The 286,317-nt window shown below is 43.4% G+C and overlaps 5 protein-coding genes across 14 annotated transcripts; 2 read left to right on the top strand and 3 right to left on the bottom strand.

The window, feature by feature from the left end:
• Positions 1 to 11,531: 11,531 nt before the first annotated feature.
• On the bottom strand, positions 11,532 to 14,739 carry SIX1 (SIX homeobox 1). The gene is made up of 2 exons (XM_056346500.1): positions 13,930 to 14,739; positions 11,532 to 12,910 (listed from the first exon to the last, which is right to left on the bottom strand). Exons 1-2 carry the CDS (start codon positions 14,487 to 14,489, stop codon positions 12,622 to 12,624), a joined length of 849 nt encoding a protein of 282 aa, XP_056202475.1. The 5' UTR covers positions 14,490 to 14,739; the 3' UTR covers positions 11,532 to 12,621.
• A 21,531-nt stretch (positions 14,740 to 36,270) lies between these two features.
• LOC130152830 (homeobox protein SIX4-like) lies at positions 36,271 to 47,730 on the bottom strand. Its single transcript, XM_056346962.1, has 3 exons — positions 46,860 to 47,730; positions 44,529 to 45,217; positions 36,271 to 42,119 (listed from the first exon to the last, which is right to left on the bottom strand). Exons 1-3 carry the CDS (start codon positions 47,723 to 47,725, stop codon positions 41,323 to 41,325), a joined length of 2,352 nt encoding a protein of 783 aa, XP_056202937.1. The 5' UTR covers positions 47,726 to 47,730; the 3' UTR covers positions 36,271 to 41,322.
• Positions 47,655 to 172,275, top strand: MNAT1 (MNAT1 component of CDK activating kinase). 4 transcript variants are annotated; one of them, XM_056346973.1, is made up of 9 exons: positions 48,661 to 48,812; positions 84,692 to 84,844; positions 86,474 to 86,547; positions 95,185 to 95,288; positions 99,421 to 99,561; positions 105,259 to 105,384; positions 134,718 to 134,839; positions 141,943 to 142,036; positions 171,785 to 171,913. In XM_056346973.1, the coding sequence occupies exons 1-8, from the start codon at positions 48,724 to 48,726 to the stop codon at positions 141,998 to 142,000; spliced, it is 867 nt and encodes a 288-aa protein (XP_056202948.1). In that variant the 5' UTR covers positions 48,661 to 48,723; the 3' UTR covers positions 142,001 to 142,036; positions 171,785 to 171,913. The 4 variants fall into 4 exon arrangements, with proteins under 4 accessions (XP_056202949.1, XP_056202948.1, XP_056202947.1 ...); XM_056346974.1 differs by lacking the exons at positions 48,661 to 48,812; positions 141,943 to 142,036 and adding an exon at positions 47,655 to 47,731 and having other exon boundaries at positions 171,785 to 172,275; XM_056346972.1 differs by lacking the exon at positions 141,943 to 142,036 and having other exon boundaries at positions 171,785 to 172,275.
• Positions 172,276 to 172,431: 156 nt separating this feature from the next.
• SLC38A6 (solute carrier family 38 member 6) lies at positions 172,432 to 227,508 on the top strand. 5 transcript variants are annotated; one of them, XM_056346969.1, is made up of 16 exons: positions 172,432 to 173,577; positions 182,883 to 183,004; positions 183,764 to 183,837; positions 188,069 to 188,121; positions 191,079 to 191,118; positions 202,019 to 202,096; positions 206,868 to 206,951; positions 207,422 to 207,480; positions 212,234 to 212,299; positions 212,489 to 212,542; positions 214,095 to 214,174; positions 214,837 to 214,937; positions 219,252 to 219,376; positions 220,210 to 220,354; positions 220,482 to 220,576; positions 221,706 to 227,508. In XM_056346969.1, exons 2-16 carry the CDS (start codon positions 182,931 to 182,933, stop codon positions 221,784 to 221,786), a joined length of 1,209 nt encoding a protein of 402 aa, XP_056202944.1. In that variant the 5' UTR covers positions 172,432 to 173,577; positions 182,883 to 182,930; the 3' UTR covers positions 221,787 to 227,508. The 5 variants fall into 5 exon arrangements, with proteins under 5 accessions (XP_056202944.1, XP_056202941.1, XP_056202942.1 ...); XM_056346966.1 differs by lacking the exon at positions 172,432 to 173,577 and adding an exon at positions 181,978 to 182,184; XM_056346967.1 differs by lacking the exon at positions 172,432 to 173,577 and adding an exon at positions 181,984 to 182,178.
• Positions 174,868 to 181,973, bottom strand: TRMT5 (tRNA methyltransferase 5). 3 transcript variants are annotated; one of them, XM_056346964.1, is made up of 5 exons: positions 181,849 to 181,973; positions 179,493 to 180,142; positions 178,953 to 179,077; positions 176,759 to 177,413; positions 174,870 to 175,777 (listed from the first exon to the last, which is right to left on the bottom strand). In XM_056346964.1, the coding sequence occupies exons 1-5, from the start codon at positions 181,851 to 181,853 to the stop codon at positions 175,713 to 175,715; spliced, it is 1,500 nt and encodes a 499-aa protein (XP_056202939.1). In that variant the 5' UTR covers positions 181,854 to 181,973; the 3' UTR covers positions 174,870 to 175,712. The 3 variants fall into 3 exon arrangements, with proteins under 3 accessions (XP_056202938.1, XP_056202939.1, XP_056202940.1); XM_056346965.1 differs by lacking the exon at positions 181,849 to 181,973 and adding an exon at positions 181,183 to 181,835 and having other exon boundaries at positions 174,871 to 175,777; XM_056346963.1 differs by lacking the exon at positions 181,849 to 181,973 and having other exon boundaries at positions 174,868 to 175,777; positions 179,493 to 181,159.
• Positions 227,509 to 286,317: the final 58,809 nt, after the last annotated feature.

The following is a 286,317-nucleotide window of genomic DNA, read 5'->3' on the forward strand; positions in this document are numbered from 1 at the left end:
GCCGGATCCTGGGTTGGGCTTGCAGAGGGTAGATGGAAACACACCGCCATTTCACATCTCTGCTGGGGAAAAAGGAAAGCGAGTTGTTCAATGTGCAAGTCTGAGCTGTCAAAGATGGGATTTTCCTCCCAAAAGTCCCCTATTTCTGTCTATACACTTCCAGATGTGTGGTCGCAGCAAGGCTGGACTGGCTGAGCTTTTCCAGCAGGTTTCCCCTAAAAACCCTGGCAGGCTCCTCCACCGGCCCTTGTGCACCCCCATGCCCTGGTCGTGCGCTGCCGTAGCTGCACCCTTCACCCTGCAGCCTACTCAGGATCAGGCCCTTTGCAGCCCTCCTTCCAAAAGTGGGTTGCCCGTGAGAAATTAGCGTATTTCATACACAAACGCACATGGGTAGAAGATTAAAAGGCAAACACGGGCTTGTTGCTCTCTCCCGAGGCCTCCCGGCTGCGTCCAGATTTGCTGGGGCTGCGTCCCCTCCCCTGCTCTCCTCTGGGCATTGCCTGCCCAGCTGCACAGCATCTCGGCAAGCCGACAGGACGAGTGACGGGTAAACAGAGCTTTTCCATGGAAACATTTGTTCAACAAGGAATTGCAAATTGTCATGGCGAGTATCTGGTTTCCTCCAAAGTTTTTTGTTGTTGTTTCTGAAAGCTGCCCGGCCACTCTGGCTTTTGTGACCATTTTTTTCCCCCTAATGCTTAATTTTCAGCAGCTAGGATCTCCTTGCTACTTTTCTGTTTACCTCTTCCTTGGGTTTCCATCTTTTTTTTAACATAAACAGAGGCAATGGCATCTCCTTTGGGCTTTTCTCCAGAGCACAAACCCTCTACCACACTGAGAGGCTAATGGCAATGACTCAGGACAGGACACTTGGCTTTTGAGTCTGAGAAGAGTCTGAATTGGAAAGGTGGGACTGGGCAACCTGCTCTGGGCCACATCAGCACAGGGACACGGAGGAAAAATCCTGGTTCCTCACAGAGCCTGTAAGAAGCAGCGATAATTTGGGCTAACGCTGGCTAAAGCTCCTAAATGACACACTTAAGCACAGGAGGAAGCAAGAGCCCACATCAGACTATCCAGAAGGAGATAAGAGACAATGTCTGCATGGTGCTTGGGTCTACTCGGAGTGCTGTGACAGTGTGTGTGGGTCCCCAGGCACGGGGACCCCAGCCCAGCCCCGTGGGCACATCTCACCCCATCCCCTTGACGCCACGCTGCTTTTTCTCCCGCTGGCTTTTTCCTGCTTAACTTGGATGGTTTTTTTTTTTCCCCGAGCAGTTCTGGGTGTCCCCCGGCATGTGCTCAAGGGGCCAGCGGGGTCCCCAGCAGCGGGCGGCGGTGACAGCAGGTGGCACTGCAGCCCCAGAAACGCGCCGCAGCCGCCCCGGGAGCTGCCGTCCTGCCCAGCCACACTCACACTCCCACCCCCACCCACACTCCCACCTATACTCACCCCCACCCACACTCACACCCACACTCCCACTTCCACCCACACTCACACTCCCACACACACTCACACTCACATCCACACTCACACCCACACTCACACTCACAGTCCCAGACCCGGGCTCAGGCAAAGCAACCCCCTGCACCCTGGGGCGCATCCCCTGCGTGGGACCACACCAACCCTCACAATTTCACACGCCGTGAAGCACAAGAACATGGGTTATTATTCTTAACCCATGCCAGAGCAGGGTGTCCAGGGGAAATCCTGTGCTTGAGTGGGGGTTTGATACTGGGATGAGACCTGGAGCAGAGACCCTTGCTCCTCTGGCAATGGGACTTACCGCTCACTTTTTGGGGTGCAAGAGGCTGAACATGCATGTTTCTTGCAAACAGGGAAAGTGGGAGGAGGCAAGCAGTCCAAGAAATCAAGGTAGCCCACACAAAGCGCAAGTACTGGCTGCCACAAACCAGGGGGATTTAGGGAAGGAGCCCAAGCTGCTGTAAAACAGTGAATGTGAACACAGGGTTTAAAAACCCCAACAACATCCTTGCATGAACTATACTGATTTATGCCAGTAAATTTCTACCACTCTCTCCCGTTGTGCCTACTAAGAACATAACGAGGGATGCACCACAGCCTCTGTTCCCATCCTATAACCACTCTGCGAGTTCAGGCTTTATTTTTAGCCCGGCTTCTCCGGGGCTTTGTCTGATCTGATTTCTCTGGAGAGAAGATTTTTTCTGCTAAATGCCACCCTCCTGCTAGAAACTCCCGTTCTCCCTAGCATTGCTGAAGGGGTTGACCTTTCCAAGCACATTTGAAAGATAATCCGGTCAAATTTGGAAAAAACTGGCAGCCAAATAGAGGAGAGAGAGACCTAAAAGAGCATCCCAGATAAACAAGCGGGCCTCAGACATTGGAGTAGCTGGTCGGTGGCCTGGGGGAAGTCAGGCTTGCTGCAAGAGGAAGGAAAAAAGGATATTTTCCTTCTTTCTTTCTTTGATTTGGCTGGTGTATTATTGCCAAGCTCTTTGTGACTTGCTTTCAAGCAGTTTGCTGTGAGTGTTCAGTGTTGGTTAGTGGTGTTTGGTCTCGTGATGTTGTTTCTGGCTGGCAGTTGGTTGAGCTCATGTCTTGTAATTAGTGGGTGGGCTTGAGGAGACCACTGCGGCTTCCGATCTCTCAAGGAAAGGGAGAAAATAAGCAGGATTAAGGAATTTTAGAAAATTATAGACATTTTCATTTCACGTAAGCTTTGCCAGGAACACCAAGCCCTGGAGGATGTCCACTGCAGGGTGCGTTGCCCATGGGCAGGACTAAAAAACTTTGTTTCTCATCATAGGCACCCAAATAACTCTATGTGTGTCTGTGTGTGTGTGCACACAAACCCAGCATTGCCTGCCCAGTGGTCCATGGGCCAGCAGTGGCTGTGGGAACACCGTACCCTGCAAGATTAAAGGGATACAGGATACATTCCATCTGCAAACAGAGTTTTACACAGATTTCTTTTTTATAGCAGGATTACTGTAACTAGAGGGACCTCAGGGATGTGGAGGGATGTTAGAGCAGGCAGAACACTGGCTCTTGTTCACTTTTAATCAAGCTGGTCTGTTGAGATGACAATGCTGCGTGTCCAGACCAGCCCACCTGAGCTGTTGGACCCCACTCGAGCTAATCCCCTGCTCATTCACATGGTCATTCCTGCAGCAGAGAGAGACACAAAACCAGCCACAAATGCACCAGGAAAATGCCAATTGCGAAGCTGCAACAACTGAGCAAGACGCATAGGAATAGACATAGCACTCGAAACTGCTTTTCACTGGGGTGTCTATTTGTCGCTGGTTTAGGGACCTGGTAGGGAACTAGGACCCCAGCTCCCCAGCCTGTCTCATCCAATACTCCAGCGGACATTTCCGCTACACATATTCGTTCAGAAGCATTTAAAACTCAAAAATAGTTAGTACTTGGTGCTAAACATGCAAAATAAATGCAAATGCTGTTTCAGGTGGGCATTTACGCTCCTGCATCTGCTGCAGGTTGCGGGATCAGGCCATCCCATTCCCATCTCAGTGGAAGGAGGTGCCACCTCCAACATTACCAAGAAATCCCTGGTTGCTATTTTTCCCAAATAAGTTTTTTCTGGACAAGATTTGATAACAAGTTTTGTCTTGAGAGAAGGACTGACCTGGCATTCAGAGCAGAAGGGATCTCATCAGCCAGACACAGGCACGTGCCCCAAAACAAGGCTTTTTGAACTACAGTAGATACAAAAAAATGATGTCTACTTTATAACTACAAACACGGATCTAATCCTGCACATCTTGCTCATGGGAACAAGTTGTTCTATGGAGTGGCTCTATCAAGTGCATTTATCTCTATATATACATGTATACATATATGATATGTTTATGTATTCTGTCTCCCATTCAGTGTAGATATTAACCATGTGCTGTTCCACCCAAACAATGTTAGAAGTGGCCTATGCCTTGCTGGCGATGACTGCTTCCACCATCACTCACATGGTTCTTGTTTGCAGGGTTATTGCACCAGAGCTGCCAATTGCAAGTCCCTTGGCCCTAAAAGAAAGGGATTTTACAAAAAACCAGTCAACTTTGGGCAAGAGCCCATTGCTTTCCTACAGCAGGGCGTCAGGCAGCAACTGTCACCCCATGGGGACATCTCACCCCTGAGATGGTGTCCTTCACCGGCATCCCTGTCGTGCTGCATCCATCCAGAACTGGGGAAGTACTCCAAACCAGTCAAGGACCTCTCTCCCTCCCCCCTCCCCCTTTAATACAGCAAAATAACCGTGCGATTATTTTTCCACATGAAAGTGCCCCGGTGTTCAGGTGGACAATCTGACTCCGGCTGAGCTGCCTGGAATCCCTGTGGTTTTGATTTTCAGCAGAGAACAATCTTATCAGCCCAGATTGTACACAGAGATAGGGAGCCTTGGGGTAGGGTTGCATAAGCGCAGATTGCCTCAGCTGGGATGGGGAAGGCTCCTCACTCGCTGTATTTATTTGTTTTCCCTACCGCGGGTTTCAGGTTCTCCCGGTGACCATCATTTCAGCTTTCTTTCCCCGCTCATTGTTTGAGCAGCCGAGCCTTCCTCATGGATCACTGGGCAGGACGTTCGGTTTAAGCCTGGCCTCAGCCCTCAGCCGCTTGCACACTGCCTTCAGAGCTTTCTTGCAAATAGGGCTTTTTTCCCCCCATCCCACTATGATTCTTCTCCAGGCAAGGATAGGATGGGCCCCAGTTTGGGATGGATGTGATTTCCCCCTCCCTCGGCACACCCGTTTTGGCCTCTTCCCCTCCTGCCAGCTCCTCTTTCAAATCTGGCAATTGCGTGGGCACCTTGTCTCCGATTGCAAAGGCAGGATATACAGTTTCCGCGGAGGCCATTAGCAAATAGTTGTGGCTCCGTAACCCTGGCAGAAGAGGGGGATGAGGATGGAGAGGCATCCTGAGCAACGCAAAGCCCCCCAGCCATCACTCATGAGAGCACTGGGGGTGCAGACCCGGAGACTCGGGCATCCGAGGACGGCAGATGCTGCAGTGCTGATGTGGGGGTCCCATCCCATGCCATAAGATGCTCCTCTCCCAGGGCAGTCCCCTCGTGTGCCACCCAAGGGCATGCAGCAGCAGGGACTGAATGCACCCACGCAACCTCTGTGCTGGGGCTCTGGGATGTCACTGGGACCTGGCATAAAAAGTCACCATGCAAGTTGGAGTGTGAGTGTGTCTTTCAGAAAACATTTTAAGTTTGAAGTTAGCCCTGCAGTGGCATGGGAGCCATCATGTGCGCATTGAACTCCCCTTGCTGTTGGAAAACCTTAGGTCTCGGTTCTATCCACAGCTTTTGCTCCTTTTGTGTCTTTTTCTCCTGGTTTAGAGGACTTTAAGAAATCTGCCTTGTACTGATGCCTTCAGATCATGCAACTTACCTCTTTTCCTTCTCTAGGATAAATTACCAAACCTGACACACCCAGTACCCAGAAGGGACCACTGTGACTACCTGGTTGGATGTCTGGTGTGCCATGAGCCCAGATCAAGCCTGCTAAACATCTCCTAGAAACTCATCACAGTGCAGGGGGTTGATTCTTCTCCCTGCTAAAATGTACACCTCCCTTTTAGGCTTGAATTAGGCCATGAGTGGGTGCAGGCCAGAGTGGGGTAGTGGGGGTGACCAGCTGCTGGACATCCTTACCATGATCATCATGTTTGCTGTCACAGGCTTTGGCCACAACACTGTCGTCCCCCCACCTGGTACCAAGTTCCCACCGGCTGGTGACAGTTGAGCAGGCCAGCAGCAGAGCCCCAGAGCCCCTTTGCTGAAGGTGTCCTCCAGCCCCAGCCCTGCCTGTAGGTGGGGAGCTCAGAGGCAGAGCAGAGGTGGGGGTCTCCAAGGAAGCAGACTGCAGATTTCTCTTCCCGTGCCCTGCTTTGCCTTTGCCCTTCTGGGGGCTCTTTGAACCTCATCCAAGTTACCCTTCGGACCTGGAGGCCTCAGAAGCAGGTTCTGCACACCAAGGTAATAGATGGGGCTGGTACAGCCCAGGGTGGCATCAGCTTCTTGGCCAACATGTTTCACCAAATATGTCTGTCCTCTTCATTACGCACCGTGTCTCCTGGGGACAGCACAGCTCCAGCAACCCCACGTCCTTTACCTGCACTCTTCCCTCCAAGAAATAATCTCACATCCCTGTCAAGCACCTCCTGGGTCTTTGGGGAAGTTGGCTTGCAGGGCACTTCAGCCAACAGATTCCTCCTGGCTCAAGCCTCAGCATCTCCCCCTCCCGCAGTGGCAGCAGTGATGCTGTCCCAGCAGTAGAAAACCACCATGTGCTTTCACCCCCATGCACCCAACAGATGCCAGACATCCAGAGGAGCATGGAGCAGACCAGGGCATCCCCACCCCAGCTCCACTGCAAACAGCATGTGGTGCAAACCATCAACGGTCCTGTGTTGGTTGGAACAGGGTTGGAAGTCACCACACTGGGGGACAGAAGTGTCCCCTGCAGCTGAGTGCTGCTGAGCCCGCACCCTGTTCCTGGCTCCTGCTCGCTTCAGTTCTGCTCCTGCAGAGGAAGGGCTGAAGGGAAACCCTTCCAAGGCAGGCAGAACGCAACCTCTGGCTATGGAGAACCAAGCAGCCCGTGGCCAAACGCTTGGGCAAGTTCTGCAGTTTCTTTGTGCGGGTGCCTCTGCCCAGCCCTGGAGGGCTCGCAGGAAGGGAACAGCAGTTTTTAAGCTGGTTTTCCCTCCCTCTTGCACTCTTTCTCTCCCTGCTTCCCCGTCGGCTCCAGGAGATTAGGCATACGAAGATCTTAATTCCCTAAATACATCTCTGATTTGTTCTAGCATGACACAGCTCTTCTGTTCAATGAGACACACGCCAAGGCTACGCCTGTCCACGGCCCTGGCACTGCCACAAAATCCCTCCCGTGCCCACAGGGGCAGTGCTGTGGGTTCCCGTGGCACCCACCACCCCGTACAGGGCAGCAGGAGCAGCAGGAGGGGACAGGCATCCTTCGGGGCTCAGGAGAAGTGCCCTGATGGTTTGCAGATGTGATTTCATTTTTCAATTGTTTCTAATTTGCTTGGGTTTGGGGTTGGTTTTTTTTTTTCAGTTCTAGAAAAGAGACAATTTCTTCAGGGAGTGTTAGCCACAAGCCTCATTTGGCATTGTTTTTTAGTCAATTGGTTTTGTCTTGTATTATTAGGAATATTGTATTACATAATGATAAGCTGCGGCAACTTATTATGGGGGCTATAAAGGGAGGCAGCGTGGGCGCGCGGAGCACCAGCCGCCGGCGTGGGGCAGCCACCCTCCCCGCTTTGTCATCTGCCCTTGCTCTGACCTTCAGCAGGTCTGCTGTCTCCCTGGGTCTCAGTCTTCCCTCCTGTAAATCAGAGCCAATACACGCTCCAGCTATTAGCTTAAAAGCTTTTCCATCCTTAAGTCAGAAAAAGATGTTTTTCTCCTTTCTTCCACCCTGAGTGGCAGGCGTGAGGAGCTCCTATACCTTTTCTACCACGGCCGAAAGCTGTCAGAGACTGGACAGAGCCCTGCAGCAAAGCAACCCTGATCCCTGCAGAACCAGGCTGTGGATGAGAAGCTAAGGCAGAGCTGGGAAGGAGCCGCTCTGCCCACGGAGGTTTTGTCCAAAAGCACTGGACAAGTGAAAACAGGAAATTGTAATTGAACTAAATCTGCCTCTTTAACCTCATTATTAGGATTGGGATTATATGCTTCAGAGAAAGTTCAACCTCTGTTTAAAATCTGGGGAGGTGGGAGCAAATACTACAGCAAAAACCATAGAGAGAGAGGAAACGTTCCTGCACATGGAGACAAGACCAGTTGAAAGGACAGGGTGACACGGGGTGGGGGTTCAGCCTGATGCCCACTTTCCAGACAGCATCCAACCGCTGTCAGGGTGAGCGCTGAGAATCTCTGGGGAACCTGGTAATTTGCTCTCTCTGCCTGAAGATTAAAGCAAATTTTCCTCCATTTCCATATTTAAAATTGTGTCCACGTCCAGTTGGGAAAGATGACGGTGTCTCAGGTTACTGTGTACACTTGAGCTGAACCAAAGTTCCCATAGATCCGGCCTCCGCCACCTCTACTCTCCCCACACAGCACCTGGTGCCCTCAGAGAACCTGATGGCTTTGACCCCAAGCAGGAATAGCAAAATCCACCCTTGAAGACAGATTGCCACAGCCAGGCCAGCCAAGCACTGCACCGGCTGTACCTTTACTGCTGCTAAAGACGTCCCGGTGTGTCAGGCAGGTTAGAGCACCTGCCTGCCAAGGCAGCGTCTACAGAGACCCAGCCTCCAGCAGTTTCACCCCATAGCGAGCTCTTCCTCAGGTGTAAAATCACCGGTGGTGAAGCACTCCGGGTAGGCAGCCAAGGAGGTTTTCCACCTGCGCACCATCCATGAGCTGCTCTCTATGGAAAAGTAGGAGTAAGGGAGAAGCTCAGAGGTGAAGAGTTATCTCAGGGCACGTGCTGTTTTCTTTACAGGTCTGCAGAGTCCGAAGCACTTCAATAACAGTTAAACAATTGTTAAATAGTACTTTATCTTCAGGCCGGGTAACAGCACAAGCAGCCACTGGCTGTCTGGTGACAGGCGGCTGGATAAAACCATCTACCCGGGCAGGAGGCTGTCCAGATGCCTTGGCCCAACGCTGCCTGTACCGCACACCCTGCCTCTTTCCTGCCACTGACATTTCCAAACCCATGTGCTCAAAATGAAGCTCTGACGTCTGGCTGGGCAGGCCTTGTCTGCAAAGACACAGAGCACAAAGGTCTCCAAAACCGCATCCCAGCTCTGGGCTCCCAGCGTGGCAGCTGAGGATGCACAAGCTTTAGGGAGCAAGGCCTGGAAATGTTGTCTTGAAACCCACCAGCTGAGCGACTCTCGGCTCCTCACCAAGGGCCTCTGCGGAGGATTTGCCAGCACGTGGCTCAGGGTTGTGGGGGCCAAGCGAGGGACCGTACCTGGCCCTCTGCGGGGCCAGGGGGTGTTGGGGAAGGGGAGCCGGGCAGGGGCAGGGGCAGACAGGCAGCTCGTGCATGGGACAACGCTGGCTCAGCGTGACCCGGGAAATGAAATGAGGAGAGAGGAGGGGGGCTGGCTTTCTCCTTTGGTGTTTGTTTTTATACACTGAATTTCCTGCTCAGGGAATCTAAGAGTAACCCCCCTCCTCTGGGCTGCCCCCCGACGCAGAGGTGAGCTGGGGAGAAGCAGGCTGCCCGCCTGACTCTGCCGGAGGAAGAGACGCTTACTGTAGAGGTGACCTTTCTAAATCCCTGCTTTGGACAGACATTTCCAATAAGTGCTGAAGAAAAGCCTGCCAGTTCCAGCTTTCTCAGCCTGCTCTCCATTTTCCTTCCATCCTCTCCAGGCTGAATTTAATCCGAGAAGGTTCCTTTGAGCTTTTGTGTGTTGCTGGGGGAGATGTGGGCGCACAAGGGATCGCGTTACAACTTTCATTTCCTGAAATGTTTGAGGGAACATCCAGGGTTTTATCCACACATCAGGCAAAGTTGAGGGCTCGGGTTTCAGGTCTTGTCACTCAGCTGTCACCAAACAAATGAGCCTCTCAGAGCTGGAGACTGAGAGAGCTACCTGCTATTCGTGACCCCGAAAGCAGGTGATCACTCATGGGAAAAGCAGGTAGAATTAATCATTCCGCTGTTCTCCATTTCCTCCCCTTTTTTGGCTGACCTGGACACAGTGTGAAATCTGTCCTGGGGGGTGAGCAGGAGCGGGGCGGGGGAGTTGGGGGGTGGGGGGGTGGATTAACTCCTTCCTGCCAGTGGGAATACAAAGCAGAGCTAGGTGAGAAACAGCCCTGGGCTGCCCCTCCCCGGGCTGACTTTGCTGTGAAAAGCTTGCTGCGAGGTCAAGCCTAACCGAGGACAGCTCAGCAACCTGCGCCTGGCTCAGCTCCAGCGCCTCCCCGGTCCTACCTCCCTGCCGGGGAGGCCCTCGGCACCCTCCACCCCTCCTCGCCACCACCCGCCTGTTGGTAGCCTCGCTCCTCGCCCTGTCAGGGAAACGGAGGGTCGGGGCGCGGGCAGGGCTCTGCAGGCGGGGGGGCGCAACGTGCGCCGGGCTGCGCGGTGTCGCGCTGCAGCCGGCGGGCCTGGCAGCAGCCCCGGTCTGCACTGAAGGGGGGATGTGGGCGAGGGGGACACCCCCTGGAAGCTTCTTCCCCCCCCCCCGCCCCCGAAAGTCAGCCCTGACTACTGCCTGCGCGCAGGAAGCGCCTCTGCGCGGTTTGCTTTGAAAATAACCCCTGGTTTGGGAGTCCCCGCTTGGCTTTTCCGCAGCGCGGGGCTGGAGCCCCGGGCAATATTTATCCTTCCTCCTCACCGAGCCCATGGCTTGGAAAAAACTCCTGGAGCTGGAGCTTATCCATCCTCGGGGCGCAGAGCCCGCGGCTGCTCACCCTGAAACCTTCCCTCATTTCCCTGGGGGTTCCCCGCTTTCTGCCCGAGGCGCTGGGGGCGGCTGCGCTGCTTCATGGCGGATCACGGCGGGGCTGCATGAGCCCACCGGGAAGGGCGGTGAGGGCCGCCGGCAAGAGCGATGAGGGTCCCCGGGAAGGGCGATGAGGACGAGACGGACCGTCCCCCAGGGCGCCCGCGGGGAGCGGAGCGGGGCCCGACTCCGGGTCCCCTCCCCGGCCGGGCTGCCGGGGCCGGGCTCGCTGCAGACGGAGGGGGCTCCGTGCTCGGCCCCCGACGTCGGGTTTTGCCTCGGTTCCCCCAGCGGTCGCAGATGCCCTCCCACCCGCGCAGTCTGCGCACTCAAGCGCGGCATTTGCGCCCTCCGCCCTGCTCCCACGGAGCCACGTTGGGTTCTGCCCCGGGGGCGGGGCCCCCCCCCCTGCCCCGGCCATGCTCCCCCAAAGAGTCGTGGGCGCAGGAAGCCCGCCGGGGTCCGGGCCAGGCGCCTCGAGGGGGCGGCCGGTGCCAGGCCGGAGAGAGGAGGGAAACCATCTCCGCAGCCCGGGCCCCGGGCCCCTGGCTTCCCCGCAGCCAGAGCCAAAGAGGGCGGGGGGGGGGGGGGGGGGGGGGAAGTATCCGCCGCCCAGTCCCGGCTCGGGTGGGGGGGGCGGTCCGCGGGGGGTTCTGGAGCGTGCCCGGCTGCCGGCGGGCCCGTTTGAGGACCGAGCGGGAGGGCGCGGAGCGCTCCGGCCCGGCAAGACCCTCCTGCAGAGGGTGACATTTCTCCACGGCCCAAGACCCCGAGAACAAACACGGCAGCGACTTAAATAAACACGCACTTAATGATGCAAAACGCTAACAGGGGGGACCGGCACCAGCGGCCGGGCCGCAGCGAGGCCCCGACGGGGTGGGCGGCGGGGGGCAGCCGCTCCCTCACGGCCGGGCGCCCGGCTCCCACGGGGCGGCCCCAGGCGAGGCGCTCCGGCGGGTCCCCTGTCCCCATCCTTCCTCGGGTACCAAGGCACCGGCTCCGCTGCAGCCTGTCGGCTGGGGGGTAAGGGTGGCCAGAGGGACACGGGCTGGCCCTTGCAAAGAAAAGCGCAGCCTGGGTGTTCTGCCATCAGCGTTGTTTAATTTAGACTGTTTAGGTACAATAGAAAATAAACCTGAAAGCACATGCGATTTTTGGTAACAAATACTCGAGACAGACAGCGTCGTCCGCGGGCTCTCTGCAAGCCGGAGGAGGAAGGCGGTGAACGGGGACAGACGGGAGCAGGCGACGTGGAGCTGGCGGGACAGCCTGAAGAATACTCGTTCAGGAGGAAACGGCCGTCGACTTTTATTAGTAGTATCCTAATCTTTAGCCACATCGATGCATTTCACCACCGAGGAGAGGGAAGCTGGGGGCGCGGGCCCCCGGGAGCTCTCTCGCAAACTGCCTCGCACAGCCGCGTTAAGACATAGGCACTTGTTAAAACTCTAATACTGCAGCTTTTGCTTCCCGCCCCCCCTTTTTTTTTTAATTTAAACTACATCGAAATCTTTCTGGTAAGGCTAAATATGAAAAATGTAAACGTAATTTCCCCTCCCTCATCCCGCTATAACACAGGGCTCAGGACTGCGGTTCGCTCCCTCTGCCTCCGTCCCGGCTCCTCGCCGGCCCCGCGGGACCCGGCCGGGCTGCAGCAAGGATGCGCCGGCCGCCCCTGCCCCACCGCGCTGCGGGACTGGGATTTATTTGGCTGGAATCGGGTCCAAGTGGGTTGTTTGGTTGTTCTTTTTGTTTTAGTTGGTTTTGGGTTTTTTTGTTTGTGGTGGGTTTTTTTTTTTGTTTGGTTGTGGGTTTGGGGTTTTTTTGTTGTTTGGGGTTTTTTTTGGGTTTGTTTTTTTTTTTTTTTTTTTAATTCCCGTTGGGACTAGCTCGTTTGAACTCGAAGGGCTGAGGGTTTCTGCCGTTCTCTGCGTTTGGCTACGTGGAAAAAATAAAAATCATGGTGATAGTGGGAGACGCTGGGGGGGGGGGATGGGGACATGGACACTGGACCAAGAGCCGAAGTGGGGTTGTGTGAAAAGAGCCGAGAGTCCCGTCAAGAATCAGCGGGTGAGCTGTAAAACCGGGTGCTGTCCTTTATGTACAACCCAGAGCCTCTGTCCCCAAGCAGAACCTCCTCTCCCGATCCTCCGCCCGCCCGCCGCGGGCCTTTAGGATCCCAGATCCACCAGGCTGGACGTGAGGGGTCCCAGCAGCGAGTCCTGGAGCTGGTGGCCTTGGAGGCTGTGAGGGGTCTGGGATGCGGCTAAGCCGCTCAGGGTGTAGCCGGAGCTCCTGGCGTGGCTGAGGTTCCCCTGCAAGAGCAGGACCGAGTTCTGATCTGGGCTTTGGGGAGGAGAAAACTCTTCCTCGGAGCTGGACATGAGGGGTTTGCTCCCATCCAGAGGCGAGAGTTGGTTCGGTTTGTTGGTGGCCGCGTTGTTGTTTTCCGTGTTCTCCCTGGGGAAGGGGGTGGGGGTGGGGGGAACAAAAACAACAACAAAAAAAAACCCCAACGGGGATGTTACGGCGGGCGGGAAGCGCCGGGGCTGGGCGCTGTGCTAATGCCCCCAGTAAATCCTTCGCGTTTGATTTCATCGTGGGAGCAGATGCCTCTCCCCAGGAAAAAAGCGCCTAATATTATCATAACGGATCGTCCGCGTTTCTTTTTGCCCCCTAGAAATAGGTGTACACCGCACAGCCCGCTAGTTTGGGTGAGGCGGAAAAGTGGGAGAAGGTGGGGGATTTTGGGGGGGCGACTTTTCTCTTTTAATTGAAAGTGAAAGCGCAGCTCGGGGACGAGCAGGGTGCGGGATTTTCTCCAGGAGGCTCGGTGGGGAGGTTGCCAGAGGAGACAAAAAGTGGGGCGATGCCCTCCGTGGCCAGCTGCTTTGCCGGGCCGAGCCGCCGCCCCGCACCGAGGCCACCGCGAGTGGCACCGGCCGGGGTGGCCTCGGTGCGGGGCGGCGGCTCGGCCCGGGCAGCGCGGCTCCATCCCCGTCTCCCTCCGGTTCCTCCCTTCTCCGTCCCGGAGCTTCATCTGTCTCCTCCTCCGGGCTTCGGAGCTGCCCTGCCCGATCCCCGGCAATACCCGCCCGCTTCCCCGGGGCTCCGGGACCGCAGGCAGCAAACAAAGGCGGCCCAGCGGCCTGAGGAGGCCGGTGAGGGTCTCGCCGCTCCCCCGGGCAGGTGGGGTCGAGCGGCGGGGAGCTGGGTCCGCTGGATCGCTGGTGGAAAACCCACTTGGGTTTCCACGGAGGGGCAAAACGCAACGCGGTTTAGGAAAAACTGGGATTTGGAAGGAGCGAGGTATTTTCGCCGCTCCCACGCCATCCGCCGCCGGGCGCTCGCCGCGCTCCCGGTCGCCCCCGGCACGAGGAAGCGGGGAGAAAAGGGGAGAAAGGATGGGAGGGAGGGGGCACAGGGAAGCGGGGAGAAAAGGGGAGAACCGAGAGGAGGGGGTGGGGGGCGGCACGTACCTTTCCTTCGCCTCCGCCGCTCGGTCCCGCTGCCGCCGGTTCTTGAACCAGTTGCTGACCTGGGTGGTGGTGAGACCGGTGGCTTCCGCCAACTCCCGCTTCTCCCGGGGGGACGGGTAGGGGTTGTGGGCGTACCATTCCCGCAGCACGCCCCGGGATTTCTCCTTGAAGCAGTAGCTGGTTTCCTCGCCGTCCCAGATGGTGCGGGGCAAAGGGAATTTTCGGCGGACGCGGTATTTGCCGACGGCGCCCAAGGGTCTGCCCCGCAGTTTCTCGGCTTCCACGTAATGTGCCTTCAGCCAGAGCTGCTGAAGCTTGGGATGGTTGTGGGGGGAGAACTGGTGGCTCTCCAGGATCTTGTAGAGCTCGCGGAAGTTGCCCCGGTGGAAGGCCACCACCGCCTTGGCCTTCAGGACGCTCTCGTTCTTGTGCAGGTGGTCGCAGGCCGGCAGCGACCAGAGGAACCGGCCCAGCCTCTCTAGGTTCCCCCCTTGCTGCAGCACCTCGCAGACGCAGGCGACCTGCTCCTGCGTGAAGCCAAACGACGGCAACATCGACATGGCCGAGGGCGGCGGCAGCGGCAGGAGGCGGTGGCGGGCACCCCGCGGGAGCGCGGCGGCGAAGGGGCGTGGGGGAGCCGCCCGCCGGTCCCGGTCCCGGTCCTGGGCCCGGCCCCAGAGCGGGGAGGCGCGGCGGCAGCCGGGGGCGGGCGAGCGGGGATGCTCGTCGCGGCGCCGGGGGGACTTTGTCCCAGCTCCGCCGCCGCCGCGCTTAAAGCGCCCGAGCCCCCGCGCCGCGCTGATTGGGCGCCCGCGGCTCGGCCCCCGCCGCGGCGGGCCCGGCCCGGCCCGGCCCAGCCCAGCCCAGCCCAGCCCAGCCCAGCCCGGCCCGGCGGGCAGAGCCTCGGCACGGGCGGGCGGGGCCTGGCGGCGAGGACACGGCCCCGGCCTCTGCCGCCGCGGCTGCGCTTCTCGCCACCGCCTCTGCGCGGGTGCGGCCCCGGCGGCGGCTGCGGGGGGCGCCCCGTCGCCCCGCACCCCCCGGGCGCATCCCTGGGGAAGCTGCTCCCGGCGGGCTTCGCCTTTCTTTCTTCCACTCTCCTTCCCCCCACCCCCCGTCCCAAACCCCTGCGCCCCCTCCCCCGCCAAGCCGGCCCGTATTTAATTACATTAACGCTGGGGATGAATAAATAATGTTTTAGCGAGTAGCTAAATAACGCGCGGGGCCGTGCGCCCCCGCTACCCCCGTGCGGCCCCCCTGCCCCCGCTGTGGCCGCTGGGCCGCGGGGGGGTCCCGGCGCGGCAGGTCGGGGCGGCCCCGGGGAGCCCCCGCGGAAGCCGCGCAGGCGGCGGGCGGCAAAACTGCACCGGCCGGCGGCGCTTTAATTAGCCTCATCCTCATTTACACACCTCGCTCAAAAGCAATTATTTGAAAAATTAGAAAACAATTAGGCTCCCTTAGCAAAGGTAATCTATTGTCGGTAGCAGGGCCGGGCTGGGAGATGAGGACAATGCGGTGAGATAAGGGCAGGGAGCGCTGGGAAGAGGGTGTCTTTATGGCTGTATTTATCTTTGATTAGATAAGTCGAAAGCCGCGTTTTAAGCACACTCCAGAACGCTCCTGATTCAAGAACGAGTGCGCTCCGCGGGTGCTAATAACCATCGCGGGGCTCTTTAAAACCTGTTTGTCTTCGCCAGAGACGTTGGGATTTATTGGACTTCAGATGCTGGAAGGGAAGAGCAGCCCGGCTGCGGCCGAGGCGGAGCAGGGCTCGGAGCCGGGGCGGCGGCGCTCCCCTGCCCGCTCCCTGCCCGCGGCACGGCGCCGTGCGGCACGGCACGGGAAAGGCCGGTCCCGGGATTTTCCCTAAATCCGGATTGTTGTTTCTCCCATGTACTTCGCGCCTCGGGGCTGTTTAAAATAAGCCCCTGCCACCCAGTCTGTACAGTGCCTTTACTATGTGCGCTGGAGTCAGGGCGCTTCTATATCCCATGACCATGTGTCTGGTAATTTTCCCTTGCCATTTTATTTTAGTACTTATGATGTTGCAGATGAAGTCTTAAAGAGCTGCAATGTCCTCCCAGAAGGAATGTCTGCTTGGAACAGATCCTTATTGACAAGGCAGCTGTGTGGGGACCGGAACGGAGCCTTAAACCCGGCTCTAAAAGCAACTAATACCCTAAAGTCTGGAGCAAGTGCGCAGAATTATAACGCATGGACTCGCAGCCGCCCGCGGCCGCGTCCTGCAGGAGCAGTGCCCTGCCCCGCCTGGGAGATGGCCTCCCCCGTCCCTCCTTTTCTATTGTTATTCATTTAAAATATTTTTCTTTCTTTCTTTCGAACAAGGCGCTCAGCTCAGGAAAAGCACGGACCTGAGGTTTTGTACCTTCAGGATGACAGAAGTGCAAAGCGGGGCTGGGGAAGCTCCTTGCCATCTTAACGACAGCGCGTTTCTCTTGCCCTCACATTTCTCCTCTCTCCCCCTCTTTTCCCCTTTAAAAGGCCGACAAGAACACACACCGCTCCGGCTGGGAATAAGCAAATTATTCCGATGCGGCCGACGGCGGAGCTGACAGGGACGGGCGAGGGCTGAGCTGAGGCTTCCCCGCGATTTCTAAGCGGGGCTTTATGCTTGTGTGTCACTAAAATTCACCCAAGAAGGGGACAGACTCGCTGGGCTCTACCTGAGAGTTATACACTGCGGAAGAAAACCGGTCAGCATCCATGTTAATTATTGCCCGGGGCTGGTTTTCCTGAGAATTGGAAACCTTCCACTTCAAACCACGGGAAAAGGTAGATGAATTCCCAGACCACCCCATCCCATTTAGCCCTTGAAAAATCACCCAGAAAAAACAGTTTCGAGCCACTATAAAAAAAAAAAAGCAGATGCAAATAACTAAATAACAACACAACGGCGCGGAGCTGCCGCCGGCCGCTCCTCGGTGATTTATTTTGTTTCTCGGCGGCGATGGCGCAGCGCGGGGGGCTCTCCCCGCTGCCCACCCCGGGGGCAGCGCTTGGCTTCGCACCCCCGGCGGGCTCCCCACCGCCGGGCCTGGCAGCTCCGCGCCCGCGGAGAGACGGCGGCTGCCCGAGGGGCCGGTACGCGGCCGCGGGGTCCTCCGCGCCTCGGGGCGCCGGTCGGCGCCGTTTGTGCGGGAAATTAATTTATTCGCTTGTTTATTCGATGCGGCGTTACAGCGCGCAGAGCGGGGATGGAGGCGGATCCCACGCAACGCTCTGCCGGTTTTCCTCGATTTCGCCAGAAAACCCAAAGCAAAGCGCAAAAAATAACCCGAACACGACTCCCATCTCCCCCCCTCCCCCCCCTTAGAAATAAAGTTTTTCCCCAACCAAATTTTTTTTTTCTTTAAGTGTGAGGGTCTGGAGGAAACAAATAGCGCAGCAAAATAAAATCAGCGGCATTTTTTTCGGAGCCCCGTCTCGGCGCGGTGATAACGGGGGCTGGAGGCTGGGAGCCGCCGGGGCAGTAACACAACGCTGCCCCTTTCCGAACCTTTCGAAGGCGAAATCCAAAACCGACCCATTAAGTCAATGAGGTTTGTGTTGTAGAGGGCTCCTTTCCCATCCACTTGCTGTTCTGAAAAATAGATCGCATTTCGTTATCTCGAGTGAGGATCTGCAACGTGATACCGGATCCGCGCTGCCTTCCCTGCCGAACGCGAGGCGCAGGGGAGACAGCCAGCTTCCCCGGCTTATTCCTGAACAATAAAGGATTTGTATTTTCTTTCTCTCCCTCTTTTCCCCCTCCTTTATTATTCTATTTTTTAATGAGGAAGGACGAACCCTCTCCATATGCATCGCTCCTCTCCTGCAAGAGCCTTTGGCCCGGTGCGCCTGCAAACCGGTGCAACCTTTAATTACTTGTTAGTAAATTGCCCTCCAGACACCTGTAAAAACAAAGCCGGTGTCCACGGGGCGGGGGCCGTGTCCCTGGCCGGGCCCCCCGCTCCTGCGCCCGGGGGTGCCCGGCGGCGGGGGTCCCCCGCCCCGAGCGGGGTCAGGCCGGGCCGGGGCTGCCGGAGGAGGGACGGGACGGGGCGGCTGGGCGAGGGGCACGGCGAGGCCTTCCCGGCGTGGCCGATCCCCAGGGCACAAAGGGCTCTTTCTTCGCGCACTTAGCGGGACATTTTTCAAAGGATAAGAGGTGACCACACGTTGGGTTTTTTTCTCTCCGAGGGCCGACATGTCTGTCTGTCCCTGTCCCCCCACACCCTTATTTTGTCCCGGTTCCCCCCCGCCCCCCCCCCTTGCCTGCTCCTTCATGTACCTCCTGGATGCTGACTCTTTTAAGCTACGAAGAATTTCCTTTGGGGAGGTGAAACCCTCCAGCTCCTCCTGTTCAGAGGAAAGTGCTAGTGATGGTAATACGGGGTGACACTAAATAAACAGTTAAAGCAGGACTGGAAAGATGGAGTTAATTATCCAGTGAGCTACATTTAAACCGAGACCAGGAGGGGCTGATTTGTTTTGGCGCAGGGAACTGAGGAGACGAGCCACCAAGGTCTCCTTGCTCCTCTTTGGAGGCTTCTTAGTTGTCCTTGCTGTCGCCGGCTCAGGGACCAGCGTCCTCTGGCCCGGGTGGGCGAGCCCGGCAGGGCCCCCCCGCGCCGCCTGCCCAGCCCCGGGGCCGCGGCGCTGGGCAGCTTCGGTGCGTGCGAGCGGGAGGCTTCAGGGGGTCCAGAGGTGGGCTTTTTCCATGTTTGTTTGCTTTTTCCTTCCCCAGAAGTTAGATAAATTACCGTCTGTGCGGCTCGCCAGTGCCTCTGCTCCTCAGGTAAGTCTGCATACGAGCAGCAGCCCCGCGATCAGCTTTTGTTTTTTTCAATTTTCCCTCCTCCTTCCTTCTTTTTTCTCCTCTTTTTTTTTTTTTTTTTTTAAGAAGTCTGATATTAATAATCCCCGTATGCCCCGCTTTCCGGGTCATTACGGTACTGCTGGTCTCTAATCAATCCTAATGCGATGGCAATTGGAGTCTCTGATGAATGCATCTCAGGTTTCTTGTAATGGCTCTACCACATTTTCCTGGACCTCCTTCTTTAACCTGAGATGCCAGGGGGACGTCTCCGTTCTCAGCTGCTGATTACTTCAAGATGTTTGGGCTGGTGTGGGGAGAGAGGGAGCGAGCGAGGCAGCCTGCCCCTGAATAAGCTGGAACCGAATTGGATGAGCCGTTTCCTAAATCAAAGGACAGCGGCGGGGTTTAACTCCTTTTCTGCACGGGAGCCCGGGCTCTCCTTCCAGCGGCACCGGCCCCGCTGCACCCCCCCTGCGTGGTCGTGTCTGCCTGCGTGACACGACGCTCGGGGACCCACGCGCCTCCGGGTGCGCAGCTCCCCCATCAGCTGCCGTGTACCCCCCGCAAAAGAGGACCCCTCCCCGCCATCCCCAGCCGCTCACATCTCCCCAACACCCCCAGTGCTGCTGGCGGGCCCGCCACCCCCCCCCTCCCCCACCACCGGGGGCTGGGAGCTTCCTGCGGGCTCGCAGGGACCGCGCAGCAGCAGCGCGGTATTAGCGAGGCGATTCGCGTTTTCGCGGCATTGTTTTCCTCCCATTTCTCAGCATAATGGCATTTGCCGTAACCCGAGACAATGATAATTGCATCTTCGGGCGTGGGTTTTTTTTGTGTGTTTGGTTGTTGTTTGTTTTTTTGTAGTTTTTTTGGGTGTTTTTTTGGTTTTTTTGTTTTTCTTTTTTAAATAAAATAATGTCGCTCGGATTAGGCTGCGGCCAAGGTGGGCGCTGGGCTGCCGCCGGACCGATCGCTGCTTCCCCGGGGCACCAGCTCTTCCCCGCACCGGCGAGAGGTCCCTCCGTGGGAGCGAACCCCCCCGCAGGCCCCCCGCGGCCGGCAGCGCCACATGCCCCCATCGCCACCCGGCCCGGGGGGCGGCCCCGCCTGCGCGCCGATGAAACGCGGGTGTGCCTGGGGGGGATACGTATTCCAAACGAATAATTTAATTTCTCTGCGCCGGGACGCGATGTAAAGATTAATCCCCAGCAGGAGAGCAGCGAGGGTGAAAGACAGCCCCTTCTCCCGGGGGGCTGGGCTCTGCGTGGGCAGGCAGGAGCACGGCCGCGGGTGGGATGTATGTACCGCGGGTGGGATGTATGTACCGCGGGTGGGTGGGTCCCAGCTGTACCTCAGCGGTGCCACATGCGCCGTGAATGAGTCATTCGCAAAACCGAAACAAACCACGCACGCCTGCTCGCCCGGGCGAGGCTGCTTCGCCGGGCCGGTACGCGCCCCCTCCGCCGTGAGCGGCGGAGCGCGGGACCCCCCGGGGGGGGGGAGGCTGCGGGGCACCGCGCCGATACGCGCAGGACAGAGCGCGGGCGCGCAGGGCTGCGCGGTGCGCGCAGCTGGGAGCTGCGGGGCGGGACGGGGCCCTTCGGGGCGGGCGGGGGAACCGGGAGTGCGGGGGCAGCGCCGCTGCAGCCACACCGTGCACACGTGTAGCGCGCACACGCGTGTGCGCCCACCACCCCCTCGCACCCCCCGCTCCGTGAGCTCACCACCCCCCTGTGGCCCACCCCCCGGACTGACCCCCCAACGTCCACCCACGTGCACACCATTGCCTACGAAGGCGTGTGCGCAGACACGCGTGTGAACGGTGGCTCACGTGTGCACAGACATCCCTGTCCACACCCACGTGTGCATGCCCACCCCCCCATGCTCCCACCCACTCACAGGTGGGCAGGTGCCCATGGGCACACACGTCGAGCCCTGTGAATCCTCCCACAGCCCTGTGTGCATGTTCCCACCCACGTGCCCACACCCCACCCATGCGTGTGCCACCCACATACACCAGTGACACCCACCAGTGTGCACACGGGTCTTCCCCACAGGTGTCTGGGGCAAGCTGGGTGCTCCGGAGTGGCATGTGGGTGGGTCCTGTCCATCTCCCCCTTAGGTGGGGGCTGGGGCAGCGGGGTGCTGGACACTGGGAAAGCTGAAAAAAAATCTCAGATCCCCTATTTTTGGGGGGAAAAAAAGGCAGGGGGTGTGCAGTGGTTTTTTTCTGCAAGACATTGCAATGTTTTTTGTGCAAAATGCTGAAAAAAAAATTCAGAGGGGAAAAAAAACAAAGCCATTTGGAAGGGGGCTGCCAGGCCCCCCCTCCCCCCCACCCCTCCAGGTTGAGGAAAGTGGCCCAGGGCTGGTGGTGTCCCCCTTGCCACCCCACAGGGCCCCCACCAAGGCCCGGCCACCCGGTCCCCACAGCTGCAGTGGGACGGGGGGTCAAACCTGGTCCTGCTCGCTGTGCCCTAAGCCCCCTCCCACAGCACCACCCTCACACGCTCATAGCCCGCTCCCAAAGCAGGCGCTGCGGGGGGACGTGGGTGGGCGCCGGAGTTCACATGCAGGGCTCTGTCTGCTGCGCGCTTTGTGTTCGGGCATCGGACAAATACTGTCATTGCTGGGGGACTGCGCTGATTGCAGTTGGGCCAAGGGGAGAAGCACCGTCAGCCCTTTGGATGGGCACGCGTGTGGTTTTGGGAGGGTGGCTGGGCAGCGGGTGCCTGTCCGTGGGGATGCAGGGTCGGGGGCCTGTCCCGCACCCGCTGCCTCAGTGGGTTTCTGAGCGAGCTGCAAGAAAGGGACCTTTCACCTCTCATTAGTGATGCCATCAGCGGCTTGGCAGAGCAGAGCTGAGGTCATGTTACATATGGCACACAGTCTGTTCAGTGCCGGCAACGCCAGCTTTGAAATTTTAGAGAGGGGAAAGGTCACCTTGCGTAAGCTGAGGTCTGGGGGTCCTCCACTCTGTCTGCGCCTTGGGTGGGTCTCCATATGCCTCCATTGTCGCCAGCCTTGCTCCGTCTGGCCCTGAGAGATGCTCAGCCTGTCTCCTCTTCAGCCTCCTGAATTTGCAGGGAATCACTTAAATGAAGGGAATATTTTCACACTGCCTTTTCTTTTCCCTTACAGAAAGTCTCTCCCAGCACTGTTGGTTTTTTTTCTCCTTTCTCTTCCCAGCATAAACCTGTCTCTAATGACTGATTATTTTTCCAAACAACATATAATGCAGCTTTCCAGGAGAAAATTAGTTGTCTTTGTTTATCAGCAGATCTGCCCAGATGGATAAGTTTACCTTTCTCAGATGTGGGTATATAATTTCATAGACCTTCAAAAGTGTCGTGCTTCCATGGTGATTAAAACTTCTCGCTTCTGGATCTTGCTGGGGTATTTCAGGTTTCATGCCACTAGATCTTAGAAAAGCACATCTGTACAGTCATATTTCTTTCATGTGAAGAGCCAAAAAAAAAGCAAACCCAATGTATTTTATGTTTGGAAAGATATGACACATTATGTTAAATTAATTCCTGGTGTAATTCACTATGTTGAATTTTGGTAGGATCCTGTCAGGACTTCATCTGGAATGATTCTGGAGGTGGTGATTGTGGGGAAGAAATGACCGTTTTCCCACGTACGATGGCCAACAGCATAAGTTCATGACCCTTCTCAGCCCCACTGCAAAATCTTATTTTGCAAACTTAATTTTTTAAATACATGGGGCCTGATTCTTAAGCTCTTAAAGTAACTGGGATAGGAGTTTCTGGCATGCAGCTGTTGCAGAGAGATCTTCAAAAGGACATTTGCTTCTACACAGGTCATAACTAAAAAGGCTCTAAATGAAATAGATGCTTATCTTGAGAATCCTGGGGAAGCTGGAGCTGAACCAACATGCGGTGTGGATTCAGGATACACCTTTCTGCCTGCTCCAGTGAGGCATCCAAACAGCCACATTAAAGGGAGCTCATTCCAATTTCCTACTAATAGGGCTACTTGCGTGGATTTTAATTTTTAAATAGGAATAATCTGCTGCTGCCTGTCAAAGAGAAGGGTTGGGAGCAGAGGTATGAGACGGCTTATTTTCAGAAGTGGGGATGCTGAGATCTGTCTGCTTTTTGTCACAAATGATGTTTTCCTAGCATGGGGCTGAACTGCACTCTTGGTTATTGAGTGCAAATCTGTTGATTTAAATGGAGTTTGTTGCAAGTGGGAACAGGATTTAGCCATAATTTTCCACTGCTCTCTAATCACTGTAGTCTGAGGAAAGCAACATATGTATAGTGGTAGCTGAGATACAGGAGGGGTGGAAGCTTTCTACCAATGAGAACCACATTAAATAATTAATTCCCAATTGCCTTTCTACATTAGTGCTTTCAGCTAAAAAAGCTGGTTGGCTTTGTAAAGCCCCAGGCAATGAAACATTTGGTGCATTGTCAGTCCAGAAGTGGAGGTAATAGATACCCAGGGTGGCTGGAAAAGTGCTGCTCTCCATCCTGCCATTTACATATTCCAGCTGCACAGCCTCATTCTTCATCCCCTCCTTTGCCTTACTTAAGTTTAAGAGGATAGCATCTCTTCTGAGGTGGCTGCTGAGGAAGCCAAAAGTGTATTTATTTTACCCAAACCAGAAGAACTTAATGTTTGAGTCTAAAACCGGAGTATACAAAAGTTGTTCTCTTTTTTTACCAGCAGACCAAACCTGATGGGTTAATAAGGAAAGGGATGAATTTCCCCCTCCTTTCCCATTTGCCCCCCTTGCCCCAGCTGCTGGTCCCCCAAGCTCAGCCTGTCTTCTCAGGTCAGGTTGGGATCTTCTGGGCTTGTACATCATTTTCAATAAAGATCTTGCCATGAGAAATGAGTTAACAAGCCTTTTGATGTGCAAGTCATCAGAGACCGCTCCGCTCACCTTCTGAGATAAATATACGTGTGCGTGTGTGTATAAAGCTGAAGAAGAAAAGGAAGCGTTGGAATAAATTGCCTAGGGAGGTGGGAGATTCTCTGTTCAAAACAGGTCTAGACAAACATCTGTCAGAAAATACCGACATCTATTTGATCTTGTCTTGGAGCTGGGGAAAAGAGTGAATGGTGTTGTCAAGTCCTTTCCAGCCCTGAGAGACCAGAGGTGTGTGTATGTACGTGTGCATGTGTGTAGGTGTGTATGTGTGTGTGTGTATATATTTTCACACTTTTGGTGACAAGCTTTTGGCCTCCATGATATGTTGTAGCAGTGAATCTTGTAGCCTCATAACACACAGGTTTTCTGTCTCTCGGTTTCATTAAATTTGAGTTTTGATTCCGTTTAATGTCCTTTGTGCCTCCAGTGGATCAGATCACAGTGTTTAATCTCCTGGCTGTATTTTTCTCCACTCCCCTTTTCTTCAGCTCGTTTCACACCAAGTGAAGTTCCTTCAATTCTGGAAGCTTTTTGATGACTTCACTTACTCCCAGAGCGCATCTGCGAACCCACTTGGGGCTACACTTCTTGAGGTAAGGTCATGACAGTAGAAACTTCTCTTTATTACTAGATGCAATAGACAGGTGCCTGGAGAAGCTGTTCGGCTGAGCAAGGGGATGGCATGAAAGATTTGGGATTTTTTAATTATTATCTTTGTACACAAACACTTTCCAAAGCATTCCTGTGCTTTAAAGACAATGTGGTCATTGCTTCTGCTGGCATCCCTGTAACTTCTTTCCAAGCATGCAAACCTCAGCAGGACTGCTGGAGCTGCAGGCTGTGTTTGAGGAGTGTGTTGGCAGCTTGCTTGTGTTTATGCATGGAGGACAGGGAGCTACCAAGGGCCAGGACTTGGGGCCCTTTACACGGGAGTCAGTATTAAATGCTTCTCTTCAAATTCATTTGAAAGCAAGTTTTATCACTGTGACACATGGAGGCTTCCCTAAAGACGGGGTCAGCGTTGGAGACAGAGGAGAGGTGGTTCTGTGATAGAAAGTTTGTACTCCAGGTAGGTGTAAAAGGGTTTTGCAGGGCTGGTGTGGAGGAAACTATACAGTAGTAATTCCTCTGTCACTAGCCCCAGAGCACACTTACACCAGGTGATGCTGATATTCCCTGCAACACCTCCGTCCCCCAGAAGCTGCACCCCTGGACTGTGGTGCACCACTGCAGCTCCCTGGTGAGCCTGACTGGAAGTATGAGATGCTGCAGTGAGCTGCAGGAATTAACACCAAACTTTGTAGCAGAAATTGAACTCTGAATTTCTGAAGCCAAATGCTGCGGTGAATCAGGCTGCAAAACTCTTTGTGATCTAGGCTTTTAGCCCTCCCACTAGCCTTGGTGAGGTTTAAAAGCTGACTTCTCTTACCTATCCATCCTATCCTTCCGAAAGATATTTGTCCCCCACAGCAAAGGCGTGAGAACAAAATCTAGCAACCGCATTTGTAACCTGACTTACTAGCTGAAATCCCCAGCTGCTGCAGAGTATGTTAGTGCGGCAGGTTGTACTCTGGGATGGTGGTGAAGGGAGCACACCGCTGCTTCTCCAAGGACACGGCGAGGCAGCAGCCTCCAGCCTGAGGACATGCAGGGGCCGTAAGCCCTGTTACTGCCTGAGCATGAGCAGCCAGAGCCTGTGAGTCTGTCCATGGGCAGGGTTTGAAAAGTAGCTGTGAGTCAAGCCCGCTTCTTGGACTTACCCTCCCGGCAGATGGGGAGCTGAGCTCTCCTGTGTGTTCCTTCAAGGACTGAGAGCAACAGGGAGAAGAAGGTGGTTTATGAGCTCCTTGGGTAGCAGGGTGTACAAAACCAGCAGGGCTCTTCCAGGTTACGCTACATCTCAGCTCATGGTGGCATAATATAGTTTTGACATCAGGACAAGGAATTCCTTGCAAGCCAAACTCTGGCAGAGCTTCTGTAGGCAGCCCAGTAAAGCCAGAGGGGACAGAGGGGAATGTGACTGTCCCCTGTCAACACGCCTGAGAGGAAAAAGCTATTTAAGGGGAAGGACAAAATAGGCACAGGACAGATGGGCACAGGCTAGCTGTGAGCACACGTGAGCGGGACATTGGAACAGGGTCTGTAGCTATCGGTACGTGATGCTGTGCAGCAAGGATGAGAGAAATTGCGCTGGTTTTACAAAGGAGCTCAGAGTGTGTATGAAAGGGCTGAGATGGGGTGGCCCCTGCTCTAACCCTTAGTATTTAAGCATCACTTTTCATGAAGTTTGCTTGCGCAGGGTCAGGCAGGCATGACAGCAAAGGCAGAACTGCCTGGCCAGCGAGTCCTATCAGCCCTTCCAGCAGTGGCACATCTGCAGGTACCGGAGGCATCAGCCATGTCAGATGGTCTTTCTGGGGAAGGAGGAGGAGGAAGGAGTGGTCTTGCCCTCATTTTGTTTTCTACATTCCTTTTGCTAGTGAAGGGCTACCGTTGTGGCTGGGGCGGTGTGTCTGATGCCTCTTGGGCTTGTACTGCAGCCAGCGCTTCTGATTCTGTCTGGCCACATATTGTATTTGGCTGGTTGGCTTTCTCTAAAAACTCCTCTTTTTTTTCTTTTTTCCTTTGTGGCATCTTTATATCTTACAACAGGCACCTTTACAAGAGATTAAAGGTCTAAAACTAAACAGCTGTTTCATAGGCAAGCTTTAACACAGGTAACAAGTAAGAACCCCTCGTAAAAGAGAATTTTGGGGGAGTGCAGGTAGCACTTTTAGAACATTTATTCCATAATAATGAGGAATTACAAACAATTCTCTGTATGTCATGCTAACCAGCAGGAATTATTCAGGTAATTAAAGACTTAAAACTATTTTAGGAGAAACTAGGAGAGAGTGAAGCTACGTGGACCCCAAAAAGTTTCTCCAGTGATGAGAGAAAATCCATATGTGTTTGAATGGGGAGTGGATGCAGTTCAGCTATGGGCAAGGGACGAGAGGAGCCACAGGTCCTTTATGCTATTTATTTGTTTAACCCTCTGGTAGAAAAAAACCCATTGGAAATGTAGTCAGGGCTGTGCTGGAAAGGGCTCAGCACCGTAGGCCCAGTATACTGAGCTTAGTGGAAGCACTTCAGAGCCTCGCTGGGCCCTGGGAAGAGGGGAGAGCTGGATGGCCAGGACAGGGCAGCCACCAGACCGGTGCAAGGAGCAGGGATCCCTTGACAGGGAGATCAGGAGTGGCTTTGTCCTACTGTGGACTTTTGTAAATGCAGTTTTAACTCAAGCCCCTTCCTTTCAGTGATTTAGAGTAGATCTTTGCCCTCCCTCACCTAAGAGGATTTTTGGGGGCAGGTATAGTTCCCGTGTTCTCCTGTTCTCCATAAAACTCTCTGGCTGGTAAGTCTGGGGAGCTGCTCGCCTGGTGGGGAGTTTTCTCCTCCGGCATCCATCCTCTCCTGCTTGGCACAGGGGTGGGACATGTTAGCAGGTGCTGGGAACCCGCAGGAAGGCCAGGCTGGGGGTGACCGTGGCTCAAAGCCCTTCCCAAGGGCTGGTTTTGGCAAATGCCAGCCTGAGCCAAGGGCACAGAGAACTCCTCACCCCAAGGGAACAGCTTGGTCCTAGCCGCGTGAAGATGGCTCTGAACGGAGCTGGTGGGCTGCAGAACAGGCTGAGGCTGCGGCCGTGCTGCGCGGTGCTTGGTTACAAGGAGTCCAGGGCAGTGGTGAAATGAAATGCAAGGGGACAGTAGCGTGGAGGTGGATTGGGTAATTAATGCACAGCTTGATTAGGAACCAGAGCCAGGTATGTGAGTCCTGCTCTCCTCTTCTCCTGTTCCTGGTGCTGACCCCTCTTGCCATGCCTGCGATGTAGGAGGCTGCTGGAGTACACTATAGGAAAAGTAAATATTGTTGTTTCAAATAGAGAATGTTTTTTTCTATAGCAGAACAGAGGGTGCCTTCTCTTTCAGAAGCCACACTGAGCTTGGGGGGGATTGTAACCCACACAGCTGCCAGCGAGACTGCTCTTTCTGATAGCTGCAAGCCCTGGTGCCTGGCATGCCACCTTAAACACACAGGTGACAAGAGTGTGTGACAAGGTGTGTGTGGGGCTGGTGTGAACACATCCAGTGGCTCAGAGACAGTCCCATCACCTCCTTCCTGCAAGCGGGTCCTTTGCTAGTGTTTGGGCTCAGTGTTAAGCAAGGTGCCCAGGGCAGGATGGAGTTGCTGCGGTGCTGATGGGAGCTGTGTGGTACATTGCAACAGGAGCAGGCACTGAAGCCAGTGATGCTGGGGGAGAGGAGGAGTACGAGCTCTGCCCTTCCTCACTGAAGCTGTGCAACCCTTTGTATAATCCCTTTAGCTTTGATGGCACCGTAGTGATTTACAGCACTAACGCTTTGATCCAGAACATGTTGGACCATGGGACACGAATTAAACTATGAGAGATGACTGTAAAGCACAAGTTTCCATTTGTGGCCAGCTATTTTGTGAAGATGTGACCGCAGCCTGGTGTGAAGATCTTGCAGGAGATGAGGGAAAACCAAGCCAGTCTCAACAGATTTGTTAGAATGTGAATGGGAGCGCAGCAGTGTAAGTGCTATTAATAGGATTTACACAGATTAGTAAACTAATCTGTGCATTTCAGATTGGATTTCATAGTATGGAAAAGAAAATTAAGCCACATACCATGTAGACTTTCCAGGCAGTGATTTGTGAGTATGATCTATTTGCTGGTAGAAGTGGCTGCTCAGAAAAGTTGTGGCAGCTCCATCGGCTGAGGCAGTGACACCCACTGTGAACACGGGGGAGGAGAGCATGGTGTAGGGTGCAGAGCTGTGCTTCTGGATTTGGGAGGCAGACAACAAAAGGAGTAGCACCACAGTCAGTTTAAGTAGTGGCTCTTAAAAGCCACTACCAGGTAGTGAAGCAGTGTCCAGGCTTGGTTCTACCACCACTGGTGCAGAGTGGTCCCCCTGGCTCAGCGAAAATGGATGGGGAAGAGAGATGGGAAGAAGAAAGGCTGGTAAATAACTTTCCCTTCTCTGTACATGGCCTGGAGAGGAGCAGAATTGGGCAAATGTTGTTGAAGTGGGAAGTAAAAGGCCTTATCGAAGGGGAAGGGCAGGGTGCTATTGCTGCATCCTGCTCTTGCTCCTCCTGGTGCCAGGGTATGGAAGGTGGGAGGTGGGCAGGCACAGGGGGGCGCGAGGCATTGGCATAGCTTACAGAGGGACCGAGCACCCAGGCCAGTTCTGGGAACTCACCGGAGTAAGGGGTAAGTTTAATAGTATCCTAACAATGCAATATATAAGAAATATATTTCAATATATATTATTTGTTCCATCAGTAGGGTCTAGCTTAGTATTTCAACTGTGCCATTCCATCTGGGTGAATCTTAGCCTGGCTATACCTCTGGCCAGGAGGGATGGAAGTGCGATTACTGCTGTTGTACTAATGGGGAGATGGAAATCCAGATGTTTAGAAACTGGACTTTTGGTTCCCTGCGGTTAACATCAGCTAATCTCGGGAGATAGTTACAGTTCAAGTCGTCTCTGGGTCAGGCTTGAAAAATAAAGGATAACCCATCTTTCTCTTTGTGCTCCCTCTTATTTTGCAAAAATACAAGCATCTGGAACACTTCAACCCCCATTACAGTCAGGGCCAGGGGAAAAACATCATTACCCTTTCAAATTACTGTTTTAGGCCAAAGCTTTAAAACGCAGAGTAAGCCGAGCAGCTCAGTGATTTTTTCTTCTTGCAGCAAATAAAAATCTCAAAGTTGATTTGGTTTGTGTGGGAGAACAAGTGCTTCAGGGTTTTCTTGGGCCAGGGTTGAAGGTGGTAGCTAATACAAGGCGCGTGGTGAAGGTTTCTCTCCTGATTAGCCTGCCTCCTTTCCCGCAGCCCTTGAGGTTTGTCTTGTCTTTGCTCTCAGTGATAACTCAGCTGACAACTATTTGTTACAACTAGGAACCATTTGCTTGTGATAATTATGGCTACACTGAAATGCAGGTTTGTAGGCAGAGGTGTATGTAGGTGCAACATTGAATCGGGGTCTTGAGTAACCCGGATGGGGCTCCTTGTGCTGCCAGCCTTGGTGGGAGCTGCCAGGCACAGGATGCTCTGGAAATCCTGCCTGGGTATACAGGGACATAGAGTGGGTTTGCTCGAGTTCCTTAAAAACAAAACTGATGTTCTAATTGCTGATTTTAAGAAATGCATCTGTATGCTGTTTGAGGGTGGGTGAGCGGTTTGTTTTTAGGTCTGTGAAATGTTTCCCTAACTTGAGTTATACAGAGGTTTTTTAAAAATCAGCTGATACCTTTACTGATTAGGCTGCATCAGTCTAGTAAATTAACCCAGAATCTAATTTTAAGTTTATGGGAATTTGAATCCCAAGGCAGCTTTGACAAAAATTCTCCTAAATTTTTAGACCATTTATTGATTTTATTTCTAAAATGATACCTTTTTGATACCCTGGTTTATTCTCTTGGAGTGTCTTGTTGTGCACAGTATTAACAGACCCAAAGGTTCAGAGCATAAGGTAACACCAGCTTTGACACAAAAGGCTTGTGTACAGTTAGATAGACAAATGTGAGATACCCATATTTATATGTATTCTGATCTGGAGACCTTCAGCACCTCCAAATTTATTTATATGTTTTTTAAACCCAGGAATTTAAGAACAAAGTTTTAATTCCTAATTTCTTAAATTAGGAAGCTGCAGCCATAACCCCCCTGCCTGCTTCCCTTCTCTCGCCAGCTACTAAATATCGCAAAGCTCATAAATTGTGAAAGCTGGCAAATCAGAACATTGCTTAGGTTTAAGACTGGGACCTGGGGCCAGGAGGTTTCAGTCCTGTATTACCTGGAATATATTGTTACTGACAGACTCCCTGGGATTCAGTTTCTACCAGCTATGAAGTGGGATTCTCAAATTATGTCATGCCAGCCTAGTTGCCTTTGATAACATGATAAGCCGTTTGGAAAGGGAAGAACCATTAGATGTGACACAACTTGGCATGCGTCAGCCTTTTCATGCCGTTCCATGCCCTGACGAACTGAGGAAATGTGATCTGGGCAAAGCCCCCGTAGGATGGGTGGGAAATTGTTCTGAAACAGCGATTATCTTGTGGTTCCAGGTCAGAATACCACGATCTCTTGAGCGAGGGTTTCTACTCAGCATGGTGCTAGTCAGTATTTTCAGGAACACCCTGGATGTTGGAAAAGGGCGTGCTTATTAAATATAGAAAATACACTAAGAGGAGGAAGGCTGGAAGACAAGCTGGCGATTCTGGATGAGTGTCACAGGGTCCTGAAACACGGGCTGTGTCTGTAATGGAAGTAGAGCTTGCAAGACAGGAGGCACTCCTTCCACTGGGCTTGGCTCTGCTAAAACCTAAGCAGGAGTGTTTAGTTTTGGGCTTAGGTATGGCTCTCCTAATGCCTTCCAGTCTTGTGAGTCAATGTTGTTGGCAGCTGCTTATTTCACAGGGATATTTAATTTATTGTGGCTTGTAAAAAGATCCTAAGAATTGAGAATAGTTACAAAATGAAGTAGGCTCCACACTGTACTTTAATCTGAGGGGCTAGTCCTCCAGTCCGCCAGCAAATGAATATTCCTTCTTCATTGTAAGCATCGTTCACCTGAACAATGTAGCCCAAACTGCAAAGATTCAGATCTTTGCAGGGAAATTTGAAAGAAACAGGAACACTTCCAAGCTATGTATATGTTAGCTATACTTGCTGCCATTACTGGATAACAAGCCTAAACCAAGAACAACCAGTCAAGAAGTCTTATTTGCTGGGACTGCCATTTCCAGAGGAACAGCACAGAGCTCTCCTGGCTGGATACTTCGGCTAGCCCTGCCTTTGGTTTGTACAAAAAAAACCCAGGAGCTGTAAGAAGTTATTCCTAGAAGCTAAGGTCAGAAGGGGTTTACTGAGGCTGCCAGCCCCGATGCCGTATGTAGCAGGACATGCCAAATGCCCGCCTGGCACCTCTCTCCTGGGCCAGTAAATTGTTGGCGTTGCCCTGGCAGAGCCTGAGGAGGGCTGGCTGGCATGGCCCTACCTCTGTCCTGGGACCAGTCCTGGGACTGCTGGCCAGTGCAAGGCGATACTGGCCAGTGCCTGGCATGTGCAGCGTGCCCCATGCTCCCAGGAGTGCTTCCAGCAAGGCTGGGCAGTTCTTGATAGTGATAGCTGGAAATAGGCAGCTGTTGGCAGCCCGCTTCCAGGTACCGTTGTTTTGGGGAGCCCTGGGTACCGCTTCCCTTGTGTCACAGGGGGCTGAGGGGCTATGGGGAAGATGGCAAATGACACCAGCCCCTAAACACCCCCCAAACACCCCCCTGGGAATTTATCTGGAGGGTCCTGAGGGGTCCTAACCAAAAGGAGCTGTGGGCAAGACACTGTGAGGGCTCAGCTGAAATGCCTCAGTGCTTGCTGACCTGGGGATGGAGCTGCTGTGGTCTCTCATCCAGCCCTCGTCCTCGTGGGCAGATGTGTAAAAGTGTGCCTTACTTCCCTGGCCCAGCCGTGGCTGCTTTCTTGGCCAATCTGGGGGAGACCAAGCCCTGCAGGCAGCGTAAGAAGCAGAAACACAGCAAACAACGTTTTGAAGCTCTGGGGAGAACATTATTACATTTATAGGCAAGAGGAGGAGAAGGGCTATAGTAGCCTTCAGGAAGCTAATGCCATTCCCTATATAGGGGTGATATGTGTGCAAATCCCTCCACATGCAGATGATGTCACGCTCCTAGAGTCTGCAGCTCTTACTGAGACTGCTCCAGCAGGCTTCTGCTCCGAGCATGGCACTAACAGGGCAGTTAACCCCTGCTGCCTCTGCTGTTCTGCCACAAGCTTTGAGCAAGGGGACGACATGCTCCTGCGCTGTTTAGTAGCAGACCAGGAATCTGCACCTGTCTGGGAGTGCTGAGCCTCAGCCTGGTTCACTTGCTGAATTTTGGGACCAGGCTCTGTTCTACGTTGCCTGCAAGAGAAAGCAGAGGCTGCCTCTTCAGCAACTTCATAGTGAAGCTTAAAATAATTTATTTTTTGAGAGACTTAATCCAGTCAGTGCTCACTTCCACCTGCATTCACACTGTCCATATCCTTACCTATATCCATACGCGTCCATTGCAAATGTGCTCGGGTTGGTATAGAAGGTGTTGCCTTCCAGAGCCACCTTCTGATCCCCCTGCCTGCCCTTGTTTGCTTAGGCAGCAGTAAACAGCAAAACCCCCAGCATCTTCCTAGGACATGGGTAGGCTTTTAGTCATCTTTTGTTCTTGGTTTATTATTTTAAGAAACCACTGGCTTAGGACATGCAAGAGCATGCACAGCTCAGGCTCTGCACTAACCCATCCTCACCTCCCGTTAGCATCTCTCTCCCTCAGCTCCTCAGACTTGGTGGGAGACAAGTCAAACCTTTCTCAAATTGCCTTGGTCTGGAAGTGGATGGCTTCGGAGTTGTTCAGGGCCCACGTGTGCAGCATCCTGGTGGGGCAATTCAGGCAGGAGCGGTTTCTCTGGAGCCTGAGTGTTTGCAGGCTCGGTGATCCCGGTCCAGGGCCAGTCTAGTTATCCACAGGGCTTCGCTAGAGGCGTAGGTCGCTATCGGTTGGCATCAGAAGGTGGCTGTAAATATATTAAATAAATGAAAGAAGCAAACTCAGCTGCGGCGTAAGCAGCAAGTCCTCCTGCTGCTGTCAGGGGGCATTGCATCCGAGCCGGATTGGGCTCCTGGGGAGGCGGCGTGAGCCAGTGGGCAAAGCAACAGGGGGAGTCAGAGACCTGGCTTTGCAACCTGCCTGCCACCCACTGCCAGCATCGCCCCGGGCAGATCGCCTCTTCTCCCCTGCCCTCCCTGCCTGGGTTGCTTTTATTTCTGTATCCTGTAAGCTCCGCAGGGGAGGGGCTGCATTTTCCATCTGCAAGCGGGATAAGGATACCACTAACACCGAAATAATTGGCTGTCAGTTTGCAGAGTAGAAAAGAAAATGGTGCAGTGTAACATTTTGAAGTCCTTTTGGGTAATATAAGATCTATTGCAAAGCACTTTGGCTGCAACAACAAAGCTTATCGATTAGCCTGAAGTGTTCCAAATTGGGTCTTTCTGCCCGAGAAGTAGCAGGATGAAGAATTAAAGTACTTACACAAGAGAATATTGTACATGAGTTATTGAGTAACCATCAGCTCTACTCCAGCGCTGCTCAGTTCCTCTGGACTGTGTGCAACTTCTGAACATTTTATCTTTTTCCTTCAGCATTCGCGTGCGTGTGCCAGCTTCTGCAGCATATAAACTAGGTGCTATTTTTATTGAATCTGGCTTTAATGTAGTAGATTTTTCACACGTGTGTTGGTTTTTTTTTTTATTGTTGGTCTCATTCCTGAACTTTCTGGCACCTCTGAGTGTAAAGTCAGTTATGTGCACATTGTTTGGCAGATGAATTCCTATTTCTGGGAATCATTTTCCTTCTAAAATGTATTTTTGTATTAAAAATGTGATCTGTATCCATAACTGAGATATACTGTCCTAAGACTCCAGCCCAAAGATTTCTGCAGCCAGAGATCACAACAGGGGATGCAGCCCTGTAAGGAGACCTACACTTTCCAAGCTGTGAGCATTAATATGATGATCTTTTTTTACTGACCCAACCTCTGCCTCTTGGAGCAGGAAAATTCCCTTCTGATCTGGCATCAGGGAAAATCCAGCCAGAAACAGAAGGTAAGAAGTGTTGTTTCCCTTCCCAGCTAGTCTCCCTGTTAGATCAAGAGCAACCACCTATCTCACTGAACCTCCCTACTATCAGCTTTATCCCAGCTACTGCCTTGGCAGTCCTTGGTCCCCACTCCAGCATCCCCAGGCCCTGTGGGAAACGCTCAGGGAGCCAGCTGCCCACCCTTCTGAAGGTGCTGTCCCCCTTTTCTCCATCTGCGCACAAGCTGCCAGGAAAGAAGTAACCGTGGCTGTGTGTGGTTTTCTCGCCCAGGGTGACCTGGAACACATCTGCAAAGCCCTCCAAAGTAGCAGGAATGCGCTCCGTTAGGACATGATTCATCCTGCATACCGCATGGGTGGCTGCTCAGGGAGAATTTTGACATTTGCATACGCTGAGACTTACCGCTTCTCAGTTGCCCTCGAACCCCTGCACTTTGTCTGGTCGAGCGTGCGGCAGCTGCGCAACAGAAACCCCCTCCCGGAGGGGATCTCCCCCAGCTGGAGCCAGCCCAGCAGCGGTGGTTCTCCCCCCAGCTGCGTCATGGGGCAGGAATGAGAGAAGCCGCTCACAGCCAGGTTGAAGGATGGCTTTAGACCCTCAGCCCCTGCTCCAAGCAAAACTGGGATGGAGCTGCTGTCCAGGGCTTGATCAGGAATTTGATATCTGCAGGGCAGGAAAATATTATCACAATCCTACTGCTCAGGCAAAAACAAAGCATGGCAAAGGGAACCACTACAAACAGGACTGAGTCACGCGCGCCGCTTCTGGGAAGGAAAAGGAGTTGGGCAACAAGGCAATTGTCTCTCTCTACCTTAGGGCTGCTCCTGGCAAACTGGATTTACTTTGGCAGCTGCAGAGCGCAAGGCAGGTCAGCCCTAGGCAGAGAAGGGAGATGGTCCCAGGGCCGGGAGGTGACTACCTGCGCTTTGCCACCGGGCCCGCTGTCAGCGGCACCGCGCAGAGCAAGCAGGATGCAGCTGCAATAGATGGGAAAGACAGAGGAACGGTGAGTAACAGTAAGGAAAGGTAATGTCTTAGTAATGATTAAAAATATAATAGGTATATACAACTGGATCTAACAATTTAAAAAAAAAAATTCATCTCACAGACCTCATCTGGCTTCCTATGGCCTAAATACAATTTAGGGGGTGAAAAGGTGTTTTCCTGCTGGCATGTGTAGGCTGTTAAGTATCTCTAAAGTATATATAGCTTCATTGAGGGAAACTATTTCACCTGTACAGGTTAGTCTCCTTGAACTTACCGTCAGTCATTTTGGCATCAAAACCGTAACTAGGCAATCCTGGTACTTGGAGCACAAATCTAAAGTAATACGGCAATGTGTTTACAGCCTTTAATATCAAGGGAACAGAAATTTCAGGCTGTTCTCAGAAGTGCCAAAACCAGGCCTGATACCAAGTGCAACACTTTAAAGAAAAAATTCAGCAAATACGAATTTAGCAGATAGGAATTTACCCACCTACACAGAAACACTGACACAGAAAGCATCCCAATGCCATGGGAGCCACCAGTAAACACTGACTAGTTCTCACTAGTAGGTGGGAATATGTTCCTATAGTATCTATCTAATTATGGTATAAATTTGGTTTCAGATACAGATGTAATAGCTAGGTTTGATATGAAACAGATTTATGGTTTTTAATTTTGTATTTTAGAAACAAAGTTAGGGTCTGAAAAAACCCACTCAAGCCAATAGAAAGTCTCATTCTAGCCTACGTAGGCTTTAGACCAATTCCCTGGTGAGCACAGGTGTTCCTAGGTGCCACCACCATCATGATGAGTCATTAAAAGCTGTTTCTAGTTTAGATTGCTTTTCTAACACAACATTCAAAGCCCTCACATGATATCCAAATAGAAGTATTTACACAAGATGTGTATAAATATAAAGTTTATTCAGTATAGTGTTTAGAAAAATAAGTTCACATCATCTCAGAATACAAATAAAACACTTAACTGTCCAGGCACAAACCCCTATTACAGTACAACAAACATACATACTTTAGATCTCTTTGGTTGGGTAATTAAGCACAGATATGTTTGATGATACACTCTGGGGCGGCATCACCTAACAGTGCAGTAAAGTCTCTGATTATTCCCTCCTCTAATGCATACATTCCGCTTAAGTTTCATATTTGTTGTAAGGCACAATAAACCCATATCACAGAAATAACTGGTTAGTTCTGGGCAAACAGTACATGCAGCAAAAGAACAATCATCCTCTGAATGTGAATCCTGAAAGTCAGAAGATTCACCCCCTCGAGTTCAGAAATTTAAGAAGCTAGTTTTAAATTATATGAAACATACAAGTAAGGTATAAAATATCCTTCAAGATAACTGCTAGGAGATACAGGAAGACTTCAGTTCTCCTTGCTTGTAAAACATCATTACTTTTGTTTCCAGAGTTATAAAATCACTATTCTTTTTACAATTTGAGATGCTTCTTGACCACAAGCACTAGGTGATTCATGCCCCTGTGAGTCCTGCACAAGTACTTTGTATGAAACTGGAGGGATACACCTTCTCGGTTGTTCATCTGCCCTTGCTAAGAAACGTGCACAGGCACTGGAAATCTACATATGGGAAAAGCTCCTGTGCACATGGGGCCAAATTCTGCCCTGTTCAATTTAACTAAGAACAGTTACTGAGGTGGTTTTGCAGGATTTAAAGTCAGAACCTGTCAAGTTATCATTAATCTCAGATTGATGGTAGTAACAATAAAGAAGGTTCCAGCCTTACTTCTGGGTAAGGTAGCTTTCCAAATGAGTCTTCCTGAATCCACAGGTAGGGTAAAGCAGTAAATGGAAAGAGGTATATGTTTCAATAGGCTGTGACTGTTAGGTTATAACTGTCTGAGTGTCAGCCTTCTGCACTGGTTCATACTGCCACCGTGTACTGGGCCAAATCCGTCCCTGACCCAACTCCAGTGAAATGAATGGACCATATTCTCGGCTGGCGTGAAAGTCAATGGAACTGTGCTAGTTTAGCCCAGCCGAGGACCTGGCCGATACATGTCCTTGATTTATGGGGCTGAAATGTCCTTTTAGGTAACACCACAGGAATAATGCTGCGAATAGTCCAGACAGAGCATTCAATTTAATATATTTCTGGTTCTCTGCAAAACTCTGGGTGAAAGAGGCAGCCTTAATTAAAAGTAGTAAAGAACAAAGGGTTTTTTAACATCATGCTTTGTAGGAATTTGCTTAAACTTTAAGTGTATTTTTCAAAGCTGGGTCTGGGATCAGAAAAGTAGTAGAATTTGGCAATGTTTCTGTAAGATTTCCAGTGGACTTACAAGTTACAAACATATGTGAAGCTGAAACGATCCTTTATTCTCATCTGTAACAGAGAGGGAGGGAGAAGGAATATGTATGACATACCTTCCATTTAAGGAACACAATGTGATAATAAGGACTGTGGGACTTGGACACTCACTGCCATTCATGAGTGTAAGAAATGAGCATCCACATCCCCTAAACACTGTGTAAAATCCTCAGTTTTGGAATCAGTGGAGCAATGCCTTATTTACAGCAGCCGAAGATCCGGCCCCAGATACTTTTCGGGGCTTTGTGTACTGTCTATTTAGAGCAGTTAGCCTGCTTGCTTGAGGGCCACATAATAAAAACTGACCCTTATTTTACAGTAGGATTAAAACTACTATTTAAATATCTATTTTAAAAACACTGTACCGTGCAATGAGTTTTTATATTGTGCATATGTACCTGCAGAAAACATGAGGTTATAACTACATTATCTGGAGGGAATGACACTTATTTTCAATGGGAGAAAGAAAGAGTAAAACATAATAATAAAATAAGTTACTTGATATCTGGAAGACTAGAATAGATTAATCTTACTTTGTCCCAAACCACTGCTTTTATGTACATCCTCCACTCCCACTGAGGAGCGGGAAGTCTATTAGAAGTACCAGACACTCCAAGATACGCACCACTGTAACAACATACAGAGTTTTCATGTCAACTGTGCTGCAAAGTCATGGAATTCAGAGCCTCAGTAACACAATGAATGCAAAGGAGAAAAAAATATAGAAAAAAAAGTAACAGGTACTGGTGTAACACCACATTCTTTTCAGTTATGAGACCTGATCGCATCAACAACAAGAGTGCTCCGAAATACTCTGTAGTTTGCCTCCAAATACAGTCTGAGCTTCACGGGCCAAATGTTAAGGCCCAAACAACTCCTTCAGAGCCACGCACACATGCTCCATTAATACAACAACGACACAGGGTCCTTCTAATTTTCCAAAGGGTTGAACAAATGAATGCAAAGCAGATACAGCTACTGTTACTGTCATCATCATCTTGGTTTTACGGGTGAAGAAGAGGTGGGAAGCAGATTGCTCATGCTGGAGCCCAGAGATAAACAAGCAGAGTGGAGAGGAGAACTTTGGACCATCAGATTCCCTACTCATGCAGAGATCCCATGAATGTGAAGGGAAATTGTGCCAAGGGAACATACAGCTCCACGTTCTGCTTGCGATAATCTCCACTTTAAAGCACTTGCCTTAGACACTCTTTTTGCTTGGGAGCATGCGGGGACAGCCAACTGCTAATGGGTTGTTTCTGTTTGCATAGCATCAGCATCTCCGTACAGCTGCAAAGCACACCCCTTGCACACTCGCTCTTCCCTTTCCCTGCAGCCCTAGAGACTCCGGCTCACAGCGTGGCCTCCAGTGCTCACCAAGAGCTCAGCTTCAAGGTTCCACAGAATACCTTGCAAAACGTGCTGTATTCAATATAGTGCAAAACAATAGCAAGGATGCCTACGCCATGCTCACAGCGCACAGAAAACCCCCTTCATTCTGCGAAGGCCTTCCACAGAACCAGTTAACACCAAGACAGAAACAGACTGGGTTTTCTTTCCTTTCCATTTTTTTGTCCTTTATAAATGATCTTGTTTTGTCCTAAACACAATTCAGAGCCCAAGAAGCTTATGAAAACATTTCCCATTGCCTTCCAAAGGCTTCAGACCAGGCTCCTGATGAGGATGAATACATGCTTTCGTTACTGTATATATTCACATTAGAATAAAAAAATAACAAAACCAAACCACAACGATTAACAGCATGTAATTTTTACACATCTGCATTGTTCTTAATATTTTAAAGCTTAAGGATGTGCTTTTCCATGCTACAAAAACTCCTCTGGAGGAAAGGTAAGACGTGTTCCACCTGCCCAGAGCCCTTCTGCCTCTGCTGTCCTCAGCACAGCACAAAGGGGCGAAGGAAGAGGAGACCCAGCTGCAGCCAGGCGGAGACCCTGCCTGCTCCCACAAGCCCTTTGGGCAGCTGCAGTTCCCCCCATCAGCCTCCACACGGCTTATTCTGGAAGGATATATAAATACACGCTTAAGTGCACTCCTGGATGGGGGCCTGCTTGCCTGAACAGCAGCTGAAGCCCTCCCACACGGGCTGTGTGGCCAATGGGTTCGTGTAAACATGGGGCTCCCTTCCCTGGCCTGCCCATCCAACCTTTCCTGCTCATCTGCCTGAGGCTAAGACCTTTCCCTCAGCATGACAGCTCAGCCCATGGTCCCTCTTTGGACTCCTCCTGCCCTGTTGACATGGTGCAGAAGGACCTATCTTTGGCTCTCTGCACCGCTAGTAAATGTCACCCATGATGACCGCAAGACTTAAAAACTCTTCTTACTCGTGCAAGTAGGGGCACTGAGGTCAGCGAGTCTACTTGCAGAAGTAAGGCATCAGGATTTGGCCCTGAGGACGGATATATGCAAATCAGTGTTTTTATTCCTCCTGCCACTGTGCTTTAGTAACAAAGATAAGGCCACTAGGAAGAAAGGCACATGGAATCCTGTAAAAAATACACAAAAAGGTTCAACTAATTCGCAAATTACTAACAAAACAAACAAAAAACCCCTGAACACAAAGACAGAGGGGGTAGAGACAGGGACCTCCTGGGTTTGTGAGACTGGGAGTTCATTTTCTAGTTTCAGTGTGATTAACATTTTACTTTTACAGTCTATTGCTTGAAAAACTACAAAAAAGTAAAACCTTGTCAGAAATAACTACGTTTACTTCCTGCTCAAACAATAAAAATAAATTAAACAGCCAGAAAACGTTTTCCTTTTCAATGCATTGTGTCTAAAGTGAAAGGGAACATAAACCATAAATAAAATCCATTGTACTAATTAAAAAAAAAAAAAGTCTCCTTTATAACAACTGAAACAATATTTACATTCATACCGGAGAAAAAGCTTCTGAGTTGCATAATTAGAGTTTCAGATGATGCTTTTTCTGGTGCACTGACAAAATGCTAGCTGTAGCATTTAGAAGCCTGTACACATTTGATGCGAGATTTTTGGTTTGAAAGCAAGTCTGCTGGAAAAAAGCAAACACACCAGTAACAATATTACTTATGATTTTGTTTCATTTCTTAACCTCAAACAACATAAAAGTAGCCGGTGAGGTATCGTCTAGAGATCCTTAAAAGTTTCTCAATGCCCACGGACTAGAAGTAAACAGCAAAAATGACTGCATTGTTTCTACCTTTTCAGAGCGAGATTTTTGTTTTCTATCTAAAGTTAGGAGTGTATACTTACTGTTGAGAGTATGTTGTACTACGAAGAGTCTAGTTAAATTATCAGGGTAGTATCTCATAGCCAAATCTGTACCCATTCGCTCGGTATTTGCCCTGGCATTTTCTTTCTCCTTTAATCTGCTTAAGAGAAAACTGCATGCAAACCAAGGGTGGCAACCTAATTCCATTGCCAGAGATTCCTCTGTACATTGATTCAGACCACTTAAATGTTCTTCTGTTTTCTTTAAATGAAAAAAACACCCAAACCCCACCAAACAAAAAACCCCAACAACCCAAAACAAACCCACTTTGGGATTGTTAGGGCCTCAACAGGAGACTTATCTATTAAAACAGAAAGCAAGAAAAAAGTTACAAGTCTTGCATATCTTCATCCATCTGAACTGTCTGCAGTTTGGCAAGTTCTTTTTTGTCTGTTTCCAGTTCTTCACAAACTGTGTCAACCATGTTACTCATAACATACTTGGATTTTGAATCCATCATCATTAAATTGCCAGTTGACTTACTCTCAGCATTAGGTAAGAAATTCTCTTTGACATCAGGTACGGCTTGCAGAACTAACCTGTGCTCTCTGACAAAATCTTGATGTACTTGTGCAGAGGAGTGGCTGACACGGTCTCCACTTGTAGAAACTATTTCTCCAAGTGTGGGCTGTGCTGTAGAAATGGACAACAGATCTTGACTGGTAATGAGGGAACAGTTCTGAAGGGTTGCATAGTTAGTGTTGCTGATAGATATCACCGTAGAGGTACTGGTCACAGGCGACGACATGGACTGGCTCTCTGAGATACCAGAGTTCAGTTCTGCAGCATTTAAGAGAGTTGGTGGTGTGAGGGAAAAGTTATGTGAGGGCGTTACATTCACTAAGGAGGAGGCCAGGGACTGGAGTCCTCCGCTGGATATATTTTCAGAAGACATGTTTACATTTAGTTGCGTGTTCTGACTGACTGGCATCAACTGAGAAAACACAAGGCTTCTTTCCAGTCCTTCTTGCTTGACAGAGCCTACCGCCTGGCCTGAATTGGGAACTGTATAAACAACTGCACTTGGAGCAAGGGGGCTGAAGAAGACCTTTCCCTGCTGCACTGCTGAAGATTCAGTTGTAAAAGTTCCTCCATCAGACGTGCTGGGATTTACTGAAACGTTACCTAGAAAACCAGAAGCAAAAGAAAGGAAAACACAGATTATAGCTGGCAAAGAGCTGTGCGGGCGTTTTGTTAAGATGTTTTGGTCTTTTTCATGTCTGCAGTAATGCCACACAGAATAGTGTTGTTTGTAACAGGTGAGAGAAAATTTGGTATGAAGAAATAAAAGCCATTAATAGAAAGTGCTTCTAGAAAGGAAAAAAAAAAAAAAAAAAAAAAAGGAAAAGGTTCTGGTATACGAGGTATCTTTCAGACTCTCATTAAGGGGCAAACAGTCCCCAGTCATGTGATTAAAATGAACGTGCTTTGGCCTTCGCTAGTTGCCACCACTCAATTTCTAAGAATAGAAGCATGAAAAGCTATTAAAGATAGTTCAGTGACAGACTACAGCTTGTGTGTGGGAACTGGAGACACGTCACATGAAATCCACTACTGGATTTCTGCTGGGCAGAATCTACTGAAGTCAACCTGCAAAAAAACCACCAAAACCCAGTAACTTCTATTGGGTTAACTAGGTAGTCTGTCCATCAAGCCCTCAGATGTAACGTCTTTCACCTTGCTTTATTGTGTGTTTCTAAAAACCTAACCCTACCACATCTACCACGCCACGAAAATTCACCCAGCGACTGCCTACCCTCACTGAAAGCCATGGCACTGCTCATGTGATGATGTAGCTAGCCAAAGCAGGAAGAGGCAGCCAGAGGTGACCCGAAGTTGGTTTTACTGGACATGCCATGAAAGTTACACCTCTCTTTCTCAAAAGCAGTTTAATCGTTATTTTAAGAAGCTACAGTTGGAGACACCTGAATTTTTTACAACCGCATTGAAAAAGCGTTTCTCACCTGGGGAGTATATTAACTCCCTATTAATTTCTGTTGATCAATGATGATTTTTTAGAAGATCTTACTCATATGTATAAGCTAGAAGAATAAAGCAAGACAACTTGAAGTTACCTGGCAGTAAGATATAATTTACTGTACTGTAGCTTGCTTAAAATAGCCTGCAGCACACCACTTGGAATAGACAGCCAGCTATCCATCCATCTCATGTTAAGAAAAAGAAATCAAAGCAGCAAGTACAGATCCTGACTTCTTACTGCACCAGGCTAGACACACAGTGGATCACTCTCCAGTGGGCATTGGCATTTTTAACAATGGGAAACATGTTCAGAGAAGAGCTTATTATTAATCCTAAGACTTTCAAATACAACAGTCCCACACTAGTTAAGGGACAGAACTTCCTCACCTTTCCTGGCTGTCCATTTATGCCTTGGAGCACACGGATTAAATGGCTTTTATAATTACAGGTCGTATTCAGACCAAATGTCTTCTCTTTTTCATCTTGTTTAAACTATGCACAAATAAATTCCAGTGACTGCGAGTGCCGCATTTTAGGATCTTTTAATTATGCATCCATTTAAAATGTATTTGTACAGCTTCAGTGTTCCTCCCTGTCTTACAGCAAGAATAACTCACACAAGCTAACATGAGCACAATTTGATTTTCATTATAATACTCACAGCTCCTGAAACTAGGGATTCGTTCCAGTTTCATCATTTTCATAACCAAAGATACAGTGGCTAATGAGTAACAAAGCTGTTGGGTTGTGCTTTATAACTGACCTGCTTCAAAACAAGGATCCAGAACTAGGCTTGTGCTCCCCAGGGATTCTTCCTGGCTGGCTGCAAGTTTCAGTCTATGGTATGTTAAGACAAACTCCAAAGCAAGCTTGGGGAGGAGCCTGCACACTTGGCACGTGAACCTGCCATGACGTATTTCCCTTGGACCGAGGGCAGTTTTATCCAAATACCCTCGCGTTTTCTATCTACAAGCTATTGCACATTTCTATTGTTTCCCTGCAGTTTAGCCTTTCTTAATTATAAGACAGAAAATGTAAGAGTGTAACTGCTTGGTCTTGTTGTGTCTATAGTCACTTAAAATTTATTTTTATGAAATGCTTTGGTTAAAAAAACCCAAAAAACAAAACAACCACCACAAGAACAACAGTAACAACTTCCAGCTGCTGCAATTTTCATCTTTATGAACCTTCTCATTAAAAGAATTCAATGGCAAATGGGGGATATTCTGAATTACTGAAACGTGTAAAGTTTACAGATATTTGTGAAGGCTGGTATCACAGACCTCTTGACAACAGTGTGAGATGAAAGGGCTGTAAATTACCAGACCTCCTTCTCTGCTCTTAGTAGAGGAGCTCAGCCTCGTGTAACAGTCTGCCCATGAGCATAACACACAATAAAGGCAAGCAAAAGGTACTGTTTTAGGTACTGCGCATGGCTGTGGCTGAGATACATTCCCAGTACCTTGGAGGAAAAAAGACCACAGCTTTTAAAACGCTATGTGTGCCTGATTCCAACGTTTTCTCATACCTCTTGCTGTAAGACAAAACTCTTACCTTGTGAAGCTGCCACAGAAACAGGAGGCAGCTGCAGAGAAGAAAAACCGATGCTTCCGTTCAGCAGCTGGCCATTTGTTCCTGAATTGGGGATCTGGACAATGCCATATTGGTTTATTTGGACAGGAGCAGTAAAAGTAACTACGGAGCCTCCATCTTGGGAAGCAGCAGTTTGTATGCTTTCCCTTTTCACCTCTGAGCTTGGTATCAATCCTGGAAAGGAGACCGGGATGTTGCTGGGGCTGAAGGTGGCTGCTGCCGCACTGGGGACCGAAGCCTGAAGGAGTTTGAAGTCCTTGACATCATCTGATGAAGACGACAGTATGTCAGTAATGGACACCCCATTGCTTACAACGCTCGACGTGGTTTTGGGCGAATTTAAGGTAACCGTCTGCGAAGCCCCCACGCTGAGTCCGTTGAGAATGACACCGTTGGGTCCCTGAAGAAAAGAGCTACCATTGAGAAAGACAGGAGAGGTACTGGCAGGCACGAGGTTTCCATTCAACAAGACGCCAGATGAGCTCAAGGCTATTTTAGTGTTTCCGAGCTGCTGCATGTAGACGGGCTCCATGTGGCTGGGAAGGCTGAGGCTGGTAACGCCATCGGATGAGCTGGAGAGCGGATGGGGAGATAAATCCTCCTGCCCCTTACTGGATTCATCTTCCGTGCTAGGGTTGCCGTCAGACTCGCTATGGGAAAAGACGGAGATGACACTGCATTACCACAGCCTGCCAGCAAGCCCTGCACCCAGGGGGGCTCCTTGCTCCCAGGCACTTTGGGAGAGTTTTCCCGAACGATTTTTCTCCAGCGTTTTGCCTTTGCAAGGCACTTTAAAGGAATTTAAAGTCAAGGGGGATGTTTCTTAGAAAAGGGCACATCAAACGCTGGCCGAGGAGGAACTTTAAAGACAGGGTGATAGACTTGCAACCCCCCCACCCCCCGCCCCGGCCAGCCCCGCCGTGCGGGCGAGCCGGCTGCCGGGCCCCCCCGCCGGCCTGGGGTGCCCACACGTGCGGGCCCGGCTGCAGCCATTTGGTAACTCGCTGGGCAGCAGCTGCGGGAGGCGAGAGCGGGCCGGGAAGCGCCGCCCGACCCTCCCGGCTTCAGCCCGCCGCCCCCGCCGGGCCGACCCCGGGCCCCCGGCCGCGGGAAGGGGGGAGGCCCCGCAGGGGGCCCGGCCCGCGCTGCCCCCAGGTGCCGGCGGCGGCACCTCGGGAGGGGGTGGGGGGCGGCCTTTGTGCGGCGCCCCGCGGGGCCGCCCCGGCCCCGCCGAGCCCCTCCGCCCCGGCCCCGCCGGGCTTTTTTTGCTGACTGGTCCGCCCTCGACTGCATTTTTCGGTCGCTCCCTCCCTCCCCCCTCGCCCTTTGATGTGTCCCGCGGAGAGGGGGCCGCGGCGGCACAATCGCGCCCTTGGTTGAGAAATGCCTTGGGGCCCTCCGCCGGCCGCCGCTTTTTTCCCTCCTTTCCTCTCCTCTCCCTTCCTCCCCCTCTCCCCGCTCTTTCTCCCCCCCCCCCCCCGCCTCTCCCCTCCCTTCCCGTCCCTGCCCCGGAGGAAGGCGGGGGGCGGGAGCAGGGAGGTCACCTCCACCTGCCCGCCTCGCGGCGCCGAGCCCCCGCCGCGGCCCCTCCGCCCGCGGGGAGGGAGGGAGGGAGCACGGCGCGGGGGGGTGCCGAGGCAGAGCCCCCGGGCCGGGCGCGGGCGGAGCGCGGCCGGGCTGGGGAGGCTCTCCCACCCCGCGGGGAGCGGCCGGCCGCGGGGCTGGAGGCGGAGGCCTGCGGCGGGCCGGGTCAGGCGGTGCGGCCGCTGAGGCCCGGCGCGGCCGGCCCCGCTCCCCCGCTGAAACCCGAGCCCGGCCCGCTCCCGAGTCAGGTTTCAAAACAGAGCGAGCGGCGGGACCCCACACCCCCGCGCGTCCTCCGGCCGCCGTCAATGATTAACTCTGTCAGGCGCGACAATTAAATAAAAACAAGGCGGGGAAGCGACCCCCCCCCCCCCCCCCCCCCTCCCGCCGCCCTTCCCTTCGCCGCCGCGCCGCCCGGCGGGTCACTCGGCCCGGGGAAGGGGTGGCGGCGCGGGCCGGGCGCGGCGGGAGCGCGGGGCGGCGGCGGGGCCCGGAGAAGTTTCCCCGCGCTGCCGCCGCGGCGCGGCTCCCTCCCATGCCTGCGTGCCCGGGCCGGGTGGGTGTGTTGGGAGCGAGGGAGCGGGGAGGGGGAAGGAGGGGAGGACGAGGCGCACCGAAGGTAAGCGCCATGTTTGCAAGGGAAGAAAGAGCCGGGAGAGGGAAGGCAGGCAGGCGGGAGAGGGGGCGGGGAGGAAAGTTTGCCCTCACCTTTTGGACTGGGTCTCCGAAGGGTTGCGGTCCCGCTGCCGGCGGTTTTTGAACCAGTTGCTGACCTGGGTGAGGGACAGCCCGGTGATCTTGGCCAGGTTGCGCTTTTCGGCCGGCGAGGGGTACCGGTTCTGCTTGTAGAGCTCCTTCAGCGCGTTGCGGGACTTTTCCTTGAAGCAGTAGACCGTCTCCTCGCCGTCCCAGATCGTCCTGGGCAGCGGGTATTTCCTCCGCAGCCTGTACTTGTCCACCGCCCCCAGGGGTCTGCCCCGGGCTCGCTCCGCCTCGGTGTAGCGAGCCTTGTACCAGAGCTCCTGCAGGAGCGGGTGGTTGGAGGAGTCGAAGTTGTGGCTCTCCAGGATGCTGTAGAGCTCGGCGTAGATGCCCTGGTGGAAAGCCACCAGCGCCCGGGCTTTCATAAGGCTCTCGTTGCCACGTAGCAGATCGCTCGGGGGCAAAGACCACAGGAACCTGGCCAGGCGGTCCAGGTTCCCACCTTGCTGCAGCGCCTCGCACACGCAGGCGACGTGGTCCGGGGAGAAAGCCAGGGGGGTCTGCGAGGAAGAGGAGGAGGAGGAAGAAGAAGAAGAGGAGGAGGGAGACGAGGCAGCGTGGTGATTCCTGGCCAGGAGTTCCGTGTGGAGCAGTACCTGGTCCGCGGCTCCCTCCTCCCCGGCGGCGGCGGAGCCTGCGTGCTCCATGGGGAACGGGGCAGCGGCGGGAGGGGGCGGCGGCGCGGGGTTCAGGGCTCCCGCCGCGGCCCCGTCGGGGGGCACCTTGCTGGCTTCAGAGAGGATTTCCATCACATTTTCCTGCTTGATCTCCACCGCGCTCGTAATCTCGTCCGTGGGGGAGGCAGAAGACATGTTTCGGTTTGTTTTCCTTTTTTTTTTTTTCTTTTTCTTTTTTTTTCCCCCCTTCCCCCCGTCCCCTTCTCCTCCTCTCCCCCCTTCCTATCTCTCTGGAAAGTCCACTCCTCCTCCTCCTCCTGCTCTCGGCCGGCTCTAGCCGATCAGGTTTCCTCCCGGCCACGCAATAACCATTAAAGATAGCTGCTATAGCAAAGTAGTGTAAACGGGCTCCTCTCCGCGGCTCCCCCCAACGTGACTCCCAGCCCCGCTGCAATACTATATGGCACCGCAGCCTGCTGGCCCGGCCGCGCCCGCCCATTGGCTGCGCCGCGCCGGGGGGGCGGGGGCTCCCGCGTCTCCAGGGCAACCGTCAATCAAGCGGCCCCGCTCCTCTCCTCTGCCCCCCACCCCGCTCCCTCCCCACCTCCACCTGGAGCGCGGCGCCCCACCACAGGGACGCCCCCGTGGGCGGCGGCTCCCCTCACCTGCGCCGCCGCCGAGCGTCTTTCCCCGGGCCGGGAGGGCGCTGGGCTGCGAAGAATGAAAACTCTGAGGGTGCGAGGCGCCGCCGCGGTAGTTACCCGCGGTGAGGTACGGCGTTTCGGCCGGGCCGGCAGCAGGGCTGAGGGGAGCCCCGCCAGGGAGCTACCGCCCCGCAGCGGCCTCCTGTTGATTATTCATTAGGCGGGAGCGCCCCCCGCCCCCCCCCGTTACAACCGGAGCTCTCGGGCCGGCCCGGCCTGCCCCCCTTCGCGCCCCGGCGCCAGGCAGGTGCTGCCCGGGGCGGCTCGTACCTGCTGGGCCCGGCCGCCGTGGCCCTCGCCGCCGCCGGCTGGCCCTGCCTGATAGTGCTCGAGGCCGGGAGGGGTGCGGAGCGAGCCGGGCCGGGCCCCCGCGGCGGGCGGAACGAGCAGGGCGGCAGGCGGTGCCGACGGGCCCCTTTGGCGGGGGCACCGCGCGGCGGAAGGCGGAAGGCGCGGAGGGAAGGAGAGAGGGAGGGGGAGGCGGCGGCCATGGATGACCAGGGCTGCCCGCGGTGCAAGACCACTAAGTACCGCAACCCCTCCTTGAAGCTGATGGTCAACGTCTGCGGGCACACGCTGTGAGTGGGGCCGCCGCCGCGCCCTGAGGGGGGCCGGGGGGAACGGACGCGGTGAGGGGAGAGGCGCCCCGGCCTGGGGCTGCTCCTCAGCGAGGGGGACCGGGCGGCGGGGCCTGAGGGGAGCGGTCACTCGCCCGGCCCCGCCAGGCCCGTGCGGGCGTTTGCGAGGCGGCTGCGGGCCGCCCTGTGCCCCCGTTGGCCTCTCCCGGCGGCAGCGCTGCAGCCGGCCGTTCCGCTAGGGGCCGGGGGCTGGGTCGCGGTGCGCGGCTGAAGCACTGCTGGCGGCCGCTGCTCCGGAGCGAAACGCTCGCGGGGAGCACACGGGGCCCGGCTGTGGGGCTGGTCACCGGCTCCTGCCTCGAAGGGGTGTGAGGCCTCGGGTATGAAACGCGGAACGTGGAGAAAGATACGCGTTCATCAATTTAAACACTTATTGTTTCTATTTAATACTGTGCTTGGATAATTAAGGAAAGAGCCCCACCTGGTTTCTTTTGGTTTTTTGTCGTGTTAATCCTCCTGAATGAGGAATGCTTTGCCTGAAGGCTTGATGCTGGTTTCAATGTTGGAAAATCCTCTCGTGAACCTGTGGTGATTGTGTTGTTTACTCATTCGGTATTTTTTTGCAGCAAGAGTCATGGTTTTTTTTCTTTTTCCCCAAGGTTGAAAGGTTAAATAATTCCCACCACTGGCTTTAGCTGATTTAAGTCATATGTAGTCTGAACTCATTCACTTTCAGATCTGGATGTCTTCAGTGTGCAAGTTTTCAAGACTAAATTCTTTCTGGGCACACATTTTAGAAGCCTCATACTGCAGTAGTAGCCCTTTCTGGTTTTTCAGTTGTTTTGTTTGTTTTTTGTGTCTTTTCATCTTTCTGGTGATGTGTGTATTGAGCTATTTATATTTTCAAACTACATGTGAATTACATTCAAAAGATGCAGCCCAAAAGCTTTTCTTAACTTGATATAGTACTGCAAGCGAAGCAGAATGAACTGGGTTGCAACAAAGGATTTTAAGTTATTTCCTTAGAAAAAAATGTTAGTTTTCATCCAGTTGCCTGACTTGCGTTGCTACGAGGGAAGGTGTGGGAAAGCAGCAGATGATCTCCTGGTAGTGGTGGTATAGGAGAGGGTGGTGGTATCAGGAGTGCCCCATTGGTGACAGTGATGCTGGCTGTGTAGAAGTGCAGCATTAGTTGGAGTTCAGAAGGTAACAGCCACATTCAGCCAAGGCTGTGCAGCTTTAAAATGATGCTTCTATCTTCTATTTCAAGGAAGATCGAAGGGCTAGTGGTCTAGATGACCTTCTGCTTTCAAGCTCCTCCAGAGCCACTTCCAGCAGAGGACAGCATGTTTCAGTTTGCTCTCCTGCTTTGGTTTTCAGTGGGTTCTTTTTGTAGCTGAGCTTTGCATAAGAAAACTAGTCATGTTTCACGCTTTACTGGGTCCAGCTGCTGACACCGTATTTGGGGTCTTGTCTTGCTTTCCTTGTTCCTTGCCAGTTGCCCAAGGACTGCCTCTGCTTCCCCCAGCTCTTGTTGTTTGCACTTCTGCATTTGCCAAGCATTTTATCCAAGGCCAGATCAGTAGCCTGCATTCTGCATGGCCCAGGGTTGAGCCAGCCGGGTATCTCTGCAGGGTGCTTGCCAGGAGAGGCCTATGCAGGCCCACCCAGTCTGACCTTACCTGGACCCAGCAAGGTCTGTTAGCCCCTCCTTTACCTTCCCAGCAAAGTGTGTCTATGCAGCTGGGCACCGCTGTTTTAAAGTGTATGTGTAGTGAGGGTAAAGTTGAAGTCACTGTGTGCGTAGGATCTCTGGATTTCTTTGTTTTTGTTGTAATTAAGGACTCAGTCTTGATGTGGTTCAAGTGGGGTCACTTTTCCACTGTAATATCATTCCAATAATTCCTTTAAAGGTTATGTTTTTATCATTATTTCCATATGATGTTACAAAGCCTTAATGGTGGAAGTAATTTTTTAGTAATGGTTAATAAATTGTCATAATAACTGATCTAGAAGCTGGAAGCTCAGATGAGGTACCTGTGAATGAAGTATGAGGGGAAAAAGGGGAGGTAATTGATATTTGTTCTTCCATAAATTCACCGTGTTTCAGGCATGAGGAAAGAATGTTTAACTCTCAAAGCAAGTGAGCTAATATAAGTTTCTGATGGAGATTTACCCTTCTTAGGCAATCTATTCCAATAGTTTGCTGTTCTTGCCATTGAAAATACTTCTTCTAATTTCAAATCCAATTTATTTGATATAATTTAAGCATTTAAGAATTCTATTTGTGCATTTTATACACCTTGTGAACTCTGTTACACCTCTTCTGTAGGAATGTGTCGCATGTTTTGGGGGCTTTCTCTTTGGTATTTTCCACACTTAAGAAATCCCATTCCTTCAGTCTCATCTCTTCAGTGGTTTTTTTTTATTATTTTTTAAAATTTTTTTTTCTTACATCTGTGGGCTATTCTCACTGCTTTTCTTGAGGCTTTTTCCACTTGGTTTGCATTTTTCTGGAACACTGGAACTGGACACGGTGCTCTGAGTCCTTAGTACAACAGGCAGAGCCAAAATTACTTTGTGTTCTTTTCATATGATACTTGCATTTTGTATATCTTAATAGGACAATGAGTCTCTGCATATTTATTTATCTTTTTTCAGTGATATGTGTGATTTATGTTCTGCATAAGCCCCAGATTCTTTAGCGCTTTACCACTCAACATATCTCTGGGCAGAACAGTATTTAACCTTGCCTTCTGTGTTGTGTTATGCAGCTGATTATTCTTACCTTTTTGCTCTGTCAAACAACATATTTCAAGTGACTTTTGCACTTGCTTCAAGTGACTTTGGATTCTGAGTCCCTCCATTAAAGTGCTTGTGACTGTCCCAGATTTTCCTCTGTTAACTTAAGAAAATGACCTTTCTTTCTGTCCTGATATTTTCCAAGAGGTCTGGGAGATCTTCAGAGTTATTGCTTGTGACCATAAGAAATTAAAGTAAAGCACAGCAAAATACAGGCTTGCCTGCAATAGGTTCCTTGCTAAATAGCCTTCCCACCCCAAGTTACCTTTTGTAGCAGTGGAGAATGCTAAAAGATTAGAGCTGTGTGAATGGGCTCAGTACCTATTTTCTCTCTGACTGACATAATGATAACTTATCTCTGGGTATGGGTTTCTAGTCATCTCTCAGTACTTCAGCATGTACTGCATTCGTTTAGGTTATATGGCTGTCAGTTTAAGAGTGTCAAAAGTCCAGTTAAACCAAAACGATATTGCCTTTAGTTGCGGTTTTTCTACCTATGTTGTTACAGTGTCATTGGAAGAAATGGTATTTGCTTGATAAGATTTGTTCTTAAAAAATTTTGTGTTGAATCTTAACGTTTCATTATCTGAAATACGCAGGTTGTTTGATTATTTCAGCATCTTCCCAGGATCTGTTGGTAACCCTGGCTGGTCCATGTTTCCCTGTGTATTTGGTTTCTTGTTCTTTAGAGGCAGGTGCTTTTGCCCTTCTTCAGGCTGTTGAAACATAATGCAGAGAGCAGAGATGATTGTTGAGGACTGCGTTTGTCAGTTTTCAAAGGGTAAATATATGTCTACCAGATTCGACAACCTTGAAGTACTCTTTTAATGCTGTAACCCCTCAATATAGTCCATAGGTTTATGGAAGCTTATTAGGTTGTTTGCAGAAGCATATTGCCTTTATCATGCTTTCTGTTTGAAGTTTGCCAACAAATACGCATGGGAAATTCAGAGTCTTGTCTTTGTTGCCTTGGGAGGTTTGGAGCAGTTGCTCTAATGTGTTTCCCAGTTCTAGCTTGCGTTCTTGCTCCTTTTGCTCTGGTATGAGTTACGTTAGCCAGGTAATACATTTTAGTGAATGAAGATCAATACAGAAAATGTCCCAGGTATTTTGGCATCATCTGTTAGAGATTTTTCCTTCTCGTTGAATAGTGGGTCGATGTGCTCCTTTTTAACGGCTCACTCTTTCACTGCAGACCTTCTGAAGGAATATTTTCATGTTACCTTCAGTGTTGCCTCTCAGTAGTTTCTTTCCTAATGCTTTGATCTTTCCCGTTTTGTTAACTGTGCTGTTCAGTTTATTAAGTGACCTTCAGTGATTTGATTGTGCAAAATCTTTTGAAACTCAAATCATTAAAGAGCCTATACTGTAGCGGAGATGATTTGTTGGTAAGCTTCAGATCTTCCTCCTGGGTTTCAGATAGCTTGTGGTTTTACTGCTAGTTCATTTTCTTTATTTTGTAGCACTGTTTTGCCCTTCTGAAGGATTGCAAGAGTTGCCTTCTTATGCTTTTTGTCAGCCGAGTTGTTTCAACTTTCATGTTCTTAGCTGGTTCTTCCCCTTTGATTAGAATGAAACTAGAAGAGCCTTTTTTATTGTTTGTTTGGTTCCTTTTTCTTCTAGTCTCCTATATAAACAAAGTTAATCCCAAAGTATTTGACAGTTTGTTGGGCAACGTGTGGCCTGTTTGTTCCTTCTTCTCTGACAGAGGCCTGCAGTGAGGGTTCCCCTTGCTGTGAAGTCCTGTGCTTTGGAGATTTGGCTGTTCTTTCTTCTCCCCTTCCCCACTTAAATCTCTCATCTGGGGTAGATACTATGTGTTAGAGTGCCTGTCCTGGGCTCCCATCTCTCTCTTAGTGTGACCTTATTCCTGCCAACACGTTTTGTCTGGATCTTAGCACCAACTTATGCAGATAGCATTTCTCCTCCCTTGTCCTTTACCTGTGTCAGTGTGCTTGACCCTATGTTAGAAGAACTCACAGTGACTTTCTCCTCATGCTGCATGTTTGCCATGCTCAGTTTCCCTGTGGTCAGTGGGGCTCTGTAATGTGTTCGTGGCCACTTGTGGCAGGACAGGGTTCATGTGCTGATAAGCACAGTGGTGTCGTGGTGGAGATAAGGTACAGGCAGATGAGTGCGAGAGTGAAATTGGACAGTGTGTCTTGACTGTAAACATCCTTCAAGTTGGGCTTCCGTTGCAGTTTATTCCAACGGAACTAAGCCAAGCCTTACTTACAGTTATGGCAATGGGTTTTTTTTGGGGGGTTATTTCTTAGGATTTTGTTTTCCTTGGTTATTGCTTCTCAACCAGTATCACCAAAAGTGTAATACCATGTGTTTTTGGCATTAGAGTAATGTTAAATAGGCCTTTTCCACTATAAATCTTCCCTGTCACTGGAAGGGAGAATGATAAATTAGCAGTTAAAAGTTGTTCTAGGATGAGACTTAGTATGGAAATGCTCAGTTCAAGAAAAATGAATGTCTTTTAAAGTTTATTTTCTTAAGTATAACAGAGGTTCAAGGCATCAGATACTTGGCTTTAGAGATGCTTTTGTGCAGGGGAAAGTGTGTCTGATTATGGAGCAATGCTTGATTAAAGTTCTGCAAGTTTGTAAGGTGCACTGATGGTTTTGCCTTCTTTTAAAAGTTCACTATCAAGGATTGTATTCAAAAACCTTTGTGTGTGCATGACGATGTTTGATTATTCAGGAGGTTCCTAATGTCTTTTCTGAGCGTACAGATGCTGGGTGTGTGCTTGCCAATGGAGTTGTAATCCACCTGGCTTCATTTGAGACCATGAATTATCTTTTACTCTGCCTGCCTGGATTTCATTGCCTGTGTTGAGTTTTAGGAGGCAGGTTAAGCATATCCCACTGATTTACTTACATAAAGAGGAAAGGAAATGCATCCACCAAAAGCTGCATTAAAAGAATGTTAAGGTTGTTACTGCAAACAGGACTGGGTAAAGAGATTTACTGTTGGCTGTAAACTTGGACCATATGGTCTCCAACAATCAGACACAAAAGTCTTAGGTAAAAAAAGTAGTTAATTGGGGCTGCTGGTTTAGCTTTGTTGTCCCACTGCCCACTATAGGGAGGAGGGGGGAAACTGGTACGTAAAGCTCTCTTTAGGAGCCAGTCTTGCTGCTCCAGCTACCTGTGACCTATCCTGACTTGTAGAGAGGAAATGTGGGTGTCTACAGACCAACGAAAGGAAAGAAACTCGCTTTCCTCCCCAGTGTCGTACCAGCTGTTGTGCTGTCTCTGCGAAGTGTCTTTCCCATGCTTGACATCTCTGGGAGACAGGGGCACAGGTACCAGCACAGCCTCTGCAGAAACTGATAGGCTTGATTTCAGCTGCTGCCAGTGTAGTATTTTTCAGTTTTCTGCAATCTTATATGGTAGTTAATGAACTTGCTCTGTTAGAAGCTTTTCTGGTGCCTTTTTCCTGTCTGAGAGAGACTTAACGGAAAGGTGTCCAGACTTCTTATTAAAATGTCTTTTTTTCCTTTGTTTTCCCAGAGGGACATGTGTTTATTTCTCGTTTAATTTGTTAATAAGGTTTCCAAATGAAGACAGCAAAAACACCAATGCTTACTATCTCTAGGCCCGGCTTTGTGTTGCTCAGGGGAGACATCAATTTACCGAGTTGTGTTGTGGGGATTCTGTAATCTGCCCTGCACCCTGTTATGACTGTTCCAGGGATTCATTAGGGGGTAAGTGCATCCTCCGAGAACATTAATTGCAGTGCCAACGGCTGCTAAAATGAAGAAACGGAGGTTTCATTATTTGTATATTTATTTTAATGTTAGGAGCATTTGGAGTTTTGCGGCTGTCAAATTCCCCAGGAGTTGGAAGTAGGAACATCCCTGGTGAATAGGGGGGAGAGGGGTTTCATGCCAATGTGTGGGGCTGGAGTTGTTGGAAAAAAGTTCAGAATCTTCTTGTTTAAACTCCTTCCAAGTTAAAGGATTGCTTGGCTTCCTGCTGCATTCTTCTCTGCAGTGTGGTTCAAGAAAATGCCTTTCTTCTAAGATGGGGGGGGAAGCCCTGGAGACTGTGGAAAATAGCGTAAAATTGTATTTCAGCCAAGTGAGTTTGAGTGAAGAAGTCTAACTAGAGGTAGGCAGTGAGGATCTGTCAGACCTGTAACTTTTACCTTGAGCATGTGGGAATTAGGTGCTTAAATACATATTTAATTTTATTTGGCAAGCTTTTTTTCCTAAAGAAAGTATCTTACATGCAAGGTATACAAGCACAATGATACTGTAGTCAGGGCTGTCATTTGGAATGTAAAGGTTGGCTGTGGTGTATATGATTTTTAGGGCACCAGTTTTCTTTTAATACAAAAGTGGTATGCGAGCTCGTGAGTGTAGATGGTATGAGTAGTGCTGGTTGAACTATAGAAATCTGCATGTAGATGCAGAACTTGTGAACAGGCAGCAGGCACAAGGAAAGAGCCACCAGCCTCTGGTACTTACTGGACCCTTGCAGGAGCTGATCTAGCTTGCTAACCTAGCAGAAAATAAACTTTTTTTTTCAGGTTATTGTGGTGGTGTTTGTACAGGTCTAGTGAGTTGAAGTGGCTTGTGAATGGTTAGACAGGCATCAGAGATGGTGCAGGGTAGTCTGTAGGAGCATGTGTCCACAAGTAAGGTAGGAATAGGGTTGAAGGAAGAACCTTCCTATAGCATAATGGTAATTTAGCTTGCACCATTTTGTGAAGCTGCATGCTTAAAAAGCTGGCTTGTCTGAGAGAGAAAGTGCTCTGTTTTGTCTCTTAGGCTTGTTTTCTTGCTGCTCTTGCCATATCACATCTCAAATTAGATTCCTGGGTGGGAGATCCTTACTTGGATGAAAAGCATAAGTACTCTTGGTGGACTAAAGCAGATTGGGACTACATATAGCTAAAAATCTCAACCAGAACAGGAACTTTGTGTGGTCCTAAAAATGCCTACTTTGCTTTGGGGAGATAAGTAATGAAAACTCTGTAATGTATTTAATTCCCAACAATTTACATCTCAAGAGAATTCTCTTCGTTTCTTCTGGGGGAGATGGGAGACACGCCAGGGAGGTTTTTAGTCACGTTTGTCAGTTCTGCCATGGGAGGTTAGATTAACTGGTGCTTATTTGAAATAGTTGCACAATCATAGTCTGTCTGCATCCTCAAAGTGAGAAACTTTTTTAAAGTGGAATGTATTCTCTCAGAAAGAAAGCTTTTTCCTGACTTCTTAGGGAATAAAAATCTAGGTCATCTTTCTTCTGTGTCTTTTTGGAGTTATTCCTGTTTTTATTAATTGGGATTAGATGCTCTTTGGACTCCGTTCCATCCCATTACTCTTCCAAAGTCTCTCCGAGTTAGTCATGGGAGGTGATTAAATCACTGCTGAAATGCCCAAGAGGTTATTTCCTTCTGCCATCTAGTTTTGACAGTGAATATTTTCTTTTAAATTTGGCTCTGAATCATGGTCTTAATACTTCTGAGGATCAGAAGTGGTGTTAATGTTTCAGTTACATTATTCTTTTGGTTTAAAACTGACATATTTAGAAAGTCTTTCTCTGAGCTATCAGTTGGCATGTCTGCTCAGCAAAGCTTGCAGAGCTCTATTCTTCATTTCTATTAAGTACATTTTGGAAATTTAAGTTGCAGTTCTGCTTGTGAGATGTGACTTTGGCAAAAGGAAAGCTATTGCTTGTATCCTGGGTCTCCAACGAGTAAATTGAAAAGTAAAATCTTCTTTGATTCTGAAAATTCAGTCTGGCTAAGTCTGCAGCCTGGGATCCTGCAGATGGCTAATGGGTTTGGGTGTCCAGCTTCAAACATGCTCGACCCTTTTTGTTGGCTAAATGCTTACCACGGTAAGGTTGAGTATGGTAAATGTTCAGTATGGTAACGGTCTAACACAGGTGTGGTAGATCTCTATGGTTAAAATAAGCGTTTCTCAAAAAGATGGCAAACACAACATTTTAAACAATTTGATATTAGACAGCTTTTTCTTTTTTCTTTTAATTGCATCTACTGCATTATAATTCAAGCCAACAATTCTGTGGGTTTGTGAGGAAGAAGGACATTTGACTTGCTTCTGTGTGGTTGCATTAGCTGTCAAATGTTAATAAGCCATATGCATAGATTTAATATTTATGAAATTAAGCAAATATATTCGTGAGTAATTTAAAAAAGCATGTCTCAGTAATTGTAAATTCACAGTAGAGCAGATCTGAAAGGTCCCTCCTGGCGTACTCAGGAGTTGCATTTGTGTGTGTGCTTTTTGTTGGAGGAAGGATTGGTTTTTTTTTTCCCCGGGACAACTGAAAGCGATGTTTGAAGAAAAGCTAGTTCAGCAACATATCCAGTGTTCAGATCTAGTTAGGAAATTAAGAAATAAAGAAAAAATGTCTTCCCTGATAGTAACAGGGTATGGGACAGGCAGGGTGCTGAGCTTGTGTTGTGAATGCCCAAGTTTCATGTTGCTGGTTCCCTTTTTGGTGTGATGATATACAGGAAACAGTGGATGTTTCTTCACGGAAAGGCCACTCTGGCTGTAGTAAAAATCATAAGTAGTAGTCCTTAGGGTGAATTGAATTTTGTAATGACATCTACTTGGTTTTTCTTTTTCAAAATTTTTGCAAGAATTACATTTTACCAGACCAGATCTGAGCAGAGACCTTAGGAATTGCTCCGGTATATGACAAAATTAGACTGTAATTGTTGTAGCCAAGAATATTTTTTGATACTTGAAAATTATATTCTAAGTTGTTCTTCCTTTGAGTATAACACTTATTGGGGGAGAGAGAATTTTTTGGGAATTCTTGCAGTCTTTTTCCAGTGGAATACAGCTAAGTTCAGAGAGGTGAGAACAAGATGCCTGTGCCACAAAGGAACAATGAGCAAATTCATCTGATCTGATAAATATTTTGGCTCCAAATTGGGAAACATGTAGATAATGATTCTTGCTGTTCCCACAGTCCTGCCACAATGATTGGCACTCAGGTTAAATTCTATATCTAAGCATTTGCAGAACCCTGGACTTAATGAGAGCATGACAACTTCTTCAACATTATAGAGGAAGACAGTGTTTCTGCAGAGAGTTAGGAAATAATGGGGATGGGGCAGAGTGAGAAACAGGTGTTTTTTTGTTTGTGTTGTGTGTTTGGTTTTTTAAGAAGCAGTGTTGAGGTAGAAGTTCCAAAGCCCTAAGAATATTCGTGTCTCCATTTTTTTATTAATGCCAAGCCAGGCAGCTAGGCTGTCAGTTTGGGTGGCGAAGAAGGACTGGTGTTCCTAGACAGCAAAAGGCAAGGGAGTGGTTTGGCTAATGTTGACACCTCCAGACTGCTGAGCTGGAATGGGAAGTGCTGGGTCTAATTGGGCAGGAAGGTTTGGCACTGGGGTTAAATGTGTCGTAAGAGCCGTTAGCAGAGCTGGGGTGAAGAAGGATGACCTCTGGTCCCAGACAAGTGCAGGCAGACTCTCATTTAGTGTCTTTGTCATCCTTACTTGCAATGTGTTGTGTGTCTTCTGTAAATAAAAAATAGTTACCTTTGTGGGGATTAGGAGCTGAACAATTTGTAGGGGTAACTAACAACTAGATAGTCTTTAGTGTGAGTATACGAATAGCCCTGTGTGAATAGAATTGTTCAGATTCTTTTGGGAGTAGCTGTCTGTAGGCTTAAAAAGACTAAAAAAAGTAGTCCTTACACACCTTGGATGGTGTCAGGGAGGACTGTTGATGGCAGTTGTGTAGTTTGATAGGCCTGTGACTGATGTACTGTGAACTGGAGGAGGGAGGCTGCCTTTAAATGCCCGAGATCCCCTTTTTCCTGGAAAAAAATGAAAAGTTATCTTTAGTTTTGGGATATGGTTGTATTCTGTAAGGGGGGGAGAGAGGTTAACAGAACTGAGAGCAGTGGCAGGATGAGTTGCTGTTGCTGTGAATGTCATCAGCTGAGCAGACTTGCAGGAATTGAGGAGCTGGAGAGATACTTGTCTGTTGAGCTTGATCTAGAATTACTGTGTTTGTTTGAACCCTTTTGTTTCCACTTTTGCAACAAACCCTGGGCTAAAATTTTGCTAAACAAATCCCTGGTTTTGGGGAAAGGTAATACAGGACAGAACAGCAGACGTGGCCACACTTAGCTGTCTCCACATGGGCAGTATCTCAATGGTGTATGAGTGGAACAGCCCCATGGAGGTTTATTTCTTGTGGTGAGGTTAGGGAACTCAAATTGCATGGAGTCTGTGTGGGAACCTTTGCTGCTAGCTGACAGCTTTTGCAAAGGAGCCTTCTCTTTTGCAAGGAACATGTGAGTGGGAAACATCTCGTGGCTTTTTGGGAAACTCTGTTATGCTGTAAGGGTGTTGAAAGGGGAGGCTGACTCCCAGTCTTAACTGTGTGGCAGTAAAAATCATGAGGGGGGCTTGCTTAGAGGGAGGGGTATAACTATGTGAGGACTTGGGAGGAGGGGTGATGCCTGGGCTAGAGGAGGGTTTAGGACCACCTGGGAAGACTGAGGAGAAACTGGAGCTAAAGAACCGGAGGAAGTTGTGAGGTTCTAGAAGGATGAATGCATGGGGAGCTGGCGGCTATGGGAAGAGCAGAGGTAAGGATGGTGCGTGCACATGTCTGTGTGCTTGCACGTGGGGTGAAGGGGTGTAGGTGTCTAAATGGAAATTAGCTGGGCAAGGAGTCTGTGTCTGGATCCAAAAGTCTTGGTCAGGGGAAGAAGGAAGGGTGCAGAAGGGGTTGGCGTTCTGGTATTTGGCCTTCCCTCATTGGGCTGGAGCAGCACCCGAGGTGTTTGAGTTACTTTACAGAGCCCTGGGGTGGAGTTGGCTGAGTTCCTGGAGCCTGGCATTTCACAGGGGCTCCAGCTGTGCCCCTTGGACTGCCCTGAAGCACAGCCTGTGTGCAACTGCTCCTGCGCTCGCTGGGAGCTGTGCTTTGAGCAGAGGAAATCCTATATAGCACTAATGCTAATCAACTCTCAAATCAGGAATGTGAAATTTGGGCATGCTTCAAGCATTAATTACTGTGGCTTAATTTCCTTATCTGGTAATGTGGGGATAATACTACCTCATGGTGGTTTTGAGAAGGTCAGTTATTTAATGCTGACTATGCATGCCAAAGAAAACTAGAGGTGGAAAAGAAAAAGTCAATGTGTCGAAGCAGGATTTGAACAGGGCAGAATAAACAAGGTCTGAGGAGAAACCAGCATTGTCTGCATGCACGTTAGTGGAGCATTGCCTATCCGGAGGGCTGAAAGAGGTGGCAATCCTAACAAGCTGGAAAGAGCAGCCCTACATCTCTGTTCCTGGCAGGCTGTGCACGTTAACTGTAAGGAAAACATGTAATGCCTGGGCCATATATTGTGCAGGCTTGTTAGAGGAATAACATGACACTGAGGCCTCTATCCTGCTGCCTGACTTAGTTGACATAAGGTAATGGATATCGAGGGAGTGGATGGGGAGGAGCTGAGTAACTGCCTGATTGCATAACCCTTTTTTTCCAAAGGAAACTGGGCTAACGTAATGTGGAGATATAATAAATTTATACTGTAGTGCATGACCACAAGAGGGATCAGACCACTTGAATTTTCACTTCTGCATTTTTGATTCTGCGTTCTTTCATATAGCTTGGTTATGGGTGTTTTATGTATGGAGATTTTAGTTGTCTGACTTGCTGGTAACGCTGGAGATCTAATTGAACAGTGTCTAGTTTATTTATTTTCTGTCACAGGTCTTTTTCTTGGTTTCAGTCTCTGTAGTAAAAATAAGACTGTATTACTGTGTGACTTTGGTTGTTTTACGTTTCTACTTGCACAAGAGGTTATGTCTATTATTTGCTAGGTAAGACTTCATTTCCAATACTCTTGTTACATCTTCTTAAGTGAATATTTTGAAGATGACTCTGCCATTAAGTGAGTTCAGAACCCATACAGAGTCTGTATTTTATATGAGCTTGATCATTCAAACCTGTTTTCTAACTTTCTTCCAATTCCTCTCTTGTATAATTGGCAAATGTATACAATACCAGTGCTGATCTGAAAGTAGTCATTCATTGAACATAATGGACCACAACTGCTTTCTCTTACACCTAATTAGTCCAACATTTCATTTTAAAATCCATATGTATTTTAGGGTAGTAGAAAGATGCAAAATTGCCTGAAGGAGAATTGCCCCAACTTTTTTCTACTCTGTGTCCTTCCTTCACAAATATAGAAGCAGCTATATCATTGAAAATTTAATGAAGCTTTCATCAATATAATGCTGTGCCTCTACATTCTCTGAAACATATTCATATTTAATGAGCTTCTAATTCTAATTTCAGGTAACAGGAACAACTGAATATAACCATAAATCTGATTTGTTTGTGAACAGCGTGTCCCATGTCATTTACAATTCATAAAGTAGTCATTGGTGACCAGTGTGGTAAAGCACAGGAAGAGTTGTACATCTGAGCATCAAGCAGCTGCTATTTAAATCTGCTTTTTGGTAGTTTGTTAAAAAAGTTTTCTCAGACCCTTATTTTTATTTTTTCATAAAAATATCACAAAAACCGCCTCAACAATGACCCTAAAGCAATGAGGTTGTTGTCAGTGTCATATTTGAGTATTTCTATTTCATGGAGTTTTTTAATTCTTAGCAAGCCTTAGTTAAGTTAGCTCCTTAGTTAAAAATGTACAATAGTGGGAAAATATTTTTGGATGTGTGGGAGAGCTGGTAATTCTGAACAAAATATAGAATTGTGTATAATTAATTACAGGAGATGGAAATAGTCTAGGAATAACTGTGAAAATATCCTACTGCACTCTGGACAGTCTCAAACTGAAGGTTTCTATAGAGCATGAAATAATGTTGCAGTGCTAGGCTTGGCTGGAGGCAGCAACAAGGCTTGTTTTGGCTCTTTCTTACTGGGAGTGAATTGTAATGCTGAAAAGATGGTATTGTTTACCAAATTTTATGCAATAACAACACCTATGAGTGCATAATTACATTTTCAATTAAAATAAGAAAACATTAACACTGAAACATTGTTTTGATCATGTGAAAATACTTTATTGTTCTGTCTTCATTATTTAATTTATGGTCCTTTTATTGTTTCTCATAATCATAATTGACGTTAATCCATTAATATTTAATTTGTGTTTTGGAGGTTAATTGCAGAAAAAGGCCATATAATGTGATGCCATTGAATATAGAAACATAAATTTTAATAACCGAAAACATTGTCTACTACACATAGTATTGCCTTTGTAATAATACAAAAGGCAATGTAGAGAATAGTATTCACTCCACCCCCTTTTTTGGCAGTATGCAATTTTCTGTTTCATCTGTTAAGAAGTTTTTTTTTTAATATTTAATAAAACTACACTTGCATGACATGTTAATATCCTGGTTGTTTTTGATTATTCTTATTTTCTCGTGTTAATTTACTTGGAGCATTACGTTAGCAGGGCTAATCAGACTGTTTTCCCACATATATTTTTAACCAACTTTTTATGCACACTTCAGAAGCCTCACAAATGAAACACTGTATGTTGAGAGTATTCTGTGGATATTCTTACTGTTTTGAGTATGTGTAGCAGCCCCAGAACCTTATTCAATCTTTAGCAAGACTTAACACCTGACCTTCATGGTCTCCTCTTGGAGCAGACTGAGAGTTGTTGGACTGGCATCCCTTGGGAGGTGCAGCTCTGGTGCTGGTGTCCTTGGAGCTGCCAGTGTGCTCTGATTGCCACTGGCACAGGCTTGTGGGGAGTCGGTGAGAGCGGTGGTACACAGCCAGATAGGATGGGGCAGGAGTGATCTGCCTTTTGTCTCCTCAATCAGCTGTGCCCTGCTGCGATTTGAGCCCTTGCCCAGGGGAAGCTGTAGCAAATGCAGCGCAGCCTTCAGTCAAGGACTCTGTTGTAATCCCTGGTCCTGATGGTTTCCCAGCCCCTTGCACATGTGCCAGCAAGAATGCTGCTTTTTTACCTTCTTAATTCTTCCTTTACCTGATTTTAAAGGCTTTCAGAAACTCTTTCCTCACGAGAAAAGATCTGGTGTGGGCAAGTAGATCTGGCATCTCTTGAAGAAGGAAAATGAATTTGTTTGCTGTACCAGTCTGTTCTAGGCATTTCATGCTGGGCCATGTCAGATATGTATCGGTGGTAGATACTTCCACTGTATACTGATTTCTTTACTTACTGAATTCATGATGCCAATTAAAAAATACAAATTTCTAATTAAAATTCTTGTTTCCTAGCTGTTTGGGATGCAGAGCAGTTCAACAGCAGCGTGGATGAAAGAACAGTGTTAATAAGACTGTTGTCTCAAAAGACTACCTCAGTTCATCAGGTGCTTGAATGCCACTGTAGTCTTACTCATGTAAGTAGCCCATGGAAACAGACTCCTCATGTGAGGATTATTTTTAGGATCAAAACCATACTATTTATTTTTACTTCTAAAAATTGTACATCAGTTTTTCTGACAGTTGTTTTTCTGTGAAATAGTTTACTTAACACATACAGACAGTTTATTTAAGATAAGTTGATAGGAGTAGACTCGGAGTTTGTCCTAATGCAGTCACTTTTCATATTTAGCTTGGATTATACAGTAGAAGCTGAAGGTGGTTGAGATGAGGGAGTTGTGTGTAGGGTGTTTCGTGTTGTGGGTTCCCCCTGCCCCCCTTTAAATATTACTGGTGCAAAAGTCTTAAATGGCTGTTCCTCATCTTCTCCTGAGTGACATCTGATCTTTTTATTTGGCAGTCTTAAGCACTGACCTCTTTTGACTAGGGGATTGTAATAAATATACCAGTCCATTTCATGATGAGTGTGCCTTGTTTTGTGCAAGTTTGGAGGGGCTACCTTAATAAAACTCTTGATTTCTGCAGATTTTTTTTTCAGATTCTTTGAAGATAACTTAAGTATTTTTACCTGGAGTGTCTTGTACATCAAAACAAAGCTTGGAATGTAGCTTTTGAATTTAACACCCAGAAGGTAGAAAATTCCAGAAAAAGGATTTCTTGTTCAATATTAGCTTGGTTCCTCTGTATATATGGTAGCATGCTATTATTGATGTAGACTGCTAATTTTCAGCTTGCAGGACCTGTTTTGTACCATATTCAGGGAATATTTTGATTAGTTATTTTCTAGACATTATCAGGCATATTCCCTTTCTGTAGTGCTCAGTGTTTCTGCATATACAACCTTTTATGCCCATGTATTTCTCCTGTGATGTAAAAAAGCATTGCTACCTCTGTCTTACTGATGAGAAAAATCATGATGATTTTACAGGGCTCTCTAAATTTTGAAGTGTGGTATAAGTGGCATGTTAGAACGTCTTTCGCATCTACCCTTCGTCTTCAAACATAACCTGCTTCCGCAGCAAACAAAAATAGCCTTTTGAGAGCCTTGTAATGCAAAGTGTTAAACTTAGACTGTGCCAATCCTATGAATAGCTGTTGGGCACTCCAGAAAAAGGTATTTGCATTAGTTAAGGTAATTATATTTCAGCTTTGCTCTGTGGTATAGTTTTGGAGTTTTTTAGAGGTTTTACTTTGTGTTACAACACTGAGCTCATAAATAACTTGTGATTTGTGCAACCTGGTGTTTGGGCAGGTAATCCACTGGATCATCTCAGTGCTACTGACCAAGATGAAAACTGAGGTTTTGGTCCTTGGAAAAGGAAATTTGGTTTAAAAAGCAGAGTTTCAAAAGGAGTGGGGTTTTTAGGGTCATGAGGTGTTTTTTGCTTTGTTTTTCTTTTATCCGCGCGCCCCCCCCCCCCCCCCCCCCCCCCGATTATTTTTTCTGTTATGCTTTGTTATCCAGTCTCTCACACAGTTATATTGGCACATCTGAGGGGCAGCAAGCTACAATGCCAGGGCAGCAGGTACAGGGAAGGGATGGGGATATGCAGCAGCAAGGTCTGTTTTGCCACGAGAGAAAACCTATTGTGCAGCTGCCCCTCTGTGTGTGTTTTTTCTGTGGGTCCTCTTTCTGAGACTCTGGTAGCCATGTGCCTTCACATGCTGGTTTTGACTATGTATTTTTAAGCTGAATCATGAACAGAAGGGTTGCACTTTGCCAAGCATCTGCGTTCGTGCCCTTTCAGTGGTATTGTTACTGCTTGTGCTCAAGATGTTGTTACTCTTCCTGCACTCTGCTGCTAGTGCATACAAGCTTTTTGTCTGGCCTTGTTGGTCTAAAGTATTTTTATGCTTTGTACATGAAGATGTAGATGTCAGATATCACAGGTTATGTATAAAGGCTACAGGAAGAAAAGAGGAACCGTGATGTGGTTAAAACACAAATGTGTGTTGACTTCCACTTGAGTCTCCATGGTTCCCTGTGTCACATGCCTGTCCCATCCTTGAGTTCCTAACCTCTTTATCTTGACAGTGAATGGTGAACTGGTTCAGGGAGGTGATCCATTTTCAGGTTTTAGACTAGTTATCGGCTGATTTAGCTCCTTGTACTATTCCTGGGCACATATACTGTTGTACAGGTACTAGGACTTGAATGTGGGGTGGGAAACTATGACAGCCCAGATTTAAAAGTAGGATAAGCTACTGTAGGACTAGATGCTACCTTGCACTTGTAGTAGCCACATGTGATGCCAGCAAAAATAAATAAGTAAGTGTCTGTATTAAGTACTTGTATGTGTGTCTGTTGATAGCTTCAGTGCTGTGCAAGGAGGGTGTTGTCTTGGTAGCATTCCTACAGCATACAGTGGCCATGTAGGTGTGTGGCAGCCATGCAGAAAAAAATCTTTGATCTTAGATGATCCCACACCATTTCCCCAATGCATACTGTGGGAGTTCAGATGTTTGGTTTAGTTGACAGCCTGAGAATGCAGAGGCTCTGTTTTTCTTTTGCTCAAATGCTGTATAGCTTGGATTTGGATTTAGCTTAAACAAATTGCAAGGAACTGTCTCTTTATGTTATGTAAAGTTCATGTTCCTGAAAATAAAAGGATCACTTGTGGATTACTGGAAGTGTTGCAATTTGATGAAAGACTGTGCTGGGGAGGATACAACTTTCTCCTTGAAGTAGGAAGAGTTTTCAGATTGCTTCTCATTCAGATCTTTTAATAGTCCTTTCAAAGCCTGGGTGGTGGTTGTGTGTGTGTTTGGTTTACAGTGACCTTCTAGCATTGTCACCAGTGTGAATGAAAAGCTGGCATTAGATATTACTGAGGAAGATGGTCATTGCACCTTATGGTATTTGATAAGAGTGATGGTTTTCATTTTACTTAGCTTTCTTTTTTACAGAAATGAAAGTGAAGATAATACAAAGCAAAATCTGTTTGGATGGTAGGGGGAATGGAAAAAGCCTTGAATTGGCTGTAGTCTGAAAAGCAAACTAATTTTGGCAGGGGAGGTGAAGATACAGCAGGAACAAAAAAGCACCATTGTCTCCTGACTGAGTTGATAGTGTCTTGTGCTAACTGAAGTGCTGTTTCAGTTTTGAGCTGCAGGGTGGGATGGGGAGTAACACTGACATTTGAGCTTTGTGGAGCATACATTTAAGCAATAGTTTATTGTGTTTACAGCTCTTAATATCTATGCTGTTTTTCTTTCCCCCTGGGAGTAGAGTAGGTGGGCTGGTGTCAGGGAGCGTTTGTGCTGTGTCAGAGGGTGATATGCATGTATGCAAGTCATCTTTGTCCCCTGTCTTTGGAAGCTATCCCACAACTTTGATCTGCAATGTGTGCAGGTGGAGAGAAGGACAAGGAAAAGTCTTGCTCACATTAGCCTCTTGAAAATACTTTGTGTCCCTGGCGTGCTAAACTTGGGGTCTTTTCAAAGGGTAATAGATGCCATATAGGTGAGTCAGCCTTTTGTGCTGAGGGCCAGGTGCTTGACTTATTTTCAAGCTGGCATGCTAGGACACACTGGCATTCATCACGTTTTTAAACACTCCTCAAAGCTGAGGAAGGCTTTTGTCTTGTAACCGGTTTTCCTTAATGCTCTGGGAGTGACTGGCTTGACACAGCCTATGAAATACAGAGGAAGCATTTCTGCTGCGACCTTTACAGCAGGGTGATCTTCACAAGGACAACCAAGAGCGGGCACCTTTGTATTTTTGGTACTTTGCCCCAATATGTACACTTTTGACTCCAGAAGAGGGAATGAAAGCCTTCATGTCTTGGACCAGTCTTTTGAGCAAGGCAGTTCTTGTCCTTCTTCTTCTGCTATATCAGAAATTGACAGGTCATTGCTGCAGAACAGGAAAAAAGTAACTTTTGGGTTTTTTAGCGGTGGAAAGATTGTTGCTGTATTGCCGACTGGAGCAGAGCAGGGCTGTAGTCTGTTGGGCTGAGTTTTGTGTCAAGTTTAGGAAGGTTTTCAGAAGCAGTATTCCAGCTCCTCACCCTCTATAGCCTTTGTTTTTGAACAAAAACTTGACAGTGTTTGTAGCAAAGAACAAGTGAAAAGTAGTTCCTGATGAGTTTTCCCCAAACTTTGGTGTAAGTGTGGCCTTGCTGCTAGGGCTGCTTGCAAAGGGGAACACTGGGCAGTCTTAGATCCACATTGTGCTCTAGGGAAAGCAAAATCTCCAGTTACATGGGAATTTTCCAATACATATACTAAGTATTTTCTCAAGTGTCTGGATCTGTCGTTCGATTTTTTTTTTTATTATTTTCTCCTTTCTATGTAGTGTTTTTTTGTTTGTTTGCTTTCAGTAGGCCATTGTCTTGAGGGGCCTGATCTTGCAAACTGTAATGAACAGAGTTTTGTTTACTGGTGATACCTGTGGGACTGTTCAAATAAGTATATGGAACTGAATCCAAGACCTCCTTGAAGCCCACCAAATATTGAGGTTTTGTTTTCACTCCTTACTTGAGACTTCTATTCCCAGAGGGCTGTGAAGCCAGCTTGCCTCTCCAGTAGTAGCTGCCTGAAGGATTAGGATTTTTTTCATAGTAAAAAAGAGCTGAACATATTCACATTTTGACATGTTATGTCTGAGAGTGGCTAAGCAACAATTTACAGCTTTTACACACATTTTTAACTTATGTATGATGAAGTATTGAGTTTTAACATGCCTCTTAAAGGGGCATGTTGAGGATGGAAAAAGTGACTTAATTGTATATTGTCAGAACCAACGAACTTCTTTTGACATGGTCATTTAATGGACAATTTAGCATCACTTGAATTTGGCTTTGCTAAAAGCTGCTGAGCAGAAATTGCATGGGTTTGTCTTTCATTGTCATCTGTTTGCTGTGTAGGTGGGGGTACGATGCAGGTGCTGGTGGCAGTTTGAACTGTTTGACTTTGTGCCCAGAGTGACAATTGGTGCCTAGCTAGCAGAACCGAAACATACTATTATCTCATTAGTGCATTCACATCTTTATGCAATTACACCACATTACATTTATGCTGCCTCTACTATACACGTTCCCACAGCTTTAACACTTCATCATTTAAAGCCAATGAGAATTTGACTGAGATTTAATTCCACATATACAGTCTGGGTGGCAGTTGAGTGTGATTGTATCTATGTGGTTGAGGGTGGCTGCCCTGAGAAGGGAGAGTGCACAAATCAGTATTATCAAGGTCTTCAGCAACCAGATAAGAAAGACTGACTGGCAGGAAATAGCCCTTCATGGGGGAGAGATGCTTTCTTTCATGGGAGGACTTTCACATAAGAGGTGAAAATTTATCATCTTGATATTCAGTTGCATTAAATTTACATAAGGGCCGACCAGCAAAGTAGTTTCTTTGGAGTGTTTAATAATGCTGATTTCTGCAGTTAAAGAAAACCCAGTATTTCACAGGTGCTTCAGTTCCATTGTTTGAAAGTTTTGCAGCCAAGTACTTGGCAGTTCTGGAAACTATGATGTAAATTGCTATTAAAGGTGATATTTTGGGGGTGGAGTATTTTTTGAGTAAGCATATACATCTTTAAACCATCTGAGTCATGTATTCTATTTTTTAATACAAAACAGTTTTGAAGACTCAGCATGTCATGCTGATACAGGACAGAGCATAAGGTAGCATGTAAAGGCCTCTGAAAAGGAGGGGAAAGAAGGGAGAGTCTTACATACATCCCTAGGATTACTGAGTTAATTTACACATTTATTTATTTCTAATGACCCTGTCTGACACACTCCTGTCCCGCTTAACCAGGTTGCTAAGGGAAGGTGATAATGGTAGGGCAGCAGGTAATTGTTACGCTTCACCAGTACAGAAAGAGATGTGTGTGTTTCTATGTTGGGTTCAGTCATCTCTGGAATGTGGCCTGATCTTCGATTTTCATGACCGACTGTAACATGTTATTTTACTGGGGAATTTTGTTAGACCGGTTAACTTTGTACATTGGGTTCAGGCTGTGCTGCAGCGGGTGTCACCAAACTTGTTTTACTGGGTTTTCCAAGGAAAACACCCAGTATGGTGTTTTCTGCCCCAGGTAGACTGATAGGCTGTAAATGCAAAAAGCTGCTGTTGCTTTGCAAATATTTCTGTTGCACAATGGCACCATCAGTCATGAACTGCAGTCTGTGCCAGTAACTGGATTCTTTTCAGGGTTTAATTGTTGAGTGCCTGATAACTGCAATAGCCAGGGTGCAGTCTTCAGTATCTACAAACAAGCCATCTCTTCCTTTGGATCCCTTTTTTTATTTTTGACTAGTAAACTTGACTTGTGTCCTTTGTGGAAGTAGGTAAGATAATGACTTTTCTGTAGCATCGTAATGTTTTTTGGAGAAAATGCTGGTAAACATAAACGGTAGAGTGAGTACCTTGTACCTCTATTCAAAATGTTGCATGTGGTTTTAGGGGGTGGAAGTAGCCTGGATTGCCCTTTAGATAAAAGTGGCAAAGTTAAGGAAGTAGCTTAGGTTCATGGGGATCTGAGAACTTTGGAGAACTTACTGGAATTGTATAATAAGTAGCAGGAGTGTAGGTTTAAATGAAGATGGCTAATGATGGGGATTGGTGATGAGTTGAAGGACTTTATCATGCAAGTATGGACTGTGACAAAAAGGTCTTTCTTGTACTCACGAGTAACAGCAGTGAAACTGAATATGAGAAGGACCTTCATTTTTTGTAAATATTAGGTTTATCTTCAAAGGGGAGAGTGAACCTTTACATGGGAAAAGTTATCGTATAACCGCATTACAGAACACTCATGGCCCTCAGCACACAAGGAACGACCTAAACAAATGTGTGCCACAGGGCTGAGCTCACGCTTTCAAATCTGAAAAATTCAGATTTCACACAACTATTCCAAAAACTAAGCCCTAGTGGAAGAAGTCTTGTTTGCCCAGGTTATCCCTGTTGGACATCAAGGACAGTTTGTACATTAAGCTTGCAGAATTGAGCCCAATAATTCATAGTAATAATTAATTCCATAAAATGCTGAGAGTAGGTAATTCAATCTGGGATCTCCTTAGAGACTCATTTTCAAGTAGAGAGAACTTTTTGTTTTGCACATATGGAGATTGCTTTGGCCAAGGAAGTTAAAGGTGGTCAGTGTTCAGTGGGTACCTCCAGAATGTCAGCAACTGGAGGGGTTGTTGCTTTCTGAAAAACTGATCCTTTTTTTTTTTTTTTTTTCCCTTAATTGAGTCCCCCAGTCTGTTGGTCATTGTGGAATTTGCTAGTGGTGGTTGCTTTCTTGGTCTGCAGAATCAAAAATTCACATGTAAAATAGATGTTTTTTTATTTTTTTGGTGGGTGGTGGATAATGAAGAAATCCTTTTCATTATTGTCCATAAGCTTATTACTTGAATGAGGCTAGGAGCGTTACAAAAAGCATAAAATTAGATGTTCAAAGGCTTTCAGTTTTCCTGGAGTTATGTGCCCAACAGTGTACTCTTCTGATTTGTTTTAATTTGATTGCTTTAGTGGCACTAGATAATATCAAGCGTTTATTGTGTGTGATTTATATGGATAAGGAAAATAGTCTTCGCTGTTTCTCAGATCAGGAACAATGTTCTTTACACGGCTTTGATACAGCTGTTGTGAGCCTAAACAAATGCTGCTTTTCAATATGCATGCAGATCCTGTATAATTTATAGAGCAGTGTGGTGTTTATGAGAGAACCTGCAGCATTGTTGAATTTTTTCTCATCTGATGTTTGGATAAAACAGATAAGCTGAAACTGATCAGTCTGGAACTGATCATTTGAATCTTGGGCCAGATTTCCATTTCCTTACTGGTTTTCAATGTCTTTTTACTTAATTAGTGGGCTATGGTGCCATGCAGCAGAAGACTGTAACCATGGACAATGGTGGGTTTTGGTTGTCTGTATAATATTAACAGCTGAACTAGTGAATGGAAATGTTAATGACTTCTTTCAGTTAACGTTATGCAGAGATAGGAATGACCAAAAATATTCTGCAAAACGATTAAGTTAGACCTGTCTTAAAGGGGGTGGCACGTGGGGTTTATGATTAAACAGGCATTCAAAAATACTTCTTCCAAGCTATTTGCACACACGAGTAATGAGTCACACGCAAATGCCCAACAAATCTGTGCTCAGAGTTTGGTGTTTATGCATTGGGAGGAACTCCACGTAATGAAGAACAGATTTGTGGATATTTATCTGACTTAGGATCGTTTGACAACAATTACATCGTGATCAGCTTAGCAATGTGGGGAGGCTGCTGTGTGTCCTCCTCCACATATGCCCTGCAGTTTCTTGCCCCAGTGTCTGCATCCACTGCTGAGTAACTGCACTGGGATGTTCTGTTTTGTGTGGTTTGTGGCATAACAGGTACTGATATAAACACAAACAAGAATAGAATTATTTTGGTAAAATATTATTTTTTGCTTTTGTCACTTTGATCCTCTGTTAACACATGCTGTCTTTTCTTGCTCCCACACTGTGCAACTGATTCTCCTTGTTGTCTCTCCCACTAACAAATACTAAAAGAACGAATATGCATTACGACTGTCATCATAAGATTGTTCATAATGTGCTGCAACTTTTGAGAGAACGGTTTGTGTTATGTCTTTGGTATGGTGAGTAATGTATTTGCGTACTTTGAGTCCTGTTTGATAACCTGTGAAGCTACCTCCAACTTCACTGACATAGGGCTGGGTTTTTATTCCCTACAATCTGTAGCAAATGGTTGAGATGCCAGCATAGCTAATGAAGGTCTGACACATGCCCTCCTTATTTATATTTAATACCTTCCTCTGAAAATAGTTGTATTGAATGTACTCTTACAATTTAACTTCAAAAAGTTTGCATAATTTTCACCAACTGATTTAATGTACTAAAATAGCAACTGCTGTTTATTTTTAAGCTTGAGGAAAAAGCGTTTTTTTGAATGATTAAATTTACAATGCAAAAAAATGTTCCCTACCAGGCTTTAAGTAGGTCAAGATCTCTGCCACCCTTAAAAAGGAAATTGCAATCTGACCTGCAATGACCAGCATGGGAGGCAGGGAGGAGGTTTTGGTGTGTTTTTCCTTTCTTTTTTTAATAAGTCAAAACATATTTGTATTTGAGATTGTTTCACTGGCCATGTATGTATATTGTATGTATTTCAAGACATCCCTGAAATATTTATCATGCTGTGTCCCACCAAGAATGTAATCTTAAGGTCTCCACTGTTTATGAAGCACAGTCTATATTTTATCCCATGCTGAGAAAAGATGTGATAATGGTTGTTTAGGGATTATGTGAAAATGAAGTGAGGAATGACCCTTAAAAATTGGTAGGAAGTAGGAGATTCCCAAATGAGACTAGGGAGGGGAGGAAGCTGTTTGAATTGCTGCTGTTGGAATTTTCTAATGACTATCTCCTTTGCACTTATAGTGGTCAAAATGAAGATTGGTGAGATAAAGCAGCTTTTCAAGAAAATGCAATAAAAATCTATTGGATTACAGAAACTGAAACTAAACCTGTAACTCTAGTAACTTACCTTTATTAGTGCTGCAGTTTCAGAGTTTGCAGCTACAGAGCTTGATAAGGTGCCTGTGATGCTAAAGAGCATTAGTGGATCAGAAGTGCTGGCTTTGGGAAGTGATATGATGCAAATGAGCTTTAGACACAAGGCTAACGTAGACACTGCTAAATAGGCGATCCACTGCAACAAGAGATACCTTGGTTTTGGGTTCATTCTTTACATGTCCTTTAGCTTTTTTAGGTTAAAAATCAAGTAGCTTTGTCAGAACCTTAGTGCTGAGTTGCAAAGCTCTGTGTGATCTGTGGCTTGTTCATGGGCAAATGTTCTGCAGATTTCTCTGGACAGTCTAATGCATGGCTCTAGAAATGCAGGGAATGACCCCAGGGGTCTGTTGGTGCCCCTGTTTCTGTTAGTGATTATGTTGAAGTGACCTTGTTCAGCAAGCTCTGAATGGTTTGTTAGATTTTTTTTTTATATATATATATTATGTATATTATGTCTTCTGTGTCAAATATGGTTTTTTTCATGTTTTCAAAACCAGAAATACACAAACCTTTCACTCTTCGCAAGTGGATTTCTCTTTTCTTTTAAATGCCAGTCTGTCTTTTTCAAAGATACTTGCCCAGGCTTATTTTTTTAAGGATTGTCTATATTTGCTTGAAAGATGGCAATAAAATGTTATTGAGTTGGGTTTTTTGCTCATTTTTCTTCTGATGAGACTTTTGTGCAACCTCATGTGAAGAATAACCTAGACTCTGCTCTGTAAGGTATTTAAGGACTGCAAGAATTCATTTTTCCTTCTCTGACATCCAGCTATTCAAACTGTAATAGTAAAGGCAACAGAGATTTAGCAAGTCATTTTAAATGGTGCTTTAGGGCAGGAAATAAAGCTCCAATCAGTTGAAATTCCAGTAGGGAATTAGGGATGTGATGTAAAGTTACCTACACTAGTCTGGGAAACCTGTGTGCTCTCAACAACAAAAATACTGCTGAGTCCTTCGTAGTCAAAGGGTACTGGTGCTTTTGCTCTGTCTCACTGGAAAGGCAGCAGTCTTGGGCAGTAGTTTGTTCCCTCAGGCGGTATCAGACTGATGAAGGGAATGGGGATTTGTTGAGTCGTGACCACCACCTTTTGCTGCACAACCGTCGTTCATCTAAACTTGTTCTACTTGTGAGCTAAGGCATGGCGTGGTACAAGGTGTACAGAGGTACGAATCAGCTAATATGTACTTGCTACCAGAAGACTTTTTTATGTGCTAGTAGAGTATATATCCGTATTAAATTACATGTACTATCTGAAATAAGACAAGCTGAGAATGCTTACTCTCATTTCCTTCTGTGTTGCTATATTGGTTATTAAAGACAAGCAGAATTGTATGATCTTACCTTATCTCTTTTTCTACAAGGTGAAAAAATTGATCTAAGTGAATCAAGTTTGGATCTCTGAGACATCTACACATTATGGCCAGATAAGACAAATTAATTGGTTATTGATAAAAGAGTATGAATCTGTGTAGTTTATGAAAGACTGCTTTAGAGACTGATGGTTAGGAGTTGTTTCTGTTATGAGCAGAAGGAGCAGATGCTAGAACATCTGTGCTGTGCATGTTGCCCTTTAAAAATAATTTTCAGTGTTCAAGGATGCATTTAATATTTCAGTGTCTTCACCAAATTTAGCTTTTCTCTTTTCTTTTTTGTTTTTCTTCCTGAGTTGTTGTCTTGGGGTTTCAGAATTTAGAGCACATAACTAGGACCACAGATATGACTGGAGTCACCTTGGTTATCAAATCTAGTTACCTGTTGAAGACAATCAGATAATCAAATCCTCCTCACAAGCTTATAAAACTTCATTTTGAAATTAATTTTTGCCCTGTTATTTCTATTGGATGTGGTTCCAGCCTCTCACTATTATGGCTGGTGAGAACTACAGTTTCCAGTATAAATTTTTACTGTAGTGTTTGGACCTGTTTGTTTTAGTTTAAGTAGCTTCTTGTATGTCTCTTCTGATAAACCAATCTTCCCAATCTTTTGATCATCCTAGTCATCCTTTTCTGCATTTATATGGTAAGCTCATCTGTCTTGAGTGACCAGAACCGCACATGTTGTTTTGGGTGAAGTCTCCTCACATCGTCCTGTAACTCTGTCTTTCTGACAACAGCAGCTCTTCTGATACATCTGTGGGTTGCATGTGCCTTTTCATGACTGCATCACATTGCAGAGGGACCATGCAATACTGTTTAATTGATATAGGGATGTCTGTTCCACTCCTTGGCGCTCTTTAAATGATGAACTCCCAATAACTTGTTTCAAATGCATGAATTTCTTTTGTTCAGTTATGTTCCCTTCTGTTTCTTTTGTGGAAGGACTTGCCTGTAAAGTAATATTGTATGCTTTGTTTAAAATATTCTGAAGTAATGTGACATGCTAAAAACAAGAGAGCCAAAGAGCCGTTCTGAAAAATACTTTTCCTCTGTCTGTACCCCACCTGTTCTTGTATAGCTTGTGTTGTAATTGTGCTTCAGCTCATCTTTGTAGAGGTGTGTTGATCAAGTAGCTCTTAGGGTACCCTGGAATAAAGATGGACACTGCTTGGATTGTGTTCTCTCCTTACACTTTTGGATCAAGCTAAAATAGCTAGGTATACCTTACAAGTTTTGTAAGAGGGAATAAAAAAGACAAATTTCAAAAAACAGCATTGGATGCTGTTTGAATTCAGAGCTTGGGAAGAGAGGAACAGCTTTCTATGCTCTCCCAGCCAGTGACTATCTCTGGTAACTTCTTTAAACTGAAAGGGACCTTTCTGGCATCCTTGGCCATGATGAGCATCTTCACAGGTTTGATTTACTGTGGTTAGTTCTGTCAATGCTGGTGAGGAGTTCTCTTCCAGGGGAACTGTTTCTCCCAGAGTTGAGTTGTCTTGCCTCAGATGTTGTTACACAGTTTGTAAAGAGTGTGCCTAATGCTGGGGAGGGTCTTTTGTTGCCAAAGGTTTTGACGATGTGATCTTATATCAGCCTAAGCCGTTCAGAGATTGCCTTTTGTGGTGCTGTCCTCTTCCTTGCTTTGCAGCACAGCTGTGCTGGTGCTCATGTCAGGGGCATGTTGGCAACTGGGGTATCTCCCTTTGTCAAAGCCCTCTCGGTGTCAGTACGCAGGTGGAAGCTGCTTGAATGGGAACATTGTTCGTGGGGTGCCCTAACCTGTCTGAAATCTGCAGGAAGTTTGGCTGCTCAACTTGTTGGGACCTGGAGTTCACTTGAGGGTTCTCCTAGATCCACTTTGAGAGCTGTGTAGCTATGTAGTGGTGTTTACAAAAGTGCCTGCCCACGCTGCCGGGCACTAAGTGCATTGTCTGGTACTAAACTGTCCTTGTTCTCTTCATGCTTCAGCTTCCCTAATGAGTGAGTCTTAAACGCGTCTGGCTTTCAAGACTTTCATGACAGTGGTGTGATATGCTTGTTTTGCCTGGGATTTTATACTTGACAACATCCTGCTTCAGCTTTCTCACCCTGGTTACTCATTTCTACCTTCACTTTGCCCATTGCTATGTGCTTGTCCAAGCATTTGTGAACTATGTGGTGAACCAAATGGGAGAGTTCATCTGGCTGAAAAATAACCCAGCAAATAACCATGTGGCTGCACAAATGTTTTTCTGGCCTGTGGAGGATGACAGCAGCAGCAGGACAGTGTATGGCAGCATGAGGGCAGATTACAGCAGCTTCTTTGGCATCGGTGCCAACTTAAAATGCAGAAATGCAATTTTGGTGTTCCTAGTCTGCGTATATAAACTCAAGGTTGTTAGGACTTTTGTTGCTCATCAGAATGGGAGTTGGTGTCTTCACCTTTGAGTTTGGTCACTCATTTCTGACAAATTACATAAAACCAGACAGTAGAATGTATTGTATCATAAAACAAGATTTATGCAGGAGCTCTCATGTAGCACTTTGTCATGGCAGATTGTTCTTTCAGTGTTTTCAAACCAAGCAAGCTTAGTGGTAGAGGTTCTCACACATTGCGTTTTGAGCACTGATGGTGTTTCCAGAGCTATCCAGGACACGGATGATGCAGTTATTGCTCCAACAGGCTGTTTTTGCAGTTGTTTTTAATTGTGTGTAGATACACCCACACTGTCTCTCTGTATTTGAATAGCTTAAGGAAACAGGACTGTGTACTTTTTAATGCTTCAAGTGAAATACAAGCCTATGCTCTTGACAAAAATTCTGCTCGGTTCCTCCCAATATCTGGGAGAGATAAACCAACATATGCAGATCATTCAACAGGTATGTTTGCAGGAGATCAGTAACGGTTTTGATTTTTGAGAAAGTTTTATGCACTTGCATGTTTCCCCTTGAGACCCTGGATCACTGTTATTTTTATGGAAAACCTTGGTTTCCAAGTCTGGTTTTCTTATAGATATGTGTCTTATCAATTTATCTTCTCACTTTCTGAGATTAGACATGAATTTGAAGTATGGGAGTGTCTTGTGACAAGCCCTCAGTAATGTGCTCAGGATATCCCATCATGCCACAATACCTTTTAATTATTTTTTCCTCCTTTTACCATAAAGCTGCATTTCCTTATCTTGCTTCCATATGCTATTGCTGTACTGTAAAATGTGTTGAAAGTACAGAACAAAAGGTAGAAGCCTTGTTCTGGATCAAGTGAAAGATTTGTTGTGACTGTTTTGGGTCCCCAAAGCATTTATTTTCTGTTGTCTGTGTATTAGTTTTTTCCAGTGTGATTTGTGGTCTATGGAGGTGTTTTGTAAGACTCAGTAAGTGAATGCTCAAAATACTTATGTACATTAGACCTGCCACCTGAACTGGGGGCAGTTCAACCCACACCATGGCTTAGCCTCACAAGGTTACAGATGGGTAGGAAGGAGAAGGGAGCCATGTGTCTTGTATGGAGTTTGGTGTGAGATCTTAAACTTGTTAATGGTAAGTTTGTCTTGTGAGACAATGGGCAATGTTGAACTGGATGATGTCTAAAAAAGTGCGGTTTCTGCATTTTAAACAGACGTGGAAAATTCTGTAGTTGTGCCTTAAGTTCAGGTGTGCTGTGGGCAGCTGCCAATCCTGATAGCTGCTTAGTTTGATGTTTGAGAACGCTGAAAAGTTGCAAAGGTGTATTTTTTTAATTATGCTTTGTTTTATTCAAAGAGAATAAGCATAATAAAAAGGTTATTGACATAGTTGAATTGCTATTTTAGTGCATGTGTTTGCCCAGTAGACTGTAATGGATTTGAAGTAGTTGTTCTGGTACGTTGGGTAAATTCTTTAATTTTGGTATGCCTAGTCATTGTGAAAGCACTTATTTCTCAATGTCACACAGCTGCTTTTAAAGTGTCAAGAATTGGCCTGTCAAGTATTGGCCTGTTGTTTGACCAAATTGTCATAATTGTGCTGTAAGACATGTTTTTTATGATTGTGTGCTTAGTTGACTAGGCAGCAGTATATAGTAAAGAACCACTTTTATATAAACGCCTATAGAAATATTTTTCTCTATACTATCCAGAGTTAATACCATAAAAGGTCTTTATATTTTTTTTTCCCCTCGGGGAAAAAAGAAAAGACTCATCTGTACTGGATAAATGTGAATTAAGTTTCAGCTTGCTGCAAACTTTCTTGTCAGGTCCAAGCCACTTGAAATGGTTTAGTAGTGGAGATGTTGAAATACAGTGGGTGGTGGAAATGTTTCTGTTTATTATTAATTGACTCAGTATGTCTCTTTTTTTTTTTTTTCCTTCCCACCACCCCTTGACATGCCAGTCATTCAAGGCTGTAGTTCAACAGCTACCCGGTTTGCTTTCTTTTTCTTTTCTTTTGTTTTTCAGTGCATGTTACTGTGGGCTGACTAGCGAGGAGCTGCAGACAACTGAAGATAGCTTATCAACAGTTGAAGAACCAAAAATTCTCATCTGTTGATTGATAGACTTGTGATTTCTGCCTGAAACCCAAAGTGTGTCTTATTGCCATAATGAGCTGTAATCTCTACGTGGCGTGTGGGCTGCTTGTGAGACTTGTTTATTTACTAGTTGAAGACAGACCCATTGTGGGTTTTTTTGCCAATTGAGGTTTTGAGAGCATTCTGAAGTTGTCTCCTTACCAGGTGAGAACAGCAAAATCTCCATTGGTGGGAACTTCACAGGATCTGAACAAAGGAAGAGGGAAAGAGTAATTGGTATCTTCTCCCTTCTCCCACTTGTATTTGGTGGACAGGGAAGAGATGGCCCAAAACAGGCAGCTGCTTCTGCAAAGGCTTGAATAAGGATTTCGGAATTTCTGAAGCTGAGGTGTAAAAAGGAAAAGTCTTATTTTTGTTTCCAATTCCCTACTCATCTGAGAGTTGTTGATCTCGTAAGCTCCTTTGTTCCAAGGCTTTCAGAAGCTTTTGGTGTCACTGCAGTCAGTCTCTTTCCCCAGCTTTTCATCCCTAACCAGTAACATGGGGAAAAAAATTGCTTTTGTTCAATTCCCCTAGCTTTTTGGATCACAGATGTCATCATTGCTGCAGACTCTAGGAAGAACCTGCCTTCTAGGCTGTCTCTATTAGTCCATCAGCCTAGAAAATAAACTTGCAGTTGCCAACTGTAAATAGTAGATGAACTCTTGGCAATACAGCAGAAACCACTGTGGGTTATGAAGACTTGCTAAATGTACTGAAGGTTGCGAAATAAACAGGTTTGACAGCTGCTTGCTCCAAATTGGGCTGTTCTTGTCTCAGTTCAAGAATCTCTGTATGTGAACACAAAATGATCTAACCCAAGCTAAGTAAAAAGCCTGTGACTGTTTCTAGAACCATCTCAGATTTAGAGATCTAGATGTCTTTCTGGTAGCTTTCTCGTGTATGTGTTTTCCATTGGTTTTTAATGTTCCCTTGCCATAAATCAAGAGTAATTCTATTTCTGTAAGTAAATTTCCCTCTGACATCAGAATTGAGGAACAAGTGAAAACACATCTCTCTTGCTGATTCTTTCCATTCCATTTGTTTGTGGTTCAGATCTCGGGTATATGTTGAAGGCTGTATTACTATTTTTTAATCTAAACTTTTTTCTGTAGTAGAGAGGTTCATTTGGTTTGCATATTACTTTAAATAACAGAAATGTCTTGGTATGAAAGCTGAAGAAGAGGGGCTTAGAGTTTCTAAATATTTTATACTTTTTAATAAGTTTATCTACTAAAAATAACCTTTGTAGAGAAGGGTAGTAGCTCATTCTGTAATATTCCTAGTCAACAGCAAAAGCCATAAAGATTTTTTTCCTGAAATGATTAATGGCTGCATATCTAAAGTCCTGCAAGTTTTTGCTATGCTTAGCAAAATCTAAAATTTTATAAGAAAGGATATCTGGTACTCCTGCTTGTGAAAACTGTTCTTCCTTTATTCTGTTTTGTTTTCTCTCTTGTCAGCCAAGCTAGAAAAGAAAGCAGCACCATCAAGCCATGCTAATGTTGTAAGCCATTTTCATCTGTTCAGTGTCCAAGAGGCTTGATTCCTTATCTGCCATCATCCCTCCATGAGGTGTATATGTGGGGAATGCAGGACTGGGCACAAATCTTCTACCCTTTGAAGGCACTTTGTCCAAAACAAACACTCAGTTCCAGTAAGTGTAATTTAGTTGATAAATATCTAACAGTTTTCTGGAGAGGAACTTCTGCTTGTTTTCTGCAAAGTACCAAAAGCATTTTTAGTACAGTCCTGATACTGAAGCCCTTGAACACTGACATGAGGGCATGTAGTGCCAAACCATCTAGACACCTTATTTACTTTCCTCAAAAATGTGGCCTTGTTCTAGACTGCTTAGAGACTGGACTGAGCCATTTGTCTAGTATTTCATGGTCATGAAAGAACAAGAGAGATCAAACCAATGTCCATGGAAATGAAAATGAGCATACTGACGATTATTATCCTGGTGTGGAAGACCAGAGACTTGATTGTTCCTGGAGGTATTGATTGCTTTTGTTGGTGACATTACTAGTAAGTCTTGCCCTGTCATCTGTGTGTGTTAACTCCCTGGGCATTTTCTATTTATATCTTCAGCCAGATTAGGTTTGTATCCTGAGAATAGGTAAATCCAAAAGGTAATGAAAGATTTTAGTGGATATATGAAATAGAATACAGATCACAGAGGCTGTACAACCTCAATGTGAAGAGAGGAATTGGCAGTATCACATCCTGAGGGTTCATTTAGACCTCATGTGAAGCTGTTGTCTTCAGATGTATTCAGTGTTTAACAAATACATAGACTTGACTTTTAAGCAAGAACATTTGTCATTGTTAGTTTATATATTTAGTGTGGATGCATACATAATACATATGCGTATTAAAATTGCTGATACAAGGCTTCTAATTTAAGAAAACACATGGACACCTGTTTTGGCCATGATTTGAAGGGGAGTTAAGCAGGTGTTTCCGTGCTTTGCTCATTTGGGGAAAGCCATGTATGATGAGTTGGCCAATAAAAGATGCACTGAAGGATGTCCTGCTTCCGTAGTCAGACTGCCCTTACACAAAGGAAAATGGAGAAGAGTTGGACTTACAAAGAAATGGAGGATCACCTGAATTGATGTGGTCTGTGTGCCATGAGGGAGCTCTGTAATGCCAGCTGTGGTGTTGAGGTGTCCCCCTGTGCTGCCCACGATGTCTGGTTATTGCATGGGTTGGGTATCTTTGAAGTAGCAAAAATTGTTGCATCTTTTTTTTTTTTTTTTTAAATCATGCTGTATCTTTAAATTTTACCATGTGAGATAAAATTTTTTCAAGTCACATTTTGAAATTATTTCAAGACATGAAATAAATTATTAAATCCACCTTTACTGAATTCTGTCTTCCTGGTGCTTGCATATGCCCTGACTTCAGCAGTGTGCAGTGAAATCAAAAGGAAAATGTTTGAGAGGGATTTGAGAGATGGCTTTTTTCCTTCCTCAGATGGAATTGTGTGACCAGACGTGCCTGCCATTGCTGTTAAAGCAACTGTGGTTTGTGGGGGCAAGAATGGCAGACCTGCTAGGAAGTAAACTTGGGGTCTAGCTGTGCATACTAAATCTCTGGAGATGGAGGGGAGGCAGGATTTGGCCAGAGTCCAGGTCTGCCCTTGACTTATCCCCTATAACTGTAACCTCTTTTGAATTCAGAAGGAATTATTTATGAGTAAATATAAGGGTGGATGTGCATGAGTGAGTGCGAATGTGATCACCTGGTGTGGGATTCCCAGAGTGAGTGTTGACTCATCTTTTTTTGTATGAAAAGCTGTTTTGCAGCCTAAGAACCACTGGTTCCAGTTTGGGAAAGCATTGAAGCACCTGTACAAGGTGGTTTTCCAAGGAGGGCTTTTTTTCCATAGTCAAGTCCTATGTAAGCTTGAAATGTCTTAGATTTAGGGAAGAGATGAGGGGGGGGGAAAAGTGAAGTAGTTCGAGGTGCTACTGTCTGCATATCTTGCACATGGAGACCCTGTTCTGTTGGTCCTTAGGCAATACCATGATAAAAAAAAATATAAACACCTGCACTTGGATCCACCTGCTAAATTCTGTAGCTTTACACTCCCTTTTCTATAACTTAAAAATAGGAAAGAGAAGGCAGGTTTTTTTTGCTGTGCTTTGGCTGCTGTGTTGAGGCAGACATGCAAACAGCATGAGCTGCCAAAATGAAGGAGACTGTGAAACTGTCCTTATGTACCGGTGGCTGTTGCATGCACAGACAGGTCGGGAGAGGAAGGAGAAAACCTTTTCCCTGCCTTGTTTTCTCTCTTGAATTTAATGTTGCTTATTCCATAGTGACAAGCTAAATTATTTTCATAAAGCAGCATACTTCTTGAGTTGATATCCCAGTAACTTCTGAATTTCGGGCCTAGTGTGCTAAAAGGTTTGATCTTTCCCTTCCCGGAGAAACTGTATTTAAACGTGCTTGGTTTTCTGACTGAAGGAATTCTGAAGCAGGAAAATGTCCAAGTAAATTCCAGGTTTGCTTTGTAACTTTGGCAGCTGCTGTGCAAGATGTATTTTGAAACTGTAGTTCTACTTGTGTTAACACAAAAAATAAAGCTCTAATTTTTCTTTTTTAATTGTAAGATACAATTGTGTTTGTTTTGTACTTTCTAGTCTTGAAAACAGAAGCTGGGTAAAACTGGCTGGCTCTACCCAGCTCTGCCTCTGTAAGTACTGGAACCAGTTTAGTTGGGGGTAGGTTAGCAGAGTGAAAGTTTTGTTTAAGATTCTTTGCTACCATGTCAATATTGTTTCTCTTGTTTAGCTTTTGTGCAGGGTTTGTGAAGGTATAATACAGCTTAGCCCTTAATGTACAACTGTTGGCTTCAGTATAGCCAAGCTATAAATAAACACCCCCTTGCCTCCCCAGTGGTAGGAAATGACTGCAGCAGGTGGTGTCCTCTGCGAGAAATTTGCACATTATCCATACCCAAGTACTTTTTTTTTTAAAATGGCTTTCTTGTTGTGTGTTTTTCCTTTATTAAATGATAACTGACTGGTCAGCAAACATCTTGTTAAAATCTGAAATCTTCATTGAGACAAAATAAATAAAACCAGAAAGATATTTTTGGTTTATTTCTTTGCAGCCTTTATGTAAAGTGTATTTTATGTGCAATTTTAAAGGTATTAACAGAAGAACTGCATAATGCCAGTCACTGGTTAAAATGGTATTTTAGGTTTGGTTTTTTTTAGCTATGTTGGGCTGGAGTTTAGCTCAGGTTTGTTATAGCAGTTCCTCTATGGTAGTACTGGTAGATGCTTGGAAGGCTGCAGGCAAGATTTGTATCCCTGCTTGCGTTGAATAATACCTTGCACTGTGAATGGCATCAAGAAAATAAATGTGCCTTTTTGTGCCACATGGTAATATTCGGAGTAAATCAGGGTATTGCAGTCTGGTCCATGCAAAATGAGTTGGATGGTGTCAACAAACAAGCTTCCTCTTGACATAAACCCCATCATTGTATTTGGATTAATGTTCAGTCTCAGCGAAGAGGCTGAGTTATTTGGGCAAGGAGAATAAATGCATTTGTGCTGCTGACATTGTTTCCTTCCAGCCGTGCTGGAGAAGCCCTCGCCTCCTTGCCACTGTTGGGTGCTAAAGAAATAGTGGAATCAAAGGGAGATGCACTGTGGGCTTAGTGTGTGTGTGTGTGTAAACAAGAAAAAAGGGGAACAATCCTGTGTTTCGGTTACTGTTTAACATGTATCTGCCTTTATACCCCTTCCTTTCTCCTGCAGATGTGAGAGCTGTGTGGAACTGCTGTTTGTGAGAGGGGCTGGGAATTGCCAGGAGTGTGATACCCCCCTGCGGAAGAGTAACTTCAGGGTACAGCTCTTTGAGGATCCTGCTATTGACAAGGAAGTGGAAATTCGGAAGAAAGTGTTGAAAATGTGAGTGTCACCAGTTAAAAGAGCAGAAGGTGGATGTATTTTAAATTTTAAAGAATTGCCTTACTCCTCCAGTAGTACAGAGGAGATATTTTTTTTAAGTGACAAGCTATAAAACTTGACTCCATTTAACGTGGAGGGATTTCAAAGAACCTGATTTTATGCACAACTGAGGGCTGAATTCACAATTTAGCCTTGAGGGATTCCTGCTTAGCATTAGAAAATGCTGGGTGTTTCTATGTGGCCTCCTTTGGCAAAGACTTACCTCCTAAATTGAGATGATTTTTATTGAGGACTACTGTTGCTTTCCCTTTGAGGAGCTGAACATGGGAGTGGGGCAAGAAACAGGACCTTGATTTTTTCCTGGGGACCTGTTCTGAGAGTTGAAGGTCAGTTTCCCTTCAAAACAAAAATGGACAAAAGAAGCAGCTATGTTCACATTGTTCTCTACTTCACACAGCAATTATTACTGGAAATGCTTCCTTATAAGCCTTGTTTTACTAGTCTGTCATGCAGATTTGAGAGCTCTTGGAATAGAGATTGAATGATGTCTAAAATTGCATCTCACTCCTTGTGGCCAAGAAACATTTTATAAGAAAAATAACTGAGCCAGTTGATGTTTTGGTAGAAGAGGGTCTGATGGGATATAACAAACCTGGAGGAGTTGTATGTGCAAAAGTGAACATACAGGTAAATTGCAAGCTTGACAGCCTTTATATAAGACTTAATACAATACTAAATTAGTCGTTTGATGATGCTGAGATGTGAGGAAATTGCGTTGTTGAATACCAAGATGCTGAAGTGGCCGTAATTTTGAAGTTTGATTATAAAGTCTACTGAAGTTAACAAAAGTCAAACTGGAATGAAGTCAACTTAGTTGAGTAAACATGGAATGACGTGTAGTTAGAAAACATAAAATGCTTGGCCCCTTGGATTGCCTGGATTTTAGTTTTTAGTAGGCAGAAAGAATGTTTGCGAATTGGATTTTGGCCTGAATTCTTGGTATTAGATTTTTATGCTCCTGGGTGTCGTGTGTCTTGGTCCACAGAGCAGGCAGAATCTCAACTTTATGTTTTTTTGGGAGGGAAGCCTACATGTCTTGACCTTCAGAGGCTGTCCATGTTCTAGCCAGTTGTTCCTTCATCTTTTTACTTTTTTCAGCTATCAAGGGTTGGATAAATGAGTTCTGGAATGGTCTATTGATATGAAATAAGATAATTGTGTAGCATTTTCATCTTGCTGCTGACATATGCTTTCTGTTGTTGGCGCAAAGCCAAACTCCCTTTTCTGATATTTCTGGAAGAGCTTTTCTTGTGGGTGTTACTGTTCTGCCGTTGTTAACAGGTTTCTCATGCTGAAGGAGTGGCTTGGAGTTAGTAGTATGTCCTAGTCTCTGGGCTTCTCTTTGCAAACAGTGGGCAAAAATAGCACCAATTTATGCCAGGCTGGCTCCATTCCTTTGAAACAAGCACTTCTGTCTCCTTTTAAAGATTCTGTATGTTGGTCAGTTCTGGGAGCCACAAAGCGCATAGTTGATAAAACTAGGTCAATATTTAATATGCTTGCAGCAAGAGCCTTCTTGAAATTGCGTCTTTGTGTGTTGTATAAATACTTGTTTCTCTTATCTCAAAGATACAATAAAAGAGAGGACGACTTTCCCAGTCTAAGTGAATATAATGATTTCCTGGAAGAAATAGAAGAAATTGGTAAGTCTTAAGGCTTGCATTTTTGGTGTGCTGTGCTCATGAGGCCATAGGCTTTTATCTTCTGACTCAGCTGCCTGTGAGAATGTCTAAGTTGAGTTTCTGTAATAGGATTTATCATAGTATCAGATGTTTATCTAATTACTCTTTTCTGTACATTTAAAATCATATTTGCTGAACTGTAGGACATCAATAAGTAAAACATTTTATCTGCCAGAGAAAAAACATGATTTGAAGAGGAAGTGTAATGCTTTATAGCTGGAAAAAAAAGGCTTGCAGGGGACTGTTGGTGCTGCACTGGGAAAGATTAAACAAAGAGAGGAGAAATTGAAATTTTCATTATATGCCTCCATAAGCTTTATCTACCATGACAGAAGCCATATGGTGTCTTTCATCATTTTTGCTTCTGCAAGTACAGTAGTTGAAGCTGCTTTGAAGCTGATGACCTTACATACCGTGGTGGTAGCATTTTATGTTGCTGTGCAGAAGGAGAAGGTTTAGGAACAGACATTGATTTCTTTCTCTTTGGATTAGTTAAAGGAGAACTTTGCCCTTTGGGGAAGGGACTGCATTATCAACAGAGTTTGTTTTCTTCTTAGGATGACTTGTGATTTATGGTGAAGTGATGGATTTTGCTTAGAAAAACATGGATGTGTTCAAAGGAGGCTCTAAATGGTTTGTTTCTTGGGTTTTATGAGCTTCTAAGGTTTGGGGCTTTTTTTTTTTTGTCCTGGAGGAAGAAGAGGTGGCTTAGAACATGTGGGAGGGGCAGTGAATGTGATTCGAAGGAAAACATGAAGATGCTATTCCCCTTCAGTTTCTCAAAGGAGTCCTTGCTCCTCTTTGCACTGTGGCATTTTGTAGATACGTATCTGATAGGCTTACTGCTGTGAGTAATGTATCATGTTTTTGTTGGCATCAGAATGCTGAGGCTGGAGAGCTAAATCATGTGGCTGGGAAACACCAGGCACGCTTATATGGGTCCAGATATCTGGAGGAGACTGTGTGGGTGTAGTTGTGTTTGTATATTTTTTTGAATGGTGCGGGGGAAGGAGGGAATTAGTAGAAAGAATGGTTGCATCTTAGCCAGAGGATCCTGGAAGAATCTGTGCACTCATGGAAAGGAAAACTGCTTCTATTTATGTAGCATTACATACAGGTTTCCCGCTTACTGCTGTTGCAGGGGTTTTTAGCATCTGCAACAAGGGAGTTGAAGTTTTGCTTGAAATTTCCTTAACCTCATCATTTGTGCAGAATGTTATGATGCTGTAGCTCTTGGGATTAGGTTCTTAAATTTAAAATGGTTCCAGAGCCTGCACTGGTAACTTGGTTTAGAAGCAGCAGAAATCACAGCTGGTCTCTGTAACCTTGTGAAGAAGAGTGAGTTTGTCAGTAATTGTGCTGGCCCTGCAAATGCATAATGAAGAAGTTTGATGGAATTGTTAGGAATTGGAGTTAGTTGCCTGGAAGGGGCATCTGAAATACTGAAAGTAGTAGAAGTTCCAACTACCTTCTGCTTGCTTCTTGTAGCAGCCAGGGTGATGAGAGGAAAGAAGGGGTGCAGTCAGAAGGCTCTTAATTTTCACCTTCAAAGGGGTACTTTATGATCTACTAAGAATACCACATGGGTTATGAATTCAAGCCCTGTTCTCCTTTCCTCGGTGACAAAGCACAGGCCCTTCCCTGCTTTCACCCCTGGGCAGAGTCCTCCACCTGACAAGTACCTGGTACGTAGTGAGAGTGTGACTTCTTCCCATGTTTTTTGCTGTGCGTGTTGTTTGTGGCGTGACTGAACAATGCATTAAAGGTGCCTTTAACTCTGTATGATTAGTTCACGTTTTTCTGCTGAGAGTAGTTGTTTCACTTTTTTTGTATGTGTGTGAATTCCCTGCTCGTTTGTGCATGTGAAAAATTAGCCTGCAAGATGGGAAAGAAAGGGTGTATTCATGCAGCACAAGGTTTTGCCTCGTGGATCCCGGTGAACAGCAGGTTGGCAGTAGCTGGTGGTGGTGTTCAAGCTGCCAGGTTAGGAAGCTAGAGAGCCAGAGAACTGGGTTTTCCCTCTCTCTCCCTGCCCCAAACTCTCAATTTTTCTGCGGGAATGTTGAAGTGCAGCTTTACCCTGTTTTCTCTTTACTAGTAAGTTTTGTTTTGTAAGTTGTTGTGGGGGTTTAAATGAAGTAGTTGCTTGGCAGAAACAAAATGTGAATGCCCTGTATAAGTATACTTCATGTGACCCTGGCTCAGTTCTTACAGTTTTTCCAAATGTTTCAGGTACGTCAGCTCCCACATTTGCAGCAATTGCGCTGTCTTATTCCATTGATGTGATATATGACCTCACTTGAAACACATTTTTTACCTTCATATCAGGCATGTTATACCTACAGACTTTTTCTATTTAAAGAAGGTGGTACGGCAGAAGTGTGTGTGTGGGAAGGTCAAACAAACATTAGGGTGGTCACCTCTTAAGATTTCTGTTATAAAAAACACATTTTTGAAGTGGTTTAGAATGTAGCCACTAAATAATGCTTTGGGCTAAAATGTGTTATACAAGGCTTTAAATAGAAACCACATTTTAAAGCAGGTTTTCCCCAGAAGAAAAATCAGTTGGACAATTTGAGAACATTGTAAACACTGTTTGTTGTCATTAACGCTAGGAAGAAAAATACAGTGAAAGGGTTAAAACCTGTCTTTGGGAGAGGTGTGGACAACATCTACTGGAAAAAGTCAGGTCTATGCCCTTATGAGAGGGGCAAGGTTAAACCTTAGAGCATTGTCACAAGTTGCAATCTCTGGACATAATGCAAATTTTTCTCGCTCTTTCTGTAAGGTTTTCTTCTTCCCCCAAGGTTTTCTTCTTCCCCAGAGTGTAGCTATATCCAGCTTTCCAAAATGTGGTGTGTAAGCTCTCCAGAGCCCAGCCTGCCTCCTAGCATGTGTATACACACTGCCTGGCACCGTTCTCCTGATACCTGCATGAGGCCTCTAGGCTTTACCGCAACACAGTTGTTAATAGTAATTATTTCTTTTTAAAAACATTCAGTACATTCCACTTGGAAGTAGACTACTGTATTTGTGCCCTTTGGATTCATGTATCTTCTTACTCCTCTAAGACTTTATGCAATACCAGCTGCCTAGTGACTTGTCTTGCTCAGAACATTTATCTCGCAAGCGATCCTTGGATAGAAGGGATTTTGGTATCTATGATCACTTGTGGGTTATGTTGTTTAATGTTTTGTGGTTTTTTTCCTCTGTGTGTGCGCACAAGGATGGTGTTGCTGGTCCTGACAATGGGAATAACCCAAATGGAAATTGAGCAGCTTTATCAAAGATCCATTTCAGTCATCTCATCTGAACAAAGATTTCAGTGCCATACTGTTCTGACGAAAATGATCTTTTTTTGGACTGATGGGGCTGAATGATTTCAATCATTCTTTATTATGCTAAGGTATTTTTCTGGAAAATTACTGACCCAGTAAAACACAACTGCAGATAAACAGAAATCATTATTAATACCTAACTAGGTTTTTCTGGCTTAGTTGTGGGTTTTCTTTTTTTTTTTTTTTTTTTTTTTTCATAATTATTTTGTTGTTATCACAGAAATTTTGGTTGGAAGGGCCCTGTTAAAATTTACTCCATTTTTTCTCTGCTTTATCCCCCTTCTACTGGTCTTACAAGCGCAGGCATCAGGCATTGAGAGCACTGACAGAAGGTGCCATACTGGCTTTGGATTACACAGGCAGGCTGAGGATGTAGTTGTGTCTCTCTTTGTAGCTCTCTGCTCAAAGCAGTTGCTCTTCTGCCATTCCCAATCTCTAGCTGGCAATTTATGAAGAGGATAATTAAGAAGCTGTTTGTAGTAGAGTTGGAGGAATACTGTTTATTACAAACTAATATTACTAATTTTTAAATTTTCAGCTGGCTCATACCAGCAGTGCAGATTACTCTGCTGACAGAGCTTGATCTGCTGTCTTGCCACAGAGGCAATGTTCCTACTATTTGAATAGCAAATATTTTTTTACACGGTAACACTATCTCTTAAGGAACTCGGAGAAGTCTCAGAAAATTTGCGATGTCTCAGACTAAAACGGGGAGATTTTGGTGGACTTAGTCCTGCAGTGGAGTGATATTCATTCATACTGCTGCATCTCTGGACAGATTATTGTGCCATATAATTAAAATCTTTGTCTCATTTTCTTTTTTCTTTTATAACTAGGAAAATGTTTTTCCATTTGTTGCAGAATTGCATAATGAATGTTGTTGTTTTGAAAAGCAGTGAAAGTCTCCCTGTAGAGGCTGAATTTCAGAAGCAGGGAGTTTTACCTAAATAGAATGAAATGTTTCAGAAAAACACAATAGTCTTCCTGTTATACTTCAACAGATGTCTCAAGGCAAGTCATTTTATAAACCAACCAATGTGAGATGGATAAGTAGATAAATAATTGTTGCATACAAAACGGCTTCTGTTTCTTTTCCCTGAAGGGTTTCAGGCCTCTTATATCGGCTTATGCTATATTTCAACATGGACAAAATAAGTCTGGCTTCTCTTTGAAACCTTTTCAAACTAGCCATCTGCTTTGCCAGTCATATTCAGATCTATACCAATATTTTTTCAGGGTAGGTGTAGCACATGAGTTAAGGTTTTTTTTTTTTTTTTTTTTTTTTACTCTTTCTGATTCTTGTAGTTTTATAATTTGTTTTGTTGTATTTTTTTAAAGAAAGGGAACATTTGGAAGAAATATATTTAGAATAATTTTCTGGCAAAACTCAAAGCAGACTGAATAAAAAAAAGCATAGTCCTAGCTATGTAAAAGGTAGGATGCTGAGTATTAGTGACTGTGTGTTTTCATTTGATACTTGTTGGCATTTAAAATGCCAAGTAATTTGTAGAGGGGACAAGGGTGAAAAAGAAATAATCTTAATTATTTTTCGTGGCCTGGCACCCCTTACAAAATGGACTTGTCAGCTGTAATTGCAACGGTACAATGAAAAGAATTTGTATTCTCTGAATATTGACAAAAAGACATTTGAAGCGCATGAAAAATATGTTGGAAGACTTTTTTGGCTGGCTGGTTGGCCACTGACCATGCAGTGTCAAAGAGCACAGTTGGATTTGCTGCTAGGGTGTTTATTGTAGGAGGGAAGATATTCTTTTCATTTATTAAAGGTCAACTATTGACACTGATGTTGATACAGAGATATCCAGTTCTTAACATTGTTGCAACAAAATGTAGCTCTTCAATATTTTAAGTCTGGAAATGTGGACAACTTAGTGTTGAGGAGCAGATGCTTATGACCAAGATAACGTTCCTTTTCAATGACTATGAATCAGTATTCAGTGGGAGAATCCTGGCCTTAGAGGCTGCTGGCAGTATGAATCTTTGTGTTTGGTGTACTACCATATTCTCAACTGCAGAGCAGAATAAGACTGACAGAGCAGAATCAACATGGTATGACCAGATCTGACTCTTGAGAGGGTTTTACCTGTGCTTTGCTTCCAGTCACAGCAGGAAAACAGAAGGGGAAATAAACCATCTTTCACCTTGCTGCGAGCAGAGCAGTGGGCATTTAAGGTGGCTATGCAGGTGGCTACTCAAGATTTATCAAACATTGATGCAGAAACATATCTCTTACATAGAAATGTTACTTCATACCAAGCAGCAAAGTAACACCACTTTTGTAAGTAGTTCTAAATAAAGACAGGTATCTGCACATGTTTAAAACTTGCCTACTTTCCCCAGAATGAGTTTTAAATCTTGTAGTTTTTGTTTTACAAACCCAAGTTGTGACTAGTTGAACCTTTGAAGATAACTGAGAAAGGAGAAAAAAAACTCCTCAATGTTTCAAGCAGCAGTAGTTGCAAAACCTATATCATCAGCTTATTGTGGGATTATTTTTAGAGAGATACCAAAGATATTCAGGAGCCTAAGGGCATTTGGCATCTCATCTTGCTCCTCCTCTTGCACCTGAAGGTGGCATCTGAGCATCCTGCTAGCACAGCATGTCTCATATGCTATTTCTTTCTTGTGTCATCATTGAAGAGTTTAGAGAGCTGGTGCATGGATTTAAGTTGAAGGAAGTGCTGACATTCCTGTGCAGCTGCTGTCATTGCAGAGCCCTGGTCTGATTGTATGCCAGCATTGTCACATGACAGTTCTCTGCTCTAATACTTAAATATTAAGCTGTATATCAGCTGGGAACTTTAGGCTGGAAATTTGGAGGTCAGCACTCCCTTGAAAATACTAAAAATTTAGACTAAAATAATGTGTTACTACGGAAATGTTGCTACAACCAGAAAGTGTATGTTAGTTGCAACATGTTGTTACGCCTTTTGGAGGAAAAAAAAAAAACCCCACCAAACATGAAATAGGTAATTGGCTTCCAAAAACCAAGGAGCTGAACTCTGAACAGTTTGTTTGGGTTACAGTAGTGCCCAGAGGTTCTACCTGAGATGAGATCAAGACTATGGAGACTGGTGCTGCATATAGCTGTAGTATGGAGGTACGGCAGGTGATGTATAGGAGAAAGAAAACTTTATTCGTCTTCTCCTGCTTCTTACTGATGGGAGACCTCTAGGGTAGAGGCCTAGTGACCTGCCCAGGAGCAGTAGCAAAGCTGGAAACTGAACTCAGGTGTTGATTCCGAATCAAATGCTTAAACCACAAAATGAACCTCCACCTCAGATCTTCCTTCTGAGGTGAGGGTGATGGGGTGGGGATGGAGGAGTTCAGCTGATTTAGGAACCCGGCTGCATTAAAATGTCAGATCCCTTGATATTGCTCATTATTCGGAAAAAAAAAGAAGTACAGCGTTTTTGCTTAAGGTTAGGAATTTCTTCAGCTGGATCTTGCCTAGTGCTTCTTTTGCAGTTTGAGGAAGGACTGAACACTTTTGATAAGAGTAAGGTGATGTAGTGGTTCAATTCTCCTGGAAAGACAGTATCCTGTTCCTATCTGTCCACTTTTATTTCTTCCCATGTACCATCTCTGGCACTTTCCTGACCTCTTTATTGAGCCAGTTCAGGTTACTGGAGGGTTTCTGTTGACACTCTAAAGCATCCAGGGAGTCCTGGAGTCAGAGCAGGGGAGAGTGAGACTTGTGCCTGGGAAGAGGGATGTAAGAGCAGGACTACCCCTTTTTGGCAGTGAGCTGCTGTACGGCTGGGTTTGTAGAACTGAGCTGTATTCCACAACTCTAGCATTTTAGACCTTCCCTGTTTTCTCCCCCCACCCTGTTTGCTCCATGCTTTGATTTCTTGCTGTTCTCCCTGCTGCTCACAACTGGTTTGCCAGTCTAGGCTATTCATGGTTTGGTTTACCTAGAACCCACCTAAAAGCTCACTTCTGCGCTGTTACCTGTGGAGAGGATGAGAGAAGGGTTATAATTTTTACCAAACTGAGATGTGTGCTATCCTGGTGAGTAACAGCAGACTTCATGCTTCCTTCTTCTGTTCCTTTCTATCAGCCTTATACAAATTACTTGGCTGTGGTGCATGTGCTCAGGGTTCATTTGACACTAGTCGCTTGAGAACTTAAGAAGAAAGTATTGAACCAAAATCTTCCAAGTCCCGTGCTGGCATTTTCACGAGAAACTCCTTCCCTTCCTCAGGGTTTGGTTTAGCGCAATCCCTGTGCTGTTGTTTCCTTGTGAAGGATTTATCAATGGTAGCGTAGGTTTCTCTGCTGCTCTTGTAAATTTACTGTAGCCACGTGATGAAGCTCTTTGAGGCTTTGACTGTTGCACATTGGCAGTCTTCAATAGCTTTAAGGCCATGGGCATGAGCCCAGCATCCACTCTGGATGGTGATCACCAAGTAACTTCCCCAATTTCAGTTGGAATTCACTTGACCCACAATTGAACCAGTGACCTAGAGGTGAAAGGCTCAGACATTGTATCAAATTACTAATCACCCAAACCATCTACATCTTTCAAGCTGTTGATTATAGAAACTTTTCAATTTCTTGAGGTATCTTCCATGTGATGTGTAGATAATTGGGAATGCTGTGCTGAAGTGTAGAGCTTGCTGGTTGATCCTGCTTGCTCATAGTTACGTGAGATATAGTCTTATTATTGAAACACAGGAAAAGAATTTCACTTAACCTATTAATCTGGATGCATCTGCAGATTCCTTATAATACAAGTAATTGTATGTTGGTGCCCTTTTAAGTTATCAAGTAATGTGAAATTTTTTTGTGTACCTGAGAATTCAAACAGTCTCTGTAGGCTTCATGTATTAGATAATGGAATGAGATGGAATTACTTGATTTTTAACTTTCTTTATATGTATGCGTTTAGTCTAATTTTACAGGAATCGCTGTAACTGCTACTTGAAAAGGTCAATGTTTTACAAATAATATTATGACTATTCTTGTGTATCATTGTCAGTATCAAAAAATAAGATGCAAGACTCAAATTTTCATCTCCTACAGATGTATAAACCTAAAGGAACTCTGTTGGCTTCTGTTGAAGTTTGCAGTGATCTAGCAGGTTGTCTCTTTGTTGACAGGGCATATTTAATTAAATTATGTTACTGCAATGTTTGGTGCTAGAAGGGGTAGAGAATGTAGGAATAGTATTTCTTTGTCAGTCATGCATACTGACCTAATACTTCTGCTTTCTGTCTTTCTAATGTTTATGCAGTATTTAACTTAACCAACAATGTGGATCTGGAGAACACTAAAAGGAAAATGGAGCTGTACCAGAAGGATAACAAAGAAGTCATTCAGAAAAATAAGATAAAACTGGTTAGTTAACCTCTCCTCTCCCCTGCAATTTTTATTCATTAGTTAAAGAATCAAAGGATTTTTGGAGTACTTTCTGTAATGTCTTAAAAACAAGTCAAAGCTGAAGGCACTGTGCAGATTTCACTTTAGCATATTATGGGTTTTAAATACAATATTCTGTGATACTGATATTTAGTGCTGTATAAAGAGATGAAATGTAGATATGCTTTATTTTGGGAAGGGCTTGAAAAGAGGGACAGGCAGTAAAGTCTGCATCTAATAGATCAACACCGCATGCATGCTGGCAGTGTCATTGGACAATATCCAGGAGAGATGAAGTTCGTTCCTATACCAGGACAATCATTCCTTTCTCATCTGAAGGAAGAAAGGAATCCAGACGCAGACATTATGAAGCTCCCAGGAGAGAGTTGTAAAATTGAGTCTGGTTTATGCAAAATTTGAAATGAAAGATGTTGAAACAAACGTTAAAACTTTTGTTTAAAAGCTGATAACAATAACATCAGGAGTACTGTATATGTGATCTGTATGCAAAGGACAGGGTTTGAACGTTCATTCATTAAAATATGGCTCAGATATAATGTTGTTCTTTAAAATAAACTTGTAAGCATTTCTTTCTGTAAGAAAAGCTTAATCTGTTAAATATTTTTTCAGTATAAAAGTTCACATTGTTACCAGTTCTTGAAGGAAAATGTCTGCCCAGAGTGTGACATAACAAGGTTTTGTGTTTGTATTCCAGTTGCACTAACGACTTGCTTTCAAATCAGTAGGGGTGAAATCCTCACTCCCGTGAAGTCTGTGGCAAAACTCCTAGTGATTTCTTTAGCTCTAGGATTTCACAGGAGGAGATTGGAATCTGAAAAATGTTTGTTTGAACCTCTTCCTTTTATAGGCAAGGAAATTTCCCTAGGGGTCCATCTCTGATCTGTTATCCTGTCTCTGACACTGTGCAATATCCTATGCTTCAGAGCTTGAAGAGACCTGCCAAATCTTTGGCTACGTGTCTTATTTTACAGTGTAGGTGCAACCTCTTAGGGTCACCATGAGAACAAGTGTGCTTTGCCTGCAGCCCACCTTCTGTTCATGTACATGTCTTGCAGGCAGCCTGTGCACTACTCTGTGATCATATCAAGCAGCACAGTAATACTTGGTACCCACCCGAGCCCCCTGGGCCTTCTGTTCCTCTGTACTGTATGGTCTTGCTATGCTAGAGGCTGTCTGGTGGAAGCTGGGCAAGCCTGCGTGAATCCAGACTTACTGGAGATCTGGAGACATTTCTTTTTTTATTTCTTTTTCAACAATTGAAACATAATAATAGACTTGACGCAGTTGCTATTACAAAAACTGCATGATCTTGCCCATAAATTTACCCCTTTCCCAAAAACTGGAAGGGTGCTTTCTCTCTCTAGCGCTTTTTGTCAGGTTTTGGAATGTCTTTACTCCATAAATGGTAAAAGGTGTCCTAATTTCTTGCCTAAACTTCTTATGGCCAGTCATTGTCCCTTCATTCTTAGACTGACGTAAATTTTTCTGTCCATCGTAATAATTTGCTTCTGAGGAATATAGATATTCTCAGTCCTGCTTGGTGTTTCTGTTCCCCTTTGCCTGTTCCAGTTTGAATTTGTGTTTGGCAAGCCAAAGGGACCAGAATTGAATGCTGTATTGTAGCTGAGATCTTAACAGCTTCTTATGAAAGATCACTGTTTTCCCATCTCAACTGGAAATATGTTGATGTGATCCAAAGACTATTTTCTTGTAGCACTGTCATACGGGAGGTTCAAAATCAGCAGTGGTCAAGTACTGCAAGTTTTCTCCTCTTTGGTTTCTAACTGATGAATTACTTTCCAAATCTGTTGCCTTGTAAGTTATTTTGATCTCACTTCTGCTACTCATGTCCTCGTAAGTATGTTGTTCTTTCTTACAAATCCAAATACTAAGTTACCGAACCTCAGGATTTGAATAACTGCTTGTTCTTCTGTCGATACAAGCCCTATTTTTCTTCTTTGTAGTCAGTTCCCAATGACCTTGCTTACTCACCTACTAACCCAGCTGTTAGATATGTGGATTTGATGCAAGACCATGCAGAGAAAAAGTAGACAGGTTTGGATAAAAAGGTGAAGAACAATTAGAAAAGGGGTTCTTATAAATTGATTTGTATGTATATATTTATACATACTTTATATATATATTTATATCTAAAACCTTGCACTCTGAGTGGACTAGTTTTCCCAAATGTGCTTTCTTCCTTAAATATCTGCTATATTCTCCAGTCACAGGGTAACTTGTTACTTTCTACTTTGATACTAGATGTTTAATTTTTCTTTTTGCTTTGTTTCGTCTTGAAATAGTTTTGCTTGAATCCCGTGATGTGAATTGTTTTAAGCTTTCTTGATTGTCCATTCTTGAATGTGGCAAAATGTTACTACACTTTCTGTTTATTCTTTCCACTTGTCGTCTTGAGTTTATTCCAGACTTTCCTGTGATCGTCTTTATTTCTTTAGGTAATGGGATTGTGTCTAGGTTATCTCTAAGCTTGGCACAACCCTCGCTGCCTATTGAACTGGTCTTTCTTCTGTATTACTGTTTTGTGTGGTCTGCCTGTCAGAATTTGGTCTGACTTGTGGTAATTCTTCCTTTTTCCTGTAGTCTGATCTGGTTTAGGTTTGTATACCAGTTTACTTATTTCTGACTAGTTTTTCTGGGCTAGTTCTTCAGACTAGGTCTGTCGGCGCTTCCCTACAAGTTTTCTTCTGTTTCAGTGCAAATTTCAGGCGGTCTTTAGACAAACATGGAAGAGGCTTGTAACGTCTTAAAGACCTCAAGCCCTTCAGTTCCGTTGACTGAACTAAATCCCTTAATTTTCAGATAGCAACTTGGGGATTTTCTTGTTTGTTTCCTTTCATAAAATGCAAAGAGAATCCATTTTCGAGTGGTCATTGGTTGGTGACCAGCTTTTTACTAGTGTCACTGCTAGTTACAAAATGAAAGCAGCTTCTGTTGGCTCAGTGGCAGGTGATGAGGTCTGTGAGCTCTTGCATCCAGGAGTGACTGGGCCTCGCTGGGACCCATTGGCTTGATCTGCCTGATAAAGGGATGTTTTTCAGCATATTCTGGCCTGTATCAGATAGCTATGCTTTATGGTTTAACTTTGATAAGAACAAATTTTACTAAGCTCTTGCCTGCAATGTTACCTTGCTGAAACTGCTTCCATCAGTAAATTATCCATTTAAGGTTTATGGAATCTTATCTCTGATTTTTTACTGAAACCCGCTTTGCTTCGATATTTTTGTTGGGGAAGATTTAGAAAATATTTCCTCTGTTTTGTCCTATACCTTCTTAAAACCAAACTGACATTCTTTTGATTCCCTCTTCTGTATAAAATTGTTTAATCCTTCTTTTTTTTCCTCTTGTCTCTAAGCCCTCTTCTTTTTTTTTACTTTCACTGTGATTTTCAAATACATATTACTTAACAGTTTACTGGTTAAAAAACACTTCTCAAACTAGTCACTTTGTATTAGTAATCTCTTTTCATCTCATGTCACATGACTGCAATCCAGGTTCTAGGAAAAATCCTTCATTTTCTGGGAATGTGACATTTTCACAGTTCATGCTTAAATACGTTTTAGCTTATAAGCTTCTCTAATGTTCATAGATTTGTAATTTCTTATTTTTCTTCTACACCACTGATAAGCATATAATGTACTTTGCGCAGAAGGTGCAGCTGATGGAGGTGACCAGGAACAGTATAGTGGGTTTATATTTTTTTGGTCACCCCACTTATATCACTTGAGAAGTAGGATGTGTGGGAGCAAAGAGGTGTCCATTTTAGAGTGAAGGTGTAAGAAAAACCCATTGTTATCCTCTAACGTTTAAAGAGCCAAGATCCAGATGGTTGCTTCCTGCTGCAAAAAGCATCAAGGAGAAAATCTGACTTTGCGCTGGGCGGTAAGAGGAGGTAGAATAATCAGCCATAATCACCTTAAAATTCTACAATTCTATCTTGAAAGGTAGAATTTGGCTGCTTTCCTACAGCTTGGTCTGTCCTAGGTCCTTTGGTAGGCAGTGGAGCTGTGGGCAAGCTCTGTCCACCCAAGGAGAAAGATTGCTATGAGTTGATTTCTAATTTCCATTTCAGACGCGGGAGCAGGAAGAGCTGGAGGAGGCTTTGGAGGTGGAGCGACAGGAAAATGAACAAAGGCGACTGCTCATACAGAAAGAACAACAACAACAACAGATGCTAAAAAGGAAGAATAAGCAGGCGCTCCTGGATGATCTGGTGAGTAACAAAACCAAAGGCTTTGAATGATCAGTAGCAAAGCAAACAGCTAGTACATCGATACTCATCTCTACCATGGTTAACTGTGTGGAATTAACATGTCTGTCCCTTTCCTTTTCCCTGTCTTCCATGTTCTGTGTTACTGTTCTCTCACCTGTTATTCAGTGTTACTAACAACTCTGGTTTTGGTAAGCTAAGGGCTGGAGGAAGAGTGCTTCTGGGATTCATAGACTTAGTTGGACTCATTGTCCAGAATGACCAGTGCTGGTTACAAACTAATTCTAGGAAGGCTTTCTTGGCTGTTCCAACACAAAATTAATCCTGGATAAGATTCTAGAAAAGAAAAATGCAGGTGGTGGTTTTTTGGTGTTTGGAGAAGGTTGTTTTCCTGGTTCTGTCTGTCTTTTTTCTTTTTTTTTTTTATTATTTTTTTTATTTCCTAGTGAGCTCCCTTTGAAAGCTCTTTTCCTGCTGCTAATCAACATGTGGAGGGATCTTTCAGAAATCACTTTAGCGATTCCAGCCACTACCAGTTTACTTATTAGTTGACATTCCTCTGCATATCTGAAGAAGAGCTAATATAAAAGTGTAGATTTCAGTTTAATGAACTGACAGTATGAAAGTCACAGGCTTTGACTGTGATCAAGGGTAGCTTGCGTTAGCATAGCTGATACAGTGACGACTACACCTTGAACCTGACGTATGATGGGTGAGGTTCTGTCATGTCTGAGGCCCTCTAACTGCCTGCTTGTTTTGCCTTCAGCTGGTGACAGTTGCATCTGCTTTGGTGCATGGCTGATCATGCAATTTGTCAGGGGGGTAGAGAGGAGTTACTAAGTTGGCCTAGCCATAATGTGAACTCTTACCGCTATTGGCTTGTTAAGCAGTCCTGAATAGTAGTGGTTCATAAACTGGTGTGTTGAAGCAAAATGGTAATCAGGAGCTACTTCATGAGCTCAGCCACCTCTGCAATGGGAAGATGATGGAGAACAGGGGACAGTAACTCATAAGTTATTCAAGCGTTAGTCAACCATTTTTTGAGTTGGAGCACATAAATCATGGGTGGTTGCTTTGTATTCAAAAAGTACTAAAAGAAAAAGATTTCTTGCCTTGAGTGTGTCATCTTCTCTTACTGCAAACTTTTTGTGTATGAGTTGCTCCCTTTGAAGTGAATGAAGCTTGAATTCAAGTAGTGTAGAGACAACTGAAGAAAAACTTGGGCTACTTTCGGAAATTGTAGTAATGTTTGGCTGAATTTACTACTGATTGTGCATCTAAAATGCAGTGATGGTATGTAGCCATAGAGGCTCAATAAATGTGTTGTTTAAACAAGACTCATGAATTTTTTTTAGTACAAATGTGTACAGACATGCATGCATAGACATTCATGTGCTCGAACACCCATGAGAACAGTGTGTGTGCAACCTTGAAGGATATCAGAAAAAAGTAAGTATATATGCATGCATATGTGCAGCTGTGTCAGCGTCATTTAAAGCTGCTTGGTAGATGTAAACCAGAATTTATCTCTTATTTCAGTTTCTTGCATTAATAGAATACAAAGCAGAAATTAAGACTATTTCTCAGTTGTTATTCAAAACACAGATGCCTTTCTACTTTTTGTGGAAAAGCAGACTTCCTCCTTGAACCAGTGCAGAAGGAACTGACATGAGGAGAGGGCATTGATGTGCAGTTTAAGAGTTTCAGGGCCTCCTGAAGAGCTGCCTTTTTCTAAGCCAGGAGTCCTGGCAACCTGTCTCTGGTTTTGCTGAAAGGAGCTGGTGTTTCATTTTTTTTCGGTTGTTGTTGTTGTTTTTTTTTTTTTTTTTTTTTTTGTAGACAAAGAGCAGAGATGAGCAGAAAGGGTTTTGAAAATCCCTCAGGTCTGTAACTTGGCATCCATCCAGGCTCTTTTCATTTTAAAGGTGAAAGTGCTTACAATCTACACAATTAAGAATAGTTTGAGTAGTGGATCAGTTAATAAAAACTCCACTATGAACTTGAATTTAATGGCTCAGAATAGGGATTTTGAACTGGTTTCTGACTTATTTCAATCCTGTTTTAAAACACACTCTTAACTTACTGGAGACCAGTGGTGGGGTGTGTGTATTCTTTTTTTTATTATTATTTTTTAAAACACAGCAGTTGGTTTTACTGGAAACCTATTTCATCAGATGGCTTGCGGAAAGAATGGTTATAAATAATCCTTAAAACTTGACCAAAATAGGTAGTTTTAGCTGTGATTGCGTATGCTGTTAAAACATATAAATGTATCTTAATATTCTAAAAACAACAGAAAGGTGATTTTTTTTAAAAGGCTGAGGAAGGCAACTGGGCAGTTTTAAGTTGTGTTTCTGTTTATCAAGGGGCACTGTCAGCTTAAATTTGAGCCAAAACTTGTTTTGTAGTACTGAAGTTTTATAAAACCAGCACTGAAGTGTTTGTATAATGACTTACAAAGTCTCTGGAAAACCAGCAGTTGTTAAACAAATAAACATTTCCTATGGTCCTTGAAATCCCTCTAATGCTGCGCTGCAAATCTGAAAATGAAGCTGATCGTAAGTAAAACTTAATTGAGAAGTGCAGCAAAAATAAGCATAAGCAGTACCAGTGTAAAGAATTACATGGAAAAAAATCTTATATCTGTGGTTGCTGATACTGTGCTAAAAAACCAACAAGGATTAAGTTCTGGCTACAGTGATACCAGTGGCAAAACTACTGACTCTGCAGGATTGTAAGCAGAGAGGAAGGTGAGAAGCCAGCATTTCATCCATTGGTTTTGAATAGTCTCTTTTGAATGCATCACCTGGCATTGAGAACCTACAGCCCATGTGACCTGGGTCTTGGTAATGTTTTTCAAGATTCCCCCTCATACTGGGCAACAAGAGAAAATTTCAGACAGATTTTTTTGTGTGGTGCAGGTAGAGATGTTGGGTCTTCCCTCTTCCAAGAAGAGAATTTTACTGTTGGTGTTAAATCCTAATGACTGAGGAAATTCATAATTTCTTATGTGCATTATTTATGATATTAGCATGTTGAGTAGAGGTCTCAGTTGTTTACAAAAGTGTATAAGAATACTGTCCCATCTTCAAAGAGCATAAAATGTAGATAGTCCGGAGGCAGGGAAAAAGGCACAGAAATGTTTGGTATTTAAAATGTTGTGCAGCAGGCTCTGGCCTCCTGGTCAGCCTGGGGAGTGCACTGGCTCATGCAGAAAGGACGGGACCTGGGGCCAAGGCTCCATGAACCCATCCTTAACTGGGAGCAAGGAGGGGAAGGCCAGTGTCACTTGCTGGGGAGGTGAGCAAGGCATTGTGGGTGGCTCAGGCTCTGCAGGTTACTGGAAGAGCAATCAGGTGCTTTGCCTAGGCTGTTAACTGTTGCCTGTTTTGCTTTACAGAGCTAAATTAGGCAGATTTTATATTACCTTCATTATAAGTGACCTCTTTTACAATAAAACCTCTCACTTTAAAAGCACACCACCTTGCAATTTAGACTTGGAGTCTCAAATGCTTTTTACATATTCTTGGAAGAGGCATGCATGTGTGTGTTTTTGTTTGCGTTTTTCTTTTGTCTTTTTAACCTTCTAGTCTTGCATAATCAGGGCTGAGTAAGATATTAAAGCACTTCCTTTATTTACTATATTAACTCTCTCACCTGTATACAGAGGATTATAGATCTTTTAGATGTCTTCTGTGTTGTGGGACTTGCAGTCTCCTCTTTAAGAGCCTATGCTTCCCAGACGTGAGCAAAATGGCATTGCAGCCCAGGGCAGAGGGACGGGTTTTGCCGAGGCCCTGGCATGGCTTGGAGTCAAGCGAAGGGCAAGGTGGCTTGAAGACGTCAAGTGTCCTCACTTTTTTACCAGAACCCCAGGGTTTCTGAGACAATCTTTCAGAATTTTTTTTATATAACGAGCTTTGTTCATACTGTTAGACAGCTTGTTTTCCCATACAGAAATCTGCTAGTATGGATACCTGTTTACAGGATTGGACCTTTCATGTATGTTAATAGTTAACAGAAGGGCTGTGTGCATATTTGAAAGGACAAACAATCACGGATGTGGTGGCTTGCTGGCATGGTGTGGGTTTCCCACAGTTGTGTAATCTGGTTTACCGGTCATTGTGTGAAGCCTTGAGAAGTTGGTACAAAAATTGGCTTCCTTTGGTTATTGTATTAGAAATGCAGTGAACGTTTAAGCAGTATGAGAGGACAAAATGAACTAGAGAATGCTTCCTGCTCTTCCCTTCTTCCCCAGCATATTAAATTTGATGATTAAAGGAATCCAACGTCCTTAAACCCTGCCGATAGCTGGCAGCACGTGTTGCTGCGTGGTGATTACAGACATGTGCAGCACTTCGAAGATGCAGACTGTAAATTAGTGTATTTGTTGTCCAAATTTTCTCCCAGTTGTACAGAAATTAGGCATCTCTTATAATTTGTCTTGAATCTCTTGCCTCCCCTCCTCCCATTTAATCGTAGAAATGCAAGTAGGATCCTGTGCTGTAGTTGTATTTGTGACTCTAGACCAGATCTTGTCATGTGAGATTTTTCTGCTTTTAGCACTTGTAATCTAGTTGTGAGACAAAATATATAAGAAAATAGGAAAGAGGACTGGAGAGTGATGTGAAAAATCAGTGTACAACATGACTGTTCATGATCACTTCAGAAGACTTCCCTAGGATATTATGAAAAACAGGTTGTCTTCAAGCATTAAAAACTTCCAACTTATTCTCCTGAACTGAATAAGTAAAAAAACCACAGTCCAGTTTATTAAAGTTTGTTTGGTTTTGAGAGTAACAAATATGGTTTACAGTTCAGGAATTGCTTGGTTCCATGAAACAGAAGTATATGAGATGTTTGAGGGCCTTAGGAGTAAAATACTGTGAGAGAGCAGCCTGAGAAGAATCTGTCTGAGCTTCTTCCCTGCTCTCAACTTCATGCATTCTAGCTAGGAAGTCTCAAGGATTTCAGTGTGCATGTGGATAGTCACATTAGTTTATTAGAAAATTACTCGACCAATAATTTTCTGACTGTCAAGAATGTAGTTACCTATATGTATGTTAATAATCGTTCTGTTCTGAGAGTTTTTAAGTAGTCCTCTTGCTTAACTGTTCATTTTAGTACTACTTATATTTTTAAAAAAAATTGGCTGGCTTCCTTAAAAATAAGTTGGCGAAGGAGAAAATAAATATGCTGTTGGTTGCACTTACAATAGTGCCATTGTGCACAGCAGAGCAAGGATCATTTCCAAACGGCCTCAGGTGAAATCTAATGGGAAACAATTTCAAACTGGTCTGAGTTCATTGGTAGAGAGAATTCGTCTTAGATAAACATCTGATCCAAGTTATACTACTTGGTGGTATTCCTTCTCTGATTAAGTTCTATTTTTTTTTTTATTTTAATAAATATAGTTGCATTGGCCAGTTGGAGTAAGGAGCCTGTTATATTGTCTTTAATGTGGATTCTATAAAAATAGTTGTTTGCAGGTTACTCTGATTTATGGGGTTGCTGCAGCTTTTTCTTATTACTGAAAATGATTGTTTTCTGTAAGCTGGTTCTCCTAGAGAGGATACTTAGCATTATGCTGCTCTGCTAGTGATGGCCTTTTAGACACAACTTGCAATTTTGAAAAGTATGCAGTATTAATTAATATTTATTTTGGTTTAGCATTCAGATTTGTTCCTCATATATTTACAGGAGAGCTCCAACCTTCCTGCTTCACTGCTTTTAGCTCAGCATAAGGACAGATCTACTCAGCTAGAAATGCAACTGGAAAAACCCAAACCTGTCAAACCAGTCACATTTTCCACTGGCATCAAAATGGTAAGGCTTGTTTGTTTCTTTTTTTCAATGCCTTTCAAAAGACTGAGAATTTCCTCATATGAAATTTAGGAGTTATTTAAACCTGAGTTGTATATTACATGGAATACGCTGTTCCTCTTTCAATTAAGTAATTGGGAGTTAATAAATTTCATCATTCTGCTGGTTGGAATATATGAAATAATTGTATTGCATAGTTGTCAAAAAACAAGCTATACCTCTTTCCCTGCAAAGTTTTCGTGTCCTTGAATTATTTTTGTCTCATTTGTGTACCAGTTCTGGAAATTGAAACTTTGGAGTTCAACAATGAGCTGCACTTTCTTCAGATTTACTTTAAGCACTGGAATAAGCTGTGAGTATGAGATGGACAGTGTAGAAAATGATGCTGAGTGGTTAAGGACACTATTTTAATTGTTACTGGACTCTAGGAAGCAACAAGTACTTTTGCAAATGTGTTACCGCTACAGTGACAACTCAAAATCTGTCAGCGTTCCTGTTCTTTTATCATGACATGGTACACGTACACATCAACCTGTGTGTGGAAATGTGAAATTTTTTGTGGGGGTGGGTTTAGGGGTGGGAGAACGAGTTACTCATCTGCTTTGCACCTTACTGGTTTCCTGTTTTGTTTTAAATTTCTGCACTTTTTTTAGACTCTTTATTTTAGAATTGGTATCATGGTAAATGGTATCTTGAAAATAACAAACGTTTGACACCTTCCTCAACAACGAAAGAAGTCAGCAAAGCAAAAACCTTTGCATCAAACTAGTCTTCCATCAATTCATGTATTTTCTCAGGGATATCTGTGCTGTGTTCATTATCCCCCAAAGGGTTCACAGTGTAGAAGCATTTGCAGCTTATTTTTCGAAAAGCAGTATCAGCTTTTGCAGAGTTGTGCAGGTTGTTTTCTTGTTTTCCTGTAGTATAAACTCTGTCTTCTTCCTTTTTCTTTTAAAATCTACGAGTGTGGGGGTGATTGATATGCTTCATGAGATGCTTTCTGTTTGTATAGAAAAGCTAGTGGACAGAAAATGTTTGTTGTTCGGTTCAAAAAATACTCTTAACTGAATGCCTGTACTTTACTGTTAAAATATGTTGTTAGTATTTCTTAAAGCCGTTGGGCTTTCTTCTGGGAAAGGGAAGAAGATAAGCTTATGCTACCTGAGGACAATGGAAGTGCTTTTTAATGCATTTGTAAATGGATATTAAATGCAGTATGCGGTAGTGGACATTTCAATTCTGCAGCCCTAAGTAAACTTCATCCAGGAATGGTGAAAGACTTGGATGAGGCAGTTTCTAGTATCATGACATTTAAATTTTAATGTTGGGAGTAATGGATAATCCAAATAACTGATTGCTACTTTATCAGTGTTCAGAAAGTGTGAGCAGATAGTCTAATTTAATTTGTTCGCTCCCAGACAAACAAAAATGCTCACCCTGACTGACCTTAGTCCTAGAATGAAAAAGAACAACTTAAAACAAAATTAGGAATAAGTACAGCTAACAGTTAAAGTTAGGGATGTTTGAAGTTGCTGACTGCCATTTATGGAAAACTGATTATATCAAGCAAAACAGATTTTATACCTATAAAATTACAGGTTTTGTTGAGAAAGATTAATGTTTCCATGTTTTCTTTATAGGGTGCTTGATTTAGTTATTACATGGCATAAATTTTTAGAATTATACAGACATTACATTACACAATAATAGCAATATCGAGATTCTGCACAATAAATGAATTAACTGATTACCTTGTAATTTCTAAAGTAGTTATATAGTTACCACAGCATGGGAATATTTCTGTGGGTGTTCTGGTAGGACACAGTTCAGTATTTGAAAGCAGATGTTGCATTTCTGTGGATGACATGCAAGTTGGCAGTTTACAGGGCTGCTTTGACAAGCTGGCCTCATTTGAATGAAATATGTTTTAATATGGCTAAACGCAAAATTATAAATAGAAAAATAAATAACAGGCTCAGTGATGAGGATTTGGAAGTTTAGCTAAGCAAGTAAACCAGTTTGACCCTTAGCCACGATGTGGGTACGTGGGGTCCTCGGGTATGTGAATAGTACAGCCATAAATAGGAAAGGACTTCTCCTTCTGAATGCAATATTGGGAAGACTCATGGACTAAAGAGTTCTGCTGACAGTATTTGGAATGAGAAAATCAGGAGGAGTGCAAAGAGCAGTCACAAAGGTCTGTTCAAAGGCAGAAGGATGGGAAGGCTAAGACATGACTCGGCTTACAGTAGGTACCTCCTTAACACAGACCATGCCAAATCTGAAGAATGCAACAGTAAATGTAGCAAGAACCAGTAACCTTAGCTAAACAAATAGGATCTAAATAAGAGCTGAAGGAACAAATAAGACTGAAAGTTTACAGTGGTTAATTGGCCTCACTGTTAAAATTGCCTCTGGAATGCAATGAGATCTCTAATTCTTGATGTTTCCAGATTAGGACTGGGATGCATCTTGGGAAATTATTGTAGTCAAATTGAAATTGTTTGGTTCAGAACAGAGTTAGTTTTGTAAAAAGCAACACTGCTCACTGTACATGATCTGGTGGTGTTGATGATCCATGACAGTCTATTCTAGTGACAGCGTAAGGTGAATTCCCACCTGGGCACCTTATGACATGCTTATTTTCCAAGTTGAGTGTTTTTTCTAAAAACCCCAGATGCTCAGTCCATTTGTTTTGCATAGGTGTACGCTTGAAATAGGTAGAGCTTTTGTTGCGCTGCCCTTCAAGGGCAGCACTCTTTAGAGTTGCTTTAGCTTTGTTCCTCTCTAAGCCATGGGGTTCACAACACTTATATAAGTGGGGGCAGCTCTAGGGCAGTACTAAATTTCTTCAAAAATACAGTTCTAATTAATGCTCTGTTTGGCTCAACGGTTCTGCAAATTAAGTATAGTTTCTGTGACAAGTCTATTTTGTGCTCACTGTTAAGTTTTGGCAGCACACACTTAATGAATCACTATGTGCGTTCTTCCCCTGTGCTTTTATTTTTTCCTAATAGTTTGGCCACTGACCTTTTCTGGTGGGTGCTTTCCTTAATTTTGTTTCAAAAGAAGGGATTGCAGATAGAGCTAGCTGAGATGCTGGCTAATCCAGATCTTACGTTTACACAAAGGCTGTGAAAATATGCCAGTTCAGCTAGAATGTGAGTGTTTTTCCCGGGATGGTCTTGGTCAAAGATGTTCTTCAGCCTGACTGATAATCAGACATGTTTCTCAGCTTCTGAATTGAGGCATGCCCATTCTAGTCTCCTGGGCAATGCTCAAGGAAGTTGGCTCATTTAAGGTGTCCTATTAGTGCTGTGGAGTTCTAAGCTTGCAGCAGGAGGAGGGAGCGTTTTTCACTTGTAAGCTAAGCAAGAGCATCCCCTATAGCACAAGACAGACAATTAGCTTATGAGGATAGGGTCTCTCCTTCAGTTTTCCTTTTGTTAAATAGGTTTTTTTTTTTTTTTTTTGCTACTTTCCAGTGGAAGCTGTTTTTTCTTTGCAGTCTGCTCATTAACTTTTGAATTTTAATTCAGTAAATTATATCTGCCGTGCACGAAGCATACCTTCCTAATCAATCAGTTTGATTTACTTCTCTGAGTGGGGGAAGAAAGTGCTTCAGAGTTTTCTGCTTATCATGCTCATCATGTTAAAAATATGCTGAACGAGTATCTGAATATTTAAAACAGTCTTATTAAGTCTAAGCTCAAATCATTGTAAAGCTAAAAAAGAAACTGTAGCAATTTTAATTGTTGCAGTAGCGCTAAAAATACTATTTTCCCTCAATGCTTGTACTTTACATTTTAGTAACTGTCAAAAAGAGCAAAGGTTGTTGAAATGAATGACATTTCTAGCATTTCTAGCATTTCTAGGGCTTGTCAGGGTGTGCAGAATGAATCTAAGGTCTTTCTGTTTCTTGGTGAATATAGCAACAGTTTCTGGTGGGGGGTTGACTTTAATGTGAAGCTAATTTTAACGTGTAAGAGGTGCTCATATGCGCTGCACATGAATGGCAGTTTGCAAATGCAGCAGGAATTAATTTCATTACGGTAATTTAGTTTTCTTTCTATGTCTCTGTTGTTTACAGGGCTGTAGGAGCCTTTTGGTGCTTGTATGTCTGTGTTTTACATCACCATTGCGGTTAAAAATGCGTAGGAGTGTGCATGTATTTAACTCCTCTTTAATTCATTGAACTGGGAACATGCAAACCTTTGAGTCTGTGGCCCAGCTATTTACATGTTTGTAAAAAATATGAATGCCTTGGACTGGCTCAGCTGTATGCTCTCTTCAGTGTGTTTCAGGCTGTGTGCCCTGTCCCTGTTCTGTTCTTTCCAGTTCTATAATGTTTCTTTGCTCCCTTCCCCCAGCCTCCCAGGAGACTTAGCCTCTAGTGGTGGCATTCATGAAGCAATTTTGTAGAGTTAAAAACTCAATTACCTCTAATTGGATTGCCCAAATATGCAGGAAAACAGCATAGGTGTTCTCTAGCCTGCTATCATTTGGGAGAGTTTGCCTTTTTACATTTTATACCGGAATACCTAAAAACTACTATGATGCATCACTGACTGTTCAATTTCTGTAGTGCTTTTTGTTTTATTACTTAATAGCAGTGGGAATATTTATTAGTAGAAATATTAGTGTAGTGTTGTACATTGCTTCGTCATTACCAAGATGGTTGCTACCTCTCTGAATTTGCAGTTTAAATAGATGTGTCAGGGAGGGAGGGGAACCAGATGCCTGGAGGGGATGTACGAGCCCAGGATTAGACAGCAGGGCAGTGGCGGAAGGAGGAATAGGATCCAGCCCTCCTAAATTCCTAACCTCGGGTCTCTTCCGCTGAGCCGGGCTTCATCTCCTGTCAACAGCACCCCTGAATGGCAGCAAATTAAGAGTGAAATACCTGCTTCAGCTTTGGCTTCCCTGTTCAAATCACAACAGTGATGTTATATTTCACTTTCTGTGCGTCTGAATATTACCAGGATTTTATTCCAGTTCTTGTAGTTTCAGGCTATTAGCAGCTGAATGCTGAGAAGAGCAATGTACAGTCTGAAGCAGCCGGAGCTGGCAGGAGGGAGCAGTTGAATCAGTATTTCAGAGGAATGGATCAGTGTCAGACACAGGATGTCTAGGACACCTCAGGAATGCACGTTACCGCTAAGCTGAGCATAGCAAGTGTTAGGGAATAGATTTTTGTGCAGCGTTACACTTGCAGCATTATTCTAATGGGAAATAATGTTCTTATTTTAAGTTATGTGGAGCTATTTTTTTAAAAACATTGACCTCATCAGCTCAGGTCAAATTAACTGTTCTTCATTATTGCCTTTTCCTACAATATTGCTTCCTGTGCAAACAACTGTTCAGTGCCTGCTCCTGTTATTCAGTCTGTTTCTTTTATAGCTTGTGGAGCAATTATCCAAAATCCTGTTCCAAATGCAAAAAAAGTCTGTCAAAATACCTTTTTAATCAGTTGTGCTCCTTCAAAGTTGCTTAGACATATGCCAGGTACTCTGAGGTAAGTGAAGTGCATGTTGTGCTACGGTTTAGACTACAACTACTCTGCAGCTCCCAGGAGTGCTTCGCTGCCCTGTCTGTGTGACCGGGAAGTGTTTCAGCCTTCCAGCCTTGCTTTGCCAATTCTTACTGCTCTGGTTTAGTTGGTTTGTTTGTTGGTTTTGGTGTGGCGTGTTTTAATATGTGTGTTTTTGGGGGTGGGTGGGCTGTTTGGTTTTTTTTTTTAAAGTGCTTTTACTATTTGCCCAAAGTTAATTAAAAAAAAAAAAAATCAAGCCTATTTCCTTCCTTCACTATTAGCTCAGCTGGTCTATCTTCAGGCTGAAACACTTCAGATGGAATTGATTTCTTTGAGATGTATGCCAGTCTGAGTTTAATTGGTGTTTTGTTTTTAATCTTCATTTGGCTCATACTAAACCCAGTTCTTCTTTGCAGCTGGGTGCAATATTTCCCTTTTCACAACACTTCATAGTTTAGAATCACAACAGTTATTTTCAAGAGGGAGTAGTGTATTTAGGCGTATAGACCCTCTTGGAATAGATGTATTTGTTTTAGAAAGCCTGCATGTAAAGTTTTCCGTGGCACTGAGCGTTATCTAGACCTCCAGCAGGAGCCTGGCTGAATCTCTTGTACAAGGTCGCTGCATTGCCCTCGCAGCCTCGGTGTCTGTGTGCGTGGTGGTGGCTGTATCCCAGCTCCCGGGCACACTGGGCTGGGCGTCAGTCCCGTGAAGCAGAGTCCCATGGCAGAGGAAACCCAAATGTGCCAGTGAGAGGGCAGTCACAGTGCTTTCCCGCGGGTCTCTGGAGGAAGATGCTCAGAGAACCAGCATTCTTGCCAAGCAGCTTCCCTGAAGTGGAGATTTACAGGGGCTGTGTGTCTGGAGAGCAGGTGCATGTAGTCCTGTAATGCCAGCTCTGCTGGTAGGATTCTAGTTGCTAAGCACCTTCTCATGATTCCTAGTAAAATATATCTATTGCATGTTGCTTTAGCTTTGAATTTGTCATCAATAGCTGTAGCTTTTTTTAAACAATGAGCATTGCATTGATCTGCTGGGAAGGATACCTGTTTCTGAAAAGAAAAAGGGAAAAGAAATTGCAGCTGCTGTATCTCCACCATCTCTGACAATACGTGATAGGGAATTCAAGCATGTGAACTGAGGGACACCAAAAATGCAGAATGATAGAATTTAAGTTAAAGCTAACGTGCTGGCTTTAAACAGTGATCTAGAGTCCTGTGATCCACATACTGCTCACTTAAATCTCATTGGATTATATACACAATATGCCTGCAGCTTCAGAGTAGCATGATGGAGAATGATTAGCAGTAGTAAATATATTTGTCATACTAAATCTCTACCCCTCTGTTTAAATAAAGATGTTTTGTTAAGAGTCAAGCACATACATGCAGAACTGTGCTTAAAGTTTTTGAACACTGGTTTTGAAGTGTGTGCCAGATAAACTTTAAGCGATCTATCATCGGAATGCTTCCTGTGCACTCCAGCCCACAGACTGAAGTCTAAAACATTTAATTGGTTTCTGGCCTTACTAAGTAATTACTAATATATCAAAGTGCATAAACAGTAAGCACATTATATTGAATTTTTTTCCTAATGTAGGTAAGAAATGTTTGTTTTTTTTCTTTTGGGGGAGGTGAATTAAGTGATAGTACCTGTAATGTCCCCTCTCCTCATTTATGCAATGCTGGCCTTGGAAAAGGAAACTGGATTTTGAAAATACAGGTTTATGTCTCCCTGTATCTTTACAGGATTTCTGTTTGGAATGCCTTAGGAAAGATGCCATAGTCAAAATTAAGCTGTTTGGTGGACAGACATAATCAAAACTGTTTGACCTGATTCTGTTTTATGGTTGGGCTCTCTTATACTGCTCTGTTAGAATAAATATTTGTTCATTTGCTTTAAGGCTCCTTTACATGGCTAAAGCAGCACATGTTTATATACACATATTAGTATAAATACAAATCAGGCCCGTAAGTTTGCACAGCTGTAACGACTGGAATTTAGTAAATGAAATAGTGCCAACACTGTTAATTGTTCAGGAGTGAACAGCAAGGCCAATGTACTTGTTAGTAAAGTGGCTGTAGCTGGCAGTGGAGCAAATCTGTTCTGCAGCAGTCACTTTTTGCAATGGAACTGTTCTTAGGGTTTGGGTGTTTTGGGGTTTTCTCTCTATTCTTCAACACCCCCCACCCCCCGTTTGTTTTTTTAATCTTCTGTTTGATTTATGGACTTGGCCAAGAGCCTGCTTGCCTGCCTCTTTACCAACACATTTCAGGAGTACATCTGTGTGTCATGCAGCATGTTTTTTGGTCCCATGAAAAGGTGCTGCATAGGATGAGGCTTGTAGGGAGAAGGCTGCATGAAGGGTTCAGTCAGGCTGTCATTTTCTTCCCTGCTCATATGAGAGCAGGCAATGGGATAGAGCAGCAGAAACTGGGCTTTAGATCTTAATGTAGGATGCCCAAATTCCATCCTAAGCAACAGCCAGACCTGCCACTAGCTATGATAGCACAAAGACACATTGTAAAGTGATCTAAGGAAAATGCCATTGAAATCATCCTGAGATCTTCCTATTTCTGAGTCTTATAGTTCTGAATATGCTATTGCTTGAGTAGGTGTTACTGTGAGCAATAAGGAGAGAGCTGACTGAAAGAAAGAAGGTGGCTGAGAGGAGAGTCCAAAAAAACAGCTGGCAGGGAAATAAAGAATAATAAAAAATTTCTCAATCATTGTTTGTTTTGGAAAGATCATGCTTTAAGCACATGGAAATACTTTACACATTTGAGAAGTGCTGACTTCCTACATGCCTTGTGAAGGAACAGCAAATCATTCATATAATGTAAACACATTTATAGATTGTTCCAATATAACTTTTTTCAGTGCTGCTGTTCTTTTTAACAAGATACAATTTAGTGCATATATGCTCTTTTGATACTACACTTTGGGCAAGAGTTGCAAGCATCATAAATGTTAAGTATCAGAGTTTGTGCTAAATGAGCAGCGTGAAGTTATTGAACCACATTTTTAATGCAAAAAAGTTGTTAAATAGTGCTACTTGATGCACAGTTTAAAAGTAAACATACCAGAAAGTAGTGCTGGGGTGAAACAGAAATAGCTAGCTTGTCTAAAAGTGTGAGTATAAGCAGTCTCATTATGTCTTGCTAGAGATGATATTAAAAAAAAAAAAAAAAAAAGAGGACAAAGTTCCTCTGTAAGGGTAGAATTTTAAACTGGGGAAGAAAAATTAGTAAAATGAGAAGCTTTGGTGCCAAAACTGCAGTGGGTATATTGTGGAGCATGCAGTGGAATTGTATAATCATAGTGCTGGGTGGGGATCTTGAGGTCGTGGGGTCCTTCCTGCTGCTGTGAGGCAGAGCTTGGGGGTACTTAATGACAGGGACCTGCCTAACCTGGTCTTCCAGACCTCTGGAGATGAGACTCTGCAGTTTCCTGGGCAGCCTCTGGTAGTACTTACTCCCTTGCTTTTACATTTTAGGGGAAACTTAGCAACTGCACATTTCCTTGACCTTGTGCAAGTTCATTTTCTATCTAGGTAGATGCCAAAAGCAGGTTGTTCTCTGCCTCTCTGTAGGAACTTTTTATGCACTTGAAGATGACTATGTAAACAGGACTTCACAGAACTAAATATTTTAGAATTTAGATCTTAAAATAGTTCAGATGCCTTAATTGTTACTTAACAATGAAAGCATTGATTTCTTCTGAAAATGGTTGATAGACTGTCTCCGTTCTACAGACTAGATGTGAAATGACGTTCATCAGCTGAGAAGAGGCCTTTTTAGAGAAGAAATTTTTTTTAAAGGGAGCAGTTAAGAAGATTTAAAGAATTCTAGTAAGAGCAATGGAGGATCTGAAGCCATTTAGGCAAGCTGAAGTAATATATTTGTTTGTTTGCATAGAAGAATGTGATCTTTCTGCCATGATCCTTTTTTCTCCGCACTTATCTGCATTTATGAGAACACTACATGTTTCCTTCTAATCCTTTCTTCTGTTGCTGCTGCTGAAAGTACTTTTGTGTCATTCTTCATCTTCTGTTGTTTACCTGGAGGAGAGCTGGTGACCTGGAAAGGCAGGGCTGGGCCAGTGGCTTCACAGGTTCCTCTGAGTCAGCGGTCAGTTGGGTTGTGTCTGTTTGGTTTTGAGAGACTTGTCTATTAGGCACGTGTGTGCAGACCTCCCTCTCAGACTAGTTTTATTCATGAGTTATTCCATTTCTCAATGAACTAGAGCCTATTTGCCTATGTTGTAGAGTATATTGACCTTGCAGCACAGTTAAAAGATCTCCCATATGCCTGTATTTTCTTCCTTGCCTGTTCTCAGGGCATTCTTCGGACAAATTTGGGGTAAGCATGGCCTACAGCTGGCTTTTCTGAAATTCTTGCCAGACTTGAAAAGTCATGCAAGGGGAGCCAAAAGGAGGACAAGAGGGATGGCTGTAGTGGGAGGTAGTCACTGGAAGAAATGTGGCAGGGAAGTCAGTTTTAAGTGCTGGCAGCAGCAGCAGCGGTGGTTATCATGGTGGAGCACAGGCTCAGGGCTTGTGGGGATGGGGAAGCACAGGGCAGCAGGTGAGGTGGGTGCAGGAGGTGGTGGGAACTCGGATGTGAGGTGCTCTGAGCGGGGAGGTCTGGGCAGAGTTTGGCAGAAAGGTGGGTGGGAGCGGGGAGTTTCTTGGAAGGAGGACTGAGGGGCTCCTGCATGGGCTTGGGAATTACAGAGAGCTCTGGGACAGAAGGATTTGGGGAACTGGGGGTTCTGGTACTCGCCTGTCTGGATCTGTTCCTGTGTAGGAAGTCTAGGCTCTTGAGGGCAGCAGGGGATGGTGTGTGCACACTTGGGTGGTTTCAAATGTGACACCCCCCTCCCACCCCCCTTGTTAACAAAAGGTTCTGGCTGTAGGTAGGGGTGTACATGCAGGGACCTGTGTTTCCCACAACATCTTCTGTTTTGCCTTCATCTCTGTTACTAGATACACCAGCCTTGCTAATATATTAATTCCCTACAAGGAAAAAATCTTCAGCGTGTTGATTGAAGCCATGCTCTGTGTGTGTGTGTGTGTACACGTACAACCTTTCTGCACCTTAAGTGGTGCCTAAGTGAACAGAGCAGATAAATGAATGCTTGCTACAGGGTCTTGGAGAGTCAAGTTTTGAGTTTTAAAATAGCACATTTGTAAATTAAAAATACACTTAATAAAGATGTATTTCAAAGGAGCTGTTGGGGGCCCTGGTTTTTAATAGTCCATACTCATCCAAGGTGCACTTGTATTGCGCTAGGGTACTTGCAGCAAAAGATGTTTGCATCAAAGAGACAATGTTCTGTACCAAGGAGACTTCAAAAGTAATTTTCCTCAAGAATGTTTGTTCAGGTGCAGAGGGTGGGAGAAAGGAATATTGTTGTAGGCAATCTGCATTGGACATCAAAAGGTGAATTTCCCCATATATACCTAGTCTGGACTCAGTGTGTCAGGCAAGGTGTCGCTGGAAAGGAATATTGACAGCATTGGCTGCTAATGAAAGAGAAATTATCCTCATGAAATGCCTGGGTCGCTGAAAGTTTGTCTTATCTTTATTCCTCTTCAGTGTTTTGGGTTTTCTTTTGGGGTGTTTTTCTCTTTTACAGAAGATAAACGTGGATAGTGGAGTACATCAAAGTGGAGAATTGACTGTTTTATTGTTCTGCTTTGCCTGCACGTAGTTGCTACACAGGTAACTTGTATTTTGGGGAAATGCGAGGCTCAGGGGTAGTTCAGCAGAATCTGTGGCAGAGCATTAAAATCCTCTCCCTCTTGCAAAGTGGATAATAGCGCGGTAATAGGTTGTATTTTATGCGGGCTCTTTTTTAAAAATATAAAATACATAAGAATATTGTGACTACAAAGAAACCTGCTTTGACTCACTTTAGACAAATGTGTGTAGTGGTATGGGCAGGAAATGGAAGGACAGAGAGCACATGTGGAACCATCTATCTAAATTAGCTGGATGGGGGCCAGGAAACTGAAACTTGCAACATTTGCAATGATTAGTAGAAAATGAAATGATGGCTTTCTAGAAAAATAATGATTCTTGTATTATTCTAGGACATTGAGGTAGATCCTGCAGGAGACAGACAGTATGTTTGAAGGTGGTGCATGTGGAATTGGAAGGCAGTGGAAAGGTAAATAGGAGGGAGGAACAATTTAAAACTGAGGGCCGTGCACAGGAGGAAAGCAGCATGTATTTTTAGGGCTGAGGTCCATTCTCCTGTTTCATCTCTTTAGAGAGGCATAAATAAATAGAGCCCTACTCACTTCTCCGAAGCATAGAAAGAGACTTACAGAAATGTGATCGTCTGCAAGACTGTCAGAGACAGTGCTCAAGTAAACAAGAGCTGCTGATCTGTGCTGGGTAGATGTGCTGACAGACCTAAAAGGGATCAATGTAGGTATCTGATCCTCGCCATCGTTAGGCAGTCAGGCAGTCTTTGGCACTGCAGCTTAGGGCTGCTTGTGTACCTATGGGCATGTGTACACAGCTAGCATTAAAAAAAAAAAGCCACATACATTCAGGACTATGTATAAAGCTGGCCAGATTGTAATGCTTCCCTGTGATAGGCCCTTTGAGTTCAGGCAAGCAAAGTTTGAATAGTCGATTAGCAAATATTTGAAGAATTTTCTGCCTTTCCACAAAGATGGCAGTTTCTCTAAGAGCACGATGGTAGTGCCACTGGGAGTGGCAGCATTTTCTCCACTTTCATTTGGCGCAGGATTTGAGCCAGATCATGACTACAAGTTCAGAAAAGGAATAACCTGGGGAGTTTTCTTGTTGGATTTTCCATCAGCCACATACAAACGTAATAAGGGATGGAGCTGGAGATCTTCAGGGTTGTCTGCTTGACAGAGGAGATGCTGCAATAGATCTTTGACATCTAGATCCTGGTGCTCAAGATCTGTTGGCACTGGCTTGGCCATGCATGCACACCAAGGATTTGCCTTTGTGGTTGTTGCCAGTAAAACATGATTAGGGTTTTCTTTATTGGGGGTGTGTGAGAAGAGGGCTTGGCTTGAGAGAGCTCATGGGAGGATGTAGGAGGGATTGCAGTGGGAACTTCATGCTTCCTTTGTCTTCACCCATTCAGTTTTCACTTACCTTAGTCTGCTGCTTCGTGGGATGATGCCTTGAGCTTGAATTCCCATTTTAATTTATGTAGGATCTGAAGCCTAGGCAGGATTAGGTCAAGAATTCATCTCAGATCAGGCAATTCTAAAATCTGGTTGGAATAAGGAATGAAAAACCCAAACCACTACAATGCAGTTTATATTAAAGCTTAATGTTGTATCAGTTTAGTTTCACTGATAGTGTTGTGTACAGCATCTACTTTATGCTATTTGTTAACCTGTTTTGTGTCTAGTTAGTTAAATGGACTTGAAATACAAAATTAAATAGATGTCACACTTAAAGTAGCAGAAATACTCCTGAAGAGTACTGTACCCATTTAACTGTTGTTGCTTTTAAATTCTGTGTAACTAACTTCAGCTGTAGCTGAGGTGCCAAGTATAAATTTGGTAATGAAGTGTGTTTATCACCTAATTGAAAACCTGTGGAGTTTTTTTAAAGAAAAGGAACCCGAATAAAACATAGGTGGTACCTGAGTTTTGTTTGGCATGAAGAACAAAGTATATATGTGGCTGCACTTCTAATTAATTTTTTATTTAGTTTATTTTTATTTATGAAGAGGCAAAGTATACAGCAAATGCAACTTTTCAAAATGTGAAATTTCTTCTGTAGGAAGAGCCCCCCTTTAGAACTCTGCAGTCTTTAATCTTTGCTTTTAAATACAACACTACGTGACCATGCTGGTTTACCTTCTCTTATCTTCAGCCCATCTCTGCTCCATCTCATTGGTAGCATCAGGCTTAGAAAGGAAGGCAGGAGAGTGTATTTTCAGATATTTTTTGTATGGGTACATTTTCACTATAGTGCAGTCTGTTGTCTTTGATTTTGCTGGCAGAAAAGGAGGAGCAGGAAAGCTAAGGAATGGCCAGCTGAGACTTGGAAAGGGGAGAGAGAACCCATACCTGACATCGCCTGTGGGTGACAGGGAGAGACGCACACAGCAGTTCTTTATTTTTGCAGTTGGAGGTGTGCGTGCATTGTCAATTGCGTGACAGCTAGTACTGAGGGGAGGGAGCTTTTGGGGGGAATTCAGAGATTTAGATCAGGGAATATTTGCTTCAATCAAAATGCTTCATTTCCAGTTAATACCGAGTGACTATTGGGTAAAGCAAGTTCGAACATAATTTTTGGACTGGAGTGTCAATGCAACTTTGAGTGTGGGGTGTTTTTTTCATTTGGTTTGGTTACCCCCTCCTCTAGCAGGGCATGTTTTGCTGAAGGATCAGTTAGAAAACCCAAAGGAATGTGGATAATGTGAATGATAGGGTTACTACTCTGACCACTTTAGCAGATTGAATGAATCTATAAACTATACCCCTTTCACAATTCTTTTATGCTTTTATATTTTTTGATTCAATTAATCTTGAATTTTTTTGTTTGCATAGGGCACACAAAGTATTAAGCTAAGGCCATGGAAAATAACTTTGTAAATGCTTTCTTACTGTTCTGAAATCTAATTAAAAACCTGCAAACTTTGTCATTCATCATTTTACTATAGGAGTGTATTTCTTATGGAGACAGTCTAATATCCTGGAGCAACTTCATGGCATTACAAAAATAATTAATGGACCCTTTTAGGGCAGTGTGTGTTGCTACAATGTGGAATAATACTTCAGTGTTGTAAGTGAATGGTGTGCTAGGAAACACTAATCCCTTGTGTATAGTAACAGGAAGTATGAATATTACTTATTAATAATAATATAAAACACCTTCGGACACATACTTTTTTCTGTGCATGTCTACCTTTTTGTAAGCAACTGTGAATTTTAATTACAGAAAATTTGGTGAGAAGCAAAAATGATTTGTATAATTAAGATGATCTGTTTATTTAAAAGCCTTCAGAAGTTGTAAGAGATGGAACTTGGCTGTATGCGAGGGATGAATGTTGTGCAATAATGCCCCTTCATTCCCCTTTCATAATAAATCTCCGCAGAGTATTCATCTAAAGGACTGGATGCCAAAAAGAACAGGTTCGACTTGTCTGTGAGGATTTACACCACAGTAAAATGCACAACTGCTTTTGTAGAGGTCATTGTGAAGGTCACGGAGCCAGTATGCACCACTCAATGAGAGCAGCCTGTAACAATGGTGTGAGAGGTTGGACTGGGTGAAATCAATATTTAAAACCTCAGATGAAATGTAGCAATGAGCTGGAACCATTAAAACACATGACTTAAGAGACTGTATGCTGTTTTGCAAGAAATGAATAGCCTCTTTTCTGTAAGTTTGCATCTCATACCCTCTGCTGAATGTAGCTCCTAGGTCAGAATGCAAGTGTGCTCGATTCCTGACAACTAAAATTGAAATAACTTATTATGTCTAATAGAAACACTCTCAAACTGTTAGTAATCGGCTCTGTCCAGTTAAAAAAAAAAAAGCCCTCATTGATTTTGAAGTGGTTTTAATTACCTGAAATTTGTCATACCTTTTTTTACAAATAAGGTCTGAGTTTGACCATAGGGTCACTATGTCTTTAAATAAAAGATGATGATCATTTCAAATGGCAACCAGCCATCAATGGGGTTTAGTGCAGAGATTAATTAGTAAACTTTGGAATGCGCTACAGCAAATGCAGCTGATTGGCAATAGCATGTGGAGTAGCAACTGGTGGAAAGCTGGTGCTGCTGAGCAGCAGAGGTATTTCCAAAAAGACTTAAGAGTGCTGTGATATGATGTGCTTTAAATGGCACTGTGCTAGTTGCATCAAACCACTGGTTTTCTATTTAGGCAGTTAAGTAAATGCACAAACTAGAGAATTCTGATGTGCATTTGGAAAGAAAGCAAGTTTTATTCTTTTGATGTGATTAGGTGTACCTCATCAATAAACAGTGAAGTCCCTGAACGTCAGTTTACAGAGGACTGTGGTTTGTCTGCAGTGCGTTTTTTGATATTTTTTTTTTTAACTAGGGAGACAAATGTCAAGGTTACCGTCGAATGCTGAGCTAGGAATTAGACAGAAAAAAGTCACTGAAGTAAATATGATTAATTCAGTGGCTATGGCAGTAAGTAATTTCTTAGAATTCTAGTCTGCTTTTTAAAATGCTATGGATTACTGAGTATGTGTGCTTGTACAATTTATAATTGCTTACTGTTTTCCTTTTAAGGTTTTAAATACATGATTAGAGAAATTCGGAAACTTTCTCTGTAAATTAGCTTTCTAAGGATGCTTGATCTATTTAGTATGAGTAATAGACCCCATTATATATAGTCCCTAGGGGGACTGTTTTCTCCATTTGTGTAGGCCATAGGATTGGAGACCAGATAATAAAACTAAGATGATTTACGTAATAAATAACTGCTCTTGAGAGATTACTTGGAAGCACTGTATACTTCCTAAAATTTCTCTTAATATTATTGTATTAGTCTTTTGATGCCCACCTTCAGTTAGAGGGGCATGGTCAAGCATCCATTTAAATCAGTAAAAAACCCACATCATATCAGTGGGTCTTTGATTCAGAAATGGCCCATGCAACTTGTCTGGCATGGTAAAATTCATCTTACTATATGTATCCTGAGTACTGAGCAAAAGCCTACCCTTGTGGACTAGTTAATGGTATCACTGAAATAGTCATACACAATTTTTGATCTAGAACTGGGGGAGGTGCTTGATCTCTTAAGATATGGATCATCCTGGCTTTGACCCAGAAAACCCTTAAGCATGTGCTTTAAAATTAAGCAAGCATGTGCTCCTCTTGGCTTAACTCTCAGCTCTGTTACTTTGTCCACGTTGCATTTGAGTCCCTGGGGCCCGTCGATGTATTGTGGTGAATCTGTGGACCAGGCAATAGTACATGCTGTTGTTTAATACCTGGTTGTGAGCTATTTCACTTCTGAGCTGTTGGAACTGCCTATGGAAGGATGAGGAGTGGAGACCGGAGCCGCCAGGGTGCTGGTTGTTTCTCTGGGGGCCTGTTTCTGCAAGCCTCTGCTTCCTAGACCATTGTGTTTATTGCCATAGGTAATTGCAGCTAAGCGGATGGGCTCAGTTTACGCAATCAGGTTCAGGCTTGCTTGGCTTTGTTGGACTGGACTTGTAGGCCACAATCCAGACAAAGTAATCAGTATGTGACTGTGCCTTTGACTTTGCAAGGCTCTTTGTGTGCTTAAAGCTGGGTAGTTTTCCAAGCTGAGTGTTGCTGAATCTGGGTCTAAACCCCAAGTAACTGAATGATAAAATTTCCTAATATCAAATGGATTTGTTAGCTTGACATGTCTTTAAAGGAATCCTGTATGTAAATGTGCAGAGGATTGGGGCATTACACCTTGCAAAATGTTCGGTGATAGCATTTGTTAAAAACTTTCACTCTTGCCCTTTGATTGTGTGTGTATCTCTGTGTATACATATTTAACGAACACCCATGCACACAAAAAGCATCTCATTTAAAGACATAGTATTTGAGCACTGCAAACAACTCTCTAATCACTGAGACTATTTTCTTAAAACTAAATCTGCGGTGTGTATGTACAATATATGCATCCAAGTACATTACAAAGCATTATGAATAATTAAAAGCAAACTCCAGCCCTTTACAGAAACAAACGTAGGTACATTCAGCAATGCATAGAGTGCTCTTTGTAGCACTTGGGGGTTGCCTTTTAGTATTGGTCTAAATCTAAGATATGTAAAGTTAAACAAAGTCTGAACTTCCTTGACTTAATAGCAGCAAACAGTCCCTGCAACTCCCTACTTTTGCTAATGCCCCGAGGCAGACCAGTGTAGCTGCTGGGGTAGGCTGGGGCTTGAGGTTAGGTGATTTCACAAGGTGAGCTGCTTTTAGGCTCTGGCGGGCTTTCTTCCTTCCTAGGTCTTTTAGACTTTTTCCTTTCTTCCTAGGTTTCTTAGACATGCCAGCTGTCAATGTTCATCCCAGCAATGAGTGTTTCAGCCAATACAGCAACGGCTGTGAAAAGGAGATGAGGGGGAAGAAAAGCTGATGCAGTGTTGTGTTTTAACTGTGATGCAAGATGAATGTGAGACCAAAGGAGAAAACATGATTTTGTCAGTGTAATTACCCTTTGATAGAAGTTTATATCCAGAGCTAGGGCTAAGTTATTTGGGCTGCTGGGGATTTAAAGGGATTGGTTGGTTGTTAAAGCTTTTAGGTACGGTCTTGCCCCCTTTTGCTGAAAATACTGTCTTCCTGAAGGTTATACATCTTACCTTCACTTTCTTTTTTTTTGTCAAATCTTGGACAGTTCAAAACAAACCCAGAGAACCTACCCCAAATTATTAACACAAACATGCTGTGAAAGCTCCTTGAGCACCTTGCCTTGGCACGATGATATTAGTGTGAGTAAAGTCCAGCAGTTGGGGGAAGGGGGAGAGAAATACCCCTCCAAACTGTCAGCACTTGGGAAAGGAAACACAAAAACCTGTTATTATTCATATGTACTCTAGAGTTTCTGATTTGCTCCCATTGACTTGAGTGGTACGGTATCAGTTACTCCAATGCCTGTAGTGACGGGTTTGTATTTCATGTAATGAAGTGGAACAGCAATGCAGATGCACAGTAGCCCAGTGTTGCTGGATGGATGGCTTCCAGGTAGATGAAGACTTGGACTGACTGGCTTAGGAGGCAATTATCTGTGGTCAGCCAAAGATCGGCTCTTGCTGGTGAGTCTGGAAGTGTGTGCGCATGCTCTGAGTCAGTCTCTTATATACCTTTACGATTGTACCACTGATTAGACTCAAAAATCTTGGCAAATCCTATTTGTGTGGGAAGCTCAAGTGCAAAAACTGGCCTAATTTACTTTATGTAAATCAATATAATCCTGCTTAAGGCCTTTTGGAAAGCACATCTGAGTGAACAGTGTTTTAAGTTAATACAGTGTCTTTTGTGTTCACAGTAACAGCTAGTTTCACTTGAAAAGGGTGTGCTTATGGTTACCTTCTACAAACTTTAGCCATTTTAAACATGGAAGGATGCAATTCTCCTGCATGCACGCATCGTCTTTTGTGAAATGGGTACTTCGAAGATTTAGTATCTTCCAAGTTTGCTTTATGATCAGCAATTCTTTGAACTTGCAAACAAGAAAGTGTGGATAACTTCAAATACCTATTTGAAGTCTCTTTCTAAGGAATGCTTATGTTGGTTTTGACTCTACTATGTGAAGTTTGATCTCTGCCTCAGAACTGGAGTATTGTAGTGGAAATGTAAATACAGTCTGAACTTTTTTGTGATATTTTTAAAATATGCTTTGTCTCTTAAAGACAGAGACTTTATCGCAGAGATCCTGGATATTCAAACCATGGAAACCTGTTTCTGTTCACAAAGGCCCAGATTCAGCAGCTGATCTCTAATCAGCAAAGCTCACTAGCATGTGCATTTGTGCAGGGGACCCTAAACTGTGGTGGTTTAGGCTTGAATATAACATTTTTGGTAATTGTGAAGCTTCATAGAATAGAGAAGGGCCAAGGGTGGAAGCTGACTGAGATGATTTAGAGTTTTATATAAGCACATAAAGCTGCAAGTTGTCTTGTTGTGTTTGGTTTTGAAAAACACTTATTAACTACTTTGACATCTCGCTTTTATTCTCAAACATCTGCTTTAGATTGGTTGCCGTAAAAGTGTAATAATTAATCTTGCCCTCATTTTTGTTATTGCTACCAGAAACCAAACTATTTTTATTACTACTTGTATAGGGATTTGGACCCTGAACTATTTTCAGAGTTGAGAAGAAAATGAGTTTGTATTTTATTTTATCTTTTCTCCCTCACATTCCCCCCAAGCTTACAGGTAAAGTTAATTATATTATAGTTTGTAAGTGCACAAAGATGTTAAGCATGGCTTGTTAAACTGTATAATAAGTTCTACTTTATTTGGTCCAATATTATGAGTTTTAAGGGAATTCAAATGATCACCTTGTTTTGGTTTGTTTCTTAGAGCAGCAGCTGCCCTGAGCCAGCGTAAGATATTTGCATCATCTGTGGAGAGCTTAGCACATATTTTACTGTATGGAAATAATATATGAAAGTCAAAGAAATGAAAACCTTCCTATATGTTTAGTCCTTTGATTAACAAATGTTTTTAATATTTGTTCTTGGGGCTTCCTTTTTCTTGGATTACAACTTGTGTTGTTTCCCAAGAAGCAGTAAGTTGTGTGGCATGCAATGTCAGTATAAGCCCTGATCTCCAGCATGCTGCGTTTGAGTGATTTCTTTCCCTGTGTTGCGTATTATTAAATTTCAGGGCATTCTGCTGATGTGGGTTCATCTAGTACTTATGTCAGAGCATGCAGGAATCTTCCTTTCTACAATGGAAGTGTTGTTTTTAAGGCAAAACTGTCTTGTTATAAACCTATAGTAGGAAATACTCAGGCAGCCTTTCTGACTTGTTCGAAAGCTGATGTTTGTGCTGCAGTTGCTTTCACAGCAGTCTCCTCTTTCAGAATCTGTGGCGACACTTGCTTTAGCAAAAGGTTTCACAAAGGAGCCAGTGACCAAGATGAAACAGATGAGGCATCTCTTTATTTTATAAATAGATAAATAGGATTTTTCTGGGACTAAGTGAAATTGCCATGTGATTGTATTGCTGTTTTGCTGCCAGCTTCTGTTTTCTCTAAGTGAGATGGTAGATTTTTCATGGCAGGAACCATTCCCTTTTCTTTGTCCTAAGGATCCCTTAGATGTTCCTGGTTACTGTGCTTTAAGGAGTTACAAAGGTATAGCTGCTGAAACTCGAGTGATGCGGAAGGCCATGGTAGTTCTTCGGTACGTGGAGGGACTTTCTGCAACACCCTCTGGACCAGCCAGGGCTTACAAATAAGACTTTCTGATCCTGTGAACTTCTGTGAATCCTGACCAAAGTGCTGCTAAAATTCAGGTGCCGTTGGAAGTATACACATCTTTAAAAGCTGTTGTGTCTGTGGTTCAGATTTAAGCATCATTTTGATATAGTCACCTAAACCGTAGATGGAAACTTGCACGGAAAGAAATTAAACCTCGCTGGAAGGACAAAAGACTGTTTTGTGCAGATTAATTTTTTTCAAACTAAACAAGAAAACTCCCTGGGGTAGAAGCAACTGCATTTTTAATGTGTATTTTTCAAAGCAGTGCTGTCAACTGTTAGGTTTGCAGTGTCTCTTCCTGTACCCAGAATAATCAGCTAATGTCTACTTGCATGCTCTGCACGCACATTAGGAAAACAGGCTAGAAATAAACTACCTTCCGCTTTATGTTAAACGTAGTAATTTCTAAATATATTAAGAGGTTGCTGTTTTCATTTAAAACTTGTAGTAAATGTAGCACACAAATACTGTGAGGATGTATCACGTACAGCTCATCTCTGACACTTGAATTTTTTTACTTTAGACTTCAGTTTTTCTAAATGCTTTCTTCTTATATTTTTGCCTGTTTCTAATAATTCCTTGTCTTCTCTTCCTGTTTTTCCTTTTCTATTTGTGTTTTTCTGTTCATCTGCCTGTATTGTCCTTTTCTTCATATTTTATGCCTTTTTTTCAGTCCCTCTTGCTATAAAAACTTCTCTGTTTTCTTTTGTCAGAAGATTATCGACCTTTAGCAGTCCCTCCTTAAAATGTAGCTATTCAAGGAATCTCACTTTATTTCTTCTCTTTATCAGGCTGACATAAGCCATGCTGAATGTGATGTTCTGCATCTTTATCAACAGTTATCTGGGTCTAGGCTGTGTGTATGCTCAGTAAAACAGGGAATATGTCTCTGACTTTCACACACACGCAGTTTCTCATCTTCCACAGACTGAGGTCAGCTTTCTGTTCAGTTTTGTTATTTTAAGCAGTCTTTCTTTTTAAGTCATCCATCAGACTCTACATTCCTTAAAAACGATGTTGTGTAGCTGTGGCTGTTTGGATGGGGGGGAAGCAGCTTTCGAGGATCCCAGGAAAGAACAGATAGTGGAGTACAGTGATGTATGGTTATGAGCTTCTGTTTTACTAATAAAGCAGCTAATTTTTGAAGTTTACTGTTCTCTAGGAATTCCTAAATAACTTTCTTGCTTAATGGAGGGATCATATCAGCGTAACACTCAGCTTAATGCAACAAAATAGGAATACCGGTAGATTGAGCTGTACTAAGACTCAAACAATTGTTGCTGGACGGTGAGTGATGTGCAGTTATTGCTGTGTTCTGATCTCCGCTGGTGTGTCTGTCCCTTTCTTAGCGTTATGCGTCTCGATACACAAGGTGGCATTTGTCAGATTGATTTCTACTTCATGTCCCTTGAAAAATTGGGCCCTTAAAAGGGTAGTTAAAACAATGCTATATTAAAGCCTTTAATCCAGTAATTAGGCTGGCTACTGCAGAGCTTGTGCTTTGTTGATAGTCAAATCAAAATGACCAAGGCTCCAGCAGTTTGGTGGTAGAGATGCAACAAAAGTTTGCTTAATTTTGCTTAATGTTGTATTACTGACATAGCACATTGGGAGCTGGCATAACAAACTGAACACAGCATCGACTTTGAGTCATCTGCGGTGAAATGTTGTCCCTGGAGAATGGCAAGAACCTATAGTTGTACGCTGAGAAGGGCCGTCTCCAGCCCTGTGAAAGCCACAGTAGGAAAAAGAATTGTGTGAGTTGACAGGTTTACGAATGCAATTGGCGTGCCCAGGGTGCCCGAATACCACACAGCAGCCAGTTCATGGCATGGCTGTTCAGTCTAGCTGAATGTGGTCAGATGCCGTGTGCAAGGTAGAGGTCCTGGGAACCAGAACAAAAGGTGCAGAAGCATTTGAACTTCTGTGTACAGTAAGGTGGACTGCACAGAAGTGAGTTAAGCCCATAAGAGCCAAGACCAAGTTTGGAACAAGATAGAGAACAGAGTGCTGAAAACCAGAAGGGTGACCAGTGGGTTTATTAGTTACGTGAAAATGCTGTTGTGTTTTAATTTTCTGTTTCCAAAAATGATGCTGTCTTGTGTGCCAGGCTGTCCTTTGAACAGCGCTGGAGATTTTGAGGAAAGCTTGGCAGTTCCTGCCAGAACTCTCGAGTCTCGGCTGAAAACAAGTGAGTGACTTGTTGCAGCAAACATCCAGACTATCTCCTGAATCCTAAACTGGGCTTCAGCAGACAGTGCTGGAGAGGACAGTACCAAACAGGCGCTGTGATCCATTGGTTTGAAGAAAGGACACTGGGCTTTTCTGTGAAGAGAGTACTCTTTAAATCTTCCCGTGCTGGCACTCTCCTGGAAGAACTGTATTTTGGCATGTTAGATGGACCTGAGCTGTCTTCTGAGAGATTAGAGGAATGGGGCTTTTTGGCTGGAGCTTAAAGATAAGTGTGGTCAGGTAATTACTTATGTCAGAAAGTTGTAGAGGAAAATTTTGGACGCAAGTAGAACTGATGGTGTGATTTAGCCAGTGTTGCTTTGCGGTTAATTTCCCAGGTAATTGTGTGTAACAAATCACATATATGTGACCGTCCTTAAGAGTTTTGTAGGTGCTGTTGATCCCATACTTTATTTCTGCCATTCCTGAAGAAAGCACATCTTTTAAATTTGTTTTGGCACCCAAAAATCAAATTAAGTTACTGTGGAGGAAAAATAAGTCTATATTTAGTCAGATCGTTACTAAACATTTGAAATAATCTACCCCACAGGGAAGGGGGTGTATGTGACAACCTTGTATCTCTTGTCCTGACACATGTAGCCACTCTGTTTTCGAGAACAACAGGAATAAGTTGATTTTGTTGGTTTCTGTCAGATCATTTGTTTTCTTTCTGTTTTACTACTGGGATATCCTCATAGCACTTTTCATAATTGAATAAAGAAATTGGATTTATTGTTGTCAAGAGCAGAAGAAAGAGCAGTTGGTTTCAGATACTTAAGTCTTTGGAAAAGCCTCACTTGCACAGGAATTTTAGGCTAAAGAATGGAATTATGCATTTTAGTTTGACATTCTTCATGTTTATTTAAAAAAGCTGTGGAAGGCATGGAGGGTAAAGGTTAAGATAATATTAACTGAGCCCTCCAAATCTATCAGTTTTAATTCTTCTTTTCCTGAGTGTCACTGTAGTCAAAGTAGTTAATGAGAATCAGAAAGCCATATTAGCATTGCTGACATGGATTTGTCAATAGTGAATTGGGAGGGTGAATACTGGAGAAAAAAACCTAAACCAAACAACTTAGCTTTTGGCTCAGGCCATGTTGCTTAAGCTATTTACATTACTATTGTTCTGTAAGAAATTCTGTTAAATGAAATCTTTCCAGAACTTGAATTCTGTTGTGAGTTTAACAGTAAAATAGTTTCCTAAGACTACTTATATTGAAAAATTCAAGGAATTTATAGTTCTGTTTTAACATTCACTTGAAAGCATTGGGATAATTACACACTCGGATGCTGGTGTATCAAAAAGGGTCTTTGTTAACCACTCCATCATGCTGCATACAATCAAAGTGATGTTGAGGGTGTGTTTTAGCAGTGTCATGCCCTGGCATCCCATGGTGCTCATTTGTTGGTTTTTGTCTCAGCTGGCTGTGTGCTCCTTAGTCCAGGCTGGGGAGGGAGACCTGGTGGTGAAAAGAATTAAATATAGGTATTATTACTGCAAATTGACTTAATGCAGTGTTGTGATGTAGTGCACAAATACTGCTATTTCTGTAACCTGAGGTGCTGTGTTCTGGTAGTGTGGTAATAGCAGACCTGAGTAAGTTCCTAAGCAGAGAGAAATTAAAAAAGCAAAAAGATTGGCAACATCATCTAGTCCAGCCACTTCTAGTACAGAAACATGCTTTGTCTGGACAAGTTTTACTGACCCCAATCTCTGGCTTCTGTCTCTTGCCTGGGGATGTTTTTGTGGCATAGCTGTTCCTCCTCTTTCCCCTACTAGTGCATTTTTGGTGTCAGTCTCCTTTCTCCACCTCCTTGGCACTTGAGAGATTTCAGAGAAGCCTGTCAGTTGTTATTTCTTTTTGCTGCCAAGAGAAGGAGATGAAGGAAGGCAGTGTCATTTTGGAGATGGGGAAGGGGAGAGATGACAGGATGGGAAGAAGTGTGAACACTGCACCTTGAGCTGATACTTCTGGACGTTGTGTTCTAAAATAACCTCTTTTTGCTGGCAGGCAAATACCTAGCATTTGCCAAGAGTCTCTCCCCAAATCCCTTTGTGAAAGGTGCACTGAAACACTGTAATTTTGATGCTCTTAATATTTGTGACTCTTCCTAAAAGACATTGATTTTGTTTAAAATAAGCCCCTTGTCACTGCAGGGGCAGCTCTTTTCTGTATGTAATCCATGGCTTTTTTTCCTTAATGCCATGTTGTATCACAGCCTAAAACAAAAATTGGCTACTGCTTCTGTTTCTTATTTTTTAACTGAGATATGTCTCAAACAGTGTGTCTAGGATAGTAAACAGTATATCACCCAGTCAGTTTTATTTGTAATGTAAAGATGTTGTTGACCCTCCCTCCCAGTTTAATCCTGTATTTTTCTCATCTAAAACCATATAGTACATGAATGGAAAATCAGTTGCTCACAAATCCATTGCTGTGCAGTCTTTTACATAAACAAAGTCGTAAGGATAAGCAAATGCCTTTCTTCTAATTAGCAGTGTGTTTTGTGGTTCCATGCATTCCAAAATGTAATAGACAGCTACGGTGCCTAAAATAATCCCAGAGAAAAAGCTCTTATGCCACGAAGATAGGGGTGGGAGAGAGAGGAGGCAGGAAAATCTGTTGTCTGTGTTCTTGGAAGCCTTTTCTATCTCCATTTGGATGCTGTCAGCTTCTTTTACACAAACATTACGACATCCAAGGGGAATTAGAAATACTTACCCATGACCACAACGTCAGATCTTGGGTTTGTCAGGAGAAAGCAATGCAAAAGGCAGGATCTTGGACCTGCTGCTTTCATTTTGGTTTTAGCATGCTGATAAATGCCTCCTAATGCTGGAAAGAGGTAAGGCTGGCTGTCTAGGTGGAATACAGGAAATATGAAAATCTTACCTCATAGATGTGAAATGGTCTTTGAATCTGTAAAAATGCTGTGTAAGCCCTAAGTAACAGTTATTGTCTTTTGTGATCTCTCTAAAGTTACACAACAGCTTCCCTCTTATACCAGTCACTTAATGAAATGACTAGGGACCACTCAGGGCAGAGACACAAAACCGAGATGCTACTGGCCAGATGGCTTTTAACTGAGACAATATTGGCCAAATTGAGCCTTTTAACTTCAATAAGATTTTTTTGTAAATGCACCTTATCCCAATATCAGTGGAAATAGGAAAGGCAACACTTTTCACCAGTAAGTTTTCATATGTTTCCATCCCAGCCTTTTTGCACAGATCTGTCATACCCAGGGTTGTGAACACACTGTAACCTGTTCAGGGCTAAACAACTTGGAAGCCCGTGAGCTCAGGAGCCTGCACGGCCACGCTGCTGTACTTGCATTGCAAGGGGTTGGCAGTGTCTATACAGCCTGTTCGTGTCCAAAACATCTACAGAGCTGATGTGATTGCAGAGCTTGACCAGGCTTCGGGCCCTTTCGGGTGGGAATGCGTGTCATAACTTACACTTCCATGTAACCCTTTCCCAAATCAAGGCAGATGAAAATCCAGTTTATAGGAAAAAGCCTTTACCTAAAGACCAGACAGCTATAGGGCAGGAACATCAGCCAGTTGTGGTTCCCTCACTGCCCGCCACCCCCCACCCCCCCCCCCCCCCCCCCCCCCGCTTTGCTAAGTGGAATGTAATCCATGTTGCCAAAGCCCATCAGCTAAAGATGTGATTTTGGGAAATAAAACCAAACGAGCTGTGTCATAAAGCTGCACAGCCTCCTCGAGGTACGGATCTGCTGGCTGGACACAAACCAGTGCAGTCGTTGTGCCGTGCAAAAGTACGTAGTGGTTCCTAATGCTTGCACCTTGGCCCAGGGTGTAAGTGAGAAAGATGTAGGAGAGAGCCAGTGCTTTGAAACTGATCTTGATGAACAAGAAATGAGCTGCCAATATTTAATGGTGAGAATAATTAACTATTGGAACAACTTATCTAAGGGATGTGCCTGGACCTTTATGATTTGAAATCTTTAAGTCTAGGTTGGATGTCTTTCAAAAGAAGGTGCTTTGGCTGAACTGCGAGTGTTTGGGCTTTGTACAGGAAAGCAAAATATCCTGACCTGTGCTGGACATGAGGTCAAACCAGCTAAAGGACGGACAGTTTCTCTGTGCTGCTCTTCTGATGATGATCTACTGCTGCTCTCCAGGCCACCACAGTGTGTTGTTTTTGCAATACCACACCTCACAGAAAGGTCCTGCCATGGTTCCACTGGCTTCCCCATGATCCATAGGCTGGTGCCCACCATACAGCTGATGTGCTGACCAGCCAGCCTCCCAGTCATTCATAGGCAGCTCCTTTACAGTTACTGGTTGATCATCTGAGAGTAAATGACCATTGCGGTCCCTTCTGACCTCTGGCACCTTAGGAATTCCAAAAAGAGAGAAAAACTAATGAAACGTTTTCATCCTGTCCTTCCAGGAGTTCCCGGGGATGGCATCTGTAGCAGCGTAAAGGGTGATGGGTAAAGAGGCTTGTGATGAGCCTGGTCCATTTGTCAGTAGCCTTCATGTGTCTCTTGGCCAGTGTTGGGAGAAGTCACTCTCGTTAAAAAAAGTGTTAGGAATGCATCAGTGGCAACTCCACTAACAGCGAGCAGCTGTTCTGGTGATGCCCTCCAGAGATGTGGCTTCTGCAATCTGAGCTGCTCCCTTTTTCCACACACAAGTAATTTCCAAAAATATTTATCATGGTTTTGATCTTTGCCTGAAACTGAATTTTCTTTTCTATGACTGGAACAAAATTGCTCTGGATTTGGAAAGACTGGCACTTTTTTGCTCACTAGATGAGGGTGTCCACATGTAAATTGTTGGTATTTCTTTCTTTTCGGTTTGGTTAAAGACAAAGATACTGTTAAATTAAAATCCAAAAGTATTTAAACATTAATTTCTTAAGGTGGGTGTAACATGCCCACATAAATGTACTTACAAAGTATAGTATTTTCATGAACTTGAATAGATTGTAAATTGACAACTTCTAGCAATACAAAAAGACCCTGCGTTTGTTCTAAAATACTGTGAAGTTGCATTAAAGCTGAATTTTTAACCTTTGTTTTCTTACCTTTTTTTTTTTAATGTGTGGTTGCCTGCTTTTAATGTTGCAGCAGTAGTTTGTGGCACAGAAATAACAGTATGGTAACCATGAAAGTTGGAGTGACTCACGGTTGACTTCAGAACTTTTTTCACCACGTTTTGCTTTCAGGAGACTATCACCTGGTGATAGCAGCAGCCCCTCCAGGCTCCCAGGCAGTGAACTATCTGTTGTTACCACGCATACAGAGCCCTTTCAATGGAAAACTTGAGCTGCTGCTATTTCCATAGAGATCGGCCTAGATCCATGATACTTCTCAAGGACTTACCTCTTCAATTTTCTTAGCTATTTTCTGCAGCTCTCTAAACAAAAATATCTATGCTCCAAATTCAGAAAGGTCACTGTCTTCAACCACAAATTTAATTAACAGCTTTCCCCTTCTACTGACTTTTTTTTTTTTTCCCCCCTCTTTAGTTAATTTTAACCTGATGTCCCACATTAGGAGCCTTTAGTTTCCACTTGAGGGAGTAGATGCTTATATGAGTGGCCCCAGGGAAGTGAGCTCAGTAAGTGATCACCAGTGGGAGCCAGGGTTATACATGGCATTACACCGTGGAAAGCTTCCGATCTCCTGTTGCAGACAAAATGTCTACAAAAACAATACTACTACTTTCCTAAATTCCTGCGTTTTGCAGATGTGAAGCTCAGTTTCGGCAGGGGAAGCCAGGCTGTTTCGGGGGAGCTCATAGTGCTGTGTCTTTTTGCTGCTGCTGCTAATTTTTGTGAGCACCATAGAATACAGGAGAAAATTGAAACTGTGTGAAAGATCAACAAATCAGTGTAGAATGTCACGCAGCAACATCTGTTAACTTTGGCTCTATCTCATATCCTCCTGACCCCTCCTTCCTAGCCACAAGTCTCCTGTTTTGTGAGGGCTCGGAATGATAGGAGCTTGGAGGGGTGGGGGAAATGTCTAGCTGTTTCTCAGTGGTCTAAAGGGCTTGCAAAAGTACCATCTGGAATGAAAGGTTTATGTTTGTGTGTTTCTATATTTTTAGTTATGAAACAAATGGGAATTTGCTGAATGAATTAATTGTATTGTGCTGTAAAAGTCTTATTTTGAGAGCTATTATGTATGGGAGCTTACAAAGCCTGCAGAGAGAAATGAAAGCGGTTTCCCTTTCTCATTAGGGCTTTCAGGAAATCGTTGATTACGGAATCAAATAGGGTTGCTCAGAGACTTTTGTTTGATATTACTTCTGATAAATGAAATTTTTACCTAATAATAATAGTGACACTGAAAGCAGCTGTACTCTCTGATAGTAACCTTGTTTCAATAGAACTTCCCCCTTTCCTCTTACCTCCTCCAAAGTTACAGCTAATGAAACATGACTTGCAAGCTGTAGATCCCAGTAAAAAAATTAAATCATGAAGGAGTGGGTGATACAGTAGACAGTATGTTCTTAATGGGATGGTCTTTGTCTGGGCCAGGTTAATGGTATAAGCTTGTTCTTGAATTGCATTTTAAAACTGTCAAAACAAAACCTTGACCTGGTATGTGAATTTTTTTTTTTTAAACAGGGTCAGCATATTTCACTAGCTCCTGTTCAGAAGCTAGAGGAAACTTTGTATGAGTATCAGCCTCTGCAAGTGGAGACATATGGACCACAGGTTCCAGAACTTGAAATGCTGGGCAGGCTGGGGTAAGTAACACTGCAAGTTTTAATTCCTATTTCATGGCATTATAGCTGGGACTGTTACCATCTTCGGTTTGCTAGCACGTAGGGGTCTTTTTTTTTTTTTTTTTTTTTTTTTTATTAAGGATCTTAACGAAATACTAGACTTCCTGCCCAACCAACATTTTGTTTGGGTGGATAAGCTGAAAATTTTGGTCCTCTAGCCTTTATAGACCTATTGAGAGCTGGACTGGATTGCATTAGTGTTTTTAAGGTTGTCCTTGGCAGTCATAGTGAAGTAGCTGTTCATTTTCAGTTGCACGGTATTAAAAAATAAATAAATAAAAATCTGGGGCTTAATTTACCCAGCTGTAAGCCAGTAAAAATATTAAAGTTGGGCTGAGTGCCATGGAAAAGGGTAGATTTACTTGTCGACTGTTGTCTGCAGTCAAACTGCATTTGTGAGAAATGAAGCACAGATCTTAACTTTGTCAAAAAATATAATGCTGGGCTGGTCCAGCAGCTTGGTGGCATTGTGGTGTGCAGTCATGTTTGGAAGGGAGTATGGAGCCTGCTGTGCCTGGTTAATGGAGGCTGGGAAGTCCAAAAGTGATGTGTCTGCTCTCTAGAGACGTGTTTGTAGCTGAAACGCCACCTGAAAATGTGTAGCTACTGGGATAGTGAGTGTCACCCAACTTGTCATGGCCTAACTTTCAAAGACAACAGCACTTACAGTACCTGGAGAACTATGTGGCAGAACAAATGTGCAAGGCAAGAAAGAGTTTAAAAAATAACAGTTTGTGTTTGACTGTGCAATATGGGAAAACTGAAGCCACAAAGTACTGAATGATGTTGAGACAATTTAGTATGCAGTTTCAGAGAGCACCGAAATCCAAACAGGAATCTCATCTAATTCGCTGGCACAAGAGATGTACCTCATCCAGAAAATGACAGAGGTAGGTAGATTTTTAAGCAATCTCATGGTGCTTCAGAAAATTTAAGGCTGTCTGGAGCTGAGGTTGTCTCCGTTTTTATTATTTGTGTCCTTCTGATGCCTATGACTTCTATTATCTGATACCAAACTTCTGAGACCAAATATTAATTAGCAGTTTAAACTTGGGCAGAGTCAGATTTTAGCCTTCACCACCTGTTTGGATGGAGCGCAGCTGTGAGGGACCTCCAATGTGAGGCGAGCTTTGAGACCCTCTGAGCCCTAAGCCTCATCACAAGTTGAAATGTTTGGGGGGGGTGTGTGTGTGACTTGTGCAGGGAGGATTCCCAGTCCTTGTCCCTTTGTCTGCCCTTGTAAAGTGAGTGCTGGTGTCCAGATCTGGAAGGAGCCCTGTTCAATCCGTGTCTGTGCCATGGGATTGCCTGTGACACCAGTTTAAAGGCAACCCAACACCTTGAGGCAGGGGGGAATAAAAAAAGTCCATTAAATATTGCATTGCAGCATCTGTGTGTGAATGTATTTGGGCAGGGTTTGCAAACAGTGCTCACAGATGGGTCTGTTCTTGGAGACGTTTTGACACACGTGTCATTTTACTCCTCTGCGCATGAACAGCCAGGGTTGTTCGGCTTGGCCGTGGAGGCGATGAAAGAGTTAAGAGCGGCAGGGGTGCTGGGTGCCTGTGTTAGTAAGGGGAGGTGCATAGGTGGGTACCCACCAGAAGAGTTCTTCTGAGGCTGTTTACAATTCCAAAACAAATACATTGATGCTTTGGGTTCCCAGCCGGTACAACTCTAACCCTATTCCGTGGGGTGCCTGAAATACCTTAAACCATGTGAGGCTGCTGGTTTATAGATTTGTGTTGCTGTGTTTATATGAACTCGCGCGCATTTCCTGTTGATGATGAATGCTTAACTAATGTGCCTCCGTCCCTGCTTGGGGGTTTTTCAGGCAGCTGCATACAGCTGCCTGGGTGAGGCAGAAGAGCTGGGCGCAAGGTTATCCACTCCTGCTAAAGATTTTTAGTTTCCACTTCATTTGCACTCATATAAGGACAGGTTAAATCTAAATTTATTTGATTTCCCCCCCCCCCCCTTGTTTCTCCCTCTTTTCACGTTCTTGTTAATAATTTTGCAGTCTGGCTATTTATTGCTGCTAAATAGTTCCCTTAAATGTGCCGGCTGTTATCTGAGTTGCTGGAGCCAGAATTATTGCAAAGATATTGCCAACCTGGAGTTAATTCACTTCTGGTAGAATAATTTATTGACCTTTTTTTTTAAAGATAACATTTTATTGTCTTTGAAACGCTCAGTAGAATGGGCTTTTTGAATATTCATGTCTTAACCTCGTACCTTCTGCAGGACTCGCTTCAGGTTTCAGCATCAGTGTTGCTTTTATTAGTAAACTGCTGTAATGAAGGAGAGAGCTAGCAAGGAGGCTTTTAGTAAGAAGAGCAAGAAAAAGGACGAATCCTTAAGGGATCATTTAGAACATTTGTTAGGGATCTTATATAATTAAAGAAAAATGCTTTTTAAGATGACTTGTATTATTTTCTCGTTAGGCTTACAAAAAACTTTGCATACAGTCCAATAAACTTGATTTGGCATCCTCTCACTGCTCTTCTGTGTGGATTTTGCATGTTTTGTGAAAAAACGAAATTTATGTTCAAACTGGTCTTAGAAATTTGTTTTCAGTTTCTCTTGGGGTTGTACATTTTCTGTGTACTGCAGAAAAGCATTAACATCCTTATTGATGCATTTATTTGCTATTGTGTTGGAAGTCTGAGAATAATGAAGAAATAGATTCCCCGCACCCCAGCCCCAACAGAAATGATTGGTATAATTTCCTTTTTTTAAATGGAGGAATATTTTCTGGAAGTAATGAAATATAGGCGATAATCCTGAATTACACGGCTTTCTGGGAGCAACATGTATGACACTTAAGTTGTAGACAGTATTTAACCTCATGGCAGGGGGGAGTGAAGCTTTCTCGGAGCCAGCCTCTCTCAGAAATTGCCTTGACTATATGTCTGTGGGGTTACTGCAAGAAAGTCTCAATGGCTGATGGTCCCATGAATACATACTTGAGTGTGCCAGGTTGGTGATGGTTTGATCTAGGTGGTAAAGCTGGAGAACCAGCTCATGCCTGACTCAGCAGTCAAGTGGAAATGTGACTTGAAGAAAGGGAGAAGACATATGAGCATCTCCCATCTGTAGGGTACCACCCCTGGAGACAAGTGGAGTTTTGAATGACTGTAACATACCCATCTTGGAGGCAGGCTCCACAGCTGCCTGTCCTTCCATGACAACTAATGGTCACTACTCTAAATTACTGAAGTGTTCAGTGACACGCATTGGGAAAATGTTGGTTTCTGGGTAGAGTTGAAGGCAACCTGCTAATGGGAGTCATGTTAGAGAGCACAGTCTTATCAGTGGCCTACTGGCACTTCTGCCATCACCAGAAATGGCTAGGCTGGTGTAGTTTGGCAAAAATGGGGAGTGTCATCTTTTGGTTCAAACTCATCCAAATCTGTTGAACTGCAAAAGTCATTGCAAGGCTGTGGGACTTTGCTTGGCTTTTGGGGAGCAGAGGTGTGTGGTTGTAAGAGAGAGCATGACTGCCTGGATGCTCAGGCACTCGCTGCCATTACTTCAAGGTTTTCTTCGAGGGGTAAAAAAAAGCCTGTCTTCCCCACCCTGCCTTTTTTTTGGTGTTGTTTCTTCTAATATTTTAGTTGAGCTTACTGAATTTGTGTGGTTGGAGGTCTGGATTTTTCTTAGTGCGAAACAAAAGAGATGAAAAATACAACAAACTCTGACATACCAAGTAGCGAGAGACCAAAACAGGATGGGGATGGGAATTGGTTTGTTGTTTTAAAAATGTATGTTTGTTATGTAGGTTCGATTAAAGAAAACCCACAAACAAACACAAAACCAAAAAATCCTGTGAGGATCAAAATTCTGTTTGTTTGAGGTCCTGAAAAATGTAAAGACATTCTTGGCATTAAATGTAAGTATGAATGGCTAGCAGGAGTGGCCACACAGTGTTTTCACACCAAGTATTTACAGCTGTGGAGTACACAAGCTACTTAAACTGACTATAAATCAAAAATCTGCTTAGGCAATTAACATTTCGGGTAAAGGTGCGTGAACTTCATGTCTCAGTTTAGAAGCAGTCTTTTGCAATCCCAAGTGGATCTTACTCTTAACATGGCACCAGTCCTATTCTCACCATTCCTGCAAAACAGAGGTAATTTACAAGTAAGATTAAAAATTCGTTTGCGCTCCACTTAAATTCTCTGCATTAATAGAGAATTTTTGTGCAGACCTTGTAATCAAGTCAAGCCTGAGCTGCTTAAAATAATATTTTGTTTGCCTGCTTAACTTTATCTGGAGAGATACATCCCAAATACAGGATTTTTTTTTTAATGTATTTTGATGAATATATTTATATATGAATATGTGAAAAAAATCAGGTTTGCTCCAAAAATCTTTGCTTTTCTTTAGGGAATAATGTGACTTCTCTATCAACTTGTTTTCACGTATAACCACATTGTTAGGAGCACTCCAGTTAATTACTGTTTTGTTTAAAAATGATGCAAAAAAATGAAGTTCAGTGGTGAACACTAATGAGGATAGGTAATACACTCTGATAATTTAAATCTAAGCAAAATGCCATTGTAAGTGTTGAGGGTAAGTACTGGAGCAAAATCAGAGTGCTGTGGAAGTCTGTATATACAACAAATGTAGTTTAGCCCACTGTGCTATTTATAACGAACAACGGGATTGATACATTCCTTTTTTTCCTAGCGTAGGAGGGCTCAGTCATTTTAAATTTTGAATTAAGATGAGGAGGTTTGATTTCATATCTTAGAGCTTTGTTAGCATTAAATTTTTAACCTTCATTTCAAGTGGAAAGTTTCTGCATATTTCTTTGTTGTACAGTGTTGTAGTGTAATTTGAAACACATGTAGAGTTCTGGCACTTAATGCAGAAGTGACTCGTGTAACTTCTTTGCTGTCAATCATAGGGATTTTATTTTTTAAGTGAGGCAATAGTAAGGATGCTCTCCAAATTATTCTTAAACTATAGTTGAATCTGGTCTTTGGCTGGATTAGTTTTTGCTAAAACCCTGTCAGTGTCTGTGTTGGGTTCAAGACAGTGAAATAACTGAGAATTGATTTTGAATGGGTGACAGGACTGCTGGGCTTTAAAAGTTGTAGCAGGTGATTTTTCACATCTGCTTTCTTTGTCATTGGGGTATGTGGATATTTCTTGAATCTTGGAAAAGGAGAAAAGCCACAAATGAAGGGCTTATTTGATCTGCTCTGGCCCGTTGATTTTGAACACTGAATTCATTCTCCTCCTTTGAATAGAATATAGTTTCTCAATAAGCTCAGTAGTCAGAGTCAAAAGATTGAGTAAGAGCACTGAAAGCTTGTCTTGCTTTGGAGGGCATGTAGAGGGCTGCACTCCTTGCTGGAATTCTCTTGCCTACCAAGGCATATGGTCTGAATTTCCCAGTGTCTCCTGTTGCAGGGGCTGATCCTCAGTAGAAAGATTTGTCGGCTGCAATGCATTTTGAATCGGGTGCCTAATGAATGAGAATTGGCAGGTAAAAAGTGCTTATTGATTTAAAGTCACAGCTACATTTGCATACAGCCTTTTGAAGTGAAGTATTTTTTGCTCATTTTATCATGAATGATTGAATAAAAACCTGCGAATGACAGTAGAGGTACTGTGTGGGTACACTTTCTTTGGAATGGTGTGAAATGGCCAAGTGTGCTGTCTTTTTCAAGAGCGGATAGAACAAGGAAACAGAACTGTGTGTAAACCACCTTAATTTGATTTGATGTAGAAACTGTGTTGTATTGTTTTAGTGTACTACAGAAATTCTATAGGTTTTGTCGTAGGGTTTGGAAGGACACAAATTTAATATAGGGGAGGTAGATTAGCACCAATTTTTTCCAGCTGAATGGAAATCAAGGAAAGCAGTACAGCCTTTAGTGAGTCTGAAATCTTACTGTTTAAGAAATCAGCTTTCTGGCAGAAATGTCTATGAACATTTCAAACGACACCCTGTAGTATATGGTGTTTTGCATGGAGCTCTTCTGTCAAGGTCATTAGCAATTGAATATATTAGAAGTGGACTGCTTATGAAATGGAGAGTTTTGCTTCCTGCCCGCCCACCTGTGGGTATAGTGTGGGTTCTGTAACTGTAAAAGGTCTCAGGAGGGTTATAAAAGCAGAGAATATGGAAAATATATAAAGAAACAAAGAAGGAAGCCTGCATACACCATGAAGTTTCTTACATGTGAAGCTGGCTGTAGTTGTATACGTACCACTAAATTAACCTCAAATGCTGGCCATGACAGCAGAATGTCCATAGTAATTGTTTTTGTTGGCATTTGGATTCAGAATTAACTCATCGATCTAACATGAGTCTCTGTACTCAGAATACTGGTCTGGAAATGTTTTTTTACTTTTTCATGCAATCATGGAAAAAATATGTTTCTGCTCGAAGCAGTTGTCAAACAAGCTTCTTTCATCGACAATCAGACACAGGGCAGCTGAGTAAGGCTGTTTAGTCTAGAATAAATACTCAAGAGATTACAAGGTCGCTGTAGGAAATGTAATTATACCATTTATTCCAGAATAGTCTTTTTGTAGTGTGGGCTTGCAGAATACTAAATCATGCGTTTATTAAAATACATATAATATGAAGAAAAAATAATTTGGAGCCTTAACATAAGGAATGGAGAATTGTCTTGCAAACTGCACAAGAGGATTAACCAGTAAATATTTACAACTGCTTCAGAAAATCAGGATGATAATATTGGCTTTATTATTGGAAATTGGTAGGAAGCAAACCCTGAATTGTCTCTGCAGGTGCAGGGGCAATGCTGCTAAGTAGGCAGCTAAAACAGTGTCAGGCAAAGCTGCTGTTGTATTGTAACGTGGTGGGAGGCATCCAGCAACTGTGCGGTCCAAATGCCCTATTTTCTGCACCCTGTCTCACCCAATCAAAGCCTTGTTACTACCAGCCACTTAAAAGTATCTGATCATCTGTGGTAGATCTTATCTGTTACTGAAAGCCCTACTTTTCTTTCGTCCTTCCCTTCATCTCCTGCATTGATAGCGCTGTTTATGTGTGGTTCTCCTGTGACTTTTTATGTCCACAGACTTTATTCCTTATTTGTTCTCCATCAGCTTAGAAAAACACATTTTGCCAGAAGTTAAATTTCAGATCTTCTGTTGCTTCTTTGAATTTATGTGGTAAGTTTGAGGTCAGTAGTTTTGTGCTCAGTATTTTCTTTTTCTGTACTTTTTTCCTTCCTTGCTTGTCCTGCACTCCATCATATTGCCTGTTTTGAGTCTTTCTCTGACTCCGCAGCCAGATGTATAATTGCACTGAGAATTATGTAGTTGCCACAAGAAAAACAATACGTTTTGCATGTGCAGGAGGGATTTTTCAAGCTTACCTCTCACTTCAGTGACAGAAGGGCCTCAGTGTCCTCAGGTTTTGTAGTTCTTTTCCAGGACAGAGCCCCCAGATGCTTTCTTTAAGCCCAGTGTTACACTACAGAGGCAGGAACACCTTAGCGATGATGGTCATAAAGAATATGGGAACTCATTGAGGACCATTGCTGAGAGGAAGAGCTCCTCCTTTTGATCAATATCTGAGCATCACTCGTGCTCTGTAAAGAATGAGAGAGGTCATGACAAGGAGTTGCTCTGGGGCAGTCCAGGCAAACACTGTGATTGTTTCCTGAAGGGTCTGTTTAGGTGCACTGATCTCTTACATTAATTATTTATTTTCAGTTGTAGTTCAAGTAGAAAGCTGAGGAGCGTCCTTTAAGAATCCCTTGTAATAAAAATGCAAGAAGGAAGTCCGAAAAGAGGAGACCCTTTGCTGTTGTTTTAGGAAGGGGGAGTTATGTATAACAAAAATACTTGGACTGAGTGGGACAGCCAGCAAAATAGACCCCTAAAGAGGAAAATAAAGCCATAAATTGTGCATCTCCTTGACTCTGACACTGATAAACATAGTTGTAAAGCAACCTTCCAAATAAAAATTGTTTGTTCAGGTGAATTGCAGGCTTCCTGAAATGGCAGAGGGAAGCATGGGGGTCTCTTGCTTGAAGCTTTACGCAGCTTTTCAAGCTGCTGCTCCTGATCTTTTCATGCACTTCAGGTAGCTTTGTTGCACTTTTATTCTTGATGACTAGTAGTTCTCACAGTGAACAGGAGTCAACAATGTTTAAAGCTTCTCTGAAGAGTGCTAAGTGCTAGGAGTGAGATTTCTTCTTGGAGGAACGTGCCATTTGCCAAAGTCAGTAATTCAATTCATAAGTTTGATTGTATGTAACTGATCTTACACCTGATATGATGGATGGCAAGATTTTGAAGGGTTGAGTTGGTAGTATCTGTTTTCTTATTTTAATAGTGACCCTCATGTCCCCCAGATTATATCATACTGGAGGAAGTTTTTGGAGAAGTGGAACTGGAGAGCTTTTCTTAGAGTTAATGGTATCTGATCATGTGTTCTCGTCTTTATTTTTCCTAGTTGTCTTTGAAAGGAAAATAAAATACCCAGATCTTAATGGACTCTGATTCTTACAGGTGTGTAGCTCCTTCCACTCCAGCAGTTCACTGATTGCAGTCACGTTTCGTGCAGCAGCAGAGATTTTAGGGGTAACTAAGAACCTAGCCGCTGCATGAAAAGGAGTGGTTAGATATGGAGGGAGGACCCTAAAAGTACCTTGATTAACAAAAAAACTGCCTGGTAAGCTTATGACTTATTAGCCACCAGAGAAGCTGCATGGAGTGAGACACTTCATAGATGTCCTAACTGCTAGAGAAAAGCTTTAGTCAGAGCTTGTAAGCACCCACAAGGCCAAGCTGTGGGAAGCCAGACTGCATTAGTTCTCGTGTCACGGCAGTACTTAAAAAGAAAAGAGAAGAAAACTGAAGCTTTTTGGATCTTTGAAATCAGAAGATGTCCAAGGATGGGTAAAAGATTATTAGCTCAGGTGTCTTCTGTAGTTAGTCATGTATGTATGTTGGGTCAAACGGGCAAAAGAGGAACCCAAGCCTTTTACAAACAAGCAAGCAAAATGCAAAACAAAAACCAACCAAACAAAAAAACCCCCGCAGCACAACTGTTCTTAAAACTTTCTGTGTTCCATACCACTTCTATTCATCGTGAACACTGGTAACATGGGGTGCTCTTAATTCAAAGTCTCTTAAATGCCAGTATTTGCAGGATGGGGTTATAATCAATGAATTCTCTAAATGCTAGTCATTTATAAGCATCCACTGCTTTCATTTCAAATTACCCTCTGTATCAAATGATTGAGATGTTACCCAGTTGCTCAATACCTGCAATAGTGTCGCTGGCTGTGCTGAAGCTGGCTTGTGGTGCTGTCTGCACAGTGCTTTGCCTTAGCCAGTACAGCCCACTGCAAGGCCAGTAAAGCTGTCCATTGACACGTGCAGAGCGTGCAGCAGCACCTGCTTGGGCTGAGAAAGGGAGGACTGATCCCTGAACGGACACTGGTCTTGTAAAGAGTGGTGGAACAGCTACAGAGGTGATTTATTAATTCAGCATTTTTTTAAATACACCCTTTTTTCCTTCCTTGGGTAAGGGATATAATATGTTTCCTATCATGCTCTGTAGCTTTGATTTTTTTTTTTTTTTTAATTATTTTATATTTTTTTTAGTGGGATGGCTTACAGGGCTTGAGAAAAGCACCCGCAATTAAGTTGGTTGGCTGGAGATTATATACACACATTTAGGAACTGATTTTCATGGCTTTGGTTTTAAAGCCTTGCTAATAGTTGGTTGAAAACTGTTTTAGGTAAACAAACCATGTAGTGCCAGGCTTCCAGAAAGAATTGAGCTGTTCACTCCTCTCTCTTCCATATTGAGGCATTGGACTTAGGCCACATTTCTAATAACAAAATAGGGGTTTGAACATAATCGGACTTCACAGATGAACTATTGCTCAGGCTTGAAGGTAACGCCACCATATTTTTGTTTCTCTACCTAACTGGTATTAAATGTAAAAAACATAAATCCTTTTCAGTGGGAGAGGAGAAGGGGAGATGGTTTTCATTTGGCATAATTTCCTGTGAGACGTAGTTCTAAACAAGGCCCATATTTACACAAGACAATACAGTTTTACATGTACTAGTGTATCCAGCACATTTTAAAATTGTTTAGCCAGCCCTGGGTATTAAATACCTTCACAATAAATGTGTTTAATAAAAGTAGATGAAGTTTGAAATAATTTTTGAATAATTTTACAGTAGAAACACCAGCTAAATCAACCCCATTGCAGTAATAAATGTCACAAAAACAATTAATTATACTTGCTTGCCACTGCAAAATCAATTGTGTAACTGTTCTTCTAAAACTGACTTTTACATTACTAAATCCTAAACACTACACTTCTGTAACTTGTCAGAATCAGGTTTTGGTTAATAGATATTTTCAGTGATGTAATGGGAAATTCTGGCATGGAGTCAGAATATAATGGACTGTGATTAATGTTTTAATAAGCACTTTTCTTCTACTTATGATGCAGCAGTGAAATGGTTTCCTGCTTAGATTGATAGAACAGCAGGTGTGCATACATACTTTTTTTCTTTCAGTAAGAATAAAGTTTTCAATTCTTTTGCTTGAAAACATTTAATGTTTTTCCTTGAGTCAAACGCTGCTGATTTGGGGGTTTCAGTTTGTTTGGTTTAAATGCAGCAATTGCTGATATTTGTCATTTGGAAGTGGGGGATGCCATGGAAACCTTTTCAGTACTTCAAATGCTTTCTGTAAGAGGAAACTCATTAGTTTAAAAAATAGTTTTGATATATTGATGTTTTCTTCAGTGAAATGATTTGTTTAAAAATACTGTTAGAGTAACTCAAAAGTGTGTGAGAACAAAGTACAGTGTTGAAAATATTAGATGGTTAGATTTATTATTTAAGTTGATGTAATACACTTGCTACATACTTGGTTACTTTTGTACTGGAAGTGGTTGTGTTTTTCTATATTTAAAATATTTCTACACCCCCACCCCCAAAAAATTTCAGTTATGGCTTTTAACATCAATCCAGATTTGTTGCAGGGATAGTTTTATTGCTTAGGGATCCAGTCATCTGCTGTCCTGATGTAGAGGTGGTGTTTCTTCTAAGATGCTGCTTAGTGAGCATATTTTCTGTGCTCTTAACATCCTACTTATACCAGGTGGTGGCTGTGCACTTGGTCTTCACTGCTCTGCAGAGGAACATATATAATAAGTATATTTATAAAATACTTTTTTTAAAAAAAAAACAAACCACAGAGCATGAGGACTACCTTCTGACACAAAGTAGTCTCACTTCTTTCCTTCTCTGTCCTTGTAGGCTGGATGGTAGCAATCAATATACCTGTGATGGAGAGAGGAGAAAGAGGGTGAACGCTGTAGAAAGAGGACGTCCCGTGTTTGGGTATTGTTGGCATTAGTCCACTAGACAAGACTCTAGGCACCTCTGGTCTCTTACTTCAAAAAGTTTGATGAGCCTTTCTGGCTTTGGTTCTGGCTCTAATGCAGGTGCTCTTCTCTCTTCTGGAGTCTGTTGACATTGATATTCAAGATTACAGGTAGTTTCTTCATCTCTTTGTTCTTTCCCCTAAACCTGGGAATCTTACTGATTCCTCTATTCTCAGGGGCATCAACCCATGCTTTAATTTTTCCATCACCTTTGGAAAAAATGCAGATATCGGCATACTCATGTTTTTAGTATTTATTGAGAATTTCACAGCCAGCCTCTGTATCTTGATTTTATGCAAACTCGCTGTACTGGGGTAGCATCTGCCTTGCTTAGAGAAGTTTATTTGTGTATTTCCTTTATTTGCTACTGCTGCATTTGTCTAGTTCTCCCTTAAAAAGATGCAGAAAGTGAGTTCTGGCTGCTATCTTTATTTCTTGACTCTCTTCCAGAATTCATGAGGAAATGCTCATATATAAAGCCAAAAAAAATCTACACCTCTTCTCCCCTTCCTGTCATTAGAAGGTTCCCTCTCTCCTCCTCTTTTCACATTTAGGCTCTGATGGATTGGGCAGACTTCTTGCTCTGTGGTCATTGATTCTGTTAATTGTCAAGAAGTATTCCAGAAAGGAGAGAAGAGGAGATCTGCACTCTGAGGCCATCTCAAAACTTGGAAGCATAAAGGCTCTGCTGTTCCAGACTCTCTCAGCACACAGTTAATTTTGGAATGAATAGTCCTGCAGATACAGAGTCTGCAAACAATCTGAAATATGGAAAGAAAATTTTGCCTTTAATTTTGCCTTTCTTCCTCCCCCTTATTTCATGATGTAGGTGGATCTTGCTTTTTTTTCCTCACCAGAAGGGAAGCAAGCATTGCTGGGAAGGTGTGAGTACGATAGGGGAGTTCGTTTTCAAGACTCTCCTGGGAATGAGCAGTACTCTGCCTTGAGCAGTCCAGGCAGTAGGACCCCTCTTCTTGATCTTTTGGCTTTTGTCTGAGAGCAGTCACCAAAGTGATATTTTTGTGAAACTTCTCTGTTGTTCTTGCTCATCCAGAAACAATCTGTAGACTTTTTAGGTCTGCTGTATTTGCTCAATTTATCCAGGCCTTGAATGTGCTTGGAAAAACATGAACAGGCAGAAGAACAGATAAAACTGGTGTTGTCCAGTTCTACAAACACCTGAACAATCGATAGTGCCCTAACGGTTGGTACTGACCCTGGAGATGAAAGCAGTGAGTTCTCGCAGGTAATGCCTGCCTTCTCCAAAGAGCTGTAGGAAGTTCACGTGTTCCTTGACCTGTGTTTAGCTCTAGTGTGAACGTACTACTCTGAAAAATTCTTATTGAACTTACTTTGGTGCTGAGGGTGGCAGGCTTAAAAATAAATAAAAGCTGAATGTAGGTCCAGTTCTGCTCCTGGCCCTGGCAGAGGGGATTTGCAGTGGTTTCTGTGGGAACAGGATTAGGCGTACAGAAGCGCCTTTAACGTTCTTACCCTTGGGCAGTTACGTGTGGACACAACTTTCCTTTGCAACACAGTGTGTGAACTGTGTGTGCTCACAGGCACTTCCATAACTGAGGAGTGTGCTCCACATTGCTCAGGGATGTTTGTAAATGAAGCAAAGGAATGTGGCTACCTATATGAGAGCTGTGGCAGACAAGCGGTGTGCTAGTGCTGCAGGCTGTTTGTCGGGCCAAATTAGTAGGTACTTGGCTTTACTGGGAATGGTTAGCTGCTGGTTGACTTTCCTGTATTTCAAAACAAATGCAGAAAAACTGTCTGGAGCTATCTGCTAAGATCAGCGGCCCATATGTACTACAGGAGCAGGTTTTACAGCTTGTCTGCCCTGGGAATTAAAGATAGGAAAAAAAAGTCTTTTCCTTTAATGCTATTTTTATCCCCTTAGAAAAATACTTTCTGAATAGGACCAGCAAGTGTATGAGATTTCAATAGTCGTGTATGGGTCCATTTCATACCTTCACCCTGTATGTGCACACCTCTTGTTTCCGTGGGAGTAGTGGAGCAGAAAAGGAGTTTAATGTCTTAGCATCTACCCAGCAGCCCTGCTGAGGGATGACATGTAGGTGCAGCAGGGACTCTATAATCTAGAAGACCTCCAGACAGGGGGCTGCTTTCACCACCTCACTGCTGCTTTTCAGTGAGCATGGGAAACCTAGTAAGGTAAAATTTCTGAAATCTATGGTAGTTATACATCTGAGCTCCTTATGAGCCTGTGCTTCTAATTTCTTCCTCTTCCTCCCCCCATCCCGTTGGTACTTTCATTCCTTATCTGCAAAAATGGGAATATCTATTTTGAAGTATCAGCATTAGGCTCTGGGAAGTACTTGCTACTTAGAGTAGAGGGGACCACATAAGCTGGAATGGCTGGGTGGAGGTGATAATAGAGGCTACTGGTGTTTTCAAAGAATAGTGTGTACTCTATTTTGGGCTGCTTTGAAAGATGGTTATTTGCAACAAATCCCAGTGTTTTTGTTGACTCATGACTAATTTTGGTTTTATTCAGCATTTTTTTGCCCTTCTGAGGGCTTCAACAGCTGAAACAGCATCATCTTGCCACACAGCAGTTTCAGCTGAGCCTGGTGTTTGAAATGGCAACACTGCTAAATGTTTGTGACTTGTTTTTAGAACTGCATTTCAGCTGCCAGGTTTCTTAAGAAAGCAAAAACAATATGAAAAGCAAGAAATACCAATAAAGGAGAAGCTTTAGAATACTTCCGATGTAAAAGATAATAATAATTATCAAACTAAAAAAAGGTTCAGAAGGCATGCTAAATTTAGCAAAATTTCTTGAAGTAACAGGAAGGCAACATCTAAATAAGCATGTGTGCTCCTTGATTCTCTTCACCTTCTTTCCTTCCTCTTTTCTCCATCCCACACATAAACTCATAGATTAAATTTTCTTTTAATGAGCTGTTCCCAAAAATTTTGCTTTTCCTCTGGTAAAAGGTTTGGGTGCTCCCAGAAGAATAGCTGCCACATGGTAGGGATAAATGTAGGGGGGAGTGAGAGCTCCCCAAAATTCTCTACTTCCTTGCAAAGTGGTAAAGAAACTGCAGTGGTGTCATTAATTCTTCCAAGTACAGGGCAGGACTTAGGGCATCAAGAATATTTGCTTTGAGGGTGTCCTCTGTGCACCCAGCAAAAGCAGTAATTTCTACTGGAATGGATATTATTGATGCATGTGTTTGTGTGTATGCACATATCATTACATAAAATTTTACATTTACAGTGTAATAACTCTTTTTTATTGCTGTCATATTATTGCATGTTTCTGTAAGCATGTCAATGCGTCGATTGTTTTAGCAACTACAGCTGAAGATAGGTGTTTTGCCCCAGAAGAGAGAAGCTAATGCTCAGAGAACTTTTTGCAGAAAAACAGGTTGAATACTGAATAGACAAAGGTAACGTTTTCTAGAGCAACTAATTGAATGAAGAGTCTGTCTTCCTACTTCTAATGAACTGTAGGCTCTGAATTGATTAAAAACGTGTACTAGCTTAGGATAATCAGACTAGACAAGGAAAGGTGTTGGAAACATGGTGTTAGTGTAAAAGGATGTATTGGTGCATGGGGCAGTGTGTGCTGCTTGGAAGGGTGCTTGCACAGCCACAGAGGAAGAGGCCAGCCATGCGGAGAGATGGATGGATCAGATCTAATCCTGTAGCAGATTCCTTTATAGTCTTTGTTAAATCAGGTAGACTAAAATCCTCAAAGGGGATTTGGTTAAGCACCAAAATACCTTTGGAGTTTGGCTTCAGTGCATTTGTAAATCCTTCTCTCCCCGCGCCCCACTCTCTTACCCTGCTTGATATTTCTTGGTGTATGTATCCACCTCCTTAGCTACAGAAGTAACCAGAGCTCAGGTTTTGTAAGTTGGCCACCATTACCTTTATGATGTTTCCACAATTAATTGATTTGTGTAGTGCCATGTCTTGTGTGACCTGTGTTCTTTGCTCCTAGCTGCATGACCTTTGCTATTAAGCTGTCTCTAGTTGGAAGAAGTCCGTATCAGTAAGTGCTACAGATTAGCCTGAATAATTTATTTATTTTCCCAGCCCCCTCAGATTTTTTGACAGCTTCACATTTTACAAGGAATGACTTTTATATTTGCTTTCAAATCATAGATGGAAGTTGTTGAATATCACTGGGATAAAATGAGATCCCTGTAGGGAAAATACCTTGTTGGATGATGTATCCCCATTTACACTTATTTCTTGAGATCTATCAGTGTAAATCATGCTTAAATATTTTTTTGTTGTTGTAGCACCCATGAAACCAATTTGAATGTGGTACTTTAAGAAACAAAAATTACTGCTTGTTTTTCTTATAAACCTAAAGGTAGGTGAGCTTGAGGTGTGTCACTGAGTGATGTGTAAGTTCTTGGGGTGAAGAAATTTGAGACCAGTGTTGGTTAAACAAATCCATAGGTCAGTGTAGAATATATACAGTGGCAGTGCATTAAACGGACAGAGCATATAGTGGGAGCTTTTGTAGTCTAGTGGGATTAAGAGGTAGTCATTCTGATGCAAAAAGATAACTAACTCAGGAATAAGACCCATAGCGTTCCTGTGGAAATCTTAGTGAATAGATTTTTTCCCTTGAAAAAATGGAATGTACTTTTTATGTAAAAAAGTGAGGAATTTGCTTTGATGCAGCTTTAACCCTCTGTAAAGAGTTACAGAAAAATAGTGTAGAGCTGCACTCGTGCTAAGGTGCATGTGGGGTTTGAGATGCTTCTCAAATGTTTGAGATGGCTTCTAGGGCAGCTTGGACTTGTGTGTGCTCCAGTGCATGTTGGAATACCACAGAAGTGGTCTGGGAAGAGCCAGCTCTGCTTCTCCTGTGGTTTTTGCTCTTCAGTGTCTTCAGCTGATAGAACCTTTGTAGTAGTACAAGTAGTTCTCAGTCATGAAGGGCATCACATTAGCCCATAGTATATATATGTGCCAAAATGTTATTGAAGTCTTTGAAAACCTCCGTAGCACTTGTGTGGCAGATCATACTTCTATGTAGATGCTTTAAATTCAGCTTACTAGAGTGCTTGTCCTGCTGATGGGAGAGATCAATATGGGCCTTTGCTCTCTTCCCTTAAGTCACATCAGCAGCCTGTCAGATGTGATGCACTGCGCTTGACCAGCTCAATAGAAATTATTAGCTTTATTTGGTTAGTAAAGAAATTTTATTTGATCAAACCCTGTTTCTCACCAGAATGTCGGAGTGCTTTGGAGTAGACTATAGCTCTTTACTTCAGCATAGGTCCATGCCCAAATTAAAGTGACTGGTTTTCTTCTGTGATGTATTTTTCCATGCTGCTGAGGGACTTAAAAACTGAGGGGTGTAGGTGCACAGGGACCCTGACGTTGTTACCCAGTTACACATCCAGTGAGTACTCCCAGTTCCTGACTGCCATCCGAGAGAGCTGGAGTACTGGTCCAGTTGCTTTTAATGGTTGATTACGAGGAAATGCATTTTGATAGGAAGGTTTTTTCAACACTTGCATTATCCACCATGCTGCTCTGTATTCACTTATGTTTTAACTGAAGAACTGCATTAATCACATTGTATACGTTACCTTTCTCTCTGCTGCATTTAATTAGGAGGTTTATACATTGATGTGCAACAAACATTAAATTTGGGCTAATGGGAAATGGCTTTGGACTTGAGTTATAGTAACCATAAAATGTGGTGAGATCTGGCACTTGATTTAATGATGCCAAAGAGTGGCATGGCACGTAATCTAATGACACCACATTGTATGGTGTTGCGTAACGCACTAATATTTTATGTAGTCTTAAAAAAGAAAAAAGCTTGGTTATAACATTCAGTGCACGTTTGTGCACAAACATGCATATACCTGTTTATGGCTGTGGCTCACACTGGGTTTGAAATTTCTTGTTATAGAAAGCAGGTTTTATATCTTAATAATATGAGAAATTAAGCAGTTCAAGAGCATAAAGCAGGAAAATGACCTTTAATTTTCTACAGATGTTTGATGATTGAAGACTAAAAGAGTTTCATAATGAAATGGCAAATTGCATGAAAGAAGTTAAACTTCAGTACAAAGATACGCTGTGTCTTAATATTCCAGGGGAGTCTTATCAAGTACTAATATAATAATCTCTCACCTCTTGTCTTGCAGCTTTTTGACTTGATGTAGCCATGGAACTTCCCTTTAAAGCACAGTAATTTCTCTAAAACCTGTTTGATCTGTCAAATAGGTGCAGAAGCTTGTGTCACACATGAAGAAGATGGCAAATTCAGCTCTGGCAGATGATACAAATACAGTGAAGTTAATTGACTTCGCCAAGGGAGAAAAATTCTTCCTCCCAATTATGTCAAATGCCAGTCAACTTTTCAGAGGTGGGGAGGGAAACGTGCCTAAAGGACAATACTGATACAGTGCTTTTCTAGTAGGTGCTTTCTGTGCTTAATTTTTATTTTTACTTTTTCTATTTAAGCTTTCAGGGATAAAATAATAAAATCAATTAGCTCAGTTGTATCTATGTTGGGATTCTCAGACCCCACAAATCCGTTGTCCTTCTGTGGTCTTTCAGGATTTTCTGCCTGTTTTTGTAAAGATAAAACTTTCAGAAGATTCTGTGAAGCAATGAAGTCTTGGACTACTTACTTTTCTGCCACTTTTAGCTGTTCTGCTTCTTTGACTTCATATTGGTATAATTTAAACCCTGTCAAAGTCACAGGTTTCTATCACATTCCAAGTTTTTAGTATTTGGAAGGCAAAGGAGAGGATTGGGCTCTGTACTTTGTTTGTTAATCCCTGGTCAGGACTATAACCTGTCTCATATATGAAGCGCTGCAGTTTCGTGTTCTAGCACCACATGATTCTTTTACAAAAATTTCCTGTCAGTGGAGAAGGAGCCAAGCGGGGCTGTCATGGTAGGGGTTCTTGTTTTGAGGAATCAAACTCACGTTTTCTCCACTCTGACACCTTTCGCTCCCTCAGCTTAGTTTTTGTTTTTAGTTTGTGGGTTTTTCCACTGCAACTCACGGTAAGTATTATTGCCAAGAAAGTATAAATAAAATAAATAATAAAAAGGGATTGATGTAGGCAATTTTTAATTCTGTCCCCTTCTGAGATTGTGATGCATGACAGAGCAGAGTGGCGGACAGTTTGTGTGTGCAGACGTTTACACAAACACTTAGCATGTCCAACAGGATTATCTGTACTGCGGTTAAAAGGGACTATGTCTCTGATATATCGAAGTTCATCCGTAGTGAGGCTGGGTACCCAGCCTGCATTCCCTCTCCCTGGTAGGTACGACAGGTAGCCACGTGTTGTAGCAGAACAAAGATAAAACTGTCCCAGGAGTTAGTTTTTCACAGGCTCGGAAGACCTGCCTGGCTGGCAAGCCTTAGGTTTTCTGCCCACTGGATGGGTTTCTTTCTCACTGGATGAGCCCTTTAAGTCATCAAGGCTGAGGATGGTTGCCATTAATTAAGGCTGCAAGCTAATATTTTTGGGGGAAAAAAGAACAAAAGAAATCACAACACTGTCTTCAGGTTATTTTCACAGTGAAGGTAGAATCTGTTCCCATTGTCCTTTTCTTTTGTAGCACAACTCTACTATATATAGCCGGTCTTTTTGTGTCTTACTGTTCAGTGACCCTTATGTTTTTTTCAAGAGTATGTTGGTAAATCTGATAGTGTTTATATTTTGTATGGTTAGAATTTTTGTTATTTATTGCTGCATTTTTCACTTTACAAAAGTGCCTAGGAACATATTGTGCAAGTCCATCATATTAGACACTGTACAGTGATTTAGATATGTGTTGAGGAACAGTCCATGCCCCAAACTGCCTAAAAGTAGAGGATGCCATCTTTAAAAGAAAAAAAAATATTTAAAATGAAAACATGCAACAGTAACAAACTAGCTCCTTTCTTGTTTCCCTTGCACTTGACTCTCTTCTTGCTAAATGTGGCAATACTATCAAAACTTTTCATTCTTATGGCTTCTGCCTGTCAGTGTAACTGTTCCAGACCTTTCAGTGGCAAAGAACTTGATTCCATTTGTGGATTCCAACTTTTTACTCATCCTTGCATCTGGTTTTGTTGCCTTACAACTCAGATATTTTCAGATTGACACAATATTGATCACAGTTGCATTTAGTTAAATTTGAGGTTAGTTTACACGAGTCAATGATGAAATTTCATGTGACACTCTTTTGGACATCAGGCATTCATTATGTTTAGAAGTTGGGGAACTTTATTCAGCCACTAAATGTACTAAAAGGCCTTTATTAAAACAAGACCTTAGTATGCATAATTTAGATTTGAATCATGGTAAGTTTGTTTTTTCACATTTCTTGGAATGTTCTTTCAGTTTAGCTAAACAACATTCTATTTAGGGCATAATTTTAAGAATAATTTTTGTAATTCTGGCAGCAAATGCTGTAACATTATAATTATGCCATAAGCATTCAATGTTTTTCCATCATAAACTGGCTATAATCCCAGTTCTGGAATACAGCTTTCTTGTTGCTCTCATTTCTTCAAGTGAAGGTGCGTTTTTGTCCACAGAAGTGATTTCTTAATGAAGTTCACCATTTGGGTTAGTTACTAAAGCGGTTCAAAAAGAAATGTCTGTCTGTCCCTCTGAAGTCATAAATGATTTTTGAGCTTTCCTTAGAGGAAATTCACTTTTAAGAATGAGTTAAGCCAGCAGTTACTATTCAGAAACAGGCTGATTCGTGCATATATTAAAATACTGTGCTCATATAACCGTCTTAGTTTAAAAATGGGAACTAGTTGAACCAATACAATCTAGTGACATTAACATACCTGTTAAGTGTTGTGGATTTCAGAGCAAAACAGGGTCTAGTGCTATACCCCTGGGGTCAATACTGGGACCAGTACTGCTTAGCCTCTTCATTACTGCCTGGCTGATGGGAAAGAGTGCATCCTCAGCAAGTTTGCAGGCGATATAAAGTTCAGAGGAGCAGCTTGTGCACCAGATGGTTGTGCTGCCCTTCAAAGGGACCTCGACAGGCTGGAGAAATGGTCTGACAGCAATCTTGTGAAGTTCAGCAAAGTCCTGCACCTGGGAGGAATAACCCCATGTACCAGTACAGGCTGGGGACTGATCAGCTGGAAAGCAGCTTTGCACAGAAAGCCTTGGAGCACACTAAGTTGACCATGAGGCAGCAATGTGTGTCCTTGTGGAAATAAGGCTAGCAGCCTCCTGGGCTGCATTAGGCAGAGTGTTGCCAGCAGGTCCAGGGAGGTGAGCCTTCCCCTCTGCTCAGCACTGGTGAGACGCACATCTGGAATACGAGGTCTGGTCCTGGGCTCACCAGTGCAGGAGGCATGGACACACTGGAGTGGGTAAGGACTTGGGGTATCTGTCAGGTGAGGCTGGATTGAGGGAGCTGGAACTGTTTAATCTGGAGAAGGGAAGGATTAGAAGGATCTTGTCAATGTGTGTAAATACCCAATTGGGGGGCTGGGAGGAGAGGGGACAGAGCCAAGACCCTTCTCCGTGGTGACCAGTGCAAGGGCGAGAGGCAGTGGGCACAAATGGAAATGCAGGGAATTCCATTAAAACATGTTCACTCTGAGGGAAGTCATGTGCTGGAGCAGGTGGTTCAGAGAGTGTGAGAAGTCTTTCTCCTTGCAGATACTCAAAACTTGACTGGACATGGCCTGAAGCAACTTACTTGAGCTGACCCTGTTTGAGCAGGGGGGCTGGACTGAATGGGCTCCATATGTGCCTTCCAGCCTCAAAGCTTTTCTGTTTTATGGCCTTTATGTCTGTCTGCTCTGACTCTGCATGACAAGATGAAAAAATTGCATCAAATAATCTCAGCATCAAGCTATGTAAAATAACTACCTACAAAAAAAAAAAAGTATTTATTTCAAATGGAGGACTTCTAAACCAGAATCTACCAGAAAGTGTCTGTCAGCAGGCTACCTTTATCTTAATTACTTTTTGCAGAGGTCTCAGAGGTTGTCCGTGGGTATAGTCCACCAGTTTCTGAAGCTGTGTGTTAGATGCTGAGACTTGAGTTGCCATCAGGTGTAGGCTTGCTCACAAGACATTGGCTTTCTGTTCATATACTGCCCTGTCAATTACATACTTTCACCACTGAGTTTAAACTTTCCAGGAAGAAACAAATACTGAAATAAAAAGCTACATCTGCTCGTAAAATAGGAGCAGATTGTCATATTGTCCTGCTGGTCGCACTGGAGCTGTCAGTCTCCCGTGCGCTCCCTTTTCTGCTCCTGGAGAGGCTGGCTGGGGTGGAGGGAGCATTGGTCTGACCCAGTGCAGCTTTCCTTGTGTTAAATGCCTTTCTCTAGTTCTTATTCAGGGTACAATACTGAACGTGCATATTGCCAACCACATAATAATCCAGTTGTCCGTGGTAAAGTGAATGGCGTTCGCTGCTTTGTAGCAAAAAGCAATAGTGTTTGTTGTGCCTTTGATCTCTATAAAGTGCTCTGATGTGGTGAGATCATCTTGAGGAAGCACTAACAGGTCTTTCCTTGCATTTTGTCTTCAACTCAATGTAAAAGGAAGAAGGAAAAATGGAATTGAATGTGTACTTACTGTGATAATTCATTTCAGTCAATAATTAGCTTGTTTTTCAGAGTTGCTGTACAGGACTTGGTATCAGAATGACTTTATTAGTTTTCACTGAAAATTAATGTCTGTCAGCTTTTCACTGTGGAGCTGGTTTTGTTTTCCAGATCAGTAAGACTGCTGGCTTCACTTTCAAAACTAATTTTCTCTATCGGTGTATTTGCTTATGTGTCTTGATAATTCTTCCAGTTACTGCTGTAGAAGATGTGGGAAGGGGAGGAATACTTGTTCCCTAAAGGTTACTGTAAACCAGTCATTGCTACTATGATACTCGATGAATGAAATATTTTCATACACCATAAAATTTCATCTTAAAGTCTTGAGAAGTTAAAATAATGGTAAATATTCTGTAGACTAACTTTTGCAAGGGCTAAATAGCCTGGCCTTGATCCAGAAAGGCACTTAACAATGTGCTTAACTTTAAGCACATTGAATATTCTTACTGGCATAAGTGAAAAATCAATGAGGCTACTCACATGCTTAAAATAAGGCATGTGCTTAAGTGTCTTTCTGGACCTCAGCCAGAGCATTCAGCCTGTGAGATGGGCTGAATTCTAATTGTGGGCAAAAGCCAGTAGTGTTTCATTTTGCTTGTCTTGTGTGTTTCTGAAGAATTCATTGATACTGTCTGTGTTTATTTTAATTGGCCTCCATTTCCCATCTAAGCCCTACCAACTCCAAAGCTCTGGGAGTAAAATAGATGTGCAACTTAGGGTTGTCAAACAGCTTGTCAGGGATAGTACTTAGACTGTATATATTGCTACAGAGCAGGGACTGAACTTCAGAAAAGCTGGGAAAAGATGAGGTGAAACATGATTGTTTTCTTTGGTAGCCAAGGTTTTAATATGGAGAGAAAATGAAGAGGAGAGAAGAGAAGAGTTGGTGACACATCGCACCTTTTCAGTTAACATAGTTGCTTCTTAGGAAACATTAAAGAATGCAGACAGATGCATTAATAATCTGCTGGCAGTGGCTGTAGCCTTGGCAAGTAGGCTTTCCTACCTACTATTGATTTTTCTGACTCTCAGGCAGCAATTTGCAATGGGTGGCTTGATCCCTTACCCTCAAAATCAGCAGTGAGATGAGTTGTCACAGCCAAAACAATTTTTGCTTTCTAACCAATCCCTCCTGTTTCTTCAACAGCATCTTTTACTGCTTAGATGACAATTTCCCCTGCTGACAACTGTGAATGATAAAATATACTATATTTAAACACAAAGAGCTTCCATGCTTAAAGGTGCGAAGCAACTCCGCCGCAATGCTACTGAGCTCTTAGTTGGCACCAGCTGCCCTTGCAGAACCCACCTAGTGTGCTATAAATCTGGGACGTTGCTGGTTGGCAAGTGGAAAAGCAGTGGAACTGGAGTGATCTAGAAGAAAACTTTGCCGTCAGCCCTAACCTATTTGTCTATGGAAACAGCATGTAGTTCTTCCTACCACCCCCTTTTAGTTTTCAGCATCTTGTCTTCCACTTTAGCTTCCTGCTTGTGGCTTCCTCCTTACATCTGACATTGCTGTTTGCTTTCTTTTCTGCCAGCGTGTTAGAGCCCACACAACAAATTCTTTGTATACTGCCTTTGAGTTGTGATTGTTGATACTTATTCACCTGTCTTTTTTTTACTGGAAACTGAGATTTTTGTTTCCTTAAATATATTGGATTTAAACTAGATGAGAGAGAAATTTAAAGAGCGGTTGAAAAGAGTGGCCAGAATAAACGAAAAACAAGCATAAACGCTTTTAAAAGGGTTAATTATGTAAAACAAGAAGAAACCAGTTGACACCACAGAATTTTATATGTAATTATAAAAATGTCTCCTGAAAATCTCTATCTCTTCCTCTCTATGAAGGAACATCTGCCATTTTTAGGACAGCTCTTCCACAGTGAGCCTTGAGCAGTTTTGAGTGAGTTAGTTTGGAAGTTGTTGGTTTTCTTTCAGCTGCAGAAGCGTGCTTGCTGTAGCGCTCCAAGTTCAATTTCAGGTATCTTTCAAGGTTATTAGCAGTACATGTTTTTGTTGCATACTTTCCCTAATGGCCATTTATTTCTTTAAACTGTGAATTCCTTTTTTAAGTAAAAGCTTAGTAGAATCACCCATCACAGACAGAATTTCACCTGAATTGAATAAGAGGTGTTTAAAGGTTCAAGTTTAGAGGGTGTATTCTGATTCAGGGATAGCCAGTGAGTGATCTTTTAAACGGTGAAATGATGCGTGCTAAAGGTATTGGAGCCAGAATTAGAAGAGGAAGAGTGGATGGTAAATGCTCTTTTATAGCTATTTTGCTTTCAACTGTTTTCTCCTGAGCTTTTCTGAAATCAAGTGTCAAGCTTAAGTCTAGGTCTATGAGTGTATCTGTTTGCAGGTGTCTTCAATGTGACAGAGCCTTCTGCCACCTAGTGTTAATGTGAGTTCTCTCCTCAGCAGGGTATCACCAGATAATTTATTAAATGTCATTATTTATTAATAATCCCCCGCCCCGCAATTGCTAGGCACTCTCTGTGAATGTTTAAAAATGCAGTTTCTGCACCAGAGGATTTCAGAATCAATTTAATCAGTATGCACAACTTCTTTGGGTGTGTTTATTGAGGATGTAGTTTGCAAGGTGAGTTAAGTTGTTATGCAAATAATCCGTGGCAAATTTCAGCAATTGTGAATGTCCCTTCTCTGCAACAACTCTCTTAGCTCTTTTCACCCCCAGGTGAAACTTAAAGAGATTCTGCCTAACTCAGCACACTTCTGCTTTGATATCTGTGTTCCTGCTGGTTCAGGAAACTGTATTAGACTGAAAGCAGCAGAGAATAAAAATTAATTTAACAGAAATTATATAAAATAAAGAATGATTCCATTTACACACTTAACTCATTGTCTTTTTAGAAGAGTGAAATTAAAATCTCCCATCATCACTGCTTTTTCCCCTCTGGAAATTCCACCAGGGCACAATAGAGAAGGACAAAAAAATCCAGAGAATTATACCCTAATTTCACAATAGAAATGTCAAACTATTAAAATAGAAAAATAGGCTTGATGATACTTTATATTTAAGCCAAATAATAATAGCTCATACCATATGTTGACAGATAGGAGGAAACCACTTAGCATTGAAGCAGTGGGTTTTTTCCTTCATTTATTCCTCTGTAAAAGGAATAATGTTTTCAAATGAAAAATGTTTTCAGGGGAACAGAGCAACTCTTGCCCCTTCTCCCCTCCACCTCTGTGAGCTGTGTTTTAACTGCTCTCTGATAGAGTGGGGCTAATCTGTTCCTTTGTATGGGTGTTGGAGAGCTCGGCCTCAGCGGCTGAGCAGCCCAGGACTTGAGCTGATGCTTCTAATTCTTGACCCAGCCGTGGTTCTGAGGAGAAGCCCTCACTCCTAGCTCCTGCCCTCCTCTCCTTTCTCCCTCCCGCCTCTTCCAGGCCTTCCTGAGGAGCAAATGCTGGCATGGCTGAGAGCTGTAAACTTGATCCTCAACATCAGACTGAAATGCTGACCAGATCAGCAGCAACCAGAACCTGAAGCAGCAGAGGGTCTAATGCATTAGAGCATTAGTCAGCTGCGATACCAGGCAGGCTGTTTTTTTCACCTTCTTTTGACCTGAGCAGCCTCATCTTCTTTAAATAGTGTCATTCAAACTGCAATCTTTTTGCAGATACTGCCTAAAGAAAATAACTTTGGGATCTTATTATCTCAAATGAATAACTATGAAAGCAAGTTAAAAACTTGCTCTGTGCTGGTAGTTATTCATTTGAGATAATTATTAGGTTTGGCAACTTACTTACCTGATCAGTATCAGAGGTTAAAAACCCTCTAGAAATTCATGTGCATCTTGTGCTGTTTTGTTTTGAGTCATATTAAACTGGGATTGCCGTACAACATGAATTCATTGCTACGCTGTCAGAACAGGATGCTATGTCACAGTGAAAACAGAATAGACCGGCTGACCAGGGGAGACTGCATGCCAAAGCTGAGGTTAAGTACAGCTTTTTCTTTGTTCAGATGATGTTTTTTCCATCAGAAGTGATTTGGGGGCAAAGCCTGTGGCTGTGGTAAATGTGTTTCTGGTGGTGTTTTCCTGCTCTCAGTCCTTTATGCTGGCAGGGGGGAGAAGGTGATGTTTCTTCTTTCCCCTTAGGTGCAGCCTCACCGTTCTCGCTGAGATTGGTGCCCTGCAGTGGCATTTCAGTGCTGTGCAACAGAGCAGGTAGATGGAAGAGGCAAACTGGGGGAGGACACGGGGGCAAAGTAGGCTGTTGACCTCCATTAGTATGCAGCCTGGCTGTGACCATGGCTGACAACTGAGTCACTCAGGGGCTCTGTCCTCCCCTGCCAGGTCTGAAACACAGTCCTTCAAGGCAAAAAACCCACTTTGTTTGCTGGCCAGACCACTTTCCAGCCTTGGGCTCAAAGTCAAGGTCCCTAACAGCACTCCTGGGGCAAAAATATCTCCTCTCTGCTTGCAGCAGGGCATCCTGTGCTCTGCAGTTGTGGTACAACCATGACCATCCTTGTGGCCTCTTTCAACAGAGCTGCGCATCAAGCAAAATGTACTGAAAAAGAGGGGGTGGGGGAAAGTCTCTGTGCATCTCCATCCCCTCTTTCTGTAGGTGCTCCTGACTGAGCTCTCTGTTCAGAAAGGGCTCAGTTTCCTTCACAGCTGCATAATTTACGTGGAAGCTGGTCCAGGAGGAATCTCTTTCATGTAGCTCACTGAAAGCTCCAGTTCATCAATATGGATTGCTTGCCATGCACTGGGGGATTTATGGTACGCAGTAGGGTGTGCGGAAGTTGGAGAAAAAGGCAGAGTGAGGAACAGTAGGGAATTTTTAACCTAAAAGAAGAATTTTTGTGTCCAAAAGAACTGTCTTTTATTTTGAAAGTTCTGTTCTCCCCCCCCCCTACAGAAAGATACTGTTATCACTGTATCCCTGGAGTCAAACCCCAGGACACATTCCCCTAGCCATGGGGGAAGACACAGTGATGTATTTAAGACTGAACTTGCCCTAGCCTTAAAAGAAAACCAAATAAACAAAAAACCCAAACAAACAACCTCTGTGAAAACACTTCTGACTCAGGTAGTAAGTTACAAAACAATGCTTAACTTCTGCATAATAATAATAATAATTATACAAACATACCCACTTTCTTCTGGCAACCTTTGTCCTAAACATAGCAGATGGGAGGAAGAGCGGGGTTAGAGGGCAGCGGGAAAGGTGAAGGATTTGAAGATCAAGCCATGCCAAAACATTTCTGCAACATGTTAAAAAGAGAGCTACTTTGCAGTTACAGAAACGATGGCTTAGTGGTCTTTTTTAGCCATTGAAAAGAAAAAAATACAAGACGATAACTGAGAAAAGGCCCTTGTGTTCAATGACATTCTTCTCGGGGTCAAGTGCGAGTGGAGCCTCATTTAGTCATAGACTAAATGTAGCTGCAGTTCTGCAGTCCTCCAAAGTGTAATCTATACTAGTCATGCAGAGCGAGTGCTTTGCTGGATTCCAGCTAGGACTGCAGTGTCCTTGTTATGCAGCAAGGCTGCTCAAGGGTGTTAAAATGCTTACTTGCAGTTGTTTGATCAGTTTCTGTGATGGCTGATTGATTTACTGTATCTGGAAGTTCAGACCTGGAAACTTGAGCGAGGGAGAATGCCTTCACCCGTGGTGTTGGGGCTGGGTGTTGAGAGGACGGACAGCTGGTGGGTGACCTCAGGAAGATGACAAATGGGGGACCAGGTGCCCCTGCTCATCCAAGAGCTCTCCCAGCCTCTCTGCTCGCAGAGGCGCGAGGCACGGAAGTCACTTGCACTGAAGGAAGGCTTCCTATGAGCAAGGTTTCTAGAAATAAACATTAACCTTTTGTTACCAGCTAAGTACACAGGGATAATGAATTCAAGCAGCTATTTGGGAATGAGTTTAAGCAGGAATCCTTTCAGTTTGAAGGGAAAAAAAAAAAAACCCACACCAACAAACAATCATCCAAATGATAGTGGTTGTGTATATTTTGGAAATGGTATCTGGAATGCCGGCAGGAATGTGTGGTGCTGAGATAGTGGTTAGCAGCAAGAAGCAAACTGTTTACACACTGCAATCAGTGATGGTTCTTGACTGACGTGTGGAGCCAGTACAACGACTAAATAAATATATTACTGGGAGGAAAGTGGGATGTGAGGAAGCCCCCCAAAAACTGAGGACGGAAAAGTCAGCATGGAACTTCTATAAAATATCCTTTATAGAGTTGAAACACATGAACAAAATGAAATTGTGTAGCTTTTGGTTTTCCTTTGCTTGCAGAGGATTATTGTGTTTGCAGGTTCTGCTTTCTATTTCCCATTTTTATTTTAAAACAGGCAGTCGCGTGCTAAAATGAGAACTTTCAGATAATTGTTTTGAATCTGTCCTGAAACAGCACAGAAATCTATGAACTGTGTTGACTTACACCAGCTGAGAATGTGCCTCCCTTCTCTGAAGCTTGCCTGTTGGGGATTATGGCATACTCTAGCAGCTTCAGGGTTTTCTTTTTTTTTTTTTTCTTTTTTTGTAACCAAAGCATGAACAAAACAATATCACCTCTTTCATTGTCTTAACTTTTGAAAGTGCATTTGAGATTTCCTGCATTAGCTCAGATCACTGAATCTACTGCAAAGACAGGCATGGCTGCTCCCTTGCACTGGTATTTACATTTCTAAGGTTGAAACTGTTTACACCTCATCTGAAGCGATGCTGCCTGGTCAAATGTTAAGAGAACCTGATTAGACGAAGCATTTGATTGTTAGCAAAAGAAATATGCAGACAGCCATTGTGAATTCTGGGCTTACATGAGTTGTAAAATGTGTTTATCAAACATGCATTGGATTTACACACACAAATTCTTGTTGAATGTAAATCTCTAGCTTGCATAACACCTTGGTGGAAAGAGGAGGTTTATTTAAGTTGTTAACATTTTTGACATATTGTACTGGTATAATTGAATTTGCAGTTCCTTTGAAGATGGGTATAGGTCCGCTTGCACCATTTAAGGGGTTTATGTCCCATTTCAGAATGCTTTAAGTCTGTAGTCTTTTATGTCTGTAGTCTACAGTGCTTTAAGTTGATAGTCTCTAAGTCTATAGTCCGTAGTATTTTGAGTCTATAGTCTTTTCCTGCATGAAATAATTGTGTCAAGGCTGGTGCCTTCCTCGGATGGGAACCTGGGGGTGGGACTGGAGCTGTCTAAAAGTTGTTGTGGCAGTACCTGCAGAAACCTGTACGAACAGTCTGCAAGCGGCATCCCAGGACTGGCATTTAGCCTGTGGCATGGAAAAGGCAGAAAATGCATATTAGGTCAGAGTAATACAAAGCTTCCTTTATTCTGTAAAACCCTTTCCCTTACTAATTTGTCGTCTTTACACTTTAAAACATCTATTTCTTTTAAAATTATATCAGACTGTTTCTGTGGAGCAGAAGGCATTTCTCCTTGTTCTTTGATATTAATTTCTCCATGCTTTTTTATCATATGTTTAGGCAATAGTATTTGCTTCTCAGTTACTCCAAATGCAAATGTTTTTCTCTGTGTTAAATAAATGTGAATACCTGATTCTGGTCTCACATCTTTTTAAAAACTAGACAGCAGTAGAATTGCAGGGCTCGGAAAATGCTGGAGAACCAGGTGCTCTCTAAAAGTTTTCTTACTTTGAACTTTTTTTACCACTAGTTGGGTTTTTTATGACACATTCACTTAGGAGCACTGAAGATGTATTTTGAGATAGCTGTCAGAAGAAAATTTCCCTCCATTCCATCCCCCTGTGTATTGGCTTTTCAGTGGAAATGTTTGCTCTCTGGAGTCTGGATTTCATCACAAAAAGAGGAAGTTTTCAGGGAAAGCAGTATGGGAAAATTTGATTCTGTCCCTGTCCCCCCCTGCAACAAGGATGGCTTCTTTGACTTTGTGTTGTTGCATTTAGAGATTTTTTTGCTGCAGGGTTCACAACTGTACTCACCAATGTCATAGGTAATTTGCAATAAAATCTCTGATATGCATAATTACATGTACCTTGCAGTTTATATATGTGTTTCATCATTCAAAGAGGAAACAGTTTATGTGAAACATGAAATAAATGTGCCTTAGTGTTAATGTTAGACACTCCAGAGATTCTTTTATTGGTCACTGCAGTAGCTGAATGGTAAGGAGCGAAGCTGCTGAAACCTCGAGATGCTGCTGGGTTGCTGTTGCAGCAGGACGTGTGTGGCTTTGGGCTGCCAGGATCTGAAATGTTTGACCTTTCATATGAGGGAGAAGAGTAATGGGGGGAAAGAAGGAGAAATAACTCATTACTGATTTCTACCTTTGGAGTCAGAGCTGAGTTTATCAGCAACAGCTGTTTCATGGCTAATATTATTAATAATATTCTAGGCTTTTTTTTTCCTCCTTCAGTGTCCAGTAGCAGACCTCTGAATCTTAGCTGAGGTGTGCTGTGGCAGACCTGTTTTGTTTTAAAGAACTTTGTTTTGCCACACGCAGTTGAGGTGTACTCCTGCCCAGAGGAACTCTGACAGCATTTGAAACGAATTGCTATTTAGAAGAAGCTGATGGAAGGGGCTGAAAAGAATCACTGAGGTGCTAGATTTCTTTCATTGATTTGGTGGATTGGCGGTTTCTTGGCTTTCCTACTGGGAAAAGTTATTTCTGTTAGAACAAAGTTCTTCATTTAGATTTCTGGTAGAACAAAGTTCTTCACTTAGAAGACCTAACCTGAGAAATAAAAGTCCTAGGAGCTATGAGCTCAAACTCCCAATTAAGAAGTTTTTTCTTAAATCTTCACTGTGATAGAGACCCATTAGTCAGTAGGCATCTCATTGTGAAGAGTTTAGAAGACTAACTTCTGCTTATTGGAAAGCTGGTTGAAGCTTTCCTCTGAAGTAAAAGGGGGAAAAATACTCAAACATCATCTAAGTGTAGGTATGTTTATTTCCAAGCAATTCAAGTGAGTCCCTGGAAATGTCATTGAAGGTAAAGTCCCTTGGAACCAGAGAGTTTGCTCGTAGTACCAGCTGTGCATTCAGCAGTCAGCTCTGACAGCTTCAGCCCCAAATAAGCTAATCACTCCGGTGTGTCCTGCATTGGAGGCATAGGTGGTGGTTTTACAAGCACGCTGTAAGCTTCTACACCTGATCACATGCTGGTTTGAATGAGAGGAACTCTGGGCACAGCTCTGCAAATCGTGCTAAGTGACAGTTCTGTGGCAGTTTTTTGGGCCACGGGTATGTGAAATGGGCTGAGCAAGTTTGTGATATGGAAAAGGTTGGGGTCTGGCACTCATCTTACACCTTGGTGAGCAATTTCTGCTCACTAAGCCCTCGGAAAACTAGCATAGCTAAACAGTGTTAATAACAAAAGTAGACCTTACTAAGCCGAACCTGAACTGGTCAATATGCTGTCTGCAGGTGGGATTGCTGGGGCGTCAAGGGTGTTGGTTATGGTAGCTCTTGTCTTTAGCAAGATTGTTCAGTAGCCAAAACTGTATTGTGTTTAGAGTGACTTTTCCTTGTACCTCTGCACTGTGGGCTGGATTTGGTCTTGTGCTGCAAGGCTAACAGGTGACATAATCTGGTTAAAAATATATTCTTTTTCTGTCTGCCTTGGAATCTGTCTTATTTAGACCTCATCATGCTTAGCAGTTTTTTTGACATTCACATTGATTGCTGCAATTGTATGCACAGAGGCATAATGTCTAGAGGCATTAAAAAAACCCCAATAAACACACACACACACACACACTCCCCAGCTATTACATTGGGTAGCTGCCTGCTTGTTTGCAGGTGCTTGCAGCAAACCCTACACTGCAATCATTTGTTGTCCTTTTTATTTTTATTTTTTTTGCTTCCTGATCACATTCAAATGAAAGTAATTAATACTATTGTGCTGTATTTATCAACCAAATGACATCTTGGTTCCTTGAGGCAGCCGTGGACCTATTCCTTTCCAGGGAACAGTTTTCCCCATTCAACTCTTAAATAGATTTTTCCTACTTAATCCTTGTTGTTTTGGAGGGCAGAGGAGATGCGTGGCTGATGGTAGGTGCCTTGCTGCTGTCAGGGCTGGAAGCGTGACCTCTGGCACGGTGCAAGGCCTGCCAGAGGTGTTGAGTTGGGCTCGTGAGCAGCCCTTGAGTTCATGGTGGTGGTAAAGTTGCATTATGTGTTGGAACTGGCTGTGCTGGCTGGTGTTCAGCAGGAATTACCAACACCAATAATAGCTGGTTTGTTTGTTGAGGTCTAAATACAACAATTATGCCCAAAGAGTGTCTGCTAAACGAGGTGAAAGATTGCTTTTTGACTTTTGAGGACTTGGGATCAGATTTGTAGCCGGTCTGTGGAAGGATGAACTGCTATTCTGGATTTTTCTGAGTACCAGCTTTATGTGGTCGTGTGCTTTTGTCCTGCCTTAGACATCACAGTCTCAGAGATGTGGAGAGCCATATCATATCTGAATAACGCCTAGCGAAGTCTGATTCTGAATTTAACAGGTCTATTTAACAAAGAACAGCAATGAACTCTATGCATTTTACAAACAAATTCTGCTTTGGCTGCATGGACCAACTGTGTGGTAGAATTGGTTCAGACAAAACCAGAGTTGAGTGGAAGAGCTCAGTTTGTGCCTGGTTGGGGGCTTAGAGTAACCGAGGCTACACATTCCTCAACAGAAAACAGGCCAGAGGAAACCCAGTTTCTTACGTGCCCCTCTTGTCTGATAAGATCCAGTTCTCTGCCAAGAATACTGCAAATAATGCATTGATAGATCGTCTTAGAGACTTGGTAAATCTAATGAAAACACAGTCTCCAGAAAGATTCAGGAATGCAGCATATGCTGCTGTGTTACTAATGCTTTACACAGCTTTCCAGACTGGAGTATTTTGCTTGCTTTCATGCAACCACTATTTATTATTTAAATGATGAATCTGGAAAATTTCCCAGATCTAATGTCTGCCCCATTACTTTCTGTCTTGGATACTGCAGATAATCAGATGAGCAGTAAATCTATTCTGTGGAATAGAATTACATTATCTTTTTTTTTTTCTGTCAAACAACTTGTGAATGATTTTTCTTTTCTTCACCCCCATAAAATACCTAATAGATCAAAAAAAAAAGTAAAATCTGTGTGCCAAATACACAGTGCTCCACATGTACCTCCAATGATTCATCTGCAGAAACACCGGTGCAAGTGTATTTATCTTGGGTAGATGGGGGAAGGTTGCGCGAATTCATCCCGAGAACTGATCCTTTCAGTTGGGTGTGGGGGGGGAAGTACTGTGGGAGTTTTTGTGGCTTGTTGGTTGGATGTTTTGGGGTGTTTGTTGGGGGTGGGTTGTTTTTTCTTTTTATTTTTCTTTTCTTTCCTTTTTTTTCTTTTTTCCTGGTTTGATTATGCTGTTTCTCCATCTGCTCTGATTGTTTCTGAAGTCTTTCCTGAGTGTCTCTGAAGAGAGACTGCCCTATTAAGCAGTGAGGGGACATTTGCCAACGGTCTTGGATGTTACGGGCTGATGAGCTGTTGTTGGGTCCTCTGGCCCTTAGAAACGGCAGTGCCAAGTGGTGCAGGGGGTGGAAAGGCATGGGGAACTGAGTGCTGCTGCCTAGTTCCCCAGCAGTCCCAGTTATTCCTGATGAAGTGCTGGTGACACAGCCTTCGGGAAAGAGAAAACATGAAGGAAACCTGCCCCCAGGAATGACTGGCTTGATTCTGAACTTCAGCACCAAGTGTGAATTACACTTCTTTCCTTGAAAACAGGAGGCTTACCCTACACACACACACGCACACACACACGCACACGCACACACTCCCCCCGCCCAATGGTGATGAGAAACTAAAGGTCAGGAATGAGCCCCCTGAAGGCTCATGAAGAACAAAATACGATGTGTTTTAACTGATGTGAAAGGTTAATGGGGAAGATCAACATCCAATGGCAGCAGCTAAGGAAAGGGGGCTTGTTTGGGCAGAGCCTAGGCATTACGGTGGCTGGGAAGTGTGAAGCCGTGAGGCAGAGAACACACAGCCCTTTAGCCCTGCTCTAAAAGTAATAGTGCAGGCTTTTTTTAACTCCAGAGTTTAGTCTGCCCTCAGTAAAAACAAGTTACGTTAAAAAACCGTGCACCAGAAAAAGCAAACCTCTTTTTCCTGGTTTCTGCTTATAAGATTTACAGGTACTTAAAATAAACCTATGAAAAACAGACCTAGTGTGCTGGAATTTGCTAACTAGTGAGAGCAATTACCTCCAGGTCCTAAGACCTAATGGAGCTTGACTTTTTGGAAATAAAACTTGGCAAGCGCTTCTTCCTGCTGCTGTTATAAAGGTGTACATGAAAAGATGTGCTGACCTCTGCCAGAAACCCCAGGAATCCAGTTCAGAGAGATTCTCCTGTGAAGGGCACGGCCAGATTCAAACAGCACAGATGGGGATCAGTGTGGAAAAGCCGGTGAAACATTCGCTTCTCATTGTGTGGCTTCAGTGTGGCAGATTCTTTGCAGTTGCCTGGTGTACCACAGTAATTAAATGGGTCAAGAGCAGTAAGTTTAGATACTTAACAAGAAAATAAAGACCTCACTTGACAGCCAGCAGCGTGTCGTGCTTGTTTCACAGGAGTAAGGAGAATTAATGCAGGTTGCCATAGTAAAAGTTGGTCTGAGCCTTTTTGACAATGATTTCGTATTACTTCAAAGATCACATACCAACTGACTATAAATAGTCAGCTGTAATAGCTGTAAATCAGGTTGTCTTATGAAACTAATGTCCCAATTTCAGATGACCTAAAAAAAAAAAAAAAAGGGAAACAGTAGACGCTGCCTCTCTCCTTGTAGTGATACATAAGGGAAAAAAAGATAAGTAATGAAAAACACACAACCAACCTTTGTTAATATAGAAATGTAAAATAATCCTCTATTTTCTCTGGACTGTTTCATGCATGAGTGGAAAATGAAGTTTGTGCAATGAAATAAACACGATAGAAGTGAAATCTGAGATGGGAATTGATTTGTATAAGACTTTCCAGTTTGGAGGATGGAAGTAGTTTCACACCAGCGTTTTGAAGGAAATTATTTGTTGTTGTCAGTATCCCTTCGTTGTTCCTGGCTGGGGGAATGAGCTCCTGTTCCCCACAGCAGCTGTAAGAGGCCTTTGGGAAGGATGAGATATTAAGGGACAAATAGCAAGAAAGGTAAATTATGGTTTTTTAAATCCATTAAATGGATTGTCCCATGAAACAGGAGCTCTTTGCAAACCATCTTCCCTTGCAAATGAAGAGGTGGGACCAGCTTTGCTGTGTTTGTAGATTCTCTGTGGACCAAATGCTATTAAAAGCATTTGTGCCCTAATGTCTGCGCCCGTGGTGATGGGAACCAGCGCCCAGCAGTGAGGCCCGGACTATGTCACAAGTTGGTGCAAAGCAGCAGAGCTCATCTCAGCTTAGCCCCTGGAGGCAAATTTGGTCTGTCACCTTCAGCATCTCACCGACAATCACTCAGAAACGTTGCTCATGTCTGTGCATTGTAGTTATTAGGTGCAAGAAATGCAGTTCTAAAACTAATTAATCATTTCTAAGTAACCTCTTTTTCTACATGTTTATGGCATCGATGGGTACAACTGTTTATTATGTCTTACCTATAAAATCTGACCTGTTTTATATACTCTTTATGGAAACAGTGTACAGTCATAAATTAAAAGATGCAACTGTTTTGGATATTTTACTGGTGGTCCTGTATTTTCCTGCCAAAAGTGCAGCTGTTTTAGGTTTCTCAGGATAACATTATAAAAGGCTGTATGCATTTTGCAAGTTTATGCTTGAATTGCCAAGCCAGAGGTGGAATGACTCAACCTTCCCAGGAGCAACACGTACCAAGCGATGAATCAAAACAGCTAGCTGAAGCTCAGTGGCTTACGTGGCCACTGAAAAGCAGTTCTCGTTTATGGTATTTTATCTGGTGTTCAGAATTTGAGACTGACATTGTGCCAATAGTGCTACAGCCTGCCTCTGTCATTGTATTTGATGGGGTTTTGGTATAAAACTAGCTGAGAATCTAGTCTTGGGTCTGTCGTATGTGGGCTGCAAGAACTATAGGGTCACAGCACTGAATGAAACCCATTCAAGCCGCCCTGAGCAGACACCTTTACTGGGAGCTCTCAGCGTGCGTGGCTGGGTTGGAGCCCTTGGAAGGAGCTAGGGGAGCCAAGAGTTTGGGGCAGTGCCAGTGTAGGTAGCATGTTTCAATGTCAACTGATCAGTCTGGCTGGTTTGGTTTAAAATTAGATGGCTCTGCAAATGAGTGATGGTGCTTAATTAATGGTGAAGTTTAGAGGCTTCTTTAGCCAAAATGTTGATGACAGCCTCCTACAGATCTAATTCCCTGGTGTCGGTGGACTTATTCCAGATACAGATAGGCCCAAGAGCAGAACGTTCATCCCTGTTGTCATCAGAGCAACCGGCACAGTTGGCTCTGGGGAGTGCCCAGCAGTAATGGGACAGAGCTGAAACTCCCCGATTCCAGCGGGAGTGCAGGAGAGCTTCTGCTGTCATCGTCATTGTCTTAGAAGGAACTACCAAAGGGGGGGGAGGATGCAACCCTCCCCCCAGAGCTAGCACAGAAAATACAAACCAGGGAGTGTACTTAACGCTGCGCAACCTATTGCAAAGAGCTGAGCTTTTTCAGTGTGTGTGTTGGGCAGCTTGTCTGAAGGTGCATCGGCATCATCATTGCTTTAACTAAGGGAAGTTTCATACTGGTGGCTGGCAGTAGGCAGCTCCCCTTCCTTGCTTTCTCCCAAAAAGTAACCTCAACCTCACTGTACTGTGGACTAGCAGGTGTTCGACCTGTTTATTTCTGTTCTGAAATAATGCTTTTCCTTGTTTCAGGTATCTCAACCATGTACGAGCCGCCTCTCCGCAGGATCTGGCTGGGGGCTACACTTCTTCCCTTGCTTGTCACCGAGCCTTACAGGATGCTTTCAGTGGTCTTTTCTGGCACCCCAGTTAGCCAGTGCGCATTAGCCCTTAGTCACGGGACACCGAATGGAGAGAGAAGCAAATCAAACCAGCAAAGGTTGGGTAAAATTGCTGCCATCTGCATAATGGCTAAGTTGCAGTCACTTTTCTGCGTAAAACCAGCTGTGTTTAAGTGTTAAAGGGGGAAAGGAAAAAAAAAAGTCTGCACGAGAGCTTTGTAAAATTGTAGATACATTTTTGTGGAGGGGGAAACTCGTTAGTCATGTGGCACTTTGCTGAGGGAGGCTGAAGCAATAAGCCACATCTAATGGAAGATGTGAATAACTCAGCTGTGTATGTTTGAGGTTTAAAGAAACACACTTGTAAATTTTTTCTAAATAAAGCCAGACTTTTTTATTAAAGTTTGTGGTTTTACTCTTATTGCAGGGTTTTATTTGCACAAGCATTTAAATGCCATTTTGATTATAACATTTAGTGTCAATATTCAAGCCTACACTTTCTTCCCATAAAACTAGTTTCCCCAGTTTGGACAAGTGGGTTTTTCCTCCTGCCAGCTGGATGAGATGAGAAACCCTGAAACTATGCTGACACAACTCTTATGCAGGATCCTTCCGGATGTCACTTGGTTCTTACCTTTGCCTGGAAAACAAATCTTTAGCTGAATGTCTTTCAACTGAGTTCCTTTAGAAGCAATTTAGGAAGCCTTGATAAAAGGCTGGGTCATTAAAGTAGTCAAAATTGGGTTTGGTTTTCTTCCCTGTTTAGCTCTGTCCGCAACTTTTCTGTCGTGCGTTCAGGAGCTTCTTTTGGCAGGAACATCCCTTTGCCTGGCTCTTGGGATGACCCTTGCCACTTGATCTACTGCTTTTACAGATTTCTTCCCCTTTCCCTGTAGTGGAATGTGGACTAACGTGGCCGAGATGGGCTTCCTGCAGCCGAACTGGCCTTTGCCACGGGTGTGTATGAACTGTAGGAGACTGGAAACTGCTCAGGACAGCGAGCGCCTCTGCAGTAAAGCCGGGACCCCGTTTTATGGGTCATCCCTTAATAGCTGTTGGAATGCTGCTCTCGGAAGTGTATTAAGTGAATGTATTTTTTCTGTGTTGTAATAAAGAGTAAGCTCTATTCCAGACTTGATGCTTCCTTTATTAAGGGGAGGGAGGCACCAACATCTCCATTGCCTTTTCCCTGAAACCCTGCTGTTTGTGCCCAGAATAGTTGCTGGCAGGTAATATTATGCACGAGGCACAGGTGTAGAAAAGATTGTAGCCTGTGGAGTACTGCTCCCTGCCAGGGGCAGGTGGCCTGGCTGCAGACAGAAAGCCCATCACTGGGTGTTGTAAGGCTCAGCCGCGTGGCGCATGTGAGAGGCCACTCATACACTCGCACTTGTGTGGTAGTTCAGCCCCGAGACGAGAGCTGCTTCCCACCTGGCGTCCTTCCTCCTGCCCTCTCAGGTGCCCTTTATTTGTCCCTTCCCTCGCTCATAGTAGATGGCTGCCACCAGGGCTTAGCTGACGGTTTCTCTAGCAGCCAGAAGCTGTGGGAGTTCCTTCCTCCGTCACAGATGGCTGACAGCCTCTCCTCTGTTCCCAGATGCGATAGCAGCAATAGCAGCGGTCCTCCTGGGATTCAGCTCGGGACCCTGGCAGGAAGTAGCAGCAGCCAGGGGAGTCTTCACTATTTCGGGCTCACCCAGTAAGGTACACCTTACCGATGACCTGCTTCATTTTCGGTTTGTAAAGCCTCAGATTGTTGTGCTAATGAATGCAGAACTGCATATGCCTATTAATATAGATGATTTAAATATGCTTATGTAACTTGTGTGTATGTTGGCTGTTGTTTGCTATTTCATGTGGAAGGGTTATACGCAGAAGTGGCAATTGCACAGAAAAATACAGAACCCCCCCGGTTACTGCAGTAGCTGCATATGATCTGTTGACTTGCATCTAAAGTTATACTGCTACCCGTAAGTGAGCAAAACTTGTAAGAACTAAGAACTTCCCTGCCCTGCAATATGCAAGTCACGTGCTGAAAATCAGAGTTAGGTAGTTGACTTGCATAACACAGAAACGGTGATCGCAGCCAGGTCTCTGTTAGTGCAGTAGGGCCAAGAAGCCCTGAATTTGGACTGAGGCAATGAGTACAAAGGGACCTGCGGTCTCTGGCAGTACGCAGGTGTGTTAGCATGGATCATTCCAGAACGGTCAGGGGCCTTAGCACTACAGCAGTGTTTAGGGAGGGCTCTGAAGAACAAGAGCAGCTTTTGAATGTTTATGGGAAATCCGCAGGGCAGCGGTAGGGAAGCACACAGTGGTGTTAGAGAATGTAACAGACAGCAGATAGCATCAAAGGCTGGAGGCAAGAGTCCAGCACTTGCTCTTAGAAGAGCAGTGACTGGTAGGGAGAGGATACGATGTGCCTGTCACTGATGGTGAGGACAAATAGGTTAAAGCTGTTGAGATACCATTTTAAAGGCCAGTGGGGGAATGCTCGGGCTGGAGCAGCAGGCCAGGGAGGTAATCTGCACAGCAGCTTTCCAGATAGTACAAGTGAGTCATGATGATTTTTTTTTCCCCCTGGTTTGATAAAAGTGATCCAGTGGTACCAAGCTGTGAAGGCTTGCTCAAAAGCACTGGCCGTGTAAGCCAAGGGAAGGGCTGTCACACAGAGCTGTGAGCAAAACAAATCCACAGGCCTTAGCAGTTGTTTGGGTGAGAACCAAGACATCAGGTTGCAGGCCCCAGTGATGGAGCCACAGCAGCAGAGCCAGGGAGGGTAAGAGACATCTGGTAACTGAGTGGCCAGGCGTGAGCTCTGAACTTGGACCGAAGGAAGATAGCTGAAACCAACAGGGTGATCCGAGTTCTCTGTCCAAATAAACTATTTGTGGTTGACATTGCCCAACAATAGTTTGGATGGGCAAGAAAGAGAAACCAGAGACAGAGGCTTTTCAAATCCCTGCAGAATACAAGCAGCCAGTCAGAGGGATCATCCAGGGACTGCAGCAGAGGAGCAGTCAGAGAGGTAGGGGGAAAGCTGCGAGGCAGCAGAGGCACAAAAGCCACAGGGGGACGCAGTCTCAAGACAGGACTGTTCAGCCGGGTACTGGTTTTCAGTCTAGCGCTTCAATGCAAGCATGTACTTCATCTGCAAATGTGCAAATGGCCTTCAGTACTTCCTGCTTTAATGGTGGGCAAACACTTAAGTTAGAAGTCAACTAATCCCCAACTAAATCTCAGTGTTAAAAAGCATTTATTACTCAAAAGCCTAGGAACAAGTATATATGGCTATTTGGGCCTTTTTGTATCTTGGGTGAAGTTTTTGAAAGGTTACCTTGCTAACACGAGAGCTGTTTGTGCATCTGCTAACAGTAATCCAATAGTCTTAAACACCAAAATCATTTGTTAGGGAGAATCCAATGCACAAGTTATTACAAAGTCAGCTTGCTAGAATTGACAAAATAAAAAAATCTATCTCACCACAAACCGCCCAGTATCAAAATGACATGGCAAAATCTATCCTAATCTGTGTCACCGAGTTATCATGGAGTTTGAAAAAATAGAGAGCAAAAAAGTACCAAAACACATTTGTTACAAAAAAGCAAAGTTTAATTCTTTTTAGTAACAACAATTTTAATCTGCCTATCAATCTCACAGTTAAAAAAAGGTAAATGCAGGAATCAAGGCTGACAAAGGAAAGCTGCAACACACATCACATCTTGGCACCTGAGATGGGCAACACAGGTATGCTTCAAATAATTCATGGGGTAAACCAGAGGTAACCTAAGTATACCTTACGCAAACTACTAAGGTAGTTGCCATAACTCTTGAAGTCTTCAGCTCAGCAACTTTTCTTCAGAAGAATCTTTGCTGGCACGCAGGCGTTTAGAGGCTGGTTTTCCTGGAAGAAAGTTAGAAAAAGTAAGCTATGTAATGTACAGTAACCAGACTGAACTAAACCACAAGCCGCGTACCACAGGATTTAACAGGAAGAGATGAGAGTTAAAATCAGGATTAACAGTCACAAATGAAAACTTACAGCAGTAATGGGGGGGGGTGTCTTTACTAAATGCCAAAAAAGACTTTCAAAAAACCTGTACTGAGCTACACTTTGACCTACATCTCGGTGCTACCCAACAACAGCGCAAAAATAAGATTCATGGCATTAAAACTTTATCAAAAACTTTGTTCCTCCAGCCCATGTAACTGCAGACTGAAAGCTTCTCCTGTCTCCTCCCCCATCAGGCAGCAGAAAGTCCAAAATCACAAACTAGCTTCTATGAGTACTTCAAGAAATAAATGACCAATTGTGTAATATATATATATATATATTCGGCATTAAAGATCTCTAAGGATACCTGTTTCTCAATTAAATTGTACAGAACCCAATTCTGCTGACGTAGTGACTCCAGACCTAATCTAAGTCCATGCAAGCATAAGGGAGAAGGTTAGAACTGGGATCAGCCACTTGGAAGTATGCTGCTCTACCCTGGGTGAAAACGAAGCTCCAGTTCTTACGTATTTAGTGAACAGAAATGTGTGCTTGGCGTCAGATACCCCATCCTCCCCCAGTATGCAATCTGAGGCATGAAGGCCTGGTCTATGGCCTGTGGGATGATCCTATCCAGTCCACTTTTTCTGTGGAGGCTCATGCTGGGATCAGAGGAGCAGACCGCTGTTACCCAGAGCGCATGAAGCCCTGCACAGCTGCTGCACACGTGCAGGCGCTCAGTCCTGTCAGCCACCTCTGAGCTCACAACCAAACACAGAATCGCTGTCACATGGCTGGAGTGGCCCACAGGGCTGACAAGGTGGGACCAGCCCGAGGCAGTAAAAGGTGTAGTCTGTAATCCAAGCACCACGCAGGAGGCTCGTTCCTTACCTTCATCAGGGCAGGGCCTCTTGTACAGCACATCTGCTGGAATCTGGAAACTAATGCACAGCATCTCCTTGTTCGGTGCAACATTTCTAACTAGGTGAGTAGAACAGCGTCCATCCAAGGAGGTTCCCAGTGAAGCTTCAGCTCGTTCTTGAATATCTTTGGCTGGGTCACCATGTTTGGAGAAACCGTAGCAGTGCACCATGGGAAGGCCAGCAGTGCTGCATGGCTCTCCAACTAAGAGATGCCTGAAAACATCTAGAAATTCAATAGCCAAAGCTGGCAAATTCATGACTATATGAAAAGAGGTTTTCGGTTCTTCTTTCAGAAGTGGGAGCTCTTTACTTAGTTCTTCTCTTACTGGCCCCAGGAGGAAGTCCCTGCCATCCATATTGAACGCTTTTATTTTGTTGTCTACTTTGTTTAGTTTGCAGTTGTGCAGGAGCCAGTTGTAGGATTCAGGATTGAGATCATTTGCAAATACGTGGCATTTTTTCTTTGCTGCTGGAATAGCAAAAGGTCCGATCCCAGCAAAGACATCGAAAAGGACATCACTGGGCTTTAAAAGCTCAACAATGCGGCTGTGTTCTGTGGAAAGACGTGGGTTCCAGTAGACTTTAGAAAAGTCCAATTCATATGCAATATTATTTTCTTTGACCTGAAAGTCCAAAACACTTGCTTAAGCCTCATGTGTTCAAATTCCAGGCATGTTTAAGCATTATCAGTAATTAAGACAGCTAAAACCCAAGGTGCTTTATCAAAAAGTAATGTCTACATTGACATTTGTCCCATGAATCTTGCATAAACAGACCTACTCATCAGAAATAGCTATAAGGAATGTTCCAACTGTCAATCCAGGTGGCTGGCTTATGCATCTCTCAATCACCCAGTGGAAATAAAGCAGAAACTTAAAATGACCATAAAAAAAAAATATCTGAGGCTTTTCAAGAGCTTTGTGGCTGGCTGACAACTCCTTTATTGAAAGCAGATCTTGGGAAGATGGCTCAAGCCCTCCTTAGCAGAGGCCACATAGTAAATAAGCGTCTGAAAATGATACAGCGCAAGAATGGCAACAGCCAGACAAATTCAAAGCAACTGGGAGCCTTGAATTCTGCAGTTTGAAAAAAATACTGTATTTTATCTCTCAAGGTGACAAGAGTCTGGAAACTAATCCAAACCCAAACTTTGGGATGACCACTATCTTAAGAACAGACCTAAAAAGAAAGAGTATTTATTCAGATGAGAACGGGATGCAAGATAATACTTTGCACCCCACTTGAATTGTGTGACTGAAGTAAGTAACTGCAGATCCAAATCACTGCATCATTTACTTTGCCAGCAAGAAACATGCTGCAGTGTGTATCTGCACTCCTCGGTATGCAGCTCAGTGGTATGCTAGATGTATGCTCAATGAGCTAATACCATCTGCATAATATTTGATTGTCACTTCTGCCTTGTCAATTCAAATGCCTTATCTGTGCACGTACAAGATGTTCTACCACACTACTCAACTTTTTACTTAGTACTCTAATGTTTTCTAAAAGTATAAAGCTACTAACAGTTAGGAAAAATATTTTTTGGTCGAACCAGTGGCCAAGTTTCCAGCTAAAGACAAGAAACCCTACACGAAGAATACTTGGCAGTTACATAGTGCTTTACACCTGAAAAATGTCAAAACAGAGGAGAGATGAGGTCTGTCTTGCTGCTGACAGAAAAGGAAAAAAGCCATAGGCAAAATCTTGCCTAAGCTGCAAAGCCAGTGAGATTTAAAAACACAGCCTTACATTCTGTACCAGCCACTGTGCTAGGCTTGGTGAAATTAAGAAACAGCATTTTCTTAGCTCAAAACCACGAAGTGTTTTGGCTTTAGAGCCAGAAACGTCCCCTGCTACAAGTTTGTAATTAGTATCCCTGTAAGAAACCTTTACTTCACTGCTTTTACATATCATTAAAATCTAGGCTATGAACTTGAAAGAATATGTATCTTCACAATCCCTATGGTTGTGAGTTTGCTCTTGGCAGACCATGACAAATGAATGTAGAACTAAATGCTGACTCTTACACTGTGAAACAGGTATCAGGAAGGGCCCTGTGCAAAGGAATGGTCGCAATACTGTCTCCTCATCACATCTTTCCAGTAGATGCCTTTGAGTTTCAGCTTATTAAATTTAAAATAAAAGGGGAAAACACCCTGTACCTTGGTTATCAGGTTGCCCTCTCCAGCGAGCACTTCCATTTGAAAATTTCTGTATGTGCTGTCAATAATATTGGTTTTATTCACTACACAGGTGATTCCTGGATTCTTGTCAATTATAACCTGGCCTAAAAGAGAGGGCAAAAGTTATTCCGGTTAAAGGACGACAACCTTTGATGTTCTACAAGAGACACAAACATTGCTGCTTACTGTGAAATTAACAAAAGTAAGCACATATTAGAATAACCCTCCTCTAATAATTCACAGTTGCAGATGTGACATCTTTCTAAGGTGCATACTTTACCCTGACCCAATGCTCAGTGAAGTGAGACCAGTTACTGTAAGAGGAGGCAACTGTGCCTTTTGTGCACAGCTACACCATCCGCACAAAGCTATTTAAAGTCAAAATATAAAGCAATGAATAGTGCTCAAAAGTTTACTTTGTACAAATAATAATTTATCAGTAGAATAATTGTTGAAATATCTTTTAAGCAATATACAAACTACATTAATTACTTTTCTGAGAAGAGTCATTTTACCTACCAATCAAATGTCTGTACGGTAGCTGATGATCTCTAAGATTCAAATGAGCTATGTGACCAACACGGCTAAATCCAGAGGTGACTTCTTGACCTTCAGGAAGGACTGCTCGTAGGATCTCTTCCGACTTGAAATTCTCGTAAGTCAGCTCCAAGTTATACTTGGACACCTCAGGACAAACATTAAGCTCTTTTAATATCTCTTGCTCCGATTCTCCCAACGAGAATCCTGGTATTTTATGAGGATCCAGAATAACAAGTCTACTGTCCCCATCTTCTGGATCCTCAGCCACTCGCTTTAGACCAGGACGCTGTAGTACTGTATGTTTTAAAGACTTCAGCACAGTATTTACAATTTCTTTCTTGACTTTAAGAACTGGAACAATGACTGTCCTTTTAAAAGCTTCTCTGTCGAGTAGTGTCATCCCACGCACTTCAGGATGTGGTGAATACAGTTCTAGATTAGCTTTATCCTCCACGGTTTCAGGCATTGTAAAAAACCTATTTTTTTTAACTACTAAAAAGAGACCAGGTATTCTGCCAGAATATTGTGCTGATAGAATCCAAACTGCTGGAAATGATGTATTTAATGCAGCTGTCCTAAAATGATTAGTTTTCAGTAGTCTGGCAGAGTATCCAAATCTCCATAAAGTCCTAGAAGAAAAATTATTCATTTTATAGACGTTATGTAATCATTCCATTAAAAAGGCTGCAAATCACATGGATTTGCTGTTCTCTTAAACTAGAATTTCCATCTGTATGAAACAATTCACAACAGTTTACTAAAGGCCTTTGTTATGAATTATGTACTACAAATTTCTGTCCTTTTGCAAATGTATTTTTTGACTTAAACACTAACTTTAAGCAGTGAGATAATCCCCTCCTGCCGAAAAACCAATGACCTCTCTTTGTTCTAATAAAAGTGGTATTAATCCCAGTAAGCCAAATGGAGTTTTCTATTGTCTTGATCCTACTGTTGGATCCCTTCTGTCTCTGATAAAATTAATCACCAAGCAGTGGTTGCTAGAAAACGGTTATTAGCAATAGCAGTCATAATCACTCTTCAGCAATTTCTGCCTCCTGTACCCCAGTGGTAAGGTGTCACACACTGTAGCATCTTTGCTCCATGAGCTGTATGCCAGAAACACCATGAATTAAATGCAGAATTCCCCTAAAGGAACGAGGAAGCATTACTAATGTCTGCTCAAGCGACTGAACCCCTCTCCACAGTTCATTCATAGGATAGGGACTTGAAAAGTAGCTTTATGCTTCTCTGTCTACATGATTTCCCTGAGTAGAGACAGTCTCAATGGGGCGCAAATTTCCTGACTCTGCATCGGCCGCTCCTAGGCAGGAACCAATGATTAGGTAGTGCTTGAGGCTGACATTTCTCCTGACTTCTTGGGATGTTTGTTTTAAGACTGGGGGTTGATAGGAAAGGTGCAAACTAGCTCTGAAAGGAAACCAGCTCTTTTGCCTGCCTCAGACATCTGCACTCCAACGTACAGGCCACTGCCCTCCTTCAGCACAACGAGCCATGCAGTCTCTTCTTAAGAAAAGATGCTACATCCGAGCCCTAGCAAAGCTGCCACCGCTCCCATCCTCCCTCCCGCACAAATCCCAGCTCCTTGCTGGGACTCCCTGCATCTCCCAGCCAGTTCATTTCCCTGAGCCAAGCTTTTGGCAAAGCACACCTCCTTTTCCCTGCTGACTCAAAAAATAAACATCACATTCTTCACATCTGCTAGAGAGGAGAAATCCTTCATCCAGAGGCCAGTGCACCCCGGTGTTTTTCTTAGGTATTCCCCTTCTAGCTGGAAACTGCGGGCCTAGTTCGCGCAGGCTTCTCGGTCCCAGGCGAGCCCCACGCCGGGTCCGGTGGGAGGTCACCGCCGCCACGCTGCCGTGAGGGCCGGCATCTTTCCCAAGTGCCCAGGGCAGGCCTGCCTTTCCTCCCGACCGACATCCCCGCTTGCCCCGTTCATCCCTCAGTGACCTGAGGTGAATCAGGGGCCGGGGGCTGCGGCTCGGCCCAGCTCCCCCAGCAACACCAGGCACCGCGCACGCACCCCCGGGCGGGCCGGGGAGGCGCCGGTCAGGCCTCACCCGGGGAAGGGACCGTCGCCGGGGGGATCCGTGGCGGGGGCCTCACCGCCCGCCCCTGAGGGGAGCCCCGCTGGCAGCCGCCGCCTCAGGCAGGCCCGCCGCAGCCTGGGCCGCCCGCCGCTGGCCGGAGGTGAGCGGGCCCGCCCGGGGGCTGCGGGGCCGGGGGCTGCGGGGCTGGGCCGCCCCGCACGCAGGCCGCAGCCGGAGCCACCCCGTTGCTACAGCTACCGGCCCCCCAGCCCCCCAGCCCTCACCTCATGCCGAGCGCCGGCGGCCTCGCACGTCACCAACGCTCCGTGACGCCGCGCCGCCGCGCCGCTCCGTGTGGCCGCGCCGAGCGGGAGGGCGGGGCAGCCGCTCCAGCCCCGCCCCCTCCACGGCCCCGCGGCCCCGCCCCCCGGCGGCGTTCCCCTCAGAGGCGAGGCGGCGGGGCGCGGGGTGCCATGGCGCCGGCGCAGCGGGGGGCCGGGCGGCTCCTGGCCGAGCGGGGCTGGTACCTGTCCGCCCGCGAGCAGCAGCAGCAGGAGGAGGAGGCAGACGAGGACGGGGAGTCCGCCCCGCTGCTGCCGCCGCCGCCGGGCAGCGTGCGTGTGAGGGGCGGCGGGGAGGGGAGCGCCCTGAGGGGGCTGCAGCGCGGGGCGGACTCGGCTTCCCGCGCTTTCCCCCAGCGCGGGCCCGCGGCGCGGCGGCTCCCGGGGCGGGAGCTTGCGGGGTTGGCTGCCCCGGCCGCGCTCGGTTGTGAGAAGTGCGGCGGGGCGCGGGGCCTCGGGCTCGAAGGTCGGGCGGGTGGATGGAGCTCGGCGGAGGGCGGGCGCTGCGGGGCGGCTCCGTGCGGGACGGCGCCCGGGGGGTGGTACCTGGCGAGGGCGGCGGGAGGGTCCGGGCGGGGGCTGGGGGGCGCGGGGCAGCGCCGGGCCCCTGAAGCTGAACAGCTGGTCCTGGTGCCGCTTCTGGCCCGTTTCGGTCCTCGACTGCTGAATCGCTGCCATTTGCCCAGCTGCTCGCCCCTCCGAGGGCCGGGGGCTGCTTGCTTCCGAGCTTTGCATCTAGCCGCTCGCTGGTTGCGCTCTGCTATCCCTGTACTCAGAGTTGTAGGCGTCTTGAGATCCTTACGGGGCAGCGTCGTGTGATTGTGTGTGCACGAGGGCTTGCGTGGGCATAGAACGAGAAAAGAGATTTACTAATGAGGGAAGGAAAAGTTGACTGTCTCCCCCTCCCTTCAATTTCCGCCTGTGAAAGACCAAGACACCTCTTGCACTAACTGTACTTTGTTCTGCCCTTTTTACAGAATCCTCCTAGTCGTGGTTCTTCCTTTGGTTTCTCAGTATTTAATTTAATGAATGCCATCATGGGAAGTGGGATACTTGGCTTATCCTATGCTATGGCCAACACAGGGATCATGGGGTTTAGGTAAGTTTTTGGTTTTTACGTACACCTATTTTTAAACTCAGCTTGTAGCTTTAAATGGAACAAAAATTGATTACTAAGACTCCTGTGCAAAAGCTGAGGAAGAAATAAATAACTTGTGCTTTTCAGCATTGTTGAATAAGATCTTCCTTCTCTGGTTTAGTCATCCAAATCTGGCCTAACGTAAGTACTGCCCAGATATTGCATTAAATTGCCACATGGTGGCAAGTTTTTGGCCATTACTCCTAATAGACTGAAATTTACATTCCCAAACTGCTATCTCCTTTAGTTCCAGTAATGGGCCTTCTAGAGTAGGATGGCTGCGTTACTGAAAAATGTGAATCCACTTGTGCTTTTGTTTGCACTTCTGCATGTTGTACATGCTGACCTATGGATAACAGGGCCAAGGTCATCAGAAATGTTATTTTTACCATTTTCTAAGCATTAGATTTATTTCATTAGAAGATGCATATTTGTCTGTGTGTATGTATACAAACTCCTGTGTTTATATCCTCTTTGTAATTCATATATCAGGCCTTTACTCTGTAGTATACAATCTGCTTTGATGAACAATGTAAGAAGAAGCGGAACTTCAAGTATTGGGAAGGTCAGAGACCATATGAACCATAGTCTGCAGATACAAGCCATAAAAATGAGGAAATTGTCTTGTGGTAGCTTACTTCTTGCAAAAGTAGCATTCTGAAAGATAGATTGTGTATGGTACTGTAAAAGTGCTGTAACTGAGTATTTTGTGTTCTTTAGTATCTTGCTGCTGATTGTTGCCAGCCTTGCGACTTACTCTGTATTTCTTCTGCTCAGTATGTGCACCCAGACTGGTAAGTGAAGAGGACTTGACTAACAGTGATCTCTGAAATACTTCCTCACCTATATCACAAAGACATGACCCAGTATAATTACTATAATTAACAGCATGTAAACAGATAGCTGTGTGTGGTTCACTGATGTTGAAATAGTTAACATTTTTAATGATTACTATTTGCCATTTAAAAATACAGTTTGGAAACTTCTTATGAAAAGTCAGTGCCAGACTGACCAGTTTCTAGATTTTCAGCTTTAATTTTTTCAAAATGCCTCTTTCATCTTTCCAAAAAGATAGATCCTGTATTTCTGTAGCAAAATTATTTTGGTGCTGGCTGAGCTGTGCTACTTCAGTGTGTGTGGTTGCCTTCAGTGAAGGCTTAATAGCAATAAAATAGCAGACACTGAATCTTCTACTTGTAATACATATTTTCTTTATGGTTTGAAAGGGATACCTTTCAGGTGTTGTAATCGTAGTGGATTATTGTAATTCTTGTGGCACTTTATAGATGTAGGTGTTTACAGCTTTTTTGACACTGAATGAGTAGTCACGTTGCAGTCCTTCAAAATTACACTGCTTTGAGAATGTTCAAACAGTAGATTCTAGTATCTGCAATCTAATCTGCTAATGTTTTTATTTTGTTTCTTTTAATTGATACTGAAACAACTGACTATTTTCTTGACTTATCATACACAAAGATACCAGTTATAGCCAGAAATCTCCATCTCTTTCAGTCACCTGGTTATTGTTTCCCTCTCATCTGTTTTCCTCTCTTTTCAAAGGTGGTGGGAGAAAGCTTCCACTTCTTTCCTTACTGGCTTTGTTTTCTGTAGCTAGCTTTGGTCTCAGATGGTTGCTTCCTGATTCTTCTTAGATCTGCTGCTCCTGTCTTCACCTGTTGAGCGATCTTCTTCATACATTCTTAAAAAATATTCTTCAGAGGTAGGGTTACTTTTATGATTGATACTGTTGGCTGCTTGGTGATCTGGGACTAAGTCTGTGGTAATTTCTTTCTCCTCTTGGAGCTCTGCTTGTTATAAAGGAACCAGAACCTGAAATAAGTAGCTGTAAAGAAGCAAAAAAAAGGGGGAACTTGAAGTAATTTGATCTTTGTTTGCCTGTTATTTGAAGCTGAAAAGTTCTGTATTGCATAGACACTAAGTGGTATTATGTTGTTATCTGGCTGAATAACAATCAAAGAGATCCTTGCAAAAGAACTGCTATTGAGAGGGGAAAACTAAGGTTTTAAACTTTTAGAAGTAAGAAAAGTTTTGTTGTTAGGAACTTAGACCCAATATACAGGAATGGTTTCATTCCTCAGTTATTGACCAAAGGCAGCAGTCCACCTTGAGAACGCATTTTTTAAAATACGCACAACCGACAGCAAGGAATACCACTGAAGTGACAGGACTAAGTATTTCTCTTGTCTGAAACCAGCACTTTACAGTTAATAATTAGTTATCGCCTAATGCTGACAGGTAGTACAAGCACCAGAACTATGTCTAGAAATGTTTGCTGGATTTACGGCTTTCTGTTTCAATTTTTTTTTAAAGTAAGATTTCTCTCTGATTATATTTTCTATAATTCTTGTAAATTATTGAAGTAATTAAATTCCAGGTTTTTCCTTGGAATGTTGCCTTTTAAAAGTGAGAAATATGACCTGTTGTGCCTCAACAAAGTAAAGTCTGTGTACGTTTGCTTCCAAAGCAGATAATTGAACGTTTTTCTTGATAAAACCTACATGCACTTGTGAACCATGTTACAGTTTTAAGCTTAATCCATGGCAATGAATTGGAAAGAAATTTTAGTTATTTTATTAAAAGATGAGCTAGAAAAATTTAAAGGCAGAAGAAGAAAAACCTGTGAAAGTGTTTGTAAACTACTCATTCAGGTATTCAAATCATTAAAGTAATCTTAGGAAAGAGCTGATCTATAAAATACCTTCTGGAGAGAAAGTTCCAATATTCCTTTCTAAAGACAGACCAGGATTTATTAAGCACAGGTATTTCATTTGTAATTTAAAAATAAAGAAGTGTCTTCAACTTTTAAATTATGTTGGTCTGGACTTCGACAAAATCAAATTATTTGTGTAGACCAAAAGGCTTGGCAAAAAACCCCACAATATTTCCTCATGTCAGGTGTTAAGATTTGCGTTAGTTTAGACAATGTTTTCTCCTGGTGTTTAGTACGACCTATGTTTTTTTGGAGATGAGGCTGACAAAAGGCTAAGCTTACTCTGTAAAGCAGAGGAATTGGAAATTTATGTGGGATGTACTTTGAAGTTTAGTGGCTTGTTTTTCTTTTCATTTTATGAGTTGGTCATAAGTATTGCTCCTACTATACTTGCCAATTTCATTTTGCATTTAAACGGATGATTTCCATTTAATGTTAATAATGTAACAGAAATCAAACCACAGGCAGAACTTATCTTTATATCAATTGTTCTTAGTATTTTCTTCTATATATTCTTGAAATTGCAAAAGTAGTCTTGAGTATTAGGACTTCCCAGTATTCACAGGGCTAAATTGATTACAGAGACAAGAGTTACTACAGAAAATATTCTTAAGGTTTCATATTGCTGTTTTGGAATTGTGTGGAAAGTTTTGTTCTCTTTGTTGGTAACTCCTCATATGTGTGTGTTGTGTATTTGTTCCCATGTGGTAAAACCAACTCTGCTAAATATGTTTAACATTTTACTGTGTTTTGGTTCTGGGTTTTTTATGCCATTGTAAATGGTCTTCTAAAATTATTTTTTTTTGCGATCAACAATTTTATAAATAGAAATCTATGAAAAATACAGGGTAAAATCTAGTAAGATTTACTGCTGGTTTTAATTATATCTGTATATAACTTGTGTCAGTGTAATAGCAGTTGTAAGAGATTAATCCAGGTTTATGCCGAGAGCTGATGTTGTTACAGCATATTGATGTCCCTAGTAGAGCAGAACAGGAAACATTGCCCTTGAGAAGATCATATAAAAAATGTAATGGAAATGTGGGGGATTTTTTTATTTTTTTCCTTCCCGCCCCCCCCTGGAATATTGATCTGATTGTGTGCAGAACTTTAGTGAAATAAAACTGCCTGAGCTTGGGCAGTTGGCAGTCAGAGGCTCCAGTCCTGTCATTTGATCTCTATAAATCGCCTGTCTCCCATGTGTCCTTCCATTTACTTCAGTGGGACTTCACTCAGGTGTGAAGGTCTGCCCCCAGCAGCTCAAATCGCAGGGCTGGGCCCTAAATTAAGATGTGACAGGAGTCGAACCAGTAGTGCACCAAGTAGAACCAAGGAAGAGAAAGCAAGCGGTGTGACAATAAAATTACGTGGGTTTTGAGATTGTTTTTGCCCTTTGAGGCATTTACAACTGCAGACCGTTTTATTATATATGGAGAAAGTGAGTGGTATTTCTCAGAAAACTTTAATCTTTTTGATATTGCTTGAGTTTCTAATAACAAAATACAGAGCAACAATGAAAGACTTTAATATGACTTCCTTCTTTATGAGAAGGGATTGGTTTGAATTACCAGCAATATTAGAAGTGAGCTTCATCTAAAACTCAACAAAAGCATACAGGAAACCACAGGCTATTTTAATGTGATTATGTAAGTCAGGTGCAGGTAAGGGCAGGATTTTTGTTTTGTTTTGCTTGAGTGTGTTTTGGTTTTGGGTTTTTTTAATAACAGATTTCATCCCAGGAAGGAGTTTACCTTCAGCTGTCTTGAAAATAAATAGTGCTGAATTTTTAACTGCTGGTAAGATGGTGATTGATGTATATATTCATAGAAAGATGAAAATGGATTCTTTTATCTTCATTAAAAAAAGAAGTGTATTCTCTTCACAAATTAAATGTGGGGATATCTGATACTAAATCGTTGAAGCTACTTCAGAATTCTTCATCTATAATATTACTTGGAAAAATCTTTGGGAGAAGGCAATTTGCCATTAATGTATTATTATTAAAAAAAATACTACTATTTTTAATATTAAAATTGAGTTTCTGGAGCGTTTCTGAATGGTTGAGCATATATCTGTATTTTGTAGCAGAAGTACAGGTGTATATAAAAGCTATTTTGTAAATAAAAAATACTATAAAATACTCCTTTTTTTTTTAAATTCTGTCCTGAATTATGTTCATTTAAAAAGGGAAAAAAGGCAAAGCTAGAGCTTTCAAGTGATTTTAAAGGTATAAAGGTATAAATATTTCAGCTTTTTTCTGTTTTGGGGTTTTTTTTTATTGTTCTTACTAACAGCTGTCACTTCTTATGAAGACCTTGGCCTGTTTGCATTTGGATCAACTGGAAAGGTGAGTATTTTTGACCGTGTGTTTTTCTTCTTGATCTCATGCTTCTGACATAACATCTGTTACGTTTCAGTTAGTGTGTCTAGTCTGTGGAAGCCTAAACTTTAATTAACTGTAAAGTAGATGTTCCTTAAATGCAAGATTTTGTGATACTTTCCTGTCAGTGTGTTCATTTTTTTTAGTGTTATGTACAAATACATGTTCACTGGCATTGTTGTCAAGTCGGCTCAGCGATCTGTTTCAGGTTTGTTAAGAGTCCTGTCGTACTTCTGCTGTAAACTGTTCAGAGAAAGGCAAGTTTTACTGTTGGTGTTCTAGCATTTAACAGAGATCTAAGATAAGTGTTTGTCTTTTAGGTAGTTTCCACAATAGGAACAAATGAGAGTCTGTTTATATGCATGTTAATTTTTTTGTTCTGTTTAATAAACTGTTCAGATGAACGTTCCTTAGTTGTTGTGTTACGTCGTGATGCAAAACAAAGGAAAAAACCCACCAGTGAACTAGCCATTCTTGGTATAAGACTAACCAAAACGTAAGCCTTGCCTTTTTAGTAGTGTGTACTGAATCTTTTTTTTTTTCCTAATAGATAATGTTGTCCTGTAATACTGGGTGCACAGGAAATACTACTTGTGAATACTCCACATTTAATATTATAACTTCTGTGTTCTGTGTTCTGTGTACGATACTAAAAGCAGATTTTACCACACAGAAGTGCGGTTTTAATGGTTTACTGAAACAACGTACCCTTTTTTTTAAAAAAAATCAGTTCTGGTTAATAGACTAGAGTCTAATTTCTTCTGTTATAATGTCACTGAGAATTAAATCTGAGCTATTGGGTGTTTGTAAGAATTCCATTTGCATTAATAAGCAGATACGAGAGTAGTCTGTGAGGATCAATATTTATCGATCAAAGTTAAGATGTGATCAACCTCAAGAGATAATAAACCTTGATATTAGTAAGGTATGAAATAAAATTATTGTTTGCAGGAGCTGTTCTGTACGCATTAACCACAAGCCATTAGATGCAGAAGTCATAGAAATGTAGATCTTAAGGAGATATTAAATGTGATTTAGTCTGCCTTTGCTCTGAAGCAGGGCTAAACATACGTAACCCATTCTTGGCAGATCTTTGTCTAATCTGTTATTGAAAAGCTTAAATGAAGGAGATTTCACAGCTTCATTATGTAGTCAACATCAGTAATTTTTTTTATTCCCCCTCAAACTTTTTCATAATTTTCAGTTTAAATAATTTGGGCTAAAAATCATCTGGTCTTTTAATTTCAGTGTGCATGGAGAGCACTGGAATATTTCTAGGTTAGGAAGCTGTTGTTTTTATAAAACAATTAACCAAAGTTCACCAAGTTTTCCTGATGAGCTGACGTTTTTTGGAACACTTACCTTTCTCTCTTGAAGTACATTTGATATTTATACACCTTTCTTAAACCTTGCCTGCAAAATGGAGCACAGTAAGCTGGCTGAGAACTCGACCATGACAAGAAATGTAATTATTACCTATATTTTAGGTAGAAAATGGCCTGCACCATGTCCCAAAGCAAGATTTGCTGTTTCTGTGGGTGCTTTGTGCTGCTGATTGTGTTATCTGAAACTATTTTCTCTATTTTGCAATCTCGTAACTCCTAGGTCCTGTATTTTAGATCCATAGGAATACTTCCTATATGCATTGCTTTTAACTGATATTGTTGGTTTTTAGACTTCAGTAGTTTACCACAACCGTTCTGAATTCTAATCCTGTCCTGAAAGCACCGCACTTCAGTCAGGCAGACATGGCTTTTTTTTTCCTTTGCTTTTATAGTAGTACTACCTTGCTTGAGCTGGCATCTTAGGCTGACAGTAAACTGCTGGTTAACTGCTCTCGAAGTAGAGCAGTTATTCAACCTTATGGTGATTTCCTGTCAAACATGTTTTTTTCTGAGATTTGTGAGATTGGAGATTTTCTGATATTGGAAGATTGCTTATTCTCCCTTTTCAAAGGCATGAAGTATTTATTTCCATCTATGGCAAACTCAAAGATACCGTATTTTTTTCTTCTTTTCTCACCCCCCCCCCCCCCCCCTTCCCTTGGTGACTTTTAAACTGACTTTGAGTTTGTTTAAAACCTGATATGAATTTCTAGCTCATCAATTGGAAAAATGGCAACTCTGGTTTCAGATTTTATTCGAAAGTACAAATCTGTTTTTCTTCTCTTAACTGTGGCTTAATTTTTTCCAAGTTGACTTAATGGTAGCAGTCATGTAGACAGGTCCTGCTACATCAAGAGCTGCAGCGGGTGAAAAGAAAAACTGTACTAGATGGTTATATTATTTAAGAACTGAACTGAAAACACTGGGTAAACTTTAGACACTTGTAGGATTTTCCAGTTGGAAGTTAATTCTTTGGATTTGCTTAAATATTTGAATAGCCTGTGGTCATTTCTACTTCCGTATCAGTCGAGTATGAATAATCACAGATACTAAAGAAAGGTCTATCTAAATTGCAAGTTTAAAAGAATAATGACATTCATGACAGTTAAAAATACTCAGGTTTTTGGAGTGAGGAAGTAGCTTGTACAAATCTCTGCTGTCTGTCTTTTCAGAGATACATAATTGTTTTCCTTTGTGCTCACCTGATGCCAGTTAGAATGCGCTTACGTATTTCAGTGATTTTTTTTTTTTTTTTGAAAAAACCTCACCCTTTGCAGAACAGGCTTCATTTCAACTTACCTTGTCATCTTAGAATGAAAATGTGGTATTTTCAGGGAGATTTTTTGCTTTTATATTCATCTGAGATTGCGTTGGTTTCCATGTGTTAAACTCTTCACTAAAGAGATGTCCTTCCTTTCAGTACTGGTTATTGCTTCTACATCTGGTCTGTTTAAGATAATACATATGTTTTATGACTGCTATAGGCATACGATTTTAGTTATCCTTACTCTTTCTAAAGAAATCAATTTTTTTTTATAGGTCCTTGTTGCAACTACAATAATTATCCAGAATATTGGAGGTAAGAAACTTCATATGCTCAATATTAACCAAGTGGAGTATAACCTCTGCAGTCTACAAAGCTCCACAAACACAAAAGGCAGTAATTAAAGCGTTCTTGAGACTGATTAAAAGGACGGAAAGCATAAAGAAAAAGCTTATGTGATCATGCTAAGCAAAAGTGCTGTAGTTGTGGGTTAGATGGGGGGACTTGGGGGTGTTGAATTGTACGTCTGATACGGCATCACAGGATGTGGAGCACAGCCATTGTAGCTGTGGGAATGGGAAGGGGCTGAGGAAGCATGATCTCGCCACTGTTCTCTATGTTTGCATCTGGTAGCTACCTTTTATCATATCATATGTTTTGGGTTTTGGTGTTGGAACTTGCTTATGCATTTTAGTGATTTGTGTAACAACTGAACGTTGACTTAGCCATGAAGTTTCATATGTTTTTTATTAATGGTAGCTTTTTTTTATTAGTTCAGTATCTTGTTTTTTGCGTGGGGGGTAGGGTGAATGGTGTTGGGTGTTGTTTAGTTTGCTAACTTTCATCACGTGGGCTGATAATCTGTGTTGTCATATACTGGGATGTCCAGTTACATTATTCTTATTTTGTCTTCCTTGGTGCATGACCTACGAGATACAGGTATAATAAAATAACACTAGCTGTCTTTATATTTAAAAAATTGCCGAAGCATTTAAACTATCTTGGGTATGTTCTCATATTTGACAGCTACCAAGTACTAGTGCCCTTAGAAATTAATTGTCTGAACGTAAAAGTGTTCTGTTAAACACTAGTATTTTTTTCCGACTGTAAATGTTTTGGATACTTTCTTTTAGATGAGGGAATGAGGTGAAAGCTCCCTCCTTTGTCCCCTACCCCCAAGAAGATACACATGTGCGCATATGCTGACAGAAGCAAATGGTGTTCCAGCACTGCTGTTCTTACCTTTAGCATTATCTGTCAAGTCCATACAATTCAGTGATTGTTGTTTTTTGTCACTATGCAGAGACCTAGAACTAGACCAAATAACTGCTTTTATGATAAAATTGGAATCTTTTCTTATATTAAAAGCTCCAATAATAAAAACTGTCTAACTGAAATTGCTATAAAACCCCAAGCATTAATTTCAGGCAAGAGTGAACATATTCCAAGATTAAGGATTATTTATTCATACAGGTTTTAGAGTATGTTCTGTAGCAATGAACAAATTTTTTAATTTCCTTTCCCGTTTGAGTGGACCTCTAAATAAACAGTGCTAGAGAAGAAGGGATACACAGTACAGGTTCTGGAGGCTCTGGGATCACATACAAGACTGTGTGGTCAAAGGAAATATGACTCTCATTTCTTCCTCATAGCAGTTCATAACCTTCTCTGTGTCATTTTTAATAAAATTCAGCTCAGTAACTCTAGATCCTGAAACTAGTGTCTGCTGGGTATTATCAAACTACTTACTCTGTCTTCAGCAGTGGCCTTCTTTGCTGACAAGTTGGGCCTGGTTTGCCAACCAGTGGTGTTCCCTTTAACTAGTTGCAAAGTTTGGTTTTGGCAGTTGAAACAATTGTTTCAAGTATTTTCAGTGGCTTCATTTAGATGGGAGCTTTCCAAACTTTTTTGGTGCTTCTGGTTCCAAGGGCAGTATCTTCCATTGAGATGCTTCATGCACCTGGTATGGTCACTTGCAAGGATGACTTCGTTTCAAATGCACTGAAGAGAGAAAGCTGACTTTCCTTCTCCAATTTGGTGTTAGTAGTGCCTAAATGTGCCCTGGTCTGTGAGGGGGGGTGATCTGTGGAAACATGGGTTGCAAGTCTGGCCTCCTTGGCACCTTCTCCCCATATGGAAGATGTATTGTGCTGTCATTGCAAGGAGCTATCACAGCTTCTGTTTAGTATTTAGCTTTCTGTTTGGGAGCAGAGCTCCCAGCTGTGTTATTTTTCTCCTTAACAACTGCCTTTGGCAGAATCTTGGGATGCTGCGGCTCAAGTCAGCAGAGCAGCACTGGGTCAGGAATTGTCTCTGAAGATGACTATGCTGCAGGCTAAGGGGCTCTTAAAAAAATGTAGGGATAAAGAGTTCTCTTCACCTTTCACAGAGCCTTGACTTTTGAAGAAATGCTTAGAAAGGAATTTTTCTTGCCTTTCTGGTCCTTCAGCAGATTTTAATTGGGAGTCATGAAACTGTGGAGCATGGTTTGTCCTGAATGGGAGCCATGCTGGAATGAAGTGTAAAATTTCGGTTCTGCCCTTAGTGCACTTCGGTAGGTGTTCCCCTCTTTTTGTTTTTTCTCCTCCATTTGAAGGAACTAGAGCACCCTGCCTGTTGGGCAGACGTCCAGACTCTGTCAACGCCTTTAATTTCAGAGTAAGGCTAAAAATAAAATTGTTTTCTGTTACCTCCTCCATCATTAGACCTTGGTACATTGCATCATATGGTATCTTATTTCAAAAGTGATTGGAGAGCATGAGATAATGAGTGATGTTTTGTGATTAAAATAAGCAACTTCACTAGGGTTATTGTCACTATCTGCATCTAGTCTGGGCTTTTTTAAAGGTTGGTCTGATCACTTCTAAAAATAATTTAAGTGTGGAAGTGATTTACATTCATTTGTCGTGGAGAGAGCGCTGTAATACAGTTACGCATTCCAATTTGTCATCTTTTCAAGCTTCCTCTTTAAAAAAGCAGTGCAAATTTGAATTTGACATCCTAATTGCATACACTTACAGATTTGTGTAGGTAGGAGAGCTGATTTTTCTACTAGCAGGCTACCCAAATAAAAAAGGATTTTTGTACAGCTACTGGAAAGCACTGGTTGGTCAAATGTGGAATTTGGAAGGTTAAAAAAAGTAAATTTCAAGTACATTGCTTGCAGTTTTAACATGTATCTTTAACAGGAGCATTCAACTTCCTTGCAGAATTTTAATAGTCTTTTGAAACACTTCGTGTTACGTAAATGTAAGGTAACACAAATCAAATACTAAAATCCATTTAAGTACCAAGGATTAACTAAGGATGCATCAGGATAATGCATTAACTTCGCAATATCCAAATGTAAATTAAGGTAATCTTAAATACTGTGACTTAAAGACTTAATGGAACATACACAAATTCTTAGCTTAGAGGGATTGAACTGAGAATATTTGTCTGGCTTTCCTTACATTGATATGTACTTGTTCTTGCAATATAGGTATTTGTTAATAAAGCGAAACCAAAAGGTTGAATGGGATGGCCAGTGCTACTCATTTTTGTATTGTTCCATTTGTCAGTATTTTGGTCCAGTCCAGCAGCCCTTTAATCTAAAGAACTGGTGATGAGTTTCCATGTGGACTGCCTTGTTCTTGAAAGAGGGAGTTCGTCTGTCTGTGGGGTTGCAAAGCAGATCCTAGAAGCTGTCAAATTCCGTGCTACAGGCAGTCCCTTTGTTCGTCCTCTCCTCCTGACCCTTTCCTTTCAGCCCTTCTGTTTGAGTGATCTGCCCAAGGCCCGTGTCTTCCCGCTGTGCAGAAAATGATCTTGAAGGATTTCAGATCTTGTCCTGTGCCCTCAGAGAGGGGGGTCCTTGGGGAAGCTGTATGCCTGGAGGTGTAGAAGGAGTGAGGGGGGCTTCTGTCAAAAACACGGTTCCATGGCTCCGCTGGCTCTTTATGTAATCCTTCCCAGGAGCGACTGGAGTTGGACGGAGTCCCGCTATTGTTTTAATAGTGTTGTGCTTCTAGGAAGTGATGGATGAGGCACAGTGGGCCAAAGCCGTGGCTCAGCGTCATGCAACCCTTCCCCCTCTTCTGCCAGGGAAGTTCTGGGAGCTTCCTAGATGCTTTGCGAAGGGGGGTGGGGAAAGGAAGACCCGGAATGTCTCCTCTTGGAATTGTCCTCTCTGTGGATTGTGACTGGAAGAGGTCAGCCCCCAGCAGTGTGTCCAAGAGAAAATTGGTAGGAATCTTAAAGTGTATGTAATGAAGTTAGAGAAGGAATTATTTTCGCCAGGCTGGTGGAAAAACGGAGACAAACACAATAAAGTATTGCACAAGAGCAGCTCTCCGCCTGGTGCCAACACTAACAAATGTTCAGCATTGAGGTCGAGTGGGAAGCATGCGGGGAGTTTTACGGCGTGCTTCTCTGGGCTGCGGGCTGATATCAGCTGAAGGTCACTGCTGCAGGGACATACGGGTCTGGGGGCAGGGGGGGCCGGTAGCTGTGTGCCACCGAAACATACATCGAAACTGCTGAGAACATGAGTGTAATTATTTAAAATTTATTAGCAGCGGGTGCAGCAGGGGAACCTGCAGTACTGCCACATAGCATAGGTGCTCTGGGTGTGCGTGGTGTTTTTTCCCGGTTTCTTTCCACGAGGCCGAGATTCCCAGGGGAGTTCTGGTGCTGCAGGGCTGTAGGAGCGCCTGGCCTGGCCTGTACCCAAGTCGCTGTTGCAGTCACTCGTTGGAACTGAGCTTTCCAGGCAGCTATCTGAAGAATTACTTGCTTTCTAGTATAAATACAGTTAAATTAAGTGCAGTTTCTGGAATGGGTGCTTGCAGATTTTGTTTCAGTATTCTGCAAGTAACATGCCCTCAGAGGCACACAATTTTCTTTTTTGCAAGAATAAGGGATGAGGATAAGAGATGGGGAGCTCTGCTCATCCTTGGAGTGCCATAGGCAGTAAATCGAAGTTACAGGATTAGTTCTGAGGGGAGATTCCGTCCTGGAGCTGAATTTTACGGCGAGTTGACACAGTCAAGGTGAGGGGCAATACACAAAGCCTTGCTATTACCGTAGGACGCGCTGAATCTGCACCGTGGGGCTGGTGGGTGTATTTTCCAGCGTGCCGAAGCCGGCCCGGGGCGGCCGCGCTGCCGCAACACCATCTGCTGGCCTGGCCCGGCCTCGCACGGCTGCCTCCAGCCTCGCCTGCCTGCGGGGCTCCGCGGCCCCCCCCCCCCCTTTTTTTTTTTCCTGTGAGGTAAACGATGACATATTTAACCTATGAATTTGCTTGGGGGTTCGGGGAGCAGGGTATATCCGTGCTTTGTGTGAGCCAGGACTTGTAAGTGCTGTGTGTGGACTCGAAAAAATACCGAACACCCCACCTCATTTTATTTATTAGGCAATTTTCTTTTGCAAATTACTATTTTTTTTCTCCAGAGTTGATCCATTCTGCAACTGAGCTTTTAAAGTATTTACAAAATGTCTCATTTTAAATGGGGCAAATGTTTCGTTTGTTTTGGGGTTATTTTTGTTTGTTTTTTTGTGTGGTTTTTTTTTAATGGAGTATTTAGGTGGGAATAACCTCTTTGTACTCGGGGTACTCTACAAACTTTGAAAATAAAATGAATGGTGCAAATCTTAGAAGAATAAAATACATGCTGAGACCTGCATCGTTAATACCTGAAGAAGTCACTGGGCTTTCTTTAGGTATGGGAAATCTAATTGTGTTTTCAAACAAACGGGAATGTTTGTTTTCACAATGTGGTTTGCTTTTGACCTGAAAGCCTAATTGTCCTTACTGATGCAAAGTGAGGATTTCCAGTGCAGAGCTGCCTTAATTAAGGGTGGGTTTGTCAGCTCCTGTACTAATTTAACAATTGATGACCCATGCTCTTGTGTTTTCCTTTTGCAGTGATTGGGTGTTGGAAGGTTTGATATTGTAAAGAATATTAAACTTGTTTTAAATAATTAAAAAAAAATATTCAAAAATCCCAACCTGCAGCTATGCCTCGGAATATATGATGAGCTGTGTAGAAAACTTCTCAGTTGTGTCAGCATAACCGTACAAAAACTCATGAAGTTTTGCCAAAATAAATCTGCTGCCCCATGTTTCCTGTGGAATAAGAAGGACCTCCTCCCCCCCGGTAAGTTTCAGAGTAATTGAGGTAAAAGCTAAAGTTAGAAGGAAGGAGAAGCAGAAATTCATCAGGATGAGTACCCATAGCATGAAGACTAGCAAAGAAGTTGACAACCTATTTCTGTTCTCAGAACTTTTCCCTATGAACAAGCATTACATCTCTCTTCACACACTCCATTCTACATCTGTATTTAAAAACAAATGATCCCAAAAATTTTTTTCACTTTTTTTAAGCTTCCACTAACAGGAAATACTAAAAATACATCCAGTAATTGGGAGACTTCCTAAAATTGAGCATATGAGACGTTCATTACAAATGAAAACAAGAGCATACTCTTAAGGCTATATGGTGTGAGGGCTAAAATAGTTGATGGTTTTCAGTGGCATCCATGCATCATTCCTGATGTTTCCACAAGTCATATTACTTACAAGGGACTCAATGCAATACTGAGGAACTTCCTATCTTGCTTTTCCATTCTAATTCTTTGACAGACAAAATGGGAGCTTGCCCAAAATCCGCTCTAGTTTAATTTTCTTTCTTGAAATCCTTTCCTGCTTTCCTTTAACATTGTCACATTGTTTAGATTAAGACAGATTCAATTTTAAGCAAACTCCATACCAGCAAAGGGAGACACAAGCCCAAAGGGGTTTGTCACGTGCAGTTGCTATGAAAGAGCCAGCTCAGTTGGGTGGGAGCGTGCAGGGACTGGTAGTGTTTGTTCTGCTATTTCTGCCTTTCAGCCTCTAATCTTTTCAGTATTTTGGGAGAAATGGGGATCTTACTGACTGAACTTAAAGGTTCAAAGTTACAGGCATTTTCATCTATTTAAATTATCTGTAGGCATTTGTGAGGAATCTGTATCTTACCTGGTACTGAGTATGCCTTATTTTATGTAGGAGCGGAAGAGCCAGTGTGGCTGGCTGTGTTGGTACACTCTGTTTTTCCCCAGCCCTCTGCCTTCCCTTGTGTGAAGTCGGGGAGCTAGCTTGGTTCCATTTTTGCATGGTGCTTAATAACGCAAGTCATCTCTGTACTGCTCTAATATGATCAGCTACAGCGGTAGATAAGGAGAAACTAACCAGAAGAGTGAGACTCGGTCCCTTCAATTAAATGGGAGGGATTTAGCACAACCATTTTCTATGGAAGTAATAAATTATATATTTATTTTAGATGTTATATTTAAACACATAAATCTAATGCACATATTCTCTTGCATCACTGCTGTGGACTTCAGCAATTGATCTTTTTGGGGTAGGATATTAAGGAAAAGTTACACTACTTTTTCTGGTGACTAAAAAGCCACTCATGTACTTGATTTTAGGATTGGGCTAGTTTGGAAGATGTATTTTGAGAACTGTTTTAAAAACATAACCTTGGCTTCCCTTTTCTCCAGCAGCTACTGTTTTTTCAGGTAGGGGCACATATGCTCAGTATTAAACAATATTGTAGCACATTAGGGATATTCTGAATAATGTATGCATAATATGTTTATTGAGTCATATCTCATGGTGGCACTACAGGTTATAATAATGAAAGTATAAAACAAGTGCCCTATTGTGTGTTTTAACAGACATCTCTTTTTCTGTTGAAGAGCTAATACCAAATTTTCAGAACATGGCAGTGCGCTATGTATCTTAAGAATGTAATTTTTTGCTGCTTTCAAGACAGTGGTAAGCCTGTTGAATAATAAAATAGCAATATAATTTTGATTTCTGCTGAATGCTGTTTCATGGCATTTCTGTGACTAGGCCTCTTGAGAAGTTCAGACCTACTTTGTTCTCCATCAGGTAGCTCTTGGTGCATACTGAAAATGATTTAAAGTAGCGTTGTATGCAAATTCAGGATCTGAAAATTAGGAAGTGACTATCTGAAGGTTGTAGTTCACGCAGTTGTAGTTCAGCACTGGTGGCATCTGCATATTGCTAAAGGCTCAACTACGTCAATGTACACCATTCGTTCTGCAGGAAACCTGTCTCATTCAGTGCTAAAGATAGAAGTCTCATGTTGCAGAGAGGTGATACGAAGAAAACATAACATTCTTTCTTAATTTAGGGGATGAGACTGGGTTGCAAGAGCACCAAGTTCTGCTCTCCCGTACTAGGCATCTGCAGGGGGGTGAACTTTGAAGGGAACGTTGCTTCTGATGCTTGCTAATTTTTTTCAACGCTTCTAAAGATGAATGTGTGTTATAATTTTTGTATGTGATAAAAGGTGCCTTAAAAGTTAGCCATTAAAACATTGAAATATTGACTTCCTCTGTCATTCTGATAATTTCAAAGTAGAATAAATCAAAGCACAGTGTAAGCTTTTTTGTTGTGTTCACTTGTGTCACAGTTTAGCTTTGTGACTGTGTAATCTCTTCCTTCCGTTATACATTAAGACTGCCAAGGGTAGCTTATGTTTAATTTTTACAATGTAACTTGACATGCCTTCAGTTGCAGTGGCGTCAGGGAAGTGAAGGAAAACTTCGAATTTGGAGCAAAGGATACGTGACGTTTTCTCTGTGTTGTATGCACTTTATTCCCACTTGAGAGAATTTTTTCAGGTTGCTGTGACATTTCTGAAGGTGCTTGGCTGTTTTGGCTTTAGCTTTAAAAAACAATCAATGTTCCTTGCTCACTTTGTAGGGTGTTTCAGAGAGTTCTAGAGTGGTTAGTGTCTCTTCTTTCATGCTGTGTAAAGCTACAAGGAGCTGTTGCTCGTGAGGAGAATTACAACTGTGTAAGTGAAGAAAAAGCAGGATTTGACTTTTTAAACTCTTATTTAGCGTGAGTGTACTGCTCAGGCTTACGTACGAGATTCATGTCTTACCTAATCATCAGGATATAAACAATTTTCTTTGTATTTTCCTCATCTTCTGAAGCAAACAAGAGAATATATACTGGGGGGAAAAAATCCTGCTATGTGAGATTGTTTCCCATATGCCCAGAGAAAGGAAGAAAGATGCATACAAATGTTTAGCATGTGCAAGTTTCTTGGTGCATGATTGGTTTCCTTCTTAGGAGTGGAATTCAGTGAAATAGGACTCCTCTTTTAAAAACAAAGAGTAAGCGCACAACAAAGGATAAGTGATCAAATGATTAGCCAGAGGCTAATAGGAATGCAGGGGAAGAGTGACAGATTGCATATTAGGAGGAAATCTGATCTGGAAATTAATTTGAAGCTTTCTGCAGCTGAGGCTGCAAAAGAACTAATTTTGAAATCTTTCTGAAGGATGTAAATATATGAAAATTTTGACTTGCTTTTGTATAAAGTATTGTATAATACAAGAAAGAAGGCTAATGATGAATAAAGTAGAATTATAATTTAGAGGAATTTTCCTTCTTCCCTTACCCCAATCTAATTTTTTTAAAAGTCTCCCTTTGCTTAGGGTGAAATATGCATCTGCCTGTAGCTTAGCATGAGAAATTGTGTTAATCTACTTACAAATTTTGGTGATTTAGAAATATGCATGCTGTAAGGTTCTCTGTGGTTGAATGTACGTTCTGTTGTACGCAAACAGGAGAATAAAATCAAGATAGCAGATAAACACCTCACCAGACACAATCACCAGCTACATGTCAACAGGGAAATATACTTGAATATTGGAAAACCCATAGCTTTTAATTATGAAGAAGTGAATATTTCCTTATTTAGCGACCTACCAAATGGTTTTAATTTAACCTTGCGGTAGGTAGATGTCACTTTGTATTAATTGAATTTGCTTTCTTTATAGAGACTGCATTACTTTTCTTTAAATTTAACATTAACTGCTGTAGTACAGCAGTGTCTGAGTCCACACATTTTTTTTAAAGTTCAAAACATTCCTTAAAAAAAACCCCAAACCTCACAAACTAATTAAAAAAAAAAATCAGCTTATGGAAGTTTGCTGGTTTACCTTTTAAAAATATATGTTTTAATTTTAAAGCACTAATAAATACACCCTGGTAAAATTCCAAAGAATTACTAAATACAGAACAGTAAAATTTGAATGCAACAGATGAATTTTTTTCAAGCTTTAAATGTACCTAAACTACTGTTGGCACGTTACTAAAATTACTTGCTGCTGAAGGATGGAAATTAGTTTCATGTAGGCTTTGATACTCGTTGAAGCTGTTTGTAAGGCTTATTTTTTTTTTTTCTGAGTAATTCTCTGCTGGTTTTTGATTTATAGAAATACTTGCTGCTTATGTAAAAGAAAAAAGTGACACAACACTATATGAAGGATCAGGTTAAGTTTAAGTTTAAATTCTAACTTAAAAACTCTCATTTATGCCTTTGATAATTTTATATAGTAAAGGAGAAAAATGATAGTGAAGTAGCTTTTGAATATATATGTATGCATCATTGCTTTCTTCTGAACAGAACTATAAACGCTTCATTGCAAGTCGATAGTCCTATAAGAGTAACTTAACAATTTCTCTTCTGATTTGCAGTTCGTGTATAGTTTTGCATTTGACATTGTTGTTGGCGTCCTCTTGGTGGTGGGTTTAGCTGAGAAGCAGAGATCTGTCACTGATAATTCTCTTGCCTCTAAGGGCCAGACCATGAAGTATATATAAAAAACCCCCACCTTTGAAGTTCTATTCTTGTCTTTAAATTTCTATCGTGTATTTATTTACTACAGCAGCAGTTGAACAACAATAAAACCCTAGTCTTTAAAAACCCAATTGTATTAATGGAAACAAATCTTACTATTTACTCTTGTCGTTAACAATGACTTGTAAAGAATAAAGAGGAAGGAGAAGTGCGGCAGCCTTGCAGTCTGTCTCTAGCCTGTAGGTCCGTGTTCCCAAGTAAAAGGTCAGGCCTGTATTTTATATTGTTTTGCCTTTTAGTTCTTTAGATTATGCTTTCCTTGTTTCAAGACTCACATCATATCAGTCTCTTTGGAGGCATTAGCTAACATCGGTACAATACTTCGGGATTTGCAGCTATTTCTGAAGGAAGTATATGAGAAAATAAATTCTGGTTCTGGTGCCATAGTGTCTAATATATAGCTGAGATGTTCCAGTCGTAATCCCTCTGGTTAAGCCGTGCTAATTGTTACAGCCAGGGATATTGGTATTCCACTACTAAATCTGTTCTGCTTCTGTTTGCAGCTATGTCATCTTATCTTTTTATTGTTAAGTCTGAACTTCCTGGTGCTGTTGCGGGGTTCTTAAGTGGAGACGAAAGTGGATAAGGAAAAACGCTTCATACATTCTGTATTTGTCTTGAGGAAGAGTGTGGTTCAGGACTGTTGAAGGAGATGGGTACTGACATTTCCCTCTGATCTCACATGCTAAAATAATCAGTTATTTACTGGAGTTATTGGAATATGAAATGTATTTGGCATGTGCGAGCCTGCTGTGGCACATAGACACAGAGCGCAATTCTTTCCTCACAGCAATTTCTCATCAGACGACCTTAAAGCCAGTGGCAAAACTCCATCCACAGAAATCTCCCTTCTGTAAAAATTTAAAAGGGGAAGCAGGAGGGGACAGGAGGGAGAGGAGGAGAAACATTTAAACTGCTGTCATGTTATCACTTCACATATTTCGAACCCACAGTACAAAAACCGGCAGACGTTTAAATATTTTGTTGTCTTGCTCCAGTAATCGGACTTGTCTTGGGGAAAAATGCCAGGTTTCCAGACTTGGTTTATAATTCCTTAACTTGGCTCCCAGTAAAGAAATTATTCTTTGCAATTGAGCTATAAAGCTGTATGTAAGGAGTGTGTCCCTCAGATTTCTATCAAAACTGTCGCAAGAAATCTGTGCCTGTACTAAGACAAACATTGCAGCTCCAGCACAGAAATATCTTGCTTGAGTTGTTCCAGTGCTGCTGTCATTCATGGCAGTGTATCTTAGATTGTGTTACAGCTGTTTTTTGGAACTGCTATTTTCAGATGCTTTGAGCTCAATACTTTCTCTGGATTGAAATGTGGTAAAATCATCTCAAGGTGGTGTGGTGCTTGTACTATTTCTGAATGTTGTGGGGGAATTTTAAGTTTTAAATCAGTTTTCCAAAAGGTACTCTAGTTCATTTTATATTTTGTAATTTCTGACTTTCCCATGTTGTCACGAACATTTTGAGAACTGAAGTGTGGTGGTAATCTTGCTTTCTGTCTTTCTGCCATGCTGGCCCTTGCAATGATAAATTTTTAGTAAGGGATTTTTTGAATTTTTTTTAAACTATTATGTTTTATGTGTATATGTCATTTTTAGCCTCTTCCAGCTGGGGTAGTCGTCGGCTTTTCATGTGGATGCTATCACCTTCTTCAAGACCTTACTTTTAACTCCACTCTTCATACACAGCAGTGTTGAGCCTGCTGCTGTATCTGCTGAACGTGCATTCCAGTCTGTCCCCAAATTTAGCATATAACATCACTTCCTACTGTTTTGAATTTTGTCAACCCTGTTTATGCAAAGTGTTTTTTCTTACCAAAGATACACTTGTGTTGGGTAGGATCTGGAGGTCCTGCATGCATGCATACTACTCAAAGGGTTGTTCTGCTAAAAAAGGTAGTATAAACAACTTCTTGATGAAGGTGCCTATTTTATAACACTCCCACCAGCTTTGTTTGTCAAGGTGCTAGCACAGATCTTGCATCACAGATTGGATGTGAGCACCTATGAGCTCACAAACAGGTTACAGTGGTTTAACTGGTTATTACGAATTGTCGAAGCCATTGTAATTCTTAGTGCGCTGTCAGCACTGCCACCACCCATACTTTTTCCTGAGCCAAAATTACAGTTTGAGATGGAAATGAAGTTCAGATTTGCATTTAGAAAGCTGAAATTGTCCATAGGAATACTGACCCCAGCCCAGGTGGTAGGCTTATGTCAGCCCAGGTCTCGTCCTGTTTCTGCCTCTGTTACTGGGAGATCTTGCACTGATAAATGTTCGTTTGACACAGTTTGCGGCCTCTATTCTTTGCCCAAGCAAATGTTTCAAATGCAGTGGTCAAGCAGTATTCCAGGTACATGCACACAGGTGACCTTCTCTGTACACCCACATCTATATTTCATATATTTTGCCGTATTAATTGCCGTGGTAGATCATAATATTTTGTTTCTGTACATTTATTTGCAGATGTTTAGAGTAGTTTCTTACTAACAGAGTTTTTGAATTGTAGGAAATTGTTGAACAAAAATAGATAATAAAATATCAAGCCTAAGTAGCAACTTATTTATGCAAGGAGCGTAAAGATTGACTAGTTTGATTAAACTTCTTTAGCTGGACCACTTGTTTCCAGATGTTGCTGCATGGCTCTTCTGGTTTCATTAAGTTGTTATAGCATCTCATACGTTTTCATTTGGGTGCAGAATTTATCTTTTAACTGTAGTTAGAATGTATCAAAAGTGTCAGTTAAACTATCTGTGAAGATATTTTATATGTATTAACCCTCCCAAGCCATACATTTGGGAAAGCCATTTAAAGAATGTTTTGCACATTGAATTTATTTTTATAGGTAAAGGTTAGCAGGTGTGCATGTGTTTGAAAGATTCAGAGCCAGTGTGTAATACATCTTCAGGTCTTTATCGAAAAACAGAAACATACAATGTGAACACTTGTTAATTGTGAGTTGAGATGTTGCAGTCTGTCTGCATAACAAGAATTCCACATAGTTTTCATGACATAAATGTAGTTTCAAATGAGGATTGTGTTAAAAAGTTGTAATTTGTGAGCCCTCTGTTAACATTTAATGACCCTGTCAGGAGGATATGATTGATGCAATTAAGTTGTCTTGCTTGTGTGTTATATAATTGATATGGACTGAGAGTAAGATCCTAATTTAGAACATATGAACCTCTTGTCCTGTTGCATTCAGGAATGAAATTAAAGCGATTTATAAATGTCTGCTTTTAGTTAAAATGGGGAGGGAGAAGGAGCATCTGCATGCCGAAGCGTTTTCAGTAGGGTCAAGGATTTATATTCTGTATTTCATACTTGAAATGCTTTTACCATATAGGATTAAATTTGCAGATCACACTGATTTTCAAGGCAATATCAAAACATTTATTTTGCCTTTGGAAATGTGTATTTCTACAACAGTATTTTGAGGAAAAAATGGATGCATTTTTTTATAATCAGTAAATGATCCGCTATTCAGTTTTTTGAGATGTTTTTAAATAAAATAATTAGTATTCCAAAATGAAGCAGTCTACAAAATTTTCTTTTTCCCATCAATTCACTGCAGTTTTCCTCTCTCTTTTCCTCCCCCCCCCCCCCCCCCCCCCCAATGTTTTTTCATTTACCATAAAGTAACCAAAATATTTTTTTCTCTGTCCTGCTGAGCTTGTGAGCTACAATGGCAGTTGGGGATTTGCTGCATGTTTGGAATCAGGAGACTTAAACCAGAGGTCCCACATGTACACATAGTACAGCATTCATTGTACTTTTGCCTACTGCTATGATACTGTTCCTCCTAATCTGAACATCCACCATACTAGATAGGAAAAGTTTTAAAAACACATGGATGCTAAATGCTAACAACACAAACATACTACAGCAGGGAGGTGATCTTGGCAAAGTTGCTTTTCACTGCAGTAGTAGTGAAATACTTTATAATACTTTTTTTTAGATTTTATTTTTTATTATTTTTAATTTTTTTTTAAGAATAATGTATTTTGAGTAATTTTTGATATAGACATTGTTGCTTGCGGAGTGCTTTGATTTTGATATGGTGAAGATGCCCTCAACCTTGAAATGTCTCTGTTCATTTATATTACATATTTTTTCAAATGAGTGACACAAGTGGTTGTCCACAATGTACGACAGCAGTTAATCTACATACATGGTAATTTTTCTTTAACACAGGTGTTGTGCTACTTTCCTTATGATAACTTGAGGTGCCGCCTGTTTATTAGGTGCTAACCATATCCTGGACTAAATAAACTTGAAGGTCAAAGGCCAAGGTGTTTATAGGTAGTAAAGTTGGAGGCTGATGTGCAAGATGTTTATCAGTACAGGATATTATGGTTATTACCAAGTTAGGGGGAGATGTTTCTGTTTCTTAACAACTTATCCATCTGTACCTTCCTCAATTTGGAGACGAGATTTTGATGCTTTGAATAGATTTCAAATGCATTAAAACTTCATATGCCTCTACAATGCTTTTTTACTATTTGTAGTTTTATGTTTAAACGCTATAGCGGATTTCATTATCATAATTTCCATTCCTTCTGTCCTTTAATTCTTGTGTGGATGTACGCAAAGAGTAAGTGATTGCTTTGTGTGAAGTTAAAGATAAGTCCTCCTTATTGCTGTTCTTCCTTATATCACCATTGGACAGAAAACATAATTTCAAATTAACTGAAAGTTGATTTATTTCTTGCTTTCTTCTATTATTTGAATGCTGTGATGATAGGTGTAATGAAACTTGGGCTGATGTTTAGAAAACATAACTGAATTTCCAAACAGATAGGTTGGGTAGCATAGCTTTCTATTTCACAGCTCTTGGAAATGGTAAGCAGCTAGGGTCATGTAGGAGTAATAAACTGGAAGGGAAGTTCACCAGTAAGTGGGAATTGACATCGTTGTTTCTTCCAATTATGTAAATATGCAACTCAGTGTAATCCAATTCAAGATATGTGTAGAAGTACTATATAAGTACTTCTGTTGGAAATTGTAGAGTACAAAATACTCTTGCCCTCTGATCATTGCTTTGAATAAAGGCAGCGATTTGCATGTTGTGTGGCTGAGAAATAACTACACACATGAGACTTAGGATCCATGCAAACACTTGCCTATGGAACGTTGTCTGCAATGTTGGTTTGTTAGAGGATGATGCTCTGCATCCTCGTTTATCTGGGAGCTCTATTTTATGTCACTGTACAGAAACTAGGAATACAGATTAATGTAAATAGCATGTCAGACTGGAAATTATTTGTTTTTTCTTGTCCTAGTGATTGTTTTTTAGGACTCTGGAGCTTTTTGTATTAATCACAAATAGGTTTTCCAACAGGTCTTGGTACCTTGATGGGAGACTGCTGCTACTGATTACTTCAGTCTGCATTGTTTTTCCTCTTGCGCTTCTTCCTAAAATTGGTGAGTAATTAACGGAGAGTAGCGAATATTATTCTACTTTAGTAGCAATTACAGTTGAAGACTTTAAAACCTTAATGGGTTATTTATTTATTTTAACTGGCAGGGGTCTGGTGATGGTGGGGATTACTTAAGTTGTTGTAGTGTGTTCTGCCTTCCAGCCCTGCCTAGTTAACCTATTACTTGGGTTGCAGTAGTATTTTGTCTGCAATACTAAAATAAAATCTTTACAGCAGAACATTAAAGAGCTGCATTTACTTACAGCATGCCATTAGTGGTAAGCCAGTTCTAATTCTGCCCTACAAAACTACATAAATGATCTGTGACAGGCAGTTGGAATGTTGTTATTCTGAGTCCTAAGCCCCAGATACCAAGCACTGTAATAGAAAACATGCCTAAAATGTAAAGCTTTAGCTGTACATTAGGATCACTTTCCTTATAAATTCTCTTTTATTTTTACTGTTATTTTACAGGCTTTCTTGGCTACACAAGTAGTTTATCATTTTTCTTTATGGTGTACTTTGCTCTTGTGGTAAGTTAAAAATCTGTGCACAGCTTATCTATTTTTTTTCTTATTGTTTGAATGTTTTCATAAGCCTGTTTTTAAATGAATTGTCTTTCCCCTCCCCCCTTAACTTTTTATGTGAAATTTAGAGATTTCCTTAAGTTCGGTATGTGCTTGCTTGGACAGATTACGTTTATTTTGCTGAGGCATGGAAATGTGTATGAACTTTCAAGCATGTGAAAAGATTTAAAATAATTATATTTTGGACTGGTAAATGTAACAATATTTTTGTTTTGCTGACGGTGCAGTGAAGGGAGCTGGCACATACACTTTTGTTTCCCTACTGGTAGTGGAATGGAATTCTGTTTTCTTAGCTTCTAACTATTACTTACTGCAACTAGTGCAGAAGAAAATTTAATATACTCCAAATAAATTAAATTTACATGTATAATGGAGTGACAGAGTTCAAAAAAAGGCAAAGAAAACTAGAACTTCATTAAGGCATTTTACAAGATTCATTAATACGTCAATGACCTTATTCTTCTTTCCCGCTGAAAGGAAAAGTTTTTCTCTGAGCCATATGGGGTTTTTTGACCCTGATGTTCACCCTCTCAAGGCCCTTGTGAGGTTGATGTTTCCAAATACCAAAATTGAGACCTGCTAGGCAGATCTAAGAGGGAAAATGTGACTTTAAGTTGCACTGTTGTTCTTTTTACAGGGAAAAAGTATGTTAATGCCCATGTGTAATACATAGTACAACCAAGCAACTCACACTCTGTCATCTAGGTATAGAAACAAGAATCTTATTTGGGACCCTGGAAAAAATGTTCCCCCTCTCCCCTGTCATTCTGGCTTGCATTGACTTGCATTTAATACCTGTTTTACAAAGGGATAAACAGAGTTGAAGGCAAGTTGAACAAACATGCCATCCAGGAGACCAAGGCAATCCATTAGGAACTAAACCATGTGATAAAACCAAACTTCAAAGCTGTCAAAACATCTCCCTAGGGTATCCCTGGAGAATTGCAGTGTTTGTAGGACCTTGGGAAGTATTCTTCTTAAGCTGAACATTGAGGAGCAGCCACAGCCTCTCCAGAGCTAATGGAAATGCAGTTGTAATATTTATAAATTGCCTTAACTTTTGACCCCTCTCTTAAAATTTATCTTAAAAAAAAAAAAAAGAAAGAAAAAGCATGAACTGTAATGCTGAAATAGGCCTTAGGCTGAAGCTAGTTGCAAGCATTTTAAAACAAATTCAACTCCTGGATTTCAGTGGGAACGTGCATGCATCTCTGAAGAAAGCTGTTGTAATGGGTGAATGCATTTGAAAACAATGTTGGGCTCCAAAAAAGCAAGTGTGTAAGCAAAACTTGTGTGCAGACACGTCAAGCTGGGATGATTTAAGCTAGGGTTTAGTTTTGATTCTCTGTCAAAAAAGTAGGTAGAAAGTGCTAATGAAAGAGTATACAGACTACTGGATTTCTTATGAAATGACTGAATTTGTATGCTTACTCTTTGTTGTTAAATGACAAAGAAGCAGCCACAGTAAATCTAATAGAGGTCAAAATTATGGATATATTAAATATCCAGTTATGGATATTTAAAGAAAACTAATATTCTTCCCAGAATATTCTCTGTGACTTCTTTAGGCACCAAAACTCAAAGGCATTAACTGTGGTTTAGTTTTTCTATCTAATTGCTTTGAAGTGGGTGGTATGTGCTGTTGAAATGGTGTTTTAGTTTGCACAATGTTCATTTCTGTATGGCAGATAGGTTTTAATTTGTTCCAGAAGAAAACTGTGTTAGTCATATGGAAGTAATACAATTATATTTTGCATATACAATAATTCTGTGCATTTTCAAGTGCATACCATCTGTTCAGCTTTTTGCCAGCAAACTGGAGTTCTAATACAGCCTGCAGAAAAGATAGGTACAACAGACAGCATGTGTCTTGGTCAGTAGGGTCTAGTGAGTGCACTGAGCAAAAGGTCTAGAGACTACTCTTTGTTCTCTGTTCTCTGCTGTGGGGCTTTGGCAGGTCACATTATCTCTTCTCTGTGCTTCAGTATCTTCCTTTAAAGTTAGTGTAGTGTTTGTAGGCCTCACTTCGAAAAAAGTGAAAACACTGAGACGAGCTGATCTGGAAGAAAAACAAATATATGTAACTATTAATTCAAAGCCAGATTCTGTGAGGTCCTGAGAACTTTTGTTTCTGATTGTTGAATACTTCCCTGACTTGAATCCTAAGTGAAAAGAAATTAAATGTGATCGTTAAACTTTTTTTTTATTGCCTCCCCTCTTGCTATATTAAATATTGGTGAAGAGTAAAGACAGATTTTTCTTTTTTTTTTTTGTGGAGACAGTCCTATTGGTAGCCTGTTCGACAAAGGTGTTAATGATTCCTGATGGTATTTTTATAAATCTCTTATGTTCCCAGAAGAAAATGTGATGCAGATTGGGAACCTGCCATATGTAATGAATGATGTTATGCACAGAGAGCCCCTCTTTGCTGAGTGTTGTCAGTACTGCTGGAATAAAGGGATTCCTGTTTTCCCTCTACAGGATACGGAAAAGCAACATCACTGAGAATATTAGAACATTTTGAGCCTCTATTTTATTTTTTTTAGCAATGCTTTTGGTGTGGGTTTGAAATACCCTGTTTCCACTAGGATCTCTTTAGGTTTTAGGGTTTTTTCACTTAAAACCAAATGTTTGTTATATTCAAAAGACAACATTTACATGAAATAAGTTTAAAGTTCCTGAGGAAGATTGTGCTGCCTGCATGACTGCCCAGCTAACTGCCAACTTAAAAATTTCTCCCCGTTGTACGGGGATCTCATTAGACTACAATTGGAAAGCCAAACAGATTTGAATAATTAAGCAGGCAGGCAAATATAACTACAGATTTTAAATGCACCTACTGCATTTTATTTTGTCTCCTTTTATTTCTATTTCAATCTGTCTTTAATCTGTATTAATTTTATTTTAGAAAAAATGTTCTTCAGCTTTTTTGGTTTGGCTTGTCTTGCCCTCCCTCTGCAGTGTTGGTATATAACTTTGCTCTTTAGCTTGCAGGAAGCCCTGCCCCCCACCACTGCCAAGCACACTTTACTTTCCCCAAAGCTTGCCCTTTAGCTTTATGCCCCTTTTCATTTCTCAGGAGGCCTATTCCAATTTTAGCCGGAGTTCCTACAAAGCCTTCTACTTTGGAGCCTTCAAAGCCACTCCTTTATTTCCCCTGTCTGGGTGCCTTGAAATACAGAGAGATCTTCTTGAAAAATTATTTTGCTGCCTTGCTCAGCCTTATAAATGTCTTCAGCTAGCCAGCAAGCTTGGCCTTCCTGGGGAGGTAGCACAGCCATGCATCCCTGGTTGTGGTCCTACAGCAGCAGTAGTCTGCATCTGTGTCTCAGCTCACAGCTTCTTGCTGCTTAGTGCACAAGGAAGAGATGAAGCAGGGGAGACACATGTGACAGTCACGCACATGTGTGATACAGGCCCAAGGCGCATTGTTAGTGTTTGGTCCTTTCCTCCTCCTCCCTTGATTGCTCTTAGGTTGAACTTCTTGGTATGCTACTAGCATGTCCTTGTCCCTTCTTACACCCTTCCTTAGATGAGGTTGCAGTTCACACTGCACAGAGGGAGGCAGTTTAGCCAAGCAATAAGGGGGCAAGAACAGATCTCCTGGTGTAAAGCAGTACCAGTTTAGCATCAGAAGCACGGTTGGAGGATTTCCATTGAGAATCCTTTTTCACAAAGCTTGCAGGCTGCTGTTGAGCAAACTAATACGTAGTTCTGTAACTTGAGTTGTCGTAATTTGTTCTCAGTCATGCAATTTAAGATGTGTTACTGCCACAATGGACTTAGCATGCTGTGTACCCGCAGTTTCCTTTCCCCACGTTTTGTCCAGAGGTAGCATTTGTTTGCTTCTCCTGGCACTGGTAACAAGAGGGAGCATCTAATCCTTATCCGTTGGAAAACACCACTTGGCTGCAAGCAAGAGCTAGTTCTCTGAGCCAGGAGAAGCGCTCTCTTCCATGTTATTCTTCTCGCGAATCTGAGTCTTTAATTAAGTTTTTAATTATTTGCTCTAGGCTTCAAAAGAATTATAACTGCTGAAGCCAGGCAACTACAATAGGAAATTAATTAGGGTGAGGAGAGCAATGCAACTATCATTTTAAACCAGGTTCCTCCAAAAAGGAGGTAACATTTCTTATTTTAATTTCCCTTTGATTTTCAGCCCTGTTACTTGGCAGTCCCTAAACCAGCAGGGTGTAGCTAAAGCCCCAATGACATTCTGGGACAATGATTGCATTTATTGTTTTTCCTTTGCTTTCTAGTCCAAACCATATGTTTCTGCCTTTTAAGATTAGCCCTAGGCTCTGATCTATCTCTGTTAAGGGCTTGTCTACTTAGGGAAAGAGCCTGGGATAGCGAACACAGCAGCTATTCTGCACGGGAGGCAGTTAGCGTGGCACACAGAGAGTGAACGCAGGGTGCTAGTTGTATTTCAGTTAATGTCAGAGCTCATTTCCATCTAGCACCTCCAGACAGGCATGCCATAAGGCTGCCAGCTGTGCAGAGTAAGCAGCTGTATGCAATGGCACTGACAAGTTCTGCTGTCAAGTTTCCTTCACTATCTACCAGTCAAGCCTGTTAATTTACTATGGGTGTAGCTCCCTGCTTTGTATATGTAGGTAAAATATCAGACTGTTTGTATATCTAAATTTAAACTGACTTTTAGTGTGTCATTCATACATTAAATATACTGTCTTTGCAGATTATGATAAAAAAATGGTCGATCCCTTGTCCTCTACCTCTAAGCAGTGCCATAGAGACTTTACAGGTAAAGTGCATGCTGTTTTGAAGTTCTAATTTTATTAGTAACTGTAATACTTTTTTGACATTAACACTTTCAGAATCACTTGTAATTTAAATTCCTCCTTTTCTTAATCATCACAGAAATGAAAAAGTTTCACGTCTGTGGTTTGGGTTTATTCTTTCGTTATGCCATTTTTTTGCGTTTGTCTTACAGGTTTCAAATTCTACTGGGGATTGTAAAGCAAAGCTCTTTCATCTTTCAAAAGAGGTAATCTCTATTAACAATATGCAAACTTAAAGGGGGTTGGTGGTTTTTAAAGAATGGGGTTTAAACTCTATCAAGGGTAAGCTATTCTTCTGTAAAACTAGTTATAGGCTGTTGAAATATTTCCTATACCTGCTGCCAAGTGGTATCCCGGCTCACTTTTTCTTTTTTATATGAAGACTGGCTGTCCAAGTTAGCATTTATGAAAACATTTTGCAAGTATGACCAAAGTATAAAGTATAACAGATGCAGCAGTGGTCAGCCTCATGATGCAGTCAGATCAAGCCAACTTAATATGCCTTCAGCTGGAAGTCAGTGCTACTTGGCTGTATGCACACTTTCAGTTCCTGGCGAAGTAGAACAGGTTTCTTGAAACTGCCTGGGCCTTATCTTAGTTTTTTCTTACCTGAAGCTTAATTCTTCAGGCCTAATGCAGTCTTGTGCATTTCATTAAATGCCAGCTCTGGTATTTGTTAATTAATGTGGCATTTACATCATGTCACCACCCATCAAGGCTGGTAGGAGAGGAAGTATCATGTAGAACTCCAGGCTCTGTGGAGTGAGGAGAAACAGAAAAAGGTAAGAATAAATCTGGGATAGGCCTGTAGTGTAGTGGAATTTAGGAGGGACACAGTTGCATTTGTCAGAAGAAACAAAATCCACCCCCACCCTCCCAAGAAAAAGAGAAATAAAGAAAATAAAAGCTTGGGCAATGCAAACATGACGTAAAAGTTATCTATAGATCAAAGAAGAAATTTTGCTTTGACCAGAAATACCTACTTTGAGGTTCTAGCCTTTTGTGCTTTGAAGAGTCTTGGGACTCATCTTTATTTTTAAATTTTAACTTTATCAGTGGAAAGTGCACATTTTTGCCAGTATGGGCCCGATTATGTCAGCACAAAGTGTTTGTTATAGTTCAGCTTATTCCACTTGGCAAATGAATAAGCTGTACTAGATGATTCATCTCTTCTGTTACAAGTTTTTGGAATAATATACCACTAATTGTGTGGTTGCAACTTTAATTATGTAACTATCTTAATATGCTTTGACATCTAAAGTTTTATATTTTCTGGATGTGGTATTCAAGTTTTTGTGAAGGAGTAATTGAAAAATACTGAAGTCAAGGTGAAGGAATCAGTAATTTGACAGGTAGCTATGGGTATTAGAGTTTATAAAACTTCTCAGAAAAATTCATGAATGATAGATACACTGGGTCTGGGGCAGATCCTGCTCTTTCTGCGTAAGCATTTGACCCCAATATAGCTAGAAAAGAATCTTTCAGTTGTTGGCTTACAGACAGCGTGATTTTTTCCTGGTTGTACAATAGTAAGCTATGACCACCACTTGAAGAGGTACTAGTTGAAAAGGTCCATTTTTTTGTTGAATGATTCAGAGGTGCCATTCAGTGTTGTAGAGATTTACCTTAAAGCATTAATGTGTAAAGGTTTCCACTGACTTCCAAGGCTTTAACTAAATTCTGAATTCATCCAGATATTTTTCCAACCATCTGTAAGAGCAAACAACCTACAAGATGTTTTTCTTCTACTTATTTTAGAGTGCTTATGCGATACCAACTATGGCCTTCTCTTTTCTCTGCCATACCTCAGTTTTACCCATCTATTGTGAGCTCCGAAGGTAATGTATGAAAACACATGCAATATTAAAATATAAAGATAGTATTTCTGTAATATTTTCTCTAATCCTGGATAATTTTTATTTTCAAGTCAGTGGCATCAAACAATGCAAGCTAAGTAGCTGTCATGTCTTGGGGAAATGTACAGTTGTAGTCTGTACTGGCTTTTCCTCTCTTACAGGAGAGAAAAGTAGCAAATATGGTCCCATCATCAATGTCAGTACATTGTCCTGGCCTGGCCAATCTGGAGAAAAAAGGTCATTTGCTAAGGTACTTACTAGTTAATTTTTATTGCTGTAACTGAATCTGCATTTGGCCACATCTGATTCAGTGGGTTTTTTGACCCTGTTCCTGGATCTGAATATATATCATCTTGTATAAATCAAAATTTTGATTTATATCTATCTCTGGTATCTCTAAATTCCTCTCAAGATGAGGAAAATGAAGTTGTCTGTATGAAAAGTGCCCTTTAATTACCAGATTAAAAACACTTTAAAAGCCCCTAAATATTACTGACAGTGCAGACCTCAGCAAATACTCAGTAGCCATAAATTAAGACAATGCTTTCTAATGAACGGCAACTTGCCATGTAGATTACATTGTGTTTTAGTAGTCCGTAACACAAGGTCAAGCAACACTAATTTTCTGGCTTTTTGCATTTTAGTCCATCCAAAAGTAGAATGCAGAATGTAACTGTCACAGGAATTGGTCTGAGTTTCCTAATTTACTTTATGTCTGCTCTATTTGGGTACCTGACATTTTATGGTAAGTATATTCTTCAAGTACTTTTTAGAATGAAGGCTAATAATAAATGGTAAATGCGTTCTGTCTGGAGTACTTCAGCCTTGTTTGTGCATTGATACACATGAATCCTCAAAATCTTCCTGTGAAGACTTAAGAATGTGCCTAACACTGCAAAGTATTACAGTCTCGCGGACCTCCCAACATGTAATGTACCTAAACTTTGCTTAGTTTATGCCCTAAAATGCTATACAGACAAGATACTGGTTCCTAAACTGTAGCTGGTGGTCTGTTGATGTTTTCTAGTGCTATGTAGTTAAGATTACTGATGGCCACTATATGTTGGACTGTATAATACTTCCATTTAAAAGCTGGGAATGGATTTGTCATGGTCTATGAGAGATTTAGAGATCTGATAGTAGTCTGCTTGTCCAACAAGTTTGAAAGGTCTCTTGTAAGGCTATATCTTCTAGCCACGTTTATCATTCATTAACCCTGTGATATTCCAGCACATGTGTAGTCTCTCAGTAGCACTGAGGCCATTACTTTTTTATGAGGGGAATTGGACCCACAGCGAGCTAGCCCCAATGTTGGGTAGGCATGGAGGTTTGCAGCATATTTTCCCTGTCGGATACAGCTTGAGTGCAAAGCACGTATGGCTTCTTTCTTTTGTTTTTATATTTTTACAAATTAAATGCAACTAACACTAGCTATTTCACTAGAAATCTGCTGGAAGTGGGGAAAATATTCCCCACGAATCATCCAATTTAGAAAAGCTTTATTTTAAAGGATAGCACAGAGTGACTTGGTACTACAATACCTCTGTTTACATACAACATAAAGACACTACAGAACTCTGGAAAAAAATTGACAAGGAACATAAGAAAAGTAGAAGGCCTGGATCAGAGAAAGTGTGAGCCTTGACTTTAGGGGAAGGCAGTGACATAAGACTAGGGAAGGATTTAAAAACTGGAAAGGATAAGCTTGGAGTTGGGCTTCCTAGCACACGCTTCTGGTCTTCATTCGTGTTGCAAGCAGATCCTCAGCCAGGGATGGTATCTGTCTGATGGTCAGCTAAACCAAGACATGCGTGTTTTTTAGAGGTGTTGTTGACATAGTGCTTGATGAAGTAAGTGTACCTTCCTATTTAACAAACAGAACTGGGTGGGGTATGACACCTGCCTTACCAAAATCTACAGACATCTTTCATTTTAATTTGCTGTGGAATTTACATGGCAATGTGCTTCAATACATTTATTACAATTATCAGTACAATTTAATAACTCTGCATTTGGACTTTAGAATACTTCGGAGTACAATTTTTTAATTGAGTTTAAACATAGATGACTTTATCTGGTATTCTTGCATCTCCCAAGTACGCAGAAAGATTGAGAACCCTTATCTACATAGTGACCTTTTTCTAAAGGTCTGTCATAACCTTGGCAGAAGAGGTGAGTGTCTGTTTCATAGAGCAGTTTTGGTATCCTGTAATATAACATCACAGTGTGATGCCTTTTCTAAGAACTACCATTTGGCTCTGTATCCTGCTGTAAATTTGTGTTACGGTGCATTTTGCTCACATAGCACACATTGTCAAATTGAATCACCTTTGCTTGGTGATCTGTCTTCTGGAGCAGTTTCATACAAATACCGTCACATAAATGCATCACAGTCATCTATGAGGATTCTTCTCATGTCTTCTGAAAACTCACCCTTTTAATGAGATGATCACATGCTAACCTGTGTTGATTGGAATGAATAAAAATTCTTGTAAGGGATAGTAAGGCAGTAAGACAAAGTGTTCTGATGAGGGTTTCCTCTCGAAGTGTTCTGTATTTGGATCACGGGGTTGAGATAGTGTCTGACAAAGCACTAAGAATATTGGATTTCAGCAGCTAATAATTCCAGATATCTAGGGAATTCTGCACCTTATTTCCCCAAGTATAAGTGTATGTCTGACCATAATTGTCTGAAAATGTTTCCTTGACACTCAGAATCCTTTGAAAAATCATATGGCAGTCTTGAAACCCCTAATAACATATAGGCCACTATTACTGTTTCCTGACTGTCTCCGTGTGGTTTGTAGGAAAATATGATTTGGAGTGCCACTCTGAGATCAGGCAGTGTGGGATAACCATCTGTCTCCAGATGAGAGCTCAAAAAAAAATTAAAAAGAAAAAAAACCAAAACACAGAAGAGGTGGGTGGGACAGATCCAGGGAACAGAACAGTGATAGTTGCAGAAACCAGACCAGTTCCTTCTACCTTCACTCTCATGTTTATTTTTCGGGACAGGAGCCTGTCTTGAATGTAGTCTTTTAGTCCGTTTCACTGGGAACTTTTCTGGTGTTCTGAAAGCCTGATTTCTTGTAGTAGCTCTTGGACTCAAAGAGCCTGAAACCCTGGAACCAACAGTGGGTGCCTGTAAGAGAGGGTTTGGGTTGCTTGCAAACTGCTTCTCCTTTTTTCACTCTTTGGTTGTCTTGTTTAACTAATTTCTTTAAGTATTAGAGAGAATATGTTCCCTGTTCCTAGAACAGCAGTCTGAGAAAATGTAAACACTTTTATTTTAAATTGAAAACAAAACAACAGATAAAGAGTTCCCTCTTTGAAATGAGACGTGCTTCATCTTTGTGTGGTTCAGATGGTTTGAAACTTTGGTTTCCAAAAAAGCATAGAGCCAAGGTGTGCGAGGAAAAAAAAAACCAAAACAGCCAGGGTAGCAGACCACTTTCAGGGCTCTGACTTTTACTGTTAACTTAGTAAAACTTTTCACCTTAAAGGGGCAAAAGTCAAAGGTGAAGGATTTATTGCTGATTCATCACATTTTGCCTCCATTCTGCCTTGAATAGTACAAAAGTAATGCTTCTGATGGTGTATCACAGCGTACAGTTCTACAGTAATTCCACAGCAGAGTCAGTTTTGCAAAGCTAAATGCGCTTGTGGTGGGATAGCACATGGAATTGCTACCACTGAAGAGAATGGAGCTGTCATTTGAAAGTGTTTGGCCTGGTTAGGTGCGATGCTGGTTGTCATGGTTTAACCCCAGGTGACAACTAAGTACCAGACAGCCACTTGCTCACTGCCCCATCCCCGCCCTGAAGGACAGGGGGGAGATCCAGGGAAAAAGAGAAAACTTGTGGGTTGAGATGAGAACAATTTAATAAATAACATAAAGTATAATAATAACGATCGTCATGAGAAGGAGAGAGAGGGAGAGAGGAATAAAATCCAAAAGGGGTGAAAACCCAAGTGATGCACGGTGCAGTTGCTCACTGCCAGCTGACCAATGCCCAGCCAGTCCCTGCGCAGCGATGGGCAGGCCTGGCCAGCCACCCCGTTTAATACAGAGCGTGACGGTCCATGGTATGGAATATCCCTTTGGCTGGTTCGGGTCAGCTGTCCTGGCTCTGCTCCCTCCCAGCTTCTCGTGCCCCTCCAGCCCTCTCACTGGCAGGGCCTGAGAAACTGCGAAGTCCTTGACTTGGTATAAACGTTAAAAACATCAGTGTGTTATCAACATTGTTCTCGTACTAAATCCAAGACACAGCACTGTACCAGCTGCTGAGAAGAAAATTAACTCTTTCCCCAGCCAAAACCATGACACTGGTGCAGTCCTCTGTTGTCCTTTGGGTACTGTAAGAATCCAAACTGACAGCCTTCAGGTGTCCTTGTGTTGTGCTTGTCTGCTCATTTACCATAGGGAGGAATCAGTCTCCATTGTCAGTAGTTTGGGGTTGTTTTTTTTTAAATAAAAAATATCTTTCTCAATGTCATCCAGCAATATATTGCTAAGTATAGCCAATAAAAGCACATACCCTAGCATTTTGAACATTTCTTTCTTCCTTTAAATTAGAATTGGAGCTTTTCTTTCAAAGCATGAAATTTTACCTTGCATGTCACTTAATGTTTCTGGGAAAGGAAATGCAATTCAGCCAGTTTAGCAAAATTAATTTGTTTCTGGTTTCCAGTTCAACTGAAAGAATCTAGTGTTGACTGTTTCAGAGACATAGAACGAGTTTTACTGTATACTTGGCTTCATGTCGTATCATCTTTCTTTTTAATGCTTTCTCCTTCATATGTGTATCTTCTCTTTAGGTAGCTTTGGCTTCAGCACAGGCTCGACAGAGCCTTGCCTCCTGAAGTTTTTTCAGTTTTCTCAAAGTTATGTATACTAGTGTCTCAGTAATGCCACAGGGATGCGTATGTGCAACCCCCCTTCACTCCGTGTTAGTCACAAGCAAATTGATCAATTTGAATGTAAGCTTCATATGTGTTTCTAATTATCTTAGTTCTCAAATGGTTAACAAAGCAATTACATTTTATTTTTTTTTTTCAGACGAAGTGGACTCTGAATTACTACAAGGTTACAGCAGGTACCTGCCACATGATACTGTCATCATGACTGTTAAACTAGCTATACTGTTTGCGGTGCTTTTGACAGTCCCTCTAATCCATTTCCCAGTAAGTACTCCTAAATGTTTTGAAGCTGGCAATAAGCAATGGTAGCGCTAATGTTTTGCAGACTGCAATATTTGAGTCACATCTAGTCTTGTGTATCTTAACTTGCTTGTCAAGTGATTGATCAAAGACCACATATTTGCATATGTTCCATGAGAGCTCCAAAATAACAAGTAACCACTAAGTTAATTTGTGCTCTTGAGACAGATTTCAGATTAAAACTAGCCCACTGCATTGTTTTTAATTTAGAGAATTCAGAACTTCTAAAGTTTATTCCGTTTGATTTCCCACCCACCCCCACTCCCCTTTAAATTGAGTTTTGCTGACTTGGTTTTTCCTTTCTACATGCACGCACCCGCAAACAAACACACTTATACTTGAAAACTCAATTTAATTGTAAATTAAAACCACATATTGACCTATTTCACAAAACCCCACCTACTTCAGTTTATCAATACCATGGTAGAACTGAAAATTCATTCAGTTAGGACCAAAAAAAATTGTGCATGCGAAACTATGTAGCGTATAGATTACGTATCAGTTGACAGTACACCGAGATTTGCTACGTGATCTTCCAGACCTCCTTTTGTCCCTACAAAAAAGAAATTCCTTAAAACTAGCGGCGGTGTGGTAAATACTGCTTTAATACTAGCATAAACTTTATGCTACAGAAAACCAAACCATTTAACTATTACTAAATTTTTTGCCTTTTCATTTTTAACATTTTCTTTCAATCTGGAATAACGTAATTCTTAAGTTTATGAAATTGAGATAAGGTCAAAATATATGTATGTGTATGTATTTACCCGTGCAATGTTTCTCTTCATGTTGTGTAGGCAAGGAAAGCTGTGTTGATGGTATTTTTCTCTCACCTTCCTGTGTCGTGGATTTGCCATATCCTTGTCACTTTAACACTGAATGCAATTGTTGTGTTGTTTGCAATGTACGTGCCAGACATTAAAAATGTATTTGGAGTAGTTGGTAAGTTGTGGTGGTGGTTGTGTGTTTGTTGTGTTTTTTTAACTTTTCTTCAAAAAATTCAATGTTGTGATAAGCTAATACACTTCAGTCTTGCTCTAAGTGAAGTTTTACTTTCTGTTCTTTAAAGGTTCAACCACATCAACATGTTTGCTTTTTGTATATCCTGGACTCTTTTATCTTAAACTTAGCAGAGAGGACTTTCTATCACCACAGAAACTTGGGGTATGCTTTTTTTTAATGTGTGCGCATTATATTTAAACAGACTCATTTTAGGTGCATCTTACTGTAGAGCACGTAATCCAAGGGGCAAAGTTCCTGGTTTTGTTGCAGTTCACAAAATCAGTGAGCATTTCCTTTTATCCTTCGTGATGGCTCTAGTCTTTCTGAAACTCCTTCACAAGACATTTTTGACTAGCAGTATGTCCATATGCCGGACTGTTGATCGGAATACATGCTTTTCCCTATAGTTTTCAGATGTTGACTTTTAATCCAATTTCTCCTCCGTTTTTACGCATTACTCTGATGTTGTCTGGGCAGTTGGGACAAAGCCAAACTGCATTTAAGCGAAACAGTGTTTATGCTTGTTTTCTGTGTAAGCCTTCTCAAAAACATCTCCCCCCACCCCCTTTTATTTTTTTTTCTCCTCTTTATGGTTTCTCTCTGTGTAGTATGTTAAGTCCTAGTTGGAATTTGTGCAGCAGCCTGCTTTTTGCACTGTAACTGGTTTGTCTTCACTTTAACCACTGCTCAGCAGAGCAACTTCATGACACTGGGTAAAATGCTGACAAGATGGTTATGCGTGGTCCTTCTGTTATTCTTATGATTCATAAGGCTGCTCTTCTATTGACAAAGTAGAGAATCTTAAAGAAAATCTAATCATGATGCTCTCTGACTGTTTAAAGTCTCGACTAGTTCAAATGGATTTGGGGCCTTGTTATACATCAGCAAGCTACTGTCTCCTGAACTGTAGTTTTATTACCATCTGGCTATTCAAAAATGTAAAGAATCCATTGTAACTTTAATTATATTTTGAGTAAAATGCAAATTCAGTTTCTTAATTCATTCCGAGTTATAAAGGGCAGATTTTTTTTTTTGCGGATGGATGGTATGAGCAAGCAAACCAGGCTGCTCTGAGAGTTCCCAATTAAACTATCCCAGAGCAGGCTTAGCTTTGTTTCCCCCTAAGCAGATAGCTTATGATTGAAGACTGTGTAATTTGAAACATTAAGTATTATTTTTAAAGCTATTTAAACCTGTTTTTACAGGTTTATTTAATCGTTAGTTATAAGCCTTAGAAATGTAAAATGCTTCCTTCAGTAAAACATTAATCTTTGCTTTTCTTTGTTCACAGGCATGTGCGTTGGTTATATTTGGCATTTGTGTTGGCCTTCTCAGTTTAGTTCTAATAATTTTCAGTTGGGTTGATCAATAACAGCCGATTGTCACTGTCAGAACTGAGCCTCAGAAGGACAGCGAGAACCAGAGGTGTGTCAAAACTACTGAAACGAATGCTGGACATCCTAAAGAAAACACTGACCAAAGCTGCCTGTGGAAGAAATAGTGCTCTTTTTCACTGCGTTAGTGATGCTCCTTCTTTAATCTTGCATCGCCCTCTTCAATTATTGGTCAATTAGTCTTCGTCATTCTAAAATACTAGTTTTTAATTTTGTAATCATGACAAGTAAAAAGGTCTCTTGAGAATTTCTGCAACACAAAAATGGTTTAGTGCACATGGTGAACATGACGTGCATATGTGCACATGTTATCCTAAGCCATGAAAGACTTCTGTTGCTTGAATAATTTCTAGAATTTCAGCCAGTCATATTAAGAACTTCCTGATTTCAAATGTTTACCCTCATTTATCCTAACATGGATCCAGAAACCAACTGCCTTAGCCCAGTTTAATGGGCACATGATAACATTTTTAAATTGTTTTTTGAAATGCAGTTTTTACACCTCATACTGAAGTCACTTTTAAATTAGAAGGCTTTGCCCATCTAGCTTAATAGCTTTTATAGTAGTATTAGGGAGTATTTCCATTTTGCAGTTAATAACAGACATTTTTCAATGAATACCTGCTTTTGAATATTATTTAGTGTGCTTCACTCTTCCTCCCAGTGAAAGACACTTTCTTTCTTACTCCTATTTTTAAGAGTGTTTCATATTTGAAATTGAGTATTTCTGTACTTTATGTACTGTTGTGTGTCAGAGAAGGTTTGGGCTTGAAAGGTGAAGTTGTGTCTCTGTTGAAGACAAAGGAATTCTTACGTTTATGGAATCCTAATTTTACCTCGGATCTCTGTATACTTCCATGTACCCTTTCATAATTCCTTTTTTTTTTCTAAATGAAATGTGAATGCAATTTTCAACACCAACTGGGCTCTGTTAATATGGTATTGAGAGCACATCACGGAAGTTCCTCATGTTAGTAGAATGAAAGCAGTGGCCCATATCATGGTAAGGGTTTTAAAATTTGTTTCTGTCTGATAGCATCCGATTCCTTTAAAATAGCCTAATCTCTTCAGAGACTTTATGCTCTATGCCCTAAGGGAGCTAAGCCTCCACAGAAACGGCTTGTGTAAAGTTAAGAAATTAGGCCTGAGACCCAAATCGCAGGATTTAGACAGTGAGTAAGTTCTTAATTATTTCCAGATGCAGTATTTCTTTTAATTTAGCTTAGTACTTTTACATCTGAGAAGCAGGAATAAGACACAAGTGAATCATAGCAAAGTAATACATTTATGTAGAATGAAAGCAGCTAGTCAGTGACATTAAAATTAATTTTTCTGTCTGTAAGGTGCACAGTTAGCACTTCAGTTTGACTGTTGCTAGAAAGTCTGCTGAGACAGTTCTGTTAACACGCTAACTTATGTTTACCAGTTGAGATATGGGAGATGCCCCAAAGCCTGGCATGTTTAACTTCTTGCCAGTGGGTCTGTGCTATTAACCTTTTTAATTAGTTAACATTGGATTTGAAAAAGTGATTGATGTGCCAACCTTAACATAACGCTGACCGAATGTGCTTGATCCTCACCTGTCTAATAGGGAGGAACAGTGAATAACAGGGTTGGAATCACTTTCTGTGTTCCTGAGCTGACAAACTAGGATTTCTCATGCTAATAGATCACTCTGCTCTCTCAGGATCCAGAAGATACTTTTCATTTTTGATGGATGGCCTGAAGGCACCCAGGTGTTGCAGCTTGGTACTGCTTCAGGAATCCTTTCTGCCTGGGGAATATCCTTCTATTACAAGTTTAATATAGACGTGTGTGGTGAGGCCTGGGAACTAACTCAGAAGTTTTGGTAGGATCCCAAAGAAAAGGATCCCTGGAAAAGACTGCAGTTATTTTTATGAAGTTTCTAGCAGGGGTTTCATGAGACAAGGTGGGCCATCTAATAGGTTGTCAGTACCAGAAACAGCATGTCTGCCCTTGGCCAGAAGTTCACAACTACTTCTGTGGAGCTGGCAGTGGCTCCTGCTTGGCGTGTTTAACTTGCAGGCGTGACTTATGATTTGTGAGATGTTACCTGCCAGAGAAACGAATGGAGTGAGCTCACTTCAGTGAAGGGGGGGTGGTAGGTAGGAGTGGGACTACCTTTTCGAGCAGCAGCAGCAGCCATTAGGTAGCACGTTTTTCTCATAAAACCTCATGCTTTACCCAGCAGTTCTGCTTCAGCAGGCTGAAGTGTGCGCGTAGGTGATGCCTCTGACGTGAGAGGTCTCTGGTCTCCTCTGATCAAGGGATCGGTCAGGCTTTCTCAGCATTGTGTTAATGTTACTGGTTGAGGATTCCCATCTTGCCTTTAGTCTTGCAGTTCTCCCAGCTTGTGGAACTCTTAATAACCAGATGTAGCTGCCTTCCTGCATGTGGCTACCCTCTAGTAGCTGTGTTTCACAGGCTTCATTACACCGTAGGGATTCATCCATGCGGGGCGTCTCTGGCAGTAGTGTAAAAAGCTAAATACACACCTTGTAAGAGTGTACCTTGAGAAAGCAATGACAGCTGTACAGGAGGAAGTGATTTTGTCTGATTGAACCAAAGCTTTTTAGAAAAGCAGGAGAACTTCATGTGAATGAACTGTAGTATTTTCTTCAGACACTAGAATTTGAGGAGTATTTATTATAAATTTTATGGAAATTGTTTCTCATTTATCATATGCTCTTGTAGCATACTGTTGAGTAATACTCATAGGACATCACTGCAGTCACTTTATTTTAAACTCTAACCAGCAAGACTTAACACGGGAGGCTTAGATTATCTGTGAAGGTACAGAAGGTTGGCAAAGTTCTGCTGAGCTTTTGCTTTTTCCTCCTCACCCTGAGAAAGCAGAGTCTTGCCATGCACTGTAACGCTCTGTGTGTACACAGGCAGTTGGGTTTGTGTGCATCATCTTAAAAATGTGACAGAAAATACCTGAAATACAGTGTTAATTTTACAGTTGATTCTGGTAATGCTATGGAAATCACTACTTTATTGGCTTTTAATCCCTGAGTGTTATCCTAACTAGTGTGGCTATTAACTAACTATCTTAATAGTAGACTTTGGAATGATGAATGCTAGTGTTTGGAGTTAATACTTGATGAGGATGAATGGAAGCAATTCACACCTCTGCTGGAGCTCTATTATTACATTCTGGCTGCAGTGCAGAAAGGATAGCAGCACGGGGGGGGGGGGGGGGGGGGTTACAGAATGTGTATTATCTTTCAACTGAAAAAGCATTAGAAACACTACTACTTTTGAGTTTCCATGATACATAAAATATGGAGAGAGAGAGAGGGGCAGAAAGAGAAAGAATATCTATTTCCAAATTTAGAAAAAGGTATGAGTGTTTTCCACAATGAAAAAGCAGAATAAGGACACTATAATTTATTCTTTGCATCTCCCACATGCTGTTCTGTTTGGTGTGTCTGTGTAAGGGTTTCATTACAATTGTGCACTTCTATGAATTTTTGAGCAAAACAGGCCTTTGATCTGCAACTCTGCTCACTCAAATGCAGATAAATATATTGTTTACAGATACATTTTTTCTTCTGCATTTCCAGTTTTATAAATTTCAGTGGCTCTGTTTTATTACCTGCTGTTAGCATTTTCCAACCTTCTTTTATGAAGATTTGACAGGTATGGATGAAGGGGCCTGCAGCATTTTTGAACTCGCTTGGAAAGGTTGCCTGTCCCCAGCTGAACAAGAAGAACAATGTAGGAGCTGGAAATTAATTGGTTGCCTTTGATTTGTTTTCTTTTTCTCCTATTTCTGTTCCTTGTCCGTTTGAAGGCTGCTCAAATTTCAGGTGGACTGGTAAGCTGGGTGTGGAGAGCATCTTTTGTAAACAGCGTTGTAGGAATGAGAACTGCAAAACAAAGTGCTCTGAACCTGTCTTTGTATTGTGGCAGATGCTTATGGTTTCTTTTCATTTTTCTAAGCAGTTTGTCTCTTAAATACATTTCTTTTCATGGCAATAAGTTTGTTTAAAATTCTCTTTGGTGTTCCGAAAATTGAGACACTGAAACTGCTGTTCTCTCTCTGTCCCTGCTTCCACCTTCCCTGTTGCTTCAGTTTTGCATCGCTGTCAGTTACAGGGCACTGAGCAGGGACATGCTGTTAGCTGAACAGCCCAAGTGATCATGCGGGGGGCGCAGCCTGGGTGAGAGGGTGTGGATCAGGGAAAGCACTGCTGTATCTGTGCCCAGCAGGCTTCATTTTCACCAGGTGTCCACCGCTGCTCATCGCTGATGGTCAGTGCTAGACACAGCCCTTTTTGGTGTGCCCGTCTTTGTTCTTGTGAGAATTTGTCTTTTGGAAACACTGAGACGTCTTAACTTTGTAACATGGGAAGCCTGTGCTGATGTGGAGTTCTTAGATCATTTATACTGTGTGTAATATACTCGAGGTGCCATATTTCCTACCCTTGCAATCCTCCTAATGAGGGTGAAAACACGATGGTGCAGTGGGATCTGTCTGATGGAGCTGCTAGGGCAAACGTTAAATCCTTCACCAGCTCGTAAGTGCATTGTTTGCATGAGGGAGAATATGGGCTCATACGCTGTTACTGTATTTCTCACGCTGCACGAAGTAGCATTTTGGTGTTGATCTGGAGATCAGTGCTCCAGCAGCTTTAGTCCGTGGGGGGTGCAGGGGAGCCGCCAGTCCACGCTTGCCTGTTGTGAGGCTGCTGGCCTCTCCTTTGGACAGGAGTGAGCAGAGTTACAGATCTGTGTGGGTGTTTTGCCTGACCCGGTATGGCCGGTCTCATTTAAAATAAATTCCTAAAACTGATTTTGAGGATTATTTGTGAAGAATCTGAAGCGCTTTTGTTAGTGTCAGCCAATGCGTATTCAGCGTCATGTGTGGTATGTGAGGATGGCAGCATGTCTGTGGTGGGTAGCAGTGTCAGCGCCATCCCCGTGACGGTGGAGGGACACCTCCCTGGCAGTCCAGCTCCTGAGCCAAGGGGAGGCTCAGGATTCAGAGTCCTGCCAATTCAGCAGCCTGGGGTCTTCATGTGGCTTACCCTGATAGTTCTGTAAAATATAGACGGGTGATCGTATTTACCAATGCATCACTACAAATACTTGAAGATTTATCAACTTGTTTCCACGTGTCCCTACTTAAGGAGATGAAAATACTCTGATTTCTGTAGCGGGCATCCTAACGTGCTCTCTAAAGACTGAGATTCAGATCAGTCCAGGAGCTAAAGTAACATTGATAGTTGTAGAACTCCTTTCCCTATTAGATTTGATTTAATGCTTTACCTGAAATTGCTGTTTTACAGCTGGCTCTCATGTTGAAAGCAGCAGTCGTAGATGCTCTACGTACTGAAAAATTTTGATGCGTTTACTGCTACTTCCTAATGACTGCTGGTGGGAGAGCGTTTTCAGTATTACAAAAGTGCTGCCTAATTTCTACAGTTTGTGGTGGTGTTTTTGGTATTTGTGTTTCAGTAGTGATCATCCAACCATGCTTCATGTGCAATTTGACTTCTTTTTAAGAAGTTAATAATTATCTGTATGTAAAAATTGCTTAGCTCGTGTCAAATCTGTATGTTGTACAACAGATTTCCAATTTTGAGTTCTCCCTTCCTCCGATTTCCTGTGGAAGAGCCAGGGCATGTTCCAAAAAATGCAGAAAATAAAGAGCAGTACTTGTGTAACTCATGCAGTTGTCATTTTTGCTTTGTCCGTAACGTGCCTGCTTAGTGAAATAACCGAGGGTTGTTGTCTCTGCTGTTAGGTCCTGATGTGCAGGGATGTTGCTGCTCTAGCCCCAGCTCGGGCTGCAGCATCACTCTCCCAGGGGAGGGTGTCATTCTTAAAAATCATTCCCAGTCTGGTAATGGTGCCATACTTGTGCAGTTCCAAGTGTTCTTGTTCATCTGTGTACTTGTGTGCGATCCCTGCTCTGTTACGCAGGTGATGTCTTGCAGCACCCAGCTTGAAATGGATGCGTGATGTCGTCCGGGAAGCTGTTAGGAATTGCTGCCCCCAGACCTGTCTGCTCTCGGTGCTTCATTGCCCTGCGAACCATGCTCTCCAAAACACAGAGGATGCAGAAAAGAACTTGTCAGCTGCAGTTCTCACTGGACGTCCTTTCAGGTGTTGGTTTCATGGACCGCAAAGCGTGCCTCTTCGGTGCTGTTCTGCTCCCCTCTGTAAAACAAGAGGCCGCGGGAGAGCTCTCGCAGGCTGCAGCCCTGCAGCGTGTTGCCTGACGCCAGCACTGCCTGCAGGCTGTGGACCGCGGGCAAAAAAACTGCTCGTGGAAGCCCCTTTGGGAAGGGCCGGCATGTGCAGCAAGGTGAGGGTCAGCTGGGGAAGGCAGACCGTGTCGTTACGGGGTAGCAGCGGAGGGCTGGTGGTTGCCCTCGGAGGGCTCTGGAGCAGGGGTGCGCTTTTTGGTTGCGGATCGGGGTGCTCTCCTATAGCTGTGACTGGCAGCCTGCGAGCACAGCTCCAAGTGCTTTGCAGGGTCTAAGGGAGTCCTGAATAGAAGCAAAAAATGGGGAAAAAAATCCATTGTTATTGTGCTGCTGGTTCGATTCCAGAGCTGTATGAATGCTCACACACGTGGAAATGAGTATCAGCAAATTTGTATTCGTTTAATGATGTTTGCCCTGACTAAAACCGGTACCAAATAGCCAACCCCCAGCTTTTTCAAGCGTGATGCAGAGTTTTGTCTTGCCTCGCACCAGCTGCTGGTACCTGGTTTTGTTGCCAAGTGGGTCCTGTCCATGCTGGCATCTCTCTTGCCTCCAGCATCACTGCTCGCATGTTCGTGGTTTATACAGCAGCCGCACGACGCCAGGCAGCTCTCCACACCTGGTTTAAATTTAAAGCTCGTTTGCACATGATGTCACACTTTTATTGTCAGCCCAGTGAAGGTCAAGACAGTTCATTTTGGGAAGGTTTGCATTGTTGAGCCTTTACAGTGCTGCCATTAATGCCTTCGCCATCTGACTTACGTCTCCGTTTTCTGGCATGATGTAATTGAAGCCACTAGATACATACGATGAGCGGCGAGGCTGGTGCGGTGGCTGATCAGCCCAGGTCGCAGAACTACTTTTCTGGAGGCTGAGGGTGGAAATTACTGCTCCACGCATCATGTAGCAAATCGTGCATCTGGCCAGAGGAGAGTTAACAAGCCCTGGAAGCTCGGGGCGGTGGTTACAGGCTGTTGCCTTTCAGGAGCCCAGTCTTGCCGCTCCATCGACCGGAGTGGGACGGTGTTCCCAGGAGCACAGTCTCTCCACCCTCCCAGGTAGCTCCACTTGATAATGGGATTTACACACAGGGAAGGAGAAAAGATTTGGGATGTGGTTATGACCCGTAGAGCGTAGAACCCGTAGGGCTGGAGTTGGAGGGTGATGAAAATCTCAGGCCTTATTCTCGCCCCCCCAAGTCATGCTCTGCTGTTCCGTTTACGTGCTGGCCCGGGCGGCTGTAGCGTAGCGTTCCCCCAGCTGCGTTTGTGCAGCTTGTGGCTGGGAATCTCCTGGAGGAAGGGTTTAAGTAGCCTGCATGTTTTATAGCTCCCTCCAGGTCTGGCACCAGGGGTAGCTTGTGGGACACGTGTTTAGACTTTTGCTTTGGGATCTTGGTGAACAACTTCCTTCCCTGTTCAAGTGAGAAATGAGTGAATGCATGCTTTTTATTGTCTGCAATTCGCTTCTCTTGCTCCAAATATCCAAATCAGTATTTGATCCTGCAGGCCTGAGCTTTGAAGAACCTGAGCAGTGAGACAGAATCAGCTTCATGTTGGTGGGAACCAGATGCGGATGCAGAGACAGTCTGGGCAGAAGTTGTGCCATGGGGCTACCGTTAACCTGTGTGTATGGCACTGGGGCAAACTTCTGAAATAACGCCGACCTTCTCCTCTTGGCCCGTTTTGATTGCCGGTTGGCGTGTGGTCGTAGGAGGGCTCCTCACCCCTGCGCTGCGGGCAGGGCCGCAGGGGAATTTCCATGGTTGCTCCACTGACTGGGTGCTGACCTGGTTCATCAAGGCTTGGAGGTCAGAGGTGCAGGGGAGCTATAGGCGAAATCACAGGTGGTGGGTAGGGGATGAAGATTCCAGGTCTGTCTGGAGGTGACTTTGCTCAAACAGGGAAAGCTGAGGTCCCTAAAAAGCATCTGAGACTCAGTGCTTCCACAGTTGATCCCTCTGCCCGTGCTCCAGAGGGGGGCAACGGCCTTCGCTGCCCTTTTGATGTTGCCTGCCTGTGCAGGGTCACCATGCCATGTCTCTCAATGACACTATGTGGAATTTATGACCCAAACATTGCTGCATCTTCAGAATGTTTGTCCTTTTACCACTCCTGGGTGTGCCCTCTTCTCGGGAGCGATGCAGCGCAGGGAGGTCCTGCTGGTAGACTGGGACTTGCCAGGCACTAGCGGTAAGGAAAGGTGAAGAGCTAAAAGCCCTTTCGTTGGGTCACCTGATATTTACCCATAAACTCTGTATGTGAAAATGGGCTGCTGTGGATTTGGTGGGTGCCGAGACAGCTGAAGTGCAGACAGTCATTGCCGTGGCACTTCGGAGTTACCGGTTGTTGCTGCCGCCCCATCCCGAGGGTCAGAAGGGGGTTGGGGTGGGGATCAGTATGAAGAGCCTCGGCTGTTACGCAAGGATGATCCTGTCAAGGGCAACCAGACCTCTTGAATAACGTGGTCACGAGATAGGATTGAGGAGAAAGGTCCGCGCCTTGCGGGATGGCATTGCACAGCAAGGTGCACCCCGAGAGCTCTGCCGTGCTCCGCGGCAGCCGCGGCCGGACAGCGCTGGGTGGCTACGCTCATTTTTAATGCTCATCAGAGTGTTGCTGCTGGAGCCAGTTCCAAATTGTTGTTGAAATGGTACGGTTTTCCTTTTGGTATTTGCTGGCGCAGTTTCTGCTGCTGTTTACAAGTCGTTTCTTCTGGAACCATCTGAGCAACGGGAACATTTGTCTGGTCCTTTTCCAGGGGGAGATTATGATGGTGGAGAGACATTGTCTCGGCCTGGCTGCCAAATGTTAGTCGAAGATGTCTGTCTTGCCATTCCTTAATCTGACGGTTCAGTTTGGTGGGTCGGAAGCCAAGGAATGATGTTTCCCAAGGGGATGCAAACCCTCAGGCTGGAACTACATGGAACCCATGGACAGATTATTATTTTTTTTTCCCCACAAATTCAGTAAGTCAATATTCAACCTTCTTCCAGCCACTGAAGCCGTTCCACCAGGGCAGGGGCCTCGTGTTCGCCACGTCTTGTCTAAACAAGGCCTTTCCCTTCGAGCAGAGGTGCCACCGCACATTCTCCAGCGCGCTGCAAAGGGGGAAATATTTGGCTTAGAGCATTTCCCCACCACCCCTCGCTCCCTCTGCGGGGGTGGGATACAAACACGAGGGCCTTAGGGGTCCCCGGAGAGACCAAGTGAAATTCCTTTTTTGACATGAACGTTAATGCTGAGATATTGAGTCTTAAAAACGTAATGCGAAGCACAGCGTTTTGCTAGGCATAATGAAAATCCGCGTGCATTGGTGTTTTGATAGCTCAGCGTTATCCGTTAAGCTCCAGCATCGGGGTCTGGGGGGACCACGGGAGCAATCCCTCGCTTGGCAGTTGTGAGGCGGGTTTGTGCACACTGGAGCCCCAGCTTTGGGCTGCAGGGTTGGCCTCTCCCGGCTTCAAGCTGGATCAGTCTTCTGAAGGTGTTTGCTTTAGGGATCTTCCACCGGGAAAGTTGTAGCGGAGCAGCCTTGGCCACGTAAATCTATTTGGAAGTGACTTATAAAGTGCTTGATTTGCCTTCTATTAAAATTCCTCGTTGTCCCTCCAGCTCGCTGTTAAACAAGCTCTTGGGAAGCTGAGGACTGAAGTCCCTTTCTGTGCTGCAGAGGGAACATGCTGGACTGGAAAGGTCTGAAAAGCAGAGTCCGATGGATGTTGCCTGTGCAAGCAGGTGAGGTTTGTTGGTAATTAGGTGAATTTAAAAGCTTTTTGTTGTCCCGTGCCAGCCTGGGAGATTTGAGTGAGGATAAAGAGTGTGTGCGGGTGACATGGTCACCTGTGGGTCACACCCCTTTTCTGGAGATGCCCTGCTACTGGGAAAGCAGTATTTAGGAGCCTAAATGCCAGAGGCTTTCGATGAAACCTGGTTCTTCAGGATCCAGCCCCTAAAGAGGGGCTCCTTTTGCCCAGGCTGGGCTCTGGCTCTGTTGCTCCAGCTGCAGAGAGAGGCCAAGGCTAAACATCACCAAGGCAAAGGGATTCCCCAGCGCTGCTGTTCCCCTGGGGCAGGGGGAAGAGGGCCAAAAGTGGAGAGGAGGAGGGAGCAAGGGGAGAGGAAGGATTTGTCAGGTTGCCTCTTGGAACTGTTGTTTTGCTGACCTGGAGCAGAGTGCACATTCAAAAGCGCGCAGCACCATCCCTGCTCTGCAGGGGATCTGTGGGGCTGGGATGGGGACATAGCCACACTGCTCTGTCACCCTGCGTGTCCCAGCTGCCTGCTCCTCCCTGTGATGGTTGCCTGGTCTGCCCTCACACCCCGCAATGGTCCTATTGTGGTGACCCATCTTGGAGCCTCATCCTTCTCCTTCAAGGAAACCAGAGGAGAGCCTGAGGTCAAATCCTGTCACTCGCCCCCTTCTGAGCTGGCCATAAACACGCTCGCCTGTCCCCGAGGCTTTAAAAAAGCCACAGGGGTGGCTCAGCGGGTGGGAGATGCTCCCAGTGCCAGCATGGCACCTCCCAGGCTGCTTCACCGAAACAACTCCGCCAGCATTAGTGCCAGGATTGTTTAACCACTGTCACTTCTCTGGGGACCAGGCAAAGCTGGCCATCACAGCCCTCTGTGATGGGCACCCTGCACGCGCGCAGCAGCTGCAGGGTTTGTTGCTGCATCCCAGCAGCTCCAGCCAGCTCAGTCTCTGCTGAGCTTCACTGAGCCAAAACTTCGGTGAGCAGCTGTGGGAGCTGCCTCTGTGCAGGGACACGTGCGGCGCTCGGGGCTGGGGCGGTGAGAGCACGAGGGACTGGGGCTGGTGCCCAGGACAGCTCTGCAGGCTGCTCACCCCCAGGCAAGAGGTCTTGGAGCAAAGTAAGCCTTATTTCTAACTTTCTTTACCAGGTGGTTAACGTTACTTGCTGCTGATAGTGATAAGCAGAACTTGGCTTAATGGGGGCCATTACAGCAAAGGTTTTGACACTTCCCACCCAGGCCGATCTGTTTAAAGACTCATCTTTTCTGGTTTAATTGGAACCACAGAAATGCCCAGGAATGCTGGAAGCATCTTTAAAATGAGCCCAGAAAGCAACAACTGTCATTAGCAGGAGCTGCTGTGCAAACACGCAGAGTTTAATAGGGTAGTGCAACTTTTTGCTTCTATTCCCCGGGGGGGGGGGGGGGAGGAAAGGGGGGGGGGAAGTGGAGAGAACCATTTGCTGAACCTGCATATCTATTTTTACTCCCCTGCTCCACAATGTTCCTAGAGTAATTTTTTTAGTGCACAGCAGGATAGGAAAAAACTAGTGCTGATGGCATCTCTGCTATCCCCATTGTGCTGCGAGGGAAGAGGGCAGCTGCTTTGCTGACCTGACCTGTCGCTTGCATAAACCCGCATTCCAGGTACAGAGGCCATTTGCTCATCAGGGTTTGACGAAATGGCCACCGGCTTTTATATATAGATCCTGCCTGTCCTGCCAAGTTGTCTTGAATTCTTGTAAGTTGAATGGAGTTGGAGGGGGTGGGAGAGGATCAGCTTGAAAAATAGAGCCGTTAATCTGCCAGTGTCTCTGGGAGAGCCTGCTGGGATGTCCCATCACCCCTGGGGCTTCAAGCATCCGCAGGCATCCTGCTGTGAGGGGGAAGCAGGTGGTGCCCCCGTGCCGGCCGGGGCTGTGGGTTGCTCCACAGAGGCTGCGGCCACTGCCGGGGTGCCAGGGGCTTGAGTGATGGGGGAAGGTTGGGAGGAGTATTTATAGCTTGTCTCAGCGCAGAGCCTGGGGGGCAGTCGCCTTCCCAGGGATGTGAAGGGCACAAGTGTTCGGGACAGCTCCCCAAGGACAGCAGGATGCAGGGACCCAGAGCACAAATGTCCTGACAGTGAGGGCAAGGGGTCTGCAGCACGGTCCCCCACGCCTTGTCAGGGCGAGCCCCCAGACCCTCCGGTCATGAGTGTTGAGCAGAGCAGGAGAAAACACTTGGGGTTGGGGGGAGACAGTTCATGCTCAGTGATGCCCCAGTGGACAACCCCAGCCTCCACCAAAGACATCCCTTGGCTTGGGATGGGCTTGCCGTGCCCCAGGCACCCCTGGAGCTCTGCCCCTAGCTGGGAGTACAGTTACACCCTCAGCAGCCACTCTCTTGTTTATCTCAGCTCTTTTTGAGGATTGCATGGTTTCCTTTGGATTTGGTTTCTTTGGTTGTGCCAAAAACCCTCAGCAAAACAAAGGTTTTGCTGGTAGGAAAATGTTGCCCTGGCCCCCAGCATCATCGTGGTGGGAAAAGCCCAGAGCAGCCCTGGCCCCTGTGGCCAGGCCACGTCTGCCCCCGGGCATCTGCTGTCTTCCTCTGGAGATTTTGGGAAGTGACCAACAAGGGCTGGATCTGGTGTTAGTTCTTGTGTCTGCCTTATCTAAATAATTATTTTTCTTTTTTTTCCCTGCTGAAAATGCTATGAACATTTAGAGCATTTTTCACTTTTTCTTGAATGGAACAGATTTTGTTTATCTCCATCAGAATTCAAGTAGCTGCTTGATACTTAGTTAATGGCACTGATGTGGATTCTTTTTTTTTTTTTTTTTTTTTTTTTTTAATGGTCCCGTGTCTGTGCCAAAATCTGAGTCGAAAGTCCTGGGGTGAGCAACAGAACTGTGCCACGTCACCAGTTTTCACCGCTTTGGTATGAATTAGCAATGCCTAAGGTCTTGCCAGCAGACAGAATTTTGTCTTTGAAAAGAAAAATTCTTTTACTTCTTGTGGTTGTAGAGCAGATCTGAGACCCAAAAGGACGGCAAAGGTGGGCTCAGTTTATCGTTGTGAAGAACCTTGTGGTGTTTAACGCCACTCGTGAGCAGGGCATGGGGCTGACCTGTGGGTTTGAATGCTTGGATTTGATGATGCCCTTGGTGGGCCTTTCAGTTTCATTTACAGATGAGCTTTTGAACAACGAGCCAGTGAGGGCAAGAGAGGCGGATGGCTTCAGCCCACCCTCAATAAAGAAGGGGGCAAGCTCGTGCGCAGAGCTAAGTGCATCCCTTCTGCTGCTTGTAGCGAGGGGGGAGCGTGTGTGCGTGCGCATGTCTCTTCTCTGACACAGGAAAGATGCTGAGGCTGCTTCGCCACGGTGATGCCGGGGGATTTGGGGTGGTTATTTTGGGGTTTAGGGAAGATGAACACCAGATGACTTGCCAGAGGCAGGTTCCACAGCACAGATGCCCTCGGCAGCCACTGCCTGCGAGCAGTGAGGTTTCATTCCTCGAACTTGACTTTGTTCGCTGCACAGGGATTATCTGACTCTCCAGTGATACATGCCTCGTTTGCTTTGTGTTTTGGCCAGCTCTGCTGGCAACTTGTCATTCCTCCCAAGGGTATCAGTACTGGAGACATTTCACTGACAAGTTTCCCTGTCCGTCCCCAGGCGCGGGCCAGGCACCTGTCTGCCCCGAGATTCCCCTGGCGTACGTGTGTCTGGGAGCCGTGGCTTTGTTCCTCGTGGAAGTCTGACTTTAGTTTCAGCTCAGATAAATTCCTCCCTGGGCTGCCAGGCCTGGTGCTGAGACTGGCCAGGTCTGGGAGCCCTGGGCAGATGCATCTGAGCTGTCAAAATCCACACAAAACTGTAAGTCCTGTTGCCTTTGCTGCTTTCTGCAGTGCAATGTAGTAGTCTTTGTGGGCACCAACGGGCAGGCTCAGTGTTCCCCTGCAGCGGAGACTTCGTACCTGCTGAACTGGCCACACAGTGACCTTGAGTATGGCCATGGTCAGTCTTCATCCTGGAAGAGGTAGGTTGCCACACTGTGGGCGTATCTTGATCTCCTCCAACCTGCTGGTAGCCCACCCTTTCAATAAACTGATATTGTTAAAAATGTGGCTAAATATTTATTTTTTTAAAGCCTCATAACTGGGCCAGCTTCCTGCAGTGATTTCAGAGCTACTTCTCCATGAACTGTTCATGTTGAGCCAAGCTCGGTCAATAACAGACCTCTGTAAGATGCGCTTGTCTGTGGTGTGTGTCCTCTGCTGTTCTGCTTGCACCTCAGGATTTGAGAAAATGTTACCCCAATCGTTCTGAAAGGTTTGGCTTTTTGTAAAGACTTACACCAAAAAATGTCAAACCTGGAAAGAAAATTTCTCAACTATTGCAGGTAACTGAAATCCGTGGGAGCTGATGGAAGTTTATCTTGAACCCGTCTGCTATTTGTCAGATACTGCTGCTCCTCATGCAATGTCGAGGGTAGCTGGTACCGTTGCTGGGACAGTAAGACCAGGGGGTCCTTGGTAGGCCTGCTTTGCGCAAAATTCTTTAGATGTCTGTGCTGGTATCTGCAATATAATTCAAGGCATTCCCAGTAAATTTCATGAAATTCATTGTCATTTTTATTAGTTAAAATACAAATAAGTTAAAATACAACTAAGTAATAAGCTTTCACGAGGTGGCCTCAGGTAAAACCACTGCTGCGGTCTGCCTGTCTAAGCTAATACATCTGCAAGAAACACCCAGGTTTGCATTACACTTTTAGCAGATTTTTTTTCTATTGACCAATGTTGTGAAGCCAGAAGAACCAGCTGCATAAGTCTCTGCTGACAGCACAAGTGAGTCTTGGTGGGAAACAGGACTTCAGGTGTGACTCTGAAGCACGTTTGAGCCTTTGATAACTATGACTAAAGTTATTCCTGATGTGGCTCACGCAGAGCACAGCGCATGTCATCTCAGTGTGGCACGGGAGGTTAGGCACTGGAGCCCTTGGGAACCCCCCCACCTACATCCCTTTGTTCATCCGGGACAGGGGGTATGGCTGAACCTGTGTATTCCCATTGATAATGTGGGAATGAGAGCAGGTCTCCACCTCGCAGGATCCCTTTGCTTGCAGGGAGGGTGGGCTCTTGGGCTGCAGCAGCCTTCAGAGCCCTGGGAAGGGACCCCCTCTTCAAGGTCCTCCTGCACGGAGGATGGGGAACATTGCAAATGCTATTGAATACTGCTGGCGATGTCTGTGCTGTTTGGTGGGGTGGTTCTGCTGCAACTTCAATGTGAGCTTTGTCTTAAAAATGCATGTATGTACCTCTCTATCTTCTAGTTCAAGCATCACTTTCTGAAATGTCCATCTAGAAAAAAACCTGGTCTGTGCTTTTGTGCTCTTGCTTTGTCCAGCTGTGAGCAGCAGCATGTCCCACATACGCTGCTGGGGCGAGAAGGCTGAGGTTTGCTCTTATTCCAGGTCAGGCGCGCTTACCATGTAACCTTGATGGGGGAATAGTTCCCCTGACGTTGCAGTTTACTAATAGATGAACACTTTGTACATAGGTGGTGTGATGAAGTTGGTGCCCTGCAAGTGGCTTGTTTAGTGCAATAAAAATATATTGGGTTCCTAAGATGTTGACCAATGGGTTTGGGAAACAGATGATTGATTCACACAGCTGAGAAACAGGGATTGTAATATGTTTTGCCAGAGGAGACCAGTTTGACGGATGAGTTCATTTAAGGATTATGCTATAGATAGAGCTGTTGACAGAATGAATTTGTTTTTATTTTTCATCAGTAGGTATAACACAAAGCAGAACTAATTGAAAGTAGCTTCCTTGTGGCATCTGGTTGTGTTTCTTGCTTTAAGTCTTTCACACGCTGTAAAATTACACCAAGGGCTTTTCTTCACTTCCATTTGCTTTCCAAGTTTTCCATCACTGTTTTTCGAATGGGTTCCCAGTGTGTCGGACACATTAAGAAATTGCAGGCTACACAAGAAATGGAGCTGGGCCATCAATTCTGCTTATTGCACAAATGTTCTGGTGCGCATCACAAATCCACGCCTTGAGCAGACGCACTGAGTTGTCCTCACCTTAGGGCTGATGGCAAAACTGGAACATGAACACCCTTACTGATATTTTTGATGGCATTTTAAACTGTGACCTGTGCTAAATATCATTCCTGTGTGGACTGATCTCTTTCTGTGTAAGGCCCAAACCTGGAAGGTGATTATGTTTACCCAAGGAGGTGTTCTGAGGTTGAAGGAAGGTGTTAAGTTCTGGAAATAGCTTTTCCAAGCGGCTGGAGAGAACAAATCGCAGTGTTCCTTCAGGGATTTGGCTTGCTATGTTCATTGCTCTCCCAGCTGGACTGCTGTCGCCTGCCTGGCTCAGGCTGGGTGACTGCAGCAGGGTCTCGGCTCCGCAAGCACTTCCTTCGGCTGTTGGTGGCGGTTGCGGGGACTGCAGCGGGATCTCTAAGCTGAGATCATGCCGGCTGTTGGGGTAGAAAACTCGACTCTGTGGTTCAAACCCATCCTACAAATTTGATCTGTGGGTTTTGGCTTGGGGTTGTTTTTTTTTTTTCTCTCTTTCCTTTCCAGTTGTGGTCAACTAAGAGTTTTTCAGAACTGACTCATGTCAGGCCGAAGAACAGGAATGCAGCAAGGACAGTGGCGCCTGCCAAACTGATGGGCTCGCAATTGCAACGGAGAAAATACCCCCAGGTCTCTGCCACAGAGTGTAATACCTGAGAAGAAAAGTCCATGTGATTTCAGGATTACATTGCAGGCTAAATTCTAGCCTTCACTTGGCCTCAGACCTGAACTTTAAGCACCAGCCAAAACATAATCCACATTTGAGCACTGGTTATTGGTCTGTCTCAACTTCTGCTCATCATATGTGCAGTCATTCAACAGAAGCTGAAATGTGTTTTGTCTGCCAAGAGCCGTTGGTTTCCAAACAACTACATCAGCGTGGTGAGTGATGGAGTTTCCATCAACTGCTCTAGGCCAGATGCAGTCATCTGAGTTCAGGTCTTGGCAGGTATAGAAGCTTGGAGTTGTCAATGACTTTTATATGAAATTGTACTTAATTACAATATCTTATTCTGTGCTTTAGTTCTGTTAAAGCTCTTGGAATTGTGGATGAATGGGAGCTTTTTATCTCTCTGCTAGTTAGATTTTCTGTTCTTTAATTGACCTTTAAAATCATTTAGCCTGGGCTTGGGTCTGGGTTAAATATAGCTGGTTATTTTCGCTCCGAATATGTAATACATGAAAGAACCTAGGTATCCTTTGAATGTGTTTTGACAAGTGCCCTGTCTGTGTGCAGGTATGTATTTATAAACATTTGCGCTGTGTGTATTAAAATGAAGCTTCCAAAATCAAGTAATTTCTCTCTCGTAGCAAAATACTTGTATGAATTGTAGGGTTGGGTTTCAAAAAAAATGGGCAGTTCAAAGAGAGTAAGACGCTCGTTGGAAAGAAGCGAGCAAGAAGGGGACACGGCTTGAGCCCTCAGTAGTTACCAAGTGAACACAGAGCTGTTACTCACTTTATCCCATAAAACCAGGACTAGGTGGTGCTACAGAAATTGCCCGACAGCAAGGTCAAAGGAAGCCAACGGAACTGCTTTGCTAACAGGCCATGGCACTGCAGGATGCCTTGCTAGTGATGTGATGGCTAAAGCTTTCACGGAAGAGGATTAAACAAACTCACAAGAAAACAGCACAAACAGTTGCCTGTTCACCGTGGAAGCCATATGGACACAACATCTGTCTTCAGAAGACCCTAAACTGCTGTGGGCTAGAAGCTGGGTGGGTGGGGGACAACTGCTCTTCCTTCTGATACTCCTTTCCAAAGCATTTGTTACTGACTACTGCCAGAGATGAGATGCTGAGCTCCTGGTCTTATAAAGTATGGTCATTCTTATCTCTCTAATTTATATGAAAAGCCCACAAATTCAAAGGAACTACAGCTTGCAAAATAGAAGAAAGATCCCAGCAGCTTCTTGCCTTCAATCCCTTGCCTAAGGCTAATTTCAGTTCAAAAAAAGAACAACAGAAAAAGGGGAGAATAAATTCAAAGTATTTGGCAGCAGTTTCCCCTGTGTTTTCCAGGCACAAAGTCCCTCTCCCTTGACTTTTTCTTCCCCTTTTCTTCCTGATAGCAGAGACACCCCATCCAACCTGGGACCCCCTCATTTTTCCATATGCCAGAGATGGAAAATATTTAGTTGATTTCTTTTTTTCCTGTGCCTGTAACTTCAGCTTCCAGTTTTAGAGACCATGGGCCTAACCAGTGTGAAGAGGATCAAGAACAGCAGCCTCCGGTGATGCCAACCCTCAGTATTTCGGATGTGTTAACTAGAGCAATGCCACGAGTTCTGGGGACAGCACTTTGTGCATGGATGAGGTCTTCACGCCAGTGATGTTCATTGTCTTGCAGATTGCTCTGCTGGAAGGTTGGTTCAAGTGGATGCTTCTTCTGACAGCACTGCACGCAAGTAGGTATCTTCATGGCATTAAAATGGGGGGACTAGAGCTGGATGGGGCGACTGAGATATTTTTGCCTCTTTGAAAGACATTTCTGGGCTAGCGGGGTACTACAATAAAACCTGAGACTACTAGGGAGACTTTAGGCACACTCATGCTTGTACAGCCTTGTAGTTTATAGGAATAGGGCCAGATTCCTGTAAGCAGATGAGACCTCTGCTGATGCTCACCAGTTCTCATGTTTTAGGAGCCACCAGGAAACCACCTTGGCAGCAGCATGTCAATACTCGGCCAGTGCATATTTGCAAACTGTTTAAATGCAGTTATTTGGAACCAATTCTTCTCTTGCAGGCCTTCGCTCCCTGGAAGGGTTAAAAAAAAAAAAAAAAAAAAAAGCAACTGTTGAATCTAACCCATAAAATAAAAAACTCTCTGGAAAAACCAGGTCCTACACAGTGGAGGATTCCTCTGGTTCTGAAAGAGCCAGTGGTTCGAGTGGTGACAGTGGCAGGTCTGAGGGCTTTCTCACTCTTCTGAAAGCCAGTACAAGAAGCAATCTGGCTAACGCAGGAGGAGATACCCACCAAGGCAGCTGGTCCTTGTGAGCTGGCCTGCTGTCTCCTTGAGCAGGAACAGCTTGGAAAGAACTTGAAACCTGAGCAGGATCGGATTGGATGTAATTTCACATACCCATGTTCTTTCTACCTGCCTTTTATCTTCCAGCCGTCACTTCTCATCGTACATTTGATACTGGAACAAGTGTCTTTGCTTGTTCAAGGCTACTGCCTGAAGCTGCAGCCTCCCCAGGAGCTGGCTCTGGTTCATCATTACGCTGCTGTTTATGCATTTACACCCAGATTCCTACTCAATTGCACAGTGCGTATGTCTCAGATGGTATAAATGAGTGTCTGGAGTAGACCAGCATCATGTCTGCTCTGTTTCCTACTACCTGCTCTTCTCCAAAATTAGACTTAGTAGGCAGAGCTCCAGGGACTTCCACTGCTCTTACCTTTTCCCTTGCTGTCAGGGTGGGACAGTGCAAAAAGATCAGCCCAAGTCCAGAAAGTGTGGCTGCAGCAGGGAAGGTGAAGATGGGTGCATCGCGTGTGTTCTTCGGGAGGGAAAAGGGATGGAGGGAAAAGGTGAAAACGACCCATTCTCAGACAGTAAAACATAACCTCTGGTCCTCTCAACTGACAGCCTGTGATCTGAGTCATCAAATTCCCTTCTATAACTGCTGCTGCCATCTTTCAGGGGGTGGAAAAGCCCCATTAGCTCAAACATACCAGTGCCACTTGGCAGCTGTGGTGATTTACAGCAGAAAAGACCCATTATCTGCAACTGTCAGGGCAGGATCTCCAACTTCATTTGAAATACTTCTCCTCCAGATGACCGCCTGCTCAAACACAAGGTGGTCATTTTATCTCTCTTTTCTTCCCCCTTTGCCCACAACAGACTGGCTCCCACGCACAATCCCCCTCCAGAGCGAGTGTCAGATGAGCGAGATGAAAGCCGTTCCATTTTTCACCAGCCTGCTGGAAGACGACTGTGTAGCCAATTGCCGTGTCCATTTTGCTGGCACCTCCAGCATTTTATGCGGCGTCTGAATCTCAGCAGGCACCTCACGCCTGCTAATGGCTTTGCGAGCCAGCCAATCAATTGGTTATTTATGGCAGGCATGTCTCAAAACTGTCGGGTCAAGTTTTCCTACCCTGACGTATTTTGTTCAGAGGAACACATAAATCCTCTCCTGCCATTTGCCGCTTAAACCTTCTGAGTGTGAAGCCAGTGGGTTAAAGTTTCCAGTGATAGCAGCGAACTGTATTTTAAAGGGTGGTTCTCCTGACTCTTAGGGGCTTGGGCACTTTGAGTCATGAATCAGTTCACACTGCAAGATTTATAGGCATTAAGCTCTCTTTCTGGTGTCCTTTAGCTGTGGAGTTTGAAGTCATACCCAAGGAAATTGAGCTCTCTCCACTGTTCCAGTGTTTTTCTATTTAAGGTGCTCTTCTGAAAAGTCACGCTGACATCTTAATTAGGTGCTCTGAAGTAAGATACAGGAGGGGGTGCAGAATGCCCGCACTTGCAGAGTTTGATCCTGCAGCTCCAAAATTCATAAACTCATGAATGGGAGGATGAAGCACTTGTATAAAGTGAACTCTGGATTTTGTTATCAAGTCTCTAAAGACAGTAATGCTCCAGTTATTTGGAGCTCCATATATGTAGGTGCTCCAGCAATATGACTCGGAGTCAACCAGAAGGCTTCCCAGCCTTGAAGACTTAAACACTGCCGACCAAGGAACAACTATTTATAGCAGCACCTACCGTGCACAAAGGGCATCTCGGTCAGTCAGAAAGCATGAGGTAATTCCTGGGCACACTGTTTCTAAGTAGATGAGGTGGGATCAGAGTCATCTTTCTGTTTGGGCTATACTGGTCTCTTTCTAACATGTGCATGTTTAGAAGTGAAAAAAAAGTCTATTCTGATATCACATGAGGGAAATTAAAATAAACCCATTTTCTGAAGCTGTGAACACTGTGCTACATTTTAGTGATCTGAACAATAAATTGATTACAAAAGGAAACTAACTGTTAATGACATGAAGTGGAGATTTTGTTTGGTCTCCTGTCAGAAAATAAACCTTTTTCACCATCAGGATGTAAGCAATCTTGTAACTGGTAACATACTGCAAACACACCTTCAGTTTTCAAAATTTCTAGAATTTGGGAAAGATAATCTTACAAATCAAAGCTCTTCAAGTGGCCTTGCCCCCAGCACTTAAAACTGAATCTAATTTAGCTGATGCTAAAAAAAATAATATCTGACTGTCAAAATTTGGACTGGTCCACAAAATTTCATGTAGATAAAACCAGGGGTACCTCAGTCTGTGGCCAGGAGCTGGCACAGAACAGTATGAGGTCTGAAAATATTCTTTTTCCCAGAGGTCTCAGAAGAAGTGACTGGACCTGCTGAATGGTAATGAGCCGGTTGTAAAGGTAGTGGCAAATATGAAAATGTGATTCCAGCCCTAGGGTTAATGTTTCTTCTTTCAGCCTTTCATGAAAAGAAACTCAGCACCTGGCAGAGCACCTTGAGCTTTCTCAGTGCTACTGCCCGTGCAAGGTGGCTTCTCTTGTTCTCAGACCTCATTGACTTTTTCAGCCCTTCCCGATGCTCCAAGGTAGTGATTTATGGACCTTGTCCCCACGGAATAAGTTCAAATCTTGTCATTGAGTCTTCCAGCCCACACGGGACTGTTCGTGTGACAACAGCAAATGAGACCTCCCAGGTCTGAGGCTCCCAGCCTTGCCCCAGGGGCGGGGGTCACCCTCACCCTCTGCATGCAGTCTGCTCTGAAGGGAACCATCAGCGCTGGGTTTTCTCTGGAGGAGAGGAGGAGGACTGACTTTTTGGAGCTAATATAAAATGTACTGAAATTGTGTGGACTACCAGTTGCCATGTGATGGAATTAAGTGCGTTCATTAAGGTCTGTGCTCTGGAAGTGATGAAGGCCCATAATCCTTCAAGGCATTGATGATGACTTCTGTTGACAAGATGAACTTTCCATCTAAGATTGACTCAGTATTTCATAGAATCATAGGATCATTTAGGTTGGAAAAGACCTCAGAGATTGTCAAGTCCATCCATAAATTTGCAAGGGTATTGTGGCATTGCTCTCTTTCAAAGTGGGCACCACTTAAGCTCAGCAAATTTTTAAGGCATGGGCCTTTGAAAGCACAAACAGAAACTAATGAGAAGATAAACACTGAAGTGTTAACCCTTGAGTGACCTCTGAAACAGCTGCACGGGGAATGTGGAGCTTAAAAAAGAATTCCTTTTGTGGCACTTCTGTAGGTGATTTGATGAGTATTTTCAAAGACGAGCGGGTCCTTGTTAGAGGGTGGCAACACACAAATGCGCACGCATGTTTATGTTCCCCTTGATGAAAGTCAAGACAGGCACCTGGAGATGCTCTGGGAAACGGAGGTTCCTTGGCTGTGATGCTGTGCTATCAGCTCCATGGCTGCACAGGGAACAGCACTGTGTGTGGTGGAAGTTTTTAAAATCATTTTCATCAGCATGATTAAATACTTATTACATGAGTCAGCCATACGGGCTTCATTAAAGCAGTGAACTCAGAGGAGCCTCCTCATCTGTTTATGAAAGCCATCTGGAATTATGGATGGCTTAAGAGAAGGAGGATGAATGCAGCCCAGTGTGACAGAAGCCCAGTTCCCCTCTCAGGAGCCTGCCTGCACCAACCCGCATTGCGCTCCTTGCTCCACGCTCAGGGAGAGGGGCTTTTATTTTTCTTTCTGCACATTTCTGGGCAAAGAACCAAGGCCTGACATGACTTTGACAGTGAGACTTTAAATATACCCGGTTGGGATGTGACACAGGCACCTTTTTCTGGTGGCAGGATATAACACAGCTTTAAAAAAAGAAAAAAAATAGACGCGAGCTTTTGCACTGGAGGGAAGTGTACCTTGAAAGGAAAGGCTTAATGAACTTTAACCAGCCTTCCAAGATCTTTATTAGTTGCCCCTTTATCAAATTAAATTCACACTGTGCTAGGCAGCTTAAGTACTGCAAGTTGATGTCATGTGCTAAGTGCCAAAGTAGGCTTTAATTGGCTGTTTAAACGAGAAAAGGGGTCCTGCTGCGCAGCACATGCACGTACACACCGTACAGTGGGGGGGGAGGGGGGGCAGGCGGGAAGGAGCCTGGCTCGAGCTCTCCCCCTGCTAAAATAGCAAAACAAGGTACCGGATTTTTCTTGCACTAGCTGGAAAGGTTTTGCTCTGTGTTGGCTTGAGTCTCGTCTCTACCCATATGGCCAAATAATGGAAAGAAAGTTTTCGTGAAGGTCCCTGAGCTCTGTCCCCAGGGTTACAGGTGAAGCGAGATGCTGTGAGCTCACGTGCTTCGAGGCGGTGCTTGGGGACATGGTTTAGTGGTGGACTTGGCAGTTCTGGGTTAACGGCTGGACTTGACGACCTTAAAAGTCTTTTCCAACATATTCTATGATTCTAAGGTAAGCTGGGATGAGGTGCTTGTTCCAGAAACGTTGTCCCATGGAGCTACTCAGAGCCGGCTCTTCTGGAGCAGCTTTCCCAAGAAACGTCTGCTGATCAGCCTGGCAGGGTTTTGATGAAGATTTTTTTGTGTTGGTCGTAGCTCAGTTTCATACGTCAGGAATTAGTCACAGATGTCAGCAAGAGTAGCCAGAGTGGTAAAGGCCAGATGAAGACAAACAGGTCACTTGTCCTGCAAAAGAATTTTGATCTTAAAAATACACTGCAGGGGCAGCAGCGGTGGCTGCAGGGTTAAGATTACTGACAGCTGTGCCGCTAAACGGGGAGCCCTTTGCCTTCCTGATGGGAAGCTCTGGCCTCCCAGAAGGAGCAGTTAGTCACACATAGGGAAATCCTGCCGGGATTGCTTGCATGGGATCATCCAAGGCGACCACTCACATGACGACACCACTCGAACCCTTTGCGAGAGGAATGAAAAATTAAGTGGCAGTGGTGTTTCTTACTCCTACAGCCCAGATGTAACAAGGGTGAAAGTGGTGCTGGAACTTGCTAAATTTGAACAGTTGTTTTCTGTTAACACGCGGCCTTAAAAAATGTGATTTGAGAAGCTTGTTAGAGAGCTAGTGTTAACATCTAGTCCCAGTGCAACCAGGCCCATCTGGGTGGTAAGCCTCCTGAGCATCCTGCTTTCTCCATGCATCCTCCCATCCTGCTCCTCTTCCTCACTCCTGAATGCTGATGCTCAGCCTTTGGCTTGACCTGCCCCGTGGCAAGCTCTGGTGCTGCCTGAAAACACCCTCCCGGCTCATCCTGACCCGTGGGGCTGAGCAGCAATGGCCGTGACCCTCAGCTTGCTTTCCGCGAGACCTGGGGCTGGGGAGCAATGGCTTTTGAGCACCCTTGGCTGCTGCCCTGCTGCACTCCTGGGCAGCGATGCCGGTGGTGCCTGGGGAACTTTGCAGCAGGGAACAGCAGCATCAAGGACCACAGATCTCTTTCTTTTCTCCTCTGTTACACACGCAAAAAGTACTTCTCCACTGCTAAGCAGCCTTGAGGCGGATCTGTCGTGCTCCCTTCCTCTCCCTCTCTCTTCTTCTCCTGCCTTGACTTCCAGCCCGTCTCTGGTTTCCTCCCAGCCCCTCTCATGTCCCCCTCCCTGAAACTACCTTCTCCCCCTCTCTTCCCTACAGACTGGTGAGACCCACCCGCTTCCCCCATTAAGCTGGACACCTTGGGGAACTCCTGTCTCCTCTCTGCCAGCGGCAGCTGATTTTGGCTGCCCCCAGGGGATGGTTTTTAAGGCAGCAGGAGGTGCGGAGGCTTCCGTTGCTCACCAACCTGCATTCCAGCATTAAAGATAATGGATACAATGGAAAATCAATGGAGAATATGTAACTTTATCCCATTCATAGCTTCATATTGCATTACGCCATGGCCTTCAGATACATAAAAGTGATATATGGCTGAACTTGGCAGGAAAATAGAACACAGGAAACAAATAGCTTTGGTAAGAATCACGGCCTGTGTATAACCTATATAGCAAATAGGCCTGAATATCTTCTGTTTTTCATGAAATTTTGCTTCTTAATTATTTTCCAGTAATTTGCGAGAGTGTAAAAAATAAATCAAGGCTTTGTGCATATTACAGATTTCCCTTGAGTGAGATAAGAAAGAAAATGACTGCTTGAGTTTCCAGCCTCAGCCAGATGCCAAATCTGTCAGAAATACTGCTTTTTTGTATTGTATCAGTGGAGGAAATTATTGCTGCTATTATCTGCCCTTTGGTCAGAAGCATATTCTATACCTTGGCTAATACGCCTTTGTGGTGCAGCCACCTGCACTTTTTTGAGGAGTTCATCTAATTACAGGGTGGATGAGTCAGGCTGCATTTCCTACGGGCTGCCTTCAAACATAGGAAGTTATTAATACCGATTAGCTGAAAAAGTCCAGGTCTTCACCGCGACATTTCCTGGCTAATATTAGACACACCTTCTGTACTTTAAGGTGTGATGGCTGATAAGAACCAGTAGTATGGCAGCCGAGGTTTTACAGCGGTGGGTGCAGCATGGGACAGACTGTCCCAAGAGTTATTTTTTCTTACACCTTTGAGTGTATTTAAGCAGACAGGCTGGAACGACAATGGGAAACTAAAGGTAGAGGGCACAGCCTGCAGTGTGGGAGTCCCTTAGGAAATGATGAGGGAGCGATAGAGCACTGCCTCTGGTCTCAATGCCTGGCAGCAGAAGAGAGTTATTGGGAAATTTTCCCTTCAGTAGACAAAGGGGAGCTGAAAGTTCCTAGGAGATGTTGTAAGGCTTAAGCTCCTTGTTTTGGAAGAAGATTAAAAGGAACTTGGCTGTTTAATAAGAACTAAGCAGCTGTAGCTAAGATCTAACAACGGGCACAACAGAGACCTACTTGGGGGAAGGGGTTCCTGCACGCCCCCGGGATAACTAGAATTTGGAGACAGAGAGGAGTCCATGCGGGACGGACTAAGGTGAGGCAGCAGCATCTATTTTCAGGTCTTCCACCAACTTGCTGATACACACTGGGCTGTTCGCCGGACCCGCTTTCACCTTTGCTTGTGTTCTCTGTGCAGGCAGCCAGAGCCAGGGGCTGTTGGTAAAGTCTCAGCTTCTTGCTGGGGTTGTGGTGGCTCCCCAGGTCTCCCCTGCTAAGCTAAGCTATGCTACTTGTCACCTCTCTGGGTGAAGAGACGGAAAAGGCGATGCACTGTGGCACAGTGGATGGATGGACAGGACTGTGGTGGCAACAGTAAGCTCACCTTGTGCCTGCCCCGTGGAGGGGGGGTGGGGGGTATGGGGGTGCCTGTCTGCCTGAGCAGAGTGACTGTGGCTCACACAGGGGCACCTGGCCTTGGTCTGATGAGGCAGCAAAGGGGTGGAAATAACGAGATGGCACAGCTGGCCCCACTGGTGACAACAGGGACTCTGCTCATGTCATATGGAAAAATTTTCAGATGATAAATCAGAAGGTAGAAAAGGGGGACAGATGGACAGTGTTATGGAGATTTATCCAAGTTGTGCAAAGGGGAATATGGAACACAGCCAGAAAATTCTTGACATGTAAGTGATTATACCTTACAAGATAGGTAAAATAATCAAGTCCCAGTAACCAGAATTGGATGCCAGAAGGACAGAGATTAAATGCTTTAAACATTCACAAACCAAATCTTGTGTCACAGATGCCTTGCTGTTTTATCTCTTGATTTATTTCACTTTTGCAAGCCGCAGAAATATTGTACATGATGGTTTTTCCCTCTCAGTTCCCACTACTGAGTTTACAAAGCTTGCCAAACGTGGGGAACTTCACAGAAATCAAGAAGAAAAAGCTTCCTGGCTGGCTGGATTTTCCATTGCTTTCTCAGCTGTACTGCGGTGGCTCCTCCAACGTATTCTGCAACCAGAGGGGACAACTATGCACAGCATGGGCATGTGAGATAGGCAAGAGTTGCTGGCACGTAGCACCATAGCTGCTCTGGAATCTAAGGAAAATTGATTTTAGGTGAAAAGACTGGGTTCTCCTCCCAGGCTGGGTACATGAGGAACGTCTTTGCTGAGGACTGTGGCATTGCGTGAGCTTGACCTGGTGAAAGTGAGGAAGGAAGGTTGAGAAAAACTTTTCTCGCAGGGTCCCTTGGTTTTATATTCTTAGTCGCACTTGCAGAGTACATCATACCGACAGGAAATTATGCTTCCTTTCTCCCTCGCTTTATTGGTTTAGATTTCAGCTCCTCCTGTGTAATAACAGCTAGTACAGATAAAGTTATTTTACAGTATGAAGTCGGTGCTTCTCCAAATAATTTCACTAATGTTTATAACACTATCCCCTGTAAAAGGGATAAATATTATCCCCATTATACAGGTGTGAAAATCAAGGCAATCTGGTCATGGTGTTGAAAGGAAATTATGTAGAACTGGCAGCACTGAATTCATGTAACTTATCCCACTTCTTGACTGTAAATCAGAGTTCATACAGTCATGCTCTATAAATATCTGCCAGCAAGTATATGTGGGCTTCATATGAACGTAAAAATCCTACCCTTCCCTCAAGCTGTGATTCAGTGTCTGAATGTATCCTCCTCGTACCTAGTTTTACTGTATTTGGTCTAAAAGCCCATAACTCGAGTCACATGCACAAACTTTGGGAAGAAGCTTGCCAGAAGTAGGGCTTCTGCTGTTGGAGGCTGCTGCCTGGTCCTAACCTGCACTTTTCATGTCTCAGTTGCAGATGAGATGGAAAATCTGAGCCGCTTTGGCCAGAAGCCTATCCTGGATTTGGAGACTCCTTTTTTCCCCTCAAACAGTATGTGCAATTACTGCTCTACTTTGCAATACAGAAAAGTGAGGTACTCCCATTTCTGATCACTGGAACTGGGGTGGATCTGATTTATAAAGTAAAATGGCACGCACGGAGGTAGGCAAGAAAGGGGGGGAGGAAATCAGTGAGAAGCTACTTCTAGGGAATCAGGAAAAAAAAAAAAAGAGAGGATAGGATTTCTTCCTTAGCGAATTGTTTTTGCCCAGGAACATTTTAGTCCTAAAGCAAATCCAGAAACTGTTGTGAGTTTATGACATGTGACTAGTTCTTGAAAGTTTACAGCAGATTGCAACAGACTTAAATGACATTTAGGCAGCTGAAGCCACATTTGCTAAGTTATGTTTTGCAGGGAAAAATATACTGCCTAGTGGAAATGTTATGCTGTTGTTGGGTGGCAGCTTGCATTATTATTAGAGATGGCAAGGATCTATGTGGCCTTTGTACTTGAAATAAGAAATTTAAAGCAATTTGGAGCTTACGGGCTGGGCACTTCTTTGTTTGCTTGCTTTTGTATTGCTTGGGTTTCTGTGTGTGCATATTTTAGCTAATGCAAAAATAGAGCCTCTTTTATTGCAACATTTCACAGAATTTTCCAGCTTAAATGAGCCAGTTTCCAAATCAAAAGGATAAACCCTGATGAAAAGTTGGCTTCTAAATGTGAAATTGTTCATTGTCCACATTCCATTGGATTTTAAAGGGGAAAAAAAAGTATTTCTATAATGAAGGAAACTCATGTTTTAAGGGGGCGTGTAGCCATCCTCTAGCAAATGGTAAAAAAATTGTGTCAAATTGAGGAGTGTGGTTTTTTCCACTGTTTTTACACACTTCTGGTTGCCTTATTCTGCTTGCAGAATACAATCAAAGACACCCAGTGGGTATCATGGAAATGCTTGGGAATGAAAAATATCTTTGATTTCCAAACCTCTGCTCATCTTTGAGGAGCTGCCAGGTCTGTGTTACTGGTGATTATGCAAGTATAAGCGATATGTTGCTGGTCTCCTGGATGCAGAACCATTACGCACACCCCGCTGGCTTTTGTGAGCGCAGCCAGCTCCCATCCCCCAACCCTTGCTGCCCAGGGTGGCTTTCCCACTACCACAGCACAGCACCACAGGATCTCTTCTGCCCCATGAGCCCAGCACCATGATCCTGCTGGCACCTCATGCCGCTGGGGGACCACTGGTGTTTGGGGTGCTCAGGAAAGAGCAGGGTGGTGGCACTGGGCTGGTAGGGAGGATGAGGTTGTGCCACCAACAAAACCCCTGTGGTCAAAGGTGTCTCAGGAGAAGAAACACTCCCTCACTCCAGCCCTGTCCCTGCTAGAAGACCCAGACTGTCCTTTATCCCCGCGTGTGACCTGCTGGGCCAGCTCTCATCCTGTTGCATGTGCTGGAGACGAGAATCAGAGAATGCCGGCTGTAGGACAGTGATACCCTATGGCCGGTAAGGGGAATAGCTGTGTTCCCTGTCTCCCTCCCACAGCCTGAGTCCAGCACTGTGGTCCTGCTCCCAGAAGGCAGGCAGCATGGGAGAAGGGCTGTGCATCCATTCGTGTGTCACTGATGTAGGACCATGTGTTACATGGTCTTGCAGTAACAGGGGAAGGAGGGCTTTAGCCCTTGGGGAGGTTGCCTGGGATGTTGTGGGGTGTTCTGAAACAAATCTGAGGTGTCTGAGGTGCCGGTGGCCCCACAGGGTGCCACAGAGACAGGGCAGGAGTTCATGTGGAGGGTGAAGGTGTTTAGGACCCTTCTCTCCTCCCAGCAAATCAAGGCTTTGCTTATCATGGCAGATTTCACTTTTCCAAATAAGGCTGAGAGTTTTCCTAAGTATTTCAAATGCAGATAATATCTCTGCAGGTTTGAACACTGATTCCCAGCTTGAGCCAGGGTGACTCAGATTTTGTAAAATGGAGCCAGGAAAACTCTTAAAGGGGTCTTAATTATGAAGTGGTCATCTCCCTTTGCACTGATTTTTTTTTTTTTTTTTTTTGGGGGGGGGGTATGTAATAGGCTGGCTGTGACAGAAATGGGAGACCCCCAACAATGCAATGCTTTTACAGGGTCATATGTTCCCTGCCAGGTTTAAAAATGTAAAAAGCAAAGTGGACGAGTTCAGCTAAGCGGTGTTTGGGTTGTGTCCCAAAGGAGTAAAAGAACCAAAAGATTTTCAAGCAAGGTATTCCTCTGGAAAAACTGGCTCTAACCCAGAAAAGCCCTGACGATATATGAACAGAGAGGCTGAAGTCCAGTGGGATTTTCACATCTACTTTAATGTCTTGGGTATTAAGTTTCATCCACTTCTAACTTCTTTTCTGAGTGAAATAGCTTACGTGTGACTAAAGCTTCTATTGTGTTTGCCTAACACATACCTGTCCCCTGCCCCCACCTCAATCTCCACCCCTCACCTGAAGAGATGACAAGATACAAACCAATCCACCTCTGCCCTCCGGGATTGCTCCAGGGATAAAGGGCCCCCACTTAAAGATGAGCTGCTCCTGCGGATTTGCCTGGCTTTCATGCCTAGTCCCTGCTTCTCACTGTGCCTTTTCTGTGTTAAACTAACATTTAATGTGCCATTGCTTCATCTGCTCAGACCTTTTACATCATATAACAAAACTGCATCACTGGCTTCTCTAAGGTAGTGGGATTTTTTTCTTCTATTTCAAAAAAACAAGCTTTGAACCAAAACTCAGTCTCATCTCAGATCATGCTGTATTAGGGAACTACCACTTCTTATGAAACACTGTGGACCTTCTGGACAAGTGAATGGCAGCACACATTTAAACTCTGCTACATTTTTTACTTTATGTGGAAAGAAATGTGGTGGTTGCTGGTCCTCTCCTCCCTTTGCTGTGGCCAGATATACTTTTTCTATTATGCCCTTTCTTTGTGCACCACTTCGGCACAAAGAGTGTTGGCAGCTGGAGCAGAGGATGAGAGGCAGCCCTGTGCATTTACTTCTCAGTATAGGCTACATACATCTCTTTTAACAATCCTGCTACTGTCAGGACTAAACAGCAGAAGGTGAGTGAAGAGGTTAGTTATTTAGTCTAAAAATACTTTGATGTAACCCAAAAAAGTCTAAAAAGAGAGTCTAAAAAAAGACTGATGTACTTTCCAATATTCCTCCAGTTATATGGTGCTGGATGATGTAGAAGATGATAACATAGCAAATTAATTCCTGATTCTGCAATTGCTTTTTGGGAGCTGAAAACCTGCCCAACTAAGGTGACAGAGGGGTCACAGAGGACGGTGAAAGTCAGCCTTCTTGATGTGGGAGCTGGGCCACCTAGAGAATTTGGCTAAAACAAGACATTTGTAGCACTTTTCCATACCCATCAGTAACTCTGGGAAGTGTGAATAAACGGGGGTTTTATTTCTCAAATAATGCAAAATTGCAGTGGGAGGGGAAGCCTCCTCAAAGGTTTTTCAGCTTAGCTCAACATTATGGTCTAAAAGGCTGACTGGGAAGGTTGAACACAGATGGGTTTGTAAGCATGAACCCAAGCAGGCCAGCTTTGATGCTGCTGCATGATTTACTACCAGATTGAGAAAAAAAAAAAAAAAAAAGCGCTGAATTATGGTAGGCTTTGTACAAGTCCTTGGTATATAGTTTGGCACCAGCCATTAACCAAAGCTGGCCTGGAAAGAGTCAAAAGCTTGAAGTGAAGGGAAGGGAGATGCCCTACTTGAAAGGGTAGAGAAGCAGAGGAAATGTGTGTCCTGGCACAGTGAGGTCTTTTAGGATGAATTGGCAATGGATCTATTTATAATTTCACAAGTGGGCTTTGACATTCAGTATCAGCAAAAGAAAAAAAGCTACTCCAAGAGGCTGTGGAAATCATTTACAGAACATAACTTGGTCTTTCCAGCTATTCATTAGAAGCAGCAGCAACTTTTACAGAGGAATATGCAAGTAGATCATTCTGAACATAGTGCTGCTGAGAGGGGATACTTGGTGGCCTGTGACTTGAAACATCGTTCAATCCTTGTAAAACAAGAAAAAATGCACTTGCATAAAAAGGAGGAAAAATAGTTCCATTACAGTCTTTCACTTAGCAATTAGGGGAAAAAAATAATAAATCCTAGCTGCAGAAAAGCCTTTAACCATAGAAAATAATCCAGAATAGAATTTCAGAAGTGCCTAATACAAGCTTCTCCCCCAACATGGGCTAGAGAAGGAGGTAACACAAAGCTGAATAGTCAGCTCATGGAAGTTTAGGTCATGGCAGCCCAACACCAGGAGAGGAGGTATGCTGGCAACTGACCGTGACTATTGGGATCACGCACAGGCAGTGGACGTAGGCGTGTGAAAACAGGTAGAGAACAAGGGATCCAAACCTGAGTCTTCGATTGGTGTCAGTGGTAGGGGAATCTGTCCATGAAGGGCTTAAACACAGATTAAAAATGGAATCTCTGGGGTTTGAGCCTGAAGACTGATTAGCCAAGGCAGCAAAGGAATTTCTGACCACTCTGAACTTCATTAGGCCAAGGCAAGGAAAGGAGTTCATGATAATTTGGTGGAAATTCCCTTTTTAACATGTGGTTCAGGGTTGGGAGGGCAGGCACACGCACCTCATTTGCTGTGCATGACTCCTTTTGCCTCCAGGGACAGAAGCTATCCTAACAACTTCCTCCTGTGATAGGTTTCCAAGAGAGGAAAAGTGCAGCATGGTTGAGATCTGCACAGAAGTTCAGGGAATTGGCGCTTGTGGAGGAAGTATGGATTCCCGCTCACCTACTGAGCGTTTCTGATAAACAGCAGAGTATTATAGAATGAGGAATGACTGCAAAACATGGCTCATACCTCTGTGTGTGGAGGGGCAAAAGGCTGAAGACAGAAGCGGAGTGCAAGTTAAGTTCTCAGAATTGTCCCTGAACTAGTGCCAGCACAGGACAGTACCACTAAATGGGGGAAAACAAGAATTTAAGGCAATTTCTGAAAAGGAATCAGGATTTATTTTCCAGATCTCATAGAGGTATAGGTGTTTAAACTGGTCCAGGTACTGGCAGAAACGGGCTTCTTTAGCAATCACTCTACCACTTACTAGCAACAAAAGAAGAGGCTTTATGTGCTACTGAGAAAATAGATTAACTAAGCATAATTAAACCTGCAGTCAAGCCCTGACCTTCATCCAGTTCTTACTATGAAATAAGATGACAGCACCAGTTTCTGAGTGAATGCTGGGAAGTTAAATTCAATCATTTTAAAAGATGGCTATTGCTTTCATGAAGAGATGGCCTTCAGAATACCATAGCGGATTCAGCTGGGCTTTCCTTATTAGATCTGGAAAAATAACAGTTGATACAAAAGACAGGAAGAGAAAAGCCCTGCCCTTAGTGCAAGACAAGGCTTGTACTCATTTGAAGAGATGGCTTTCAGCTTGAAAATGCACCATCCACTAATAAAGAGGCTGCTGTGTGGTACGTGTCTTTTGTCTAGTGTGCTGTATCTAGCCAATATCCTGACGCATGCCAAAGTCTTTGAAGGAGAACTCATAAACTGTTTACAAGTGATCTGTGATAAGCTCAAGACAGCCCATCTGAAACAAAAAGAAATGTGAGGAGCCCTGAAAAGAAATAATTTACCTTTCACACATTGTGGGGGAGAACACCAGGGATGGAAAAGAGCCACTCAAGTTAAGGCACAGCCACAGCATGAAAAACAACTGAGTATAAACTGCCCAGGAACAAAATTAAATTGGAAGCTGGAAGGAATTCTGTCCTGGGTATGTTTTTATAGAAGAAGTGAGAAAGAGTATGAAAGAGACAGCAGATTCCAAAGAAAGAATAAATATTCCTCAGGGATTCTCTGAAAAGACAGATGGAACAAAAACAAGTGGGAATATTAAAAATCCACCTGGACAGAGCTCAGACTGACCTTGCGGTATGAAAAGATCATGACAAAAAATAGTGGCTGCCTGATTATGCTTGTGCCATTTGTAATCTGCCCATGGTCCTTTTCTCTGCTTGGAGAGGACCCAGCAAGAGGCAGGAGAAGATGGGCTAAGCACGCTGTTACCCTGGAAAACCGGCTCTCAAACAGTGTGTTTCGTCTCAGGTTAGTGGTGGTGGTATAACTGCTGTCTTCCCTTCTCCTGTGAAACAACTCCTTTATTTAGTGGCAGCTGAAAAAACCTGCAGAACATAGGGCAAATGGTTAAAAACTGAGCTGTGAGGCTAGAGGGATAGCAGGACATTCCCAGGACATTTCTATTTCCTATACTAAAGGGGCTGATGCTATTTGATAGAGTGGAGCGGGCAAGAACAGCAAGGGATAAAGAAAACACAAGGCACATCCTGAAAAAGAACAAAGAACAAAAGCTTTGGGGCAGCATGGTAGCAAGCACAAGGCCTAAAGGCTGAGTAAAGAAATGGCCTCCTGCTGTTTGATCCCACCGTGTCCTGGCACATGGAGATCAGTTTGCATTTCCTAAAAATAAACAGAACGGCAGTGAAGTGGCATCTGACTACAACTCAGCATATGTATTCTCCTCGTGGAAACACTCTGAAACCATCCGAGTCAAGGGAGGTGACAAGACACCCACATGTATATACACTAGCAGTTACAGGTCTCCACATATTTATTATTTAAAAAATTATATGCTACAGAATTGTTCTGAAACTGCACCAAAAGCAAAACCCATTTGCTTTCAGCTCCTCTCCAAAGGATGTAAAAATCCATTGCCTCTTGGGTCTGATCTAGTCCACTGTGTACACGAAGTGCCCCTTATATCACAAAAAGGATGGTGAATTAATGGTAGCTTTTATGGTAAGGCAGGTTGCCAGCTGTAAAGGAGGCAAATGAATTTCAGATATACCGAACAGCCTGGAATTCCTTTGGTTTCAATACTTTTGCTCTCTCCTTCTTTGAACAGTCCTTTCTTTTGATCCTTTTCTGTACCTCCTTGTTGCATTTCAGCTTTTGATACCAGAGGACAACATTTGCAAAAAAAGTTAATTTTGAAGTAGGGTCTGAATACTTTGAATTTCTTTACCCTAAAACTCATGGGAGGACGTTCACATCCTCAATCCGTGCTGGGTTTAAGGGAATGTTCTGCAATCTGAATGGGAACTCCCCAGGAGGTATTTTTCTACCCCCAGAAGTCTGGCCCTGAGCATGTGAGCGAAGCCTTTAGTTCCTTGGTAAATTTGAGATCAGCCTGTATTGAGTCTTGACCAACACATTCCCTGGGTGTAGAAAGGATTGTAATTGCTTCTTGGGATAAACCCAAGCATTGCACATGCAACACTAAAAAATGTGTGATAAAACTCTAACTTGATCACAGACCTGTATCTGATTTTAGAAACCAGTAGAGCATGTAGTATAAACTAGTAACATATTCCTGTATGTCAAAGCAAAGAATACTGATGTAGCTTCTTTATTTGTTTCCAAAAATGAGAATTTTCTGATAATCCAAGAATCTAGCTCTCACTGGTATAAATTACTACGTCACCTTAGAAGTGACTCTCAAGGTTCATAAGTCGCGAGAACTGCCCTTAAAATAAAGATCTGTTAAATAGCTGTAAACCTTAACGCAGTCGTAGTAGCCCTCAAGTCAGTGGTCTGGAGAAGAAGAATTCGAGTAAGCTTCATGATTCTTTGTCACTAACTAAACCCCAGAATATCTTAAAACATCAGAGGGCAGTTGTTCAGGAGGGTGTGACTCCCACCAGCTGCCTCACCAGCCTCAGGAAAGAACGCCTGTTTTGGTTTGCTTTTTAAATGCCTACTGGGTTTAGCTGCTGGATGCTCTTCTAATCTGCAAGAAAGTTCCCCACTTTGGGGTTATTTTAAAGCTGATGTGTAGCAAGCTACTAAAGTGAACAGAGTTAAACTTCTCCATAGGATCAACCTGTTTTGTCCTCTTTCAAAACATTGAGGGAAACAACCCTAAACTGTTAACTGCACATTAAGGTGTGGAATCTGGATTTTTTCAGCATCCTAGACCTGCAGCTCAGATGGGAGCACTGGCAGATGCGGGATTCCCATTCTTTTTCCTAGGTCAACACCTAAGGGCTCAGACCACCTGCACAGCACCTGCAGGCAAATTATTCAAGGTAATTAGCTTGAAGATCTCCACCTGCTATCAGCTTCCCCCCTCACTCATATCAAATGCTGAGCTGTCACAAAGAGACTGTGAGAAGCATTCTCCTTGAATGTGAGGGCCTCTTGTTTTCTCTGGGGACCTGCTGGAGGCTTTACCCACACTTCAGCTGTTGCTGTTTTCAAGATGGACAGAAGGCTTAGGAGTACCACCAGCAGCTACAAATGATGTATCTCAGGTAACACCAAAGTGCAGATGTTCTGAATAGACCGTTTGTTTCTACTGAGCTGCCTTTGCTGTGTCCTGCAGGACACTCCCTAATTTTGGTCGGGTCCCACCTGTGACACCTTTCACGCTCACAGGACACGAATGCATTAAAATGGAGGCAGAGGGAGCACCGTATTATGTTGGATGGGCTCAGCAAAGACTGGGTGCTGCTGGCCCCAAGACCCCAGTGAGGTCCAGGAAGGTGTGGCAGAAACATGTCACAGGGGACAGCCCCTGCCCTTATGTGCGTTCAGGATCGAAGCGAGCCAGGCTAAGGGCCAGCTGAGGCTGCCTCTTGGGGGGACAGTGCTGTCTGGATCGCTGGGGTTCTCTGCTCTGCGTCATGCTGCAGGCATGGCAGGGCAAGGTGGCAGCAGGGGGTCCCATTCACCGGTCAGGCAAAGGGACTTACACCACTCTGGTAGGGGACTGGTGATGGACTAGGGCTCAGGCCTGCCATCCTGCCGTGCCAGAGAGTGGTGCTGAGCTGCTGCTTCTGCCCATGAGGTGCGTGTGAGCATGGGGGGCAAAGGGGGCAGCCGTGGAGGAGGCTCAGGCAGGGCCTGTCCTGGACAAGCCCGCGGGCAAGGGTAGCAGCACGTCTGGATACTTAATGATGCAAGAGGCTGAGTTTGGTGTCAGGAGAGGCAGAAGCGCTACGTTTTCCTGGGTCCCTCTTGCTCAGATGCTCCCTCTGCCCCATAGGTTTAATCTGTCTCTCTGCTGCAGAAGTAACAAACTAGCTCAGAGCGTTGCGTATGGGAAGCAATGCCTGGCAGGGCTGCCAACCTCCCATAAAATAGGGGCTTTCTCATATTGCTGTTGAAATCCTGTGTCTTTGCCTGTGGCGTGTTTGTCTCCTCTCTCAGGCTCTGGCCTGGGAAGCTCTTGCAGTCCCTTGGCTGTGTCAGGGGACAAGTTTTAATCCTGACATGTGTTCTGTGCGATATGACCTGACATAAGGGGCATCTCCACGACCACCTGATCCAACCAAGGGGACATGGCCCTCTTGTGAGACCTGGGCTGGCTGGGGGGATGTTCTTCCTGTGTCAGCCCACACGATGGGGGTTGCCCCTTGCCATGATACCCACTACAGGCTGGGGCAGGGGTATTGTGTCCTGAGCCTTATTATTTCAGAGGCGGTAAGCACAACAGGCCAGCAGCCCTCATAGTGCAGGTTGGTAGCTGCTAGGGAAGAACCGCTTCCCTGAGCGGCAGAGAAAGAGGCTGTGTGCAGGTGGCATCCTCTGATACTGTCTGTGTGGAGGTGCTCGCTTGGGACGTCAGGGGTCCTCACAGAGAGGAGGCCTGAACTGCTCCAGTGTATCATTTAGAAGTGGTTTGTGCATTGGTGTTTGGGAACGTTGGGTTTCCCAATTTTTCTGGTTTTCAGTCTTGTATCTAGCAACCACGCCACACCTTTTGGAAGGGAAGGCATGCCAAGGTAGTTTCCTGCAAGGAAGTAGAGCTGCAGTGTTTTTCTGCAGTGGTTTACCATATGATGCCTTTTCTTTTTTGCAAGAAAAAGAAATGTTTAGAAACAAGCCCAAGCCACAGATTTCAGATCGGGATCCAGATTTTTTTAAAATACCCTAAAGTTGGGAAGTGCTTGCCCTAGAACAACAGTTGGCCTGTGTTCAGCTTTCTAAAATAACCCTGCCCAAAATCCAGACTCTGGACCCCACCCTACAGGCTCATGCCTCTTTCTTTAGCAAAAGTAGAAATAGAAGTTGAATCTTGTCTGAAACTTTTATTTTGCATCACATTCCATTTTTTAGTTTTGCTTTCTTAATAACTCCTAGCTGCTACAAAACTGGTCTTTTGACCTCTCCTGCCCTCTCAACCAGCAGTTCTCTAGGCTTTGTCCTTCAGGGGTTAAGCAAAGGATGCCTGAGAGAAACTGCCACTAATTAACTGTGACAGCTGAAATCCTTGAAATTGCTATTGAACTTGGAACCTTGTGTGCTATTGTTCTTAGCTCCTCTGCTGGAGTCTTGCGTGATGGTGGTTTGGATGGAAACATTTTTGGGCAGGTCCCTGGAAAAACAATGGGAAAAAGCCCTTTTAAACAACCCTGTGAAAGCCAGCAATGGCAATACTGACCAGAACGTACAGATTTAATTTCATGCATCTGGAATTGAAATGGAACTTCCTCCCAGGTCGATGGCAAAAGTCCACCTGTCTGTCAGGGCTCAGGAAAGGAGGAATCAAACTCTTCCCAGATCTAAGGACTAACTGATGGTGCCTATCCAAGTGACAACTGTGGGTTGAAAATATAGTTTGGGTAAAACAGGTTGTTGTTTTCAGCCTACCAGTCAACTGCTAGTTATAACTGTGAAAGCATCACTTATTACAAGGTATCCTGAGATACTTTTCAAAGTATCAGAAATATCTTGAGATACATTTTCACCATTCTTTCTGGTACCCGCAACAAGCATGACAGATCTGTAAAAAGGTGGCAGAACTCTGTCTGAGCATTGAAATCTTCTGTGGGATAGCTGTCTGTAATTGCTCTGAAGAAGGCACACAGAGAGAAAGAGAAGAAAAAATGAGTCAAAACTGTATCTTCTCTGGTCCTCAGCCACTGGCAAGCAATATTGGCTTTGGTTGTGCACATTTATTCCCTAACTGCATACAGTGGGACAGCCTGTAAAACTACTTTGCCATATTATTTCAGCTTTGCTGAGGGATACAGCTTGTGATCCCTAGATAGACACTCTTTGTGGAATATTTTTGAGTAAAGAGGACTTTTGGATTTGGCCCAATATTTTTCTTCTGGGCAATTATGGTTTTCTGGCCTTTCCAAATAGGAATACCATATCCGTGTGTGTGTACTTGTGTCACCCAGTCCTTCTTTTTTTAATTAAGATGATCACCAGATTCATATGAATCCAAGCAGAAATGTGGGACAATGTCCACAAGCTGTCTGCTAGCTTACATAGGATTATTTTCTGTTACCACAGAGTAGTATCTCAGGAACCAAGCAGGATGTACTTGCTAAGAGTGTTTTATGCTGCTGAAAACAGTTCTTTCTGGGCAACTTCAAAATACTCCTTCTGGGACCCATGAAGGTTGCTATGCTGTTGAGAAGTTAACCCTAGGCCTGCCTGGTTTCAGCACAGTGCTATACCCTCTTTCCTACCAAGCAGCGTTCTTCTCCCCAGCATAAATGTATGCCCAGGTATGGGACAAATAGAAATGACTTGATGATCTCACAAATCTTTTCCGACCTAAATGATTCTATGACTTCCTCAGTATCACATCTCGTATTAGCCACTGCAACAGGCACAGCTCAGCTTTGGAGAGCTGTGGAGTCTCAGTTGACCCTGGATGAACCACATAATAAAAAAAATAATATAGGAGTATGAATCCTGTAAAGCACTGACCATTTCTGAAAGTAAATTTGACCTGTTTTAAAGGTTTTTTTTAAGATTCATTTAACGCTGCCTTTATGGCCAGCTTGTATGCTATAATGATATGGTCTTCAGCTGATATGTTATAAATGCTATATATGGGGTGTGTGTGTGTATATATATATATATGTATATATATGCTAAAATGGTATCAGTCTTCAGCTGATATAAATCCCAGCGGCTCCACTAAACTGTTGTTTTGTTTTTGATTTACAGTCACCTTAGTGAGACAGTCTACGGGCTATTTCTATTTGGATAAGGAACAAGTTATCAGAGCATGTTACACTCAATTTTTCCTGACTTCGGAGACAGATAAGAAAGCAGATCTTTGGGAGCCTCTTGACTTATACTGATGCACTTTGATTTTCAAATAAGTTCTGATTTGCAGCTGCGATTGACCTTGCAAATTTATCAGGCCCTTAAAAAGTTATTTCATCATGTCTGAATAGCTCACTTTTATTTGCCTGCTTTGTGATTAAAACTAATAGAGGCAGACCACAAATTCATGCAATGTAATTACAGTGTAAAATATATTTGCAATGCAGTTTCTCAATCAGATTTTTACTAAGGGATGTGCCCACTTTTTGCATGCATACTTATTTTCCATATGTTTAGAGTGTTCATGGGGTTTGGTTATCCTTTAAAGCCTGGCAAGAACACGTCTAAAATACCACTTCTGCTCTTAGAGACTAAGAAATAATTTATTGTCTTGCTGTTTGTTCACTTATTCTTAGCTTGATATCCATGTCATGTACTTGATGTGGACATATCTGTAACTGGAAAATTGAAGTTTCCATGAAAAACTTAACAAAAGCATTTCTGATAATACAAGCAGGACAGTGTACAGCTCTGATTGTGATCCTGTGTCTCTACATGAGAGCAGCAGCAGAGTGGAGAAGGGAGCAAGGGACCTGAGCTTCCGCCAGAGGTGTGCTTAAAGCCCAGCCTTGAGAAAATAACACGGAAAGGGAGAGAGAATATGGGTGAGCTGTTGTTTCAATAGGACCAGTTGTTGCCCCATGTATTATTTGATTCCTTCTGTGCTCAGAAAAACTAGATTTGGATAATAATCCTCTGATTTGAGTTCATAAAGAGGTTTTGATGATGGAGTTTTTTTAAAAAAATAAAGTTAATTTCTTCTTTTAATGGAACCAGTTAGTGAGATCTCAAATACTATTGAACTGCTGGAAGGATAGCACTGCAAGGACCATCTATAGGACTTCAGCAGCACAGAACAACAGCGTAATTTCTATAGCATGTGATGACTTCATCCCTGTTCTCTTGGACCTCTTTTGTAAGAGCAGACTGGCTGAGGGGAGGCTGAGGAAAAACAGCCGCTTCCCTCTTTATGCAGCTTCTGCTTGGTGCATCAGAAGGCACAAAACTGAACCAGGAGGCCAGCTGCCTGGAGTCACCAGCCCTGCCGAGCCAGCATGCTGCTGAGGTTTGACATACCCCCTCGTGTGAGGTGTGACTGGCCAAGGACAACCCAGGGCACGTGTCCTACCAGCAAACTGGTCAGGTTATAAATCCTTGCACGGGCTGGACAGCAAGCTGTCCAAACCCATGGAAAAGGAGCATCAGCCTTTGCTCCATGGTTGTTGGTAATGGCTAGAAGTGTTCATTTGTAGAAAATGAGGTAAGTGCAATGTTACTATAAGGTGGAAAGCTTCCAAGCCTGATCCTGCCTTGTGCCCCTGCTGCTCTTAGGCCTGGGACCAGACCTTAGTGGCAAGCTTTACCCTGCAGCAAATATTTACTGTGACATTGTAGTCCCTCACGGGGAAAAAGGGTTTATGATGGAAATGATGATGGAATGTTAAGTGCAGTGGTGCTCGTGAGCTGCACAGCTATAACAACAACCCCCAAACCAGTAAATAGCAAAAAGGCCTTCTTTGGCCAGATGGTGAGGCAGGCAATATAGCCCTACTGTATGCAACACCAGAGACTTTCCAAATCCTAGTCCAAATCTTTTAATCCCTTCAGTCCTTAACGGTTCAAAATTACATCATCATTTCCTCCATTTCAGACAGAGCTTTACCCCTTCTGCTTCGTAGCTGCAATGCAGCCTAATAGGGCTCATACTTCTTAATCTTAAACGGAAAAATGTATGTCAAGTCAAAACAAAGCACAGTTTCTAGATCTCCACGGGGGTATGAGGGGTGTCTCATAAATCTGTCTATGATTAAAGGCAGCTGCAGATTGACATGGACATTTTGAGCTTGTCAGTCCTTTGTGTGGTGTATAGCTATTGGAGCAAGGCAACAGCGGCAGGCTGAAGGCAATGGCTTTCCTGCACTTCCTACTCCTATTGCTGAGGACCAGGAAATAGATGCCTCATCAGCTTTGAATTTGTAAAGGCTCTAACCCGAACTCCAGCACAAGCACTGCTAGTTTGCAGCCTAGCCATTTATTCTAAAATCTTTCGATCTCTTGTTTCGCTAACAGTGAATGTGGAGAAGTACAATGAATTCCTTTCTGGTAACCTGAGAATATCAGCTAATGGAAAAAACAAAAAGTGCTCTGCAACTGTATTAAATTTTCAGGGTTTTTTCACTCCCGCCCCCAACTGGACGATGTTAACATTCTTCTAATGTCCTTGAGATTACAGCAAAGAGCTTGCAGTGAAAAAAAAAACCAACCCAAAAACACACCCACAAAAAAACACAAACCCCCCAAACAGCTTGAATTGCATCCTCAGCTGGCATAAACTGATACAGCTCTCCTTTTTATACCAGCTGAGAAGCCAGGGTACTGCTGCTTTTATTTTCAGCTTTGCAACACAGTTACCATAACAGAAGTAAGATATTGAGATGAGTTTTGCTCCAAGTGACATCATAAGTTAGTGGGGAGCAAGAAATGTGTTGGCAGAGCTGAATGGGGTGCTGTGAACAGTCCATTTGGCACCAGCAGCCAGACTCCAGGATCTATGGAAAAGCATCCAAGGACACAGTCTTGCATTTTGTCTCCTGGTTTTATGAACATCAAACTGATCTGTGCATTTAGAAATGGAGGAAGGAAAAATAATGATGAAAACATACCTCTGTGGCATTTCTGATTATTTAGCATTTTTCGCTATAGAAGCTGAGTGATATAAAAATTATCTCACTGTCTGTGAAGTCCTACTCACGCTGGTGTTTCTCGGCAAGCAGTTCCCCACTGATGTTAGGGACAAGTAACAGGTACACAAGGAAAGGAAAAAGATGTAGCTGATGGAAGCGATCATGTTAGACCTCCAGTGTCAGCCCCACTCCTGTGTTCAGATCTTAAAGTTTTGGCTTAGACACAAGCGGTTCAGATGTTTTCAGTCCCCTGTGGGCACTTGAGCAGGTGAAAACTAGGATAAAATGCAAGTTGTTCCTAATGAGCCGTGAACGTCATGGTTGAAAGCTGTCTCAGTACATCATCTTTCACCCTGATAAAGAAATCTTCTATCTGGGCAGATCTGACCAGCTCTTGGCAACTTGGAGCCTTTGCTGCAGCATAAAGAACAGAGCGTGTGGCTTACACCCATCTTCAGTTTTTCCATGCTTTTGGGTAAGTCATAGTACAAGCTTGCCCTCATCTATACTCTCTTCAGGATATTCCATATCAAAAGTATCTAATATAGGAATTACTTGCTTTGGCCTTTATCAACATATATTAATATTTGAAAGATAGAATAGACTACTATTTCAGTTGGAAGGGACCTACAACAATCCCATAGTCCAACTGCCTGACCAAGTCAGGGCTATCCAAAAGTTGAAGCGTGTTGTTAAGGGCACTGTCCAAATGCCTCTTAAACACCGACAGGCTTGGGGCATCGACCACCTCTCTAGGAAGCCTGTTCCAGTGTTTGACCACCCTCTTGGTAAAGAAATACTTCCTAATATCCAGTCTAAACCTCCCCTGGCACAGCTTTGAACTGTTCCCATGCATCCTGTCACTGGATCCCAGGGAGATGGATCAATATTTGTCAGTTTTTCTCCTCCATTTCAGAGTGGCTGTAAAGCTTAGGTTGACATTATAATACTTTTAAGTACATGGAAAAAGCCACAAAGCAAAGTTAGTGACTTTGTTTTCCTTGATGACTCATGAAGAAACAGGCACCTGCAAATGGGATGTACAAAGCAAGGAGTTTATCGAGCTGGAAGTTGCATAGACTGGTCAATAGGAGAACCTGAGATGAAGCTGCAGCAACAGTCTCTCTTCTGATTTGATATTTGGGCCCCTAAACCTGGTTTCAGAGAAGCACCTTCCTCTGCCTACTGTTCCCAGTTTGGATTGTGTTCCTTTGGTGACACTGGTAATGCCTAACAGCATCGAGAAGGAGAAGCTAATCTAATCTAAGGCATGAATTTAGGTGTCCAGGGAACTTTGCTGGTGGGTGCTAGGGATCCTAGGCACTTGCAGGGTGTGAAGTTTATGAATAGGGGTTTGGAGATCTCTAGTTTGTATTTAGATGCAACTTCTAAATTTCCCCAAAGTCTTGGTAAGTACTCATATTTTATCTGGGAAAAGAGATATTTGGAGAACTGCAAGTCTGGGGCTTAAAAGGTGAAAAGATCCCACATTACTAGGGTCCTTGTCTCTATTAAGGCTAAAACAAAAGGTCCTGTTAAAGTCAGAAGGACTCTAATGTGCTCCAGAAGACCTTTTGGAAAAGCTGACTTTGGATTTCAGTATTTGCCAACTGGAAGACCTCACAGTTTGCATTTGGGGGGCTGAAAATTGCTGCATGGAATTTGGAAGCAATCTTTTCAGAAATGGATTTTAAAGGCAAAACAAAGGTAAAGAACCTGAAGCTCACTGTCGTCTTCTATAAACTGGGTAGTAATTGCTTTTTGGGCAGTGTCCCTGTATTTTAACAAAGCTTAAATATATATTCCAAATGGCTGTAGTATAAAAACCACCTGGCCCCAGATACCAGGCTTGGCAGCAACTTGTCTCAGAACTTTGAAAGCGAGATTAATAAGGAAGGAGGTGTTGAAACAGGGAGCCAGAGAAGACTGGGATTGATGGTTTTGTAGCATGGACATCCTTGTAGTACTTATCAGGATTTCCTGCTTTTAATTTATTCTTGCATTATTCACCTGGAAAGAAAAAAATCCTTAAGTTCCTGCACTTCATTGGGGCATGCTGGTCTCCAAGAGATATGTTAGCTGTTTTCACATGGGAATGGTTACTACTTGGCATCTATTCTAAATTCAAAGCACATTGGGTCAAATTCATCTGTTGTAGCCTTCTCAAATTGCGTGATTTGCAGTCAGGATGTGTTTGGCCCAGCGTGCTCTGCCTGTTTTGGCTCCAGTACATTATGAGATTGTTAGTTCCATATCCCCTGAAGGATAATATTCTTCCTTGGGTACAAAGCCTGGTCAGGTCTCTGTGTATCACTTACCTAGTCTGTATAGAATAGGTGCAAACCCTGCACAACAACTTCACTGATCATGTCAATACCTTTTTGAGTTGCCCTTTGAAAGAACATATATAGTAATGGGCTTGGCGTGCCCTGCCCAGTCATGACAGCTCTGGGGATTGAGTCCTTCTACAATTTTGGGAAAAGAATTTTTCAAAACAAATAAAATCCTGCCAACCCCTTCACTACATTGCCGATGATAAAAGTTCCCATTCAGTCGGTGTAGTTACAACACCTGCACTGTTCTGCTGTCTGGGAAATGTCCTGCATGGCTGCACCTCTAGCTTGCCCAGTATTCAGCTCCTGCTGGGAATTTTCCAAAGTAAATCCCTTTCCAGGTGCCACACATTCCTTGTTCCTGAGCTGCACAGAGCTCAGACAGTGCCCTCCCCATATCAACAGACAGCACCGCTTACGGACAGATGGTCAGAGGTGAGGATCTCAATAGGCACTTTGACTAATGAGATGTGGATCCCATTTAGCAGATTCAAACATGAGTCTGAACATCACCATAGAGGTTCTTCCTGTAGCACAACGCTACAGATGCCTGAAATACAGTCCTTGCCAAGGAGGAGAAGAGGAGCATGAGGTAGGGTGTCATGGTTTAACCCCAGCCAGCAACTAAGCACTATGCAGCTGCTTGCTCACTCCCCCTGCAGTGGGATGAGGGGGAGAGAATCAGATGAGTATAAGTGAGAAAACTTGGCAGGTTGAGATAAAGACAGTTTAATGGGACAGAAAAGGAAGAAGAAAATAACAGTAGTAATAATAATAGTATACACAACAAGTGATACGCAATACAATTTCTCCCCATTCACTAACCAATGCACAACCAGTTGCTGATCAGTAGCCCCCAGCCCCCTTTCCCTCCAGTTTGTATACTGAGCATGATGTCATATGGAATGGAATACCCCTTTGGCCAGTTTGGGTCAGCTGTTCTGGCTGTGTCCCCTCCAAGCTTTTTGTGTTCCTCCAGTCTTCTCGCTGGCAGGGCATGAGAAGCTGAGAAGTCCTTGACTTAGTATAAGCACTACTTAGCAACAACTAAAAACATCAATGAGTTATCAACGTTATTCTCATACTAAATCCCAAACACTGCCCTGTGCCAGCTGCTGAGAAGAAAATGAACTCTATTACAGCTGAAACTTGGATAGTATCTATCTATCTATCTATCTATATATATATACCATTTACATCATGCCCAGGTCCCACACTTTCTAATACATCCCAATACATCACCATCACCTTTCCTGTCTTTTGATATATACCCACAGATATAATTCCTTTAGTCTATGTGCCCTCCCTCTAAAATGTCTGTTGAGTTCATTTAGTTCATGACTTTGGGCTCCATCTGTCATAGTAGTCTTTCAGAGCAGGGGAGATGGTGTGTGGTGTTGGATCATGGCATGCTGAAGCCAGTTCTAGTTCCATTACCACTGCACTTTTCTGGTTCTATCATCAAAATTCATTCTTCATTAAGCTGGGTAATTCTACTATAATACCATTGATATGGCATGTAACAACCATAGCAGTAATGACATACAGTATTATATATATATAGCAGTTAACATAATACAACTCAAATAAGTGGCTATTCTCACCCAGAATCAAATCCCCCTGAGGTACGCATTGGACTTCCCCATCCTTCTGCACTACCCACCAAATGCACCCAGGTCCTTGAGCAAAAGCAATCCCAGGAACGGCCTTGTCTTCACCTGAGACAGGGAATAACCCAGGCCGTCTTCCTAGCATATTCTTTATGTGCATTACAGGGACTTTAACCCCTTCTACGGTACGCAAAATTTTTCATTGGGCAGGGCCAGCTTGATTGTTAGACCCCCTAATGTTGACTAACTGAGTGGCTTTTGCTAAATGTTTATCCCAATCTTTGGATGTTCCAGCACTCATTGCTCTCAGTGTAGTCTTTAGCAGTCCATTGTATCGTTCAATTTTCCTGGAGGCTGGTGCATCAACTATTTCCTGTTGAATTTGTTCAAAGGCTTGCCATTGTTCAGGGCCCCATTTAAAATTGTTCTTCTTCCAGGTCACATGATGGGGAGGGCTTACAATCAGCCTGTAATTTGGAATGCGTATTCCCCAAAACCCCACAATGCCTAAGAAAGCTTGTGTTTCCCTTTTGCTACTTGGTGGAGATGTTGCTGCTATTTTGTTGCTCACATCCGTTGAGATCTGATGATATCCATCTTGCCATTTTATTCCTAAAAACTGGACCTCCTGTGCAGGTCCCTTGACCTTACTTTGTTTTATGGCAAAACTGCCTTTCATAAGGATTTGAACTGTGTTCTTCCCTTTCTCAAAAACTTCTGCTTGTATTGCCCCACACGATGATGTCATCAATGTTTTGCAGATGTTCTGGAGCTTCACCCTGTTCCACTGCAGTCTGGATCAGTCCATGGGGTGCAGTCAGTTCCAGGTGTACTGGACATCCCTCCAAAATGAAAGCAAACTGTGGCCTGCACTCTTGCTGCCAAAGGAACTGAGAAAAGTGCATTAGCGGTATCAGTTGTGGCATACCACTTGGCTGCCTTTGACTTCAGTTTATATTGAAGTTCTAGTATGTCTGACACTGCCAGACTCAGTGGTGGTGTGACTTCATTCAGGCCATGATAGTGTACTGTTAGTCTCCACTCTCCGTTAGACATTTGCACTGGCCATATGGGACTGTTAAAGGGTCTTGTTGATCACTCCTTGGCTCTCCAGCTGATGAATCAGCTCAAGGATGGGAATCAAGGGAGCCTCGGTTGGCGTGATATTGCTGCTGGTGCACCACTGTGGTAGAAATTAGCACCTGTTGTTCTTTGACCCTCAGCAACCCTGAAACAGAAGGGTGCTTTGAGACACCAGGCGAGGTAGACAGCCGTTTAATTTCCTCTGTCTCCAAGGCAGCTATACCAAAATCCCAGCAGTCCTCTTTTGGGTCCCTGAAATACTCTCTCCTGAGGCAGTCTATACCAGCTGAAACCAGGACATGGGGCCAGGGCTGCACGTCTTACGTTCCATGCACAAGACCTGACCGAGCTCAATCTGCAGGTTACAGCCCACAAAGTCTGAGATGACCCTCCACACTGAACTCCACAAAAATCTCCCTCAGTCATGCAAGTCTGAAATGGCTCTGTGCATTGAACAGGTGGGAAAGGGGAAAGGAAAGATGAGAGCTTTGCTGTCACGTTTTGCTGCTGTTTGATAAGAAGTCTTCATCAGGTACACAAAACTGAACCTGCTGTGATCAGGCCTCCAGGCTGGGATGTAAGAAGCGTGTATGAAGTCTCCAGGCATAGTTTTCCTACTGTCTTGAGTAAATCACTCATTTCTCAGTTGCAGAACAGGATTATAGGCCTGTCTTTATCTATCTTACGCCGGTAAGATTCAAATGTGTTTTGTCAAGTCTGTGGTCTGGAAAGTGCTATGCAAGTTTGGTCGAGGCCCATAGGTGCTCCTGTAATACAAGGCAGGAAGAGCAGCAAAATTTAGAGCTTCTCCCTCAGGAGGGAGGGAGGGAAGGAGGGAGGGAGAGAGAGCCTTTCCAGAGCTGAATACTGCCATAGTCTGCATTACCTGCAAAACTAGACTGAAGTTCAAGGTAAATACATTTTCTTTTGTTGATGTCTTTATTAAAGGCAAAAATCTGATAACTTCTAATAAGTATAAAATGTAAATCTAAATGACTTAGGATTCATAAGAAAACTGGTCTCCCATCTGGGAGTAGCCTGTGCAGTCTTCAGTGTAAGAAACAGGCCATAACCCCTTCGTAGGCAGTACAATTAATCAAATAATAAAATTATGCTAAGCCAGTGCTGATGATCATTTCAAGGGATAAGTATAGTTATTCTGGCTCTCAAATAAAAAACAAAAGTAGTTGAAAGTTAGAACATAGAGCAAATGGATGATTCTGAATCCTCCCTCTATTGTTAAACTGTACAAATCTATTGCTTTTCTAATAAATAATCCCAGTGCAGAGCATTTTCTTGCCAATATTTTTCAGCAGCAGAAGCCAAGCCAGAAGGTTCTGAAACCAACATATTGGCATGGGTGTTTTTTTTCTCCTTCTTCTAATATACCGTGGAATCTAGTTAAATATTTTTCCACTCCTTACTTCTCTCTGCGTCTTCTGGAGAAAATGTGAGTCCTATTTCCTCATAAAAATATCTTAGCATCTGACAGGTTGGGTGTCTTTGATCCTGAAATGTTTTTGGATGATTTTTCTCCCCCACTTTGACTTTGTAATATAACGCTCCATAAAAAGTATATGCATATATGCAACTTTAAAAGGGGAACCTTATTTGAAATTAAACTTTTACACCAATTAACCTCCTCCCAGTGCACTATAAAGTGCAGTAAAAACAGTGCTCTTACAGAGACCCTTGCAATTCTCAGATTGATGCCTCCCTGGCTGTGGAACCCAGAACATCTGCTTTAAATTAGCTCTGATGGAAGGTCTACTTGTAAATGCATGACTTAATCAGCCTTACTAAGGTAAATGGCACATACTGTAGCAGAGGGTGCTTCAGAGTCAGACTCAAACCTGTCTTTCTTTTGAAGCAGAGAGGGGAAAAAAAAGGGGGGCACAGAGGGGGCAAACTTTAAACCAAAGGCGATTTCTTTTTTTTTTCTTTTATGAGCTGACATTAGCAGACGTGTGGCTGTACCATAGCCAGTCTAACTCCCAAGCAACATGTGCAGCTGTACAGGCTGAGCCTGCCTTGCTCCTCCCCACGCTCGTACACCCACGCTTTCAGGCCCTGTTTAGGCGAAGACTGCAGTGCGTTCCTGGAGCAGTGCTAGGCAGTCTTCTTGCCTGCAGGCTCTTGCCCAGCATCCCTGAGAGTGCCCAGTTTGTCCTGAGAAAAGTGTTACAGCAGCTCATCCAGGCTACTTCGAGCATAGACGAGTCTCTCTGCACTGCTCAGACCCTGCTAACCTTTCCCGAGAAAAAGGAGCCACAGGCTTCCTGTTGGCTTTTAACAGTGTGGATTGTGAAGGGTGAAGAATTGCAGAAGGTCCTTATGAGGCTGAGTGACTGGGCAATAAAATGACAGATGAAACTCAGTGTATATAAACATAAAGGGATGCATGTGGGGAAAAACAATCCCAGATTCATTATAAAATGATGGGCTCTGAGCTGACTATTACTACTAAGAAGTGAACCTTGAATGAAAACATCAGCTCAGGACTCAGAAGCCACCAGAAAAAAAGCACATTGAATATTAGGAATGATTAGGAAAGGAATAGAAAGCAAAAGAAAAGTCACTTCATCAACCTCTATGGCCATGGTTCATCCACACCTCAAATAATGTGTGTTGTTCTGTCCCCTCATCTGAAAAAAAGGGCTACACTAAACTGGAAAAGGTTCAAAAAAGGGCAAAAAGGATGATGAAAGGTTTGGAATGACTTTCATGTGAGAAATGATTGAATCTGGAAAAGAGACAGATTGGGTGTGGGGTTATGACAGAGGTCTATGGCACCACAGATGGTAAGGAGATGTTGAGCAAGGATCAGCTGTTCACTGTCTTTTCCAATACAAGAACTAGTGGGCATGACATGGAGCTAGCAAGAACCAGGTGAAAAACAACAGGTAGTGTTTCCTCAAACAGCGGTAACTGGTCTGTGGAAATCCCTACCAGAGGATGTTATGGATGCAAGAGGTTTAGTGGTTTCAAGGGGACAGTGAATGAGAATTTAGGAGAAATTAATAGATTAGGGAATCAGGAGATATGGACTAGAGAAATTCCTGCCAGAGGAAAGAAACCCGAGAAAAATTAGAAAAGAGATCAAGAGAGTAAAAGAATAGCAAAGGAAAAGGGCAAGTGAAGTAAGAGAAGACTCTAGGGAGACAGAAGAACTGATCTGGAAAGGGACTACTCGCACTTGCAAGCTGCCTAAAGAAGGGTTGTAAAAATACACATGGAAGGTGCAGGGGACAGACCAAAGAAGATGTGCGTGAAAAGGGGAGAAAGCCACAAAGGTACATACAGATAGGAATGATGACCATCATGATGGGGAGCTGCTGGAGAGAAAAGGAAAAAAAAAAAAAAAAAAAAAAGGAAAGTAAAATGAAAGGGGAGAAATACTCAGGGAATTAAGGTCTGCTGTTTGTCTGCCAAGGACAGAAAGCTATATGCTGGGGACAGCAGAATGATAGTGCTTTGGGACAGTTCATTACTGCATACTGGTTGTGCTGAGGCATTATACATCTCACATAAAATAAACTGGAGGAACAACATCATAGATACAAAACGGGGTCCTCAAAAATCAGAAACTACCCAAACCCTGGCTGCCTGTGCAATCTTAATTGGGCCTTGTTGTTCTTTAAAGTCTAATCGCTCGAGTATACCCTTTCCAGAAAATTAACCCACACATCTCGTTTCCTCTGTCCTTGCCTAGAGCAGCTTTCATCCCCTCTACATTTGAATAAGGCTGCTCTCCACTTTGTGCTGGTTGAACACCAGGGGAGAAGCCACAGAAGAGGCAAGGACCTGTCCTCAGTGCCAATGCCTTCATACCCAAATGACAGAGCTATAATTACAGAGACAGTCCTGAGTCCCCACAGGCATCCATAATTGCCCTGTGAGGAGGTCCCAGTCCAGTATGAGCAGCACTAAGAGCTGTAACATGCTCAGTAAAAGCAGTTTTTGTGGGGTTTTGGCTTTATTTATTTTTAGCACAGCAGAAGTCACCTTCCAACAATTTACCAGCTCTGGAGTTCTTCACTCCAAAGGTAAGAAGCACAACAGCTATTAATAGAAAAGGCACTAGGGTTGTTTTAACATGGATAAACCAGATTTGAATAAATGGATATTTTACGAAGTCCCGAACATTCAACATGAGGTTTCTGGAATATATGAGAAATCTCAGTGTATGCAATTGATTTTTCATAAATTATCAGGACATTACAATGGCAAATGCTGAGCAATCGTAATGAAAGGCAGTGCAACTGGTCCCACATGTACTGCACTTAACATCACCATCATTATGCCTTTTTTTTTTTTCTTATTTTGGAACTACCTATACTTGGGAAGAGAGAAGTTTTTAAATAAGAAGTGTATACACTACGAACACCGGAAAAGTGGAAAACATGGATGCGGTGCTACCAAGCGTTACGTATTTCACTTTACATGGATATCTTTATTTTCTACAGTGTGCTTCAGGAATGCCCATTAGTGCATGAAATTGGGTCCTGGTGGATTCAATTGAACTTTAACATATGCTTATGTGCTCCCTTAAACTGGATTGAGGCTTTTCCAACCCAGAAATCATATGCTAATACAAATCTCAATAGGTGCATTAATGCAACATTACCCGTTTGTATCCACACTCATTGAAGTGGGTAGACAAAGACTTAAAGACTGAGATAATTTAGGGTCAGAGTGGACCATTAGGTTATCTAGTCTAGTTTAGCAAAGAGTAATCCACTTACTAAGGGTAAGTGTCTTTTGAGACAGTAATTTGAGTTTGGCACAAGACTAATCTGGGTTTGGCTGAAACCTGTTTTCCAGAAAGGCATAGTGTCCTAATCTAAACACATACAGAGACAGAAAGCCTCTCACTTTCCTTGGTGATGAGTCCCCGCAACTCTCTGTTCAGTATTTCCTTCAAAGAGTTAAAACACTTTCTTCCACCTGTGGGTTTTGGTGATGCCATTCCTTTTTGGGTTAGAAAGACTTCAGTACTTAGCATTTTGATGGAGAGACTGCCATGAAGTCACTTATCAGTCTTCTGTTTGTTTGTTTTTGATGGGCAAAACACTCTGAGCTGTTTAAGTCTCTGTCATTTTCTCCAGCTTTTGATCAGCATTTTTGATGCACAAAACCTCAACATCCAAAACACTGTGACTACTCCCATTTATGTAGCTTACTGTATTATAGACCACACTTCCCACCCCACATATGGATGCTTGTTCAGAAATCCTTCTGATAAGCCATACTACCAAATGGCTTAGATTTAATTTTTTGGAAAGGAAAGCTATGCAAACATAGCTAGTGCATGTTTGGCAAGCAGCTTTGTCTTCCATTTCCTCTGTTAACATGCTTGGGACTCTTTGTCTGAATTGGTCTACACTTTACAGTATGAAAATATGGTTTCTGGGAAAAGCCTCCTCTCCCTCTGCTGGTTCCACTCAAAACAGAATTAAACCCGAGTTAAATGGGAGCTTTCAAACCCTACCATTTCCTGGGGGCCTGCTCTTTGCTATCAATCCATCATTTCTTTACAGCTCATTTTTAGATGCATTTGTTAGAAGTTATTCTCTGGCTACACCCTTCTTCATGTCATAAATCAGTCACTTCTGGCCTGCCTGGACACTGCCCAGTACTCCCAGTGCCATTCCTGCCAGCCCTCACAAAATGCAGCAGGCTAAGTCATACCTCAGCAAAAAGTCTGTAATTGCCCAGTTTCATATTATTTCTTTTCCATTAGAGAGTCAAATTAGGGGTGACCATTTACATTTTTGGGGTAATACCTATTCTAAATAATGCCTTGTTACTGTTTTCTTTTCTTCCTCTTCTTTCTGTTTTATTCATTATATGTGATTCTTAAAAGCATTTATTTAGCATTGGTCTTTTAGTGTTAGAAAATGGGAGACATTGATTGGTAGTTGCTCATGTGAAGTTGTTTAAATAGTACTTTAAAATACATTAAGCAGCATTTCACATCAAAAACCACTCAGACACATGTATTTGTAAAGATACTGACTAGACTCATATTTCCTGTATTAAAATGCTTGTATAAAAATGTGTTCTTTTCTGATTTATCAAACAATCGAATGACCCTCTGGAGAGTTTCTGGTTCAGACATGAATACCTAAACAAAATCTTAGTGAATCATTTCAACTTGCTATAATTTTCCATATGAAGACCATTATAAATGTATCAATATTATGGTGTGCACATATTCCATAGACGCATAAAATTTGTATCACTACAATGTTAGCTCTTGAGATGTACAAGTAAAAATACAGACAAGAACACCAAAATGTACGGATAATATCAATTCCTTATTCACATTTGGTTTGCTACATGCTGACAAAATATTTAGCCAAACTTATCTCCTCAGCTCAGCACCATAAATTTAAATTTTAATTATAATTTAAGGTTTTTTTTCCATTTCACATAATTGTTTTGCACATTTAGGGACAAGAAAACACTATAGTGAGACCCACTGAGCAGATCTGAGCAGATAATTTGACCCATCTGTAGGGTTTCGGAGTAGGGTGGAAGATGTCAAAACATTTTAAGCAATTTAAAAGTCATGTGTCTAATTCAGCCCTCAGATATAGATGCAGAGAAAACTCTACCAGATGTTGTAAGAAAGACAGAGAATTGTGGCAGACATGGGAAAATCAGAGTGAAAAGAGAGAGGACAATGTACAGATTTTGGCTTAGACCAGGAATTCAGGTCCTCTTCTGAAACTCAAGGGAGCTGACAGAAAGATTCCTATTGTTCTCAAAGGCATTTGGCTAATAATTCTTAATACTAGCTAAAAAACATTAGAGGCAGCGAGGCACTGAAATATCACAGGGGGGTGACAGCCACAGTGTCTGATACAGATTAGAAGGATTTTTGCTTAGGATTAAATAAAGAATTAAACTTAGAACAAAACTGAGACAGACATACGGACAGTAAACGTGTGTGTACATGTGTGCACATATGTGTATGTAGATACATTTAGCATGGGTTTTACGGAGTTACTCTCTCGATCTGAAGCCAGGGAGAAGCATGGTCCTGCCCACAGGCAGGCGCCCTGAGCAAGGGTGATGGGCTAGGTGTACTTCTAGTCCCTAGGCTGCTGAGGAGGGGCTAAGTGCCCCTTTAGGCAGAGGGGAGGAAAGCTGCCCGAACCGCTGGTGCTGGCATAGGGAGCTGTAGATTGTCTGGCTTCTCAGATGTGGGACCTCCTAATCTGTAAAAGAAACAGGTTATAAACCCCCTGAAAAATGGTCCAGGAGAGAAAGGACAGGAGCTGGATCTCCCTTTCTGCCACAGGAAAAGCCTGGCACAAACTGTGGCCAGGGAAGAACAGAAACGAAAGATTTATTTGCTCATATTGTCAAAGATTAGAAGCTAAAGCTTAGTCATTAGGATAGTGAGATTTGAACACCTGTGGAAAAGAAATATTAATTAGGCACTAATGAAGGAGAGAAAGCTATGGCTGACTGGCAGACTGAGGGCTCGGCTAACGTATGTAGGAATCTCTCAGTGTTAGTCCTGCTAACAAAAACCTCTTGTGAGTAAACTGGAATGCTTTTGGAGCAGGGGAAGAGTCTGGGGGAGAACACAGCTGGGCCTGGGTACCCTTCAGGTACTCACCGCCCAGCAATGCTGGTCTGTGATCACCAGCACAGGCGCCTGAGAAACCCCGGGGATCGCTTGGGTGAGGAATTCACCACAAGGTCCAAATGGCTCCAACACCAACCTTATATTAAGGCTGAAAGAGGGAGGAAAAAACCTCCTAGTATATGTTCCCTGTGCTTTAAATTTTTAAATTGTTGAAATTTTCCCATAATCCAAGCATTTGATCACCAGTTGATTTTGGACATTTTAATGAAACATCTCTTTTTAAAGTGATTTATTTTAGGATAGCGAAGCAGACAGCACAGGAAACAGCTAGAGAGCAGCCGAAGGAGCAGAATTAGATGAGGTTATAGCACTACCTCCATGGTGGGGCTTGGTGCAGGAGGAATTTCTGAGCTCTGGGTGCCCCTGTCCCGGCAGGGATGGAGCTCCCCCTCTGCCTTCAGCCCCCCCAGTTCTCAAATGGAGCAAAAGAGATTAAACCCTGCTACCCTGGTTAATGACACAGTACGGCTGAGAGAGAAAAAGGGCTATATGGCCTTCTACAGCTTGTCTAGCTTGGGCTTTTAAAGAAGATAGGCTTCAGGTATAGAGAAGAGACTCTCCCTCTGAGGAGTGTCCTGCAGATTTGTTCCTTCTCTGCGTGTGTGGCTCTTGCCGGTTCGTCCGCTTGCAGCCATTGCATGGATTTAACGGGACATACACAGCCGCAGCCCCCCAGCGCCATCACGTTCGGCGCCCCCAGCGCCATCACGTTCGGCGCCCCCAGCGCTGACGGAGCTTCGCGCCTCGCAGCGCCGCCAGCGCCTCGCCCGACCGCGCCCGCTGTGAGGAGAGCCCGCCTGTACCGAGGGGCCGGGAAGGCAAGGAACAGCTCCTCTCATTGGCTTCTCGACCCCCAGGCCCGCCTCCAGAGGGGCAGAGCAGCCAATCCAAGCGGGCGAGAGGGACAGCAGGGTTCCCAGCTACCTCTGCTTCAGTACCGCGCCTGCGGCTGGGCTGCTGCCGTCTGTGCTGCTCAGGTGCGCTGAGGGGCAGAGCTCGGAGGGGAGAGCTGGGGGCTCTGGGGGTGGGCAAAACTGATAGGGACTGGGGTGCGCTGGGGTAGGGGGGCGTAAAAGATGTATGGGGAGGGTGGGGTAGGAGGCAGGACGATACCAGGGTCCTAAGGGCTGAAATGGCCTTGCAGCAAACTGGATGGAGAGTTTATTGCCTTGGGTACACCTGCTGGGAGGAGTCAGAAACGAGAGGAGAGCCAGCACATCACACTTCAGTTTTGCTTAAACTCTCTTGGGCTTAGGAATTTGCATCATGGCCTATGCATCTTTCTTGAAGTCAGCACTATGTAGTGATGTGGGGGAAGGGGCTGGGTTGTCATGATCTCATTCAATCATCTAGTTTCTGCTCTCCAAATAAAGGTAGCCGTGCTTTGTTACCTTGTGTTAAAACTGACTTACAACAGGCACAGCTGAATCCAAGCTAACCCATACAGAAGTCAGACGGGATCCCTGCTTCTTTTCCTTCAGGTTTTTGGGGTAGAAGGGTCCTCCCTTGTAGTGTCAGAGCTGCTATAAACCCAGGGCAATTTGTGGTAATTAACAGCAGTAAACAAAACCCCCGTCCCCCCACCCCATCAACATGGGTCTCTTACGGTGGGGTTCATATCTCAGGTTGGTTTGGTAAGTGCCTGACCCATCACAACAGGCCTAAATATACAGATGGTACTGGGGCAGCTTCCCACGTTTGCATAGGGATGCTTAATGCTTTTGCAGACCTCTGGTTCATACAAGTGTCCACCTTGAGTTAGCTAGGAAAACAGTGCCAGGAGTTACGTATATTTTTCTAGTCAGTAGTGAAAAATACTCCCTTATGGACCCTTGAATTTCTAGACCTCTGCGAAGGCAAGGCTGATCAGCCTCTTCTGGAACGACTGTTAACCACAGGATTTCGCTCAGACTATTTGTAATGGAGAGGCATTGTAGGCCAAATATCATATTAAATGCCTCCGTGCAAAAGAGTGTCTTTAGTAATTGTTAGTGCTAGCATGTGAAAAGCTTAGATGAAATATTCTGTGCTTCTGCATCAGACGTGGGTGTTGCTAGATATCCTCCATAAACTTATACCTGATTATAATAATCAGCACAGTGATCTCCAGCGTGTTTATTTTGCTCTTTACTCTGTTACTGAAATATGAGCACATGTAAATTCATGTGGGTGTGTGCCTACCCATGTATTCCTGCAAGTGTGGGAATTAATTCAATTTCTGTATTTCATTTCATAGGAAAGGCCAATTTCCTGCACTTAATGCCCATCAAGAGTTTGTCTGACTGCAGCATTGGGAACTCTGGAATTATGCCTTGTAATTCAGCAACTTCAAGGTCTGTAGACGCTCACATGTTTTATTGTTGCCTTTGTTGTTCTGTACGTGCCTTCGCCTATATATCTTACTGCTTTCTTTTAATTAAAATGTGTGCTATCATGGCCTGGGATAAAGTATGTAGACTGTATCTGTGTATGGGGTGAGCCAGTAGAAGCTACCCCAGAGTTTCCCTTTCAGTAAGAAGGCTTTGCGACATGAACATAAATCTTTGAAGTATGTGTTGAGCCAGCTGCTACACCATTTAAAAATAGTCAGGTTGGTGCCAACAAGACAGATCACTCAACTTGGGGGCCATAAACAGAAATCAAAGGCATGCATTAGCAATGCCCCAGTGTTTGTATGGTTCCATGATGAACCCTCTGCCCCTTCTAGCACGTATGTGATGGTGTTACAGAATAGCCTGCTGTCACTTGTATAATGTATCAATGTCGCCCAGCCTGGGAAGATGCCTGTGTTGGATGCTGTATGAAGGTGGAAGACATTTTCTTACTTTTTTATGGTGGGTTGCAGTCAGTTTTCTCAACTTCACAAGAAAGGAGAGGTTTTAAGGGTTCTTGTTCTTATACCCCCAGCAGCTTTGGTGACATGCCTTTTGGGTATTAAATACTTGAAAAGGGTCAAAACCTATGAAGTGGTCAAAGGGAAAAGAAACAAGGTCAAAAGTTTAAGCCATGATACATGGTAGGCAAGGAGAACTCATATTTTAAGCAGTCTAGACAGCATATTAGCAGAGAAAGCTTACTGTGTTGTACTCTGTTTATGGGAGTTTTCCATAAACTGCAAAAAATATTAGGAATGCAGCATAACCAAAACTTTGCCTTTTCCTGTTGAGAATAAACTTGTGCAGTGTATGTTCAAAGAGCGTGGCACCTACATACACCTAATTCAAGTAAAAGGGCCACAGGGCCTTAGGGGGAAAGATGCAAAAAATAAGCTTATTTAATATGATTTTTCCCTCTCAAAAAAAAAAAAAAAAAGTAATTTACGTATCTGTTTGGAGACAGGTATAACATAGCCATTGGTGCTTTATAGCAGATTTAGGAGGCGACTGCAGTATTTGGGCACCTGTATTTTTTATGTTCACATGTATGTATTTTCTTGTTTGCAGAATGAAAAATATGCAGTCTTGATTCATTTACTTTGCTCGGCTTGTTTCAAGCTTTTTTTTCTCACTGAATAAAAAGTGAAGTATGTGGCATTTTCAGTCCATAAATCTTGCTTGCTGTGGGCTAAGTTCTGCTCGCAGCTCTTATTTAGAGTAAGTTAATGAGGCCAACACATACCCCAGGGCAGAATTTGGACCTCTGAGGCTACCTGGGTAAAGCCGCCTAAGTGGAAGGATGGTTAAAGCACTGACTTGGGACTTGAGGGACTTGGGTTCAGTTCATTTCAGCTCTGTGATGTGACCTGTGAGCTCCTGGGGGAAGTTGCTTACGCTCTCTCAGACTCCATGGCTGTGCTTCATGATGGTCCTGGGTTGCAACACTTGCGCTCTTTCTTTCTTTTAGTTTTGTGCTAAAAAGTCACACCCTTATCTGCCTCTTTGCTTCACTACAGAAGTGGAAATGCTGACATGTTCTTTGGGGCAGGGACCACTTTTTAGTTTGGTTCCTTTCTACAAGAAAATGTCTGAAATGTTCTGTTAATAGCAGTGTCATCAATGAACAGTCAAGACAGTTTTATGCGGAACACTTCAGCTATTCCAGTTCCATCTCTCACTTGGACAGAGTGACAGTCTGAATTGTGGACACGTTCATAGTCCTCAGGAAGAACACCCTTTCTGGACTCGGGCTTGTAAACCGTCAGTAACCACCATCAGTTACAGTTTTCAAAAAAACCAGTGTTCTTTAGGAATCATTTCTGAACTTTAGATCAGGAGTTTAAATATCGCAGTGGGATTTTCAAAAGCCCTCTTTGGAATCTGTGTTGGACCAATGCAGAGTGGTTTCATAAAGCCTGCCATAAGTACTTTTGAGTCATGCTGCCCACTTACCTGCAGGTGTCTATATATACTGAGCATTTTGCTTAATCTTGTATATATATGCAAACGCTGTAAGGTTTTCAGTTTCAGTCTGACTGTGACTGGATACATATTTTGTAAAGGTGAGGCCATGAGAAGAAAGAACAGGAAGAAAAATCAAGTGGGATTGAGAAAGAGGAATCCAAGAAGATTGGGAAAAAACAAAGATGTGGGAGCTACGTGAAAGAGCAAAATGAGGATAGAGAAAAATATTAATTAACAAATGTTTTCTAGATGAAGTATGTAACGGTCCAGCTGGCTCTAGGTTTATGAGATACACCTGATCTTATACAAATGTTATGATACTGCAGAAGAGTTTCAAATTTGAATGATACGTTCTTACTGCTTGTATGTGTGTGGTCCTAAAGCATCACTGAACAAGGACCAAGAGAGAGCAGAGCAAGCAGCTGTTTTCTGCCAGGAAGGCTGCTGGGATTTGAATCCAAAATAGGATTACAGTTTACAGTGGCCCTTGCAACAAAGTCAAAGTGCTGCAGGTCTGTTCACTGGGATGGTAAGCTGAGTGACTGCCATCTCAGAAAGAGAAGTGAAATTTTATTGCTAAGAGACTAAGGGTGTGTGAACTTGTAGCAAGGTAAGCTGAGGAAATTCACATGGAACAGACATTTCACTGTGAAGATGAGATGAGGGAGGATTTTTAGCCATGTGCAGTGATGAGTCATTGCAACTTCTATTAATATAATTGGCACGTATGTAAATAAATTCACATGTGCTCCTCTGAAAAGTTAGCTCATGAGGTCAGTCAGCAATAATAAAGCAAGAAGAAATGCAGTTTCATAAGAACAGTGAGCCATGGCATTATTTTCCAGGCATTTTGGAAAGGAAAGGAACAACTTGGTCATTTGCAGTGGAAAAAATGACTGTGTATCTCAGAAACTGTCTTTTAGCTGTGCACAGGTATCTTTCATGCACTTCAGAAACCCCACATCATTTGCATGTGGTTTCATAGAAAAGTTGGCTGAAGAAATCTATGCATTCTCTGAATTGTTTAAGAATAACATATGGTGTGTAGATACATGGCCAGATCTGGGAATGTAAATCAGCACAGCTCCCTGGAGATCAATGGAGCTTCATTACGCTATACCCGTTGAGGATCTGACCATGTATAACAGGAGCTGGACGAAGGCCTTTCATGTTTCAGGTAGTGTTATACATTAGCACCACAATGTAGGGCTGCCTTTCTGCACCCCTCATAAAAGTCTGAAACCTGTTGCCTATTACGGCCTTAGCCACCCATTCATACTTCAGACACCCTTGAGTCCAACATCGTACAAGAAGAAACTTGTATTCTCTGAACAAAAGCTGCTGCTGCTCTTAGGGGTGGGACTTTCCAGACTTAGGGGTTATCCTAATAAAACCCAGGAATGTTTTAGAGGCAGTAGCATTAGAGACCACCAACTATTTTATTGTTGAAGCCTAAAAGAAAAATCTATTATACCTGTGATTGACCCTGTAGCTGTTTCTTTTAGCAGGCTCCTTAGAAAAGTAGAAGGGCTGAATTTTTACAAGGGCATTAATGCATTATTTTAGATTGCATGAGTCTGGGTATTTATGCACAACTATATAATAAGCATGTGAGAAAATAAACTGTATTTGGCTCTGTCACATCTCCTTTCTAACACAGAATGCAGAAGAAACAGTATAAACAAAGAAGACCAAATCTTGCCTGTTCAATATGACTATTTTTACTTTTCTAGATGTTTGTCTGTCCTGGCCTAATCAGTGTAACGTAAGCAAAACATATGTACATAAAACGTGTCAAAATGTGGTTTTTTGATCAAAACACACCATCTTCCCATGAAACAGATCACAATTAATACAGAAACAGGGAATTTTATAGGTTGAAAATTGAATCACTAGAAACTGAAAACCTGAATCACCTCAGTATGGTTCAGTGCACAATTTCCATTGACTTAAATAGACTAACTAACTGTATCTGATGGATCTGGGCTTCCTGTGCTGTGTAGGAAGGTATCAAGTAATGAGTTGAGTTTTTTTGAGAGCCAAACCAGTACTATGCACATCATTTATTTTAACACTTGTCCTGCTGAAGGTAATACAGCAGATGATGTGAAAGCAAGCCATGCTCCATAGTTAATGAAAGTGGCTAGTAGCTGTTTTCCTGGGCATGTGGCTTTTAATTTTTGGAAATGTTGATGACAGGTTTGCTTATGGTACCCCAAATTAGATTTGGTGATCCAAATGCCTCATCTAGTTTCCTAGCTGATCATATGGTTATGCAGAATCTCCTTCACTGGCCATACCTTTTGCCATTAATTATAGCTTTGTTGATCACTATGTTAATATTTTTGTCATGAAATACTGTCTATGGAGGATGTGAATATATAATGCAGATTTTCAGAGGTGAGGATTTAATAACACAAATGTTGCTTGCCTTCTCAGAAGTGCAATGTCCAACTCTCTCTATACAGGATGATGTATGTAATGGAGAAGATCTGAGCCTAGCCATAAAACTTGCTGTAGCCCTGACACTTGAGACACAGGGCCAGGTTGTCAAACTCTCAGACAAAGAACAGTTGTTTAAAATACACTGAGGGAACCTGCATCTCCGCTGTGAATGTATGCCACAGTGTATGTAGTGGCCTAATTTACACCTACAAATCCCAGTATTTGTACTGCCTGCTGATGGTGAAGGTTAGAGGAACTGATCTGAGGGAAGGCCTACAGAGATGGCTCCTTGCCTTACTAGTTTAGAGGGAAATTCCTGCCAATTTGGCTGTTTTTAAGTTACACATCGTACGCCAGAAAAACAGAAAGTAAAAGTGTTGGATACATTTTGGCCTTACCTTAAGGTAGTTTGATTTAAATTAAAATGTGCTACTCAACATGGGATTACCTGTTAAAATGTCCTTGTTTGATTCCCCCTCTACATAAGAGGGGAGAAAAACAGACACAAAGAAACAATGATCAAGATCTAGAGATTTAAAAATCAGCTGGTGTGCTTAGTCTAATGTATTCCCTGATCTACCCACACATTTATTCTCTTGCTCACACACAGAATTAATTCATCCCAAGATGGAATTGTGCATCTGTTTTATATATTTGACTAGTCACTTCAGAAATATTTTTAACTTGTGGGGAGCATTTACAAGTGTAAGAGCAGGAAAGGTGACAAATAAAGGTGAGAGTATACATTTGCCAGACAAGAATAATGAGACGTAATAACTATGGACAAAAGTCCACTTCTCTGTGATCCATCCTGTATGTAATCCCCGGTAGGGATTCAGTGATTTCACCTGGAAAGCATTGAGAGGTTTTGAGGAAATACTGCCTGTTAATAGAAGGCATAGGTAGGAGTCGGGTCATCCACATCTACTGCAGCACAAATTTCTACTGCTTGGTTTGAAGGTAGTTTCAAGCTGTTGGTTAGATCAGGGCAGCTGCTATTAGCTGCTCATCCAGACCAGCACGTGACAATATGAAGCAATAGATAGGAATGTACAAGGCAGGATAAAGTCTAAATAAAGGACCCCGTCGCCTTCCAGACAAACCCCTTGTTTCCTCAGGTGAACTTTTGCCTTCATTCCTATTCATGAATTCTTAATCTTCCGACTAAAAATCAAAGATGTTGCCCTTTCTCTGACAGCAACTGGGTCTTAGACAAGTTTCCTAACTTAATTTGCCCTCACACATATGCAAGCTGAAGATCGTCTTTGAGCCCCAGCTTCTTTCCAGGTTACTTAAACTGGCAGATATTTTCCTTCTAATTTGAGGATCCCTACTGACAGGGCTGCAGATGAGGAAAGGAGGCTGACCACAAAATGCTGAGAAGTGAACTACCTCCGGCTTCCTTCAGATCCTTTTCCTAGTCCCAAAGGAATGCATTCAGGAGGTGAAATGTCTCAGGAAGCAGCTGCCACACTAAATACTTCTAGCTGGGGATCAGTCCTGAGATGGTGGGAAAGTTGAACTGGTTTGGAAAATGTTAGTGAAATCTCTTTCAAAACCAGCTTAGCAGAGAGCTGCCACTCAGCTCATGTTTCAGTGGCCTAGAGGAGATAAGACACCCCCCCCACACACACACACAGTGCAGAGGCAAGGAACTTCTAGCACTTTTGTTTAGGGTAAATAAGCAAAATTGGAGTGCTTTATTGCTTTGGAACTGGGATGGCTTTTTTTTTTTTTCTTCTCCTGAAGGATGACAGGCCATTCTGTGGAGTATACCCAAGGGGTGCAATGTCAGGAAAAGATGTCTGCAGTCATACGTTTGAGAATTGCAGAGTTAGAGCAGGATTTAAAGAATGCTGTGGTCTCTGTGTGCCGCATCAGAAGCAAGGCTGGATCCCTCGGTGGAGGAACGTGTGTGTTCATTACAAGGGAAGAAAAGCTGAATCCATTAGGGCCTTGCTCTGTTTCTTATGTCCAGACACCTTGGTTAGTGCAAGTGCAAATGTTGGGCTGAAAAAAGCAATAAAAAGCCTTGATTCAGCATGTTTATATCAAAAGTCATCAACTGTGACTAGTGTATTCTCCATTTACCAGAGTTTTGGGGAGAATAAGATTTATCCTTTGCTCTTTGCTTTTCTTAGGATAGATCATATAATTTAGGAGGATCATCATCACTTCTGTTTGTTTGGAACATAAATTCTTGTAAAAACAATGCCTCTCCAGCAAAGCTTTTTTGGGGGATGAAACCTTCCCAAATTCTAATTCTCCTAATCCCTGAAGCGGTTTAGGGGAGTGGAACAGACCTGCTGTTTGCAGAGCAAGAGGGCTGGCTACTTTGCGGAGTGTTGCAGGCAAGACCGACCTCTGCAGGACAAAGTGAAACGAC

Source organism: Falco biarmicus, chromosome 7 (genome assembly GCF_023638135.1).
Source record: "Falco biarmicus isolate bFalBia1 chromosome 7, bFalBia1.pri, whole genome shotgun sequence".
Lineage (NCBI taxonomy): Eukaryota > Metazoa > Chordata > Aves > Falconiformes > Falconidae > Falco > Falco biarmicus.

Excerpts from the sequence above, each read along its gene's own strand:
- SIX1 (XM_056346500.1), bottom strand. The coding sequence starts at position 14,489 with ATGTCGATGTTGCCGTCGTTTGGCTTCACGCAGGAGCAGGTCGCCTGC. Across the intron at positions 12,911-13,929 it reads GCGGCGGAGGCGAAGGAAAG|GGAGAACACGGAAAACAACA; the intron begins GTACGTGCCGCC and ends CCCCTTCCCCAG.
- SLC38A6 (XM_056346966.1), top strand. The coding sequence starts at position 182,038 with ATGGCGCCGGCGCAGCGGGGGGCCGGGCGGCTCCTGGCCGAGCGGGGC. Across the intron at positions 188,122-191,078 it reads CATTTGGATCAACTGGAAAG|GTCCTTGTTGCAACTACAAT; the intron begins GTGAGTATTTTT and ends TTTTTTTTATAG. Across the intron at positions 219,377-220,209 it reads TCCCTCTAATCCATTTCCCA|GCAAGGAAAGCTGTGTTGAT; the intron begins GTAAGTACTCCT and ends CATGTTGTGTAG.
- TRMT5 (XM_056346963.1), bottom strand. The coding sequence starts at position 180,162 with ATGAATAATTTTTCTTCTAGGACTTTATGGAGATTTGGATACTCTGCC. Across the intron at positions 179,078-179,492 it reads ACCGTACAGACATTTGATTG|GCCAGGTTATAATTGACAAG; the intron begins GTAGGTAAAATG and ends CCTCTCTTTTAG. Across the intron at positions 177,414-178,952 it reads AGGGCAACCTGATAACCAAG|GTCAAAGAAAATAATATTGC; the intron begins GTACAGGGTGTT and ends TTGGACTTTCAG.
- LOC130152830 (XM_056346962.1), bottom strand. The coding sequence starts at position 47,725 with ATGTCTTCTGCCTCCCCCACGGACGAGATTACGAGCGCGGTGGAGATC. Across the intron at positions 45,218-46,859 it reads TCGGAGACCCAGTCCAAAAG|CGAGTCTGACGGCAACCCTA; the intron begins GTGAGGGCAAAC and ends CTTTTCCCATAG. Across the intron at positions 42,120-44,528 it reads TTCTGTGGCAGCTTCACAAG|GTAACGTTTCAGTAAATCCC; the intron begins GTAAGAGTTTTG and ends CTGGTTTTCTAG.
- MNAT1 (XM_056346972.1), top strand. The coding sequence starts at position 48,724 with ATGGATGACCAGGGCTGCCCGCGGTGCAAGACCACTAAGTACCGCAAC. Across the intron at positions 95,289-99,420 it reads AGAAAAATAAGATAAAACTG|ACGCGGGAGCAGGAAGAGCT; the intron begins GTTAGTTAACCT and ends TTTCCATTTCAG. Across the intron at positions 105,385-134,717 it reads TTTCCACTGGCATCAAAATG|GGTCAGCATATTTCACTAGC; the intron begins GTAAGGCTTGTT and ends TTTTTTAAACAG.